The 237,003-nt window shown below is 42.4% G+C and overlaps 6 protein-coding genes across 19 annotated transcripts in view; 2 read left to right on the plus strand and 4 right to left on the minus strand.

The window, feature by feature from the left end:
* Positions 1–12,474: 12,474 nt before the first annotated feature.
* fbxo11a (F-box protein 11a) lies at positions 12,475–31,809 on the plus strand. Of its 3 annotated transcripts, none has more exons than XR_013965318.1 (22): positions 12,475–12,888; positions 17,632–17,759; positions 17,938–18,019; positions 18,789–18,933; positions 19,091–19,220; positions 20,899–20,982; positions 21,516–21,648; positions 21,951–22,057; positions 22,214–22,325; positions 22,459–22,565; positions 23,383–23,520; positions 23,982–24,199; positions 24,747–24,927; positions 25,089–25,211; positions 26,078–26,163; positions 26,322–26,398; positions 27,042–27,185; positions 28,204–28,314; positions 28,862–28,969; positions 29,902–29,952; positions 30,102–30,200; positions 31,042–31,173. XR_013965318.1 is itself a non-coding variant. In XM_080782626.1 (22 exons), exons 1-22 carry the CDS (start codon positions 12,786–12,788, stop codon positions 31,169–31,171), a joined length of 2,655 nt encoding a protein of 884 aa, XP_080638752.1. In that variant the 5' UTR covers positions 12,476–12,785; the 3' UTR covers positions 31,172–31,809. The 3 variants fall into 3 exon arrangements, 2 of the variants coding, with proteins under 2 accessions (XP_080638752.1, XP_080638753.1); XM_080782626.1 differs by having other exon boundaries at positions 12,476–12,888; positions 29,902–30,010; positions 31,042–31,809; XM_080782627.1 differs by having other exon boundaries at positions 12,476–12,888; positions 18,792–18,933; positions 29,902–30,010; positions 31,042–31,809.
* Positions 31,810–33,124: 1,315 nt separating this feature from the next.
* Positions 33,125–42,656, minus strand: msh6 (mutS homolog 6 (E. coli)). Its single transcript, XM_080782625.1, has 10 exons — positions 42,207–42,656; positions 41,462–41,664; positions 40,920–41,095; positions 37,165–39,733; positions 36,053–36,336; positions 35,253–35,370; positions 35,050–35,139; positions 34,708–34,862; positions 34,270–34,469; positions 33,125–33,261 (listed from the first exon to the last, which is right to left on the minus strand). The coding sequence occupies exons 1-10, from the start codon at positions 42,503–42,505 to the stop codon at positions 33,180–33,182; spliced, it is 4,176 nt and encodes a 1,391-aa protein (XP_080638751.1). The 5' UTR covers positions 42,506–42,656; the 3' UTR covers positions 33,125–33,179.
* A 4,786-nt stretch (positions 42,657–47,442) lies between these two features.
* itga9 (integrin, alpha 9) lies at positions 47,443–143,654 on the minus strand. The gene is made up of 28 exons (XM_080782739.1): positions 143,254–143,654; positions 142,411–142,538; positions 140,368–140,474; positions 136,111–136,234; positions 133,507–133,574; positions 126,397–126,526; positions 125,432–125,517; positions 124,428–124,490; positions 123,303–123,440; positions 120,449–120,554; positions 117,975–118,069; positions 114,851–114,941; positions 113,803–113,848; positions 113,042–113,196; positions 109,603–109,763; positions 85,101–85,253; positions 81,700–81,776; positions 79,949–80,096; positions 71,451–71,537; positions 70,416–70,495; positions 68,816–68,899; positions 66,030–66,138; positions 64,263–64,370; positions 62,077–62,202; positions 60,863–60,982; positions 60,386–60,481; positions 55,038–55,157; positions 47,443–50,356 (listed from the first exon to the last, which is right to left on the minus strand). The coding sequence occupies exons 1-28, from the start codon at positions 143,439–143,441 to the stop codon at positions 50,258–50,260; spliced, it is 3,093 nt and encodes a 1,030-aa protein (XP_080638865.1). The 5' UTR covers positions 143,442–143,654; the 3' UTR covers positions 47,443–50,257.
* LOC308328280 (BAG family molecular chaperone regulator 1-like) lies at positions 53,645–54,262 on the plus strand (the record flags this gene model as incomplete). The annotated part of the gene is made up of 1 exon (XM_080782050.1): positions 53,645–54,262. The coding sequence occupies one exon, from the start codon at positions 53,645–53,647 to the stop codon at positions 54,260–54,262; it is 618 nt and encodes a 205-aa protein (XP_080638176.1).
* A 1,425-nt stretch (positions 143,655–145,079) lies between the features above and the next one.
* On the minus strand, positions 145,080–180,798 carry golga4 (golgin A4). 12 transcript variants are annotated; one of them, XR_013965320.1, is made up of 28 exons: positions 180,573–180,798; positions 178,436–178,513; positions 176,542–176,643; positions 173,781–173,849; positions 172,327–172,644; positions 171,500–171,547; positions 170,849–170,905; positions 170,402–170,500; positions 170,016–170,154; positions 168,389–168,579; positions 166,739–166,822; positions 166,219–166,366; positions 165,968–166,122; positions 165,348–165,491; positions 163,889–163,987; positions 163,641–163,796; positions 159,559–163,139; positions 159,286–159,407; positions 158,613–158,743; positions 157,374–157,460; positions 155,923–155,943; positions 155,253–155,321; positions 154,016–154,091; positions 149,491–149,588; positions 147,821–147,907; positions 146,986–147,462; positions 146,568–146,619; positions 145,080–145,139 (listed from the first exon to the last, which is right to left on the minus strand). XR_013965320.1 is itself a non-coding variant. In XM_080782658.1 (26 exons), exons 1-26 carry the CDS (start codon positions 180,654–180,656, stop codon positions 147,448–147,450), a joined length of 6,246 nt encoding a protein of 2,081 aa, XP_080638784.1. In that variant the 5' UTR covers positions 180,657–180,798; the 3' UTR covers positions 145,240–147,447. The 12 variants fall into 12 exon arrangements, 10 of the variants coding, with proteins under 10 accessions (XP_080638784.1, XP_080638785.1, XP_080638787.1 ...); XR_013965321.1 differs by lacking the exon at positions 145,080–145,139 and having other exon boundaries at positions 145,240–146,619; XM_080782658.1 differs by lacking the exon at positions 145,080–145,139 and having other exon boundaries at positions 145,240–147,462; positions 176,554–176,643.
* A 50,446-nt stretch (positions 180,799–231,244) lies between these two features.
* Positions 231,245–237,003, minus strand: part of kcnk12 (potassium channel, subfamily K, member 12) — a gene marked incomplete at both ends in the record, with an annotated part of 25,276 nt that continues 19,517 nt past the window's right edge. The window contains one exon of the mRNA XM_080781833.1: positions 231,245–232,125. Coding sequence (XP_080637959.1) covers positions 231,245–232,125 — 881 coding nt within the window. The remainder of the gene's footprint in view (positions 232,126–237,003) is intronic.

Consider the following 237,003-nt stretch of genomic DNA (forward strand, 5'->3'; position numbering starts at 1 on the left):
GTTAATGAAGGTGTAAAAACAATAACTATACACACACACACACACACACACACACACACACACACACAAACATGTATGTCAATATCAAGATGTGTACAGAACTCTTTTAATACATCCATGACTCAGACACTCCACATGCACGGACACACAGTCAGGCAGAGATAAAGGATGTGTCGTCACGTCACTGCAACCACACCCAGGGGCCAGGGCCATGACAATGGTAGACCCTCAGTAGGGCCCCTCCATGAGTAAACAAAATGTCATTATTTGAGTTCATGTTACGAGATAAGTGTAGTAGCTCGCTATTACGCACATGGTGCCTTATTATGTTTGGCCTGACACGGCCAGATGAGCAGTGAGCTGTAATTAAGCATGGGCCCCATATGTGTAAAACACACTGTATGGCATGGAAGAAAATAAAAAATAACACACAACATGCATGACTTGATGGATGTAACATCATACATAACCAAAGGAGTGACTGCAGCTGCTCAAATGAATGCTCTGTTAAGTAACCAACAGAGTATTCATGACTGATGACTGATGGTTTTTAGGTCAGATTTGTGCCGTTGCACTATTTGCTGAGCCCTATTGGTCAGCAGTGAGTTTACACCAAACTGTAATTATCACAGTATGGTGACACTTTTACTCAGCTATGTCACAATGTCGACATCTGTGAGCACCATGCAGCGGCATTGGACCTCTCTAATAGGTTCTTTGTTGTTGTTTTTACTGTGAATAAACATGCAGAGGTATATACATCTTTTTAATGGCTGGCGATGTAAAAACCTTACCACCTGTCCACCTCCCGGCTTTATCACAGGAGTGTCTATGATAATGAGATGGGGTGGTTTAACGTCATTAATGCACTTCTGTGTTGCTTTCGGAACTCCTCCTCGAGTGTAATATTGCAATTATACAACAGTTAGTCAAACTAAGAAAATTGCTTTTTTTATGACAGATGTAGCCACTACGACCACAAATGTCCCAAGAAACTAGCTAGCATAGCCACCGAGTATGCTGCGCTCTGGGAGAACAGAGCAGCTGAATTCTTTGTTTTGATTAGCCGGTCCATGATGCTGGTTTGAAGCACGTTTAGAAGCCGGTTTCAACCAATCCGATTACTTCCTCGAAACGACCTGTATAATGTTACATAATGCATTCTATAGCAGAATCCTTAAAATATAATTAATACATTGTGAATCCAGGATACATCCAGTGGCCAGTTAATTAAGATGTCGAATGGCATTAAGCAAGGTGTTTTTGGTTTTATTTGCTATGATATTCAGTCCATTATATTCATTGATCAACTTAAACCATGTATACCAATGCCAAATGTTCACTCATGAACATGATGACATGCCTAGAATAGAGATGCTATGGGTTCACTCACTCACTCACTCACTCACTCACTCACTCACTCACTCACACATATAGTATACATACATACATACATACATGCAGTCTTTGCTCAGGTTGCTGTGGCATAATTTCCATGCACACCGAGCTATTCTTAGGGCCGGCAAGCTGCATAGACTGTGCCCCATTTTCCTTCCAGTATCACTCCCAGGGATGATGAAGTTGCAAAGGCAGCAAATGAGAGACGAGAAGGATACATAGCAATCACCAGGGCAACAGAGCTGATTGAGGATGCCTTGAAAAGACAGGGCCATTAGTCTGTGTGCCTGCAACGGTGCTAATCCGATTTGAAAACTGTTAGTCTAAAGCAACATGCCCCACTGACCACTGTCAGTGATGTTCATAAAACCCTACCTTATTGCACGCCTTCGACCATAAAACAGCCATTTACATTGGTTGCTTGTTACTGTGAGTTATTTATTTGATGACACGAGAGAATAAGAGCACATGAATAGAGGCAAAGCTTTGGATAATGGACATCGCCACATCCACTGGTGAAAAGGGACTGTGGAATTGAAGGAATTGGATGAAGAATAATTTAATTATGGGCTAATGGAAGAGTTCACACAGAATTGTAAAAGTGGCAAAGGATGAAGGGATGAACGATGAGATGGCTAGATAGTAGATTGTGATGGAGCGAGAGAGAGAGAGAGAGAGAGAAAGAGAGAGAGAGTGCATGAGAAGGCATGAATGAGGGTGCAGCCGGACAGGCGGCCTGTGATTGCACACAGTGGTCAGGAGCCCCGCTGTTTTAATGGTCCATAAATCTGTGTGGCCTGGCTGGCGTGATGCCGCCCTAGTGAGACCCTCTCACGCGGAAAATGAATCAGGCCGTTTTTACGGAGTGTCGGAGCTCTGCACCCTCCCCTGCCGCCAGCTAGCCGATAAGAGCTGATGCACACGCACTGCACAGCACTCCATCCGGAAGCTCATAAAATTCTCTATCAGTGACAACCTCTGCTTGTTCACAACTCTTCATTCTGTCTGATCCATCCTCATTCCTTTGCCGTTATCCCACCCCTTTTTCTCAAGTGACCTTAACTGACTTTCTGTGCACATGAAATGCATTATGAGCCAGCCAGTGTTAAAAGTTAAATTAGTTGAGAAAGGGCCAGTAAACTTGACCTATGATAGCCTCTATACTCATACTCTTGCATCCTCTTTATTCTCCCTCCCCCCCTCTCTCTCTCTCTCACACACACACACACACACACACCCACCCGCCCGCACGCACGCACGCACGCACACACACACGTACGTACGTACGTACGTACGTACGCACACACACACACACACACACACACACACACACACACACACACACACACACACACACACACACACACAGTGTGCAAATGCAACAGAAATGACCAACGGGTGTCAATCTGTACACTTCTCTGAGTAAAATGAACACTGAGGATGTCCACTGTGCATAGAATTAGACAGATGCCGTTGTGGTGGTTGGAACACCCTGGCCGCCTTCATCGTGGATTCAGGTGTTGAAACAATCACCTGCAGTTGTCAGGGGATCAAAAACGCCACTCTTGCGACACCCTGAGCTAATTAGTTTGAACTTCTGTAGAAACACAAGCTGGCAGAGTCATCAGAGGAAATTGGAAAATAGATTAGTCTCACACACACACACACACACACACACACACACACACACACACACACACACACACACACACATTTATTTACTTATAGATATGTAAATACGGAACAGGGCCACCCGTTACTGGTTAAACAGGTAACAGTATTTGCATTCTCCCAAAGATGAGAAGGCAACTGCATACCTGCAAAGCTGTGAGAAGAACCCACCTGCTGACAGAAGACATGCATTAACATGTTACAGCAGCCCGTGAGTCCGGCTTCTATTTAATTGTTTTATGAGGACCAACTGGTATTGCTTAAAAAATGCCTGAAGAACACAAAGCATTTTTTTTAAATATTTAATCAATCCTAAATTCTAAACATATGGCATGCATTTATAGTTCCTCTTCTGTCATTGTTACCGTAAATCCCCCACCCACCTCTCCAAACTCCACCCCAACAGCCAGTGGAGGAACAGAGCATGTTCAACTTGTTTTGTTTATGTGCAACATTTTCTGTGCCATTCGTTTTTCCCCCTGGTGGTTCGCCCTCCCATTGCCTGCAGTTACACTCAATTACAAGTCTGTTTGCTCACAGAAGCCATTTGTTTGACAATCCTTTTTGCTAACCAGGATTTATGAATTGTGTCAGCAGTTACTGGTTGTCTCTTATCTGTCTGTTGATAAGTACCTCCTTTCATGCCAAGGCAATAAAATACTCTACACACCAAGAGAAAGACCAAGGCCTCTGCCACAGCTAAACAAATAAACTGCATGCTGTATTGATTCAGTCTATCTATTCTAGTTCAATTATGCAAATAGACACATGCACACATATACTTGTTGATTAATTCCAGAAGAGAGTGAGACATTCCAGTATTATGAACAGGTATACTAAATCTTTACCGGCCTTTTTGACATGACAAAACTAGGAGCTGGGCTTTACGCTGTACATATCAGTTGAAAAACGAAGCCGAAATACCAAAAGTTATGATGCTGCTTTAATGTATGTGTTGGACGTGTGGGGATAATTTGGATAGCTAGACAGGAGGCTGATTGTTGCTCTATAAACGGAAATCTTTAGACATCCATAAAACTTGATCCATATATTATGCCCCCTTTTCCATCAGGGTTGAACCTGTACCGTTCTTTTTTCCCACCTAATTTTGAACCACATTGATTGGTTCAGATGATCCCTAAAAGTTGGTTCGGAACTGTAACCAAAAATACTTCTTCTTGCCCTGAAGTGGGAACCAAAGTCACTATTCAGGTTGGAAGATGCAGATGTGATATTTACAAAAATGGAAGCGGTTCTAGAACTAAAGTTATTTTGGTGGAAAGGGCCCGGGGCCTGAGTGTGCAGATTTGGACATCGCAAAGAAGTAAGAGAAGTACATTTTTGGGAGGTGTGGGTTTAGGGTCAAATTAGTGGTTGAAAGAACTTTCTAAACCTTGAATACATTAATATCGTTAATGACTTTTGACTTTTAGTTGACTGTAATAATTGTTCTCCTATTCACACACTATACTATACTAATATACTAAACATTGCATTGTCCTGTGCATGCAGGTTGGTGGCTGATTTCTGCTGCTTGTTTTGTAGAACAATATCAATGCTGTTTTAACCACACTAAAACTGCATGACTCCCCTATAAAAGCCTGTAAATGGCCTTGCCATACAATATGCCACATGCAGGGGGAATTGAATTAGCCCATTGATCCTGGGCTGTTCTATTACCGAGCCAAATTTTGTTATTCCCTCTTAATGACTGCTACATGCAGGCAAATGAACACCCCTGGAAGTCAATTAACTGTGAAGGAGAGGCGGATAAAGAATGATACCTGCCCTTGTTATTCAAATGTGTCAGTGATCTAAATTCTTGTAGTCTGAAGATTAGAATGATGACCTCAGTGTAAACAACAAGCCAAAGCCTTTGTTCTTCCTCTCTCTCACACACACACACACACACACACACACACACACACACACACACACACACACACACACACACACACACACACACACACACAATCACACACACACACTCCCCTATCTTTTCACGGCATCTCGACCACCCCGCCTTGCCTTGGTCACAAGTGCACTTTATCTTGTGGGACAATAGTAGTCTTGTGCCCGGCAGTGTTGTCTGGCACCATCAGCGCCATAGTGAGCAATGCCACATGTAAGCGCTTGTTATTGTCACTCCAATAGTGTGTGTTTCTATGTAATGACACTTTTGAGGGTTTCTTCTCTTGGTTTTAATAAACCCCCGCCAATAAAACTGCTGTGAGAAAAATGACTAATGGAGATCCAAATGAGGAAAAATGACGTTTAGGTGTATGCGTGCGCGTGTGATGTACTGTAGATCTCTCTGTACTATGCGTACAAAGTAGTGTGACCTGATGCCTGAGGGGAAGTGTATACCCTGGCCAAGTGTGGAGAAAGTCGTGTACTGCCGCTCTGTGCCTGGCTGAGCAGCAGGTAATGAAGCGTGCAAGGAGAGAGGAGAGGAGTGTGTCTGTAGGGTCGGCCCAGCCCCCGTGTTCCTATGCAACCATGGTGGACGGGTAGGTGAGGCAGTGCTGCCTCTATTCTGCTTGCTTGTCATGTGGCGGCAGCCACACTTGCTCTCACTCATTCTGCTCAGACGTCTATTTCTCCCCTCTAAAATGCTCTTGTGCCGTCCGATGCACACCAATGATGCTCCCACACATCTTGCTGCACACCCTATTTTCCTCAGGACAACAGGATACTGGTTTCAAGCCTAATGATCACACTATTAATCGCCTTCATCTAAGCACATCAAATCAAATTATGAATGAACTGCCGCACAAAAAAAACATGAATGAATTCCTAGTGATTTCCACATTTACAACATTTCCTTTTATTACTTGACCGTCATGTAATTCTAAGTGTACTACTCTACCTGCCAGGCAGTTGTCTGAATGCTTTATCAACCAGAGGTCTATTCAAACAAAGCAGATTGTGAGTGTTTCAGAAGGGATGACTTGAATGACGTAAAATGTAATGTCTCAAGCTCTACCTACCCCGTTTGTGCAGACTTAAACAGAAATGGATATGGATCTGTGCTTGCTGTGCTGTACCGGTTTCATTTTAGTATGTACGGATTATTTAGGACATGGCTGGATGGTGGAATTTCCTACAAAACTAAAACCAAAGACAAACTTGATATCTACTGCTCTGCTGTTCCTTTCTTAAGGGCAACAAGTGTGGATCTATTCTTAGACGACGGCCTGGGATTCAGTACTTCCTGCCCCTACTTCTCATGGGTGGGAAAGGCAGAAGGTGTGATTTACTCTCGCCAGGTCTCACTGTGTTGGCTTAGCCCTGTGTCCAGCTGTAGAGACGTTGGGGCCCATCGGCCATCTGTCCCTGACCAGCAGAGGCAGGCTCAGTCCCCAGAGCTGGGAGCAAGGGGGCGGGAGAGGAGGTGAGGTCGCAAAAGGGGAGTCAGCTTTGTGTTGCTATAAAGCTGTTTCCCCCCCTCTCCTAGCAACGGCCTCCTCTTTTTTCCATGGTTCTGGGAGGCATGGTCCTCTCGGTCGGTGTGCATGGCCCCTCACTCTCTCTCTCTGTCCTATTTATGGTAATGAGCCATCTGCCCTCTCTGTAACAGCCGCCCAAACAGGGGAGGGGCTGCTCTTTGACAGACAGCATTCTGAGACAAAAGACGGTTATCCTGTTGTGTCTGCCTCTGTCCCAGAAGGATGCCTTCAGACATAGTCAGGAGGACTCAGAGGCAATAATGACTAACAGAGGACACCCTCATGAATAATGTTTTGTTCTGGATGATGTAGGGAGAATTTTTTTTTAGGTATGAGATTAAAATCACTGTGTTCGTGATTCTTTACTGTGTGTCTGTATGTGTGCACATGTTTGTGACAGTGCTGCTATCGTCTTCAGGTCAGTACAGTGAACACAAAGAGCAATTGGAAGATCACTCGCAAGGCACTGTGATGTGTGTACAAACAACACAATCCCACACTTAAACACGTGCCCTCATAGGGCCAAAACTAATTACAATATTGCAACACAGGAAAAATAATACTAAGACCCCAACAGTAATCAATGGTGCTTTATAAATGTGCCTCTGTGACTTGTGTTGTGACATGGGGGAAAGTGCTGAGCATACCAGCCAATCCAGAGCCACTAGGTACTCAATAGACCTCTGTTGCCACTGGATACTAGATTGGTTACCAAGCCAACACATGTGCCTCATCATATCACCACCTTTAAGTGTTTGGCAGATAAGAGTTCTGTGTTAAATCACAGATTTATCTCTGTATATTTTGTGCTAGTGATTCAATATCAAACAAGGAGTTGGTAAGGGTTTCAGCACACATTTTGTGAGCTTAAAATGTATTGTTTGCGGATTGAAGCAAACCATTGTATCATCTGAAGGAAGATGCTCGGAAAGAGACTAGAAGGCATGCAGACACTTAAAATTCAAATGTGTGTTAATTTAAAGAGCAATTGATGTAAGCCAGCTTGACTATACAAAACTTCAGTATTTTACAAAGCTAACAGCATACCAGTACACCAAACAAAAAGACAAAAACAATACTGTTTTGATCGATTTGTGCAACACAATGTTGTACACAAACTCCATGTCGAGACAGCACTTGACGGAAATGACTTTTGATCCTTCATTTTGTTAGGTCAACGACCGCTAACCTCAGCAGGCAGTCAGAAAAACCCACAGACGGGTTGATGACTACAAAACAGATGGTCTTACTGGTGGGCTCGACAATGAAACAGTATATTATGTAGACAAACAGATGCATATGGACAAAATATTAATATTGCGATGCAGACAAATAAATAGCCCAGGAATAATAGTCCAGCTGGACCCTTTGGTTCAGTGACTTGTGATAGTGCTGCCACCTAAAGGTACTTCCAGGGGACTTTCTGCTCAATGTTGTTAAATACAAACAGTGAACAGTATTTCCTTTGGCCAGGCAAAATAAAATAAAATATTTGAACCACAGTGAATTCCTACAAATAGACATTTCTATAGTAACAATGATGGCAAATATACTGAGCGAGACTCTGAGCTTCATAGAAAGTGCTTGAGAGTTGTTGGGCTGTATACGCCTGTTAAAGGAGGGATTATTTTTACTGGACTTGGCAGTTTGACATTATCAGAATGACACACATCCTTGCTGTCATGGTAACTGCCTGAGGTAATGGGGTATATGAAGGAAACTATAGTTTCCTTTGCTTTTGTAACTGACAGAAATGAAATCAGAAAACAGGAATGACAATGCATCGCAATCAAAATATCTGAGAAGAAAACAGGTTGACAAGTATCTAGACAGGTACATGGGTATCTTGGTGGTGTATCGAATCTTGTGGACCAGACCCATTGCAAGATGCTGTACTCTGTCGTCGACCCTAAGCCATTCCAGCCTGTCAAAGTGGGCAGGGGTGAGGTGGGTTCGGGGGGTGAGGCCAAGTAGGAGCCTGACCAGTTTGTTTTGGGAAGTCTGGAGCCTAGTTTTAAGGGCCTTTGAGGTGTTGTGGTACCAGGAGGTGCATGCATAGTCAAAGAAACCTTGTACGAGGGCTCCTGTTAAGGTCTTCAAGGTGTGCAAAACCACGGACGGAGTGCAAAACATACTCTCTCCCCATGCCTTCGGCCTGGTGGAGACAATAATAATAGTTAGGCCTATAAACAAGTAGATGAATCAAAGCCATTATCGTTTTTCATTAGTGAAAGACACATTATTTGGTATTCATATCAAATCACTCAACAATTTTTGTCCAAATCTCACACAAATTAATAAACATGAACCAAACAGATGTTTAATAGATCATAACTAGAAAAAGTGCCATTCTGGGCACAGGTCTCCACCAGGACAATCTGAGAATCCCATCGTCAAATATTCTGGAAAACAGCGCCTCCGCTGTTGTTCCTCGACAGTCTGTCTTGAGAGACTACCACCAGGAGGATAAGACTGTGTGAGATGTTTGGCAAAATGTTTATGCGTAAAATAAATATGTTTTTTTGTTTTAGTTTTTTGCAACAATTTTCTTCATTTTGTTGAGGAAATGCAGAGTCAGATCACTCATAGCATCTCTGAGGATAGAATTCTGGATGAGCAGGACATGTGCAGCATTTTGAACGAAATGGGCCACTCCTGAAAACTTTGGAAGGCAATCTTAGCCAATCAGTGTAGAATCTGAGAAATCCAACAGACTCGTCCGATTTGCGTGAGATTTGGATGAAATCTGTGCGACTAACCGGCAGATGTGGAGGGATGCAGGGACAATGTTTTCAATCAGGATGGAAGATGGGAAATAGTGCCGCTCCGTGTTGATCACATGACTATGTAGATAGTGTATACCGAATTGTGTGACGTATGGATAAAATGTGTACGAGTAATCTACAGAAATGTGTTTTGCCTAAATCGGCCTCATGGTGGCGCTATAACAGGCCGTTGAGGAATATTTGGGGCAGAGGTTCGTCGTTGGCATCCAGGGAGTGTGTGTGCAAAGTTTGGCATGGATCGGGCCAACGGTGCTGGAGATTAGCTGATAACGGACGGACGGACGGACGGACGGACGGACAGACGGAAGGACACACACACACGGACGGAGTGCAAAACATACTCCCCATGCCTTCGGCCTGGTGGAGACAATGATCGGTTAAAACTAGCTTCCAATCATCCAATGTTTGCGGGAGGGGCCTATTTGACAAATGGCATCATCCATCAACCCCAAATTTGAATCAGATATCTACAACACAATGAACACATTATAATACACAACTCACTTAGACCCATAGGGGGCAACACAAATGCAAAAATGTCAGTTTCTCCCCACCTTTAAATTAAAAAAAGTGGGATTTCTTCCTCAGCCTAGTGGGAATATGCATGCACAGTGTCACCGCAATCGGACGCTGCGTTCATGTTTTGCAGCATTTGCGGCAGTTTAAAACACTGCCACAGTTTATTTTACCTCCTTAAGTCCTGTATTATTGCTTATTTTTCTTTCTATCATTATTATTTTGTTATTACATTATTGTTGTATTTTATATTGTTTTGATTGTTCAAGCACTTTGTAACTTGGTTTAAAAAAGTGCTATATAAATAAAGTTGTATTATTATTAATATAATCTGCGCATTTATATAAATTATATATATATATATATACACACACACACACACACACACACGTTTCGAAACTGTACTGCAAGAAATATGCCTTAAGTTGTATATAGGCCTACTACTACTAAGTACCTGAGACTAAAACGTTATCATAATATGATAAAGTTTTAGTCACAGGTTTATAAAATATTATTTTATAAGATAAAATATTTTATAAACATTACTGCTACTATCTATCTAAATAGGAAAGGATGTTTTGTGATGTTAATTTAACCAAGTATCTCAAAAATATGGATGGTTTGCCATGACTTTCATGCTCCAGCAGAGGAAGAAATGTAGTTTTCGATGACCCCAACATTTCTGGCACTTTCCTCTAGTGCCATCCTCAGGCCAAACGGTGTGCAACGGCAAACTATGGGGATTTTTAGACCTTGGTAAAGGTCTGCACTCTATTGCAGTGATTCTGAACTTTTAAATGTCAATACATTTTATATTATGCTTTGATTAGGCCACAGACACAATAAGATTTTTATTTCTGGGACCCCAATCTAAGAACATGTGGCCTGTTATGGTTTGTCAATAGTCAACAATGCCTTTAGCCTACTGTAGGTACAGAGAGAACAGTGAAACTCTTGTGGGAACCCCTTGTGTGAAAGTGAATCGAATGAAGTATTTCTAGTGAGAGGGCGTTTACCTCTGAATCTCATGTTTTCCCATCTATTAGCCTAAATCTGCTTGAATGTGCGCCCTCCAGACATATAAAGCCCTTTCTTATATACAGTAGATCTATGGCGTCTGTATGCGCCTCACTTAAATAAGTGTGAGTACCTAATCTAAAATTAGATTGGGTACAGACTAGAGTACATCGAGTACATTGAGTTAATTTAGCTCTATTGGTGACTACTCTGTTGTACTTGTTATCAGTGCTGCTGCAATCATTGATGCTCAAAACAGCCATAGCCACTTGCCCAAATGTGCCCATCACATTTCTGGGCAAGAGGTTATGGCCATTTTTAGCCCAAGGAGTGTTTTTTGTGCAAGACGAATGCTTGGAAAGGATTCAGAATCATGAAAACCCCCTAGTTTCACACATTACATGTTAAAGCATAATTAAAATTTATTTTTGCCTTATAGGTTTTTAATGATACTCCAACTTTCAATCCCTGAATTTACCATGATCCAAAATGTATATCGGTAATTCATTTTTTTTTATGTTATTTGGATGACCCTAAGGATTATAAAAAACCTTGAAAGATCTATTGCAATTTATTTTCGGTCAAAACTTAGATTGACTAGTCTAATATGGATTTGGGGCTCTCACAAATTTTGCCATCATTTTTGTGTTTTTTTTTTACCTTCATAATCATAGATGATAAATCCACTGAGAAGCGGACCTTTGTGGAAGTATTAGATACCATACTATACCCAACTATATTGGCTGAAGTTTAACAGACCTGGCTTGTATTGAACTGTACTCCCAGCTGTGGCTTTTTACTACAAAATGCTAATTAATTATTCAATCAAGTAATCAATCAATCACATATGGTTCAATTGGTTTTGGCTCTTGCATGAGCTAACCCCCGAAGTTACGGGATAGGTGCAGGTGCTTGCATGAGCGGTAGACATTTTTACTTTCACGTGACATGTCACATTGGGAAGCCTGAGGAGATCTAGGTTCGAATCCGAATCCCGGTTAGGACATAAAAGTTAAGGTTACCTTTCTTGACAACATTTATGGCAAACTTGTACAACACCTTCACCATGACCTTAGGACTGCAGTATGATGGCAAAAAGTACCATAATTCAATGAAAACGAATAATGGCTGTTTTGATCTCCCGAGAAAATTATAATTTATCTTTTCTATATCTTTATGTCTTTATCTCACGTCTCAACCTTTTAACAAGTTCTGTCTGTGTGGATGTATTACAATATTTTCTTTTACATTTTTGGTTTTCATGAAAATATTATCGATCATCTAATTTTGGAAAATCAAAGACTTATTTCTCTCCCATGTTTTTTAAATGTTTGGCTACTACATTACAGTGTTGTGGTGGCTGGCCAAAGCACAACACAGCTGTGTGAGCAGCACCTCTCGCACTGTGGGGAGTCTCTCTGGGGACTTTCGTGATGGAATGAAAGGTCCTCCCATCACCTCCCATGTGATGTGTGTGTGTGTGTGTGTGTGTGTGTGTGTGTGTGTGTGTGCGTGTGTGTGTGTGTGTGTGTGTGCGTGTGTGTGTGTGTGTGTTTGTTGCCTTGGCCCCTGGCTGGTGGTGTAGTGTATGTGGACGTACGGTAGGTAGGTCCTCCTTGTCTGTTATGGCTCCTCCTGCAGCAGCAGCGGCAGCAGCAGAACGGGGGTAGTAGAACCAGCGACGAGAAGAAGAGGAGGCGCCGCAGCAGCAGCCAGCCAGCCAGCCCAGCATTTGTTGTTTTCCCCCCTTACCTCCTCCTCCTTCTCTCTCTCTCTCTCTCTCTCCTTCCTCCTCAAATCACGGGAAAAAAGAGAGAGCGCAATGTTTAGGAAAAAAACATAATACTGGTCCTGGTGTCGATCTCCTTCGTCGACCTCACCTCCTCCTCTGCTGAAGAACAAGAAGGGTTCGAGAGATTTCTTCCAGATTCTCCAGGCTGGGCCGCAAATGAACTCCGTCAGAGCGAGTAGCAGAAGACCAAGGCGAGTGTCGACCAGGCCGCGCCCGGTGCAGCCGGAGAGGAACCACCAGCACCAGGATAGAGGAGGAGGTAACAACAACCTCCTTATATGAGAGATCATGGATACCACCTTTTTCTTCTCGCTTCTTGTTGACGGGGGGGAAAAAATGACGTATTTTCACCTGGATTTTTTTAACATGGCAAATACGTCATTTAAAGAAAAATAATCAAATGCGTCATTTTTTTCAGCAGTACGTAATACTGGTCGGCTTTCTTTTGCTTTTCTAAGGAGATTCGAGCTGTAGTGTGTGTGTGTGTGTGTGTGTGTGTGTGTGTGTGTAACGTTATAACGTGTGTGTGCAGCGTTATAACGTATGTAACGATATGTCCAGCAGAAACAGTGGACGTTTTTGTTGGAACTGTCTTCTGGCGATCCAACAAAAAAACGATTAAAGTGGAAAAATAGAAACGACAACGTTAGGGCTCCTCTACACTCCGTAGTACGACGGTGTCGCTCGCAAAAAATAACAGATCTACAAGCAAAGGACTCGTCGAACTGCGTCGCGTTGTTAGCTTGTACGTCAGTTATTTTTACGACTCTCGCGAGAACGATGCTTTACGTTGTTGTGAACGCCATATTAACCAGAGCCATTAGCCAGCCAGGAAACACCGAGGCTCCGTGTGTACATTAATCAGCCAGGCCTCGCTTTGTTTGTTTTTCTTTCTTTAATTGCGCCGACTCTGTCTGTTCCCTGTGTGCCTTAGTTGGTATTTCTGTTTTAATTGATCGTCGTTATGTTACTGGCACGAACCAGTTGATGGCGTTCTGGCCATACAAACAAACGCCACGGCGTTAGCAACATAAAGCGGGGCTCACTGGGAACCTAACCCTCTTTAGATGCTAGCAGAGCTAACGATGCTAGCAGAGCTAACGCCAACCGTGTTAGTAAACATGTCAACTTTATTTACGAGCGAGGGGATTTGTATATTATCATGCCTGTTATGGTTATCTGCAGTTTGTTGGCATGCATTGATCACGATCTATGAAATACCACATTAAATTTGAATTGATTTGGCTAATTGCTTCAGCCTGCTAGTATCTGTCAACCTCATAGCAAGGGGACAAGGCAGGCAGCGAAAAGACAGAGGATGTGAGTGCTTAGATACCTTGAGATTGATCAACAGAAGAACAGATTAGAACAAGAAAATACCTCTGCCCCCACCCAAATTACTCACCAAATGTATCACAACAGCTCACCCTTTCCTATTCATGAGTTTCAATGTAGTCTTACACCAACACAGATGTTTCAATTTTCTCTGAACAGTCTGATTGGCGTAGAACTCATTTAATTGTTTGCAGCGCCTGTTGGTCCCCAACATGCATGACGGGTGCAACAGGACTACATTTGTTACTTGTTGTAAATAGTTATTCTCATAGGTTTCAACTGGACAGTGGACATATTACCTTTGTGTCCATAATTACCTGAGTAAGTAGGGGTAGGCAACCTTAGGCCCTGGTGACAACATTGGCACTGGCTTAAGTGTGAGAGCATATTTTGTTTAAAATGAAATCAATTCAATCAATTATGTCCCCTCACATCTGTAGGCTAATGACATTCTTTACATACCAGTAATTCTACATTCATGCAAACACTGACTGGGCACCCGAAACGGGAGGGAGTGGAGTCTGGGAGATATGTGGGTTTATGAGTCTAATGATCATTGCAATGTTGTTAAAGAAAATATCTTAAGGAAAATCCCATACTAGAAGGCTTTCTTACCTTTATTTGTAGTTGTTACGTCCCCACCAAAGAGGTCCAGGTGTTATTTTGGGCAAATCACATTATTGGCTATTTCCCCTATCACAAGCCCTCAATGAATTACATTGAATTGCATTGAATTGAATGGGGCTATGGGGTGTTGTGCAAATTCGCTAATTTCAATCGCTCAAAAATCAGCTCGAAAAAAGCGAATTAGCACAAAAACCCAACCCCCATTGAGGGCTTATATTAGGGGAAATGGCCAATAATGTACTTTTGCACAAAATAACACCTGGACCTCTTTGTTGGGGACGTAACAACTACAAATAAAGGTAAGAAAGCCTTCTAGCATGGAATTCTAAAAGGTTATCCTATATGGGAAATCAAAATCTGTTAACATTTTTGATGTGTCATAAATAATTAAACTTAATGTTGATATGGCATGCTGTCGCTGACTATCAGAAAATAAAAACATGGGACTTAGGTCAAAAAGGTGGCTGACCCTCCATACACTGTCTATGATCATCATTATTGCAGTGATGATTATTTATAATGTTTGTTGAGCTATAAGTTGAAATAGATCTACACTTTGGTAATATCGTATCGGATTCGTTACTATCGTATAAGGTGCAAGTTTGCTTTACCTGGGCTAGTTGGCCATACATCCATTGTTTGTAGTGGTTACCACCTGTCTAGTAGCCTGGGAATCATCCATGCAACCAGAGCAACAAGCAGCGTTTGCATCTCTCCTCAGGAGGGTATCGAGTCCTGCCAGTGTGAATATGCCTTTTCAATATTTATTTTCTCTTGAAGAGATTATTTCATTTTTTAGTACATTCAAGCCCCCTCTTGATGAGATCTGGGAATTCATTCTGGCAAAAAGCAGGTAACATTGCAAATGTTACGGAACGGTTGCATTGATCAATTCTGTGTTGCAATTGCTTCTTTAACATTGTTACATTGTATTTATAGCATGTTACTGAGTACTGACAAGTTTGTTTGAAAAGTCACAAGTGAACTGGATGATCTATGGACAGCAAGTCCGTAAGTAAGTTGTTCTCAACTTACTTACGGTACTTAGTCCTCTTGCACTTCAGGGCGCATAGAGCCAAACGTAGCAACCAGGTCTCTCCATCTGGGTCTGTCGTGGGCAAGGTGTTGAGCTTGGGTCAAAGTCACGTTACATGCCAGTTGCACTGAAAGACAGGTCTCTGCAGTCTGTTCAGTAAGGGATAATGTATGGCTGAGTGGTCATTGTTTATAGATAAATCACCGACAGGCAATAACCACAGACGCGATAGTGCAGGTGGTTAATCAGACTGAAGGTCATACGTGGCCATATGTGGTCGGTTAAGACTCAAACGAGGCTGCCGTGTGCGGTTCGGGTTAGGTTTAGAGGTAGGGTTGGTGATGTCGAATTCCCCACGGCAACTCGCTCTCTTTAACTTGCTCGGTGGTGGCTCTGGTTTTTTATACATATTTAAGTAATGAAGTATTAACGAGCTTGTGACTTATTAAATAATTTACATTGGATCCATTGGAGGAGCTGACATTATTTCTTTCCATTTCCTAAAATGTAACTGTTTTGGACATACAAGGCTTCTGCCCAAAAGCGTCAAACATATGATGGCATATATATGATGTATGCCAATGCATGTCTGATATTCTGTTGAATCTGTTCTGCCCTTTTCCTCAACACAGACACGCCTGTATCACCCTGAAAAGTCCCCCAAAAGGTTTTACAATTTACAATTTTACAATTTAGGCATTTAGCAGACGCTCTTAATCCAGAGCGACTTACATTAAGCAAGAGCAAATGACACCACTATGAACTGCTTGGTCACACCAAGCAGTCATTCAGTATGCATATTATTTATTATCGTGATAACCCGTCACTTCTCGAAGGTAGCAACAGAGTACAGACAATAACAAACCTGCCTCTAGCTCTGCACCGTCTCTTTGATTGACAAGCTAAACAACCAATAGGGGTGCTCTACAGAGCCTTTACCCCACTCCCCCTCCTCTCTTCACTATGGACGGGAGAATCCGTTTGCTCAACGACCGAGCAAGCCCGGTCTGTCCTGATCCTCGTCGATAAGCTAGCTAGCTAGCTATCGATAACCTGCCGACAGGCAGGAGACGGCAAGAAACCCTTTCCGATGCCGAATCGTGAAGGAATCTGTGCTGTCTGGAGGCCTCTTTACACTCCCTGCACACTGGACGCGTTTTCAGATTTTTAGCAGAGTTTTTCCGTCTGTTTTCCGAAAAACGTGCCCAGTGTGCAACTGTGCAACCACCTTTACAGACCCGTAAGGGTCCATTTGTACCCCTGGTGGGCCCAGAACCAGACATTGAGAACTAGTGCGTCAGTAGATTGCAAATTAGAGAGGGACGCTGACTGAGTGGAGCACACATTTCCATTAGGTGTTCCATCAGTGTTTGGACAAGACTGATGTAATCAATATGATGTCAGTAGTTTGAGGGCAGACTGGAGCCATGTGGAACTCCATATTTGAGCAAGACTTGACCTACTGTGATAAGATTAGATGGACTGATCGTGGGTTTGATGTTCAAAGATTCACAAAAATAACAGTTATATATCTAAGGATTGACTTCTTTCTTGGCCTGCTGGCAGCGTGCACAAGAAATCTGAGGCTGATCAGTGTAATTAGTCTGCAAGATTAGAAGAATAAAAATACCATCAAAATGGGGGAGAATTAGAAAATAACATGTTAAATACCATGGAAATACTGTAATAAGTAAAACATTGAAGCATCTTCTTTTTTTGGTGTGTGCGGTGTGGGTTCTGCTGTGCCCAGCACTGTTACAGGTATATGTAACTGACTGTACAATACATGAAATGTATGTTAATGCACAATAAGCTGTACTCATTTCAGGTCTCCAGTGCCACAGCAGAGACTTTAATTAAAAAGACAAAATTGTATATGTAAGAGTATTTAAATGCATGAGTATGATCAAATATAATTTATTAGGAAAGGGATTTTGAAGAGTTTGGATTTTTTTATTATTAATGTGACAAATACAAATGTTCATCCCCCTCCCCCATTTACAGATGAGGACGTTCCTGCAGAAATGGTCGCAGAAGAATCCGGTCCAGGAGCTCAGAATAGTCCCTACCAACTTAGAAGAAAGTCTCTATTACCCAAGAGAACAGTGTGTCCGACAAAGACAAACATGGAGGTGCAACATTTTTCTAACACCTACAGCAGTCCAACATACCGTACCTTTTTAAAGTAGCTTTTAGTGAAACAACATGGTCAATAAAGCCTTGTAGAAAGTAGATAAAAATAATACATTATATTTCTAGTTCCATAAGAAATTCCTCCACTGATTTTAAAACATAATGTATTATCAACAGGGTGCTTCCACTTCAACCACAGACAACTTTGGACATCGGCCTAAACGTCCTAGAGTTTCAGGAAAGTGCCAAGAGTTGCCAGGTAATTAAGGAACATATTCGTCCTGCACATTCCACAATTGACCTGACTCCTGAGATGTACTAACCATCAGACTAACCACCTGAATTCCAGATCACGAAGGCAATGCAATCACAAAGAATAGAAATGGATTCAATTAATCATTGGTGCAGTCAACCCTGAATGCATAAATTCTAATGGCAGGCATTAATTAGAGTCAGGTTCCAGATGCGTGCGTGCGTGCGTGCGTGCGTGCGTGCGTGCGTGCGTGCGTGTGTGTGTGTGTGTGTGTGTGTGTGTGTTGGGCGAAAAGTCAATTCCATGCTTTATAAAGCCATGGTGGTTGTCTGATGTAAATATTGGCTGAATTGTATTTAATGCACACTACTCTTACTTAGGCTGACATCTAATCACTGCGTGTGCCAGATCACCTCCAGATGTGTCCTGGCAGTCTGACCACAATTTGTGCTTTTGTTCCTTGTTATGCATGCATCCAGGAGAATGCAGATACAGATTATTTTTACCATGTTGTAATTGAGGATGTCCGTCAAAACATAGCAAATTAATGATAAAAACATATATATAATTTATATTTATATAATTTAATTTCTAATTGTTAATGCATTAGAGATCTTTAATTCTGCATCTAAACAAGAAGTTGTTTTGGGTCCTCCTATGTCAGTTTGGTTTCTGAAAGTTAGTAAGTTTTTGCACCTAAAATGTTTTTATTTATTTATTTGTCCCTATTGATACAATTATGATAGGATGCTTTTCTTTTTTTTTTACTCGCCAGCAGCTCCAGCAGAGCAGTATCTACAGGAGAAGCTTCCAGATGAGGTGGTGCTGAAGATATTCTCCTACCTGTTAGAGCAGGACTTGTGTCGTGCTGCGTGTGTGTGCAAGCGCTTCAGCGAGCTGGCCAATGATCCTATTCTCTGGTGAGAATAATGGTTCTGATTATTGGACTGTTTATTGGGACTCATGTTGGACATTTTTCATTGGGGATATTCAAGGTTGAGGAAGTGTTTATGATAATTGATTGTGATATTACGTAGTATTAATTTCAAATGACTTTTCTATGTCTTCCGTTTGCAGGAAGAGATTATATATGGAGGTGTTTGAGTACACACGGCCCATGATGCACCCTGAGGCAGGGAAGTTCTTCCAGATTAACCCAGAAGAGTATGAACAGCCAAACCCGTGGAAGGAAAGCTTTCAGCAACTGGTATGCAATCTCTGTGTGTGTCCGTCTGACCCTCTGCTGCTGACCTACACTGTTATACACATGTAAAGGTCGCACACGTTTAGCTTTAATGCTATTTAGGGATGGAGCAGTGGTAAAACGTTTAGCCGCGTACACAAAACATAAATTAATCTCTGATCACTCTTGTGGCGCAGTGGTAAAGACCACAGAGGTTTTGGGTCCAAATCCATCGTGATGCATCCGGCTTTTTCGGGCATCTTTGTGAACACAATTGGCCCACGTTCGGGGGAGGGAGGCCAGGGGACGGGAGGGTGTCAGCAGGAAGTGTAGGGCAGGAGCCAAGAGTCGTCCAGAGTGTAGAGCATAGACATATAAAGGTTGAGCCCCTTTCGGCTCAAGGGAGGGCAAAAAATTCCCGAGAATCCTTGCGAAGCCCCGCGGAAGCATGAGCGTGCGTCACAGAGCGCATGTTCGGGTCTGATAAGTCCCGAGAAAAGATGAGCTGTGATTGGCCAGTAGTCACTTGAGTGGCAGCATGACGTAGTGTGCCGTCCACTCTTCTGGTGTACCAGTGTAAATTCTTCCGCCCTGCCGTCAACACACATGGCTCCAACGAACTGCAGCAGCCAATGAGGCATCTATTTCTTAAATATCTATGGTGTAGGAAGGGTGACCAATGACCATGCCATGTTGTCTTGTCTTGTCGTACGTTTGTCTTGTTTTTGTTTTAAAACTTGATTCAGGTTATGTGGTTTATCAGTGTCGTTTCCATGTTAGCATAGGACTATGCAACTTTTTATTTTATTTTCTTATTTTTATTTTATGCTACCACAATATTTTGTGTATGGACTCAACATTTTGTTATCTTTGATATGTTTCATATGGTTGTGTCACATATGCTGTCATTTGATTTACTGTATACCCTGAATCTTGAATAAACAAAACAGTGAAAAGAAAAAAAATCTATGGTGTAGAGTAGGAGAGTAGCGACACGCTTTGATCTCGCCACAAAGCGGGTGCCTATGGGCTTGGGCTATAGTTCCAAACATTGATCCTATGGCTGGAACTATCCCATTGAGATAGAATGAGCACTTCCGCATTCCATTGTTACAATGGGAGTCAACAATGGGGTCTGCGGCCAATTACATATAATTCTGAGGGTCCTTGACATGAAATAGTTTGAGAAGCGCTGACATAGAAACGTGGGTTATTCAGAAAACTGTCAGGATTTAGAAGACATTTGTATAATCGGGGCCTCAGGTCTTAAGGTAGTTATGGGCTGTTCCACTGCATTATGACATAGCGGTTGTCATAGGCCTATATAATTATAAACATTTATAACTAGTGTTGTAATGCCTTTTAAGCACATTAATGCGATTATAATGCATTATACACCCAATTCTCCAGTAATGTTCTGTGAATACATCTAATGTCATGTTAAAAAGCAACGCCAGTGACCATAATGTTGATATTTAGTATGCAGTGTGGAGGTACACAGTGTGTACTAATCGCGTCTCCATGTTTTCCTCGTTAACCTTTTTAAAACCTTTTAATTGAATTCAATGTTCAGCTTTATTCCGAGATCTTTTGATGGCTTCTGTAATTAATCAGCTTTATATCAAGATAAGTATGGCCTGTTAATTCCCTCGTGTGCAGTTGGTGTTAAATTCATTCTTGGGATTTCTATTTTTCTTCACAGTACAAAGGAGCACATGTTAAACCAGGCTTTGCTGAACACTTCTACAGTAATCCTGCCAGATACAAGGGAAGGGAAAACATGCTTGTAAGTGAACTAACTTTAGTTTTCTTTCTTTTTTTCAATTTCTACACATAAACCTGATCTTCATGCCTGTGATTTATATTTTGTTTCTTAGCAGTGTTGATTTTGGCAGCAGTCTTTGGAATAAAACTAAATTTAGTTTTATTTATTTATTATATTATTTATTTTAGACATCTGAAATTCTTTAGTGTTAGTCTAGGTTTGTCGACTAAATATCATATGATTTTAGTCGACTAAATCTACAGTTTTGTGTAGACAAAAATGCCTTTGTGCAGGCCTTGATGGCGTTGTAATGGCAGATTTTACACTTGTTTGCATGCTGAAAATAGGTGATCTACAATGTGTGCTTTTACATCAACTATTTTCAACAACCCAAGCGCAACCAAGCATAACATGATCTCTTCTTCTCTAGTCCCTCCCTCACATTTTAGTCATAGTTTTAGTCATCATGGCTTCATTTTATCAACAATCAACACTATCAAATGGCAGATCTATAGGCTCACAATGTGTTGCACAACTATGTACTCTCTCCGCAGTACTATGACACCATCGAGGATGCCCTTGGAGGGGTCCAGGAGGCACACTTTGATGGTCTGATATTCGTCCACTCGGGTATTTACACAGATGAATGGATCTACATCGAGTCACCCATTACAATGATCGGAGCAGGTATGTAGTGTGTTACTGTAGTTTTGTATTATTATTATTATTATTATTCTTTTTTGTAATTTCCTTGCTTAGTTTAGTTTTCACAGTTGCTATTGTTTAAAGATGCTCTCTCAGTTTTTATTAGTTTCAGAATTAAGTTTTAGTTTAAAAGGTGATAGTTATTACAATAGGCACTTTTTGTGAAGGCAATTGATTCTCAATAAACACATGTGCTAGTCTAACTATAATAACCTTCTGAAGCCTAACCTCTGTATGCGTGTAGCTGGCTTTGTCTCCAATTTAACAGTATCTCCATTTTACAGCTCCAGGAAAGGTTGCCGACAAGGTGGTCATTGAGAATACCAGAGATTCTACATTTGTGTTCATGGAAGGTTCAGAGGATGCATATGTTGGATACATGACCATAAGGGTGAGACAACCAGTTAATATAACATTTGTAGGCCATATGGCAATCTTTGGTCTTTTGTTTGATTCATTCTATGCATGCCGTGCCAGCTTAACCTGTGAATTATTTCACTGTTGCTGTTAATAAGTATATTGATAAATACTCTTCTCTCCCTCGTAGTTCAATCCTGATGATAAATCCGCCCAGCACCACAATGCACATCACTGCTTGGAAATTACAGTCAACTGTAGCCCCATCATTGATCACTGCATCATACGCAGCACATGCACAGGTAACCTTATCCTATTGTCGCTGCTGTATGTGTATTCTGACGTCTTAAGATATAATGGGGACATTTCCATAATATCTTGGTGAAGGCATGTGATTTAGCATTGCATTTCTAAGTCCCTGTTTCTCTGTTTCAGTGGGGTCCGCTGTCTGCGTTAGTGGCCAGGGTGCTTGCCCCACAATAAAGCATTGCAACATCAGCGACTGTGAGAATGTGGGGCTTTACATTACAGATCATGCACAGGTGAGATATACCTAGTACACCTTGTAGGAACGCTGTATAATGTAATAAATGTATGTGTTCAGTAGAAGCTAGTCAGCAATTAAAAAACAAATTCTAACAAAGATAAATAAGGGGTTTAAAAGCCATTGAATTATAAGTGTGTGTGTGTGTGTGTGTGTGTGCGTGCGTGCGTGCGTGCGTAAATTTAAAATGTGCAGGAAATTAGGAATGCAGCTTTCTGACCTTGTCTATATTTAATCTTTGTGCCTGCGCTTACATTTTACAAAGTTACAAAGTTGTACTTGACGATGAAAGTGAAGTCAGGTCACTTTATAGTCCTCAGTGCAATGCTGAGCTCAAGCAGATGCGAAAAGTAAAGTATTGTAATATGTACAACAGTGGTTTTCCACCAGTGGTCCATGAAGGTATTCCAGGTGGTCCCCAGATAAATTATGGGAGAGTTGGTAAAATGAAACCAAATGGACCCATACAGGACCATTTGGTTTCATTTTACACTCTCAGGAGTTCAATTATTGTTAAACATCTGCATTACTTAATAAGTTAATTTACAAGAAGTCTACACAATTAGAGAATGTAGAAGAATAGTTATTTTGTTTGAGCATTTGCCTGTTATCTCTCCATCAATACAGCATGGACATGTGTACATGTTCTTTAGTTTCGTGTCTGCAACGCTAAATGTCATCAAATGGTGGTTCCGTGGTTCAAATGCTGAATAAAATAGTGGTCCTTGATATGAAGGGTTGAAAACCACTGCTGCACAAGATGATCAACAAACGCCTCTGACTTCAGCTCTTTTTCTGTCTTCTTCTATTTTCAGGGCATTTATGAAGACAATGAGATCTCAAACAACGCGCTGGCTGGGATCTGGGTGAAAAACCATGGCAACCCCATAATACGACGGAATCACATCCACCATGGCCGAGACGTGGGTGTCTTCACCTTTGATCATGGAATGGTAAGCTGAAACCTGATGCGTTTTGTTTTGTCTGCTGTACGGAGACAAAGTCAGAGTCGGGTTATTTGTGACTGCAGCCCAAAGCTGCTGATAAATTCCATCCAAGGCTAAATACCGGCATGAGACCAGTGACCAGTGACGGACAATTGCTTTGATAATGTTAACCCACCATTCAGGATGGGGAACCCCTTTTGGTGGTTTAAGCATTATGTTATTCTTTAGCTATTGAACAATAGCAGATCTACAAGCTCATAGCGCGGCACCGAGTGCCTGTTATTGTTTGATGGGTTGAATTGAATAGTTTTTCCAATTACTGTAAGTTGATCTAAAGTATATATTCAGTTGCATAATACTAGTTTACAAAAAAAGACCAAAAAAAGTATATATTGTATACCTTGCTATGACATTTTGGATAAACAATCTTCTACTGAAAATCATTTTCTGTTCTCCCCGGTTGTCAGGGTTACTTCGAAAGCTGCAACATCCACAGAAACCGCATTGCGGGCTTTGAGGTGAAGGCGTACGCCAACCCCACGGTGGTCCGCTGTGAGATCCATCACGGCCAAACGGGGGGGATCTACGTGCATGAAAAGGGCCGTGGACAGTTCATCGAAAACAAGATCTATGCAAACAACTTTGCTGGGGTGTGGATCACCTCCAATAGTGATCCAACAATAAGGTTAGTGCCGTCACAACGCTATATTTTCTGTTTATTTCTTGCGAAGAGATTTACTATAGAACAGTGGTTCCCAAACTTTTTCATGTCAAGGACCCCCAAAATGATACTAATTCGCTTGCGGACCCGCCCCATTAGAAAATATATGCCAAGAACCCCCATAAGAGAATATTTGTACGGCTCTAGCAGTGATTTAACCATTTTCTTTAAGGGCCCCCGGTTTGACCTGAATTAAGCTACGGTCCCCTATTTAATGGCATTTCTATCTCTGGGACCCTAATGTACTGTATATTGTAAAATCAAAGTTAATTTAACTCTCAGTGTACAGACCCATAAGGGTCCTTGTGGTTCCTAACTATCTTTTAGCTGGGGACCCCCTGGAACTCCCTCAAGGACCCCTAGGGGTCTTTTCTTTTTCAGCAAAGATTTTTAAAAGGTTTAAAAAGCGATTGGCTACTTTAGAAATAGCTCTTCAGTGGATGAAGGTAATTGGCTCGCAGCTAAGGGATGTGTGGGGTGTTGAAATGTCCTGTGATTTATCCAAACACAGGGGCAATGCCATTTTTAATGGTAACCAAGGTGGCGTTTACATTTTCGGTGACGGTCGCGGCCTTATCGAGGGAAATGACATCTACGGCAACGCGCTGGCTGGAATCCAGATCCGGACAAACAGCTGTCCTATTGTCAGGCACAACAAGATCCATGACGGACAGCATGGCGGCATATATGTGGTGAATATTTATTATTTACTATGGTTAGCACTAGCATATGCACCATACCCATGGAATGTGTGTGTACTGTAATAGTCGATGACCATTTTCTGTAATGTAGTATATTACCGGTATATTTTACATGGTGTGTTAACATATATAACATTACATGTGTCCTGCAGCATGAAAAGGGCCAAGGTGTAATAGAGGAGAACGAGGTGTACAGCAACACACTGGCAGGAGTGTGGGTTACAACGGGGAGTACGCCTGTATTGAGGAGGAACCGGATACACAGCGGGAAGCAGGTACACACACCCACACACACACACACAAGAATGTTACAAACGTATGTATACAAACATATGTGACCAGATTTGACTGAGAGACTGCCATCGTGCAAATTCCAGCTTTTCACCAGAGGAGAATTTTGTATTTATTAATTTTTTCAAAATGAGTTAATAGCACAGGCAGACTCTTCACATACTAGAGCATGTCTGAATTAAGTGTCAGAGCTGAAAATATGAAATAAATACTTAAACATGTAGCTAGGAGTAATGTTAGAGACCACAGAAGTGAACATTTCAAGCCCGTTTTCTCAACTCGCTGTTTTCTGCAAGACATTACTCTGAGTCTAAGCCATATCTCCAAAAATGGTGGCTCAAAGTGAACAACCAATGTCAATTTGAAGCTATGATTCCCTGTTTTCATATGACATGAAAAAACGAAAATTCAAAAAAAATCCAATGGCAAGTCCCTCAGTTAAATTTGGTCACATATACGAATATTAACGAGGGACACACACATGGATGAGAGACTGACAGATCTCTGTCACATCTGTTATTGACAAGTGTGTGTGTGTGTGTGTGTGTGTGTGTGTGTGTGTGTGTGTGTGTGTGTGTGTGTGTGTGTGTGTGTGTGTGTGTGTGTGTGTGTGTGTAATCAGACTGCCATGTAGACTTGATGCATATTGCATAAAAAGTGTGCCTAGCATCACTGGTTTTGGGTGAACCAGTTGCAGTCTGGTGCATTTATAACCTCTGCATATACAGCAAATGGTGGATACAAGCTGTGTTGTGAGCTAGTAGATACGATAGTTTTTATCAGCTAAATAAGCTATTTTTGAAAACTAAACACAAACTAAAACATATTTCTTTTGCTCTTGTCTAAATAGGTTGGTGTCTACTTTTATGACAATGGACATGGCGTGCTAGAAGACAATGACATCTACAATCACATGTATTCTGGGGTTCAAATTAGGTTTGTGGAATTCAACAGACTCCTGTACATACTTGTCCAACTGATATACAGCATCTGGAAATAGTAATGAATGATGATAATTACTTTATTTGTGCGTTGGCAAATGTTTGTTGTGTGGCATATAGCTCATAATATATCTCATGTTTCCCTCTTGAAAGGACTGGAAGCAACCCCAAAATCCGACGGAACAAGATCTGGGGAGGCCAAAATGGTGGCATTTTGGTTTACAATTCTGGTGAGAAGAAGCATGCTTAACCTTAACTACATGGATGCTAGCATCCCTATTCTGGGGCAAACATTTGGTCTACAGGCTCACCCCAGGGACCGCGGTCAACAAAGTATAGATGCTCTTCTATTGAAACATTTATGTATATCTGGTAGGACCACTACTGGTGGACAAGTAGCATTGCATGAAGCTGAAGACGCAATTCATCCTCTGGCCAAACAAGCCTTCTGTATTATTTGTTCAGCGGTACAAATTTTGCTGCTGGGAGAACCCAGATTCGTATACTTGGTAGAATGTGTATTTTACGGATTACTGTCCTATTTCGTACTCTAGAATGATGCTTGACTATCCCAGTCTTCTGCTCATAAAGCTCTACAGACAGGATGTCATAATGGCCTCCCTCCCCCCGATACTAAAGTGTGTGTGTGTGTGTGTGTGTGTGTGTGTGTGTGTGTGTGTGTGTGTGTGTGTGTGTGTGTGTGTGTGTGTGTGTGTGTGTGTGTGTGTGTGTGTGTGTGTGTGTGTGTGTGTGTGTGTGTGTGTGTGTGTGTGTGTGTGTGTGTGTGTGTGTGTGTGTGTGTGTGTGTGTGTGTGTGTGTGTGTGTGTGTGTGTGTGTGTGTGTGTGTGTGTGTGTGTGTGTGTGTGTGTCAGGCTTAGGCTTCATAGAGGACAATGAGATCTTTGACAACGCCATGGCAGGAGTTTGGATCAAAACGGACAGCAATCCCACACTGCGGAGGAACAAGATCCATGACGGCCGGGACGGCGGGATCTGCATATTCAACGGAGGCAGAGGTGAGTGTCGCTACCTACCTTGGTGGTTTGTTCACCACGAGCTGAAATGATCATTGACTGGTGTATCCGCCGGTCTGGGCCTTCTCCTCTGCAGACCCTCGCTACGACTCTGCGCTGTGTTGTGCTCGGATGGATAAGGGGACTCAGAGTTTCACTTTAGTCCAAACTGGTGGCCTATTTAGTTGCCACCAGTGCCACCTGCACGAAAAAAACGCAAAACAATGCAGCAGCATTAACACAGGTCGTCTGCACAGCACACACCAGTCTCCTCACAGGCTGACATCAGACAAGTGAGAGGCTAGTATGCCTTACACAATATTCAGATTCAATATGTCACTATACATCACAATACACAATTACAATAGACTTGAAAATAATACACCACCGGCTATATACCGAACACTATATTTTATGGAAATGTAAATAATAATACAATAAAGACACAATTCAGTAATTGAAATAAACAGAAAATAATGCAACCGCATTAACACAGGTCATTTGCAGCACAGTGAGCACACACACATTGCAGTCTGTAATGGGGAAAAGACGACAATTAAGCATGCTGCACATGCAAAAAGTTTGCTAAAGCACTCAAACCTTTGCAAAACAATTACACAGCAACATAAGGAATGACATTATAACCTCATTTCACAGTTTACACTGGTTAAATACTCTTAAACATTAGAACTGAAATCTACCAAGAGCAGAGAACAAACCCACCTCCTCACAGGCTGACATCAGACAAGTGAGAGGGAGAACACAACGCAGGTAGATGATGTCGCTGCAGGAGGAAGTGAAAACTCCAAAATAAAAGACAAGCTCCCAAAACTGCCTATTGCACCACACCACATTACAAAATAAAGGTGACAATAAATAATATTGGCATGTCAGGGATATCTTCTCATATACCTGCTACACTGGCAAACAGTGTTGATTTCGTGCTGCATTCACATGGGATCAGGCAAAACCTGCTGGATGGCAGACATTGGATGACAGCCTCTGTGTCCTCTGTCCTCAGGTCTTCTAGAGGAGAATGACATCTTCAGAAATGCCCAGGCTGGAGTCCTGATCAGCACCAACAGCCATCCCATCCTCCGGAAAAACAGGATATTCGATGGCTTCGCTGCGGGTGGGTTGTGTCAGCCGTCGGCATGCTGATTGAATTAATTATTTGACTAAAGAATGACTCAAATCTAGTGCAGTGATTCGGGTACAGGCTTTAGTTCTGAGCCTCGGACACTATTATTGGTCTGACAGTCATTAGACCGACAACCTGAACCTACCTCTCAAAGCCTAACCCTAACCACAAGCACGGGAGCAGCGCATGTCCGACTGTTGATCCTGCATGTCGGACTAATGCTCCGTCGGAATTACCCATCGGACCCCCAGTGATTCTCAAACATTTTAAGAGCTTAGAGTCACATACTCAGCCGTTTACATCTGTTATTTACTTATTTTTTAACATTGTTTTAAAAACATTGGAAAATTTGGGATTATTCTTCTGGGGGTCCCCGGCACATGCCACATTTTGAGATGGGGGTCCACAGCTAAATACATATCAATTTGGGGGGTCCTTTGAGAACCATTAGTGTTGTAGACAAACTACCCTAGCTATTGAGGCGTGTTTGTCCTATTGTATGTTTTAAGACTGCATTTCAACTCTTTTCTGTATTTAGGTATTGAGATTACAAACCACGCCACAGCAACCCTAGAGGGCAATCAGATTTTCAACAACCGCTTTGGGGGGCTGTTTCTTGCATCTGGTGTCAACGTAACGATGAAAGGTAACTCTTCATTTTGTACACGTCACCCTCTATACATTTTTAACAAGCCAATGGAGACAACCACATCATCAACCACCATTTTCTGTTTTCTCCAAAGAGATTTGATGTAGAGGTAAAAATAAGCAGAACCAATGTAGAGCCCTGGGGAACCCCAGGTCAACTAATTATAGAGTTTAGCTGGTTGAAACTGTTATTTCTTCTTTTCCTTTAACTCTAATCCAAAGATTTAACGTCTTTTTAATGAAATCCCACAGCGCCAATGACTCCTTTTACGTGTTTTATTAGCTTCCTATTAATTGATTACATTATATTAAAGACTTACCTCATTCAAACGATAGCTCTCGGCTCCATTGTCTTTGCCTGGATCCCAATGCATGTCCGTACACAATGGAGAGGCATGGAGGCTTTTCTAGTCCCTTTTTATCAGAATTACAGCCCTAATCGAGGTCAAGGTTCAACTTTATTGTCAACAATACCAGTTACTGGGTAAAAGGCACGTGAAATTAATTGTGTTACCAATACAACCATACAACAGCTACAGTCTAGTGTCAAATACTCTGTGTAAAGAACTAAGTGCACTAAGTGCATAATCGTGCTGGATAAACAAAGCCACCATGTTTATAAGCTCAAATAGTAACTCCATGTTATCTCGCGGGTAAAATATGAATGTTTCTAAAGATGGATAGATAGACGAGGATCACAACAATGCCTGCTGCAGGGGAAGAGGAAGTGCTGTTCTTCTGCAGGCCAAATAGAATGGGACTGAATGGTGGCAGTAGCTTAACCTTTGCTGCCACCTACTGGCGGGAGATAATACTTTCCTTCCCAATGCTCATGGCATTCAGTCACATATTTTGACATTTTTCTACCCATGAATTGCTTGTTCAAGTTTAAAAATGTAATTGTAAATTGTTCTTTTCTCCCATTTTCAGATAACAAAATAATGAACAATCAAGATGCCATAGAGAAGGCTGTGAGCAGAGGTCAGTGCCTGTACAAGATTTCAAGCTACACCAGCTATCCAATGCACGATTTTTACAGGTAATTATCGGAGGTGATCGTCACAGTCAAAGCTGTGTACTCTGTATCCAAGTCTCGTTAGTCTAATGGCTGCTCTCATCTGTTCCCGTAGGTGTCACACCTGTAACACAACAGACCGCAACGCCATCTGTGTGAACTGCATCAAAAAGTGCCACCAAGGACACGATGTGGAGTTCATCAGGCATGACAGGTCAGTCATAGAATATGAGTATTAAATTATATTTATTCTCCGGTCCGAAAGACTGTTTGCCTCCCATCAGCATCACCTGTGCTTAATTAAGTGTAACTGTAACCCTGGCAACCCCTTGCTCTGATGAAGAGCCTAGTCTCGAAAGGTCGTGTCCACTACGGTGTAAGGAAAACGCAACAAATATTTTTAATGCTTTGGAGCATTACTCATTGTGCGGACCTTACTTTTTTCTATTGTCAGCCAGGTGCACCTGGCTTCAACTGAGGATGTGTGTGTGTGTGTGTGTGTGTGTGTGTTTTTATTGTACTTCTCTTTACCCTGGCAACCTTGGCCGTGACAATGCCCTGTCTACTGTGACGTCATCAATTAGTATAACAGAAGTCATAATGGCTATTGTTGTTATCACAGCAACCAAAGCAGATGGGCAGATGTCTGAATACACACATCCAATCTGATCACTTTCAAATGATATTGTCGGAACATTAAAGGTCTTCACACGCCAGGAGCGTGGTGAATAAACAAAACTATTTTGTGATGCCTCATTCATACAGGTTGACGCGTTCTGTGTGGATGTACTGTAAGGACTGTAATGAGACAAATAAAAAATTAATGCAAATTAAAATAACACAATGCACAAAATAAACCTGCCTGGTGTGTAAGGATCTTCAGCCTATATCATATTTGAGAAACAAGAAATGGGATTTATCTGCAGTCTGAACAAAGCATTATTATGAGCTCTAAATGGTTTGTAAGTTCTATACCGGTATATTAAGTCTGTAGCTCTCAACCACCCCACCGTGAGAACAAATGTATTAACTTACTTTATTTTACTCCCCTGCAGATTTTTCTGCGACTGTGGTGCTGGGACGCTGTCGAACCCTTGCACGTTAGCAGGAGAGCCAACTCATGACACGGACACGCTGTATGACTCTGCTCCTCCTATAGAGTCCAACACATTGCAGCACAACTGAACTTCAGGCTGCAACAGTGATGGACTACAGACTTCATTTCTTGAGTCCTGCTTTGGAGCAAGAAATAACAAACTCTAACATAATTAAATTCAGTTTAACAGAACCCATTAAGTGGCTTTAAAAGAAAAGTCTTGGGACAAAAATATGCTGAGAGACATAAAAAAAAGGAAGTTGTCTTACGGCTGCCACACTTTTTCCTTTCCCTGCAATTTATTGACACAGAAGAGGACTCCCTGGATGGAACAGAGCAGGTTATCGTTGACTCAGGGCGTGGGGGCATGTTGGACAAGAGCCATCAGGCTCACATGCCTTTTGAGAAGTGGAACATGGAATAATGCAGTCATGTACCGACCCATTGTGGACACACGTGCAGTCGTAAGAGGCATTCTTCCCTCATGTGGAGACATACAGTAAGCTCCAATACAATGCTTCCATCACTGGGCAACTGTTGAGCTCGTGTATATGTACGGTGGGGAATAACCTAGCACTTCAGCTTTTTTGTTTCCTCTCGTTTCTTTTTTTAAGAAAATGTTGATTTGATTTTAATGCTTTTTTTGTGTAGTTTTGTATTTTCATGCAAAAATCTTACTGTACTTGAATGTCTTTTATTTTATTAAATGTGTTTGTTTTGGTTATTACACCCTAGGCTTGCTGTAATTGTACTCATGTCGCAGTATCTAACTTCTTTCTGTGAAAGAGAACAGAGAAGATGACACTAAACATTTTCTCCAGCAATGTTGAGCACTTTACACTTGCAGTTCAGCACAATGCATATAACTGAAAGATATTGAAAGACCTTTTTGGTCTAGTCCGTTTGGAGGAGTGCCATACATATTAAGTCATTGTACATAAGCTGAATGGAAATTTGTGTCATGCCAATTTTCACCAATTTGCATAGATTTATTCATGGTGTTTTCCCTTGCAGGCTGTTAAAAAAAGCATTGGAGGAAATCATAGATCAGTCATATTTGCCACAATCTGGTGAGAATATTGTAGGTAAAGCTTTGTCATACAATAAATAGTATTGCACAACATTTGGAAAATAGCTGATCTAGAAGCTCACAATGTGACTGACTGAAATAGAGTGCAAAGTAGGAGTAAAGAAAGTACAAGAGACTGAATTTCGGAGCAGCTGGCTGATCTCGCTCAGTCTGGAAGACTTCCATACCAACCTGAGCACAGTCCAAATTATGTTTTGTAATATGTCCATTTGATCAAATGCTTGTAGATCAGCTATTTTTAAAACATTTTGCCTGTGCACAGCGCAAGTACACCAGGTTGAAATAGGTTAATTACAAGCGGTAGTTTGAGATCTATTCACAATAGTGGAAGAGTATAATCTACTCGCAATAGAAGACTGAGCAATAGAAACTACCTACATGACTGCTTAATATATAAAAGTATCCTTCAAGCTAAATTACATCCTACTCTGGTTTGTGCCCATGTGATTATCTTATGAAAATGTAAAAACCTGCAAAATAGGGCTTAAGTAGATAAAGCAATGCATTACTCCTCAGTTTTAACACATCCACTTTGATGGGATTGTTGAAAAGGTAGTTTATGCCGGTGAAATTTTACCTCAGTTCCACATTCATTTTCATATCCAAGCACTTCCTGTTCCACTTCATAAAGCCAAGACTTTCCATGAGGCACAACATTGCTGGAGAATTTTTAAAAGGCTTTTACTCTATTGAAGCTGAGACAATGTATCTTTACAGCGCTATATGGTTTCATTGCTCCCCCTTCATGTGTATTGGTGACTGTGGGTTCTCATACAGCCTGAATTGTGTATGCATGTATCATAACATCTAGACTTAATATATTGTGAAGTATTCAATAACCATTATGTAGGCGCTAGTGTGAATTAAAAGGGTTTAATTTCCTAGATGAGACATGGTCTTTTTTTTTAATAAACTTTATTAGATCATAACAGTAGTGTTTTTTTTTATGTTAGGAACAAAGAACGACAAACTACAAAGTATAGAGAACTTGGCAAGAAAAATAATGTTCACAGGCTGCTAATCATTTGAATCAACGAGGTAAAATCGGTTTTGCTCAAAGTGGGGTCTTCAGCAAACAGACAGAGCTTCCTGTAGGGAAAGAAAACAAAATACAGACATGCAACAATGAGCAAATATTCAAACCAAATGAAGTACAGGGTGTCTGCAGGTCCTTAAATACTTTATATCAATTTAAAAGATGCAAGGTGAAGTGATGTGTTCCCAATCTATTATAGCATCTGGTAGTTGGTTGAATACCAGAACTACTACTTCTAGCTCCATTCTTGACAGTGTTGCATATTCTTTTGAGAAGAGTATTTCACTTTTCATGTTTATATTTGTTGCAAGTTTGATTTTAAATTTAATTTCCTCCTTGTTTTGATCGCCACTTTGGAATATTTTTCAACACTACGACAATCGATTACACCATTTTAAAGCGGATTTTCATGAAAAGCAACGATGATGTCGGCGCGGCCGTTCTTCAAAGGTTAGTGAAATCCAGGCAGTGAACGTGGCATCGCTATGTATTTAATTCTGCAGTCATTGTGTTAAAATATTTAACTGGCTTGATTAAGCCAATTAGACATGAGACCAAATTAAAAAAATGTCTTCAAAATCATGTAGTCTGGCAGCCGACAGGCTTCTTTTGTTTAAAGTGGGAAATTTGGTATATAGTCTTTTTATTGGCATAAAATATTGTCCTAAAATATAACATCCTATGGCAGGCAAAATTGTATGCATGTAACTAGGGGGTTTTTATGATTCTGAATCCATTCCAAGCATTAGTTTTGAACAAAAAACACTCCTTGGGCTAAAAAACGGCCATAGACGTCATGACAAATGTCATGACCCCCCCCCCCCCCCCCCAGAAGCAAAGATTTGAGCTAAAAAAGAACGCGCTGAAAGAATATATTCAAACATTTGGGCCACATTTTCACGATTTTTCAAAAATAGCAGACCTACAAGCTCGTAGCGTGGCTATGAGCTTGTAGATCTGATATTTTTCAATAGCTAAAGTATACCAATGCTTAAAACACAAAAAGGGGTTCCCGTGCAGAATTGGTTAAAAAGATCAACTATGATTATAAATACACATACTTGAAGACTCTGCGGCTGATGGTGGTTTTCTCAAACTCCCTGGCCTTCCTGTGTCCCGCCTGGATGACCTCCTCGGGCAGGTTGGCTAGCCGAGCGGCGTTGAAGCCATAGCTCTTAGGACAAGCTCCAGAGATGAACTTGTACAGGAAGGTGATGGTTTCTTGACTCGGGTCCTCACACTCATTCTCCACCATGCAGGCCTGATGGACACAGTGTTTATTATTTAAACTTATAGCGTGCTGTGTATGCACTCAAAGACGCTTTACAAAACAAAACTATTTAGCACTTTCACCCTAGCCTCCTATATATTTCAGTCATGTCATCTACAAGCTTACAACCCTGTCACATCGTGAGGTATTGTGAAAACAGTATTAATGTACAAGGTCAAAAGTGTAATTTGTCAGCTGTGTGCATTGCAGTTGTGTGTACACTACTCACCATATGACCCTGCCTCACTGCGGCGTTGTTTGCATAATCCTCGACCAGCGAGTGGTAATGTGTGGAGAACAGGGTGCGACAGCAGATCTGCTCTGCAAGCTCCTTCACCACGGCGCTGGCGATGGCCGTGCCGTCATACGTGGCTGTTCCCCTGCCTACGAAGAACAGTGGTGACATAATTAAAATACGGTTTAAGTGGTGAATCAGACTAATCAATCATGTTGATTTCGTCGATATTTAAAAAGCGCTTCTTGACTTTTCGATTAATCAAGTAATCGCTAAGAAGACAATCGATAGTCACAGGCACAGCCCTAATCAATAGCACGGACAATGACATCTTACCCAGCTCATCCACGAGCACTAGGGAGTGTTTGGTTCCATGGTGCAGGATGCTTGCAGTCTCGCTTAGCTCTACAAAGAAGGTACTCTCCCCTGTACAAGACACACATACGTAATGGTATGGTGAATATTAAGACTTTCCCACAAACAGAATGCTCAGGGCATCTCCCCAATTTGAATAAGGATTGTGTGATTGTTTTTTTTACCAGACATAATGCGATCGGAGGCTCCCAGGCGGGTGAAGACTCTGTCGACCGGGGTTAAATTAAAGGTCTCTGCAGGGACATAGCAGCCCAGCTGAGCTAGGATGACCACCAGTCCACACTGCACAGGAAACACAGTGTTATAAAGGAATATGCTAATATGATTAGCAAAGGTCCCTTTCCACGTGCGTTCTTAGCCAAAAATCTAATTTGGCCTTCCACACATAACAGACTTGAAAAGGTTAATCTTGGTACTCCCTTAAGCATTATACCCAAAGGCAGGGGTCATAACACCATGTTGGCTTGTTGTGGTGGACATTTTTGTCAACATTACATTTTTGACATGGACATACAAAATGAGTGGACAATATGACCAGAAACACTAAATAAATAGATAGCCCTGAATGACCACAATAGGTCTGTAACTCTGAGTGTTCAAATGGAACCAAATGGACCCATGGCTCCTTTTGAACACTCGAGTTAAGAACCACTAGGATTAGTGGACTGCTAATGTGCCTTAGTGTCATAATCAATAAGTGTCATACATATTCTGAAGAAACCCTGGAGACTTGACATTCATTCAGTAAGTGGGTGTTATGATCAAAATAAGAACATTATAATAGTGTGTAAAACAGGAAATCTAACATTCGCCATGGACAAGACCAAGTCGTTACCATGGACACAAATGTTATCTGTGTACGGTCGGACATGTTAGTGTCCCCTGGCCAAAGGATTTACAGAGGTTTACTTTGATTCACACACACAAAATGCCCAGCAACATAATCCATGCAACAGTGACCCACCTGTCTCATGAGGGTGGACTTTCCACCCATGTTGGGGCCTGTGACGAGGACACAGGGCGCCAGGCCTTTCCCCTGATCCTCCTCCTCGCCGCCGGGGCAGCCGATGAAGATGTCATTGGGAATGAAATCATCTCCGAAGAACGTCTTTGTGACACAAGGGTGGCGCGATCCGGTGAGCTCCAGGAAGGGTGCCGATTGGTCTCCCGCCCCAGGAAGCAGGACCTGTGGACGGGTCATTGGTCCGTCTCCCCCTTGACTGTAACGCGCCAGGCTCAGTAGCACGTCTGGAATTAAACACAGGAGTTGATTTCTTTTTCGGAATTCTTTTATGTATAAAAACCATGGACTGCCATTATGAGTGAACGGACTATGAAGGACTAAAACCACCCTAATATGGGACACCACATTCTCTCAGGACTGTATGGCCGGTAAAAAATAATGTGTAAATAAATTGAAATGTTAACAACTGAAGTGTAACAATTATGCATTGAACTGTCATGCCCAACATGACCTGCCTGTTCTCCAACAAAGAAAATCAAAAGAATAAAAATAAAGTATATAAAAGTGTTGCATTGTGAGCTGTATAGTGTAAATATGAGACTGATATTGTTTTAAATCTCTTATAATGAAATGCCCCAAATTAAGGAGAATCTGCCAAGTTAAAAGTGGTTAATAATAAACATCTATCACATCTATCTAGCATGCCGTTGTGCCATTCTGTTGCAAATAGAACAAATTCCAATAACCTGTCTGAGTAATGACATTAATGTTATAATTATAATGTTTATAATGTGCGAAAGAAGCACATTATAAACACATTATGCAGCTGCAGTGGAGATAAATAATTAACAATGTAATCATCTCCTTCTCCCTCTGTCAGGAGCAAGTCCCGGTGCTTTCCCCTTTTCATTACACTGGCAATCATGCTAATAAAATACAACACAAGTATCCCATGTGGTGTCACAATGATTTCAAGACTATTTAAAGCACATTGCTCACAGATTTACTTACCGGTACTTCTCACAGGAGCAATGCACAAATGCGTTCACTTTAATTAATGATGTATTAATTCTGCATAAACATGCAGAAATAAAAGTGTGATATTTATTTACCTAACACAGCCATGCATTCAACCCCATTCTGCCAGTCTCTGTAGTTCTTATCGAAGTTGTAGAAGAGCCTTCTCATGCAGTCTTTCAGGGCAGCGTCTCTCTTCTCCTCGAGGTCCTGCATCTCCGAGAATAGGCGCTCCGTCTCCCGGGTGACGTAACGCTTCCAGCCTTTCTTGGTGGACTTCACATCGTACTCCTCTGGAATGTTCTTCACGCTCTCAGGCACTTCCATCTGGAAGCGGTTCCGCCCGGTGCCCCAGTATGTCATGTTCTTGCATCCCAGCCTCTTCTTCTGCCTGTCCAGGTAGTCCAACAGCTCTCTCTCGTAGCCCTTGACCCCACTCAGAGCCTGGTCGTACTCTGGGTCAAAGCCAGCCTTGGGGGTTATGACACCGGTGGTGCGGGCTTTCTGGTGGTCAAATGCCTTATCCCAACGCTTGAGCTCTGCAGAGAGGTCTGGGAAGAGGCCGTCCTTGCTGCTGGTTTTCAGACTGACCACCTGACGGAGCAAGGTGGATCGCAATTCCCCAGAAACCGGGGCTAAGACGGATATTATTTCCTGCATCGTTTTGAAGCCCTCCAGTGCAGAGAGAAAGTCCGCTATCTTGCGCTTACTGTAAGTGACCTCCTCATAGAGAACTGCTCTGCTGTCGGGGTGGTCTGCGCCCTTCAGAGGCATGCCTATGCTGTGGATCTTGCTCAGAAGACGCTCCAGGTCCGGAAGCTTCTTAAGGAGCTCTGAAACGTCCGTGGCCTGGGCTTGATTCCCCATCAGGTCCTCCAGTGCGTTCAGTCTGTCGCAGATGGACGTGGGGTTGCAGAGGGGCGCACACAGCCACTGCTTGAGGAGCCTTTTGCCAAACGGGGTGGAGCAGGTGTCCAGACGCTCCAATAGTGTACCTTCTGTTCCTCCGGACCCGTTCTGAAGGATCTCCAGGTTGGCCAGGGTCACGCCATCCAGGACCATGCGCTGACGCGTCTGGGCAAAGAAGCTGGAAGGGCCAGCTGCCTTCTCCATCTCAACATCAACAGGGATATATTCCTCAAAGTTGGCCATGGACAGTAGCTCGTGGTCCACCAGGCACTTCTTCAGGTAGAAAATGCACGCGCCCAGCGCCGACAGGCCCAGCTCGCAGCCCTCCTTGGGGGAAAGGCACAAAGAATCAGTCTCAGAGGTCATGTTTTTCAGGACAGCGGGAAGGAGATTGCTTCCAGACTCTTGATCCTTCCCGACGCTTTCTTTGAAGTAGTCTTCCTCTGCCAGAACTTTGAGGGTCTTCTGAGCGTCCCAAAACTGCGAGGTCGCATTAAGACCTTCCTGCATGGTGGAGGACAGAGAAGCTTTCAGTATTTTCCGCGTCTCAGCCGACGGGTTCCCCTTTTCGAAGAGCACCTGCGCGGGGGAGAAGTGGGCCACGAGCGTGCGCAGGCGGGAGCAGTGGCGGTCGTCCTGGAACTGGCCCACGCGGAACTGACCCACCGAGGTGTCGACGAAGCTTACGCCATAGGAACGGCAGCGCCCAGAGGTCTCGTCCTCCGCCTTCTCCCTCACGCTCAACAGGTACTTGCTCTGAGTCTCGGTGGGGGACCCGTCCAATACGCTGAAGGTCTGCGTGCCCAGCGTGATGACCCGGCACACCTCCCTCTTGATGACGCGGTCAAACTTGGTGGGCTTAAACATGGTCTTGCAGCGGGCCTCCATCATGTCGGGGGTCTCAGTTTGCTCGACACGGGCTACCTTGTAGCCCTTCTGAACCAGGCCGTCCGAGAAGCGGCCAAAGCCGATCTCCGGGAAGCCCGAGTGGGCCCAGGCCCCCTTCATGAAGGTCAGGCTGAGCTCGTTGCAGCCAATGACCGCGTCCATGTGGTACAGCTCGTAGAACTTCCCCACCTTGTAGAAGAGCACGGCGTCGAACATCTCCGACTTGAGCTCCCACCAGCGCCGCATGCCAGGCGTGCATCTGTTCAGGAAGTCCTCGGGGACGTACAGGGTGGTGGGGTCGTACTCGTCCTCAGTCTGTCGCCGCCGCTTCCTGTCCTTCCTCCTGCCGTCTTGCAGCCACTCCAGCTTCTCGTGGTCCCAAACCACAGTGTCACTCCCGCCGGCCCCGGCACCGCTCGCCTGGCTCTCAAAGCTGTCGGGAGCAGAGAAGGCCGACAGCCTCGACTTTGTGTCGGCCGTGACGGCGGGCGCTGCTCTCCGAGGGGTGTTGGCAGCCGGAGCGGCAGCCTTGGTCTGTGGTCTGGAAGGCTTCTCTGTGGGACGTTTGCGTTTTTGAGGCTTCACCGGGCTGTCCACTTCAGACTCGTCCTCGCTCTCGCCTCCCTCCTCGTCACTGCTCGCCACCTCTTCCTCCTCGTCGTCCTCGCTGCTGGCCGCAGCTTTTTCCGGCTTGAATTCGTCGCCCGACTCTCCTTCGCTGTCCGACGCCACGATGATGCGGCGGCGCTTGGGTTTGCTTCCATTTTCGACGCCAGCGCGTGATGAACGGCGGCTGGGCTTGGAACTGGCCTCTTCCTCTTCTTCCTCGTCTGTGAGGTCTTCATCAGTCACGGTCGATTTGTCAACCTGAAGAAGCAAGAATAGAAAGAAAGAAAGTTGAACAGTTTCTATAGTGTTGATTTCGTTGACTAATACTATGACAAAAAATGTTTGCCGACTTGTCACTAGTGGACAAGAGATGCAGTATAAGTAAAAGACACAAGTCATTTTACACTTGTTTGAATCCTGAAAATAGATGTACGTGTCGCAGCATGACGCGTTGTGAGCTTGTAGATTGGCTATTTTCAGCAAAATCAGTCATTACGACGGCATCAAGGCCCGTCAAAATACATTTTAGTCTACTAAATCAACTGTAGATTTAGTCGACTAAAATCTAATGATATTTAGTCGACTAAAACATTTCAAGTGATTAAAAGTTTTATTCCAAAAACTATGACTAAACTAAAATCTAAATTTGCTGCCAAAATTAACACTGAGTTTAAAGGAGAATTCCATGCTAGAATGCTTTCTTATCTTTCTTTGTAGTCGTTACGTCCCCACCAAAGAGGTCCAGGTGTTTTTTTGTGCAAAAACTCCTTATTGGCTATTTTCCCTACCATATGGGTCGATTCATACTCCTATTTTAGAGCCGAATAAAAGTCGGTTCGGCGCTGTAGAGCCTACAATTTGACGTCATTTGAGGTTCGGGGGGGCGGGTACCGTCCTAAAGTCGGCTCTTCGGTGCTACTGAAATTTTCTGACGAGCCGAAATCATTTCGGCACTACAGCGCCGAAACAGGAGTATGAATCGGCCCTAAGCCCTCAATGAATTGCATTGGATTGAATGGGAATTGAATGGGGCTATGGGGTGTTATGCTAGTTCGCTTATTTCCATCGAAAGAAGTAGTAAAGTGTGCCGCTTGGGATATTATTTACATTATGAAGAGAGGATATATACAAAGAAATTATAATTTTGAGCGATGGAAATAAGCGAATTAGCACAACACCCCATAGCCCCATTCAATTCAATGCAATTAATTTAGGGCTTATGGTAGGGGAAATAGCCAATCAGGAGCTTTTGCACAAAATAACACCTGGACCTCTTTGGTGGGGACGTAACAACTACAAAGAAAGGTAAGAAAGCCTTTTAGTATGGAATTCCCCTTTAAATTGGGAAGATTAGAGATGTATTTCACGGAAAGCAACTTAAAACATATACTTTTTTTGTCTGTACCATCGACATAATATTGTTATAATATAATTGAAATGTCACCTCCATATCTTCCTCATACTCGTCTTCGTCATCAGACGGATCCATGCAGAGGGGCATCTTCAACCTCTTGTCGGGGCTGTCAAACATGACTGCATCAGCGAGCTCCATTGCGTGACGAATTACAGGTTTGCCACTGAAGAACACCCCTCCGGTTTTAGCGTCACTGCTGTCAGAGCCTGTAGAGGTAGGTGTTTGAAACAATATTAGTATTAGTCTTATTCAAGGGTTATCGCTCCCACAAACAGACTGCATCAGCATCAATGTAGGAATTGTAGGATGCTCCGTCTTTCATGTAGTCTTGGTAAAACATTTTAGCTTTTTACTTAGAACCACCCGCCAAATGCCAGGCAGAAACCCAGATTTGAGGGAGAGCAACACGGCGTGTAAGAGAAAAAGCGAGAAAGATTTAAGTTGGCTCAAATATATTATAAATTTAATATTTTGTCAGATCTGCACATCAAAAAAGTAAAAACCCTCATTTTGAATATCCTCTGTGTCGGTGTGATTAGTAAACTACATTGAGTGAACAGACGGCAGCTCACCTTGGTATTCTCGAACATATTTGGTACTGACCCACCCCCTGGTAGGAGGCTCATCAAAGAAATGGACATGCACGCGCTGCTCACGTCCACGGCCTCTCATCTGCTGTCCACTCAGAGGCTGGGGAACCACCATGCAGGGCCACCACGGGTGACCCTCCATTTTGGCCCACGTCAGGGCGCCAGCATTGAAAGGGCATGGAGCACTGTGGGGATAAAGCCAGGTGATGAACAGCAATTAGGTGGACTGTCTGACAGATGTTCATGATCAATACTATACTGTGACCATTATTAATCAGAGAAACCAGCTTTGTTATGAAATGTTGACAGGTCAGATTTCCATTCTTTATCTTCACATTGATTAACAGTTAATATAACACACTGTAGTTTACCCTAATTAGCTGCTGTGTTATGGATAGGAGAAAACTGTATCAGTACAACTGCCCAGATTTATTTCTGTGCCGAACTCATACTAACAGAGATGACAAGTCAGACAAGACTCGGTGTATTCATTTGCAATACTGTCTGTGACTGTCTGATATTTATATTTGTGCAGCCTGCGACACGTGGTTGCACTTATCAATATTCCCAAATACAGAATTGGTAAACAAGGGTCATATTCCATCCCTACCCACGCGTATAGAACACTGTTCTTTTCGGAAAGCGACGTACTCTGTAGTGTAGATTAGAATAGATGTTATTTTCGGCAAGCGACGCCATCGTGCTGCGAAGCGTCACCTTCCTTTACCTTTCCTTAGCTGCAGGCGCCTTGTCGCCAAAGAGTTTGGTGAAGCCCTTTTTCACAGACTTGGAATGAGTCTTGGGCCTTGGTGTGACTTTATTGGTGCCATTGTTGTGCTGCTGCGGTGGTGGTGGTGCGGTGAGCTGAGCTTGTTCCTTCGGCGAGGAGTTGGACTTGTGCACGGAGGATGGCACGTCTGCCTCGGCCGGGGAAGGACTCCCCACCCTCGGCTTGTTGTTGGAAGTCACTGGTGGAGGAGACTTTGTGAAGAAGTTGAACAGCGAGCTTTGCTTTTGCTTAGCCATTGTTGCTCTGCCTGCCGAACCAGAACGCTATTTAGTTTTTAAGTTATTATTATTATTTAATATATGTTGTATAAAATAAAGCAGTAGGTAAGTTCCCTTGGCTTAGCATCAACTAGCAGCTTTGCTACAGTTACTACAGCCCCCTCCTCTACAGTCCAGTTCGCGGGAAAGCCCTGCTGCACAATGGCTGGACTCGTCAGGTGGGCGGGGTGGTACTCGCCGTCCAATGGCGAGCGACAACACTAAAGTCACGTGGATCTTTGCAGAAACCACGTTGGCAAACGCCCGCTGTGATTGGCCACTGAGCGAGATCAACAACTGCTCCGTCACGCGCGCAAACCAGAACCAGAAGTACGCGCGGCGTATATAATGTCTTTGCTTATGATGTCCATGTGAGGTCCCCGGGCCCTGACGCCTGACCTCCCCATTCTATTTTTTAGTGCCATATCTGATCTTTGAAATTTGGAATGATTTAGAATCCCACTTTTTAATCCGGTGAATTTGCTTTATTATTTTACTTTATGAAGCATAATCCAGAAGATGGTGCGCTAGCCCCTCATCATATGTCCAGCTTTGAGGGTGTGTGTAAAAAAACAAAAAAACATTGAAGACACAAGTGTGTAAAACTCAGATCTTTATCCCTAGTAAAAAATAATAATATTATATGTATGCATGATCCTACTTTTATTTTGCTTTTAAGTAGGCCTATATTTTGATATCAATGCGTTATGTTACTCAATACATTTTTGACACCAGATTTCTACTGGTAAAACAGTGTTTCTACTTTTATTGATACTTTTACTTAGCATACTTCTTCCACCACGTAGGAAGTAAAGTAAGTAGACTACATTTACTCAAGAACTGTAGTTATGTATTTTTTTAGTATACATATTTCCCATTCTCAATTGTACTTTTACTCCACTACAATTCTTTGAAAACTACTTAAAGATTTGCTGTCAAAATTTTAGTCGACTAAATCTACAGTTGATTTAGTCAACTAAAATGTATTGTGGCGGGCCTTGATGCCTTTACAGGATCTCCTCACTGATCAACAAAACACCTTGAAGACCTTAACAGGAGCCCTCGTACAAGGTTTCTTTGACTATGCATCCACCTCTTGGTACCACAGCACCTCAAAGGCCCTTAAAACAAGGCTCCAGACCTCCCAAAACAAACTAGTCAGGCTCTGAGGCTCCTACTTGGCCTCACCCCCCGAACCCACCTCACCCCTGCCCACTTTGACAGGCTGGGATGGCTTAGGGTCGACGACAGACTAGTAGGCCTACAGCATCTTGCAATGGGTCTGGTCCACAAGATTCGATACACCACTAAGATACCCATGTACCTGTCTAAATACTTCCTTAATGTAAACGAAGTCCACACCCACAACACCAGAGGGAGTGCAACAAACCATGTACAACCCAGATTCGGCTCAAACAAGGGACTAAATTATTTTCGCTCCTATGCCACCAAAATGTGGAACGCCCTACCAACAGTCATTAAGACATGTGAATCCCTTGACTCCTTCAAAACCGATCTCAAACGGATGGCTGCAATTTGAAACTGGCCTCTGTAAAATCTGAATCCCCCCCACCCCCCTTTCCCCTCACTGTACTGTATATGTATCTTTTCCCTTTTTGCTTCCTATATGATGAATTCCTGTTCTGTTCTTTAACTACATAGAAGTGTCTATTTGTATGTCTCTAAATGTTTTGATGAATTGAACAATGTACGGACCCTGTTGTAAACAAGTGTAATGCTTAATTGGGTCGTCCACTCACAGTTAACAGTCTCTGTATTGAGTTTGTGCTTGAAATGTACTGTAATTCTACAAACTGTTAATAAATATTTCAATCAATCAATCAAAAATGGCAGATTTTACACTTGCTTAAAATAGCCGATCTATGCACAACGCATAGAGTGGCTATTTTCAGCATGCAACCAGTGTAAAATGACTTATACTGGATCTCTTGTCCACTAGTACCGTAACCTTCCTAACATTTTAGTCTAGTTATTGGTTGACGAAATTGTCAATATAATTAGTCTTAGTTTTAGTCATCATAGTTTTCATTTAGTTTCCATTTAGTTTCCGTGTAATGAAAAACGGTGGCCTAGTCAACGAACATGTTTTTGTCATAGCCACCAGAGGGCGCCACACACCACCAAAAGACATTCCCACCACTCCCCAGGATGTCTTGATAGAAAAATAACATACAAAAAAATACTAACATTTCAGTCTAAAATTTATCAACAGATAAATATACAGAATGAACATGAGTTTAGACATCAGACATATAGCACACTCTAATACCAAAGATATTCAGTGACAGTAGTATATTCCAAAACAGATCCCCAAATACCTAAATGTGAAAATGGTGACAACATACACGCCAATACAAAACAAACTAGAAAGGTCGCAATTTTGAAAAATTGCAGAGTGTGGTTGCCGCGGCGGCTTACGTATATACCCCTCCCGCTGATATCGCCGGCCTGCTACGGTTTCGAGTCACGTCTCAGGTCGCGTGTAAGTAATTCGGAGGGGATTTGACCCCCGAAATTCATGTTTTCCCGACAGACGGTTACATTTATCGCGTTTGCGGCGCCCCCTGTGGATGAAAATGGAATTGCTTTCGGAACTCGGTCGAACGAACCACCCCGGACGTGCGATTCTAATTTTGGATGGATCGGACATCCCGTGCGTGATTTATGGCGTTTTTCGTGATATAGGCCCCTCCTACTAACTTCGGACGACGGTTACGGCCGAACGATCCGCACTACCGAAATTCTGAAGTTGTTTTTTTAATCGGGTGGGTCCAGAGGTCACGTGTGCCGATTTCTGTGACATTTGGACAAAATCTGTAGTGGGGAAAGCAAAAAGTGTGTTTTGGACAAAATTCAAAATGGCGGAAAATCCATCATGGCGGAAAAGGGCGTGGCCTATATGGGGAGATGCGTCATGACCCAAGGAATCCAGGGTAAAATTATTTTTGATTTTACGACCTACGGTTCAAGAGTTATGAGCCAAAAGGTAAAGTGGGCTGTTATAGCGCCACCATGAGGCCGACCTAAAAAAATATATTTTTAATTAATTTTAGTGATAATTAGGAAATATCCCTGAAAGTTTTGTAACTATAGTGCTTACAGTCTCAGAGGGAAAAATACTTGAATGTGTTTTTTTGCATTTCCCCATTCATGTCAATGGGGAAATTTAATTCACTAATAAATTCATATCAAATAAAATATACAACATTTCTCTTCGCAAAGTACAAGCGCTCGATTCCCGATTTTTCCGGTCAATTTGACATATGGCTCAAGTGCGTACAGTCAAAACTTCTTGTTGTTGTAGGGCGCCAAACTTTGTCTTACAACTTTGTCTTACTCCAGTAGTGGAGAGAATAATAATAAAGTGTTACACTTACAAGAGTCTGGTTGCCCCTTTAGGGCAACCACACTAATAACTAGAAAGGTCGCAATTTTGAAAAATTGCAGAGTGTGGTTGCCGCGGCGGCTTACATGTATACCCCTCCCGCTGATCTCGCCGGCCTGTTACGGTTTCGAGTCACGCCTCAGATGGCGGGTAAGTAATTCGGAGGGGATTTGACCCCCGAAATTCATGTTTTCGCGACAGACGGTTACATTTATCGCGTTTGCGGCGCCCCCTGTGGATGAAAATGGAATTGCTTTCGGAACTCGGTCGAACGAACCACCCCGGACGTGCGATTCGAATTTCGGATGGATTGGACATTCCGTTCGTGATTTATGGCGTTTTTCGTGATATAGGCCCCTCCTACTGACTTCGGACGACGGTTACGGCCGAACGACACGCACTATCGAAATTCTGAAGTCGGTTTTTTAATCGGATGGGTCCAGAGGTCACGTGTGCCGATTTCTGTGACATTTGTACAAAATCTGTAGGGGGAAAAGCAAAAAGTGTGTTTTGGACAAAATTCAAAATGGCGGAAAATCCATCATGGCGGAAAAGGGCGTGGCCTATATGGGGAGACGCGTCATGACCCAAGGAATCCAGGGGGAAAATAATTTTGATGTTACGACCTACGGTTCAAGAGTTATGAGCCAAAAGGTAAAGTGGGATGTTATAGCGCCACCATGAGGCCGACCTAAAAAATTATATTTTTAATTAATTTTAGTGATAATTAGGAAATATCCCTGAAAGTTTTGTAACTATAGTGCTTACAGTCTCAGAGGGAAAAATACTTGAATGTGTTTTTTTGCATTTCCCCATTCATGTCAATGGGGAAATTTAATTCACTAATAAATTCATATCAAATAAAATATACAACATTTCTCTTAGCAAAGTACAAGCACACGATTCCCGATTTTTCCGGTCAATTTGACATATGGCTCAAGTGCGTACAGTCAAAACTTCTTGTTGTTGTAGGGCGGCAAACTTTGTCTTACTCCAGGTGTGGAATAATAATAATAAAGTGTTACAATTACAAGAGTCTGGTTGCCTCTCCAGAGGCAACCACACTAAAAATAACAAAAAAACTAATCATCACAGTTAAAATACTTAAGAAAATAGTCAAGTGTTTGTTTTCTCTGCATACATCTATTGAGAGAACTTTAAACAGGTGCAGAGGGGAAAGGTGAGTGTGTACACTGTACAGTATAAAAGTCATGCCAGTGGAATTAATTGGTGAAATAAAGTGTTATGTGATCAAATCATAATCATACAGCATAATTAGGAGGAAACGAGGCATTATAGTGAACCATAAAGTGTCCTTCAGTGTTGTGAGTGCCATAGATTCACAAGCTGGGGGGGGGGGGGGGGGGGGAGGTGCCTGATAAAACTTAACCAATTTATTTTCTTTGGCATTGCACATATAAATCTGACCCCAGTCAGCTTCAAAAACGTCACAATCCTTTTATATCTGTTTTTGGAAACAAACCTGATGTTTATTACTTAGTAAAAAAAATTATACTAATACAATGAACGATTGAATTTAAAATGTTGCTATTTTCTAATCATATATCCTTCATTAGCATCATGTATTTTCAACAAATATCTCCATTACATTTTTTCTTCATGTTGGTGATCATGAAAAAGTAGGTGCCACATTTTGTTTTAAACCAGTGTTTCTCAACGGGAGCGTACAGAGAAGGTTGAGAAGCAAGCAATATATATATATATATATATTTTTTTTAAAGGGGTTCAATACAGTCAAGACAAGTGCACATTTTTTTCATTTCATTCTAGACTTTTTCTCATTAACTCTGCAGTGAAATGAGGTGTGGTTTCTGAATTGTGTGTAGTTGCAGGTTTTTGTATTATATGATATGGCAGATTGGCTGGATTTGTATGTGTTGAATGGGGTTTGTAGTATCATGGTCAGTATCCTGTCAGTATCATGGTCCGCATCATGCCAGCATATCAAAAAGCCCTGTCTCACCAGGCCCATCTCAGCACTGTCACAGCCTCAGGGATGGTAACATCATTGGTAACATGACAGGGCCTGTGACAGGGCTATGATGCTGTGACAGGGGTCTGATGTGACTGGGTCTGACATCCATATACAATTCTAATTGTAATCATAAGTCTTTTTTTTAAACTCTCCCTAGGAAGTAGGATAATAATAATCACATACCAACACTACAGTTTAATGTAAAATCTTTGGAAATTGGTGAGATGTTGTAAAAATTATATAAGCAACTCAATACACAAAATAAAGTTTACATTTGAATTGGGTGTGGGGAGTTTTAAGGAACCTGGACATTTGGATAGGGGGCACTGGCCCGAAAAAAGGTTGAGAAACACTGTTTTAAGCGGTGAACATTTTGGATTGCATTAAACAAAATTATATCCTTCCAACTCCTGGGACATTTGACATTGAATTAATCCATTAATTGCAGTGACAGCTCTACCCAAACACAAAGCAAAGCCCCTCATTTGAGAAGACGAGTGTGTGTGTGTGTGTGTGTGTGTGTGTGTGTGTGTGTGTGTGTGTGTGTGTGTGTGTGTGTGTAAGAACATAAAGGATTCAAAACTGATTGATGAGCTCTGTTCTGAGAAGCCATGTGCTTCAATGGTGGCAGGGTTTCAGGGTGCTAACATTCCTACATGTTGATTTAAAATCAGCTTTTCCCATGAGCCCCAAAGAGCTAGTTTATGTGTAGTGATGGAGCACAGCACATTCCCACCTATTTTTAGGCCATTACTCACACTCCGGGCCCCTTTAAATGGATGTAGGTAGACTCCCATCTTCATACGGCCGTGGGGAGCAAAGTATCACATATTTCCCTTCCTGAAGCGTAATGCCTAATAACCTAATCATAAATTCATCCCTCATAGATGGTCTACTTAGCTTAGTTAACACTAAGGGGTGGATCATGTTACAGTTGTGATTGGATCTTACATCTTCAAGAAATGGCAAGCAAGCGAAAATGACAAATAAGTCATTAAATTGGGCATAAAAAAGTCCACAAACCTGTTGACAGCTGCGAACTGAGAAGCTATGTTGGAGTGAATCTACGTTCAAAGGACAAGGTTGTCACTGAAGTTAACTGTATACCTGAGCAAGAGTTCCTGGCTAAAGCAGCTTCTGTTGATTTCGCTGCCACATTGCACTTTTAAACCTTTTCCATATGCCAAGAATTCCAAAGATACTCCGTTAAATCCTTAGTGTTAATCTAACTGGAACCATAAGGGTCCATTTGTACAAACTCTTGGAGTTAAAACACAACCAAAAGGAATGGTTATCTTGGAAAGTCACAAAGCTTAAAAGAGTGAGTGGTAGCTTACAATACTATTACTGTCCACCACCCCTCAGCATATTAGGGGTGGATTTTAAAGTAAGTATGACAAATCAAGTGTAAATATAATGTTCTGCAGTGTTGTTGATATCTGCATCTGGAAGTTAAGGGCCTCTTGACTTCAGAAAGCGCTTGCGATTGATCATGAATACGGCATGGACAATTATTAGAATACTAGTAGATGAATTAAGAATGTGACTTTTAGATCAGTATTTTATGGGTGTCATGCCAAGAACTAACTTTGGTTTATTATCTATTAGTAGGAGAGGGGCCCGATGTATGATAGAAATAATTCATAAGCAGGAAACGGCATAGAAAAGATACAATCTTTCACTTGCAAGAGAAAACTGGATATACAAACTGACTGCAATCGTAAACTATACATGACATAGCTTTGGCCTAGAAAAGTTAAACAACGGAGCAAAGGCATCCACTCTTATCAGACATCAGTGCTTTTATAGGAAAACATACTGTACATACAGTATGTTTGCATTGGCCTCCAAAAAAAGAGCAACTTACCTCTTCTTGAAGCCCAGTTTTCATACAATATGGCTTATACTGTATGTATAAAAATAAATTTGCTATTTAACACTGCCCTGAGGGTTTTGTTGTCCACTATAATATTCATGTCACTTCCCCATCCTGAGACGGATGTCAGCTTCCATCAACAGTCCCACACTGCTGGCTGGGAGTTTACCTCCACTGGGATTAATTGGATTCCACAGCAAGTGTCCTCTGGCAAGCCACATTGTCACCTCAAACAGTCTGTTTCCTGGACACCCCCACCCACAAAAATGTCAAGTCTCCAAAAAATCTGGAGAATATTCTTCTCTTCCACATATGGAAGAACTGAAGGGCCGCCGCCGTCCCAATGTAGGGGTCTGGGCCACGAGTCGAGACCCAGTGCCATTTTGGATCCTTCCCGACCCAATTCTTTAGTCTGAATGGCTCGTCCCTTTGGGCCCAAACAAACCGCAACTTTCAGTGGTTCTTTTCCACCCAGTCCCAGCTCTCCTCGCTGTCCTTCCTGTTCTTCTCGGCCTCGATGATCTCTCTGTAGCGCCGACGGAAGAAGCCCATCTGTGACGGGAGAGAAAAGCAACAGTTGTGTTTCAGGGTCACTGGTGGTGAGGTGACAGATGGTGAGTTTATACAGTGCCTTTTTCTCCAAAGCACTTTACAATGTGCATTACGGTACATTCACCCAATTACACATTTACAATGTCAGGTAGAACAGGTTAAGAAAACTAAACTGCTTAGTGTTTTATTGGACAGTGAATTGTCATGGTCGGATCATATTGATGGCATTATAACAAAAATGGGTAGAGGTATAGCCATGGTCAGGAAGTGCTCCACCTACTTGACATCCTCAGTCATGGGTCAAGTGATTCAGTCATTGGTGTTATGTCATCTTTATTATTTTCCTGTTGTATGGTCAAGCAGACCTGAACAAACTACAACTTGTTCAGAACCGAGCTGCCAGACTGGCACTTCATTGTTCTACTCGCACAAATATTGAATATATGCATAAACGCCTGTCCTGGTTACATCTATCTGTCAAATACAAACTTCAATGCAGTGTCCTCATGTTTGTTAGAAACATAATTTCAAATCAAACACCAGATTACTTCTTCAAACAGTTATTAAAATCAAGTGACAGATATAATCATAACACCATAATTGCCAGTCCAACAAACAGTTATGTATCGATCAATATCATTTCGGAACATATGTTACCACCCCACATTCATATAATACAAAATAAATTATCTTTCAAATATGCTCTAAAGGAAAACTTGACCACATGACCGGAATTTTATTCTTATTACGTTGTATTTTATAGAATACATTTTAATCATGTATTTTCATTAATCTTGTAGAATGTATTAAGTAATTATGTATCTATGTTATTTTTTAATGCATTTTATATTTTAGGCAAAAATCCGTTATTACGCTATGCAATCGTGATTTTATTGCATTATGAGGTTTTATTACTTACATGTTAGGACATTATGAACCGTTATTACAGACCACTTTGACAAGCAGCCAGGATTTAACCCACTTCCAACACCACCCAGGTTAAATGTCTGAATGTGTAGCCTTAGCACATTCTCAAGAGCTTTTGCATTTTATCCTGCAAACAGCACTCACATTTAATATGTAAGGCCATTCACACCCCAAGCACTTTAACTATAAATAATTCATATAATTTTAAAAGTCAAGTGGATGGCAGAGTCAACATAAGGACAACTGTAGTGAGCAATATAAAGTTAAGAGTGCTTGGCACGCACGCGCACACACACACACACACACACACACACACACACACACACACACACACACACACACACACACACACACACACACACACACACACACAGTGTTAACTTTACATGTACAAAATGTGTGGTTGCAACGGGATACTTTTAACAGTGTAAAATGTTACTGTGTGTACTGTGAGGAAACGGCAAGTGTAGTCAGCAAAAACAAAGACGGACGGTATCCCTCTCCCCACGACTCCATTCATGTATCTGTGTTTTGGACCGCGGCCATTTATTGATACAGAACTCCGCTCACGTCAGGCATTTCCTGCAGAAAGCAATACAGGACATGTGCTGCTGTTGTAAGAGGGGTTTGTTTTGGCCAGGTCCAGGGAGTTGGAGAAAAGGGGGGGACGGGGGGACCAACATCCCAGGACCAACAACATTCCAGGGTTTAGTTGTGGTATTCCCAATGGAAAATGGAAGGGCTTGAAAAGAAAAGGAGTTTTGTGCTACTAACGCGGCCTCTGGACATTAGTATGATTGCCGCTTTCCCTTTGAGATATAGTGCTTTCATGTGTGTGTGGGATGGTGTAAATTGCCGTTCAATTTGGAGACTTGTTGGCTGGCTGTTACAACGCTGGCTGTCAACGTCGGGTCCGGGGACCACCAGCGGTCCAAATGGAGGACCCTTATTATGGTTCTGTAACTCCGAGAGTGTACAAATAGAATTGTTGCAGTTGAGTTAAATAAGCACTGAGGATTTTACAATGTAGAATAGTTTAGTTTGGTTGTTTTCAACGAAGTTCAAATTATCCATCTTGGATTAATGGAGCCATGGAAGTGTACCTTATTCATTGGTATCACTATGACAAGGTTTAAAAGAATAAATAATACCCGTACGCCATACCCGAGGCTGGGTTGGCGAAAGGGCCTTTCGTGTGGAGTTTTCATGTTCTCCCCGTGTCCCCTAGGGTAGGTACCCTCACAAAAAACATGCAGTAATCCTGGTCTCTAAACTGCCTCCCCCTGGTCAGCCGGGGCGCCTGATGGAGGGGAAAAGAACTGGTTGGAATAACGTGTTCCTTCCACGCGCTACGTCCAACCAGGGAAACTCCCCCTGTCAGGTGTAAAGGTGCAACTTGGACACAAAAAAAAGTATTTAAAAAAAATAGTCACACCCAGAGTGGTGCCTTTGATGAGTTCATTTCATTGAGGTCTGTATATGAACTATAGAGCTAATAAACACGGTAACCACAGTAACTGTGCTGGATATAGACACCCACGCTCGTGCTGAGTACAGACACGCAAACATTCGCGGTCAAATATTGGAGCAGCTAGCACCGCTCAAAAACACACTGGCAATTCTTTTTGACATTTTGTTTTGAAATATTAATGTTATATAATCATAGTGGGGTTTTTCTTTAGCCAATTACTGTATGTGTGTTGACCCACTCACAGCCCATTGGTCCACAGGTTAGGAATCACTGCCATATATGGAGGTCCCCAATGTCAGCGTTGTTAGGCAACAGTTTCTGTTGGTGTGTGACATCAAACCAGAGGTCAATCAGCAAGAGAGAGAGAGAGGGCAAGAGAACGAGGAGGTCAGTGCACCGCAGTGGGACAGACGGGTGTTCAAGAGAATGAGGAGGTCAGTGCACCGCAGTGTGACAGACGGGTGTTCAAGAGAACGAGGAGGTCAGTGCACCGCAGTGTGACAGACGGGTGTTCAAGAGAACGAGGAGGTCAGTGCACCGCAGTGTGACAGACGGGTGTTCAAGAGAACGAGGAGGTCAGTGCACCGCAGTGTGACAGACGGGTGTGTTGCTGAACAGAGAACGAGGAGGTCAGTGCACCGCAGTGTGACAGAAGGGTGTGTTGCTGAACAGAGAACGAGGAGGTCAGTGCACCGCAGTGTGACAGAAGGGTGTGTTGCTGAACAGAGAACGAGGAGGTCAGTGCACCGCAGTGTGACAGAAGGGTGTGTTGCTGAACAGAAAACGAGGAGGTCAGTGCACCGCAGTGTGACAGAAGGGTGTGTTGCTGAACAGAGAACGAGGAGGTCAGTGCACCGCAGTGTGACAGAAGGGTGTGTTGCTGAACAGAGATGGCAGAACAGTCGATCGCCGTGTCAGTGTCCTACGGCTCTACAAGGCACAGCATCACACTAACGGGACGGAACGGAAATGAACCCATCCTGAAGGATCTGTCGGAGGCTGTCACTCGAGTCACAGGAGTTCCGGCGCCTTCGCAGACAATCATCTTCAAAGGTAAATCACTGAAGGACACGGAGGAGAGTCTCTCCAGCTTCGGGATAAAACAAGGCTGCAAACTCATGGTGTTTGGAAAGAGGAACAGTCCAGAGGAGGAGGCTGAACTGAAGAAGCTCACAGACATTGAGAGGTCAGTGGGACAGACGGCCAGAGAGCTGGAAATAGCCAACGGAGAGTTGGCAGGACTCGGGAAGGGTTTTGTAGCCACGGGTCTTCAGTCGGAAGCGTTGGCTAAATTGGACCGCAGAGTGAAGGTGGCAACCGAACAGTTTATGAGAATATTAGAACAAATAGATTCCATGAACGTTCCGGAACATTTTAGCGATTGCAGAACGATCAAAAAGGGCCTTGTGAGACGTGTGCAGGAGTTTCTAGCCCAGTGTGACAAGATGGAGGCTGGTATATCAGAGCACCTAGCAGAGATCCGGTCTGGAGGTCCTGCCCTGGCATAGTAGTGCAACAATGTATCCACATGTACAGTAAGTGCTCTATGACAGTGCTTCTCAAAACATTGTCATGTCAAAGACCCCCAAATTGACGTGCGTTTGGCTGCAGACCCCCAGCTGAAAAGATTATACGTATACTACATTAGTTCCATTGATCCTTTTTGAGTAGTGCAACCACTCCTACAACCAGCAATGTCCGTCCGTCCGCATGTCTGTCCGTATGTTTAGGGTACCAACAGGGGGCGCTGTTGCCACACTCACTTCAGACAGGTCTGATTTTTCTGTTTTGTACATACATGTCTATGGAGTAACCACACCCAGGTGTGGTTACCGGTTAGATTCTAACCAGTAATCAAAAAGAATAAAGATACAGGGAAGACAAAATTTGAATATTCTAACCGTTATATTCAAATTTTGTCTTCCCTGTATCTTTATTCTTTTTTTGTTTCTTCCTGAAAACTGAAAGCCTTTGAATCAAAAGGCCCAATCGAAAATACACCATTTTTGTGGCATCATAACCCTAACCCCTCCCCCATTATCACAAGCACAAGCTCAAGTTCAGGTGGGTGGTGCTGAGGTATAATCATATAGTACCTGATGATCATGTTTTGTTGGGGGGGGGGGATCACGGCACAAATAAATATGCTATGCCGTATAGAACGGCCCACTTTACACAGCAGAGTGGTTGTGTCGGCCCTTTTCAAGTGGGCCCTGATCCAGGAAGGTTGGGAAGCGCTGACCTACATTGCAGTACTGTATGTGTGTGTATTGGTTGGCCTACCTTCCAGAGTAGCACTGCTAGCAGCAGGAAGATGAGGATTCCCACCAGTAGACTGATGGCGATGATCCACCCCACTACATAACCTCTGGGCTCCTGGCTGTGCAGAGCCTCGAACAGCAGCTGGAACACAACAACAGTACAGTCCCTTAGTCACTCAAACAGTACAGTATACCAAACCTCCGTATTTTAACGGTCTGTGTTGTTGACGGGGCGCTAGCCCCCCTCCAATGCATCATGGCTTTTGAAGATTACGTCATATGGCAGCCAAGTCTGTGGGATTTTAAATGTTTGTTTAGAGCACGTATATGATGCAAATCGTTTGTTTAGGACACTAAATGATGACACAAGACGTCATGTGGCCGATATAAATACCTTACTTCACTCAAGTGTGATTTTTGATGGGCGCTAGCTTTTGTCCCCACACGTCTCAATATTTGACCCAATTTATGACATATGACTATATGATTTGTCGCAACACAAACATTAAATGCCATTGACAATGAAGGGAAAATGTACGTCATATGTAGACGAGCAAATCGGCTAACCAATCACATACATTCAGTTGTTCATGCGATTATGTATGATGATGTATAATGATAAGAGCGCCCCTCACTTCACACGGGTGTGATTTATTTGTAAATGAATTCCCCTTCTTGATCATACGGCGTCACACAAAAGTATCCAAAGTAGCAGATCTGCAAGTTCGGAACGTTTCGACTCGAGCTTGTCGAACTGCAACTTTTGCTAACTTTAAATTTAAATCCTGAAAAGTCAAAATTTTGGTCATGTGAGGTTTTTCACGTGACACAATACCTCCATGAGGCAAGTGGCTCAGGAGGTAATCATAACGTTTACGGTTGTGAAAAAGCCCCTTGAGCGAGACACTGAACCCCTCTTCCCTAGGTGGAAGAGGGTGAGCAAGCTATTTGTGTATATATGTATGTATTTGTATATCTGTTTGTATCTGTGTACTGCATGTTTTGTGTATTTGTGTACAGTATTCTGTATTTCTGTATTTTGTTTGTTTATGTGTCCCTCTTGTAAATGAGATGCTGCATCTCAAGGGGCTGAAAATCTGAAATCTAACTGCCCCTTGAGCGAGACACTGAACCCCTAACTGCTCCTTGAGCGAGACACTGAACCCTAACTGCTCCTTGAGCGAGACACTGAACCCCTAACTGCCCCTTGAGCGAGACACTGAACCCCTAACTGCTCCTTGAGCGAGACACTGAACCCCTAACTGCTCCTTGAGCGAGACACTGAACCCCTAACTGCTCCTTGAGCGAGACACTGAACCCCTAACTGCTCCTTGAGCGAGACACTGAACCCCTAACTGCTCCTTGAGCGAGACACTGAACCCCTAACTGCTCCTTGAGCGAGACACTGAACCCCTAACTGCTCCTTGAGCGAGACACTGAACCCCTAACTGCTCCTTGAGCGAGACTGCACTGAACCCCTAACTGCTCCTTGAGCGATACTGCACTGAACCCCTAACTGCCCCTTGAGCGAGACACTGAACCCCTAACTGCTCCTTGAGTGAGACACTGAACCCCTAACTGCCCCTTGAGCGAGACACTTAACCCCTAACTGCTCCTTGAGCGATACTGCACTTAACCCCTAACTGCTCCTTGAGCGAGACACTGAACCCCTAACTGCTCCTTGAGCGAGACACTGAACCCCTAACTGCTCCTTGAGCGAGACACTGAACCCCTAACTGCTCCTTGAGCGAGACACTGAACCCCTAACTGCTCCTTGAGCGAGACTGCACTGAACCCCTAACTGCTCCTTGAGCGATACTGCACTGAACCCCTAACTGCTCCTTGAGCGAGACACTGAACCCCTAACTGCTCCTTGAGCGAGACACTGAACCCCTAACTGCTCCTTGAGCGAGACACTGAACCCCTAACTGCTCCTTGAGCGAGACACTTAACCCCTAACTGCTCCTTGAGCGAGACACTTAACCCCTAACTGCTCCTTGAGCGAGTTACTGAACCCCTAACTGCTCCTTGAGCGAGACACTTAACCCCTATAACTGCTCCTTGAGCAGAACACTTAACCCCTAACTGCTCCTTGAGCGAGACACTTAACCCCTAACTGCTCCTTGAGCGAGACACTTAACCTTTGGATGAGCATCTTGGAGACCGGCATGGTTCCCTCTACCGTCGCCGTGTGGATGGATGGGATGAATGTCATGCATGTTGTACAGCTTTTTGGGCGAAGGCTCTATATATAAGCACCATTTTACATACGCGGAACAGATGTCCCGGTATGGCATCAGTTTCAAGCTGTGTCTCTCTAAAAACACTCACGTCTCGGTTTTCAACATTCACTACCAAATTGCCCCGGTCTTCAGTTCACTTCACCACAGTTACAAATATTAACACTTGCTTTGGGTGTTTACATAGTTTATTGTGTTCTGTACTGTTGCAAGGTGCAGTCAATAGGTGAGCTAAGTGCAATAATTGACCTGTACTGACTGACTGTATTTGTATTTGTGTATTGTAACCTCGGCTACATTGAAAATAAGGGCTTGCCCTCAACTGTATTTCCGAGTATAAATAAAGGTGATGATGATGATGATGATGACTGAAGCCTGATGGATACTTTGTCATACAACAGTGTCTCTTGCCGAAAATATCCACAAGCTAACAACGCGTATGACTCTCTTTCTCTGTCTAATAGTGATCAAATTATGTGGATTTAACAAAGTTATGCAAATGCAAACGCACGCACGCATGCACGCACACAAGGTAACTCCCTAGTCACCACAAGGGTGTACCTAGACTCAACATAAAGATAGAACACCCGTTTCCTTCTTATTATCACCCATTAACACAGCAGTTAAAATCCACTTGTCTTCACCAAATAAATATTTCCTCCACTCAATTAGATTCATTGGTATCTAGTCTACAATAATGAGGCTGCACGGTATTCACAGTGTTTTTCCTGTGTGACTGTGTGTGTGTGTGTGTGTGTGTGTGTGTGTGTGTGTGTGTGTGTGTGTGTGTGTGTGTGTGTGTGTGTGTGTGTGTGTGTGAGAGAAGCCTGGGAAGGCTGGCACTGGAAACAAATATCCTAACAGCACAATAAATAACAGCTATCAGGCCTGCTGTTTCCCATGACATGTATTCACAGTGACCTCCTAAGTAATCTGTCATTGATAACAGACTCTGACTTATAACCCTTATAGTTCCAACTACAACAGCGGGTGGTCACCAACAGTACTCTAGTGGTGTACTGTGCAGGCCTTACTGTAACAATATCATTTTGTGGACTGTCACATGTCAGTGCTTTATTTGTATTTGTTTAGTATGGTTTCTTTCATTTAATTTGCAGGCAAACTCAAACACTGTAAAAGATATGAGCACTAATGGCTCATTTATACATATGACCACATACATGACCTGTATGACAAAGTACACTGCATGACGTTACGGCATGAGTGTCCTTCCCCAGCAGAAGTGACACACCGGGACAACAAAGCTACTTTTATCATACTTTGACTAAATATATACTTTTCACATGAATAATACAGATATTGCACAGCACTGTACATGTTAGCCAACAGGAGAGCTGAGATGATCATCATGTACCCGCTTAAAACCTATACACCAAATCTACTTGCCAAACATAGCTGATCTACAAGCTATTTGTGTCAAACAATTGCCCCAGAATAGGAAGGACAAGTTAATTTCATATACAAGACCTACATCCCTGTAACCCCTTGGGTTCTTTTTTAATACACATGAAAAGAAACCAAGACCGAACGACATGGACGACTGAAGATACATTTGGCACTCATGGAATTCTTTCCCACATTTACACCTCGCCCCCCCCCCCCCCCCCCCCCCGATGCATGGAATCTGACTGATGTTACGGATGCCAAGGCGATTACGTCTACAACAAAGATGAAGGCCCTTTGAGATCCGTCGCCCTGTGGGACACCAGCTGAGTTTCCGTTCGGCACAAATCAAGTGGTGTAATACAATACACACACACACACACACACACACACACACACACACACACACACACACACACACACAAATGCATTCAAACTGCACTTTCCCTCGCACGCCTTGTAACTCACACTTCATCCGTATATATTTCTATCATCTCATGGGTTCTGCGGGCCTTGTTTACATGACATAATAAACGGAGAATGCCGGGCAATAAACAGAGCCTGCCGTGCTGCTGACAGTCAGTAGGCACGCGGTGAATGCTGCAACCAGGGACCACAAATTATACTTTCCACTTTCCAGCGTGTACTCTAAAAGCAGTAAGGGACAGGGTTATTGCATTTGAAAAAAAGAAGCTAGGGGGGGCATAGTATTCAGACGCCCACTAAGTGTTGTGAGCGGCATGCAATGGACATATCCATACCCTTGGAGGCTGGGGTCAGACGACAGAGCAGAGGTGCCGTGACACAGTCAGAAACCTCATCAGTTAGAAACACTTCAGATTCCACATTTAGAGGCTGGGGTGCTCAATATAATCATCACCACCATTCTGGTGCTCCATCCAATCAGTCAGCGCTGTGTGTGTGTGTGTGGGGAGGGGGCGGGGGGGGCTTGAGTGGAGAGAGCACGTCCTTGAGCGCAGCTGAGGACCCCTAAAACAGCCGACAGAATCGCCACCATATAATAGAGCCTACGGCAGCTGTTCCCGTATAGGCCCAAGTCCCATATAACACGCACCAGACTGGGGTCCTGCAACATCAATAGGCTCAAAGAATGTCTAACCAGGCCATGATGACGTCTTTCAGTTTTGCTGTATATCTGATGATAGAAATACATAGTGTGTTGAAGTCATGGAATGGATGGATATGGGAAATAGGATATTTGTTTTGTTTTGTCCTGCTGTGTCACATTCTACTGAAATGTACTATGAATGAATGGACCGTTGTGAAGCACTTTGAGCACTTGCGAAAAGCGCTATGAAAATGCAATCCATTATTATTAAATGAATTAAATTTAACTAAATTAACCTGGTAAAAAAAAAGAAGTGATTGTGATTCCGGCAGATGCTAGATCAACGCAGACTTTCAATGAAGTAGTGCAATCAATGAACGTAAGAATGTATATTACAGTATCATGTCCCCACTGACAGGTGGAGGAAACTTTTCAGGATTATTTTTTCTTTCGAAAACAGAAAAAGTAGCAGATCTACAAGCTCAAAGCTCCAAGAAGGTAAATAAAATACTATTAATTCTGGATTAAATGACATTAATGAAACTGGTTGACATAATTTCCCGGGTTGACAAAAGAGGATTTATTGCTTAAACCTGGGATTTTGCGGGTGTGGCATACGTTGTGTTAGTAGCGTGCAGTGCAGTGCAGTATACTCACAGCAATGTCCTCCGACAGGCCGTTGGGTACTTCCACGGCTCTGTTATCTACCTGCACGCTGCCCCTCGTCACAAACTGGATCACAGAGGCGCTATCCTGCGGGGTAGAGGAGTGGGTGGATGCTGGTAATTGTTATTCTGTGGTGTTACAACCTGTAATTGACTTGAATGTTTAAAGGGACACTACTGCAATGTTCCTTTAGTTCTGTGTGTCTGAAGCACCGCTAGGTTGTGCCAAGAAGTTTACTCCAGTGATGTCACTGGGGTATAATGGGAATTAGCAGCAGAAAACTATATTCACTTATTAATCAAGTTGTTGCATTGGTGACCATATGAGACATACTGTATGCATTATGGGGGTTTATACAGAAACGGAGAGGAAATGGGGATATAAATATAGTTGTTATATAGACTATAGTCTATAGACAATAGTCTCTATAGACTATAGTCTCTTTAAATGTGTCCGACGTGATCTTACCCTCTTGAGGATTTCTGTGTTGAGCAGAAGTCGTAGTTCTATACTCAACGCCTCTTCTTTTAACTGTGGGCCCAGAGTGCAGGAGATGGTGAGACACGCTCTGCCGGGTCGCTCGCAGTCCTGTTGAAAAAAAGGAAAAAGAAGAAAACAGAGAGAGTGAGAGGTGTCCTAATCAGATGTTAAATGAAGGGGACAGTGACTACCAGTGAGCCCTGTGATGCCATACCCTTAAGTCAAAAACCGGAAAAGCATCTGTGTCATTTTAGATTTCTTTGATTATTCGAAAATAGTAGAAATACAAGCTACAAGCATATAGATCTGCAATGTTTGACAAACATTTGTAATTCAAATCTTTGTCCCTGGCAGAGTTGGGTGTAACTAGTTACAAAGTAACTACTTTGAAGAATTTATTAGAAGTTATGTTTCATAACAGTACAGTTCGCTGGTACAAGGTCAAGAGAAAAACTGCACTAGACCGTTTTGGAAAGGCCCATTTTGTTTTCTTCCTTCACTTGTTCAACAACCTGGTATTAAAGAGCATAAAGAAAGATCTTGTGTATGACCTCCTTAAAAGGATTAGAAATATTTGTTAACTGGCAAATTATGTGACAATGCATCTCAGGCGAAAGTAATGTAACGAGTAGTATTGTGTAATTAGTTACTTTCTCCAGGGAGTAATCAAGTGATTTAAAGCATTACTTTTTTCAAAAGTAATGTGTAATGTGTAGTGTATTACTTTTTTGAGTAACGGACCCCAACTCTGGTCCCAGGCCAGGGCATAAATATTTTGAGATGAGGGCGGCGGCCAAATACATATACTGTTACATATACTGTAACTTTGGGGGTCCTTGACCATTGATTCAGCGACATACTGTAGACAATTGTAGAATTATTACTCTGCTGTATGTATGATAGTGTCGCTTGCTGAAAATAGCACATCTATACGGGTCACTGTGACTGTATGTTTGTTGTTCGGCATAGTGCAGACTATTAGTATGCTACCGTATACCGCTTCATTATTGATTATTATTGTGGAGAAGTTATTGCTGTATCTGCTACTTGTTCACAACTGTGCTGTGCTGCCTCTGCCTCTGGTGAATTTATATTGTATTCTTGCTTGTCGATCGTCTATTATATCAGCAAGTGACACCATTTCATGACGACGTATAAATCAGATATAGAGCAAAAAACATACTGTACATCTATGCATTTACCAAGACTCTGCGGCCAGATTTGGTGAAGAAGGCAAAGATGGTGTGGAAGATGCTCTCTCTGTCCTGGGGGATGGTGCAGGGTGTCGGGTTCTTGTGGCGGGTGCAGTTCCCTCTCCCATCAGCCACCTGGAGGAGGAGTCGCACGGCGGGGCACAATTAGTGGCGCTGACTCAGGTTTCAGTAGACATGACACGGTCCACACAGTTCTGTAGGGGTAGGAATTTATTTTTTGTTTTCCTTTCAAATTTTCTTTTTTTGGGGGGGAGGGGGGCATAAATGCTGCAGGCGTGCTTAGAAGCTCTGAAATATGGGGTGCTGGCGATGAGGGTACGTAGAAACGTTGAATGCAATGGTTCTGACAGTGAGGGCCCAGGTCCCCTCAGGGTTCCTTGAGGGGGTTCCAAATGGACCTTCACAGGTCAGTAACCTCAGAGTGCACCAATAATGAGTCATGGGGGGAGTTCCTTGAAATTAAACAGTTTGAGAACCACTGGTTTAGTCCGATGTTGGCAGCTTTATATGGAGTGGACTGCGACAGTGCACAGCTCCCCAGGGCCTGGCTGGAGTCGGACACTAATTCCGACCTACGCCACCTCAACTCCACCATTGTTCCTTGTCCTACGGAGGTTGACAGGAAGACCCCCCCACTCTCAGACTGGCTTCCCATATGAAGTGATTTAGAGCCGGCTGCTTTACTGCCGTGCCCCCAGGGAGTGCTCGGCCCCTTTCCCCTCTTTGAGTTCTACCTTGCCTTTCCCTCCGGTCACACCAGAAGAGCTTCTGGAGGTGGAAAGGAAATATAACGGGCCTTCCTCATTGTCTGTTGTGTCTGTCTGTACCACCCGGCATCTCTGGCTGCACCATGCTTTCTTTTTTTAATTACCATAACTTTCTCACGTCACGTCTCACGTGTTGCTATTAGCGCAATTAGGCTACACTATACACGAACTCTACAAGAACAAACTTCAGGGTTTATACTGTGCAGCATGTGGGAATATACACAATGTTTTATGTCTAGTAGAAACTTGGTAGAAAATGTTTCTGTAAGAGCTATGTCCTTTATGATCAATTTTCTCCACCCGAGAGAGCCTTCCTTACTGTAAGACAGTGGTTTTCAACCAGTGGCCTGGGGACCACCAGTGGTCCTTGAGGGGGTTCCAGGTGGTCCCCAGCTAAATGATAGATGTTTAACTCTTGAGAGCGTTAAAATGTTAACTCTCAAAAGCTACACTCTCAAAAGTTAAATTATTTGTTATCTCTCCTAATGGTACCACATCAATACAGCATGGAATTGTGGACAGAATCTTCCAACGACAAATACAATATCCTTACATTTTGGGTCCGAGAGGCTTATATGTCATCAAATGGTGGTACCGTGGCTCAAATGTTGAACAAATAATGGGCCTTTGATACGAAAAGGGTTGAAAACCACTGCTGTAAGAGTATCTCACCATAAATTCTAGCCTCTGTGTCTTAACTATGTCCAGTGGGCCGCCATACGCTACAGATGGTGTAAACAGCATTGTGACGTTGGGGGTGGTGGAGGTATATATACTGGGAGCAGCAGCAGTAGCCGCTCTGCAGGTGTCCCACACTCCCCTGTTCCGTGCAAGCTGTCTGATCCCTTTAAAGTGATTCCAGATGGCTTTCCAACAGGGTGAGATACAGTCAACCTCGTCCACCTACTCACACCGTAAACACAATTAACAGGGTGAGCTCCCCCATGATCTACCTATATGAAAGGAGCAGGCGCAAAGGTTAAGTCAACATTTTACTCCGACGGGGGGGCGGGGGATTGGGGGGCTCGGGTTTCTTTATCTAAATGCAAACTGTTGTGTAACTAAATGGCGGGGCTAGCTTATAGCTATATCAACACTTTTCCCTTGGATTGGATTTTTGTTGGCCCCAACGGTGGCCTCATCATGCACAGCGGCGTCTATACGCCACAAGAATGCGTAACTCACCCGCGTGTGTGAGTTCGGGTGCCGTTTTTAAGCGACTGAAATAAAAGTGCCCGTGGTGTGGACACAGGCAACTTGAAAGGAAAACAAAACCTGTAAGGCTCGGGGGTTGGATAAAAAATGAACAAAAGAATGTCGACCGCCCGCAGGTGGACAAACTAATAAATAACGCCATCGGGGTGGATGGTTAATAGACATGGTGGATGGATGTGGACAGGCGCCCACCTGCGTGTCAATGATGTGGAACATATCAGCGCCGCTGCCAGCCATCCTGTTGGGTAACCTGATGTCCACCACGGAGCCAGGCAGCCTGCTGGGCCCGTTGTTTATGGCCTGGAAGCACATCACACACACACACACACACACACACACACACACACACACACACACACACACACACACACACACACACACACAGAGACACACATACACGTGCACGCACGCACAGACACAGACACAGACACAGACACAGACACAGACACAGACAGACAGACAGACAGACAGACAGACAGACAGACAGACAGACAGACAGACAGACAGACAGACAGACAGACAGACACAGACAGACAGACAGACAGACAGACAGACACAGACCATTGGTGGAAAAAGTTAAGTCAATGTTTTACTTAAGTAAAAGTACCAACACTGCAGTGTAGAAGTACTTTGTTACAAGTAAAGTACGGAAATTCAACATTGACTTGAGTAAAACTACAACAGTATTGGTATAAAAATGTACTTAAAGTGTACCTAATTTGTATCGCTGACTTATCGGGTACTGGGCCCAGTTGATCAAAGGAAAATAGAGTAAACTGAGTCGAATAATGTACGACTGCCTGCTTAACCTGTTCAACACAGGTGCCCATGTGTCACCTGGGATTGCAATTAGAAAAATACCTCCTATGTGGAAACCGTAAGTATAGACAGCTAGGCTATTTGCAACTTTAGGCTAAACAACACAATAATTCCAAAGGTCATCAGTAGATATAAAGGACTGGAAAGAAGTCAGAGGATTTGTAACCTATGTAATGAAGCCAAAATTGGAGATGAGTATCATGTTTTGTTGGAATGTAAGAATACTGGCATTATGAATTTCAGGCAAAAATACCTGCCAATTAATTTTTTTACCCACTCTTGTGTTTATTTGTTTAAATTAATTGCATTACTAAAATCTGAAAAACAAAAAGTATTCTATAAATTGGGTGCTTTTCTGAAAAATGTTCTTCCACTGTACAAGTAGGGAAAGCCTTCCGATATGTCTATGTATATCGGGTAATCTGTAATGTATTGTATACTTTTGATTGTATACTTTTATGAATCTGTGCTCCAAACCATGTGATCATGGTCGTGAGTTAAATAAATGATGATGATGATGATGATGATGATGAGAAAGTACTCGTTATGCAGAATGTCTCATTGCATATGTTTTCAAATGTATACAAATCTTTTGAACATAGCAGATCTACAAGCTCACAATGCATCGCATTGTGAGCTTGTAGATCAGCTATGGCCGAAATGTAAATAGGGCTGAAGTGGTGAATGTATGTTTTGTAATAATAATCAAAATCTACAAAGTAACTAGTAACTAAAGTTGTAATTATAGTGGAGTAAAAGTACAATATTTGCCTCTGAGATGTAGTGGAGTAGAAGTAAACGGGGTGTATACTTAGTTTAGACTAGTCATTGGTTAGACAGGGGTTAAGGCTAGGTTTAGGTGTGCTGCCCCGTGGGAGGTTAGGTTTAGGGTGAGGGTTTGAGATAGGTTGTAGTGGTAGGACTGGTCTAACCAATGACTAGTCTAGACCAAAAACTGTCTAAACTAAGTACTGCACCCGAAGTAAACACATTGGAAATTGGAAATACTCAAGTAAAATACAAATACCTCAAATTTGTACTTAAGTACAGTACTTAAGTAAATGTACTTTACACCAAAATACACAGAAAGGTATGTACACACCCATGCCGCAGACTATAAACACTGTGCGATGAGTATACCTGGAAGGTGAGGTTGAGGGCCTGAAAGTTGCATTCCATGTCCTCCAGTTGGACGAAGCGCGAGGCGTCGATGGAGTTGCCGTACACAAAGGAGGTAGGTGTCACCACACTGTGGACATTAACAACCACACATGGAGGACAGCGTTAAAGGAGGTAGGTGTCACCACGCTGCGGACATTAACAACCACACATGGAGGACAGCGTTAAAGGAGGTAGGTGTCACCACGCTGCGGACATTAACAACCACACATGGAGGACAGCGTTAAAGGAGGTAGGTGTCACCACACTGCGGACATTAACAACCACACATGGAGGACAGCGTTAAAGGAGGTAGGTGTCACCACGCTGCGGACATTAACAACCACACATGGAGGACAGCGTTAAAGGAGGTAGGTGTCACCACGCTGCGGACATTAACAACCACACATGGAGGACAGCGTTAAAGGAGGTAGGTGTCACCACGCTGCGGACATTAACAACCACACATGGAGGACAGCGTTAAAGGAGGTAGGTGTCACCACGCTGCGGACATTAACAACCACACATGGAGGACAGCGTTAAAGGAGGTAGGTGTCACCACGCTGCGGACATTAACAACCACACATGGAGGACAGCGTTAAAGGAGGTAGGTGTCACCACGCTGCGGACATAAACAACCACACACGCAGGACAGCATTTTAGCGAGCACTGATCGAGATTTGTACTGTATGAACTGCGTAGGGTTGCGTATCAAAAGAAGGTTCTGAGTAGGAATAAATGTATAGGAATCGAATCGGAATCGATAAAGTCCTAATCATTAGGAGCCACATTTTCACGATCTTTCAAAAATAGCAGATCTGCTATTTTTCAATAGCTAAAGTATAACATAATGCTTAAAACACCAACTCCTGTCCTGAATGGGATCAAGCAGCGATTTCAAACCTGTGTCCAGTGAACATAATGCCAGTGAGCCCCATCCGGGGGGGGGCAACGAGTGCCCACTAACTGCCAATGGCCTCACGTGTCGACGAGCAGGCCGTCCGAGGCGGCAAGCTGTGGTGGACCAAATAAGTGTTCATGGAAACCAAAACGTTTTCGTTTTGTGGTTTTGTCTTTGGAATAGCACACACGCATATGAACTGTTTCATCACTTAAAAAAAAGCTAACTTAAAGGACCATGCTGGTGGTCTGGCATGTTTAGCCCATTGACTACGAGTCACGGTACACTTGATATTAACTGCCATACATTTTCCAAAACATACTGTACTGTACTGTACTGTACTGTACTGTACTGTACTGTACTGTACTGTACTGTACTGTACTGTACTGTACTGTACTGTACTGAACTGTACTGTACTGTACTGTTCCTTACTTAGATCATTCCAGAAGAAGCCAATGAATTCAGTTAATTTCAGCATGGTGTGACTGTGAATCTGCTTGCAGAGGCTTGAAACATACTTGAGATAGGCAATCCAACACATTATCACTGCATATTGTTTTTATGCATTTTTAAAGCATGGATGGATATGAAAGAAAGGTTTTCTCTAGACCCTAAGAATGGAATCCAAACTAACATCCATGACTTATTAAACACAATCATTTACAGCCAATGTTTACTCAATTACTCAATTTTAATAACATTGGATAAAATTAAGTAAATAAATGTGAAATCTAAAAATAGAGCCATTAACGGGAAAATGTTCTGTTATGTTTCTGTAATGATTAATGGCAGAAGCTATGTATAGACAATAACAGCATTGACTTTGTTTTTTCCACACAGAAAGTTATTTACAGATGTCAAAGTGAGAGTTGAACAAGCTACAGTACATAGTTTCATTTTGTGTAGCTTGTGTGATATGAACTAGCTCTACACAACCTCCCTCCACATGAAAGCCAACAGACATAGCAGCATTATCAGATGTCACAGTTCCCAAGGCGGAACTGCACTGTTTCACGTCGCCCCCCCCCCCCCTGTTCTCTCTGAACTTAAGACTATGATAAAGTGGTTAGAGATAACACTTTTCAAAATGAAATGTTCCAAACCCCCAGCAGCAGCTCTCATTCTGCCCCCAAAGCAGTGTTGATTTCGTCGACTAAGACCATGACAAAAAATGTTCGCCGACTACCTTTTTCCACTGACGAAAACTAAATGGAAACTAAATGAATACTAAGCTATGATGACTAAAACCCAAACCACACCAAAGGGTCGGGTCGGGACGGGACTAAATCTTTTTTTTTAAGGTTAACCACACCAATGCAACTCATTGAGTTGCAAGGAGTTGCATTGGTGTGGTTGACCTTATAAAACATTTTGTTTCAACCCGACCCTATGGTGTAGTTTGGGCTTAAAACTAAGACAAAACAAATCAACAATTTTGTCAACAAATAAAAACTAGACTAAAATGTTTGGAAGGGACTAGTGGACAAGCTATATATATGGCCGCAGCCAAACCACTCGAATGCTACATAAAGTTTGCCGACCCCACAGATTTTCAACAATTTCAACAATTTTTGTATGCTATTTTTGACTCATATTTGACTTGAAAAATTAATAAAGAAAAAAGAAAACATATTACTCCTCCACTACAAGGCAAAGAGTTCTAGAGCTTTTTAAAAGTATATTTTCGAGGTGCGCTAGCCCCTCCTATGTCCAGCTTTGAGGGTTTGTGTAAGTTTACACAAACCTAACACAAAAATGTATTCCATTCGTACACTCTCAGAGTTACAGACACAGGTTCCATTAGGTTCCTGACTCGCAGTGAGAACCACTCAGAGAGTGTGTACGGCGTACCAAAGTCAAGCCTTACCCGGTGATAGTTGTGTCCACCTCGTGAACCAGCGGGATGGACAGCTCCAGATTATTGTCTGAGAGTTTATGCTCAGGGTTGGCACTGAAACAAAGCAACAGACAATGTCATTCAGTCATTAATGAGAAAAGGAGGGAAATTGCAGCAGAAGATCGGGTTACATTTTGCACGCAAACAAAAGCCATAGTTTTCCTAGAGGAACATGATGATGACTGGCAAAGCCCTCGCAGAGCAGCTGAGCTGCAGCGTTGCCAACACGCAGCAGAGCTCTCAGCTCCACGGGCAATTGGCTATGCAAATTCATGGCGGTAGAAAACAATGTCGGTCATCATCATGTTCATTCTTTAGAGACCGTTCCAGTTGTAATTACAGCCTGTCTGTGACGCCAGAACAAAAATCAAACATGAGTTATATTGCAAGACTTATTCTTGTCTTATCACCGGTGTGGGTCGGACAACCTTGCATGTCCAAAACCGTTTGAAATGTAAATAAAGAACATATGTGTTCCAATGGATGCAATGTAGTTATTATTTAGTCACAAGCTCTTGTTAATACTTTTCATTGGTTTCATCTATCTATAAATGCACCACGTCTCTGTATGTCTGTAACTCGAGAACTGTCAATGAATGTGTCGCATCTTGATGCATTGTGCACTTGTAGATCTGCTATTCTTGCTACTTTTGTGTGACACTGTAGTATACTAGTAGCCTCTGGCTATTGAGGTAGGGCGGTTTTCAGTGGTGCCACAAAATAATAGATTATCTAATGTCATAAATCATGTGGAAAATGAATTTCATGTTATGTTTTATTGTACCCTGTATGATGATTTGAGGGTTCCACTATTTGAGGCAATGCAACAAAGAAATCCTGATCTATTCTGGGAAGATGATGGTCAGAAGTTAGACTGGTTATTTAATAATGAAGTATTTCGGACAGCCCAGTTTGTTTCTAGAGCCTGGAGTAAACGACAATCCCAGCTCTTCAAGTAGGTCCATGTGTCTCCTGTTACAGGCCTAATGGCGTATTTTATTTTATGGTATTTTATGTTGTACATTATGTAATCTGCCTTGTAAGGATCTGGAGTGTATTAGTCAGTTTGGTATTCACTTGATCATTGTTTGCAAACTGTCATGTCGGTTTATTGTCATTGTTTATGTAAACTGTAAAAAGTGTCCTGTAAGTCCAAATGGGCTGGGCTTTTTCGGAAGCATGACACTTAAATAAATAATTGATCAATCAATCAGTAGGCCATTCATTTACGAAGAAAAAAACAAGCAAAAAAACAAGCAAACAAACAAACAAAGTTGAAATATGGACATAAAGGTTTTCTGCCTGACTGCAACGTTATGCTATTTTTATTTTTCATTTTGCAACTTGGCACGTAACGGAACACTGCATCAGTGAAATGCAGGATGTTTGCCATCATTGTAGGCATGTATCAATTACAGCGCAATAGAATAATCAGAGCCATACCATTTGCAGTCATTTCTCAGGCATTCCTGCACTAACAAGCGTATTGTGATTTTAACACGCACGCGCACATGCATGCACGTGCGCACACACACCACACAAACACACGCACTGGATTTCGGAAACATACCTTTTCGCTTGAACTAAAAACTGCAACGTCTCATTTACCCCGGAGAGCCGACTTGTGTCAAAGATGACAGACAGGTGATACTACGGAGAGAGTAGAGATTTAGAGTGTGAAGTAGTTGTCATCATTTTGTTTTCTTTAAAGGCCCTTGAGGTGCTGCATGATTCACACCATGCTGTAATGCTGCCATCAGGAACGGCCTCCAGCCGTGCTTCTCTTGGATTACACCTACTATAAATACTCTACTGGTCACACAGCGAGGACACAGTGAAAGTACTGTATGGTATAAATACTCTACTGGTCCGAAGGGCCTCGACACACAGCGAGGACACACTGAAAGTACTGTATGGTATAAATACTCTACTGGTCCGAAGGGCCTCGACACACAGCGAGGACACAGTGAAAGTACTGTATGGCATGCAGCGGTGGAAAGTAGCTAAGTACATTTACTTGAGTACTATTTACAATTTTCAGTACTTTTACTACTCCACTACATCTCAGAGGCAAATATTGTACATTTACTCCACTACAATTTTCTGAACACTTTAGTTACTATAGTCATTTTGTAGATTTGTATTATTATAACAAAACGTGCATTAAACACCTACTCACAATGCGTCGCATATCTTCCAGATCTGCCGTTTTCAAACGATTTTTTATATATTTTGAAAACTTGAAATGGGGACCTTCTGCATAATTAGTACTTTTACTTTTGGTACTTTAAGTACATTTTGATGCCAATACTTTTGTACTTCTGGACTTTTACTTTTTCCACCACTGCATGCACAGTACAGCCTCATGCGAACGTAGACTAGTATCAACCAGTATCAACATACTGAGTGTTGATGATGATGGTCTGACGACCATCATCAAGCTAATTTATGCTCCGTGCGACAGGTGTGACAGGTGTGTATGATATGAATCAGTCTTAAGACGGCCTCACGTGAGAGAGGATGACATGCAACAGTGGAATAGACATTATAACCTCCCACGCTGCCCGGGAGTTCAGCTCTGATAGGGTGCTGCTGCTGCCGTTACCTTAGTCTGTGCTCTCATGAACGGAAATCCCACGCTGCACTTAAGGAAGTCCAAATCAACAAGTCCACAGGAAATGCCCTTCTCCTCCTGGAGAAGAAACGCAGAGCAGAGCACAGGGAGGCCATGAGTGAGCAAAAAGAGGGAGCAATAATACAGTCAGACACACACAGACCAGACCCAGTGTTGCCATGTCCCCTTATTATAAGCGACTTGTGCGACTTGGTTGGGGTTGTCTCCTAATGTTGTTTCAAGTCAAGAACCCCCCAAATTAATATTTGTCCCCCGTCTATTTATGTATAATCCTCATTTTTCGAAATGTCCTCAAGATTATAATTTTTTTAAATAGCTGATCTATCCGCTATTTTCAGATAACTCACGTACACGTTTAAAGGTAAATTAAGGCCTCTCAGGGCTCGCTTCTTTTGGGCTCGGTTTCATAGACCTGGTTGCTTAATTGTTTCTCTCGCAAAACCTGGCAACGCCGGCACAGACACGCTGGAGACGGAGTGGGAGACACACGCACACACACACGCACACACACACACACACACACACACACACACACACACACACACACACACACACACACACACACAGAGTCTGGAGATACAGACGAGGGGGCCGCGGAGAGAGGGAGGGTGACAAGGATTAGGTTTGAAGATCTCCATTTGGTTTCTTTCAATGGGAAAACAATTGGATACATTTCACGGTACATGGACTGTGAAGATTGAATAATGCCATGAATAACAACATTTGGCATACTTTGATCAGATTGGAATTAAAAACACTACATTGCAGTGGAATATAGTCCCAGTTCAGTGCTTTAGTTACCGTAGTGGTTATTTTCATGTCAAGGACCCCCAAAGTAATTATATTGTGATTGGCCGCAGACCCCCCCCCACCTGAAAATACTTAGCCACTTGCCAGTGAGCCCCATACAAGAGTTTAATGTTTAGTATAGTCATGTTTGTTGAGCGCTAGCCCCTCCTATGACCAGCTTTCCGGGTTTGTGTGAACTGATGAGTGGCTGATGATTGGCTGATCAACCCAGCGATGATATGATTTGATTGGCTGAGCAAAGCACATCATTATTGAAGAGAGGGCAGAAAAGTGAAGACGACGAAAGTGATTGGCCGGAATGATGAGCAGTACAGAATGTGATGTACGATGATGCATGATGATAAGAGCGCCCCTCACTTCACACGGGTGTGATTTTTTTCCAAGATTTGTTTGAAAAAAGCAGATCTACAAGCTCTACAAGCTCACAATGTGACACATTGTGAACTTTATACTGTATAGGGTCAAATTGGTTACACTGTGAGGCGATATTAACTTCTGGTTAAATTGGTTGATTAAAACACCTTTGGACCCATGGTGGGTCCTCGGACGGGAAAAAAAATCCAACGATTTTGCAACCCATTTTTTCACCTGACAGGGGGAGTTTCCCCGGCCGGACGTAGAGCGGGGAACGAACACGTTATTCCGACCAGTTCCTTTCCCCTCCATCAGGCGCCCCGGCTGGCCAGGGGGGAGGTAGTTTAACCCAGGACCTTCTAGCTGTGAGGCGACAGACAGCACTACTGACTGTGCCACCTCTATCTAGCACGTTTCTCACCATGCATCACATTAAAGGTGCATCTCTAAACAAACTTGAGAAATTAATGGAAAAAAGAAAACGGACCGTGACGTGATGTGACGGCACACAGTTCTTTGCGGGAGTGTAATTGGACGGCCTCCAGGCTGCGTGTTTGGAAGCTTGTCTAAACAACGTGGAGCTTGGCCGGCTGCGCTGTGTAAACAGTCGAGCCTTGACCCTGCGAGGAGCAGAGGAATTCTTCTAGTGAGGGTTCACTGAAGGGCTGTCTTCTCCTGAGCTCATGTGTGGCAGTGGTGTGGCAGTGGTGGAAAAAAAGGATACTCAATTGTTCTACGTATAAGTAAAAGTATCAATGCTGCGATGTTTAGAACTACTCCGTAAGTATACGGAATTCAAAATGTACTTGAGTTAGTACAGAAGTATTGGCATGAAAATGTACTTAAAAGTACCAAAAGTAAAAGTTTTCAAAATGTATACAAATCTTTTGAAAAGAGCAGATCTTTTGTGAGCTTGTAGATCAGCTTTTTTTCAAATGGCCAAAATGTACTGTATAGGACTGAAGTGGTTACTTAGTTTCGTAATAATAATCTACAAAGTAACTAAAGTTTTCAAATCAATGTAGTGGAGTAAAACTACAATATTTGCCTCTGAGATGTAATGGAATATAGCTGTAAAAGTATTGGAAATTGGAAAGACTCAAGTAAAGTACAAAATTAATTTACTCAAGTACTTTCTAAGTACAGTACTTGAGTAAATGTACTGGTTACGTTCCACCACTGCTGTTTTCGGAGCTCATGTGCTGGAGAGTGTGAAAGAAACGACCGAGGTTCTTCTCCAGCGTGGGGCCTATAGCGATGATGGACGAGCCTAAACGTGTGCTTCTGGAGGCTAAAGGTAACAACGCGCGCACAATTTATGTTCCCACGGAGTGGCCTGCCGCTTCAGCTCGTATTTTAACAAACTCGCACGCCTCCAGAAGCGATAAAACAAAGATGTGTTTTTTTGCATCTCTCGTGTCATAACACCATGACACTATAATAGTGTTCCATGTCTGTAGTTTCATAGTAGGCAAACATTCTGTGAAAATAGGTGAACTTTCAGGGCAAAAGGCGGTGTAGTGAGAAAAAGGAGGGGAACAGGTATAGACCCCTGGGGGACCCCGGTAAACAAAGTATAGATTATATGGTTTAAATCAGGGGTGGGCAACTTTGACGATGGAGAGGGCCATTGTATTTCTACACTCACTCCAGAGGGCCACATATATTACAGAATATTTCTGTCTGTTTGCATGTTTGGAAATGTAACTCAAATCAATAATATATCAGTATTCTGATATTAACCTGAGGGCCGCATTAAGTGATGGTGGGGCCGCATGTTGCAGTTGCCCATGTCTGGTTTAAATTGTTAACCACTTTTCAACCCGATGTTTCAATTTTGAGCATGTCATTTTAGGGAAAATGTTTTTTTTTTTTTTTTACATGGTGGTAAGTGGTATCCACATTCCACATTGTCATCAACCCTCCCATCTTATTCAGCAGTTTTCACGCCTGGGCAGGGTGGGGCTGCAACCCCCCCCATCATCATGAAGTCAGCTTTAAACACACAGGTCTCTGTCCTTTGGGACGGACCCGATGGCGAGCCTATTGGGGAGGGGGGGGCGGTTGATGGGATGGGGTGGGGACCCCAGCAGGCAGCACAACTGGCAGCGGTGGAATTTCCTCTGTTTCCTGTATTCCTCCGTGCTGCATGCTGTGCAAACACTGCGCGTCCCATGAGACCGGGCAGGATTCGAGGGGGGGGGGGGGGGGGGGGGGGGAGTCAGCTTTGTTTATCGCCCACCTGGCAACTCTTGAGAGAGAACAGTTGCACTAGCATCATGTGGCACACCGGGCGATGACATATGGGCAGGGCCGTGCCTTCACGGGGGCGAAAGAGGACAAGGGTGTGTGTTTGTTTGTTCAGCGCTTCTTCACTTTCTCGCCGCCTTCCTGCTTTTTTTCGACTCTCACTGGGGTTCGTCCGTCAGCGGGCTGGTGTCGGAGTGCGTTGCAAAACGCCAGGAGTGGTCAAAGTCGACAGGGTTTGCTTACGCTGCTGGCGGGTTGGGGAGAGACGATGCATATATTTTCAAATTTAGAGTATGCAAATACTTTGAGGGGTGCAGACGCTGTGCAATACAATAATGCAGCAATGAGAGAATAAATGGGGGGGGGGGCTAATGAGTATCATTTTTGGGGTCCTTGACATGAAAAAGTATGGGAACACTGCTGTACACAAGGGTCTTTAATGTCTATAAAACAGTTGGATTCACTTCACTTATTTCACTTGGGATTCCTTCGTGCACATTCTCTGTCCGAGCCACAACGCTGTCTTCCCTCTCAGAAAGGTAGCACATACTTTCACCTACTATACTAAATATCTACCACCTGTCGAGTCATCGTAAATAAGAAAAAAGTTAAAACTAAATGAAACTTTTAAATAATAATAAATAAAAGCCACAGCTCTGAGCCCATCAGGAGGGATAAGGAGAAATGACTCACAGAGGTAATAAAACAAGTGGATCCAGTACGGTGTGTGTGTGTGTGTGTGTGTGTGTGTGTGTGTGTGTGTGTGTGTGTGTGTGTGTGTGTGTGTGTGTGCGCGAGTGCGCGCGTGTGTGTGTGTGTGTGTGTGTGTGTGTGTGTGTGTGTGAGTGAGAGAGAGAGAGAGAGTCTGTCTCCTCAGGGGAGCAAAGACAGAGCTCCTGAAACCAATTCACCTCCCTGGCTTTCAGACAGCTTGTGTTGCAAGAACAACACAGAGATAACAGAGCGCGGCTCTTAAACATGAAGGGAGCACGAGTTCACGCTTGGCTTGCCGGAGGGGGAAAGAAAAGCCTTGGGGCGGTTTGGAGCTGACCTCAACGCCGCAAAAAGCGAGTTCGTATCAACACCTTGGACTTCTCCGGGCCTAAATGGCTGTCTGCATCAAGAATGACAATAACTATAATAACTATATCTCTGCTCTTGTGCAGAACAACTTTTCACGATCTTCTAAATCAAATACAATACTGCCTCATCAACGTTGGTATAGTGACTTTATACATTGTCAGATGCTTGAATCTGTACCCAAATACAGCTCAAGTGGAGTTAAGAGGTTTTTTGTGGAGATGACTTTGTCATTCTAATAATCAATAATGGGGGGGGGGGGGGGGGGAAATCAAACCTGTCTGAACTGAGTGGTGCTGTTGGGGCGTCGGACTATATTAGGTGTCAGACTATTAGGTGTCGGACTATGTAGTCTGTACTGTACTGTACTGTACTGTACTGTACTGTACTGTACTGTACTGTACTGTACTGTACTGTACTGTACTGTACTGTACTGTACTGTTCGAGTCCCGATCCCGACGACCTTTGCTGCGTGTCATTCCCAGTCTCTCTCTCTCCCTGATTCCTGTCTCTCTCCACTATATCCTTGACCTATCAATAAAAAGACAGAAAAGCCCTAAAAATATCTTAAAAAGTAGAAAAAACCAACAACTAAATAACCGATTTCCAAGCTCATTCATAATCATTCATATCACATCAATTTGTGATCTGTAGATCACATTGGCGATTTTTCGTAAACTTAGAAAAGTATCATTGAGAATACAGTTGAAGCGAAACCCGCTGGCTTCTTTGTCATCATTTCTTAATTCCTGTTGTTTTTTTTGCTGGTCATTCCACACCTATCCAGTTCCCAAACAACATTAGGCGTTGGGACCGCTGGTAAGTTGATCCTTAAAGTCAACCTCGTTCATTAAATTAGTCATGCAACTTGAACCCTAAAGCACTATTTGTGTAATATCACCACCCTGCCAATTACAGATCCTATTCATTATAATACATATATTTTATTTTCCACCCTACCATAGGTGTGGTGCGGTGTTGATTTTGCCGACGAATACTTTGACCAAAATGGTTTGCCGACTACCGTTTTTCACTGACGAAAAGTAAATGGAAAGTAAATGAAAACTAAGCTACTATGACTAAAGCTAAGACTAAATATATTGAAAAAAAAATCAACAAATAAAACCTAAACTAAAATGTTAGGAAGCGACTAGTGGACAAGAGATCCAGTGTAAACCGTTTTACACTTAGTTGCATGCTACAAATCTACAAGCTTGTAGATCGGCTATTTTCAGCAAGTGTTAAACCAGTCATTACGACGGCATCAAGGCCTGCCAAAATACATTTTAGTCGACTAAATCAACTGTAGATTTAGTCGACAAAGATCGCATGATATTTAGTCGACTTTTGCACTTTTACTCAAGTACATTTTGAATTCCCGGACTTTGGCTTGTAACGAAGTATTTCTGTATTGCAGTATTGATACTTAACGTAACGTAAGTAATAAATGTGAGTACTTTTTCCACCACTAATCACGGTCCACCAGTGGAAGCTGGGCCCACGGGTCGTGACTTCTGAGTCTATAGTAGGGGAAGAAAACGTGTTCCTGATAAATGTTGACCCGGTCCTGCATCACGGCTCATGTCAGCGGTGTGCGTGCGCGCTGTGAGTGACGTGGCGTCTCACTCAGATAGGGAACTGAGGGGGGGGGGGGGGGGGGGATCTGCTGGCCTCTTCACAGCGTGAAGTGAACGAGCGAGCAGACCCGGTGGACCCACGGCAAGCGGCAGCCAATAGATTCCAGCCTACGCAACCCTTTCTCCCATTCTGGGAAAACCATTTGGGCCTAAATTCTAAATCTCAGACTGCGGGGCTGACAATCATCTGCAGACAGAGAGGTCTGAGCTCCTAATAGGCATTATAGGCCACGGAGCCCCCATAACTCTGTGTGTACACATTGAACCATATGGACCCGTAAGGGTCCGTCTGGCTGGCTCCATGTGTACACTCTCAGAGTTACAGAGCCCTAACTATCAATCATATAATATTAGCTCAATCAAGGGACCCTGAGAGGGGCCCAGTTCTCCACCACAGTCTACTCTATGTCACATTGAAGGGTTGTCCCTGTTGTTGATGTGAAAAGTAGGTTCAATCGTCGTGACACGTTTTCTGTGGTCTTGTCAGCAAAGTTTGTGTGGTGGGCGGGGCCATATTAGTCGCAGAGGACTAAGGGGGGGGTGGGTGGGGTTTAGTGGCCTTGCTGCAGGGTCAATTCGACATGTAGACACAGAGGGGGCGGCTCCCACCGGACAGGAGGCAAACCAGTGGCCTTCCGATCACCAGACGGACGCTCTACCCACACAGCACTACGGCCGACTGCATGCGTAGGGGCGTCTGTCTTGAGTGAATCAGGGAAGCATGTGACTGAGGGTCAGCCAAAGGATCTGGAATCCTCCGAGACGGTACAGCTGCTAGGGCACTCTCCTCTTCCCTTTGACCTCTTATATCTGCCTACACGGAAGATCCGGCGTGTCCCTTTAACTCTGTGAGTGTACTAAAATGTAGGCTATATCCTTAATTAACGCGCCAGCGTTTCTCAAAGTGGGTGCCATGACACAAGTCCAGGGGTGCCTCAGGAATGAATACTTTGACAATATATAATGCACTTGCGGGCATTCTTTTCCATTTTGAGCTTGTAGATCGTCTATTTTTTGGTGAATGTTCCCCCCCAGAATAAAGATGCTGGGGTTTAAACGTGAAGTATAAAGTTATATACAATCTGTCCGAATGGAAACACAATATATTTCTCAAGGTTCTATATTAACGGGAGTACCCTGGATGATTTGTTTTAATTTACAGGGGTACATTGAGCCCCCCCAAAATGAGACCACTGTTGTACACAGTAAAATCCTCTAACAACATCTCAAACCCACATCTCCCGCATCAGAGAACACATTTCTACCGCTCAGACGAGAAGAAATACCCGCTTGTCCAAGGAAGATATGTCATAAACCTTATGACCTTCAGGCAGCGCTACTTGCCAAACAGTGGGTGACCGACCCAACACTAGGGTCTGTCTACATTTCCTAATGGAAGACTAGAGAGACCACTTCCAACCACTGCAGATTACTACTTACATTGGCATACCGGTACTCTATCATACAGATTGGTAAAAAGAAAACAACTAATTTTTTATTCATTACAATACGTTCCGGATTGCAGTATTAATTGAACACAAATCAATACTGACGATTTTACTACACTAGAGCGGTGCCTGTGGGGCACTGGCCTACTTGGAACGATGCAAGTTGGAAATGTAATGTCTGTGTCCCCTTTATGCCCATATATGGAGTTCTTTGTCAGGCATGCCCAAATATAGAGTCTATGCAGATGTAATTGTGATGTCAGAACAATCATTGTGATGTCAGGCCAGCTCCATATATGGAGATATAGGGGTGATCAGGTCCAGAGCCTGGGGCAGAGGCTTTTGTGCTGGTTCTGGACAACGGTGTATCCGACGGACTCGACACCGGGTGATGTGGAACGCGTGTGTCGAATGAAGCAGGTGGAGCGAACGGTTCTTGAGTTACGTTACAGACATAATACATACACACGTACTGTATGTACAGTACATACAGAGACATGGTGCTTTTATGGACAATACTGTACATATCTATCTTGTTGTATTCGTCAGCATTTGGACTTCTCTCGCGGTATGATGTCATTATAAGCCTCTTCATGCCTTCATCCATCTTTACTGTACAACAATAGCTGCTGCAGCACAAATGGCCTTCTACTAATAATTCCCATGTGTTCCAAATTTGTCATCAGCCTTTATCTCCCCCCTCGAAATAGAACATGTAGTTGCTCTATTAGCATTCCTATGATTCACTCGCATGATATCATATCGCCGCAACCGCTAACATATACACAACAGACAACAGCCAGCTCTAAGAATAATAAACAGAAGAAAGAGGAGGGTTCTTTAAGTAAATACATGTAGCAGTACACTCTGGCCATGCCGACAAACAGACCTTCTGCCAGAAGTTGATGTAGAAGACCTCTCTGGAGAAGTTGAAGTAGATGTTGGTGTCGTAGGCGTCGTCTCCGGAGTTGGAGATGGTCAGGTTCAACGAGACGTTCCTGACCCCGCCCAGGGCCAGGTGGGGCTTGCTGTACATCCTGGAGATCCAAAAACGGAACAGCACAGACAGTCAGACACAATGGAACAGCACAGACAGTCAGACACAATGGAGTTCACTAAACGGAACAGCACAGACAGTCAGACACAATGGAACAGCACAGACAGTCAGACACAATGGAACAGCACAGACAGTCAGACACAATGGAGTTCACTAAACGGAACAGCACAGACAGTCAGACACAATGGAGTTCACTAAACGGAACAGCACAGACAGGCAGACACAATGGAGTTCACTAAACGGAACAGCACAGACAGTCAGACACAATGGAGTTCACTAAACGGAACAGCACAGACAGGCAGACACAATGGATTTCACTAAATCCACAGACAGTCAGACACAATGGAACAGCACAGACAGTCAGACACAATGGATTTCACTAAACGGAACAGCACAGACAGTCAGACACAATGGATTTCACTAAATATGCACACCTGACACCTCGAGCAACCATTGTGCGAATGGAAAAAAAGCGTTAAGCTGGGATTTAGACAGACGGGAGCCAGTTCCTTTTATAGAGTTCTAAAGCTGCAATTGATGTCTTATACCCGGGATTAGATCTTTACTTTATTTATTTTTACTGCTGTTAACGACTGATTGGGCGGGGGAAATGTCAGTGTCAGCCCAGTAGGGGTCCCACCCAAACACTGTTGTATTAGACGTAGGCTATTGTATGAACCATACAGATTGATTAAGTTCTGGATTGCAGCTTTAAAGGTAATTGTTTCAGACGAAAGATGAGAGTGTTCGTTCAAAAGCATGTTTATGTGACTTTTAAATAAAGAATTGATGGATGACTGACTGCCGCCTTCCTGGAGAGGAAGCGGGTGTGCTATTGTTTCTCTGAAGAGACAGACAACCAAAAAAAGAAAAAAAAAGGCATCTCCCTGTAATGAACGAAAATACATGGACATCCTCCATGCTTTTAGAGCCAAAGCATGCATCATTCAGGGTTCCATTCTCCACACCCAGGCCGGGCCTCCTCACGACCATGACGTCAGCCTTACTTCCTCGGAGCAGGGCGGACTGGCCAGTAACGCTAATATAAACAGTACACGTTTTAACCCATTTAGACCTGAGACCAGATTCTAACAAAACATTTTTTTACTAAACTTTTATCCCATGATTTTGCAACCCATTTCTTCACCCAGTGTCAATCATCTAATGTAATCCTGGGCTCTAGACTTCCTCTGCCAACCTGGGGGGGGGGGGGGGGGCAGCGGACTGACCTCATGCTTACTTCTATGCATGAGGAGTTCAAGCTGCTTCTTTTCACCTGACAGGGGGGGGGGGGGGTTTAACTCATATCTTTGCTTCTGCCCACCTGGAACAACATATTTTCAGATGCGGGTCGGGGGCCAATCACATATAGTTTTCGGGGGACTTGACATGAAATATTGAGCACCACTGATATAGAAACAGGAAACTGTCATTTAGAAGAGATTTTTTCGACTAAATGGGTTAAAATAACGATTAAAAGTGGTTCAAAGCTATGAGGGGACACAGATGCGTTCCTCAGGTCTAAATGGGTTAATGGCCAAACCGAGAAGGAAGCTACAGTAGTGCGTTTAGTTTTTTCTTACCCAGAAAGCAACAGTCTCCCGTGTAGACGCAGGTCGGCGGCGCAGTCGTCTGACAGGCAGTTCTTCTCGAACCAAGTCTGAAGAGGAGGAAAAAGTAACTAAGTACATTTACTTAAGCACTGTAATTACGCTTTGAAGTATTTGTACTTCACTTGAGCGTGTCAAATTTTCTGTACTTTCACTTCTACTCCACTACATTTCAGAGGCAACTAATTGTACTTTTGTAAAAACTTTAGTTACTAGTTACTTTGAATATTATCACAATAGCCCTATAGGCTATTTGAAAATAGCAGATCTACAAGCTCACTTTTCAAAAGATTTGAAAACTTAACATGGGACATATTCCGCATATTGAATACTTTCTACTTTTGGTACTTTAATTACCAATACATTTGTACTTTTACTCAAGTAAATTTTTAATTCCGAACTTTTACTTGCAATGTTCTACATTAATAGTATTTTATTAAATTTTATATATATATATATATATATATATATATATATATATTATGGCTTTTCTGACTTTATTGATATAGTACTATCAAGTGAAGACTGACAGGAAGGAGAGAGAGAGAGAAGGGGAGAGACATGCAGCAAAGGTCGTCATGAACGGGACTCGAACATGCGACGCGCTGTCAGGCCAGAGCCAATTATGTGGCATCCACCTGGACCACTTGGCCTATTGCAGTATTGAGACTTTTACTGAAGTAAAACATGCAAATACTTTTTTTCCACCACTGCTTATGACCTCATGGTCAACATAATAGTGTAGCTAGTGTAGCCTAAACACTGGACTCTACACAGGGGGCAGTGTTGTGTCACTGTTGCAATAATGGCTCCAGTGCCTCTCAACCCTTTTTCATGTCAAGGAGGACGGACGGTCCCCCACATTAATATGCATTTGGCCACGGACCCCCCCATCTGAAAATATGTTGTTCCAGGACATTTTCAAGATAAAAAAAATAGCAGATCTACAAGCTCCTAGCTATAAGGTGACACAGACGCCTTGTTCCCTCTGCCTTTCTATATCTGTGTCGAATGAAAATAAAGGCCCCTAAAAAAAATAACATGAAAAAATAAATGAAAATACTAATAATAATAAATAAAGACCAACGCTTCGCCGGATGAAAGTAAGTAAACGTAATGCATGGTAATCAAATCCCCATTTAACGGCCATGAATTCCTGACAAAATGGATTCTCTTAAGTGCTGAGAGATGCTAATCCGACCCCCCCACCTCTCAAGAAGCGCATGCTGTGGCCGGGGAAGCACATGTGGCATGGGGGGGGGGGGTGTTGGGGGGGTTGCTAAGAAAATAAATTCATCAATCTCCTGGATTCCACTGTTGAAAAGTCAACACAGCCCCCAATAGCAAGCTATATGGTAACCAACACCATATCATTTTAAACCTCTCCATTTTGGATCTATTCCATACATTCCTGCAGGCCTGCTGATGGGAAGAGGACGTGCCTTTAATGCCTTCCTTACAGGTGTCGCCCGGATTTGTGGTCAGTTTCTCATTTCTAGCCCAATCAGGACATCAACCACTTCAGAAACTTAAGTTAAAAATAAAATAAAAAAGGACTGAGGCCTACTGGATTTGGTGGACCCCTCCAGATCACTGTTTCCCAAACAGTGGGTCGGGGACCCATTTGTGGGTCACGGACCAATTTTTATGGGCCACGGCGACTCGAGGAAAAATCTTTCCCGACTGCAAAACAAACAAAAAAACAAAAAATCCATAAATGAAGAAGTAGTGAAAATAGCTGATCTACAAGCACGCAACGTGGAAGCTGCTATTTTCACTAGTTTGGGTCCCTGGCAAACAAAAATGTCTAATCTCTCGTTTGAGTCTCGACCTGAAAAGTTTGGGAAACACTGGTCCAGATAACCTGTAGTGTACTTCAACTTCTACAGGTAATGACGCTTATCAATGTGTGACCAACACCTAGAGAACACCGACCGATCCAGTAAACATAATAGTCAGACAGTGGCCTGTTTAGAGTGTCCGCCCTGAAACTGGGAGGTCGGGGGTTCGATCCCTGGCCGGGTCATACCAAATACTGTAAAAATGGGACCCAATGGGACCCAATGTCTCCCTGCTTGGCACTCAGCATTAATGAGTTGGATTGGGGCTCAAATCAACGAATGATTCCCGAGCGCGGCGCACGCTGCGGCTCACCGCTCCAAGAGATGGGTCATGCGGAGAACAAATTTCACTGCGGCAAAGCAGTGAAATGTGACTAAAATGTGACTAATCGTACGACTTTGACTTTGAGCTAAACATCTGTGTGAACAGCTCTATGACATTCTAATTGCAATATATTCCACTCCATAATACTGAAGGAGGGGACATGTTTTTGTTTTTTATTCCCTCATTGACCAACACCTTGAACCAGTTCCACACCATGCTGTCATCTCCAACCCCCGCAGTATATTACTCCACGTTATAATTTAATTAGATACTGTAGTAGTATGACTCAAACAGTATCCCTCAAGTCATAGTCATAGCAGCTCTTCAGTAGATTGTCAGAACATCGTCAGTGAGAAAGGGGGGGGGGGGACATTCATTTTGCCACGGTGTAATTATGTTAATTCTATTCAGATTCACTGCATAGAGAGAGTTCCTCTGCTGGACACTTCTTCTCAGTGGCAAAGCAGTAGAATTAGCATTAGGCTAATCATCAGTGAATAAAGCCTGAATTAAACCTTCAGGAAAAGATTAGGAAAGCACGAAGAGTTGGAATGGCACATCTATCTGTTCCATTCTTGCCAACCGGTGCTAAACTCGCAAATTTCATGTGCAATGCCACTATAGGCTAAAGTAGAAGCCCCTCATTTTTGTTGCATATATAGTGTTTGAAATATTTAAGTTGAATGCTTTTAGTATTTTTATTATTTTTGAGGTGTGCTAGCCCCTCCTATGTCCAGCTTTGAGGGTGCGTGTAAACACAATCCTTGCCCTAAGACAAACACTGAATGCCATTGATAATGAATGGCCAGTTTTACGTCATTGTCCCAACACAAACATCACATGCCATTACCACTGTAACTCTGAGAGTGTACAAATGGAAGCCAATGGATTTGGTTCCATTTACACTCTCAGAATTATGGGGATTCTTGAAATGAAAGTGTGAGACCCACTGGTCCATGTGAAGGACAAGTTAAAGTGGGCTGGAGTCCTACGCCATAGCCTGGCCACATGAATCTATGATGTACGACAAGTTAGTCTTGTTCATTTAACCTCGACAGTGTGTGATTTACTCCTTCTACTGCACAAAACGCTTTGTGGTGGGTCCCCTGACAAAAAGACATCCAGAACCCCAGAAAAGATTTGGAATGTCTGCTTCATGCTGCCTCCAATCCCCATTCATCACATGGGGGGTTGACAGCGTGTCTAACCTCATTTCTTGCAGCGATCTTGTCCCCTTTCTGCCATCGCAGCACTGGAGTCAAGGCGGGCAGGTCTCTGTCCTGCGGTCCGGTCAGCACGTGTTTCCCCAAGCTGTAAGCCACCTCAAACGTGATGGCAGCGAACACGTCCTTCACGTCCTTCTGTAAAAGAGCACACGCAAGCGAGGTTATCTCAACAGATGTGATTCGTGACAACTGAAGAATACTAGTAGGAACCTCTATGCACCACTTACATGGTGCATAGAGAGATATTCAAGATAAATGACAGCTTTTTTAGTAATTGCCAGTTGATCAATGAAATATAGTAGAGCCTCCTTAATGTCAAGTCCACAATCACAACACCAGTGGGAGTTGAACAAACCACGTGCAACGCAGATTCGGCTCAAACAAGGGGTTAAATAAATGTTCTCCTATGACACTAAAATGTGGAACGCCCTACCAGCGCACTACCAACAGCCTTAAAGACATGTGAATCCCTAGACTCCTTCAAAACCGCTCTCAAGGACCTGTCCCTGTATGAGTGACTCTCATGCCAACAGTAGATAGTGAAGCATAAATATGCTTACATTCTTTACAAATTCAGTTGCACCTTCTTGGTTTTGGTACGCAGGTCAAATAAAACCGTCTAGGGCTGACCCATTAGGGTCGCTGCCTGTTGCCGAGTCCCCAAGCAATTTCTGCATGCAACTCCCCTAATCTTTCCCTATTTCCTTTCCCTTTAAAGGCAGAAAACCTTCTCAAAAGTCTTTAAAAAGAAAAGCCTAAAACTGTGAAATAAAGATAACAAGCTCTCTCCATCCACCACCCATCCATCCATCGCTGTCTGTCTACAAATCAGATGAGAAGTGTGATTTAACGTACAGTAACATCAGTATACCGCCAGACTTGGCAACAAGAGTCCTCTTAAAAATGTCAACTTACTGCAGTATGGAATGCTCAAAAGACAGAAGTCAGAAATGTATCTTGTCAAAAGATATAAGCTCATTTCAGCTCATTCCCTGACCCTGAGAAGGGCATGGGCTATATGATGATGGTGACGTGTTGCCGGTCAAATCTTTGCGTGTGCATCTTTTTTTTGTTGAATCTGGCTATATGACAAGAAACCACAAAGGGGTGTTTCATTTGGCTGCAGATTTGGAAATAATGAAGAGTCCCTTTGAAATCCCATGTCTTCATTAGAGGATATCGCTGGAAGGCTTACATGGGACGAAGCAGCAGATATTATTAATGTTGCTGTTTTCAATTCAACCCCCATGTCCATTAAACTCGACTGTGATCTTTTTGAAGGCCAGTTGGTGGGCCCTGGCTCTGATCTCCACGTCTCAAAGCCACAGGAAAAAACACACGTAAGCTCCAGAGGCAAACGTTGTGCCTCTGTGCCCCGTCTGATGTCTGCCAACGTGGAGCCACGGCCCACAGTGTAAACATAAGGGCTACTCTGTGTCTTTTCCGGTTGTCAGTGAGGGATCTTTTTTCTTCTGTTTGTCTGTTATCACAACGCTTCCCTACGTCCAACCCACCCCACCGCAGGCAGCCACCCGAAAGGTGGAAAAAGTACTTGCATGTTTTACTTAAGTAAAAGTATCAATACTGCAATATGGAAATACTCTGTTACAAGTAAGAAGTCCGGGAATTCAAAATGTACTTCAGTAAAAGTACAAAGGTATTGGCATCAAAATGTAGTTGAAGTACCAAAAGTAGAAAGTACAGTATATGCACGATGTCCCATTTCAAGTCCCATTTTCATTTTCAAATGAAAATATCTACAAGCTCACAATGTGTAGCGACGCATTGTGAGCTTGCAGATCTGCTATTTTCAAATGGCCGAATGTATATAGGGCTGAAGTAAAAGTACAATATTTTCCTCTGAGATGTAGTCGAGTAGAAGTAAAAGTATTGGAAATTAGAAATACTAAAAGTAATTTCCACCACTGGCAGCCGCACATATCAGGACACGCTCGCTCTGCAAAGAACTCACACACTCTCAAAAACCTGAGTGTGCCATTTCTTTCTCACGAGTTAAATGAACGCCCCTTTGCTACCTAGCAACAGTGAGAGAGTTATGACAGGAAAGAGGAAAAGTTGTGTTATGTGCAGGACATGAACAGGCAAAAAAAATAAAATAAAGAGATGGCTCGGGCTCCCCGCTGGGAACAGTGCTGCACGCCCATAACTAAATGGGTCATGACCACATCAGTTCATTCTCACTGATCCTCCTTGGTTCTTTACGAGGACATTAACTTCCTGACTGTCCATTGGACCCTACCACTAGTAACCACTCCAAGCGTCTGGCGAGTTCCCATGCACACTAGGACGGGTCAGCGATAACGCTCAGTTAACATCATGGCCGACTGCAGTCAGAAGAAGAGGTCACCCTCCCATCCATCATTATATGATGCCTCACTGGGGCTCATAGAGACGGTGTTGTTTGGAGCAATGTCTGGTCAGCTCAGGAGCCGAGGTGAACAATGTTGTGCTCAGTCAGTGCCACGACAAGTGGTGGTGTATAACTGTGGAAGGAGGGAGGCTGATGGCGAAAATCCTTCCAGTCTCAGTTCCCCCCATTAAAAGCAGAATGCGTCAAATGGCCCCTGTCCGCTGGCCTCAGAGTGAACCCCCCCCCCCCCCCCTGGGAACACTTAGCACGGGGGTCTCGGCGGCGCAGGCGCGCAGCCCCCCTCCCCCCCTCCCCCCCCCCCCGGCCCTGCCGCTCCCCACTGTTTATCTCACGTTTTTCACGAGCCTCGAGAGAATTGCTGGGGACATAATGACCTGTTGTTCTAAAATCTAAATGTGATGTTTGCGCAGAATCTCATGCTTGAAAAGTGACCTTTAAGTGAATAGGGGCGCAGTCATTAGATTTTTTCCATTAAACGAGAGTGCAGTATATCGCTTTCGAAAACGTTTCCAACAGTATACCCAGATTATTGGGCAGGCACAAAATCACTTCCTACCTCAAACACAGTGGGGCTATAGACTAGCTGGAGGACCCCCAGGACTCGCAGCCACTGCACATTACAAGTGGAGGCGGTCATTGGTAACACTTGGCCTGTGCTTTTTTTTTATTACGCCCTTATTAAAGCTACAATCCATGAGTTTTATGTCCGTTACCTCTCTCTCTCTCTAATGTCTGAACTACAATAAGGATAAACACACAGAGAGGCAGAGACAGATCAAGGGCTCTATTTTCGTCCATGCTAAACCCCGTATCCCTAAACTACTTTGCCTTTTTTGAGTGGTGCAAGCCACTCCTATATGCAGAGCTGTGTGTGTGTGTGTGTGTGTGTGTGTGTGTGTGTGTATGTATATGTACAGTATGTATGTGTACGTACGTACATGTATGTATGAGTACGTAGCTGCAACACCTAAAGTGGCCAGTAGAGTAGGCCTACACACACACACACACACACACACACAGTACAGTACAGTACAGTACAGTACAGTACAGTACAGTACAGTACAGTACAGTACAGTACAGTACAGTACAGTACAGTACAGTACAGTACAGTACAGTACAGTACAGTACCACTCACTTTTACTATTTTGAAAATATTTTTCTAATAGTTAAAGCTCACAACGTGTCGATGTAGATTGGCTAGTTGACCTTTTCAATTTTTATTTTCAAAATAGTAAATAAAAGTAGTTTAGAGAGCCCAGATTGTCTTTGTGCCCTAGTGATGTCTGCCAACGTGAAGCCATGGAACGTAGTGTTGAACACTAAGCGTTCAATCCAGTATGCTCTTTCAAATAACTGTATAGACATTATGGATCAGTTGTTATCAGTGGTGTAGTGATAGTCTACCGTTATACCCTATACTACATAGTATCATCATATCATGTAGTGATAGTCTACCGTTATACCCTACTGTATATACTACATAGTATCATCATATCATGCTAATCATTTCATCCATTGACCACACGCAAGAGCATACAGTACGTACTATTTATACCGTCCGAAACAACCTAGGCGACAGCACTGGTTGTACAGTAATCCTACCCTAATGGAAGAGTAAGGTCCAACCACTGCAGTGATGCACATACGTTATATTGTGTAATATCATCTTCAATATTACTTAAAAATAATGTTTTATTCATTAAACTAAGCCCCGGATTGTTCCCAATATTGCTTCACCACGGCTCTTGTCCCTGGGCGAGTGAGGGAATAGCCTCCCCCATAACATAATAATTATTCCTTTATTTATGGAACGGAGAAGTTCCTGACATGGATAGTGTTAATAGCCTGTCACGGGTCGTTAGAGTTAAATACAGTCATTGTGTTAGTTTCATTAAAGCCTCAGGGAAGTGGCTGTAGCTTTCAAATCAAACAGGACATAGCCTACAGTATATCAATGACACGGAGGTTCTTCAAAACTCACTATTCAAATGAAAACTTGTGGTAGAATACTTGTGGTAGAATACCATTCTGAGTCTGAGTAGCAGAGTTCATTAATGTCATAATCTCTTTGATATTAATATCCTCCAAAAGGAGATTCTCCTAACAATGGATCCCAGTCTGTTCCCTGACCCAGTGTTAGAAGTTAAGAGTGTTTCCTGACAGGCCTCACAACAAGTTCATAGATCAATTTCAACTACATAATGCATTTGAATCATTCCATTAATTATCCATAGAAATGGTCTAAAACAACTGGAAGAGAACAATGTAAAAAGAAAAAGAAACGCACACGTGTGTCATGAACGTGCGCTATAGAGAGACAGGATGTTAAATCTTGATTTTCATTAAATAATTATGTCTGTCTCTTCGTATATATATATATATATATATATATATATCTTTTTTTGTTTGGTTTTTTTCAAAAAAGAAGAAAGGACTTCGCCGTGAGCTTCGTCAGCTGCTCACGGCCTGACAAAGCTCACGACGAAACACGTCGTGCTAATAAATAAGTTGATGATGCAGTAAGTTGTCCGTCTTTGTTCCCTGGAGTGTGCAGTGTAGTTTTTCCAGAAAACTATAGGTCAGGATTTAAAAAGCGTTTTTAGAATGGGCCTGCAGGTCTAAAAAAACTACTTTAAAACACTTTTCAAGTAAAGAATTATAGTTCACCCGGACGGAACGATGCGTTGTAGAGGAGCACAGCAACAACGCAAGCTCTCAAAGCTGCATGTTTTATCTCCCATTTGAAATTGGAACCATGGTCTCCCACACGCAGGAGACCCACACATCCACCACTCACCAAGAGGGAGCCATGGTCTCCCACACGCAGGAGACCCACACATCCACCAATCACCAAGAGGGAGCCATGGTCTCCCACACGCAGGAGACCCACACATCCACCAATCACCAAGAGGGAGCCATGGTCTCCCACACGCAGGAGACCCACACATCCACCACTCACCAAGAGGGACCAAGGCGCTATATAAATGCACCATTTACCATTCAAATAAGTTCCGGATTGCGACTTTAACTCTCACATGCTAATCTGATCAGCAAGATGGCAGCGGACCAAACTGCCCCTCCATGTTCACAGAGCGGTTCTCTCATAGTGGGTGCGGGGAGGATGATGTCACCTTTAGAAGCTCTGATCTTCAGTATAAACGCCCCGTGCTTGGCCCAAACTCAGGAGCAACACAACAGAACTCTTTGCTCTGGTCGACGCGTTAGCCAGGCCGGCCTCTCCTTCCACTGTAAAAAACGCACATGTACCGTACGCACCGCTACGCTGCTACGCACAGAGAGCCGGCAAGTGGTCATGGGAACTATCGTAGGAAACTGACTAACGTACGTTCTTCCTTTTTAGGGCAAAAGGCACTTGGATGACTTGCAGGATTTAGGGGCCGCTCATGCTTAATGTCAATGTGCAATGCATGGGAATCTCATATGGATAAGTAGAAACAGCTCTCTCTGGCTGAGTGATAGATGGATGAATGGGAACAATGAAGTGTTAAAATAGACAGAGGGCCATTTGGAATTTCTCTTGACAAGTATTTACGCTCACATCTCTGGCATATGGGATACATGCGTTCACGATGCCAAACTTAATATTCTCATGGTCTCACGACGAAGCATATGGTAGAGTAAGAGTCAGACCGTGTGCATAAACTCTGGGCCTTACGTCGGTGTTGTTTTTCCGGCATGCCATCGCTGACTGGTCTACGTCAGTGGTTCTGACTGGTCTACGTCAGTGGTTCTGACTGGTTCTGACTGGTCTACGTCAGTGGTTCTGACTGGTTCTGACTGGTCTACGTCAGTGGTTCTGACTGGTTCTGACTGGTCTATGTCAGTGGTTCTGACTGGTTCTGACTGGTCTACATCAGTGGTTCTGACTGGTTCTGACTGGTCTACGTCAGTGGTTCTGACTGGTTCTGAGTGGTCTACGTCAGTGGTTCTCAACTTTTTTGTGTCAAGGAAATTGACACTTTTTAGCCTGCAGACCCCATTCGAAAATATACACCAAGGACCCCGATAAGAGAAGATGTTTACGGCTCTAGCAGTGATTCTCAACCATTTTCATTTCAAGGACCCCCTCAGTTTGACATGCATTAGGGCCTAATGATTAGGCTACGGGCCCCATTTAATGGCATTTCTATATCTGGGACCCCAATTTATATTGCAAAATCAATGTTAATTGAACTCTGAGTGTGTACAAATGAAACCAAATGGCGGTCCACAGCTAATTGACAGCAGTTGTGTGAACCAAATGGACCCTAGCTATTATGGGTCAATAACCCGCCTCAATTACAGAAACCTCAGTCAGCACTGAGGGTTTTACATCAAGACTGGGCTGCAAGTCCTAGAGATAAAAACTAATCTCAAACTGTAATTAACATCAAGACTGGGCTCCTAGAGATAAAAACTAATCTCAAACTGTAATTAGGGCAACCACACTAATAATGCATATCAAACCATGGGGCTCTTGATTGTACAATGGCTGAGAAACTGTGTTCTAAAGCCACTTTGTCACTGGTGGTTTTATACTAGACACTTACTCCAATCGTAATGCCTCTTGCAAAACTGCTTAGGTTTCGCTATACACGGCGAAACATCCTCAGGGATTAGGATTTTACTGTGCGGTTTTACTCTTTCATACTTGATTTATCTGCTAGAAACCCTTCCATATTTCCCACTGATGTATACTTAATTGTGTTCCCCAAGCTCCGCTCCTCATTTAGTTTCGACATCTTTAAAAGCTAACATGGATGCCACTTGCTAACAACTTTGCAGTAAGTTGTTGCTTCTGAACCTTAAGCAATATCACCAACTAAGCATTTCCTATTCTGTTGTTGTTACTGCACTACTTTCATCATTATTTTAATTCTTGATCAAGCCTTGTCGGTGCATTTACTATTGAGTTGGGCCTGTAGTCAGTGGCGGAAAAAGTACCCAATTGTTTTACTGAAGGAAAAGTATCAATAAGTACAAAAGTATTGTCATCAAAATGTACTAATGTACCAAAAGTAAAAGTACTCATTGTGTCTCGTTTAAGGTTTTTTAACGTTTGAAAATAGCCGATCTACAAGCTCACCATGCGTCGCGATGTGACGCATGGTGAGCTTGTAGATCTGCCATTTTCAAATTTTTCCGAAATGTATATAGGGCTGAAGTGGTTAATGTATGTTTTGTAATAATAATCAAAGTTACTATAGCAACTCAAGTTTTCAAATAAATGTAGTCGAGTAAAACTGTAAAAGTACAATAGTTGCCTCTGAGATGTAGTGGAGGAGAAGAAAAAGTAAATTGGAAATACTCAAGTAAAGTACAAATACCTCAAAATTGTACTTAAATACAGTACTTAAATAAAATAATGTACTTAGTTTACACCACTGCCTATTGTCTATGTCCTAACAAATCAGAAGTGGTTCTGCCCCAGTGCCTTTGTCTTTCGACTTCTGGTCTGCAATCCGTTACGTTTTTCTCATTGATAGTCCACGGTGTAGAGAGACAGGAAACAGGGAGGGAGAGCCGGGGGGGGTGGGGGGTGGGGGGGGGGTAATGGAGACGGGACTGACTCGCTGCCAGGCGTCAGAGCCCGCGGCGCGGCCCACGGCCCACAACCCAACCACCCGGCCATCAGCACACCCTGTTGCCCGTTTTCTGCTGGTTATTTTACTATCTGATTATCAATTTGATTTGATTTGATTTATTTAGAAAAGCAATCATAATAAAACATTCAGCGATTCAAGGATTTCACAGTAAAGTCCGAAGACTTATACTGACTCTATGAGTCAGTAAAGTAATAACTCTATGAGTCATTTGTGCTTAATTGCCTCCAAGTGATTTATTTGTGTCACTCAAGCCTTAGAGATAAAAAAAAATCTGAATTGTTAAAAAAATAATCACCCAAGCACCAAAAGTTACAGCAAGGCTGTTCAGAACCGTGTTACTCTGAGTAATGTCTAAAAATCGTAGCGAAAGTATGAAGCATATATGATTCAACCTCATGATTACCTCCCGAACTCCTGCCAGAAGAGAATAGTTGCGTCTGTGTGATGTTAGTAATAGAGGCAGACCCTCAGATGTCTGTCCAGCCTCATACACAAACCTGAACCACTAGTAATAAATTGCAGATTTTTTACCCCAGGACTGTTTGTGTCACGACGTTTCCAGAAACAGATCAAACTAACTGTATCATTCCAAAGGAATCATGCATTTACTGTACGATGTCTCGGTAGTAAGGCAAAAATGCTGTTGCCATTGAGAGGCAACATCTTTAGTTAATAAAGATTAGATTATTAGATATGTATAGTATAGTGGCCAGTTGAGTTCCAATGCTAACTGAATGCTTCCAAATGGTAATAATGAATGTTTTTTTCCTATAGTGAAAGAACAACAAAAACAGTGCGCGTACAATTTCTGATCGAAAATGAAATACAGCCCTGCGTTGTTGTTCTTTTGTCTAGACTATATATTTTGCTGTCTGATATAGTGTACGAGGAATTGATGCAGTCTGTGAGGAGTCAAGACTATGCCCTGGCAAGGTTAATGTTATAATATCACATCACATGACATTGACAGAAGAGCTGTTTACGTTGCCTAATGTCTTCTCCTTGCTTCTATGCTTTGGTTGTGCCCTATACCGCTCAGATGATACCTTTGCAAGGATTCATATAATCAAGTGTTATAATGGCAACTGCAGCTAGGTTGAAACAGATTGGAGCAACAGAGGGTCAGTCTTTGACTGACTCACTGTGAGAATAGAGGGACGCAGTCCCGCCCCCGGCGAGAGGCCCGGAAAAATTATTCCTCGTTCATTTTCCCCATAGACTTTTCAAAAAGTTTTTATTTAAAGATGTTAACACTGCGGAAAGCCAACTTGGCTCGGGACAAATCATGACAATAAACACAATGTTTTGGGCCTATATCAAATAATTAGAAAGAAGAAAAACTAAACAAAAAGTGTTGTACCCTGCCCTGTTTTTCTTCTTTCTAATTATTTGATAGGCCCACCACATTTTGTTTATTGTCATGATTTGTCACGAGCCGAGTTGGCTTTGTCTGCGGTGTAAATGGAACCAAACGGACCCTATAGTGGGTCCATTTGGTTCCATTCGTACACTGAGTTAAATTAACATTGATTTTACAATATAAATTGGGGTACCAGAGATAGAAATGCCATTAAATGGGGGTCCGTAGACTAATGCATGTCAAACCGGGGGATCTTGAAATTAAACGGGTTGAGAATCACTGCCATATCTTTTCAAATGGGGGTCCAAAATGTGCCTCACATCTTTGAATATATATTGTTACAGAGTGAACATTTTAAATTAACTTAAGCTTCTGGGGAGGTCCATGGAACAACATATTTTCAGATGGGGCGTAGGCATATTACTTATCATTTTTGGGGTCCTTGAGCACCACTGATACAGAAACATAAGGTTTTCCAGAAAACTGTCATGATTTAGAAGACATTTTTTCAGTCAGTCACAACAATTCTGTTGACACATATCATTCCTGTCTGTCTGTCTGTTTATTGAGCCAATTTGCATGAAGCAAATCTTTGCGAATCATATTATTTAGCTTTATAATTTAATGCTTCGGAACTGTAATGTGTTTCTGTTCACAAGTATTTTGTCTTTTTAGTGGACAGTTTCGAGTTTGATGATTCCATCTGTCACATTAATGCTGATTGTTGTGTGCTGCTAAATCCATTTCATGCCAGATAGTGGTTCTTCTAGCAGAACCAAAAGACGGGTACCACTGTACCGCTACATTATATATACTAGGACCTCATACTGTTTGGTGTATTCATTTTAGAGTGTTAAAACTCGTTTGTCTACTGGAAATGTTCACTCAGTATTTGTTGCACGTTTTACGTTATGGCTCGTACTGTACACACTGCACAATATTTGCTCCGATTATGCTGTCGGGGAGCATTTTTGGCGCTCACCGACAAAACCCCCGATCTGACGCAAGATCGGGCTTTGATCGCCAAGGTTTTGCTCGCTGTGTGTGAAAGGATCTGCGAGAAGATCCAGCGCCGATAAAAGCCCTCGCCGACGCCTTCCCGAGCGTTTCTGAATATCTACAGTAGCAGGTTTGATATTTGGCTCTCTCGCCGACTGGACATCATACTAGTATGAACTGGGTTGCGACCGCGTCCCAAGAAGGCCTGTATTACAGCCAATGTAATACACTGCCGATCCCTACTCGGCTATCAATCGTTTAGTGTGAAAACCACAAAGATATAATGACTCCTGTAGTGTGAAATACATAACGATCTGATGACTCGCCGACAACTTTAAAACTCCTACAGTCTGTAGGGGGCTAGGGGCCATTAGTCATTCAAAGACACATTCTTGCAATTTGTCTGGTCTAATTGTTCTGTGCCTGTGAATACATTTAGTGTAGAGGGAAATACTAGCAGACTGCAGACCTATCAGGTAATGGAGGGTACGGGCCACACTTTATACTGACGTGATTCAGACAAATACTAGGTTTGGACTTTTTTGATTCACTACTATGGTGTACAGTTGTGCCTCACGAGCGTCTTCCTAGGGAGGTCCTCGAGGCACGTCCCACTGGGAGGAGATCCCCGGGGGGGGCAGACCAAGAATGAGATGGAGGGATCACATCAACTCACTGGCCTTGGAACGCATCAGGTTCTCCCAGGAGGAAGTTACCAATGTTGCTCTGGAGAGGGAAGTCTAGAACTATTCAGTATTTTGTCACCATTTTCATTTTAAGAGCTAGGTCAAAATAATCTTAACCTTTACTAAGTGAAAACATTATGAATGCTGTAAAACACAACAATGTGGTGTAATATCCCCCTTTGAGCAAACCTGTACTACATATTTCCCCTAGTAAAAAAGGAAAAAAATCTGCCCTTTGGGGGAAAGAGCACTTTATAGAGAGCTATCACTTAACTGACAGGAAACATATACCATATGTACAGTCATGCATGATCTACACCACGAACAAACACCAATAAATACCTTTCTGTGCATAACAGAGCATACCACAGTCATTCCATCCCAGAAGCAGCACGTACGTACTGTATCATAGTTCTATCCAAAGTTGAAGATCTTGAAATTGAAACAGGTTTTGTTTCAGGATGTTCTTCCAAAATATGCAAGACACGCACGCACGCACGCAGACTTGCTCGCACTCAGAACTACACCCCCACACACACACTCACACATACACACACACACACCCACACACCCACCCACAAACAGCTCAGACCATAACACAGTCCATGCCTCATGGAATATTTCCCAAAGGAGATTAGTACTCTAGTCCAGTGGTTCCCAAACTTTTTCATGTCAAGGACTTGCCTGCGGACCCCCGTTTAAAAAAAAATGCCAGGGACCCCCATAACAGAAGAACTTTATGGCTCAAGCAGTAATTCTCAACCATTTTAATTTGGTTCCATTTGTACGCTCTCTGAGTTAAAGAACCCATAAGGGCCAATTTAGTTGGTATCTATCATTTAGCTGGGGACCCCCTGGAACTCCCTCAAGGACCCCTAGGGGTCCCCGCCCAGACCCCACTTTGAGAACCAATGCTCTAGTCCAGTCAGTGGTTCCCAAAAGACCCACAAGATAACTTTTATGTCTACCTACCTAACTAAGTGAAAATGGTCTCTACAAGTTCGCAAACCAGTTGAACTTTACTTCTCCAACTAGGTTTGTTTTATTTGTATTTATGGATTTCTTTCAAATGTATGAAATGCTCTGGTTCTATATTGTTTTTAATTTCAGAAAATGTTTTGAAATAGTACAAAAAAAAACATTGTAGTGGGGGAAAAAAAACAACATAGAAATGGGTCCTGACCCACTGCTTGGGAACCGTGGCTCTAGTGGGCCCAGGAGTGCAGATAGGGGAGAGATATACATCGTTGCACGGCGCGTATACCTTTGAGAATTAGGAGTGGAATTCATTTATTGCACTTTTGAAAACAATGTCAACGTGAACACAAATTAGAGCTAAACTTTTTACGGGCTCACATGCATCACGACGAAGGCATTCGACAGCTTTTGACCCTTTGACCCTTGGACAGTTAAGATCCACAGCTGGTATTTATAAAGGAGTAAAAGCATAAGGCTACCAAAACTTCCCTAGGTGGAAATTGGCAGACGGAGTCGGTTTTCTCCCCAAACATACAAAACCCATCACCTTGTTTCCATTGGTATGTTAACTGTCAACAACTCCAGTTTTGATTTCGTGCCAATGTAGATATGAAGCTGTTAGTTTGTAATGGGAGCGAAAACATTCAACAAAACAGCGAGCGGCAATCTGACTTGTTTGCTTTAAAACACACAGCCGTGTTTCCCTTGACAACATGTCCGTCCACTTTGTCATCCCTGTTTTGTGCCGGTTCTTATAGGTCGAAATGTTTTTAAAATATTATTGTATTTTTTTCAGAAATACGCAATCTCGCAATGCGTTCTACCTGATGGGTGTGGTTATGCCTAAACCTAGACCTAACATTGAAGACGTAGGGAAATGAAAAATACGTTTTTCACACACCTAACAATCTATGCCAAAACAATGGAAACATTTCCATCTTTGTGTATTTTTATATCAAAACCAATTTTAATTACTTCCTTTGAACAAAAACGTGATGCGTGATGACGTGTCGAGTCGAGTCATGCATGGATAAAAATTAATCTTGATTTCATTCACCTGTTTTATTCCCATCGCTGCAAATTCCTCCAACACAGCTGGTTTTGATTACAGAACTACTCCGATTTTAAGCTCATTCAAGATGACATCCAGACAGTGTATTACTCGTTTTAAGCTTTGCTGCCCGTCTCTCTGTGACATGCAAACAAACAAACACAATGCACGCGTTGCGCACGTGCATGTAGCGGAGCTATGTCCCATACCTTGCAGGGATGCAACGTTCTGATTGGTTCAACAACACACAGCTTTCCTTTTCAGAGTGAAACTACAAAATAAAATGCTCCAAATAGCTATTCAACCTCACAAAAACAATGCCTAACCTTAGTCCTAACCTGAGCTCTGCGAAAGATGTACAATAATAAAAATACCTTTAAAATATATTATGGAATTTCTATTTCTGTTATGCAACGAGCTTTAGGCCTCAACAACTTCCTCCACTTTTTCCAGAGCTTCCGAAGTGCAGAGCCAAGCACGCTGTCCCGAGAGACAACTCAGCATAGTTCCATTCACAACACACTGATAGCTTATATGAGTGAAATTAGTCATCCACTTTGAGAGTTCTTCTGTAACAGGCTATGTTTCAGCCTTATATGCATTCGTTGTTCGTGCGTAAAAGCCTTTGAGTTTAGTCACTGGAAACAATACGGTGCCAGGGGTGAATTGTGGGAGACGGAGAGGCCTCATTTAAAAAAAAAAAAAAATCTAACAGAGGTCTATGTTACATTGCTTCCATCATTCCCGGAATTCCAGACCCTGTGCTGGAATCATCACTCTAGTCTAGTGTAGCACTAGCTCCCTTGGCTGCTCACTACTGGAAGTGAACCTGGCTCTAAGGAGTCACCACAAGGACACATGGAAGGCTCTCCTGCAAAGGAAAACAAACAAAGTGTCGATAGAAAAAAACAAAAGGTTAGAATCCAGATGAGATCCTTTTAAGGAAGTGTGAAGGAAGGAGCTGCATGGTCCTCAATGTGGGGATCGGGACCCCCAGGGGTCCTTGCAGGGACTTCACGGGGACCCCCAGCTAATGAGGGATTTAGTAGCACCCGAATGGATCCCTTACACATCTGTAACTCTGAATGGACCCCGAATGGACCCCTTACACATCTGTAACTCTGAGAGTGTACAACATGGAAGCAAAAGGACCCGTGGACTCTCAGAGTTAAATGATCACTGGATTTTACAGACTGGGTGCCAGGCCGAGTTCTATAGCCTATGTATCTATGATGATGATGGAGGTTATTGTGTCCAAACAAAAGCACTGCAACACGTTTTAACTGATGGAAGCCATCAGAGCTTCATTCGTCGGAAACCCAATCTCGGGTGCATCAGAATTCTGCTACAGACTCCTTCCTTCCTCTCTTTGAGAGATGAACTTCCTTCGACATCTCCATAATCTTTCTGTGTACATAAACAGGAAGCTATATATTTCCACTCTTTCATGTTTAATTTTAGGAAGACAAATCATCCTCCCGGAGACTGAATAATTATTAATTTGTAAAAATCACATATTTCGGGAGCTGTGTGCCTCAATACTTCACATTGCTACTGATGCGTTTCTACTTAAAACGTCTGAGTTTAATCTGAGCAAAAAAACAAACAAAAAAGAAACCCTCCCTGATGGATTCACTGCCAGTGGGAGAGGATCCACTGAGAATAGTGTTGTTTTATCGTGTTGCTATGCAGTATCTGTGTGTGTTTGAGGTGGTTCCATCCTGGGTTGTTGAAGACGCTTCCAGATGCTTCCTGCTAGCTGATTTGGTGGCTAAACACACAAAATCTGGGACACCGTCGCTTCATTGTTAGTTCCCGAAGCCATTGTTTTTTAGACAGAACCTATAGATAAACCAACGTCAGTCAAAATGGCCCACCTGTCAAGTGCTCTTTTTGAAGGCATGTTCTATAGGCTCCGCTGCACATAAACACATCTCTAATCTCTAGGTACTGTATACAGCGACGGCACATTGGATTTCCTCTGTAGCAAACCTTCCCAAATGGAAGCAGAATAATGGCACAGTGGCTGCAACAGAAGAAATATAAGCTTGCCATTCACGACGAGTGGGTAGCGATAAGCGCCAGAGGAGGGCAGGTCGGAGCAAGCCGGGACCTTAAGCAGGAAGCATCGTGTGGGAGGCTGACCGATAAAATGAGTGATCGCAGCCTGCCATTTTAAAGAACACATCAGATCCTACACACACGTTCCTGACCCACGAGAGGCCTTAATATGACCTACACTCCTCTAGAGCAGACCACTGGTTCTCAACTCGCGGTCCGGGGACCCCCACGGGTCCCTGAGGAGGTTCCCAGAAAGCTAAATGATTGAACATGGAACATTTTACACTCTCAAGAGTTAAAGATCTACAGGGGTCCTTTTGGTTACTCTTCGTCATTTAGCTGGGGATCACCTGGAACCCCCTCAAAGACCACTGGTGGTCCCCCGGACCACTGTTTGAAAACCACTGTCCTAGAAGACCAACAATGGTTCAACATATATGCTGATGCTCATTCGCACACAGACACACACTGAGGCGATACGCGCACACAGACACACACTGAGGCGACACGCACACCACACCATTTGCAGTGGAAGTGGGAAACATGGCAGGAGAGCCCCTTTCATTTTGGTCAGAGTTGGCCACCCATCACGCTGCTTTGCGGTGACATAGTGTGGCAGTAATCGGCCCAGCAGTCTATGAGGAAGCCTTTTTTTTTTGCTCAGCACGCTCCCTCGCCAGAATCAACAAATCAGCAAAGTCGGTTCAACCTTTGGCCGCTCTCGATATAAAAAACAACAATGTATTTCCTATAGCAACAACGCTATACTGTATATCGCCAAGGAATTATGAACATGCAGTATTATTCCCAGATGAAATGAAGGACGTAAGGGGAACAACACATGGTACAGTAACTCCATCTTGTACACAGTGGCAGAGGTAGAAGAGTAATTTCATCTGAAGTATGAGTCATTTCAGTCAGCGAAACATCATGTCTGCTAGTCGTATTCTCCCAAGAATCGGCCTGGAGGAGGACAGAATAATGTTCATTCTGGCACGACCATGTAGGGAAATCCTGCCCCAAAATACTACCCTGTCCTAAAATTAGAATATGATAATAATCTATTCCTCTAAGAAGTCCACATGACTTACTACTTCAGACAAAAGTCTTTAAGAGTTGACATTATTATAGTTAACTCACAGGATCACTTGTAATTTTCCATTCAATAAATTCTTTGCACCAAACCTCTTGTATATTTAGATTTTCGTTTGCCTCTCCATATTATTATTCTTTATAAATTGGTGCGTGAGTTTCTGCTGTGTTTAATAGAAGACAGCTGTGTTTGATTACCTTCCTGCTATGGACTTTCATTGTATCAGCTTTCTTGGCCTGGGCTAAATGAAACCAGTGCAGTGGCATCAAGGGAATGGCACGTTTCTATATGGAACTGTGAAGAAGCAAACAAAGCAGGCAGTGTTGCAGGCAGTGTTGCCATGTCCGCAAATTATAAGCGGTAAAGTCGATTGTAAATAATAATATTGCAACTGCGAGTTGCAGGTTTGTTTTTGGGTTGGGGGTGGGGGCTTGTTTTACAAGTGTATAGTTGCCCATTTGGGCTTGCTTTCCAAATGTTTAAACCAGTGGTTCTCAAATATTTTTTCATGTAACCCCCAAGTTAATATGTATTATTTCATCCTTCATGTTTAAAGTGCTCATGCATGTGGCCTATAATAGTCAAGTCACCTCTTTTGGGCCTAGACCTGGTTGCTTATTTCTCTGGCAAAATCTGGCAACGCTGTGTGGCAGCCTGTCTCCACAAAACACGTGCCAGCAGCACCACTGAGGTTGTGTGGCTCTGGGTTACTGTGGTCTCGTCTTCTTGGGGACGTGCAAACCCATATAGCGAACTGCTGTGCTTTTAACTATCTGCGTTCACCCACGTGGACAGCACGCTGGAGTCAAACAGCATTTACAAGCATCCTCATCGTTTGTGATCAACCAGGCTGCTGCGTTCACACGGGCAGATGCCAAGATAGAGTGAGTCTACCGTTCATTGTCAATGGAAGCCAGCGACATGAAGATGCAAAGATACAGTCTACCATTCATTGTCAATGGAAGCCAGCGACATGAAGATGCAAAGATACAGTCTACCATTCATTGTCAGTGGAAGCCAGTGACATGAAGATGCAAAGATACATTGTCAATGGAAGCCAGTGACATGAAGATGCAAAGATACAGGCTACCTTGCCTGTAGCTGGTAACCTTGCAGGCTATGCATTGTCAATGGAAGCCAGCGAGAGCCATGCAAGGAGATGCATCCGATCCGGTCTAGATTTCTCAATGGAAAAGTATAGACTATAGACAGACAACCTCCAACCACTGCAGATGTACAGTACTACTATTACCATACCACGTAGATTTATTAAAATAACATTTTATTCATTAAAACAAGTTCCGCAATGCAGCTTTTAAGCTTAATTCATACTCCAGCATTTCCATCAGCTCTCTCAATCATAGAAAAGTGTTTTGTGTGTGTGTGTGTGTGTGTGTGTGTGTGTGTGTGTGTGTATGCGTGTGTGTGTGTGTGTGTGTGTGTGTGTGTGTGTGTGTGTGTGTGTGTGTGTGTGTGTGCGCGCGTGCGTGCGTGCGTTTAAAGGTTTCATGACATTAATTTTCATTTATTTTTTATTTTAGGTTTGTCAGAGCATGTTTTGCACTATAAAATCTTTTAAATTAGCATTTTCACTGTGCCTCTCTACAGAGACCCTATATAGCTATCCCCAGCAGTATAGCAGCAATTGGAACACAATGATGGAGCTTTAAAAGTACCCCATGCCGTTTAAATACCCCCCATCTTATGTCCACGTGTTATGGGGACACGAGATATGGGTCACGTCAAGTGGAATATAGGCCAGCGAACACATATACATTAGGAGCTAAATTAGAACAGGCAACTGTTAGAGGCATGGGGTTGAGCTGCCTATTTTAGCTCTTCCCTGGAGACCCAGTTGCAGCTACAGTATACATACACAGCAGTGGTGGAAAACGTACTCACAATCTTTACTATCTTTACTACGTGTTTCTATGTCAGTGGTGCTAAACCTTTTTCATGTCAAGGAGCCCCAGAATTATATGTATTTGCCCGCTGACCCCCATCTGAAAATAATTATGTTGTTCCAGGGACTCCCCCAGAAGCAAAGATATTAGTTAAAAAGCTCTGAAAGAAGTAAAAGTATCAATACTGCTATATAGAAATACTATACAGAATTCAAAATCATTAGAGTAAAAGCACAAACGTATTGGCGTCAAAAAGGACTTAAAGTACCAAAAAGCAAAAGTACTCATTATGCAGAACGTATCAAAAATATTTTGAAAATAGCAGATCTATAAAGCTCACATTGTGAGCTTGTACATCGGCTACTTTCAAATGGCCGAAATGGTTAATGAATGTTTTGTTGTACTAGTAAAAATCAACAAAGTAACTAGTAACTATAGTTAGAAGCAAAGGTATTGGAAATTGGAAATACTCATAATTGTATTGCCTCGCCAAGTTATTGTTAAATATACAGTACTTAAGTAAATGTACTTAGTTACTGTCCACCACTGATCTACACAGCTATACAATACCACTGATGACCACAAATGGAAGTGGCCGTTGGCACGATTTCAAGGCACACTCGCACTGCACTGTGAAGCCCTGAGTATCTATTTAACTCTGAGAGTGTACAAATGGACCCGACAGGCTCTCAAGAGTTACATGAACGCTCAGGATTTTACCGTTTTAGACTGGGGTGGGATCGCTAAAATATAAACACACACAAACACACACACGCACGCACGCACACACGCACATTGTGACGACATAAATTGCCACGGCAGTAAACATGCCATGTGATGCTATGCAGTGTGGAAGTGATCACAGAAATAGCCTGCATGGAAGCAGCGCTGAAGATCTAATAAAATGATGCTTAAAATGTGCAAAGCTAGCTTACCAAGACATGCAGTATACGTCAGTGTTACGGGACAGATTTAAACGCTCTTTAAACAGGATTTAAACAGATTTGAACGGACTCTAGCAAATGGTACTTTGTATGACGAGTAACGGGCGGGACAGCATCTTGCAGAAATACTGCCTGGTAATGTTAAAAGTGTTAATGTTAAAGTAATAAAGCAAGTAAAACTACATTATAAATCTATTGACCAGACCCCAGACCCAAGTTGGAATCCCGGGCGTTAGAGGTGCAGTACTACTTTGTTGTTATCTTTCATGTCATGACTATGAATTGAATACCCAGGACCTGAACAAGACCGCCATGGACCCCCCGGTGCTATCCTTTTAGATTAAGTGTTTGACTGTACTCTGATTGATTGAATACTTTATTAGGCAAGAAATGTAAACAGCACAATCAATATAACCGTAACAATCAATACTGTATGGGGCATTGGGGATATGCTAATGCTAACCAATGTTTGGGGGGTGCTTTTGTTCAATCAACAAACGCCCTTTTTAAATCACTTTGAGATTCAAGATTCAAGAAGAAGGAATGTTCTGGCAAATGGCCGATTTGCGACGCATTGTGAGCTTGTAGATCGGCTGGCCGAAATGTATATAGGGCTGAAGTGGTTGTTAATGTATGTTTTGTAATAATAAGTAACTAAAGTTGTCAAATAAATGTAGTTGAGTAAAAGTACAATACTACAATACCTCAAAATTGTAATTAAGTACAGTACTTATCTAGTTACTTTCTACAACTGGAATGAAGTACATTTGTCAATGTAAAAGTATTTCTCAGTTGTGTTGGATATGACCCAAACCAAATGACTGAAGCATCCAGCGGCACTTGCATGATGTTAGAAATATGAGCGTTTTCACAAGTGTACAGTAAAATCCTAAATGAACACTGAGGGGTTTATTGCGTGGGTTGTCTGAGAAACAATGAATACAGACAATGTGCCAATTACGCAAGATTGCTGAACAATAATTATTATAATACATACGGTATGACTCAAGAATTTCAGTAAAGGTACACTTAAATGCTGCTTTACTCACATCTACCATCTCACACACACATCTTTCTGGTCATTTGAACTCCAATCATTCAACAGTCATCATGGTATGGGCTGTTTTCCCTCTTTAAACATGAGGCGCAACTGTAGTAAAACACTATGTGCCGTTTATTTTTGCTAAAAATAACCAAACAAAGACCATCTGGAGTCCTGGTATGTTATTCTGCAGCCTCTGCCAACAAATACATCAGTGATCAACAAAGGGGTGACTTACATAATTTTCGGCGGAATTACTCGAAAACAATATTATGATTGAACTATTAACTTCTGTGCTCTGTTTTCAGGGTGCACTTCTTGTGCGGTGGAAAGAAATATGTGATTTTGTGACAAAATATTCCATATTTCTAGTACAGATTTCACATGTTAAGGAAGAAGAACCCACCCTTTCCTTTCCGGTCCTGTTGGTCCATTTACATGGAACAAAATCAAACTTTAAGTGCGCTCAATTAAGCTCTCTACTTATAGGAGTCAACTGCCTTTTTGGGTGTGCTTGATTTATATGATCAACCCGGGCAGGGTCGACAAATGGTCAGTGTACGAGAGCCATCAACGAACGTTAAGAGTGGAGGCTCAGAATAGTTCATGGACTGCTTCCACGGGCACTCATGCATCAGGGGCGAAAGCAATCAGCCCTGACACACAGGGTTTCCATATAGCCAGCGCGGAGTTCCAGTTCACACAACAGCAGCCCGGCACCCTGCTGCGTCGCCACAGCCTACCCTACACAGCATTTTCACTATCATGTGTGTGTGAGCAGGGACATGGGTGGAGGGGGTGGGGGGTGGTGCAGGCTTCCCCTGAGGATACAGTCGGGCACCAGCTGGTTTCCATTAGCATACCTCTTCCAAGGGAACGGGGAGGACTCATGTGGGCAGTCGACACATGAGCAAGATAAATGATGAGATTTACCAAACAGACGAGACCCCTCTCTCTTCCAGAGCATAGGAGCCAGATCACTTCTGATTATGATGATTCGGATCCAGCTGTTCTCCCGACTACTAGGCTCAGACCAAAAACACATATTGTGATAAACACAAAGGCCGTTGGGGCGAGCGGGCGCGGATAATCTTTGTTCCCTTTACTTTTCCTAAATCATATGTATACCTAAAAGTCACTGAAAGTTCTAAACAGTCTGGCTGCGGCTGCAGTCAGCTGCAGTCTTGGCACTGCTGCGCTGCCACTGGTGTGGCTACGACTGCCGCTACGCCAGTGGTGGAATGTAACTACAGTACTGTACTTAAAGTACTGTACTTTTAAGTACAATTTTTAAGGTATTTGTACTTTACTTGGGTATGTTACATCTTCTGTACTTTTACTTCCACTACATTTCAGAGGCAAATATTGTACTTTTACTCATTGTCATTACAAAACATACATTAGCCACGTCAGTCCTATATATACATTTCAGCCGAAGTACTAAAGTACTTAAGTAAATGTACTTAAAGTACCAAAACTAGAAAGTACTCATTATGCAGTATGTCCCATATTTCACAAGTTTTCAAAATATATAAAAATCTTTTGAATGCCTCGCATCAAATGGTCGAAATGTATATAGGGCTGAAGCGGTTACTGTAAGTTCTCTAATAAGTGCAGTACCGGCTTCTACCACTGCTAATAATATCTGTCTGGGGGCGGGGGGATTCCTGATTGGATGAGAGGTAGATTTGGTTTTCCATGTGGGAGACCATGGGTCTTGAATTGTGGTGGTTATACACAGGTCTTTTTGGTGCTAAACAGAAGGGAAACCATGGCCTCAAACAGTGTAGTGATCACCACAATAAACAGAACAGAAAAGATATCACATCAATCCTAACTAAGTACTGGCATGGATGCTTGGTTTTTATCAAACGGCCACCACATGTGTGCCTCATCATGCAAGCAACAGAACAGCTCCTTCCAGAAGTCTCCTTAGATTGTTCTCCAACAGAATCTCCAAAGAGTGACTTAAGAAGTTGCTGTACATGTGTCTACAAATAATAATGGAACGTCATAACATACAATATGCTAAATTGTAATTTAGCAGATTAGTGATTGAACTAAGTAACAGCTACAGAGGGCCTTTAAATAATAATGTGACGGATGGGTCTCCTTACCTCATTTAAAGTGTGTTTATCTCACTGTAACATTAAAGCACAGACGAGGAAGAGATGCCTCACGGTTTGCGTGGCAGCTAGGCGCCATATGTGAGTGGTAATTAGCTGCTTGCCCACCCAGAAACGTGAAGATGTTTTAGTTAGGCCTGAAATGTTTTGCGTTGCAGATTTACTGCACACAGAAAACACACGTTGCATGATTTATCTCACGTTTTAGTGTACCAATGCAGTGAAAGCTGGTGGGAGAAGGAAAAGAAACGTTAAGTGCTATAATATTTACTAATGAGTTTAGGCCAGCGAAACCATCCAGCTTCGCTTCAGGTTTGCTGGATAAACACATGCCACACATCACCAGGTAATCCTCGACAAGTGTGCTCCATGCAATATGATGGATGACGGGGTTTATTGCTACAACTGCTCTGTGTGACATTCTACTCATGGTAGTGAGTGGCCAGTTCAACATGGTTAACCACTTATGCAATGCTTATTGTAATAACGAATAAATGTTATTTTAATCGTATTTTAACAACCTAACCAGCTCATCTGCAGTGATCTCTCTACTCTTCCTCCATTGAGACATGTTGGGTATAGGACAACTTACTCAGAAGTATTTCTGCCTCAAGGTTATCGTAGGTAGACGTTTGGCCTGTCCTCGTGTGGGAGGCCTGGGTTCAAATTCCGGGTCAACTAACAGATTGTAGCTATACATGCCCAAAATGTAAGGACACCAGGTTGAAAGTGGTTAAATGCATAGAGAGGAAGGCATGGTAATAATGGCAGCTCCCGTCACTCTGCATGGCTGCTGACAGCCTCCCGCGGTGAAAGCGCCCGCAGGGTGCACTTCCCCGGAATGTCCAGTGAATTTAACGGGATCAGGGAGGTGGTGGGCCTTCCACGCCGGGAGAGGTGAGACCCACCCACCCACCCACCGACCGACGATGCCCTCACGACCTGGAGCCAGCCTGCTGCTAACATTACATGGCTTAAAAAGCTCACAGGACACAATAGAGTAACTATATGCGACGACAAAGGATACTCTGTTTCCCGTCTCTGTGCATATATATTCCTGCAGGGACACACATAACGGTGTGGGAACGCACAGACGCACAGCACAGAGCAACACATTTTCAGGAATTACAGAGGACTGTTTCCCAAACAGTGGGTCGGGACCCATTTATGGGTCGGGACACATTTGTAGGGTTCCTTTAATTTTTGTTTTGTTTCCTGCATTTTTAATTCCTGCATCCCGTTATCAGCAATTTACAAATGATTTGTGTTTCTCCAAGCAAAACACATGCAGCAGCAAATGACGTCTCCTATCACTCAACATCACAGAGTGGAATAGTGGATATGCACCGTATGCCATGAGAAAGCATGCACGCTGCTTATTCGCTTAGGTGGTTCGGGGAGGTTCTACACACACACACACACACACACACACACACACACACACACGCACACACACACACACACACACACGCACACGCGCACGCACGCACGCACGCACACACAGCAGGAAGGCAAGACACTTAATACAGGCCACTAGGCCACTGTGGCTAAGGAGGTACATTCTCTGCTCCACCTGGCTTAATGTCAAAGGGTTCTTGAGCCAGACACTGAACCCCTAACTGCTCTACTGAGCAGCTTGGCGTCACGCATGATTTACAAGTCTGTACACTGTGAAGCACTTTGGACAATGGCTCTACATGGATGCACTATAGAGCACCAAAGTCTGTCGTCAATATTGCTAGAGGGCGCTATTTCCACAGGTTCGTGTATTTTTGTATTTGTATTCTAATCCCCATAGAGGGATCTTAGATCCCCTCAGATAAGAACTGTGTTCTATTTGTATTCTAATCCCCATAGAGGGATCTTAGATCGCCATATTATAAGAACTGTGTTTTAAAAATAAACAAATCATCCCGGCGGTTTCACTCATATGGATATGAAGAATCAACTGACTGCGAGAAAACACTAATGTTACTGCTGCCGAATTAGTTAAATTTTCGCTCAAATACAGTTCAAACGATACAGAGACACCTCCCCGACAATATCGCAGAGACAGTTTGTTTATTTTTGGACCACAATTATTATATGAGACGATTTTAAGACGACCCAATGCTATTCTCCATAGAGAAATTATACTTCCACAAACCAGGGGATGAGCGAGTGACGTCGGGACTTCTCTGCACTCTATTGACGCTCGCACACACACACACACACACACACACACACCTTGTGAGCAACGTACCTTGACGTAGGCAGTGTACTGCTGGCACTGCTCGCGGTGGATCTCCAGGCTGAGCTGGTGGCTCAGAAAGCTGACCTGGCCTCCATTCTGGGAGAAGTAGACCCTGGAAGCCTGGGTCTTCTGTCTCTTATCCACATCCGCTGTCAGGTTGTACATCAACTCTGAAAAGAGACACGACAGGCGGATTAATCAGTGGCGGAAACAGTAGGCCTACTCAATTGTTTCACTTAAGTAAAGTGAAAGTATCAATACTGCAATGTAGACCTACTCCCATTACGAGGAAAAGTCCAGGATTCAAAATGTACTTGAGTAAAAGTACAAAAGTATTGGCATCAAAATGTAGATTTGGTGTAAAGGGAAAGTAGGAGGGGGGCAAAGACAGACCCCCTGGGGGACCCCGGTCAACAAAGACTGTACAGCAGGTCATATTTACTACATTTCTACATTCTACATTTCTATTTACTACAGTCAGTCAGTCACTCAAAATCCTCATACTGTACATGGGAAAGCCCCCATATATGGTAACCCAGGTCTCGTGACATCCCGTGACATCATCAGGGATGGAGATCCCTGATATCATAGTATATATGACCTGCTGTCGCAATTAAGCCTATATATGGAGATCTCTGATGTCATCAATATTGGCCAGCAACTCTACGTCTGACCTCAAACCGGCTCAAACCCTTCGATCTCCATATATGGATATATGTCAGAACCTGTTCTGACATTCCATATGTCGATCCTTCCCCATCCATCCTTCCTCTTCGATGTCCCTCTTTTGACTGATACCTGTCCATTCAAACTCTAGACGGGCCTGCCCTAAAGTTATTATTGCAGCCGCGAGTTCTCGACAGGCCCGGAAAGTAACCCTGTACACTCAACTCAAGAGAATGTCCCCGCTACGGCCCTTAGATCTCCATATATGGGCAGAAATCTCCATATATGGGCATAAAGGGGACACAGACAGATGGGTGGAACGGGTATACAACGGGTATTGCATAGCCATGGATCTGACTCCAACTTCCATCGTTACCGACCCGGTGCTCTACAGCCGGGCACCAGTCTAGTAATGATAACTATAAAGATATGTCATTTGGTGACAATGGTGAACATTCCAATATAGAAAGTCATATCGTTGATGTTATGGTGCTTTGGTGTGAACGGCCCTTGGGTTACGGTTGACTTTCTCCGCTGAGTCATTGTATAGTAGTAGCCCATACCTCTCCTTTGGGATTATTTATGAATTTGAAATAATAGTTCTTTGGCCAAACTGTAACCCCAAGAAGGCGGCATAGTTTGGTTTTACTAGAAAATTACCACCAAAGCATTAGATACAATAACACAGTCAAATGTGAAATAAATATGAGTCACGAGACGACCGCAATGTGTGATAGTTCTGGCTTCTTGTGTTAGTATACACACACAAGGATGTTGTTTGAGTTGATTTAAGGTGATGTGATGAGTTACCAAGTATGGCAAAATGGCTTGCCGCAATGACTTGCAATACTTTGACATTGGAGGCATTTTTCTCATGGTTTTATCGCTGTCACCACAAAACCAATTTTCTAATTTCGTGTTAATCTTAGACCATTTTCAAGCCAAACAATTATCGGAACCTCACACAACAACAAGATTAAAAACATATAACATTTTCTTCCCAGTAGTCATAACAGAAAAACATTACACACACTGTTACAAACCAGCAAAGAAGAAAAAAGTATATATCTATCTAGGTGTTTGCTCCTTTTTTTATGGGAAGTCCTGCTGAAATGACAACACTGTTCGTGAAAACATCCTGTTTATACAGACGTCACAGGGCGATTCATCCATAAAATAAATGAATTCCTTGTTGATAGATACTGCATTAGTAACTCTGTGGAAAAAAAAAGAAAAAAACTGTCTTTGATCTGCTCCGCTTAAAACAGAGCTCCACTCCATCTGACAAATCACACACATGAGGTTATCATTCTCTGACAAGCCCATATATGGGCTTTCTGGTCATTTGAAATCCAAGCCGAGCTGAATGAATCAGCTTCAGTGTGTAGTAATTGCTTCAAGAGGGTGTCACGCTGGTAAAACAGTGGGAGGGGGTGACAAACACACACAACCCCGGTCGGACCAAAAGGGGACTATATTGCTCCGTTTACAACAGAGGGAAAACGCCATGACCTCACTCACTCACTCCGGCTGGAGTGCAAAGGAGCGTTTCATTGTGGGGAGGCGCCCGAAACAGGAGGAGGCGCGGCCGCTTTCCACGGCGGGTGCCAGGTAGCCAAACAGAGGGGCTTTATTCCTGCCGGCCAGAACTTATTCATTATGTAACGTCAGTCTGGCTCCCCTGGGGGTGCCTTGCATGTGCAACAGACACACCCAAACACTGCAGGCAGGACCACACCCCAACACTCACCCACTACAACACTGACTGACTGACTGACTGACTGACTATACACCCACTGGCCAGACAGAGAGCAGAGGCCGAAGGCTAACTAACTAGTAAGTATCGAGGCTATAAATACAGTGTATAGTCAGACACTGTGTCCAGAGGTTATTATAGCCATGCCCACCCGCTGTCTGGGAACTGTTCATTCCCTCCAGTATGATGATCACATTTTGCTTAGTGTTTTGAGTAACCATTAATCAAATTCTGAGAAGATTTAAGGCCCTTGTAGAGGATGTCCATCTTTCGGTGTATGTGCACAAACTTTGTCCTACACAAACCCCAATGAATTGATCATTTTGGGTGTTCGTTCGTGTACACACACAAACATTGCATAACACAAACATTGAAGACGAAGGTGAGGGCGCAAATTCTGATTGGCCGGAATGAGGTATGATGATGTACGATGATAAGATTCACTCACTTCACACGGGTGTGATTTTTATTTATTTATTTCAAGGAATTTCTAAATGTATTTATTTAGAGGAATTTCACCACTACTAGACAGTACTCACTACTCACCTATCTGTCTGGGCACCTGTCTTCACCACTACCACTAGTAGTACTCACCTATCTGTCTGGACACCTGTCTTCACCACTACCACTAGTAGTACTCACCTATCTGTCTGGACACCTGTCTTCACCACTACCACTAGTAGCACTCACCTATCTGTCTGGACACCCGTCTTCACCACTACCACTAGTAGTACTCACCTATCTGTCTGGACACCTGTCTTCACCACTACCACTAGTAGTACTCACCTATCTGTCTGGACACCTGTCTTCACCACTACCACTAGTAGCACTCACCTATCTGTCTGGACACCCGTCTTCACCACTACCACTAGTAGTACTCACCTATCTGTCTGGACACCTGTCTTCACCACTACCACTAGTAGTACTCACCTATCTGTCTGGACACCTGTCTTCACCACTACCACTAGTAGTACTCACCTATCTGTCTGGACACCTGTCTTCACCACTACCACTAGTAGTACTCACCTATCTGTCCGGGCACCTGTCTTCCGTGGAAGCTGAGGCAGGCGGTGACGTTGAAGCAGTTGAGGTTCTGCGGGCCCTCGTGGCAGTGAGGCACGGAGATGTTGATGGACGCTGGCAGCAGGATGGTGGCGACCACCGTGATCACAGGACGCGTCCTGCACACACAAACATGGGAGACACAGGACATTAAAGGTAGGCAGAAAGTGCCAGACAGATGAACGAAATAAGCAGAGAAGACGGGCTCTTGTTTTCTGCCGTTTAAACCGGAAGTGAAAGTCGGCCATTCCGTGGCAGCCACAGATATCTGTTGTGTCCATCGGATCGGTGTTTGTATTAGCGCAATCTCGAATGAATGTTTAATCAAGCCCCGAACATCGTACTTTTTCTCCTGAGCCATAAACTGACTATAGTCTGTCTGCACGTGTGTGTGAACGGATGATTGCGGATTTTGGCTGTTTATTCCATGGATCCTAGTGGATGCTAAAAAACAGGTGAAAAATATTTTTTTCAAACTCTGGATTAAGGCTAATTTATCATAACTCGTTTTGACATCTTTGGTAACCTGTGCATTATTAAATGTAACTCGGCTAATCGTCCAACCCAGGGCCACACACACACACACACACACACACACACACACACACACACACACACACACACACACACACACACACACACACACACACACACACACACACAATAGTAGTTTTACTCGGTGCAAACGGTCCCCCCCCCCCACCTTCCAGACTACCTTTACTCACCTCAACAGCACCACACTATCCGACATGAAAGCTCCAATAGTGACATCTGTAAGAAAACAAACAAAACAAAGCAAAATGGTAAAATGGTATTTAATTTTAGTCACCTGGAATGTTTTAGTGTTAGTCTAGTTTTAGTCAACTAAATATCATACGATTTTAGTCGACTAAATCTGCAGTTGATTTAGTCTACTAAAAGGTATTTTGGAGGGCCTTGATGCCTTCGTAATGGCTGATTTTACACTTGCGATAGCCGATCTACAATATTACTACAAGCTTGCGTCACAGCGTGACACGTTGTGAGCTTGTAGATCGGCTATTTTCAGCATGCAACCAAGTGTAAAATGACTTGTGTCTTTTACTTATACTGGATCCCAGTCCACTAGTCCCTTCCTAACATTTTAGTCTAGTTTTAATTTGATGACGAAATTGTCAATATGTTTAGTCTTAGTCATCATAGCTTAGTCTTAATTTAGTTTCCATTTAGTTTTAGTCAGTGAAAAAAGGTAGTCGACGAACATTTGTCGTCATCGCATTAGTCGACAAAATCAACAGTGCAAAAGTACATATCAAAAGCAAATGTTAGTACATCAGATTTTTCACACTTTGACACCTGTAATGAATAAGCGTAACAATGCACAGAGGACTTTCACACTGCGGCCCATAGCTTTCTGTGAAAGAATATACATTCAAAGATTTGCAAAGACAAGCTCGTAGAGTGCCACGCTTGTAGATCTATTTTTCAACAGCTAAGAGTTTAAAAATAACGGTTGAAGTGGTTAAAGGCTATGAGGCGACGCATGAAGCGTTCCCCGGTCTTAATGGGTTAAGACGTTATGCTGGCTGAAGACTGAATGTCCACTGTGGAATGCAGTAAACAAGATGCTTCTGACTGCATCACGAGGCCTGTCTCACCACTATTACACTGAGAACCATGTGGGGATCAAATATGAAACCGAACATTAAATTAACCTCCTCTTGGATGTGTTCATTTTTTACATAACCAGACGTTGCATGCATGCTGTTTTGGGAAGTAAAAAAAAATGATTACCGGCGTATCCGTTGCCATCCATGTCCACATTGCCAGAGATGGACTGGCCGAACATCTGCAGGCCAGGGTTCACGCTTCGTCCAGACAGCCTCTGCAACAACCAAGCGGTGGAAAAAGTACTCACATGTTTTTACTCAAGAAAAATGTACCATCATCAATACAAAAATGTAGAAATACTCTGGAATTTACTTGAGTAAAAGGACATACTGTATGCATTGGCATGAAAATGTACTTAGAGTGCCAAAAGTAGAAAGTACTCATTATGCAGAATGTCCCATAGGCCGTTCACAAGTTTTCTAAATAGTTTCAAAATCGTTTGAAAATAGCGGAAGTGTATAGGCTGAAATGGGTAATATATGTTTTGTAATAATGATCTAAATCTACAAAGTAACTTGTAACCAAAGTATTCAAATAATTGTAGTGTAGTGGAAATATATTTGCCTCTGAAATGTAGTGGAGTAGAAGTAAAAGTACTGAAGATTTGAAATATTCCAGTAAAGTTAAAGTACCTCATAATCGTACTTATACAATATACAGTACTACATTTTAGCATTGCTGGCCGTGTAATTACTGTAACTAGGGGTGTAACTACCTTGTTGGTACTCAGAAGCTTCCCGGCGCTTGATTGACAGCGCATTTTGAATTTTGACGACGCATGCGTGCTGGCCCTGATAATGTCTATGTATTTGCTGGAGAATCACTATGTTTACTTATTTATATCCACATTCATACATTTTCCCTTAAAAAACCTGCACTATCCACATGTTTCACACAGATTTAACGTCTTTGCTAAATAGTTATCGATTTGAAATCATTGAATCGTATTGTATCGCCCTAATGAAGCAATAGACATATTTTATACTTTGTCGTTTCAAAAATAGCATACAAGCGCATAGCGAGTCATTTCGTGCCACGCTATCATTGTGTGGTATATAAGTCGTGGACTTCTATGGACTACCGTAACATTTTTAGGTTAACCTAAAGTTTTAAGTTTTAAGTCTTCGCAGTTCGCACTGTACAGAAATGAATGGAAACCAGTAGTTTCATAGTAAATAAAAGGAAACATGGCGATGTGTTATGGAAAACGGTCAGCAGTAATGTTGAGTATACTGTAAGTCGTAGTCAATGGGCTAAACATGCCAGACCACCGCTATGCTCCTTCAAGTCCATAATCTATAGCTCTAACATCGCTATCATGAGACTCAAAGATTTAGCGACATAACATAACACATTATCCACCTAAAGCCCTTTGTAGTGGCAAAGTAGAAGTATTTTACCTACTGGTTGGTTACTGACAGGCATGATTGTTTAGACGTGTGCCCTTGAAAAACGAGTCATAAAGTTCATAATAAAATTATTAATTTTCTCCAACAAAAATTGTCCTGTCACTCACTCTTAGGGTTACAAAATATTGAGGACAAAACATACAGTCCACCAACTCTTGATCAGTCACAGAGCAGTCGACAACTGTTTGCTTCTTCTCAATCAACAACACATGCGCTTGATTGACACCACATTAAGTACCTGGCCAGCATTGGCCTTGCTGAGTGAAAATAATAATATAGCCACACACTCATAGCCGCACACTCATAGCTGCCAATGCATACATTTAATGAGAACACAGAGACAGATAGTACTGCCTTCTTCAGCATTGGCCTTATGACCATGAAATAATATGAATCAAATATGGCTCTTACACCCTGTATACGTACTTCATCGTACACACAAGAGCAAAAAAATAGCCAGACAGCCGGTCTACAAGCTCACAACGTGTCAAACACGATACGTTGTGAGCTTGTACATCGGCTACTTTTAGGTGAAGAATAGATCACCAATTCACCATACAACCAATGAATGAAAGCTTAACAGACATATTGCTTCCATCAGTAACACACACTGATCTGTCAGTGCCCCCCATGTCTTACAACACATAATGCCTCCGCTGTACGACGCTATACCAAGACGGACCACGTTCTGTTCGGTAAATCCCTCAATAAAAATGAGGTCGTTGCCGTTAGAAGGGAGACTATACCGCCTTTTAACACAGAATATCTCAGTAGCGATGATGGACTGCTGTATGTGGGAGCTTAAGAATAAGATATCTGGTTTTCAGCATGGAGATGGCTTTGTAGTCACTAATGAAAACAAGCTTGTGAAGAAACTGCTTGCTCCTCGTGCCGACTTATGTGGGTGGAAAATCTATTCCCCAGGGTTACAACCGTTACACGGCCACCTGGGTCCTCACCACACATTACTCAATGAGTTTCAACAACCACTAGCAAACTGCTCCTTCCAAGTCCCAACACACACACACACACACACACACACACACACACACACACACACACACACGCACAAGTGCTCTCGTTGAAGTCGAGATGAAATGAAAAATATGCCCCTTTAACCCCTTTTATGTCGCCGAAAATTCTGTGCACCTACTTAAAGGGATTGTGATAGTCACATAAACAAAACGTTTTTGTAATTTTTCTTAATTATTTTAGCTTTTCTGAGCTCAATTGCACCCAAAAAATCCAGAGAAAACTACAAACAACAGAAAATCCACTGAATGTTCAATGTTCGGGTTTTTTGGGTGTAAAAACCAAAAAGTAATAATAATAATTTCAACAAATTTCAAACTGTAATTCTTCATTTTTTCCCCTCGCCCAATTTAGTAAATTCCCCCATGTAATCCCAGTTCCCCATGTGTCTCCTCTGATACAGAACAGTACATGACATCACCAGCCAGCTTGGTTTCCCCTGACAGTGAGGAGTTTCACCCGGGAGGGTGTAAGATCGTTGCTGTCGGGCAGAAACCGCTCCATTTTTTTTACTTTTTTTGTGTTCATTTTCATAAATTAATACCCTACTACTAGTGGAGTAGAAGTGAAAGTACTCAAGTAAAGTACAAATACCTAAAAATTACAGTAGTAGTACAGTACAGAGGTAAATGTACTTAGTTACTTTCCACCACTGGAAAAGCTATACAGTAACTAGAGGGTATACCTCATGAACTTGTCGTTCATATCACATTGTGGTTTTTTGCATGATCTAACAGCATCGAGGTTATGGCCCTGGGGCCATTGGCAGGACGTGTCTCTCTGTAGAAAGCATACAGTATCTTTACCATAGAGTATTTGCTGATGATTCCTGCGGCATCTCCGTGGTAGATATAGACTGCGCCGCCGTAATCGTCCTCTTTCGGAGCGCCTATAGCAACATCTACAGAAGAACAGAGGACAATACACAGACTTAGAATATTATGACACAGCGATGCCAGGTTGAAATTGTGGTTAATATAGAAATGGTTATAATAGCCCGAGATGTGTATGTGTGTGCGCAGTTGTGCACACATGTGGGGGTGTGTGCGTGAGCTTGTGCCTGCACGTGTGTGTGTGCCCGTGTGTGTGTGTGCGTGTCATTAACCCTGTGTTTACTTAAAGCCAGTCAGTGCCTAGGGACACACGCTGTTACTGTAGCTCTCTTTAATAGACACTTTAAGTGTTGTCAGTGGCTGTAAAAACCCGGTAAGACCTGAGAGAGTGGAAACAAGGCCATAAAGAGTTGGACGACGGGAACGAAACAACCTCTCCTTATACCATCTCAGGAGAAAGTCCATATATGCACTTTCCTTTTCTAAACAAAGACATTTCTTGGCTGGAGGCTATGTTATTGTAAGGAAAAAAGAAAAGAAAAAGGTGAGAGGGGGGGGGAAGAGTCTAATAATGGCATGGATTCTCAGTGCATTTAACAAAAACATAGACAGTACATTAATTAGCTCTTATCTCGCTGTCTGGCTTGATTCCACCAACATAATGGCTTGCATCTTAAATTGAAAACATCTTATTGCAGTGGGAGAATTTCTATCCTATATTATTATTGGGCTACAGTGATATGTATCTTGCGTCCCTTATATATCATCACCAACGATGTGCTAAAGTGCTAAGCTAGGCTTTGTGTGCTAACATTGATAACTCCGCCCGATTGGCACAGGCATCAGCACGTGGCAGCTTGAGCTGCACTGTGATTGGTATATTTTTGTGGTGGCAGAGAGATGCAGTAATAGATGCAGAGATACAGACAAATGCTGTTCTCTAGACCAGTGGTTTTTAGCCCATGACCCAAAAGAGAAAATAGACATTTCCCCCAGGACCCAAACTAGTGAAAATAGCCAATCTACAAGCTCACAACGCGTCGCTTTGCACCACGTTGAACATCTTGTACATCATTTACCTATTCTACAAATGACTTTTAATTTGGTAATAATTCAGGAAAAATGTTTTTTGAAAATGTTTTGAAATTATAATAATGAAAAACAAAATGCAGGAAACCAAAAAAAATGAAGGGACCCATAAAAATGGGTCCGCGACCCATAAATGGGCCCCGACCCACATATTGGGAAACAGTGCTCTCTAGACCCCTGACCCTTCGGCGCCACACCGTATTAAGGAGGTGGTGGATAACAGTGTTTGAATGTCACGCCTCCATTTGCAAATTAGAGTATAATCTACTTACTTGACAGACTACAATCAACCAGGCTATTTGTTCTTGCGACATCACGATTTCTAGAGTAGCTCTTTCAAAATGTGATTATAGCAGCTACTTTAGAAAAAAATAAAAGGCAGATTCATGTCAGCTATGACGCTGGTCTAAATCTTTCTCTCCACACCACAACGTCTAATGAGTTATATAATACCCAAAGGACAGTACAGTATATGCTCCAGACCAGTGTTGTTTTCATCGACTAAAACGAGAAATGTTCGTCGACTACACTGGCGAAAACTAAATGGAAACTACATGAACTAAGCCATGATGACTAAAACTAAGACTAAATATACTGACAATTTCGTCAACAAAGAAAAACTAGACTAAAATGTTAGGAAGGGACAAGAGATCCAGTATAAGTCATTTTACACTTGGTTGCATGCTAGCTATTTTCAGCAATTGTAAAAACAGTCATTTCGACGGCATCAAGGCCCGCCAAAATACATTTTAGTCGACTAAATCAACTGTAGATTTAGTTGACTAAAATCTAATGATATTTAGTCGACTAAAACTGGACAAACACTAACACATTACAGGTGACTAAAATGTGACTAAAACTAAATTAAGTTTTATTCTAAACCAAAATAGAAATTTGCTGCCAAAAACAACACTGCTCCAGACACACTGTGCCAGGCTGCAAGCTTCAGAGCGTATCGGCAGAGACAAAGACGAGTCCACGGGGACGGATGGCAGTCTCTCAGCTCTCAAGTGTGAGGCGTATGCCAGGCCTTATAGTCTTAAGAGCCAATGTCACAGAATGCCAGGAAAGACCAAGAGCAGTTTAAAAGTGTGACTCTGTGTGGTTGTGTATGGGTCATTTTACACACACAGGGTCATTATTTGCAGATAATCCCTTCAGGGAAGACCATCTCAACATAGCAACATTTACTGTAATTGTATTGCTGTGGTCTGATATTAAAATAAACGATGAATTAATAATAGTGAAGCCTATGAACTGCCTGACCATATCAGACTCCAACAGGCAGATATTTTACCGATATATTGGCATTAATAAAGCCATTAGAAGGGATTTGTAAATAGTCAGTAAAGACCGACCTTGATAACCATCGTCATCAATGTCTCCGATTGAGGCGATGCATTCTCCAAAGTGTGCATTATAGGCGTTGTCACCGTTGAGGAGGCCAGCCTCCTCCATCACCCCCTGAGGAGAAAAACAGAAATATAGTATACAATGTGAAACCTGACGGGGCCATCATACAGACAGGCTAGTAAGTAAGTACCGGTAAGTACATTTATAAAGCACCTTTCGAAGCAACAATTGACACAGTAAAAACAATAGAAGCAGGTTAAAACACACGGAACATATACAGTTGTGACAATATAAATGAGCAGAACAAAAACAAACAAGGCAGAACAAAGACATACAGTAGGGCTATAAAAATGAATCAGGGACATGGGAGAAATATTTACGGAATAAATTAGTCTTTAGGAGTCTCTTAAAACCGTCAACTGACTCAGCATTTTTCAATGCCAGGGGCACGGCATTCCATAGGGTAGGAGCTACCACAGCGAAAGCCCGGTCACCCTTAGTTTTCAGCTTGGACGCGGGTATTTCTTTGTTGGAGGACCTGAGAGGTCCGACATTGGTTTTAGGAGGCAATAGGTCGACGATATACAGCGGGCCAGCCCATGTAGAGCTTTAAAAGTAATTAAAAGTATTTTAAAATCAATTTTGGCTTTAATAGGAAGCCAGTGTAGTGCGGCTAATATTGGAGTTATACTGTATGCGGTTTGTGTTTGTGAGGATTCTGGCTGCGTAGTTTTGAACTAGTTGTGATGAGCGGCTCAGAGTGGTGTAGAGTGCAGTAGAGGGCTAGTGGAGTTAATTATTATTAGCAAGCACCTTATCGATCAGGCTTATCGAGCAGGGTTCTTATCAAGCCCACTATCGAGAACGTTCTATTATTTTGTGGAAAGACGGGAGACGACACTAAATTCTGAACGCAACCAGGATCTAATGTTTGTACCGTCACAAGCGTACCGGTGATTACATTTATTCGCCTCTTATCTTGGTTGTTTAAACATGACGTCCTGGGCCGCTATGCTCAATAACAGGCTTGATAAGTCCAACGCTTATTGATACTGATATTGATATTTTATATTATTCTCTGATGAAATCAAAGTAATGACAGCAACCTCCATGGAAGCAATTTGGCTTTGCATCCACACACACACACACACACACACACACACACACACACACACACACACACACACACACACACACACACACACACACACACACACACACACACACACACACACACACACAACCAACCGTACAGAGAAAACATGCCAGCAATAACTCATTGCAGGTACAGTATAACATTCAGAGACATCAGGCCCTGATCTTAATACTTTCAATAATATCACTAGTGAAACAAATAATGTTCCACTGCTTCATCGTAACAACATTATCATAACACTGATGGTCTGATATACAGAGCTCAGCGGTCTGTATAATCCAGAAAGGCAAATACACATTTAGTGGAGTGACAGAGATAGAACTGCTTCTGTACAGTATGGAGTCCATAATGGTGGAGGCTTTACAAAGACTGTGTAGTACAATAAACTGCCAAGTTATAATATCACGTTCCCAATGACCCCTTGACAGTGGTGGAAAGTAATTAAGTACATTTTCTTAAGTAAACGTGTGAGGTAATTGTACTTTACTTGAGTATGTCAAAGTTTCAGTACTTTTACTTCTACTCCTCCACATTTCAGCGGCAAATATTGTACTTTTACTCAACTACAATTATTTGAGAAATGTAGTTACTACTGTAGTTACTTTGATTATTATTACAAAACATACAGTAATCACTTCAGCCCTTTATACATTTTGGCCATTTGAACATAGCCGATGTACCAGCCCACAACGTGTGAGCTTGTAGATCTGCTATTTTCAAAGATTGTTATACAGTTGAAAACTTGTTATATTAGACATTCTGCATAATGAGTGCTCTCGACTTTTGTACTTTAGTAGTTAGTTACTTACTGCGAGGGTGAGGTCTAGCCAACACCAACTCGGGATTCCTGAATCGCTGCACTCTACAATGTCCTATCTAACATCAGGTACTTGAGCTCTGCAGTGTTGTTAGCTAAGCTGTCACATCAGCTGTATGTCTATGTAGGTGGTACGCTTCTTTCCCCTCCTGGCTTTGCCCTGGGTTGGCTCCCATAGAGTCAATTTACTTGCCTCTAGTTCTGGGTGCCTGACATCCTTCTCTCTCAGACTTTGTCTGTGACCCGTAAATAGGTCCCCAAATATGTCCACATTTCTGATGTGGAAATGATAGGCGACACCTAGTGCCATTCATAGCATTCTGGTGAAACATTCTTGCATTCTTTTGTACTTTAAGTACATTTTCATACAAACACCATTGTACTTTTTCTCAAGAAAATTTGGAATTTTACTTGTAACGGAGTACTTCTACATTGCGGTATTGATACGTTTACTGAGGCTAAAAATCTAACAGTTTTCTGATAAACCTATTCTATCTCAGTGTTGCTCAACGTTTTTCATGTCAAGGACCCCCAGAAGTATCTGTATTTGGCCGCGGACCCCCATCTGAAAATATGTAGTTCCAGGGACCCACCCCGAAGCAAAGATTGAGTTAAAAACATTCACTGTGACAGAATATATATTCAAAGATTTGCACACATTTTAAAGATTAGATCTGCTATTTTTTCAACAGATAAAGTATAACATAATGCTTAAAACACCAAAAGGGGTAACCCCCTGTCCTGAATGGGTTTAAGCAAAAGAAAAACGTGAGTACTTCCCCCCCCTCCCACCACCACTGTCACCCAGTGTACTGCAGTACAATACACTGTCAAGTTATGGCTATCACGTTCCCATGTATACTGAGCCCTTATCGATGCCACTTACGTTGCCCCGGCTGAGGTACACAGACACCTGGCCCTCGTCCCGAAGCTGGCTGTGCATGGGTGCCCCCACCAGCAGGTCTGACAGGCCGTCCTGGTTCAGATCAACTGCACACAATGAGGAGCCAAAGTAAGAGCCCATCTGGAAGCAAGGCGAGACACACACACACACACACACACACACACACACACACACACACACACACACACACACACACACACACACACACAGGGGTCAGATCACATTTGCCAACTAAAAGGAGGTCCAATTATTTGTATTATCCCCCTCCTCGTACAGTACACCCTGAAGACACAGTTCTTCTGTAGTTTGTGCACAATAAATCTGATTTGTTGTTCCTTTTTCATATCTTAGACCAATATTCGAAGATTTGAGCAACATTTTCACGATTTTTCAAAAATAGCAGATCTACAAGCTCATAGTGCTCATTGGTGCTGCGCTATGAGCTTGTAGATCTGCTATTTTGTAAAAAATAATGCCTTATAAAAGCTATAAGGCGACACAGATGCGTTCTTCAGGTCTAAATGGGCCAAACACTGAACTTGGATGTAAACAGTGTGGTTCGTACTGGACCAAACAATCAGTGTGTCATCATGTCTGTCCTGTATCACCACCAGCACCAACTGTACAATCTCATGGGAGAATAATAGAATTGTATTCTCTTTTATTCTTGACAAAAAGGACGTGCTCAACCAATTTTACATTCGGTATCCGTATTCATAGCATATCAATTGATCTATTTTGTATTTATTTATTCTGTAAATTAAAATAGTATGTTGTCATTATTAACACAGAAGAACTATACAAAGTTACAAACCATATATTTTATTAGTATTATTACAATACTACTACTACTACTACTACTACTAATAATAATAATAATAATAATAATAATAATAATAATTAGCATTATTGTTATTAGTATTATCTTGGTTGCATTCATATGGGATTGGGAGTCCAGAATGTGCGTACATTATTAATTTGGATCACCAGAGAAAAACATGAGGGATATATTATTGCTTCTGCTTGAAAATGCATGTGTATTATTGAAATTGAGAAACATTCCTGTGTCCGAAACACTGTTAACATAGATTACGAGCTAGCTCATACCATTTTCCCTGAGGCTTGAAAACTCTTCACCAACGATACACCGTCAATTTTGAAAATGTAAACCTGGGTGGTAGTAGTAGAGAGAGAGAGAGAGAGAGAGAGAGAGAGAGGAATAATTCATTAGAGAGCAAAAACAGACATCTCTGACTCCCTCCTGGCCGTATCTGCAAATGACAAGACAAGCCAAACAGCAGCAGTGGTGTAAACTAAGTAACCAAGTAGATTTACTTATACTGTATTATTGAGGTATTTGGACTTTACTTGAGTCTATATTTCCAAATTCCAATACTTTTAGTTCTACTCCACTACCTTTTTTCTTTTTCTCCACTACATTTATTGACTTTAGTTACTAGTTACTTTTTAGATTTTCATTATTATTACAAAACTTTACTTTAACTTTAACTTCAGCCCTATATACATTTGAAAATAGCAGATCTACAAACCCACAATGCATCACATTAGTCTTGTAGTCATTGTGAGCTTGCAGTCATTGTGAGCTTGTAGTCTTTGTGAGCTTGTAGTCTTGTAGTCATTGTGAGCTTGTAGTCATTGTGAGCTTGTAGTCTTTGTGAGCTTGTAGTCTTGTAGTCATTGTGAGCTTGTAGTCTTGTAGTCATTGTGAGCTTGTAGTCTTGTAGTCATTGTGAGCTTGTAGTTTTTGTGAGCTTGTAGTTTTTGTGAGCTTGTAGTCATTGTGAGCTTGTAGTCTTGTAGTCATTGTGAGCTTGCAGTCTGTGAGCTTGTTGTCTGCTATTTTCAACAGACGTTTAAACATTTGAAAACTTGAAATGGCTACATTCTGCACAATGAGTACTTTCTACTTTTGGTACTTTAAGTACATTTTGATGCCAATACTTTTGTACTTTTAATGCTTTTACTACTTACTTGAATTCCTGACTTTTACTTGTAACGAAGCAGTACATTGCAGTATTGATACTGTTACTTATAAGTAAAAACAATGTGAGTTATTTTTCCACCACTGAACATAAGCAAAGTGTGCGTACTTTCCCGCTGCCACTGTGCTGAGGCGCTCCGGCAGCAACGTCTATCACATGAGGAGACGAAAAATGTCCTGCCGTCACCGCATAGCCTGGAGAGACAACAAGACACATGCTCAGAGGACTGGCTGAAACGTCTGGCTGTCATTTGACCAAGAGCCGCACAAATAAGCAACACAGTCAAATCCTCAGACACAACAGATGCCCATGGATGTTTTCAGAATAAAGACGTAGAGTGCCCAGCAGATTTGGCCAATTCTTTTAAGCAAAAAGCAAAAAGCAAAAAACATTTTATTTCACTAAAAATTCCCAAAGACGTCCCCAGACGTCTTGGGCACCACAGAGGGTGATTATAAAGACGTCTGGAGACATCCTGGGCACAAAATGTGTTCAAGGGAAACTGCCAACAATTTACAAATACAATTTAGGTATTAAAGCAGACGGTGGAAAACAGTGGAATATTTATATAATGAAACTATGCGCGTAAACTATAGAGTGCTATGTCTACATAAAATGCTATCTAAGTTACATACGGTAAGTTGAGCCTTTGAATACGCCTGTAAGGTCGTCGAGGCTAGGACAAGTGCTACGTCAACCTACAGTAAATCCTGGTTCTCTGAGGTGAAGAGTTCAACAATAAACATGGCAAAAATAGCCTATGTGTAGTTGTCCGTGAAACGCTGACACGGCGAAACGCTGACGTCATGGAATATTGTAAAATGAGACTGACATAATTTTGTGGAGGAATACACAGAAGCTTTTTTGCTACACTATATTATTGATCTTCTCACATCAGAAACAATGAGATTAATAGGTTGAAAATCAACGTTTCCCTTTAGTGCACAAATGTAACCCAAATAGACCCGTAAAGGGTCCGTTTGTGGAACCCCAGTTGGGTTACATTTTTGCACACGCTTGTGCACTCTCGGGAGTTACAAATACATGATTGAACATTATTAATAAGCTCTCACCAAGGTAGCTGTATCTGTGGGAGTCAACTTCCTCTTTGTTTGGGTTGTAGAAGCTGTCGGAGGTCAGGTTATACACCTTAATGGTCCCAGTCCAGTAGTACGAGCCCGGTGCCCCCATCACTACCAGCTCCTGTAAAGAAATGGCAACACCTTCTGAGTCTGTGGTCCGAGCAAGTTACATAAACGAGATAAAAAGAGAACCAGGGTAAACGGGGGGGAAGAGCGTACCACTGGGCGGTAAGGTCTGGTTAACCGATGGCCACAAGGCTGTGTTGTAGTGTGAACCACACCACTAGAGTCTAGTCTCAATGCCAGCCAAAGCTGCTCCCGCTTTGATGTTTTTGCAAAAATCCAGGACCTTAGCAGAAATCCATAATGATTTGTTCACAGTTTTTATGATGACCGACAGTAATCCAAAACTCCCCAGAGCTTAACAATTAAGGAAGGGGAGAATTAGAATGCAAAATATGTTTGTTCAGGCTTCATCTTTCATTTACTAGGTCCTTTGATATATGAAACCGCACACAAGTCCGACACCATTTCGATCACTGTTTGTCAGTCGGAGTCACGTTTTCACCCTTTTTCGACCTCGATTTTTTGGTCTCTCCAGTATCCCTCAAGGAGCCAATTACTGCAGAGTCACCAACTGCTGAGCAAGTCATCCATACAAACAAACAAACAAACAGACAAACATGATGTGGTTCCTATTGAGCAGTGCCTGGGATGTGGTCTCAGACATCTGCAGATGTTTCACATCGCTAGGCACCAGTTGGTGAAAAAAGTATCAATACTGCAATGTAGAATTATACTCCGTTACAAGTAAAAGTACAGAAAATGTACTTCAGTAAAAGTACAAAAGTGTTGTTATCAAAATGTACTTAAAGTACCAAAAGTAGAAAGTGCTCATTTGCGTCGCGACGCATTGTGACGCAAATGTAACAAAATGTATATAGGGCTGAGGTGGTTGTTAATGTATGTTTTATAATAATAATAATGCAAATCTACAAAGTAACTAAAGTTTTCAAATAAATGTAGTGGAGTAAAAGTACAATATTTGCCAGTGAGATGTTGTGGAGTAGAAGCAAAAGAATTGGAAATTGAAAATACTCAAATAAAGTACAAATACCTAAAGGTTCTACTTAAGTACAGTCCTTAAGTAAATGTACTTAGTTATTTTAGACCACTGCTAGGCACACCAACCACAGTTCAGACAGGGTGACGAGTTAACAACAGCTGTCCATCTCTACTTCCCGTCTTTATAATTCCTCATAATTCTCAATAAAAAAAGACATCTCAAATTCTTGAATGAACGTTTTAGTGCTGCCTGCAACAGCTTTGCAGTGTCGTAAACAGTGCAGTGCTGTGTGCAGATGTACAGACATTTCCACTTTGGCTGGGATACTCATTAACACTCGAGTCAATTGCCCTAAATTGGCATATGATCAATGACTGAACATTTCTATTACTTCTAAGCCAATAGGCTTAGAAGTTGGACCTAGCCTTGCAAGCCTGGCCTATTACCTTGCGTGCACAATGATTTCAGACTCATGTTTTATATATTAAACTGAAGCTAATCATAGTCCCCCAGAGTTAGTGTCGAAGTGTCCTTGAGCAAGACACTGAACCCCTAATTGCTCCCGATGTGCTGGTTGGTGCCTTGCATGGTTTCCTCCGGCATCGGTGTGTGAATGTGTGTGTGAATGGGTGAATGCGCTATATAAATGCACCATTTACCATTTAACACGATCTAATGTATTACCAGGGTGTGTGGGTCTACAGGAATGATATACACACTACAAGCTTGGGCTAAATGGTACGTTACTGTACGTTATATAATGTAAACACAGAAGAAATGGGTAGTTTGATGCATAGAAACCAAACCATATACCACAATATAAGACTTTATATACAGCCTGTAATACTGTATGTTTATCATATAATTACTGTATTTCCCTGGGTAAGGGGAGATAATTAACCTACTGTAGTTCAGACAATTTGCAAGGAGATTAAAACGTTTTAAGTCCAATTTTGTCGTATGACGTGTCACGCAGCAATCATTGCTGATCGATCAGCGCAAAATAAAGTTCTGTCTCATGCTAAACTGGCACTGTGAGTGGCCGTGCTATTTAAAGAACTCACCGTGTCAAACATGGACACAGTTTGGCCGCCAAACACAGCTGCTACAGATGTTTTGGTGGAATTCGTAGGCCGAGGAGGCGAGGCACTGGGGAAGTGCAAATGAACCTAAACACAGCGTGGAAAACAGCGACCTTTAACGGTTGATGTAACAACAACAACAACGGCATGCCAGGATCAACTCCCATGTTCGAATTAAGCCAACTCTCTCCCCACACTGTCGAGAAATCCCAGCGGGACAATACCAATTTGTTCGCTGGGGGAGTTCCTTGTTGACACTAGTAATGTCAATTTACAGTAGTACATCACGCAGCGAATATAGCAGATACAAGCTCTCAACGCATTGCATCGATACACATTGTACGTAGCCTACACTGTATGTAGATCTGCCATTTTCTGGAGAAAAAAAAACCATGTTGAAATAGGTTAAAATCTTAAATCTTTATGAATAAATAACATAATAATGGAGGTGACAAACATAATGATCACCTTGTAATTGTTTGTCTTGTATTATCGAAAACTTGGACAGGCAGCATCAGCTTGCTATAATGTGCAAGGGGGGGGGGTACTACCTGAGAGTGGGGAGTGCTGATGAATGAATATCAACATCCTAATACATCCTAATACTGAGGGGTCAAATTACGACAGGCAATTACTGCTGTCAAAATATGACCCCAAAAAAAACATGGGGCCATTGACTAAGGCCCTATACGTCCTCTCTGGCCACATTCAAGTACAGTAAGGTATCGACATGGAATTCAAGCCACACACATTTTTCCAAAGCATTTTCACCTGGGTCACATCATCCAAACCTCCCGTCAACTCATCCAAACACTGCTTTAAGCCCCCTACACTACACACACAACTAAGCAGATGCAGACCATTAAGCATTCATGTAACCCCGAGCAGGCCAAGTAAGAGCTCTCTGACACATCAGAAAATGAGTAATATAATATCCAACATGTGCAGATCGTGTAGTCTCACCGCATAGAAGCCAGATGTAATGACATAAAGACAAACCTCTTTTGTAAGCATATTCCTGCATGTGCGCCCTGTGTATATATACATCTGCAGTGTTTTACTGTGATGCACAGGAGAGTGGAATCCCTGTAACTTGACTCGCATATTACTCAAGTAGAAGTAAGTTGAAAATTATATGAGTAAAAGTGCAAAAGTAGGTATTTCTTTTAGACTAATCTGAGTAATCGTCATTGTACATACAGTATACTGTAAGCCCCGTCGGCCCGGGCAGGGGTGCTCAAAAGGTAGATTGCGATCTACCAGTAGATCACTAAGGTTTTGCAGGTAGACATAAAAAGATGTAATTTAAATAAAGTATTTTTGGTATCTGCCACTTGACTTGATTGATTGACTTCAAAGGGAGCCTGTCAGCTCAAACCCAGAATGCAATAGGCCTATTTTCTTTTCAAGAGTGTTGCGCACAAAAAAACCCTACCAATTCCATTTTCCCCTTCTATTTTTTTCCCATTCAAAGTATATTTTTGGTTTAATGTTTGTTTTTAGTTCAATGTGTTTTAAAAACGTCATTGACAAAAATGTACGTCATCTCACAAACTAAATGCACCATTAACAATAAAGATAATTTAATGTTTGTTTTGTAACCGTTTGTTTTATATCACCATTACATCACCATATCAACATGAGTTAGACTTTAATATATTAGCGCCCCTCACTGTTGAGCTGGTCATTTTGAAAGTAGCTCTCAAGTCAAAAAAGCCTGGGCACCGTAAGGTAACTGTGAAAGGGCCAATGTGGCATCCAGATGTGATGATTTCACCATGAATACGTTGTAGAAACCAGTCTGTCTCTAGTTCAGTTGATGCATATTTATTATTTTCTTTATAAGACAGCTTATATTAAAGTGTCCTCGTCTTTGCCACGCATGGTTTGTTGGGGGAGAAGGTCAACACAAACTGAACAGGCTAGCTACTGTACTGTACTGTACTGTACTGTACTGTACTGTACTGTACTGTACTGTACTGTACTGTACTGTACTGTACTGTACTGTACTGTACTGTACTGTACTGTACTGTACTGGTGGGCAGCAGTGGCTCAGGGGTAGAGTGGCTGGATGGTAACCGCAAGGTTGCCAGTTCGAACCCGAGCTCCCCCAGAGTTAGTGTCCTTGAGCAAGACACTTAACCCCTAATTGCTCCTGATGAGCTGGTTGGTGCCTTGCATTGTTTCCCCCGCCATCGGTGTGTGTGTGTATGTGTGTATGTGTGTGTGTGTGTGTGTGTGTGTGTGTGTGTGTGTGTGTGTGTGTGAATATAATGCACAATCTATGTAAAGCGCCTTGGATAAAGACACTATTTAAATGCACCATTTACCATTTTACGTAGCTGGAGTGGAACTCTCATATATCCCCTCTATGATGTGCTGTTGGGGGATCATCATCACCACCCACCGGCACAACCAAAGCAACATGGACACTTTCTGCCACTAGCCATCATCAGGCCGCTCAACCAAGCGTCACTATTCTTTTCCTCTGGGATTAATGACTTACTGATTGACTCTGGAACCCGCTGTACACATGGGACTACAGAACCAAGATGCCTTTTAAGGATAATAACTGTTGTCTATTTATTTTTTCCTGCCTACTGGCAGAGTGCACAAATAATTTCGCACTGATCGGTCCAGCATTTTGTGATATTAGATAACACAAGACAGACAGACAGACAGACAGACAGACAGACAGACAGACAGACAGACAGACAGACAGACACAGTTTTATAGACAGCTATAGACTCCAACAGTGCAGAACCATGTTGTAAAAAAGACAAACAAACCAGACAGGGTCTATTAACAGCTCCCATGTGGATCTGGGAATTCTGTTGTCCAGCCTGTGATGTCACTCATCGACCGTATGCTACTCCATATTATTTGGAGTATTTTGCTACTTTCCGCTACTTATGAAATTGGACATTCTGCATAATTTGGTACTTTAAGTGCATTTCGATACCAACACATTTGCCCTTTCACTGAAGTAAATTTGTATTTTTCAATTGCAGAATTTTACTTGTAACAAAGTATTTCGACGTTGCAGTAATGCTACTTTTACTTGAGTAAGAAACGTGAGTACCTTTTCCACCACTGTCGATTTGCGAGACTAGCTCCAGACAGACAAACCCTCTGGCAGTGTTGATTTCATCAACGAAAACTATGACGAAAAATGTCTGTCGACTGCCTTTTTACCTTACCCTTTTTCAAAACAACATAAAAACGAAGCCACGATGACAAAATATACTAACAATTTCGCCAAAATGTTAGGGGGGACTAGAGGAGAAGAGAATCATTTTATGCTTGGTTGCCCTCGGGTTGAAACACTGCGACGCGTTGTGTGCTTGCTTGTAGATCGGCTGTTTTCAAAACGCAACATGCATTACAGTGCCATCAAGGCCCGCAAAAATTCATTTTTGTTGACTAAAACTAAATTAAGTTTTATTCCAAAGACTATGACTAAACTAAAATCAACAGTGAGAGCCACGCAGTAACAAGTGTAGGGAAGAGAGTGACTGCATGGTATCTAGACGCTGTGTAAAGGGAAGGAAACTTTGATTTCCTCTAACACTGTCTCTGGTGGAAGCAGGTCAAAGAGGTCATGTAGGGTCACTGTATAGCGGTAGTCCTTCCTATCTGCCTATGGAAGCAGGCGACTGACGTCTTGGTTTGTTTAAATACACAAACTGGAGCCCAGCGATATGACTTCAAGTCGGCGTCACGATTGTTGTAAACCTTCGCCTTTATACGATTGCAATTCATTAACAAAAACAGTGACAATTGTAGCTCTAGAAGCTCACGATGCATGGTGATGTTATGCTAGTTAGGTGAGCTTGTAGATCGGTTATTTTCACACACCACCACTGTACAATGTAGTATAATAAGGGTTATTAATCAGGCTAATAAAATGAATCTCTGTCAATCGATTAACCTACATGAGTCACAATGCTCCAGAATCCCTGAGAAAGTCAATTTAGAGAACGGGAGATGAGTGGGCAGTGGGTAGATTCACTTCTATACCTACAGTAATAGTTTTACCTACACTTATAATTTAGGCATTTGGCAGATGCTCTTAGCTAGAGCAACTCACCAAGTGCAAGATCAGAGTCATCGGCCTGAACCACAGTAACAACGGGTACACGGTTGAGTAAAATAGAGCACAAAGTAACAAGGATAATATTAGCATATCAAATACATTCTCAAACTACTAATAAACCTAGAACAAAATTATTTAGACACATTGACTTGAGAAGAGCCTGTCATTCGTCTGTCATCAACAGACAAATACGCGGGACGGACTGATGGAATCAGTGCGTTTGAACAAATCATTAACAACAGTGGGATTCCTGGCAGATGAAGGTACTGTTAAAGAGTCTCTGAGAGCAGACGGACTTCATAACAGAGTCCAAACAAAGACCAGACAACTAACAGTTACAGCAATGGTTCTCAGGATCCAAGGACCTCCAGGGGTCTTCAAGGGGGTTCAATGGGTTCCCGTTGCAGCTAAATGGTCAGCTAAACCAAAATGGTCTGTAACTCCAGGTGTGTACAACTGGGAACAATGGACCCTGGGGGGGTCCATTGTTTTCAATTGTGCACGGGAAGACAATGAATTTGAATCAAAATACCATTGTTCTGAGAGGAGATCAATAATATAGTGTGTCCAAAAAAAATACCCTATATCTTCTGTGTACGAAACAACTCAATCAAAATGTGTTTTTTCACCATATTATTGATCTCTGCACACCAGAACAAAGGCTTTAAGGCAAGGTTTCCCTTTAACACCGCTAATACAGTGTATACTGGGGTGCCACCGTGCTAGGAAAGATCATCATATGAAATGAGTGTCTTCAAATTAAAAAGAAGTTGAGAATTACTTGTTTTAGAGCTCAATAACAGAAGAACGGGTTTGGCATATGGATGATAAAAGATGAACATTGCACCGTCACTGACCTCCGTGAAAACGCCTGCTATCCCTGCCTGGCATGAGCCATGCTCCTCCCCATACTTCTGCTTATAGTCTGTAAAGAAAAGAAAGAAAGAAAAAAAAACGAAACCACAAATTATTTCACTGTGCGCCTGAGCCAGCACTTACTGGAGTTCACTCTGCATTCCATATGGAGCTAGTCAAAGTAGCTCCTCCATCCAAGATGAATCTGGGGCTAGAAAGCAAGAGAAAAACGGTACAACTCCACATTCAAGAAAAACTCACACTTGGGGGGTGGGGTGGGGTACGGGGGGACATACTGCTCTCATGTTACAAACAATATTGAGTTTGGATCTGTGCAAGATGTACTGTACACACGGTCCCTTGCAAAGACTGCCATGGCCCCTCCGAAGCTTGGAGGCAGCAAGAGAAACGGAAGGACACAAAAAGCCCTGACCCTGGAGCATGATCTAGGTATAAAAGGGTTTCATTACTAATATTAAGAAAATACTTGCATCATTCAGCTCAATATTTCATGCAGTAGGTTGCTTGTCAAATGAAATTTGATTTCTGCAAGTGCTGGGTTAGACCACCGTGGGTGCGAGAAACATATACTGTATAGTATGTTAACCTATTTGTATAGCATACCAAATGAACTTGATTTACTAGTATCGTAAACCTGCAAACTGTTAAAGCATGGTGCTCGCAAAAACAGTTTTGTTCCCCTACCTTGCAAGCAATTTGATCTCTAACACCACAGAAATGTAGGAGAGCAAGCCAAACTCTTGTTTTTCAACAAACGCTTCCATTACAGTAATACCCTCATAATGTGAACACAAGAGTTGCCTGAGGAGCACTAATTCTCCACTGGCTCAACGCGTAACGCGTCAGATACTTTATCCTGCAGCATAACCAACTATACGTCCTTCAACATCCCAGGTGCTGCGTCTTGCCAGAGAACTTGCGTTGGGGTTTTTGACACACTTCAAGGCCCTCCGGCTACCGGCCTTGAGTGCCAGAATGCCCGTCAGAGGCCTGACGTAGGGGAAAGAAGGCTCCCATAAATCACAGCGATAGCTGCAGTGATCATCGTGGGCCAAGCTGGGTCGGCAACCTGCTGACTGCTTGGGCCAACAGGCCCTCTCATCTTCAAGTGTATAGACTTCACAAAGTTGTATGTGTCTGATCGTGAATTCGTCATCAACTCTTTCTGTCTTCTGCGCAGAGGCGGAAAGTTCTTATAACGGCAGGGGGTTCAAGCAGCCCCCCCCCCCCCCCCCCCCCAGCGGTGGAAAAAAACGAGTTTTGTTTTTTCGAACAAAAGCCACCTTATTAGCAATTGAATGCGGCATGCGCGGCGGCCCAACACCTATCTTTAGTAGTATCTTGTAACCCCTCGTAAAGGTATGTGATGTGACTACGTGCATGACAACATGACCACTGGGGAGAATTTCAGTGGACAGTCAGTGGGTGCATAATTTACTGCAGTGCATATAGGTATATTTTGCCAAAATGCAGTGGGTTCAGTCGCGCCTTTGCCAAAATGCCAGGGGGTTCAATCGCGCCTCTGAACCCACGGAGTTTCCGCCACTGCTTCTGCGCCCTGTGACTAAAGGAAGATTATGTTTTGACTCACGCTCGCTTACAATATTCTCCGCTTTGAAACGGTTTGTCTACTTCTTTCAGTGTGACAGTGAAGAGAGACGTGGAGAGTTAAGGAAGAGGACAGCATGTGAAACAGCTCCTGGACCAGATTCAAACTCCAAACATGGCACAGTTATGTTCATTTAACCACATTAAGCCGGGCGTGCCTATTTTGGGCATGTCATTTTATTAGGCAGCGTTTTCCCAAAATGTTCAAAACATTTAAAAATAAAAACAACTGTTTGTGAGCTCTACAAGCTCACAATGGTTGCATTGTAGATCGGCCACTGTCGCTATTTGACGTAGCATTCATATACGACGGATCTAGGGCCTCAGTGGTTAACTCAGAGTTACCTTTATTACCACTACCTTTATTGTCCAATAGAAATGGTCTGAAAGCTCAAAATAAAGTGAAACAACTGCATAGATCTGAAGCGTTTAAGAGTAAGTACATGAACACACAGAGGATGTGTCCTCCAGCTACAATGGCTTCCACACCCATTGGTGTAAAGTAACTAAGTGCATTTACTTAAGTAGAATGTTGAGGTATTTGTACTTTATCTGAGTATGTTTCATTTTCAGTACGTTTACTTGTACCCCACTATTTCAGAGGCAAATATTGTACTTTTACTCCACTACAATTATTTGACAACTTTAGTTACCAGTTACTTTGTAGATTTTCATTATCATTACAAAACATACATTAACCACTTCAACCCTATTTACATTTCGGCCAATCTAGAGCTTGTAGATCTGCTATTTTTAAAATATTTGAAAACCTTTGAAAGGGGACCTTGTGCATAATGTGTACTTTCTACCTTTGGTACTTTAAGTACATTTTGAGGCCAATACTTTTGTACTTTTACTCAAGCACATTTAAAATTCTGGACTTTTACTTGTAATGGAGCATATGTTATATTGCAGTAATACTTGTACTAAAGTAAAACATTGGAGTACTGTTTCCCACCACAGTCTCTGTAGCGTACCTTCATAACAGGGGATCAGTGGTTGCGTCCTCCCCTGTAGAGTTGGAGGGATGATGGAGCAGTAGCCATGGGGAAGGATGTGCTCCGAGTCGTAGTAGACATTTTTCCAGCGGTGGGCACAGGCCTGCATGGGACACAACAACGGTCACTTTGTTTATATGGTACAGAAGGGGGGAAACAAAACAAAAAACAGTTCGGGCGACTTTATACTAGAGTCTTTGCTCCAATATGCTGACTGTTTAAGTTCATACACACAGAAACAGAGAGAGAGGGGGACGGCGGGGGGGGACAGGCCAGCCCCTTTCCCTCTGGACTGGAGTCAGTGTGTCTGTGTGGCTGTCAAATGAACGACTACGAGGATGGGAATTAAAAACCCATCCAACCCCTGACCATAACAGCCATGGTCTGTGGTGTGAATATCTCAGCTAAGCTTAATATCCGCGCTTCCTTAAAAAAAGCTGTTTTACACGGTGGGAGTGAGAGTCACAAAAAACATCCTCTAGCTACAACACTGGAGTTTCCTAACGGTTTGAATTTCCTAAACAGCTCATCTCTGCTTAGCGGAGAACCCGAGTGAACCCACGTGCCCCCCGAGGGGCACCGCGGCCAACAGCAGCGAAGAAAGACAACAACATTAACGTTATTACAAATATGGAAGAAGCAAAACACACGTCGTATTATGTTGCTTCTGAAAGAGGGAGCAAATTTCCCAAACGCTGTTTTCTTTATTGCAATGTCCACCGGCGGGGGAGTGATACTCTGAGCTGCCGTGGTGATTTTGTAAAAACAACACATTCCATAGATCAGTAATCGAACAGGAAACTGCAGAGCGGAGTTAAAAACCTTTTTGCACAAAGCATGCCACATAAATGTGGTAATAATTTAGGACCCTGGGACGGTGGTCGGACTCCTGTGGCTCTGGGGACAGCGCAGAATGCTTTTCTTACAGGCAAAGTTCAGCTCATTTCCCCCTGCACTCCCCACACACACAGCCAACCTAAATGAATAAAAAGAGGTCTGCATGATTTGCGGGTACACACATGGGGCGTCACGACGGTCTGGAAGCAAGATGCCGCGTCGAGACGCATCCATGTGTTTCAAACGACAGTCTGGCCAATAAGCCAGTATAGTACGGCTGGTAATGTGAGCTCCAAGGAATTTGCTCAAGTATGAATTATGCCGGGAATTGTTTACATTAGTGATAATACTGTCGAATTTCCAGTTTCCACAGGAGAAAAAAAAAACACAGATCAGCTGATACGGGCACGGCGCAAAGGTCTTGCAGAGGCCTGTGTGCAGTGGCAGATATGTGCTAGTAAGATCAAATAATTTAAAAAAAACTGCAACGGTTTCGGTTTGTTTTTCCCTGACAGAAGCAGCAGACCAAGTATGGAGTTGTGCTGTTGTCATGTTCCCATTCGGCCTCCTGTGTGCCGATTGGTTCTGAACAAGGCCCCTTTTTTTCTTCATTTGGTTGAAAACACAGATGAAATCACTGCAGTGCAGTTCACATCTGCTGAGCAGCCGTCTCCTCCTCCTCCTCCTCCTCCACTCGCACAGAAACGTGAGTCCATTCACATGGGATTCAAAACAAGCATCAGCCATTCTACTCTGTGGAGGGCCCACAGACACGTGGCTGCAGAGAGAGTCGCCGTATTCCAACCACATGAACCCTAGTGTCCCCATCTCTGGGGACGAACGTTCTGGGGGGAAATAGCCCATCTACAAGCTCACAAAGTGTCACGTTGTGTATAATTATTATTGTTGGCGAAGAGATTTGGTGTAGTGCAGTGGTTTTCAACCAGTGGTCCGGGGACCACCAGTGGTCCTTGAGGGGGTTCCAGGTGGTCCCCAGCTAAATGATGAAGAGTTGGCAACCAAATTAACCCTTGTAGATCTTTAACTACTGAGAGCAAAATGGTCCATTTGGTTTCATTTTACACTCTCAAGAGTTACATCTGCATTACTAAGTTAATTTACAAGAAGTCTACACAATTAAAGAATGTCAAATAATTATTCTTTTGATCAACAGTTATCCATCTATCTGTTCCCAACCACTGGTACTAGTACCACAGGTGGTACTTGAGCGAAGTTGAGCCCCCCTCTGGAGGTACACAGAGGAGTCGCTCAAAAAAGGAGAAAAAAGACAAAAGTGGAATGAAATATTTATATTACTGCAGGTAGTTCTTCTGACCAAGCAATTGGTTGAAATAGGCTCTCCAGCCGCACTGAAATGAGCATGACAGCACATCTAGCCGTTAATAGAAGATTTGAGAACGGATTAATCACATTCGAAATATCATCAGTTGTGCTGATTAGTGATTAGACTGAATGGATGGTCCGTGGCTCATAATGCCAATTGAATAGTGGGCCTTCACATGAAAAAGAGGGCAAAAAGTAGGAGGCCTCGTATAAACCCCTGGGTCACTGTGGTCAATTAAGTATACTGTAAGGTTAAAGTGGTTAACCCCATGGGTCAATTTTTATGCTCTCAGAGTCAAATGGACACTCAGGATTTTGCAGTGTAGAACTAAATGCTTCTCATTATACAAGTTTATGGTCAAATGATCCCAAACTGACAAGTCCAAGAAGCCTCACTTTTAAGTTTGACGGAAAGATAAAAAATGGTTTGGAAAAATCACGCCAACGCATTCCCCTCTCAGATGAAAAGGAAAATGGCACCAAATGAGGAATGTATTCAAAGTAATGCATCCACGGCTGGCCAAAATGTTATCTGGACTTCTTTGGACAGGGAAAAAACAAAGCACTCATGGCTCCTGTAGATCCTTTGGGACGAAGTCAATCAACAACGAGCATTCAAGCACATTAACACCTGTCAGGACTGTTTACAGTGCGTCCACATGGCTTGGAGGGGGGCTATGAGTGTTCTCCAGCCCACCCTTAATATAGACGCCTCTAGGCTGCCCTGCAAGGCGCTGCAAGCCCCCCCGCCCCCCCCCCCCCCCCCCACTCCCACCCCCACTCCAGGGCCAGAGAGAGGCTGAAGTCTCTCACTACCCACTGCAGGAGAGACGGGCTCGCTTTTAATCAAAGTCTGCCCTTGGATGAGACCACCGCAGAGGAGTTTTTGAAGCCTAAACAAACTCAACCAGCTGCCCTGTGATCTCTTGGCAAGCATCCAGTCTAGAATCCTCCTTAGATCAGCACCACTGGCTAGTCTGCCAATTTATCTTGACCGTCCCGGGTATTTTATCTAATAGGACTAGTTTTGACAACCACGTCTCTCCACTGTCGTCGATTCTAGCGCCAAAAGCCAAGGTCAAAGTTGTACCTTCCGCAGTTCTGCAACCCCACAGCAGTCGCCACACCGTTCCTTCTTCAGTTGTTACGACAGCGAGCCCCCTCCCCCCCCCACCTCCATCCCACCCCATTGACGAATGTGATTCATAAGATTTGACACCGCTACAGCTCAAACACGTAACGCTGTGGCCTTTGCCAGGGGAGGGTTTTTGATGTTGGGGAACCAGCTGTGGTTTAACAATGCGGTTCATGGTAAGACATTTGCAACAATGATGGTGGTATAATCCAATGTGCCTTTACGAGTGTACATGGTTTGCATTAAAAGTTAAAACCGTTTGCAGTACTGACTCTACTCTAGCCACTTAAACCCTCTAGACTTAGTAAACTGGACCCGAGTTGGCTCTGTATCTATACTCCAAATCTCTTCGCGCCAAAATGAGGCTATCTACAAGCTCACAATGCTTCGCAACGCATCGCATTGTGAGCTTGTAGATCTGCTATTTTTGGCTAATCCTCTCCCTAGAGTTTGGATGCTGGTGTTCAAGGTTGCCAGTGTTCTTTTTTTTTTATCCCACAATTGTAACACAATTTATCAACCGGTGCCAATTGCCTAAGCCGTAATCCTGGCTTTGGCCAGAGTGAATCCACATTATCAGTCTGGTCAAAGCCATGCTAGCTTCCCCGGAAGGACGCAGCGCGTGGAAGGAACGTGTTATTCCAACCAGTTCCTTTCCCCTCCATGAGGCGCCTCAGCTGACCAGGGGGAGGCAGTATAGAGCCCAGGATTACTGCATGTTTTTGTGAGGGTACCTATACCCTAGGCCTAGGGGGACATGGGGAGAACATGCAAGGAAGGCCCTTTGCCAAGCCCACCTAGGGTATGGGCGCTGATGGCACGGAGGAGAGATCACGCCCCCACAGCTTCCCCGGCGGGAACTGAACCCGGGACCTTCCAGCTGTGAGGCAACAGCGCTAGTGTTCTGTCCCTGGACTCACCAAGATCTTGCCGTTGGCTTTGTCCTGACGAGCCAGGCTGACCCCCATCCACTCATCATCCCTGTCTCCCTGACACGTCTTCCCACACGACTCTCTGGGCTTGTTTCCTGAAACAAACACATTGGAACAATGAGAGCACTTTTCACACGATGAGTCATCAAGTCAGAGGACGCCTCACAGTGGGTCAGTGAGGCTGTTGTCAGCATTTTCGGGTCTTTGCGTTTATTTCCTTATCGTTGCCAAGCACCCTTGGCAACATTCTGCGTGATTGAATGTCGGACATAACCGAAATAGCACTTACAGAAAGAAAAGCCACAATACCTGTGGCCACGGCAAGTATTTAACAATGACTGTGTGGGTATTTCTGTCCAACTCAATAGCATTAATACCGTAAACATCCTTTTCTCAGTTTAAAAATATGACATAACAAATCACTGTCATTTCAATTGCACAAGTATGCATGTCTGATATTATGTCTGACAACATCCCACGCAGAATTGAAACAGGACAGTGACCACTATAAGAGGTGTTGTGCAATGCAGATTGTTGCCTTAACTCTGAATATTGACCTCAGATAATATAAAACAGAAACATTTGTTTAGTGGTGTATCTCATTACCGTGTATTTAACCAGGAGAGTCACATTGAGGTCCTGTGTGACCTCAATGTGACAAAAATGTGCAACAATAGCCACAGAAAGACAAAAATGTGCAATAGCAGCCACAGAAAATAAAAGTAGGCTACCAAGAAAACTGTTCAAAAATATCTAATTAACATTGGTGGAAGAAAGTATAAAAATAAATGCACTCAGTTAGGAAAATAGAACAGATCCAAGTTTGTAATATCAGGGTCAAATACTAAATAAAATGCACTTAAGTAAATAATGTTCTCCAGTCAAATTTAAATACCGGTATCTTTCTTTCTGAACAAGACAATTCAGAAGAACTGTATGTAGTGTGAACTACTGTTATTCTTAAAACATAACAGGTTATAAACCTATCGGGGTTGAGCCGTATAATTCACAGAGTGGAGCTCAGGCAAACAGACTTCAGGTCAGCACTGAACTCATAGATAATGTCTGCCTGTTTTCCTTTTCCTTGGTGACACATTGACAGAGTAGAGTGGAGGTTCACATTGAACCCACTCAAGCTGTTGACCACAAGAAAAGAGCCAGGGGTTAGCTCTACAACTCAACTTCTTTTTGGCTCAAGTGCTCGGAAAATATTAGCTGAAGCATTTATCATATTTATCAAAATATTTCTGTTCTGATATTGCACACTTCTTCTACTTGAATGTCTGCCATATAGCTTGTTCTGAAACAAAAGCACAATCTGTCACGTTAAGACAGATAGAAGTGTGTATTCTTCAGATAAAACAAAACAGATGCTAGAGGGGTTTGTGCCGGACCACTAGGCTATAGGATACATTCTATCCACTGACTGGAGTTTAACCACATGAACCCCAGCGTCTCTATTTTGGGGGCAAACATCCTGCGAAAATAGCTGATCAACATCATGCTCACAACGTGTCGCAACGTAATGGGCTGTGAGCTTTTGTAGATTGGACTATTTTCAGCAAATAGATTTCGTGTTAAGGTAAAAAAAAAAAGAAAAAGGACTGGGGATAGATAGGGCTTAAGTGGTTAATCAAATGATATGCAACACTGGTTCTCAAACTTTTCAACAAATTAAGATCTGGCCCCCATCAGGATTTGTGTTAAAATGTTTCAAAAATATTTAAAATCTCTTTTTTTTCCTCAAGACAGTTTGAAAACAGCAGATCTGCAAGCTCACAACGTGCCACAGATGCTGGATACCCCCTGGAACCTTAAGGGACCCCTAGTGGGTCACCGTCAGGTCGGAAACCCACTTTGAGAACCACTGATGTACATCAGCTATATAATGTACCATTGCTGAGCAGTTAGCAGGCTGTAGTGTTTGTTTTGAAGTGCATGCATGTGCTGCCTGCCTGACTGGTGGTCGTAGTAGTAGTAGCAGTAGTAGTGTGTTAGCATAGACCTCGGTTCCATTGAGACTATACTGACCTCTCCCCAGGTCCATTTCTGTGCAGCGTCTCTCCGGGTTGCTGTGAACTCGACACTTGTACACAGCTCCAGGACTGCTCACAGAGCTACTGTAAGTGGAGTTGGCCCTCGGGGCCCCTACCAGGACCCTGTAAACAGAGAGGAGGCAGAGCGTGACTAACTGTCACCCGCCATGGATGGCACTGTTTCTATAACTGTTTTATTGCCTTTCCCACAGACCCCCATACCTCTCGAGAGCGTAGGCTACAAATATGGAACCAAATGGACGTATAGGGGTCCATTTGGTTCCATTAATTCGTACTCTGAGAATTGCAGACGCCCCCCCCCCCCCACTCCAAAGGGGGGACCCCACTTTGAGAACCACTGGCCTAGTCCAAATTCCTCTGAAAAGGAATGTCAATGTCATTTAATACTAATGGTCAAAATAACAACATGCTCTGCTCTGTGACATGGGCTATCTGTGAGTGCTGTTGTGACAAGGATTGGTAAACAATGAAGCATTGCAAACTGCCAAAAAGTTACTGCACGTGTTCACATACCCTATCTATACTGTCTGTAGTCAAAAATAAATACATAGAAAATAACTACACCCGCCACTGACGCCAGACAGTGAGTTGACAAGCGTTAGAAACATATATTGAAAACTATCATAAGATTACTGCATGCAGCTATACTGTATATTATCTAAAAACAAAAAATAATTCAAACATTTTTTTAAGTCCTATTATAAACTTTAGGCGATGTCGTTTAACAGTCTGACTCTGTGTTAGAGCACAACTTAACTTTCATGCTTTCAGCACACACAAGTTACATTATAGTATCACAATAACACCAGCGACTTACCAGCGTGTATTATCATGATAATGCTCCAGAACGGAATAACCAAAAAAACTTGAATCTGGTCCACGGAACACTAAAGGATGTTCTAAGTCGATATTATAAGAATAAGCTAATGAAATCGAGATATACACATAAAACACGTTCTGTAGTCCCACATGTTGTCCCTGTAGAGCCATCATCCCTTTGCGCATCAGTTGTAAAAGTATCCAATAAAAAGAAAAAGGATAATTTATCAGTTTTCAGTGGTTAAAAAAAGGAATGGGGAAAAAAAGGTTACAAAAAAAAACACCGTCCAACAAGTTGGGGAAAGTCTCTCGCTTTGTAGGTCTATAACAACATGCGTAAGAGACGCTTGAGGATGAAATGTAACGGGTCTGGTAAATAACGGTGCGTCAGCTCCTCTCCATTCTATGTGCCAATCTGACTAAAGTTCTTACTCCCAAGCTCCCCGTCTTGGCGATCAATGCGGTCATGGACTGGAGGGACGTGAATGGGTAGAACCTCGCATCACATTTCAACCAGGATGAAGCTGCAGTGTGTACGCACCACCGCCATCTAGCGGCCCTTCTTCTGACGCACGTTTTCAGCTTTGTTCTGTTGTAAAGCACAATAGAACTTAGTTATATTCAGCAAGCTTTACAGTATGTATAGCCTACTCCATTATAAAATAAGCTTTATAATAATCATGTATGTCTGCATCGAGTGATCTCAGTACATAGAAAATTGATTTATTGGAGATTCTCACTTTCAATTGTACAAATTTTGTTTTGATTCTATGTTCCACATTTTGCTTTGGTAATGTAAACGTATGTTTTCTCATCCCAATGAAGCCATTTGAATTAAACATTGAATTGTATAGGTTATCAGTGGTTCAACCCCTGGCATTTCAAGGAGCCCCAATTTGATAGGCATTACACCAAGGACCCCCATTGGATGATTTAAAAAAAAACCTCACAATCTACTGTAAGCCTGATATGGTCTGTCATTAAATTTGGTCCAGAATTCCTTTACTGTTAAAGCAAGACAGTAGGTGATCTGTTCATCTTCAACAGAAGGGGGGTATGTTGATAAGGGTGGGCGGCAGGGGTTGCAGAAGAATTTTGGTTGACAGGGGGGGGCAGGGTTGGAGAGGGCAGATTTACAAAAGGGGGATGCATTTTTGGTCATTTTGCTAACGAGGAGGGATGGCATGACCCCTTATATGGCCTTATTGACCTACTGACTATAGTAATTAGAAAGGCTTTAGCGGAGCCATTCTTGCAGGTTCTCTATACTTGGATTTACTCGTACTTGTTGTGATAATGAAGATTAACTATCAATCATCCCCTCAAGTGCCCCAGTGGCAGTCAGTACAGGGAAATGGTTCTCAAGTGGGGTTGGGGTAAAATGTGTTAATACATAGCAGCATCAAAAGACTTTTAACCACATTATCGATTTAAATACCATGGCTATTAAAAAACAGCTAATCTTTAAAACAAATCTGGAAAAAATCTAAATTGGGTCCTTGACACAAAGGTTTGAGAAACACTGCCCCAGGGGGGTGTCCAGGACCCCCACACTGAGAACCACACTGCCCCAGGGGGGTGTCCAGGACCCCCACACTGAGAACCACACTGCCCCAGGGGGGTGTCCAGGACCCCCACACTGAGAACCACACTGCCCCAGGGGGGTGTCCAGGACCCCCACACTGAGAACCACACTGCCCCAGGGGGGTGTCCAGGACCCCCACACTGAGAACCACACTGCCCCAGGGGGGTGTCCAGGACCCCCACACTGAGAACCACACTGCCCCAGGGGGGTGACCTCGGTTCCATTGAGACTATACTGACCTCTCCCCAGGTCCATTTCTGAGAACCATGTGACCGTTTCTTTGTGGGATGACGGCAAACCTGCAGTTTACAAAATATTCTTCAAAAGGTGAACAACACAGAAACAAATGAGTACACAAGATATTCAGTTCAGATAACTCACTGCATGAGACACAACCAATAGTTGTAAATATGATTTAATTCGTTTATCTGAAAATGTATAGCAACAGTCATATTGTGCTCTATTATACAAGTCAATTTTCATAGTACAATTTACATTTGTTTTTCTTTTTTTTTCTTTTTCCAGGGCTTATCTACCTGTCAGTGTCCACAAAATATAGAGTATAAAAGCTGTGTCCTAGAAGCAGGCATCTTATCGTGGTGCGAGTGCACAGTTTAAAGGGTCATTTTAACAGTTACAGTGGAAGTGATGCAGACAGAACACAAAATCAACTGACCATCAGCATCAATACATACAGGATATAATTTATTGCACGAGCCATTCTGTAATACCGGTAGACAAATAAAAAGGAAACCGTCTATCCTGGACTAAAACATAAATGTATAAATTAACAATCGTAATCTTAAAAGTAAAACTAGAGTCTTAAAAATAATTCTTATTCTCTAATTTCCCCTCACACCAAAAACTATCATACAGTACAACTACATACCATACAGAGATCATAAACGTTTAAAGGAGAATTTCGCCACTTCTTTAACCTTATTTTGTCTTTCCATGTGTAAGCATTATTGATGGTCAATGTAGTTCCAGTGGTTTTCAGGGTTTGTTGATGGGGTTCCAAATGGACGCTTACAGGTCTGTAACTCTGAGTGTGTACAAATGTACACTCTGAGTTATAAAAGGGTATTGAAAATTTAAAAAATGTTTGAAACCCACTGATTTAGTCAATTGAAGCAACTATTTTAGCAGAGAGTTCTCCTGCTTACAGAGCCTTTCCAACAGTGTCTACAGTAAGGTGACCATGAAAACACAAACAGGGACCCTTAAGCCATTCTGAGCGGGAACCCCTTTTGGGGTTCTGTACAGTATGTACAGTATTCAAACAAATAAAAAAAATGTGATGCTGGCTGCTATATGCGGTAAATATTAGAAGTTTTTCAGAAAATCTGTCTCAGTCCAAAAAATAAATTAATGGTGAAATTGAGAATAGCAGACCTACAAGCTCACAATGCGTCGCAGTGCAACTCGCTTTTATTACTTTCTTGAATTTCCGCCGGGTGTTCTCATCGGAATGGGCGACGACTATAGTTTGTGCTCAATGCACTCAGTGATTGCACATTTCAACAGAACAGAACATGATACATGTCTATGTACAGAAATCACTCAAAACAAGCAATTGTGACGCAAAACCGGGACAATTATGGTAGTGATATTTGGTGATTCTCGGGACACCCAGCTTGAAAGCGCTGACAGACATGTACAGTACCACAGTAAGCACTGCTTGTGTGAGTCAAGTCTGACTGTTTGGTAGGGAGGGTTTAACAAACCTGTAGCTGCAGTAGTAACAGGAGCACCTTTGACCATGAACCCCTGAAATGCCTGTTGAAGGGACGGTGTTAAGTAGGGGCCGGGTCAAAAGACCTCTTCGTTACACCAACATCTTCTTGTGAATCATTTTTGCTGTTATATTATAGAGCATTGAAGTCTGACGTTAAGTATCTATAAGATTTACCATTTGCCAAAATAAGTGTAGTAGTGTACTGTTGACCCTCGCTACACAATCATATGCAAACAAGCAACAAGTCTGTTTAGTGCAGATTCCCCACTGAACACTACATGGTGATTTGTGCAGATTAATTCACAAACAATTATTGATTGATTATTGAAAATATATATATGGAGGTAACACTGTTATTAGAATATGTTTTATTTGTATGCTAGATGGGTTACTTATTTTTTTCTTACCTGGGAAAATATGGGAGTGGACAAACTACAGTAGCATCGTTCACGTGTTCACAATCCCACACTGATCTCACCTTCACGCTATGATATATAACGAGAAGCAGGCGCACGCAGTTCTTCATAAATCTGAGGAAAAACGTCAGTATGGAGAAACGGACAAATACTGTATGTGTGTGCATCTATTCAGAGGGGGATTCTGCACACTTTCTAACACATTGGCCACAGGTGTTTTTCCACATTATTACCGTCGGTCAATACTGTAGTTAAAATTCAGGGTGAAAACTGGCGAAGTGCTCCAACAGCACACAAACACGCACACAACCTACACCTCCACACACAACCGAACACAAGACTGCACACACGCCAATGAAAATAAATGCAGACGGGAGAAGGGCTTGATCAAGTCCATGGGAGTCTAGCCCTTCAAGTAGCAATGTATTCCCAGTGCGCGGCCCATTCAAACACTCATCGTAACCAGGGCTGTGGAAATAAAGATAAATAGAGCTTAGTTCAGACTGACACACTACTACTGTGACAGTGTTTTACAATACAGAACCAGCTAAATGACCTTCATATCCTGTAACATTTGTGGAGCATTCGAACCGGATTGACTTTTTCATGCGGGGCAAAGTAATAATTGTTATTTCCCTAGCCTTCCTAAAGTATCTGGATACTGTTGAAATGATCTCAAATGAAAACGGCTACTTTCTTTACATTATTGCAATAGAAATATATTATATATACTTTTTATTTTCAAGAGTGTGAGAATTTGGCAAATTAAGAGGAATCTACTGGATCTGGTCCGTTTACCCATCAGAAAAAAAGAAGAGATGCTTACAACTGCCTTTGTGTCTTCTTTGTCCAGAACCTTCTGTGCTTGGTCTGGTGGGAACTTGAGCATGGAAGTTATGACTTTGGCCATTGTCTGTGGGAGAGGTCAGAAACAAAGGAGAAAAGAAAACATGAGCTACTAATGTTCTAAATAAGGATAAAGCTCTGATGATTAACCACTTTCATCTCGTCATCTCCATTTTGGGCATGTCATAATAAGCAATTACAAAAACGTCAAGCTCATCATAACGCGTCTCCTTGCGAGTTTGTCGATCGACTATTTTTGCCGAACATCACCATCTTACGATTAAGTATAAAATAGGGCTTACGTGGATAACCAGTGCTGCTTGTTCGGCTTTTCAATATTCAGCTCCCAATAGGCACAGATGCTCTGTGAACAACTGGCCCCTCGCATCGCCACCCAATCAAATCAAGCTCGTTGGGAGACAATTAAAACCCAACAACAAGACAAAAAACCCCATTATCTCCATAATCAACTCCAGGCCCATCTGCCAGGCTGCGTGCGTTTCCCCATAAATACGGGGATAATCAGAAACAGGGCTGCCGTTTAGGGAACCTAACCGCTCGACTAACGCTAAACAAGGCCGGTCAAGTCTTAAAAAAATGCGTCATGTAAAATGTATGTGCTGGTGGGCTGCCTGGAGGACTTCCTCCCCGCCCAGGGAGGCCTGCCGCGATGCCATAAAGACTTAACAGTTTGCTGGGGACCAGGGGGAAGTCCTGCTGGCTTTAGGACCATGTCGATAGCCCTGTTAATTACAGACAACGCCATTAATTGGGTGCTGCAAGATGGACAAGGCGCAACTTTTTCATGACCTTCTAAAAATGGGCTCGAGTTTCACGTGGCAGACAAGTTGGCTAATTAACCACTTTAAACCCTGGCGTCGCTATTTTTGGGCATGCCCTTCTAGGGCCATATTCCGCATTAAAAAGTTGCTGTCAGGCAGAAAACCTATCGCCATATTTCAACCTTTTCTGGTTTTTGTTCTTGTTCTGAATGAATGCTCGAATTTGTCATCAAAATCTGAATGTCACATCACAGGTTTACAGAAGTAAAAAAAAAGTTGGTGAAATTTGTTTTTATGCATAGTTCCCATCGTATCATGATTTACATAGAAAAAATAACGGGAAGAAGGAGGAGGGGAGGGGGGCAAGGAGCTAAAACAAATACTAGTCGATCTACAAGCTCACAATACATCGCTACTGTACGTATTGTGAGCTTGTAGATCGTCTATGTTTGCCGCACAGAACCTTCGCATGACAAAGTATAAATCAGACATTGATGGCCTCTTATTTCCGCATACTCTCCCCCATCAGCTAAATCGCTTGGATACACACACAGACCCCCCCCCCCCCCCCCCTCACAACACAAGTGTTGTGAGCTTGTAGATCATCTATTTGAACTATTCAATGATGTTAAAAAAAAAAGAAAAAGAAAGGCAAATAAATGTAGGGATGAGGGGTAAGGCACTGATAGGCACACTGATAGGCACTGACTGGTAAATAGACCCCATAGTTTTTTGCATTTGTTGATGAGATGCATTATTGTGTTATTATAATATATATGCTATGTTGACTGTATCTTGTGTCATTTACATTTCTGACTAATAAACTATTCAATCAATCAATCAATCAACCGTGTACAAATCAAGTTACCTTTGTTTCCCGTCCCATCATGTATTCAAACAACACTTTCCTCAGGTACTCAAACTCAGTGGGTTCTGAGAGAGCATCGGCATAGTGGTATCCAGGGTCTTAAAGACAAAAAGAACACAAATAAAGTGAATCTGGTATGTACAGCAGTGGTTTTCAACCAGTGGTCTGGGGACCACCAGTGGTCCTTGAAGTTATTCCAGGTGGTCCCCAGCTAAATGATGGAAAGTTGAATTATTGTTAAACATCTGCATCACCTAATTTACGAGAAGTCTACACCAGCTCAGTGGCCTTGTGGTTAGAGTGTCCGCCCTGAGACTGGGAGGTTGGGGTTCGATCCCCGGCCGGGTCATACCAAAGACTCTCTAAAAATGGGTCCCAGTGCCTCCAGTGACACTCAGCATCAAGGGTTGGATTGGGGGTGGGGAAGTGAGGATGCTGGCGTCGACTGTTCGCCGCTTCACCTCCCTAATGTATGAATGAATGAACCATTGTAAGTGCTTTGAGTAGGCACGTAGTGCATAGGAAAGCACCATAAAAATGCAATTCATGAAGTGAATGGCAAAGTGAGTTTAACGTCGTTTAATGCAATCATATTGGACTTTTCTGTTTGGATGTATGAGCTGTCAATGCTAGAAAGTATTTTTTTGGCACTCAGTAGGCGTTCCCACATAAATTCCTGGTTTGATGATGATGTCACACGCATACCCTCTATAGTACCACATCAGCATGGAATTGTGGACAAAATCTTTTAGGTCCGAGAGGCTAAATGTCATCAAATGGTGGTCCGAGACTCAAAGGCAGAATAAATAATGGACCTTGATATGAAAGGGGTTGAAAACCACTGATGTACAGGAATGCGGCATGTCAATGTGAATGATTGTAGCAAAGTCAGTTCTGAAAACTCATCTGTTCAGGAAAGCGTTCCCCTAGATCACCTCGTTTGTTTTTGTTGATATGGGTACATCATGTCTGGACTTTCCTTTCTCATCTTAGTCTGTTAAATTTGCCTTATCATTTGTTACTTGTGTTAACTATGGCATTCCTTTATCCATAGGTTTTAAACTCAAATCTTTTATTTTACTGTATGTATGTATACATTTTATGCTGCAATAATAGTATTCATCCCGAGGGGGTGGGTGGAGTGGGGTGGCTTTACAGTGCTCAATAAATTAAAAAAACCAAAAGGGTCGGTCATGCTATGAGACATTCTGCAACACTGGTAAGAAGAACCCAAAGTCATTTCACAGTATTAAACAGTGTGTAATAATGTTATTATTAGATGAGCTTGTTGCAGCACACATAATGACCACACACACAACAATGTACTTGCAAAATGTCTTGCGGGTGGCAGGCATTCTTAGCCTGTTCTGTCACTCACTACCCCAATGTCCTTTCACATTATAATTTCACACATCATTTATAATGATTTGGGAAGACACTGTAGTGACACACAACATAGTGCTTACAGAGTGCACACTTACACAGCTCCCTCGACCAAATGGAAACGGGACGAGAACCAGGAAGGAGATCTAAGAAATTCAGTGTGTGAATGCAAATTTAATTCATGTAATTTCTTCTCCAAATAAAAAGGACAGCTAACTTCCAGAATGCTCTCGTGTTCCAGCTCAATTCTGGCACTTGTTGCTATCTTGCAAACCATGCACCATGTTCTCATTAGCAACCAAACACTTTCAGCACAGGCCTGGGTTCAAATTAAGTGCCAGCCACAAACGCAGGAAAGAATGGCGCAGCTCAGCATGAGCACCCTAATACTGAACCTACAGAACTAACAAGCAATGTCTTTAACGCGTTGCCTCCGGCTAATTTATACCATTAACCCAAAATAAACTATGAATGGAAAACTAGTAACTAGCAAGTAGCACAGTGCTGGGAATACATATGCCAATGATTCTACCACTTTACGCTTCCCATCACATATTGTCAATGTAGTATACAGACCCCCCCCAAATGGACCCGTGACCCACCATTTTAAGGGTCCATTTGTACACACACTCAGTTGAAATAACAATGAGGATTTCACAGTGTAGATTGTGGTCCCAGAGATAGAAAATCTTTTATCAAATGTGGCAGCCGCATAATGCATACCAAACTGGGGGTCCTTGAAATTAAAGGAGCACTTTCAACATTATCCTCATACAATTAGCCCTCATTCATGCTCATTATAAGATGGCACAATTACTCTGCGTCTCATTGGTGGGTTGTGGACAGTTCAGAAACCTGCCAACCAATGACCTCATCAATGGAGATTCAAAGCCAATAGAAACTACTACAGCCTCCCTTTTACTGGAAAGGTAGCATGCTGAAATAGTTGTTAAAAAGAGCCCTCCTCTGAGACACAGAGCAAGTCAACAGAAATGATGCCATCTTATAACCCTCTATACCCTCTAACCCTCTATAGGCCGGAGTTGGCTCTGTACTTGTTCTGCTTTCGTTCTACACCAAATCTCTTAGCCAGAAAGAAATGTATTTGCTCACCCAGCATCATGAGCTGAGCTTGTAGATCAGTAATTTTGGGGGCAATGTACCCCCAAGAATAGGGGGGGTCCAAATGGCAAAAAGGTTTGCGAATCACTGTACTACGCAAGACACTACTCAATATGGCTTCTCTGGAAGTCATTGAGATTATGCCAAATGGCCCTGGGTGTGTCTGATGAGGGAATGGAGATAGGTAGAGGTGAGAGAGTCCAAACAAGCCTTTGATCACCAGGCGTGGAGAAACGGGCGCTCAATAAATCCTCGCGCCTCTGTCCTCCTGACCCCAGCTTGCCCCCCCCCCCCCCTGGCTGAGTCGACATCACCACCCAGGAGGGGGGGGGGTTCTCATCGGTCAGCTCTACCTGGAGACACAGCTTTTTATTGCAGTTGGGGGAATTAAGCAAGACGGGTTGAGGTGCTCATGAGAGGCTAAATTGAGTCGCAGTGAAGAGGTTTAAAGGCCACACGTTTTGGTGAGACCAGAAGTTAAGGGAAGACAGAGGCGCCTATAGAGGTATACGTGTCTTAGCCGTAATCTGAAAGGCAATGATGAAGATTTAGGAGAGAAGGGAAAAAAATTGTGCGCCGAGGGGTCTGGTGTGGGAAACGAAAAGAGCTCGATCTGCAAAAGCCATTAAGTCCAGGGATGACTTTTCACTGGACCCCCCCCCCCCCCCCCTTCTGACAGCAGATTCTCTTTATTATGCCAGCAGGGAAGGTCTGTAGCTGTAGGATTCGCCTAAGTCCCCCCCCTGCACGCTGTCCTGTATTTCCGAATCGCCCGTCCCATATTTTTGATCCATGTTCAGTAGTGCGTGCGCCACAGACTAGGTAGATTGATGGCAGCGCGTTAGAGCATCGTGTTCCCATAGCCTGCAGGCCAGCTGGGCTGGAGGGGACATAAATGTCAAACTATAGCTCACACGCACCAAAGATTATTCCCCCAATGTTTAAATCCGGAGTACTAAATCAATTTGTTTTGGTTTAGATTAAAAAATATGTCTCCTCGATGATTGATAAGTACCCTGCATTATACAGGCATTTATGCATGTACACTACAATTATGTGACTATTAATTAGACTAACAATTATATTTGGCATAATGTCCTGTAAAATTGAGATTAGTTAGTTTAGCAGAATAGATGGTTAAATCAATTAGTAATAGTGAAGCTATAACAAACTGATTTATTACCAATTGATTTAACTATATTTCACACATTATTCATTCCATGAATAATATGTTTTCTAATGATACTGTAAGTACGTAGACATCATGTACCTACAACAGTGTGTGTGTGTGTGTGTGTGTGTGTGTGTGTGCGCGCGCGCACGTGCATGAGAGAGAGAGCTACATTCACTCACAATGCAATATGAATAATGCATCGTCTATATGGGTACATCATTCTTTTCCTGAAACGGAAATTAAATTGTGCAATGACCTCCCCCTCGGAGTCAGGACTGCAGACTCACTCCCCATTATCCGTTGCAGTCTGAAAACTCACCTCTTCAGACTCTATGTCACCCCTAGCAGTGTAGCACTGCTCATTCCTTGTATCCCCCTGCTGCTGCCTATTGTTTTGACAGATGCTAGTTATACTATGCTACTTACTGTATACTCTCGTTATGTATGTCGGTGATTTGTATTATTATTTAGATTTGTTTTGCTTGACCACAAAGGTTCAGAACGTTATTTAGAGAACATGTTGTTTAGACAGATGTTGTGTTACCCTAGTTACTTTGTAGGACTAAATTGTTTTTCATCGATTGATTTTATTAACAGCTTGCAGAATGGGTACAGTTCAAGGAAAGTACAGGTCAATACAAAAACTGCTAAGAGGATCAAACCCAGAAAAAGACTTGTTTACATAAGGGTCCTCCATTTTCAATTCATAATTGTACTCCATTCACCTCGTCTTTTGTTGACTAGGCTTCATTCTTACCCTCATCTCACACTTTGTAAGTCTTTCTGGATAGGAGTAAAGGGCTATATCTGAACATGTATAATGATGTCATTTAGTGTTTACATTACCTTTGAATGAGCTCCCCAGGTGAGTTACAACAGAGTTTTTGTGGACACACCTCATCTTGTCCTCAAGTGAGTGGATCTGTCGGGGAGAACAATACAAAATGTTCAAGCCATATGTCTCTACTTGGTAAAACAGACCCGAGTTGGCTCTGTACTCGGTCTACAAGTTAACTTGTAGATCGGCTATTTCCGGTGAATATTCCCCCCCAAGAGCAGGGTGTGCTAGTGCTAAGTGGTTAAGAACCAACAACCTCTAGTGGTTTTATTCAGTGCATTAACCTAACTAGCCCTTACCCGTTGTGAGATATTTGCCCCCCTCTTGTGGCCGTGGGGGGGTACTGCGCCCGGTGTGTTTTTAATTCACGGATAAATGTTGCATCCTTTGGTATTCTTCTCCTGATAAACTACACGGTTTGCACACATCTCACCATGCACAACGGCGACAGGTAGCCTGTCCACACATGGACCGCTACTTTGCATTCATATTCATGTCATATTGACAGTACAATACCCATTTTTGCATTTTTTAATGCACTAATAAATTCATTATAAATCATTAATGTGTCAAATCGGAGAAAGGGCTCCGTTACGCCCTCCATATAATTATGGTCCATGCCTGTGTGAAAAGTGGGAGTGATTGGGCCAGCCAATGTTGAGATAGTTGAGATAAAGCGCTGTCAGGGACATTCAGACAGACAGACATTCAGACATTCGCTGAATTTTAGTATGATGATGATGATGATGATGATGTGTGTGGGATAATATGAACAGTGCCGTTTCCTGGTCATCCGTGGGGGATGTTTGTGATAATGACACACGTGTGTGTGTGTGTGTGTGTGAATAACAGTGGGATGGCCGGGGGGGGCACACGGATTGTTTATAAGGTTAGACCAAATGTAAACAGATGTGCTATGTAATTAACTCGATTATTAGGAAAAGCAGTAGCTCCGATGGCCGAGGGGCAACGGAGTCCTGGGAAGAATACAGTGTGAGGGATTTGCTGTAAAGACCACGTCCATTTTGTCCCCAAGCAGAGAGAAACACAGAGGGGAACACTGTGTAAAATCCTGAGAGTTCTTTTAGTCAGAAAGTGTATACTATAGAATGAATAGCCAAATGGACCTGTGAGGGTGACTTGGCCAATGGGTGAGTGTATGTGAATGTACAGTACAAATGGAACCAAATGGACCAGTGGTTCCACTGGCACACTATCAGGGATGCATTTACTGTGAAGGCTCACCCTGTCAACAAACTGCTGCTCCTTCAGTATGGCCTCGCTCAGTAGCATCGTCTTCTCAGCGAGTTGAGCCTGTGACCGAGTGTGAAAGCCAAAGCTCAACATATATATCTATTCCAGTGGGTACCTTTTTCATATCAAGGGAAGGCCCATTATCGTCTCCACCAGGCCGAAGGCATGGGGAGAGAGTATGTTTTGCACTCCGTCCGTCCGTCCATCAGTCTGTCCGTTACCAGCTAATCTCTGGCCCCGTTAACCCGGTTGATACCAAACTTTGCACACACATTGTCTGGATGCCGACCAAACCACTGCCCCAAATGTTCCACAACGGCCTTGTTTAAATTAGTCGCACAGATTTCATCCAAATCTCACGCAAATCGGTCCACATGATCTCTGTAGTCATCTGTAGTCATTTGACCCTCTCAAGAGTTAAATTATAGAGTTAAACATCTATGGGTCCATTTGGGTACCAGCTCTCCATCATTTAGCTGGGGACCACCTGGAACCCCCTCAAGGACCACTGATCTATGTAATGGGCACGCACAGGGAGCACGAGAACAATAACATGGGGTATTTACACTAACACACTTTTGTTTACATTCCCTGTGAGTTACTGTAAATTATTGTCAACACGAAAGGGTAAACACAATACAAGGATAAAAAACAATCTCACCTGCAGTTCTTCTAAGCCCAACTGGAAGAAAAGAAAGAAAGTATATTTAAGTAGCAATCTGTGATGTCCTGCACTGTCACCACAAGGTTTTTGATATAATGATTTACCGTATTGTTCAATAGTTAATAGAAATGCACTAGCTAAACATGGCTAAAGTCAATTTAGGAGTTGTTAAATATCTGCATTTTAAAATGTTTGCAAACTTTGTAGTGAAATGCACCCACCCGTGTAATGACATTTGCAATAGGATGATCAAAAACATTTTCATCTAAAAGGCAAAATTCTCTGAGCATGTGTGAATCCTTATTATACATTAATCTTTTTAAGTCAAATAAATTACCGAGACACCATTTCATGTGGAATCCAATTACTCATTGATAGAATGGTACAGTAGCAAATGTCTGGCTTTGTGTGTATGCAGAGAATTCTGGACAGCATTGGTCTTCTACCTTTCCTCCAGAGGATACTGAACAACAGTGAGACAGAATAACCCACTGTCTACAATGAAGTATGGCCTGTGAGGCCCTGAGCAAGGAACGGCCTCCCTGAGCATAAACCCATACAATCCCCCCATAAAGTTATTACATCACCCAAGAAAAATGCAGTGAAGGAAAAGGCACAAAAGATCTGTGTGTTTCCTTCTTTGTATTTTGTGTGCATCTACGCTCATGTGCTTGAAGGTGGAAGACTCGGCACAAGGTCTCACTGCACCACACAACACATGGCTCAAATGTTTCCCCAGTGTGTTTTCTCCTATCTGTCTCTGTGGCAGTATGAGCGCTTTTCCCTTTAGTATAAATCCAGCAGTCAGGATCACCTCTTACGGTCGTAATTGGTAACAGGGGTCGAGGCTGACTGCTGCCTCAAAAACTCCCGGTTTTGTAGGGAGAACATTCCAGCCTGATTCAAATAAGCTTCATAGTATCCGGCGTGCTTTGGAGACCTGCCACATTACTGAAGCAAACGCCTGATCAGAGCAAAGCATGTCAGCAAGCTGTCTTGCAGCTCTTAGACGGAATCCTTCAATTATGAATTAGGACAAAAGGGACAGTGGATATCAACATTTAAATCGGTTCAACTTGATTTGAACTCCCACATAATGAAGGCTCTTAGGAGGACCTCGGGCTATGGTGAAATAACACCTCTGCATTTGGTTGGCTTTCCAGACTCCGTAATGCTTCGATCAGACTTCCGCTATTCAAAAACTAACCTTCTGTGAGGAGAGTTCAAGAAGTTCACACAAGTGAAATTTCATCTACATGTGACCATTTTTGAGGCAAATAGGTCTTGGCTTCAACAAAATATATATCACCTTAGATGGCTATATAGGAAACGTTTACCACAGTAACAGCTACAGTATTTATATTTGATAGGAGTCAAAGTACAAATATGTCAGTCATTATTGAGACCCAGAATAGAGTAAATATGGCATTGATGAAAAAAAGGACTACCTCAGAATCACCATGGGCCCTGGCTTGCAAATCCTCCAGTTCTTTCTGAACCTGCCATACTCGATCTCCCATTTCCGTCTCTCGACTCTGAAAATAGAAGAACAAAGGGTGAATCATTTCCTACTGTAAATGTCTCATCTCAGCATCACAGCTTAGCTATGCTAGTCAAGCGGCCTATTACCATGTTTCAGATGTCCCAACTTTAATTTATGTTTGGAGACGGTGAAGAAAGGAAGTCTGGCTTATTTTTCTTGGGATGAGTGTTTAATTATTGCTGTGGTCAGGTTTGAAATGCCAGTCATACAGTAAGAGTTCATGATAAATACAACGTGTGGTAAACTGTAACTGAAGGTAGTTGGAGGCTGTGTACTGATAACGTCTCTTTGAGGAGTGACATGAATCTCTCTTCCTGGAGGGGGAGGAGACTTTTATATATTTTTAATATATATCTGTATGTGTGTTTTATCAAGTCATCATATTTGATCAAGTCCAGCAACACAGCTATCTACCAGGATAGTAGATAGGACGTTTGCTGACAAGCTTTATGGATATGCTGATTTGCTTTTATAGAAGGACTTGGCACCTGCCCAGTGCCACAATGCCAAAACTTGATATTACTGTGCTTGATTGACCAGCCAACTCACCTGAGCTGTACCCTGTACCCTAGACTAGATAATTGATAGGATATTGTATTGTCAAGAGAATGTAGATGAGCTGAAGGTCGCTATCAAAGCAACCTGGGATTCCATAATACCTCAGAAGTGCCACAGGCTGATCACCACCATGCCACACTGAACTGCTGAAGTGATTTGTGTAAAAGGAGCCCGACAAAGTATTCAGTGCATAAATAAGCATACTTGGACATTTTTGTATTATAAATACTTTTTTGGATTGGCCATAATATTTTGAGATACTGGATTTAAAATGTTCTTGAGCCGTAATCATCAAGAAATAAAAACGGGCATGGCTCTCAGAACAGTCATGCCCGAATGGTCACTGCACTGAACCAAAGCTACAGTATAAATTAACAGAATCTCTGTAGGCCGTTCGACCGATCATGCTCACATTTGACGGGTGTATTGTTAAAGACAGAGTGTCGAGTGTGAAGTAGATATGATGATGAGTGGTTTCAGCAGCACATCCAATGGCCAGCAATCAGTCTGTTACAATTACAAACGGGCACTGGGTGCGAACGGCCACACCCTCCAAACGAGCACTACACTAGTCTTCATGAAGTACCTGCAACACTTCTTCATATTTCTTAACTGTTCTGTGCAGATCGTCCTCCTTCTGGGCTATGACTTTCTGAAGCTGACCGGCTTCTTCGCGATGGGAATTCAAGAGCTCTGTCTCCACACACTGGGCCTTCCCTGTGTCGAGGAGGAAGTGAACACAAGCCAGAGTTAGCACATACAGCCTCCAAATTCATATTCCAAACCACTTGGAGCGCAGTATGAATTGACCACAGAGAGGAGGAGGAGGGGGAGAATTCAGACTAATTCAATGATCCTTTGACTTTGTTCCACCCTAGTGGGATTATATAGAAAAAAGCCAATTATATTTCCTTTCAATCAGTTTCCATGTATTTGTTGCACGCTATTGTTAAACATAACAGCTCAGTCATTTTCACTTTGATTTCCCTGGAATTGTATTCCAAATGCAGCTGTGTAGCTGACATGCCACACAGCTGATTTGTTTTCATCACAGGGAACAAATACAACATAACAATGAGTCTTTTCAGTTTCACTTTGCGTACTCCATTACTGCAAATGTAAATTAGCTGAATGTGCATTGTGTTGCATCGAAAATAGAGGATCTTCAAACTGCGTTCCGTGAGCTTGTATACCGGTATCTGCTATTTTTTACGTGCAACAATGATTTATAAATCAGACCTTAGTTTTCTCCAACTCACCAATAGTCTCTTTCACTGATGTTTCCAGCTCCCTCTCTTTCAAAGCCATTTGTGTGTTAAATTCCCTCAGAAGTTGCTTTATCGCAGAGTGCTGCTTCATTTCCATATCTTCCATCTCAAGCCTGTGAGGGGACATGGTAAAGGGGATATAAATACAATAATGTCATTAGATTAAATTAATTATACATGTAATTGTAATTTCATATCTGATAGATAAGTTTCACTTTTGTATGTATGCATGTATGGATTATTTTTATTTAATTGAAAACTTACTTTAGCTTGTTGTCATTCTCCTCAGTTAATTCTTTCTTGATGTATTCCAGGTCCTGCTCGTGCTCCTTTCTCAAAGATCGGATATCTTTCTGCAACCGGGTGAAGTCTTTCTGTAACTTCTGCTTCTCGTTCTTGACATCGGCAAGTTTCCTTCTTAAGGACTCGGGAGAGTCGCTGTCCACCTCTTCTTGCATCATAGAAAGGTTCTCTGTGTCCTTTCCCAGGGAGCTCTTGGTCTGCTCTGCACTACAACGCTCCAATACCAGCCCATCTTCCACTTCTACCGAATTCTGGCCATTCTTGTCCAAGCAAGATATAGCTGCCCGATGTTGACCGAGCAGCGCACTCTTCTCAAGCAGTTCTTCTTTAAGGTGACTAATTTCAGCAAGAAGCTTCTCATTCTGCTCTTCGGCCTGTCTAAGCTTTGTCTTAACTTCTTCCAACATAGAGTGTGTTTCATCCGGTTCTACCTCCTGGCTTGCTACATCTCTTTGTAATGATGACAGCTTATCTTCATAGATGTTTTTCAACTCCTCTAAAGACTTCTCCGTCTTGACTCGTTCATCACTCGTAATCAGTTCAAGTTGTTTCTCCTGCTCATCTTTAAGCTTGGCAATTGATGCTTCAAGGGTTAGTCCTTTCTCCTTTAACATTTGTATGTGTTGTTCATTTGAGACTTCATTCTTCCTCGTTTCCTCCAAACTGGCCTGAAGTGCTTTGATGGTCTGATCTTTTTCTTCAACCTGGGAAGTCAGTTGCTTTTTAATATGACTGATCTTCTGCTCTGCTTTCTTCTTGAGTTCTGATACTTTCTGGACGCTCTCCGTAGCCAGTCTCACTTCGGTTGCCTTCAGACTCTCCTCCTTGCTCTCAAGAATCTCATTTCTAATCTTTTCAAATTCTTCTTTCTGACTTTCAAGATCTAGTTTACAGGCGTGGTTCTCTTTCAGCAGGGACTGCAGTTTTTCCTCAATCTCCTTCGCCAGAGGGTCATTCTGGGAAGACTGGTCCTGGGTCTGTTGCAGCTGTTCCGTGAACTCCCTCTTTTCACTCTCCCTGATACTGTGCTGCTGCTTCAGGTCAGTGGCGAACTGTTCACACTCCTTTGTCTTCAGGGCCAACAGCCCCTGAAGCTCATACACTCTACCGTTGCAGCTTTCAACCTCTAAGGTAAGTGCACTCACCTTCTGCTCCTTTTCGCTCAAGGCTTGGTCCATCTCAGACTTGCTGATGGACTGATTGTCGAGAATGGTAGACCGTTTCTCTTGTTCGAGCCTCCCAATGGTCTCTTCCATTTGAGTGATAATCTGCTGTTTCTCTTCCTGATACTGTCGGTTCAACAGAGTTATGGCTTCATCCTTCTCTCTTAGATTATTTACTAGCTGGTTTTTCAAATCGCTAATGATACTTTCCAAGTCACTGATATGCAACGTGTGGCTTTTCACGCTGTCTGAGATACTTCTGTTTTCTTCATTAAGCTGCTCAATGCTAAGGATTTTCTCAGAGATGGACTGAGAGTGATTCTCAGCCTCCTTTATCAGACTGTCCCTTTCTGTCATTAAGGCTTCAACATGCTCTTTGTGAGCATTAAGTTCAGCAGTTATCTGCTCTAGTGAACTGCATAGATTCTTATTTTCTTCTGTCTGCTGACGGAGATTCTCCTCCAAAGTGCAAATTCGGTCTACTTTAGTGATGATAATGTTTTTAAGATGTCCCATCTTTTTCTGGTTACATAACACTCTGTCTCTCAGATTTCGCACCCTTCCCTCAACTTTCTCACTGAGTTCATTTGCCTTAGCCTGAAACTCCCTACAGTGATGCTCCATTTGGTTACTGATTACAACAAATTGCTCCTGAGCACTCTCCTCAAGTTTCCGCTGCAGGTCCTCAACCTCCTTACATCTGGAAGCCTCTAAAGTCTTAACCTGCTTCTCAGTTTCCGCACACTTAACTGACCAAGCCTTAAGTCGCTCTCTGTTCTCTTCTTCTGTCCTGCTCAGCTCATCTTGGAGAGTGTTTCTTTCATTCAGAGCCTGATTCAGGTTCCTCTCAACTGACTCCATTTGCTGCTTCAGTAACACTTCACACTGAGACAAACTTTCAAGCTTAAATGCAGCTTCCTTTAGCTCCGCTTGTAGTTTCTGTACAGTAGTCTCTCGAATTGCCAGCTCCTCCTTCAAGTCGTTTATCGCACGTGATACCTTCTCCTTCTCCTTTCTGCTCCTGCTAAGCTGCTGAGAGACTTCGTCCAGTTCCTGGGCTTTCTCCTGCAAAGTGTTTGCATGTTTCTCCACCATGTCCTCCTCCTGTTGTCCCAACTTCTTCTGCCAACGTTGCTCCAGCTTCTCAAGCTCCTGCTTCTGGATATGCCGCAGTTTCTCCAGTTCCTCCTTATGGTTGTCCTGCAGCTCCGACATGGCACTGCTGAGACCCTCAGAGCTTGTCTGAGCCATCGCTACAATCTTCTCTTGAACCTGTTGGTCTTTTTGCTGCAGCTCCGTCTCCTTCTTTGCAAGCTCCATCCTCGCAGACTCTTCGCTCTCCTGAAGCTTCCTCTTGAACTTCTCCTGCATTTCTTTGGCCTTCTGCTTCCACTTGTCCATCTTCGCATCCTGTGCTTTCAACTTCGCCTCCATGTCTTTTATGGTACTCTCCTGGGCAGCTTTTTGATCGTCGACCCATTTCCGTAGCTGCTTCTCTTCTTCTTGCTTACTGTTCAGTTCTCCAGTGTGTGATCTTTCTTTCTCAGCAAGTTCCTTCTGCGTCTGATGCAGCTGCTGCTCTATTTCTTGAAGATCCTTCAACCTTTGTAGAAGCGACTCCTCTTTATGCTTGTATTCCGTCTTTGTAACCTCCAGCTGCTGCTCCATATCTTTCAAGTCATTCCTGCAGTTGGCCAGATCCTCTGTGACATCATGCAACTGAGCATTCGCATTCTCAAAGGTCTTCTTCTCAGACTGGGCTTGAGATAAACTCTCACGCAGCTCCTCAACCTCCTTAACCTTGACTGATAGGTCTTGCAGAACAGCCTTGGATTTCTCATGAATAGCATTTTCCTTGAGTTTGTGCTCAGCAAGCTGCTTTTCCTTCTCCTGGAGAACAATCTTGAATGCATTGATTTCAGTGTTGAGTTCCTCCTTCACAGCTTTCTCCAGTCCTCCCAGGGAATGCTCATGCATCTGATGGATATTCTCGACCTCCATCTTGTGCTTCTCCTCCAGAAGCTGCTTACTGCTCAACACCTCGGCCAGTTCCACAGAAAGTGCCTCCAACTCGGTCTGCTTTATGTCCAGTTTCTCCAAGATTTTCTGGTTCATGTCTTCAACATGGGCCTGGAACCCTAGCTCTCTCTCTTTCAGGATGGCCTCCACCTCTGCTCTGTGTGTGTCTCTGAGGTCATCCAGAGCAGTAAGGTGCTGCTGGGTTAAGGCATCCAGCTGCTGCTGGCGAGCTTCCTCTAATGCAGATATCTGCTCCTTGTGCTTGGACTTCAGCTCCTCCAACTGACAGGAGGATTCCTGGGACAGAGCGGTTCCGTCTTGGGAGCCCGTTTGCAGAGAGCTCTCAAGCTCTAGTATTCTCTGCAATCAGACAGTGGGGTTATTGCAATAACATGTAAAAAATCCTTCTAGTTACAAAGCACGAAAAAGAGAAGTTTGTTATAAAATAATAGGGCATAACAGTGGGCGTGGTTTTCTGGTTCCACTGAAAAATCGGCCATTCATTCTTTTCCATAGAGATTTACAAAAATAAATTATTTTAAGCCTAGTATAAAGCCATCCAGCATCCTGGTGAATCATGACCATAAAACCTTTGATTCTGTGAAAAAGGAAGAAATAAAACCGCTAAACAAAGGGTATTTAAATGTAGTATATAATATAATTAAATATTCAATATTTCTTTTCACAGAATCAAAGGTTTTATGGTCATGAATCACCAGGATCCTGGATAGCTTGATTCTAGACTTAAAATAATCAATATTTGCATTAATCTCTATGGGAAAAATGAATGCCCGATCTTTCAGTGGAACCTGAAAATCACACCCACTGCCATGCCCAATATTGTAAAATTCCAAGACTCACAGTTCTTGTGAGTTCCAGCTCTAAGCGCATGGCCTTCATCTTGTCCTCGGCCTCTGCCTCCAGAGCGGCCTTCTGCAGTTCGGCGGCCTCTAGAGCCAGAGCAGTCTGTTGTTCTCGCTCCTTCTCCGTCTGAGAAAACTGCTCTTTGCATTGCTCCTAAACCAAATCGAATCAAACAAGTTGTCATTTGAGGAAATGTACTGTATAATACACTATAAGTACACTCAAATTCTATTTTCAATACCCACCATGGCTTGTTTGATTCTGGCATTCATCTCCTCTTCCTTCTCAGCCAGAGTTTCATTGTGTAATCTTTCCATTCGTGCCTCCGTCTCCTCTGATGATTTCTACATCAAAATACATACAGAATGTGAAATACATTAGAACCATAGAAATATTAATGTTAATGTTATAGCATTGTGGCTATTTTTGAAATAGGCCTTAACCCATTAAAACTGGGAAAGCATCCGTGTCATTTTAGATTTGAGCTAAAAAGCACTAATTTATACTTTGGCTATTGAAAAAAATTATCTGAAAATGTGTGTAATGTTTTAGAATCTCAGCTCTTAATGGGTTAAGTGGTTTTATTTTTTAATTTTCTTTCGATGCAATTGTGAACAATAGCCAATGGCCAATCAAATGGTTCACTGCAGCTCAACAGTCAGGTCACATTCATACCAGAGAGCTTTCCTGCGATTAAAACGAATCCTGCTGCGCATTTTCAGAAAGTGCACTTCGTTTGGCAGGTGTGAAGGCTCATTCGAATCGTAATGCGTATCAAAGAACCGCATTATACTCTGAGCAAAAGCGGGGGTTTCACTTCGCTTCCAATCGCACTTGATTACGATTCGGTGCAGGTGTGAATGCAATCCGCAGTAAATAAAGGAAATGAAGCAAACAATGTGGCGGGTGAGGAGCTGAACACAGTTGGAGACGGAGAAGGCATATTTTACGCAGCGCAAAGATGTCCCGTTACCGTGGATAGACGTGGTCGAATGAGGAGACTGAAGCCCTGATCGAAATGAGCCCTGATTGAAATGAGGACGAGTACATTAATCAATTGCTTAAGAAAACACTGCAGTGCAGTGTAATAGTATTATAGCCTACAGAATATTCTGTCTGTGCGTGCCGTAAACATGGAGTGCTGTCACTGTGTGGGGACTAGTGGGGAGTAGGAACTTTCATCTCAATAAACGTGTAAACATTTTGCGCTGCTGTCTATTATATCAGTGCGCTCAGCGCTGTGCCTCCATGCCCAGAAGAACAGTGTGTGGCTGCGTGCGTATAGTGAGAGAGCAAGAGAGAGAGGGGGGGGGGGGGGGGGGGGGGTCCAGTCCCAGACGGCACGACACATGCGTTATGAGTATAATTTTATCACCATAGATTTCACTGTGTAGGCTAGTTTATGAATGGAACACATTGATAAAGGTCCCCCCTGCTGCGTTTCCAATTGCTGCGGATGACAGTGAAGGCAAACCGCAGAAAATTAAATATGCAAGAATCCCAAATTCTCCACCCATACGCATTGAGTCTACCGAAGTATTAGGTGAGAAATGAATGTGACCTCAGTGTGAGTGGAGGTCAGGAGATGTCTATGAACTCTGCGTTTAAAGGCTTGCTTGATTGATTGATTGATTGATTGATTGATTGATTGGTTGATTGGTCTGTGATGGAGTCCACTACATGCTCTAGTAGGCTGTTCCACACCTGGACAGCAGTGTGGAGAAAAGTTCTGTCCAATGTGCGTGTTTTGGAGCCTGGGGGGTCGAGAGCATGTTCTGGTGTGGCTGTGCATCGGCCGGTGTTTCCCCGTCTAAGGCTGTCGATGGAAAGTGTTGTACTGGCAGTGTCCTGTTATGGGTGTATAACCAGAGTGCATGGTGCTGAATTTCTCTCACGGAAGCTTTCTATGATCACTAGTACCATTATACACATGAACGTTCCCTGATATCCAACTGATGTTGGTAACTGGCATTATAAATATTTAATACAAATATCAATAATTATGAAACTCCAAGGGTAATGTTTTCATTCAGTCAGTGTAACCTTTTTGTGTACAGTATAATGAATTTCACTGCTCAATGGGGAAGGATATGTCCTAGCAATACGCGACAATCGTACTTTACTACTGTAGTAAAGTAAACAGTAGTAAAGTAACATGGAAAAGAACATGGAAAGACTCAGACTTCTGTTTCAGACCAGAGTTCAGGATGTGGGGATGGAGAGTGTGTAGTCTAATAATTCTGATTCCGGGCTAATAGTGTCAATTTGGGGGTCCTTGACATGAAAAAGTTTGAGAACCACTGATGTAAAATTCAGCTCCTGACCTTCATGAGCGTAGCAACCTCTTGTTTGACTCGCAGGACTTCCTGCTGCTCCCTCTTCACCTGTTTCACCTGCTCGTCCAGCTGAACCTGCAGCTGCTTACGGGCCTCCTCTGCCCTCTGGGCCACCCCCAGGGCCCGCTCAAGCTCCTCAAAGGCTACAGTTTGATGAGAAACATGGCGTTACCCTCCCACGAATGCCATTTCGACACACATTTATTTAATGGAGGCAGCGGATGGATGGTGCCGCTTACCTGATTTCTCAGACTTTTCTTTCTGCTCTTGCAGCTCTTCCCTCTGGGCCGTCGCCTGCTTCATTCGGGAGCGGAGCTGAGCGACCTCCTCCTCTTTCATTTCCAGAGTCTCATGCATCTGCCTCTTTGTCTCTGCGATGACCATGCCCTAAAAGAACGACAACCCGTGGCAGAAACAAATGTATTTTTTTAACCTACAAGGGGGCGAACACATTCAGAAACACCGAAAATGAACTCATGATGAGCGATGTCTGTGTTCTTCACACTTCTAAGTCAAACTCTATGCCTGTAATTGCATCAGACAGTTCTTGGAGCTCTCCACATTCCTCAAATTGATCTCATGAGTGTCTGCCTGGATCCTGCAGAGCTGCGGGTCAAAGTTTAAGAGCAACAACCTGGGACTGCAAGCTTTGCGACCTCCTTACACAGTCTATAGTTCAGAGACAAGATGTTCTGTAGGACGCGCTCAATCAGGATGTGACCCGGAGCCTCCCCCAAAAAGACACCCCGCCTCACTCACCTTGTCTTGTTCCAGCTGTTCAATGAGGTTCTTGGCATCGCGTAACTGAGTGATCAGCTTAGTCTTCTCTGTCGTGTGCAATTCCTATGAAAAATAGAAACATAAAAGTTCAGTTAATCAGTAATCACGCAGCACTCTTGTTTACAAAGGGGCATTCAATTGCAAGAATTGATCCATTGTTGCGTGTTCTATAAATCAGTGGCATCCGTCCCGTGGGCCATGTCCCATAGCTTTTAACGACCAGCTAGAAAGTGTCTGCATATGCTGTACCACCCACAAGGCTTAGCCCACAAAGAGGCCATGCAGAACGTCTACGCAGCCCCAGCTAAACCAACATGGTAACCCAAATTACAGCCCAGGTTAGCAGCGGTGGCCTGTAGTAGCTGTGTCTCCGTGACACTGCCCTTTAACCGGTGGTTATCAAGAAACCAAACATAAGGCTGACATCTCTTCCCGGTCGTTTGATCTACGAGTGTCCATAATGAAAACTGAAACCACTGATTTAAAGTACAAAAAGACAGTAAAATGGCAAAAACAAAAAGAGAAAACAACAGAAAGATTTATAATCTGTAAACTTCCTATTGCTCCACACAGGCATTCACATGATTGATTTGACAACAACACTGCTAAACAAAAAACACTAACACACAAATCAAGAGTAAGACCCCCAAAAACATGGGGTCCTATGAACCAGACCGCACTTAATACATTCCAAAATCCCTGAGGTGAAAGTCTGGAATTGTAGACAGCTGGTCTGTTTTATGGGGTATTTGTTTGAGGCAGGGGATGAACAGAGCACCAGGATGCCTCTACGCTGCTTAGAAGGGCTAGGCGCCTGTTAACCTCTGCTCTTCCTTAAACAGGAAAGGCTCTGTTCCCAAACAGTGCCTAGGCGCAACACACAAGACGCATGACAATTGTGAGCACAGACGCAAATCTGCTGTCCATCAACACCACAGGTTTTTACCGACTGCATAAAATCAGTTAGCAGTTGCTGCAAAAAAAGTCACAGTAAAGATGGTCGAAACCATCTGCGCCGTCATACCACCAAAGCACAATGTTTTGAAATCAAAGCTAAATAATTGTCGCAGCCATGTCAAGTTGACATCATTGACCCCTTTCCGAGTGGAGCTCGGCCAGAGTATCTGGGGGCTCGGACAGAGAACCACAGCATTCCACCGTCTGTGTCACTGAGATAATGGAGTCACATTATCAATGGACCATGAAGGCTCGGCCAGATGATTTAGAACCCAACATCACTAGCCTAAACACACTGCTCATTGATTCGCAGCATCGCGGCCCAGCCCCATTTTAATCAAACCTCTTCATAATTATAGCTCACCGCCACATCAATTTCTAGTTAACTGGCTGTCTCCCGAGAATTCCTTTGATATTTTAGATTTTTTTTGTTGCTGGGTTCAAGTTGTACTTCTGAAAATATCTCATGGGTGATGACGGTAATGAGTATAATGACACATTATATATAGAGATCGAGATGATAGTTTGATGACTGATGACTCCCATATGGTAGAAAGTGTTCGTGGAGTCCTGTGTAAACAATTTTAACAGCCAGCGCTGCTGTTGTGCCATGCGGCATGCGGTGGCGGTGGTTGTGATAAGCATCGGGCAGCGAGGCGAGGAGGTATATACCTTGGTCTTCTCCAGCTCCTGCAGTCTCTCCTGCAGCTGCTCCTGCAGGGTGTCGTTCTCGCTGGCCAGCTGGCCGCTGCGCTCCTTGTGCGTGCGCAGCAGCTCCTTGCACTTCTGCAGGAGATTCTCCTGCCTCTTCACTCGCTTCTGCAGAGTCTCCACCAGCTTGGCCGGGTCGCCGCTGCCCTCTTCTGCTCAACGGACGGAATGACATATGGGTTACCGAAAACACACATTGGTTGGGGGGAAAAAAAGGTCTTCACATTCTTCACTTAAAATCAGTGGTTTTCAACCATTTTGATACCAGGGCCCACTATTTATTCTGCATTTTAGACACGGACCACCATTTGATGAGGTTTAGTCTCTCTCTCATATCCACAATTCCATGCTGTATTTAGGAGAGATAACAGGCAAACATTGATAACAAAATAACAATTCTTCTACATTTTCTAATTGTGTAGACTTGAAAATTAAGTAATTCAGATGTTTAAGAATAATTTAACCGTTGGGAGTGTAAAATTAAACCATATTAATTTTACACTCTCAAGAGTTAAAGATCTATAAGGGTCCATTTGGTTACCAACTCTCCATGATTTAGCTGGGGACCACCTGGAATCCCCTCAAGGACCCGGACCACTGGTTGACCACTGACTTAAGTAAAAGCATTAATACTGCAATGTAGAAATACAAAGTAGAAGTCCCAAATGAAATAAAACAATTACTTAAAAGTGCAAAACGTAAAAGTTACAAAAGTATTGGTGTAAAAATGTACTTAAAAGTACGGAAAGTAGAAAGTGCTCATTGTGCAGAACGTATCATTTTAAGTTTTCAAATGTATAAAAATATTTTGAATATAGCAGATCTACAAGCTCACAATGCGACGCATTGCAATCTTGTAGAATGACCAAAATCATGTATATAGTTCTTAAGTGGTTAATGTATGTCTTATAATAATCAAAACCTGCAAAGTGAACTAGTAACTAAAGTTGTCAAATAATTGTAGTGGAGTAAAAGTAGAATATTTGCTTCTGAGATGTAGTAGAGTAAGTACTGTAAATTGAAAGTACTCAAGTAAAGTAAAAAATACCTCAAAACTGTACTTAAGTACAGTACTTAAGTAAAAGTACTTTGTTACTTTCCACCACTGACCAAAACAAAGAACTAAAAGATCCAGGTCTTTTTACATATTGTTGTTTTTTAATTAAATAACCACTTAAACCCTGCACGTACGTATAATGCCTCATTTGCACATTTATATGTAATTTATATATACAGTACAGTACAGTCTCTCCCTAATTGTATTACACTGATGATGTAGGGGTGGGCGATATATAATGGCGAGGCGATACAATGTCTACACGATATGCCTTGTCAAGAGATATCGTATATATCATGATACAGTTCTATGATTTGCAGTACCGTGATATTATATTTTTCCATTCCATATCGCCCACCCGTACACTGATGTTGTAATAACTACACTAGAACCATTGGAACACAGGTTCGTTTTTCCATTTCATGAGGAGGAAAATTAGTTTTGGACAGTTTCCCCCCGACAGTGATAGTATATAGAGCATACTATCACATTTGCATAGTGTCATTATATTAAACATGAATGCATGCATACCCTCAGAAAATGCAGCCTCTGCCCCTGGCTCCTTCGAGGGACTCTGAGGGACCGACGCTGAATCCACGCCATCTTCAGACGGAGACGCCTCCCCCTCCAGTGGGACGACACCCTTGACTCGCTTCTTTAACAAAGCAACCTGGCAGAAGATAAACACAGTCAATGTTAAGTCTAATTTATACTAGTTTCTACTCGATAACCCATGAGTTGCAAAAAAACTCATTTGTCATTGTCATATTATGACAATGACAAAGTACAAATTATCTATTAGTCTCTTCTACCATCAAGTCAGGTGAATGCATGACACAATTCCAGACAGTTTAATTAATCTAATTTGTTAATACTCACTTTCTAGAAACGCACATACCCCTCCCTACCTACAGTACCTGAGTGTGGAGAACTGTGATCATTTGATCTTTCTCCTCCAGGGTGGCATCAAACTCTTCTTGTAAATGTTTCTTGCCCTTTTGATCCATTTGCAGCTCCTGCAGACCATCAAAACCATTCAAATGTCAAACCTTTGACATTAACATTTTAATGTTAAAATGTAACCTGAACCTGGAATTAAAGCAGTTCATTGTTTCAGATAAAGGGTTTTTTTTTTTTAGCTCTGTTGACACTCTTTGGGCTGTAATGTAATCTCAAAGTCCCAAGTTTAGGAGTGCTTCTCTGCAGTGATTCTAGCTTCCAGAAAGCTTTTAAACCAAAATGGCAAAGTGGCTGCACTCATTCTGACTAAATTTAGCCCGTGCCTGCTTCAATGGCCAGAAGGAGAAACACAAGGTCGACATATTGACCCAGTGAAACAACAATAATCAAACTGTGTTGCCTACCTCTCTCAGCTCCCCGATCCTGCGGAGAGATTTATCTTGGCTCTGACTAAGGATGACCTGGAAGCGTAGTTTGTGAAAAATAAATGAGAACATTTACATCATATTGGTTGATGATGATAATATATTTCTAACCTGAATAACATGCACACCAACTTTGACACTGTAATTTACGTGTTTCTCAAATGGGAGTATGCGGAGGTACAGTGAATTTGAAAGAGTGGATTTTTTTTACTGCCATGTTTAATGAAAAAACATTGATAAACTTTTTGTTCACCATTAAAATCAAACCCTTGGCTAGCACAACTGTTGAATCGACACTTTTGAAAGCAATCCTTATTATCAAATATGCGTTTTATTTATTTTTTAAATCATTTTATAATAATTATAATAATAATAATAATTCAGAACATAAAATTCTAGCTTGGGGTTTCTCTTGCAGGGGGTGAAGGGATTTAGAAATCAGAGGAAGGTGGTACTGAACTGAAGCTGGAGATAAAAAGAGGCCGCACAGCTCGTAGTCACGATGCTAGAAACCTTATTAAACCAACTTTTCTTTGCCTTCTTCAGGGTCAAGCGCAAATAGTTTGAAAACCACTTGATTTAAAGCTTGTGATGTTTCAATGTCACACATGCACTAAAAAAAACACTTACCTGGGTTTTCTCTTTATCTCGTTGCACTGTTCGGTATGCCGTAACCAGCTGCATGAAAACAAAAAAGGGAGTGAGTGGAATGGATGGAAGACAAGATTATAAATCAGCTCTCTTCATCTCCAGGGGTGAAAGGTGGATGTCGGGGCAGTGCTTATCTTATGTTGCTAGTTCTCAACATGGGGTCCAGGGACCCCCAGGGGTCCTTGGGGGCGTTACAGGAGGTCTCCAACTCTCCACTATGACTGATAGTTTGGAGGAACCAGATGTACCCTTACAAGTCTCTAAGTGTACAAATGTTTCTCTTCTCTCTCTGAATTAAAGGAGCCACAGACAAATTCACCATCAAATCTACTGTATAAGATAAGGGAACAATCATGTATTTTGAAACAGTGTGCAATATCTGCAACACAATGGTTGCTTCATCATTTGTTTCAATAATAATCACACCTGTGTGAACTGTGAAGTCATCGTTTGACGTACATCATCTCATTTCGGGCCAATCACAATTTATCACTTTTTATCCTCAATACGTACTTTGCTCAGCCATCACCTCAATTCCATGATCAGCCAAACAAATCATAGCTATGATTCACACAAACACACAAAGCTGGTCATAGAAGGGGCTAGCGCCCCTCAATTATTTCTTTTTCTATATAAGTATATATCCTTTCAATTAACACTGACGATTTTACAGTCTACTATCGAATGGGTTCCCAGAGATAAAAATTGTATCAAGTGGGGGTCTGTGGCGTGGCCCTAATGCGTATCAAACTGGGGGCCGTTGAAATGAAAAAGGTTGAGAATGACTAGGTCTACGTGGGCCTCACCTCGGAGTACTTCCCTCTGTAGTTCGCCAGGCTCCTCTCCACGCGGTGCATGCGATGCATCAGCTGCTCTTTGGACATGGCCTCGGCGCTTCCCGGCGATTCCTCTGCCTCGCTCTCGATGTCCGAAGGGGGATCGTACGACGGGGCCTCGCCGTCCGCCAACGGGGTGAGCGAGTCGCGGGACGAGCTGCGGACGAGGCTCTCCTTAGACGGGGAGCGGAAGAGACTTTCTGCCCGGCTCGCTCCGCCACGAAGGAGAGACTCCACCGATGGCACCTTCAGCTGCATCTTCTGTGCAAACGACGGGGGCTCCTCTCGCTAAGGATCATTAATTGACAAAAATAAATGTAAAATCCATCAAAACATTTCGACAGTTCAATACCGCAGCAACCATGTTTAAACATTAATTTCAGTGACAGCTTTATTGAAGAGAGTGGGAGAGTGTTGTTCAACTTGCCTGGGGAGTTTTTCCACAGTATGAGGGATTGCCAAGAAATTGTGACATTTTCGCGTGAGATCTCATAAATTAAAGCTACCTCTTGATCCTTAAATGTTTATTTATGAGTTATATCCTTATACCCGACCAAAATGTCACATTAAGGAATAAGCAAACTGTTAAGGAAGTGTTTACTCCAAGCAAACTGTTCAATCACATTATCATGGAAGATTATTCAGAGACATTGGCTGGGTCAATGACTCAGGGAAGTGTTTTGCTATGGCGAAGATAACTTGCATTCTGAAAAGGAAAAGTGGAATTTTTCATAGGGTTTGGTGAGTTAGGAATGATAATGAGTCTGACAGGCCGTTATAAAGTGATGAATCTATGAAGATCTATTGTCGGGGAACTGCACATGACTGATGGTGGCTTCAGAATCCTATCAGTTGTCATTTTAAAGTAACCTACCTCTCAATCTGATGTGTCTATATACACTTTATTGAATCTGTCTGTTTATCTGTTATCTGTTCTCATCTTTTCCTTGTGTATGTTTTTAATGCTCTGTTTTCTACTGTTTGCTTGTTTTCAAATATGCAGGGACTGCGGATGAGAATTAGCATTTTTGCTAAATCCGCTGTATTTATATTGCATTTATGAAATGTCAATTAATATGCATTGTCCCGTCTAAATAAACAAATAAAGTGAATGTTACAATACTAGAATCAATCTGTTATGGTTTCTCCGGGCTGTGACACACACACACACACACACACGTAACTATGAAGAAAATAATAAAAAAAAAATCACACACGTGTGAACTGAGTGGTGCAATTCCCCCCCCCCCCCTCTCTCTCTCTCTCTCTCTGTCATTACACAGCACTACCCCTCCCTCTGTTTCTGCCGCCCCCTACTGGTATAAATCAGTAACATACTCAGGCTCATACACACAGGTGTACACACAGGTAGGTACATGGACATTGCTGATTGTAGGAGTGGTTGCACCACTCAAAAAACTTGCCTGGGGAGAAACAAGTCCATCTCCATTGATGCTGACTCTTGGAGACCTGGGTACTCCTTTAGAGTCATTCTGTAGAATGACAAGACAATAATGAGAACTCTGCTCCAGGGAGAGACTGCGAGCCAGTTAGTCATCCACACCCATTGAGTCACTCCCTGATTACTCTGCAGGGAGCAATATTAGTATTGCTGGGAGCAATTCAGGGGCAATGGGTACCCTCATGCAACTTGGAAAAAACACAGGGGTTAAAATACACAAACGAAGGCATCTCTACAGTACATTAAACAAAAAAGGGGGTTAAAAACACTATTCGATTGAATAGTCATGAGGTCAGAACAAAATAGTCAAACTCAATTAAAGGAGCCGATGCTTGAAGTAAATGTGCTTAGTTGGTGGTAGTGTACACAGCAGAACTGCAACAGCACAGAGACATAACAGAAGTGTGTGAAAATATTAGGCAGCGTAGTTGGTTGAGCCGAGTTGTTACAAGCAGGGTTAGAGTTAGCAGATTAATTTCCTCCCTTGTCCAACTCCAAACTATTTTTCCCTAGGTGATTCTAATAAAAACATTATACGCAAATCCTATTTTTCTATCGTTTACAATGGAAGTTAAAGGCTCTGTTAAGATTCCTATTGTAGGCAGAGGCAAACTGCTTGCCATGGCCTCTTAAGCACTACCAGAACTTTATGTGAATGGATACATAGAACAGATTAAAAGAAGGCTCATTTAAAATCATTACAGACAGCATCTACTTCACACAGGATTCACCCTTGTTGTTAGATCGTTTCCCCTCCAAGACATCTTTTGGTAACTAACTCATCCGATGTGGCCATTAACCCACTAATGAGCTGGTCATGCTTTGTTTGGCTTTGTCTGCAGTCAAATAAAAGTGCCCGAGTGAAAATGAACTGCCCATTAGTGATCTAATTCTAAACCAAAGGCCACACTCTTCTCTTTACAACAAAACTACATCAATGAATTAAGGCTTGACATTGGTAAGTCATTCTCAAGACATGGCTCAACAGGGTTTTTAAGCAGCCTTGTGGGCAGTTACTGGATGTGATTTATACCATTGTTTCTCAACCAGTGCTCCACAGACAACTAGTGGTCCATGGCATAAATACGGGCGGTCCATTCGAAAATATTTAAAAGTAAAAAATGTAAAAGAAAGAAATATATATAACGTACCTTTGTTGTGCCAGAAAATTGACAACACATCTTAACATTTCCCATGCTGAGGATAACACAATGAGGCAGATAAATTTGGCTAATGTCTTTGAGCTACAATGCCATTGTGATGAAATTAAACCTCATTACACTACACTCCTCCAGGGCAGGATTTGATCAGCTGTGGCAATGACGACATTGTGATAACATGGTGATGAAACATGACAGAGAGAGACCGTGGCTAATTTGGGAGACATAAGGGGCTTTTAAGTGAAGATAACGTTCTTGCATCTCAATATGCAAATTATCCAGACTATTATGCATGGCGTAATGATCATTACAATGTATATATGCACTATAATGCAAGAAGGAGGATATAACTTGGAAAACATGCCTTTCCTTGAAAGATGATTGACTGAAGCTCAAGTTGAGAAAGGTCCTCCTCAGACAATGACTTAGATAAGCCCATATTACACATGGCCTTAATGGAGTTCAGTAAACATTGACGACATTTACATGTGGACTCTGACCTTAGGAAAACACAAACTACTGCTAGTAATAACTTACTTAATAGAGCCCATGACATCACAGGCATTATAAAGCCCAGCCATTGCATGAAAAGTTGTAGTAGTGCCAAGTACTATTGATGTGAAGTTTGCATAAACAAACATTTATTTTATTTTAATTAGGTTTTACGTTCCCTGAGCCTGCTTTTAGACTCCACCCATGTCACCACAAAATCTGCCTGGTTTATGATACGAGCTTCATACAGTAAGTGCAGGTGGCTTAGGGCACTGTTTGTTCGCAAATATACGTACAAGAACTCTTTTTTCCCCCACAGCTCAAAGACTGCAACTTGTAAAAAACAAACTTCAACAGCTCTCCAAATAAACAATGTATATATTGCCAGGGGAAAAACCATCAGTCAACAAACATAATGAACAGGAGGTTGTTGGGAGTTTTAACCACATTAACCCACTATTCTGGGAATGCCATTATTTATAGGTGAACATTTTCAAAAATGTCCAAAAGAAAATACCACAAGCTACAAGCTCACAATGCATCACAACGCATTGGCAGCTCAAAGATAGAATACTTTCACAATTTTTTGGAAATAAAACAAAGTGGCTTAAGTGGTTAAAAAGGCAAGCAGCTAAAAACCTTAAGGACAAGGGGATGGAGGGGAGGTAATAATCTTTTCCAAGGACAACTGAAGGGAGAGTAAATAAACTGGCGTACGGCGGAAGGAAAGCACACAAGCTTTTCTATTCCATAAAAAGACAAACCATCCATCACTCCCGTTAGATGCAAGGTTAGCCTAGAGAGGTGAGATGCCTTCAAGTTACTAGTATCCAAAAACAAACAGGAAGGAAGACAGAGAGCGAGCGAGGGGGAAGGGGGGGTCAAGCAGTCTTCACGTACTACTGAGGCGACAGTCCTCTACCTAGTCCCCAACGAAAGAGCTGAGATGCGAGGAAGTAACACGGGCAGAAGGAGGAGGAGGAAGAGGTGGAGCTTGTGGGAAAAGGAGGAGTTGAAGGAGGCAGAGCAGGGGGCAGGGGGCAGGTGGGGGGGGCGTGAGAACAGACTCACCACACTGGCTACCTGGGCCGTTTTGGGTCGTTTTGAATGGTCCAGAGCAAAGATAGTATACTCGGACAGAAAAGCAGGCTCTGCTATCATCCCGGCCAGCATCTGACCCCGTCAGTGCAGTATAACGGGACGAGAAGAAGAGTCAGGGAGAGAGGAAGATAGGGGAGACAGAGAGCAATGAGAAAGAAAAAAAAACACAACACTGTGAGTGTGAAAACGGCGCTGAGGTGGGGCTGTCGTCATGCCAGGCCTTCCGTAATTCACTACAGAGAGCCTGGCCTGACGAGGATGAACAAGAGACACATAAGGAGAGAGAGAGAGAGAGAGAGAGAGAGAGAGAGAGAGACAGAGACAGAGACAGAGACAGAGAGAGAGCATGTGAAAGGGAATGAAGGAAAGGGGGGTGAAACATCCAGTCAACATCGATCAATGTTATGAATAACAATTTGACATCTCTGTATACAGTCCCGTGTCACAGCAAAATGGCTAGGTTTTGTTTCTGTGTGGACTACACTGCATTCAAGATGTCCGCACCCTGAACGAGAACAACAATTGTCAAGAAGGCCGTGTCAGCGATGTCAAAAGGTTAAGAGCTGGAGGATGAAAATCAAAAAAAGGTGCAGTGATGATACGAGCGTCTACGTGAGGGTAGAGAAGAGGACGCTTCAGATGGTGACAGAGCCTCTGCACTTCTGATGAGATGAGAGAAAGAAGAATGTTGAGAGTTGACCAAAAAAAAAAGGTTCACCTCCGGAGACGGCAGTCAGTGCCTGGTTGAAATGTAGCTAAACCATTTCCAGATGGAAAGAGCAGCGCTAAAGGGGATAGGTCTACTGCACCAGCCAAAACAACATAACATCCAAATATAATAAAATAAATAGTATACATGTATTGACTAAATTACAACCGACTCCACATGTAGCCATGTTATCAACTTCATTGGTAGTCTGCTACCGTGTAATGAGACCCAGTCCTTTATTAACTTGTCCATATAGAGATCAGAGTTGGGGGGGGCTGGGGGGGGGGGGGGGACGCAGCAGCAACTCACTGGAGAGAAAGAAAATGTATCAATAATTTATATACATACTGTAATCGGGTCTACAATCAAAGTTCCCTGTGCTTTTGACAGAAAAACTGGTTTTGAGGGCTGATTTCATGATTAGCCTGCTCCTCCTACAGTCAAGAAAAAATAAATCATGCTACTTTGAAAGTTTATCGTTATGGCTTAATTAGTGCTCCACGATTAATTGAAAGATTGCGATCTAGATTCAGATATCTATCTGATCTCATTTCTAAATTTGAGCAAAAACCGTGGAGCACTAGTTGGCTGTCCAATAACTCCAATTAATTTTAGTTTGCTACCAGAGACTTTGATAGTGGTTTAAATCAAGCACTTTAATGTTGTCCGTGAAAGGCACAGTAATTGGCTCCACGTGCCACATTTTAAATGTAGTAATTCACATTCGAGCAAGAATCGTGCAGCACTAGGCTTAACTTGACAGGCTTAAAGTTGTTAACAGCTTTTATCAGGTAGTAGGGACCGAGGATGGATCATTAATTAAACAGCTCACCAAAGTCTTCCTTCATCAGTCACTGACTATTCACAAGACTATTCAATTCATCATGAATGATAGCTGGCAGCACAGCAGTCAGAGAGGGAGTACTCAATTCTCAATACTCATGTCTCATAAATCATTCATTAAGGGGATGATTGGAGGTACAGTATCACAGCATTGAGGGACTCTCCTTCATCACAGTTTTACTGAAAAGCGCCTACTATAAAGTAATTTCGGAGAGAATGCCTCGACGGTGCAAGCAGCCGCAGCCTGAGCACAAGCATGCGTGTCACACATCTCTGCATCTATCATCACTGGCCAGCTCACACCCTGCTTACCTCTCTGTCCCTCGGAGAGGTTGGGCCGTCGTGGTGAAAGGGGGGTGTGAGGCTGTTACGCCTCTCTCCAGCACCAAACTGAAACAACAGACACACAGGTGTAAAAAATAATACATGGCCATCCAACACATACTGTACTATACCATAATGTGGTCTGTTTTGTACATGAGTAAGTTAGACTTGCCGAGCCATGAGGCCCATAGGGGCAGGAGCCTATCTCCTGTTTATGTAGAGTGAGGCAGCTTGAAGTACACGCCCTGGACATCACATGACACTAGTATGTCGCAGGGACTTACCCCCAATACAATCATTGATGCGGACTTGCGGAGTGCCAAGCAGGGAGGCACTGGGTCTTTGGTATGACCCGGCCGGGGATCGAACCCAGACCTCCCAGTCTCAAGGTGGACATTTAGCCGCAATTTGCAACTCAGGATTTTTTTTATATTAAATGGGATGAATCTAGAGTTGCAAATTTGCTATACCCTCCATTGACTCCCCACTCATCCAAATTGCTTTTGCGATCTGCTTATATTAAACGACGTTAAACTCACCAACATTGCAGCTGTAGGGAAAGCTTGAATTGTCCTCTTTCAATCTGAAAAGCATTTGTTTCATAAAAATCCATAGACATGTTATGAGCTACTTTCTGTCAAGAGATTCTGTGCAGGCGATTATTTATTTTTTTTAATTTTAAGTGTTGGAGTTTGGAAGTGGAAGCACTCGTTTATATTAACGGGTTGCGCTGCTGCCTACTGCATTATGTGCAAATTCTAAACAGGTGGTATGCAGGGCCGTTCAGTGACTTTGACGAGTGCTTCCAAACTCAAACACTTAGAAAAATAATCACCTGCACAGAATTTCTTGACAGAAAGTAGCTCATAACATGTCTACGGTGGATTTTTGTGAAACAGATAGAAAGAGGATAATTCAAGCTTTCCCTATACAGCTGTAATGTTGGTGAGTTTATTTAATGTTGTTTAATACAAGCAGATCGCAAAATAAATTTGGATGAATGGGGAGTCAGTGGGGACGGTATTGCAACCATTATAAAAAATATCTAGAGTTGCAAATTGCATCTAGGCGGACACTGTAACCACAAGGCCACTGAGCTGGATGCAAGTCATTTTTTTCCACATCAGATCAAAGCCCCAAAAATGAAACATTATTCTCATAGGAAACTTTGTATACTAGCATAAAATGCTACATTTCTGTTCTAATAACACGTTCATTAAACCAGATGTCTATTCTTGGGGGCTACAGAATAAAGCAAAAATATATCAGCACCAGTTTAAATAAGTGTAGCATCTGCAAGAATCGCAGCAAGCAAACTAGACATGGATCAAGATGGTCATGACATTAGCCATGGTTCATGATGACAGTCATGTTTCAGGGCTAATGACATATGAAACCAGCTATGCTGCTCACTAAATCCTATCCAAAATTAGCAGTGATGTTAAGTGTCCAATTCATTCATTAGAACAAACAGCATCTAAGGTCACTATAAATTATGTGTTTAATGAGCAGGCTTGGAAAAAGAAGCATAATGGCGAAGCAGCTGTCATGCAACCACCACAGATAGTCAAAACTTAGCCTGGATCCAGCCCAAAGACCCCGCCCACTCTCTTAGTGGACTGCAAAGCTACAGTCTGATAATAAGGCTAGTCCAAACTAGAATAATGCTAGCCTTGATACGAGACTGATAAGACTGTCATATCTTGAACCAAGGCTAGAATAATACATCATAAGAACACACTGTCAAAAGCCATGACTGTTTACATGACGCCTATACATGACACTTTTACAGCTTCTGTCTCTTGTCCCAGACTATGCTCCAGTCCAGACACACTGAACCAGTCTTTCCCTGGACGCATCTCTCTTTAAACATCAGCTGGTGACAGGCTAGCCAGCCTAGCCTGCTAGCCACTGTATCTGGCTACACACACACACACACAACGTACGTTAGCATTGTTGCTATCAGCCCGCAAATTATAGCTATATGTCAGTGTCACCTCTGTAAGCCTATGTTGAACCCTGGTTCACTAAACTAAACACTAAACGAAACTATATTGGTGTTGTGTGTGTGCGTTCATTGAAACGGCAGATTGTTTTGGGCCAGACAGCATATAAACAAACTGACCTGCTGGGCCTGCTGCTGTGGTGACTGCGCATTCCTCTGAGGTGACTGCTCCTCGTTTATCTTTTGCCTCAGCTTTTTGAACATGTTTCGAGGCCGGTGTAGCTGTTACTTCTGTGCATGAACAGAGAGAGCAACTGCTTTCCAGCGGGGAAGTGCTTCTATAGTCGTGTGTTGTTCTCCTCGGCATCCAGACTGCAGGGCTAGCTTCCAGAGGACACTTCCTTGTTCGTTTACTATTTTCCAGCAGGTGACAGGGGCCAGTGCGCATGTGCAGCCTACGTGGAACAAAATCTGGGCTTCTCAAGTTAGGGTCCGGGGACCTCCATTGGTTCTTTGAAGGGCTCCAAATGGTCCTATAAAGGTCCCATTTCCTACTTTGGCTTTCGTGTGCAGTGCAGTGCACCCCAGACCGTTTTTCTTTTAATGAAAAAAACGTTTTAAAACTTCTCAGAACATATGTATTTGTGACTGAACTTGAGAGCCCGATTAGGAAGAGGCTTAAATGTCCAATTGTCCATATACACAGACAGACAGACAGACAGACAGACAGACAGACAGACACACACACACACACACACACACACACACACACACACACACACACACACACACACACACACACACACTACACACTAGGCTAGCCCACACCTCCTACCACAAAGGACAAGGTAGGCCTGCAAATGTATTGGTATCAAAATAGGGCAGCATGCAGGCTGAGTGGGCTTGATTGATTGATTGATTGATTGATTGATTGATTGATTGATTGATTGAAAATTATATTAACAGTTTGTAGAATGGGTTCAGTTCAACGAAAGTACAGGTCAATACAAAATCTGCTAAGAATTATAGAACCAGAAAAAGCACTAAGACTTGTTCACATTATAGGGTCCTCCATTTTCAATTCATCAAAACATAATTAAGACATACAAATATATATATTCAATGTAAAATACATATAGCCTTGGAATCAGAAGGGTAAAGGAATAGAGAACGGAACAAAGGGAACCAGGTAACAATAAGAAGGCACAATGTCAAATAACATTCAGTAAAATGAGAAACATTTGCAGCAGATAGCCGATGTGGAAATCATAGTCTTCTGTGCAGGAGACAGACATCAAACTCAGCAAGATATACAGTGTATATATCAAGATGTAGCCTACAGTGTATACAGAAGTGATAGTGTCAGTGCTGCATGCAGCAGTGGAGGGAATTCATACAGTCATAAAGGGTTGCATAAAGTGATAAGGCCTGTGTGACTGATGGTTGACAGGTGGAACCTGCTTTCCTTTTGAGGTATATCTCTTGTCGCGTTGCAATGCGTCAATCAGTCCATTCAGGTTTCAGTATACCCAGAATAGGCCGGATTGTGCCAGAAACAGAGAGAGAGAGAGAGATAGTGGGTATTTTTTTCATTTTCTGAAATTAATCAATTAATTAATTAAATTCAAAGGGCTTTATTGGCATGAGAAAACATACATTTACATTGCCAAAGCAAACACTACAATCAAAACAAAATGTATACAATTGAAAGTCAGAATCTCCAATATATCAATTTCTATGTATCACTTAATGCAGATAGACAGTGCAGGAATGCACACAATGATTAGTCTTTATGGTGGTTGTGTTCCATTTTATATCCTTCTATCACAGCAGCTCACGAATCTTGCTGCTGTTTGCACATTGTTGTACTTCGCCAAGCAGATATGGGAGTGTGGTAGTTCCATTGATCCAAGCCGGAAGACAATTCATTGATTGATCATTAAAATAAACATGCTCTGAAAACGTTTGAGATTTTCAAGTTGGCCCTGATCCAGAAAAGGGTGGTGTGTGTGTGTGTGTGTGTGTGTGTGTGTGTGTGTGTGTGTTGTGTGTTGTGTGTGTGTGTGTGTGCGTGCGTGCGTGCGTGCGCGTGTGTGTTTCTTTTTTTTGGCTGTGGGTATGTCATTTGATCTTGTTGTTCTTTTGGGAGATATCAGCCTGTAAACCAGGACCAGAGAGTCCAAAAGGAGTCTATGATGAATCCTTCAATTAGCGTAGAAAACGTATCTGTCTCTTCAACGTCATCTTCATCCACAACCTGGTCCTCAACGGAACTCGTATCCAAAGCCGACTCTGTCACTTCAACTCCTTCTTCATCCACAACCTGGTCCTCAACGGAACTCGTATCCAGCGCCGACTCTGTCTCTTCAACTTCATCTTCATCCACAACCTGCAGGTCCTCAACGGAACTCGTATCCAGCGCCGACTCTGTCTCTTCAACTTCATCTTCATCCACAACCTGGTCCTCAACGGAACTCGTATCCATCAGGGCCCACTCTGTCTCTTCAACTTCATCTTCATCCACAACCTGCAGGTCCTCAACGGAACTCGTATCCAGGGCCGACTCTGTCACTTCAACTCCTTCTTCATCCACAACCTGGTTCTCAACGGAACTCACGGAGGGATTGTCACCAAAATCAAACAATGGATGTTGGGAAATGCCTGGGAAAGATCACAGAAAATAAAAGAACAAGAATTTAACCAAAGTTATACAGTAATAAGAGTGATACTGTCAATGTTTGTGGTTGGTTGGATATCATGCAAAAGCACAACGAGAATTGAAAGAGTGTGAATCCAAACACATACATGATGTTAGTTAATTAGGCTTAATCAAAGAGATTCTTCTCTCTATTGTGGGCAGGGTGGGGGAAAGTACTCAATTATTTTACTGAAGTCAATACTGCAATGTTAGAACTATATTTATACTATACTAAAAGTACAAAGTATTGGCATCAAAATGTGACATATCTGCTACAAGACAAAAAGTAATCTGGGCTGGCCATGCCAAGATACCGTAAAATGTATTCTAAACTAATCTGGGCTGGCCATGCCAAGATAAAATGTATACTAAAAGTACCAAACGTAGAAAGTACTCACTGTGCAGAATGTGCCTTTTCAAGTTTTCAATATAAAAAGATTTTAAAATAATTTTAAAATTGCCAAAGTGCTGAAGTGTTTAATGTAAAAAGTAGAATATTTGCCTGAGATGTAGTGGAGTAGAAGCATGTCACACTCAGGCAAATATATTAGATCTACAACTTTACTTTAGCAGCCTACTGTATACTTAATTTGTTTAGTTGGACTGGAAAATGCACATTCATGAGAATTCAATACACGTGAAATTAATCATCTGAACGTGATATGTACACTAAGGTAAATATGCCGGAATTGGCTAGAAGCTTATTTCCTTCCCCAAACATAAAAACAATGAAATACAAACATAACACATGTTAAACTAACTCTACTGAATGCCTCCTACCTTTAGTGCTCTTGCAGTGGACCTGGGACAGAAGAACCAGCATGGAGATGGAGACCAGCAAACACAGCTGCATCTAGTAATAGAAATTAACAAGAACATTTAATTTGATCTATGTAACAAGTTACAACAGTGCTGCTGCTTTTGCTGCTACTGCTGCTACTACAACTACTACTACTACTACTACTACTACTACTACTAGTAGTAGTAGTAGTAGTAGTAGTAGTAGTAAAGTAGTAAATACTACTACTAATATTAATAATAATTTAATTTGATTTGATTTGAAATACAGGAGTGAGTCAAACATTATTGCGAGATGTGATTTCAGTCTGGGACAGGCTATTTATCCTGTATTCTGCATTACCTTGTGTTGTGAATGAAATAATCCTTTGTTGTGGTTGTCCGAAGAGTTTTCCTCTGTTAAGAGTGGCGAGTGCACGGTGATCCAGTTGGTCTCGGTAGTCGGTAGGCAAGCAGTGATCTACAGTATAGGAGAACAAGATGACAGCAGGCACACGACAAGTTCTGAAGTTGTGTGCCAAACAAACACAGAGCATGGCTATATACATTTGCGAAGATGTCTGTAAGATAATGAGTCATGACTGATTGATAGAGCTGGAACAGTACTTTATGCTCAGCATACACTATTACCATATGATAAGGAGAAAGATACATACGCTAGCACATTATCCATATGAGTGCAGTGTAAGAATGATTCATATTGGCTATAGTTCGATGATATCAGATGAGTAGCATTTCAACAACTTCTTCCTGGGTCTCCTGATAAAGCAGCGCATGCAGTCACAAACATTTATCTATTATGCCTACGCAGATGAGAGTGAATCACTACAGATTACTGGCCTGTGTATCAACAGTATTACCGGTACTATACAGTCTGCATCATTTTGTCCTGAAAGAACATCATCATAATGTTCCACTGTGGCCTGCACTGAGTGGCATTGGAGCTGTAATTAATTCAATACAGTATATCAGTAAGCATATACAGATTAGATATGCTTGCAGTGGTGGAAAAAGTACTCAAATGTTTTTAAAAAGTTTTAAAAAAAAGTTTAAAAAGTATCAATACTGCAATGTAGAACTACAAGTAAAAGTCTGTAATTCAGCCTAATTATTCTTATAGGAAAAGGCTGATGCACTGCTATGTAATAAGTTGCCATCTGTACTGCCTGGTATTGTAATCAGAGCTTGCCATTCAACTAAGCAAGTCATACTCAGAGTCACCACCAATAATTTGGGGAAAACTCATGGCCAAATTGAGGGTCGATCTACTAATTTCACAACACTAGATCAAGAAACATTTTGAGGAAACATGGCAAATAATATATGTAGCTACACAACCTGCCGCTTTGTGATGTGATGTGTGTGTGTGTGTGTGTGTGTGTGTGTGTGTGTGTGTGTGTGTGTGTGTGTGTGTGTGTGTGTGTGTGTGTGTGTGTGTGTGTGTGTGTGTGCACCTGTAGGCGACATGCCCGGCCAACACCAGGATGAAAGCTGTTATGGCCTTTAGAAGCCATATACTTAAGCATTTTAGCAGGTGAAAAGTATATCTGCAGGTTTCAATAACATCCGGATCAACCAATGTGAAGACCAGCCAGTAGGGGTCATCAATGTCAAGATATGTGTGGGAAATCCAGGAATTGGCATAATTACTACATTGGGAGAAAAGGGGGGAAATTGACAAAAAAAGAAAGTAAAAGAATCCCACAATGCTGTTGGTATCATTGGCTTCTCTGTCTGTCTGTCTGTCTGTCTGTCTGTCTGTCTGTCTGTCTGTCTGTCTGTGTGTGTGTGTGCGTGTGCGTGTGAGTTTGCGTGTGCGTGCGAGTGTCTATGATTAGACCACACAGCTCCTTCACCTTGTTTAGTGGTGGATTTTCACTGAGAGTGAAGACGGATGCTGGTTGTCATTTCTCTTTCACTATAGGGTTGCAAAACCATGATATGACTGTCCTTAGTGTATGTTTTGCATTATTATTAAAAATCTGCAGCTTATCTACTGTATAGTAACTAAAGCTGTAGAAGAGTATTGCCTCTTGATGAATTGATGAATTGGAGTAGAAGTATAAAATATCATAAAATGTAAAAATCTCAAAATTGTACTTGAGTAAATGTACTTCCACCACCACCACTGTGCCAGAGGTCCTCACACCAATATCTAAGACCTGACTCACACCTTCGCAACAGATTGATGTATGCTTGTTGTATGAGACTTATTGACTGATGCAAGCTCGCAATTCATTTCCAATGGGAGTCACATGGTTTGACACAACATTTGTGTTGTATGAGGGGGTGGGGGGCAGTCGAAACACAGCCGAAAGCCGTACAACACAAATGTTGTGTCAAACCATGTGACTTCCATTGGAAATGCATTGGGGCAAGATGTATCACACCCTTTGTATACATATAGCATGCATCAATGTTGTATGCTAGATCGAAAGGTGTGAGTCGGGCCTATGTCTGTGATTGGTCTGATTGGATGGCGCAGAGTTGCAAGGCAAATGTCTTTCATGATTTGCAGGCCGACAGTTTAAATATCTAGCTGGATAGATTGTATTCATTAGAGTAAGAGCTAAATTGTTCGGCCAGATGAAAGAGTCCCGGCCTGCAGAAGATGCATAGCCTACACTATCTTTAGATGAACAGAAGAGGCCACTGTGTGGCCACTGTTTTGTCTAGACTCTACAGAAGTGGTTTTCATTTTCATGTCAAAGACAACCACATTGATGCATATTAAGCCATTTGAAAAGATTTGACGCCAGTGATTCCTAAGAGAGAAGATCTTAGTTCTTTAGATGAGATTAAATAGCCTACAGAATTGTACAACTGTCTATACTGTAGATGGGGACTCTGAGAGATAAACCTCACTATGTGTATAGTCTAGCCAGACATTAGGCTATATGAAATTAACCACTTTCCCTTTTTTCCTCCACGTCATGCAAAAAAAGAAACAGCTATGTTTGTTATTTTGGAAATAAGTGATTAAACTTGTTTAATCACTTTAAATTTGCTGGGGACCAGCTGGACCCAGTATTGATTTCGTAATACTATGACAAAAAAAATCGTCGACTACCTTTTTTCACTGACAAAAACTAAATGGAAACTAAATGAAAATTAAGCTATGATGACTAAAACTAATATATTGACAATTTCGTCAACAAATAAAAACTAGACAAAAATGTTATGAAGGGACTAGTGGACAAGAGATCCAGTATTGTCATTTTACGCTTGCTGAAAATAGCAGATCTACAAGCTCACAATGCATCACAGTGCAATGCGTTGTGAGCTTGTAGATATTACAGCTATTTTCAAGTGTAAAGTCATTACTTTACACTTTGTCGACTAAAACTAGACTAACACCAAAACAATTCAAGACACTATAATTGCACAGACACTGGCACACAGACAACCCACAGACAACTTGGACATTGTAGCCTATAGTAGTAGTAATAAATTAATATTTTTGAGTGGTGCAACCACTCCAAGGAACAGCAATGTCCGTGTTCACCTATGTGACTATGTGACTCCATGTTCGCCTATGTGACTATGTGACTCCGTGTTCACCTATGTGACTATGTGACTATGTCCATGTTAACCTATGAGCACCAGTATGACTATGAGTACCAGTAGGGGCGCTGTTGTGCCTGAAACAGAGAGAGAGAGATAGTGCTGCACTGTTGCACCACTCAGTTCACACGGGTGTTAAAAGTTTACTGAAAATGTTCAATTAATCAATTCATTATTTAAATTCAAAGGGCTTTATTTGCATGAGAAAACATACATTTACATTGCCAAAGCGAACACTACAATCAAAACAAAATGTATACAATTGAAAGTCAGAATCTCCAATATATCAATTTCTATGTATCGAGATCACTTAATGCAGATATAGAGAGTGCAGGAATGCACACAATGATTAGTCTTTATGGTGGTTGTGTTCCATTTTATATCCTTCTATCACAGCAGCTCACGAATCTTGCTGCTGTTTGCACATTGTTGTACTTCGCCAAGCAGATATGGAAGTGTGTTAGTTCCATTGATCCAAGCCGGAAGACAATTCATTGATTGATCATTAAAATAAATATGCTCTGAAAACGTTTGAGATTTTGGCCCTGATCCAGAAAATGGTGGTGTGTGTGTGTGTGTGTGTGTGTGTGTGTGTGTGTGGTGTGTGTGTGTGTGTGTGTGTGTGTGTGTGTGTGTGTGTGTGTGTGGTGTGTGTTTGTGCGTGCGTGCGTGCGTGTGTTTCTTTTTTTTTGCATGTGGGTATGTCATTTGATCTTGTTGTTCTTTTGGGAGATATCAGAATCTAATAGAGGACCATAACTTCTCCAGGGACACTCTCAATCGTTCTAATCCCTCCACACATAGCCTAGAAAACGTATCCAGGGCCGACTCTGGCTCTTCAACTCCATCTTCATGGTCCGCCTGGTCCATCTGGTCCTCAACGGGACTCACGGAGGGAGGCAGACTTTCGTCTGGATGTTGGGAACTGTCTGGGAAAGACAAAAAATAACAAGAATTTAACCAAAGTTATACAGTAATACGAGTGATACTGTCAATGTTTGTGGTTGGTTGGATATCATGCAAAAGCACAACGAGAATTGAAAGAGTGTGAATCCAAACACATACATGATGTTAGTTAATTAGGCTTAATCAAAGAGATTCCTCTCTCTATTGTGGGCAGGGTGGGAAAAAGTACTCAATTATTTTACTGAAGTAAAAGTATCAATACTGCAATGTTGAACTATACTTATACTATACTAAAAGTAAAAATTATTGGCATCAAAATGCCTGGAAACCAGACATATCTGCTACAAGACAAAAACTAATCTGGGCTGGCCATGCCAAGCTAACATGTATACTAATCTAAACTAATCTGGGCTGGCCATGCCAAGCTAACATGTATACTAAACTAAACTAATCTGGGCTGGCCATGCCAAGATAAAATGTATACTAAAAGTACTCTGAACGTGATTTTATGTACAGGTAAATATGCCGGAATTGTCTAGAAGCTTAATTCCGTCCCCAAACATAAAAACAATGAAATACAAACATAACACATGTTAAACTAACTCTACTGAATGCCTCCTACCTTTAGTGCTCTTGCAGTGGACCTGGGACAGAAGAACCAGCATGGAGATGGAGACCAGCAAACACAGCTGCATCTAGTAATAGAAATGAACAAGAACATTTAATTGTGCTGCTGTGCTGCTGCTTCTGCTTCTGCTGCTACTACTACTACTACTACTAGTAGTAGTATTATAGTAGTAGTAGTAGTAGTAAAGTAGTAAATACTACTAATAAAAATAATAATAATTTGATTTGAAATACAGGAGTGAGTCAAACATTATTGCAAGATGTGATTTCAGTCTGGGACAGGCTATTTATCCTGTATTCTGCATTACCTTGTGTTGTGTTGTGTTGTGAATGAAATAATCCTTTGTTGTGGTTGTCCGAAGAGTTTTCCTCTGTTAAGAGTGGCGAGTGCACGGTGATCCAGTTGGTCTCGGTAGTCGGTAGGCAAGCAGTGATCTACAGTATAGGAGAACAAGATGACAGCAGGCACACGACAAGTTCTGAAGTTGTGTGCCAAACAAACACAGAGCATGGCTATATACATTTGCGAAGGTGTCTGTAAGATAATGAGTCATGACTGATTGATAGAGCTGGAACAGTACTTTATGCTCAGCATACACTATTACCATATGATAAGGAGAAAGATACATACGCTAGCACATTATCCATATGAGTGCAGTGTAAGAATGATTCATATTGGCTATAGTTCTGATATCAGATGAGTAGCATTTCAACAACTTCTTCCTGGGTCTCCTGATAAAGCAGCGCATGCAGTCACAAACATGTATCTATTATGCCTACGCAGATGAGAGTGAATCACTACAGATTACTGGCCTGTGTATCAACAGTATATTACTATACAACAGTCTGCATCATTTTGTCCTGAAAGAACATCATCATAATGTTCCACTGTGGCCACTGAGTGGCATTGGAGCGGTAATGAATTCAATACAGTATATCAGTAGCATATACAGATATGCTTGCAGTGGTGGAAAAAGTAGGCTACTCAAATGTTTTACTTAAGTAAAAGTATCAATACTGCAATGTAGAACTACAAGTAAAAGTCTGTAATTCAAAATGTACTTAAATAAACGCACAAAAGTATTGGCATCAAAATGTACTTAAGGTACCAAAAGTAGAAAGTACTCACGATGCAGAATGTCCCATTTCACATTTTCAAATGTATAGAAATTATTTAAAAAAATAGCTGATCTACAAGCTCACATTGAGCATTGGAGTAGAAGTATAAAATATCATAAAATGTAAAAATGTACTTCCACCACCACCACTGTGCCAGAGGTCCTCACACCAATATCTAAGACCTGACTCACACCTTCGCAACAGATTGATGTATGCTTGTTGTATGAGACTTATTGACTGATGCAAGCGCGAAATTCATTTCCAATGGGAGTCACATGGTTTGACACAACATTTGTGTTGTATGAGGGGGTGGGGGGCAGTCGAAACACAGCCGAAAGCCGTACAACACAAATGTTGTGTCAAACCATGTGACTTCCATTGGAAATGCATTGGGGCAAGATGTATCACACCCTTTGTATACATCTAGCATGCATCAATGTTGTATGCTAGATCGAAAGGTGTGAGTCGGGCCTATGTCTGTGATTGGTCTGATTGGATGGCGCAGAGTTGCAAGGCAAATGTCTTTCATGATTTGCAGGCCGACAGTTTAAATATCTAGCTGGATAGATTGTATTCATTAGAGTAAGAGCTAAATATTGTTTGGCCAGATGAAAGAGTCCCGGCCTGCAGAAGATGCATAGCCTACACTATCTTTAGATGAACAGAAGAGGCCACTGTGTGGCCACTGTTTTGTCTAGACTCTACAGCAGTGGTTTTCATTTTCATGTCAAAGACAACCACATTGATGCATATTAAGCCATTCAAAAAGATTTGATGCCAGCGATCCCTAAGAGAGAAGATCTTAGTTATTTAGATGAGATTAAATAGCCTACAGAATTGTACAACTGTCTATACTGTAGATGGGGACTCGGAGAGATAAACCTACACTGTGTATAGTCTAACAGCTAGAATTACATTCTAGCCATGCAGACATTAGGCTATATGAAATTAACCACTTTCCCTTTTTTCCTCCACGGCTGTTTGTTATTTTGGAAATAAGTGATTAAACTTTTCAATTTGCTGGACCCAGTATTGATTTCGTAATACTATGACAAAAAAAATTCGTCGACCACCTTTTTTCACTGACGAAAACTAAATGGAAACTAAATGAAAATTAAGCTATATGATGACTAAAACTAAACTAAATATATTCACAATTTCGTCAACAAATAAAAACTAGACAAAAATGTTATGAAGGGACTAGAAGGGACAAGAGATCCAGTATTGTCATTTTACGCTTGCTGAAAATAGCAGATCAAAGTGTAAAGTCATTACTTTACACTAAAACTAGACTAACACCAAAACAATTCAAGACACTATGACTCAAAGTAAAATCTAAATTTGCTGTCAAATAAACATGGCCTGGCTGGAACCCCCTCAAGGACCTCTGGGGGGGTCCCGGGCCCCACTTTGAGAATCAGTCATTTATAGAGCTGCAACAGAGGCCTGGCTGATTTATCACTAACATGCTGTGTAACAGGAGTATCAAAGCAATATTGATTATTCCTATGAAAGCATCCATCATTGTGTTGACAAATGTTAATCTGTTCTCCATTCAAAGCTTTGTGTATAAACAAGCGATAACATTTGATGGAATGACTGTATCTGCCCTATGGATTAGAGGCAGATTCTTATTCGAAACACACAGTTCTCAGTGGGGTGGGGTCAAGGAGAAAGTCCTCATGTTCATTTAACTCAGATAGTGTAGCTAAAATGGAACAAAGGGGACCCACAAATGAACAAAACAGGATTTTACTAGTGTGTACATTCATTGTTCTCATCACAGTATGATTTTCCACAACCTTTCACCACAGGACTGTAGTGTAATCTAATGTCACTCCACTGCAGGGGACCTTTGGCTGGACTCCCAGAAACTGTCACAAATAAGCGAGTGGTAATCGATACCCCTGTACCCTGCTGTAAATTAAGGTATTTTATCAGTCTGATCCTTTACTTCTGGTGATTGAGCAGAAAGTTGTACCACGTTCTTATACGTAAGGGATTCTTTAGGACCTTCATGAGTTGCAAGGATGTGCATTAATAGTGTTGTGGAGATATTTAACTAGGAGTTGCCAATACGACTTCAAATCAATCAATCGCCGTTCTTTCAAACTTTTGCCTCGATTACGATGATGAGCGTTTAGGTAATGAGCGTTTAGGTGAAAGGATATAGTGAATATACAGAATCAGAAAATGAAAATGAGCTTGGAGAAAATGTGCTTCTCAATTTTTCGATTAACCTACATGAGCAAGATGAAGTCAAAGTCCCCCACCAAACTTTTTCCATACTGTACATGTTTTCCCAATTTTACTTTCTTTAACTGCCACATGACGCCTTTGGACGCCTCCCCCTGGTGGCCAAGAGTGCCAATGGTGCCTTTGGACGCCATATTTTGAAAATTCCTTAATCTGTTGTGCAGGTGATGATATGCACATTACACGCACAATAGAATTACATTTTCTTTCTTTTATTTATAATGGTCTTCGTGGCAAGGTCCACCAGGTGGCACTAAATGATAATAAATTGTGTATATTTGTGTTTAATCAATCAATCAATTAAGTCAGTTATAGTTCAGATATCGGTTTAGACATATTTTTGGTTAATTGCCCAGCCCTATAATGAGCGGAATATTCTTAGAGAACTTTCATGTCTTTGGGGACATTTGTAGCTCTCGTAATGTGCAGGAACTCACCAGCCCCAAAAGACTGTTTTGAAATTCAGCCTAATTCTTCAAAGGCATCCAAGCTGCCTTTTCACTGACAAAATGTATTAGACAAGCTGCCAGCAGTGCATCCATATGGAGTATGCACTCTGTACTCTGTAAAACTAATACCATCACATCACATAAATAATTTAGTCTGATCGATAATCCAAATTATACTGTATACAACATCTGAAATCCTCCTCCTGCTGCTATTTTGCCAGCAGGTGTTTTCAAACTGTTTGAAGTTGCATGAACTCAGATCTTACATTTTCAACACTCTCTTCTCGCAGGTCACGTCCTATACAGTCCCTGAAAAATACTTTTCTGAGCTTGTGCTACAGTAGATACCATGAACTATCCAGACCTCTCACATCATCTTCTGTCCAAAGAATCAGAACTAAATGTGGAGAAGCCTTAAAGTAAGGGAGAAGCAGCAGTTTCCATGCACCACATAACTGGAACAAACTCCAAGAAAACTGCAGTTCTGCAACTCAAAGCTGCCTAAAACATTTCTGTTTGTTGCTGCCTTTTATTTGTTGACAAACAGAAATGTTTTAGCTGCCACCTGCTTGTACTGCAGAACAATGATAAAACATTTAAATCATTGTTCTGCATAATAAAAACTGAATTTACTCTTATTTTTAATAGTTTGTTTTATGTAAAAGCACATTTAATTGCCTCGTGCTATATAGCCTACAAAATAACTTGCCATTAGTTCCTGTTACAACACCATGCCAACAAAACATACAGTATTATGCAAAGTACAGATAAATAGATGGAAGAGGAAAATAAACTGCAGACCATGGCTGCAGACCTTCAGCGACATTCAGACTCAGCCAAACAAGCCATGATGGAGCACAGGCTGCAACAAAGACTCAACAAGGCTGTGCAGCGACAGACAGTTAAACAGTGCAGGGGAAACACAAAGACTCAACAAGGCTGTACACTACAGCGACAGATAGTTAAACAGTGTAGGGGAAACACAAGGATGCTGACAGCCAAACAAACCATGGCAAGCAGAGCAGAAGCCAGACAGTGACTGGGCAGTCGCTTGGGCTGAAACCTTTCCCAGATTTGGAGACAGTCGCTTGGGCTGAAACCTTTCCCAGATTTGGAGACAGTCGCTTGGGCTGAAACCTTTCCCAGATTTGGAGACAGTCGCTTGGGCTGAAACCTTTGAACCAGATTTGAACATGACTGACAAGTCAGTGTGTGTATGCTAATTTCACAAACTGCTGAACCATTCAGCGTCCATATTCCTTGCGCATGCTGCCAGTAGGACATGGAGGTACATTCTTCTTCACATGTTCTATATTCTTTGAAATATTGGAACGTTGACTGAGGTCAGTCAGGTCACTGACTGGCCAGATGAAACTCTGTGACAGTATTTTATCAGTGCCTTTACAGACACACTACAGACCATCACTCTGTTCTCCAGGTTTCCCCAGAATTTAGTCTGTTGAATTTCCAAATGTGCATGGCATTGTTCTTGGGTGACCCAGAAGTGTACCACCCTATACTCCCTCAGAACTAACACACACTAAAGTAAAGTAAAGTAAGCCTTGACAATCTGTTTCTAGTACCCCCCCTGGACATGACGCTAGTACAGGGGTGGGCAATTATTTTTCCCAGGGGGCCAATTGAGAAACAGAAAATATTGTGGAGGGCCGGGCCAAAAGGCTATATAAAAAGTAGTAAATGGAATTGTTTTGACAAGCTGGTAAAGGCAATGAAAAGGTTGCATTCCGAAAATGTAATTTATTCAATCACATTTTCCAAAATAATGATAAAGAGGTTCACGGCATGGAAACATGGAAACTCAAAATAAAAGCAATGCAGTTTTAGTCCACAACATAAGGTAAAATTAGAAAGCATGTTGTATTTTCTAATTTCCAAGTAACCTTTCACGGGCCGGTCAGAGTCAGCCAAAGGGCCGCATTTGGCCCCCGGTCCTAGCCCAGGTCTGCGCTAGTATATGTCGCAGATGCTGAATGCCAAGCAGGGAGGCACTGGGTCCAATCTTTTCAGAGCCTTTGGTATGGTATCGATCCCCGACCTCCCAGTCTCAGGTCAGACACTCTAACTACAAGGCCACTGAGCTGGTGAACACACATCAACCTCAACTCTAAACCCTAAACCTAAATCTCTGGTATCCAGGGACCATTGCAGTAGTAAACTGAGAGGGGGTCAATTGGGGGTCCGTGGCATGGCCTAAATGCATATAAAACTGGGGTTCCTTGAAATTAAAAAGATTGACAGTCACTGCCCTAAACTTAAGGAACATATGGCTGAAGGAACACAAACATGACCCCGGTGGTCCCATGCTGAAGTCACAATGATCAATTAATCAGCATTGTAATATTGGAAGCGGTTCGTATAGGCTAGAGTCAGTAGAGTCACAGTGTAAAGAAAATCCATGTTCCACGATGCATGAATGTAGAAAATCCATAGGGTGCAAAAAGAAGTCTGCTGTGGTCTATCTGCATGTGTTCCATTTATCTCTCCGATTGATGAGGTCGACTTATTGCACTGCTTTCTTATCTCAGTCCTACGGTTATGAAGAGCTGACTCTTGGAGAAGTGCTGAAACGATCACAAGAGAGAAAGTGTGAGATGCGTGCGTACATGTGTGCGAGCGCGCACACGCACACACACACACACACACACACACACACACACACGCACACATACACACACCCGCTGTGGGTGTAAGATGTATTTCTCTCCCAATAGAATTCGACGATATGCAAATGTAGTGAAATAAAATTCTAGGTCTGTTTGTGTTTTGACAGTGACAGAACTCAAGAGGTGCCATTAAAACCATTTAGCAACACATCACCTTTCCCAAGATGTCATATTTGTGTAGGCTTTGCAAGTTTGCATAAACAAAACGCCTGCAGTCTCCGAGGCTAGGCTATGCACAGACCTTTCGGGTCTATATTGGAATGAAAGTTATGAGTCAGAAATGTTACATTTTTCATCATTCGAGCTGTAATGTTCATGACACAGCAGGGTTTGTGTGTGTGTGTGTGTGTGTGTGTGTGTGTGTGTGTGTGTGTGTGTGTGTGTGTGCGCGTGTGTGTGTGCGTGTGTGCATGCAAAGCGAGGATATGAAAGATGGGAGGCTGACGGCGGCCTGATGGAGCTTCCTTTTACCCTGTGGCGGTTCGTCTCACCCTGAATCACATGAGCAGAGGGGACAGCTCAGCCTGCCTTGATTCGTCCTCATACATCGCTCAATGTAAATAGGCCACAACCTGGGGTCTTTGCTGACAGCGTGGAGGAGTCAAGTCAGCTGTTAGATTGACAGCTGCAGTTGAATTAGACATTGGTGAGCAAAGAGACTTAATGGAAGGCAGAGAAATACACAATAATGCATATATTTGGGAATGTAATTGGCATTCTAGGATTTCCATTACTGTCAGCCATTGTTGCTCCCAGGAAATGAATGCCCTACTTGATTATCCTACAGTACACTACAGTGTCACACATGTAAAAGCATCAAAAGTAGCAGATCTGCAATGAGAGCTTGAAACGCTTTGGAAAGCAACGCATTTTGAGCTTGTCGATCTGCTGCTTTTTTCTAATTTGAATCCTGAGAAACAGGAATATTATTGGCTGCTCAAGTGTATGTCTGTGGCAAAAATAAGATTTTGTCGAAAATGACCTACAGTCGCAATAAAGATTTAAACTGTAAAGCCTTAGTTTATTGGACCTGTGTTAATTGTTTCTGTGTTAATTTTTTTCTGTCTACAGTACACCAAATCTCATTACCAAAAATAGATGATCTACAAGCTCTCCCAGACTCCCTGTTGTGAGCTTCTAGATCAGCAATTTTTTATATTCCCCCCCAGAATATGGATGCTGGGGTTCAAAAGGTTAATATAATATACAACAACTGTACTGTTTAGTGTACGATTTTATCTTTTGTTGGGCAGCCCTTGTTGCCCTTGTATTCCCATTGGAATAAGAAGAACCCTGGGCAGGTGTCCCTTATTTGAATTTCATGTTGTTTGGCACCAGTGGTGTAAAGTAACTAAGTACTCGAGTACTGTATTTAAGTAGGCCTACAATTTTGAGGTATAGTATTTAGTAAATATTGTACTTTTACTCCACTACAATTATTTGAACAAAACATACATTAACCTCTTCAGCCCTATATACATTTCGGCCAATCTACAAGATCACAATGCGTCGGATCATTTGAAAACTTTAAAGGGGACATTACATTCTGCATAATCAGTACCTTTGGTGCTTTAAGTACATTTTGATACCAATAACTTTGTACTTACATTTTTTGGATTCCGGACTTTCAATTGTAACAGAGTGTTTCTACATTGCAATATTGATACTTTTACTTAAGTAAAAAAAATACTAGTACTTTTTCCACCACTGTTGGCAACCCCTAGCTAGGGGTCACAGATAAGTCTACACCACAGTGCTGGTATGTGGCGATCTATCCGCATGCTAGAACATATCCCACTGGGAAATATTACCAGCTTAAACTGTAGCTTATAGTTGTAATAGCTACCAGTCAATAGATTGATGTTTCTTACGCCAAGACAGCTGTTGGGCTTAACGATTCCTATAGGGAATCTTACTGATTATTTCACTATCAAGGACAACACCACCAAATGAGGACGTTTAACAGATTTTATTAACGAAAAGAAGAATGCATGAGACGATGAAGGAAACGAATAATGAACAGAACAAAGATGACCCACGAGGGGTCACCTGGCCATCCAGCTGGTCATCGGGTAATTTAAGCCGAGGTGGGGAGGCTTCGGGGATCCGCCGTGCTCCCGGGCACAACGAACCCCCCTTAGGGACCTGTTAAGAACAGTGGGTTGGATGGGCTTTTATATACACAGGTGGAGTTGATCCGATTGGAGGTGGCTTGATAGGAGGTGGAGGTTTGCGTTGGAGGTGTGGTCCTGCTCCTGAACTTCAGCTATGAGCTCCATTAAACATGGAGAGATAAAGTAGTCCAGTGGTTCTCAATGTGAGGTCTAGAGACCCCCAGTGGTCCTTGAAGGGTCCTTGGGTCCCCAGCAAAATTATAAAGATGGAGTGCTGTGATTTTTGCCTATATACAGGTTTAATGTTTGTCGTTCAACGTTTGCTTTGTAAACGCCATTGACAATGAAGGGAAAATTTACGTCATATAATGTGCCTCATTACGTCATATTGTCTCTTTATTGTTAATGGCTTTTAATGTTTGTGTTTGCACCATTACATCACCTAATCAACATGAGTTAAACGTTAATATATTAGCGCCCCTCACTTCACACAGTGTGATTTTTGTATTTTTTTCCAGTTTTTCATGTGTTTATGAGGCGACAGTACTTCATTAGACCCCTTGGTGTGGTTGCTATGTGCAAGTCTTCCCATTGTATTTAGAGTTTCTTCCTGAAAACGTGCCAATGAAAGAAAACAATATCCCTCCCCTAACCTCTCCCCCTTTATCATACAACAACAGCTGTGTCTTGATTGTACAGGTTTGATGAGGTCAGATCAACATATAGAATGTCAGAACAGATCAGCTCCATATATGGAGATCTAAGGGTAGCAGCGGGGGCAGTATCTTGAGTGTACAGGGTTTGATGAGGGCCCAGGTAGGGCCGGGACTTAATTTTCTGACCTGTTGAGAACTCTAGTTTTCGCCGGCTGCCGGGCGCGGTTGCACAAATAACTATGGGGCAGGACCTAGAGTCTAGAGTTTAAATAGACAGGTATCAGTCAAAAGGGAGACATCGAAGTGGAAGCATGGATGGGGAAGGAATAAACATATGGAATGTCAGAACAGGTTCTGATGTGACAATTTCTGACCGAGGCTAAGTCATTGAATCTTTTAAAATTTTCGTTTTTTCATGTCATATGAAAGGAGGGAATAATTAACAGCTGACATAATTGGTTGTTCAGTTTGACCCACCAGTTTTGGAGATATGGCTTATAGAGTAAATGTCTTGCAGAAAACAGCGAGTAGAGAAAACAGGCTTGAAATGTTCACTTCTGTGGACTCTAACATTACTCCTAGCTGCATGTTTAAGCATTTATTTCATGTCGATTTTAGCTATAACATTTATTTCAGACATGCTGTAGTATGTGAAGAGTCTGCCTGTGCTATAATAACTCATTTTGGATAAAAGAAAAAGAGGAAATAAATCTGTTTCTCTCCTCTGAACAGTTGGTCTAGCTATATAGAGCCACCATAACTGTCTCTGTATCAAAAAGAGTCACATATATCCATATACAAATATTGATTAGTATCTCCATATCTCCAGGGATCTCCGTATACAGTATGCATGGGCTTAATCATTTACTATGATCCCATATAGTTAACTGGACCTTTTGGTCGCAGTTAACTACTTTAACCATGGAGTTCGCTGTCTCTCACTTTAACACTATTTCATTTTATACAAGCTCAGTCAAAGATTAGATCTGCTTTTAACACAAATATTCTCTTGGGGTCCCTGCACACAATGTTATCAGATGAAAATCACTGCTGTTGTTGCCTACATCTGAATATTCAAAATTCTGTCAGCATTACAATGCAACCTATTTTTGCACAATCAGTGCAGTTGAACACACTGTAAATAATTTAATCAGTGAAGCTATTTTGGGAATGAATGGGAGTTTTCTCAAAAACAACTGTGGCCATGCACAATAGTCTCTCCCATTTTTTTATTGATATTTTGTTTTATGATTGTCATTATGACTTCACTTACAGGAAAACGAACACATTTTGTTGTCTTCACAATGATGAAGTGGCAGAGAACTGTTTTTAGAACATGCTGCAGGCAAAACAAGAGGTGTATGTGCATTAGTGCAATAGTTGTCTTGCTTCAGATTCATTTAGATAAATAATAGAGTATATTGTTGCTGTTGGGCAGAAACCTTCATATTTTAGTTTTTTCATAAATGAATGGCTTACTTGATCTACTACTACAGCGTCACCCAAAAGTATCAAAAGTAGCAGATATACTGTACAGATATACTGTACAGATATACTGTACAAGCTCGAAATGCAACACGAAGCGTTTTTTTTAATTTGAATGTCTTCTAAATCAGTAGTTGTCACACTGACACACACACACACACACACACACACACACACACACACAGTATGATTAGTATAACAATATTTAAAAGAAATAATATTAAAAAATACATATTCTGGCTCAACTGTCTGAGCCAGCCTGACGGCGTGCTACGGTTTCGACTCATGATCCGACAGCCTTTGCCGTGTGTCTTCTTCAGATGAATAGCAATATAAATGATACTACAGTAGATATACCATTAATCCAAGAGAGAGAGACAAGAGGTCTGCACTCTGCAGCTTCTGCCGTTTCTGGCATGTAAGCCTTTTGTTCCTTCTGTATATATTTTACTATGCTTTGCATGATTCAGTTTGCAGTTTGGTGGTATTGTGTTGTAGGCACAGAACCAAAACCGTACTGACAATAAAGACTCATCTTTGGATGATCTTTGTGGATCGACTTGATGTGCTTTATGACCCTATAAACCAGTGCTTCTCAAAATGTTTACGTCAAGGACCCCCACAGTTAATATGTACCGTATTGAGCTCAGTTTTGATCGCCTCCATCTGTGTCATTGTCCACGCAAGTCTCTGTGCTCTGGGTCCAATGGCCTTCATCCACCACCACTCCAGACTCGAGTCATTGTTGTTGGTCGAGTTCAAGAAGGTCACTCGAGACCGGTCTATACATCGTAAAGAACATCAACATTCCTTTTACGACATTGTTTGCACCTGGCCTTGGGGGTACACGTTGCCGATCGGTGCTCATCGCGGCCACATCTCCAGCACCTCTTGTTCGCCTTTATCTCCTCCTTTGATGTCGCACTGATATGTCCTCATGATACAACACACATGTCACTCAGCACTATCGGGCACAAGCAGTGGCAGCTCCGCCATATAGGGCAGCAGAGATGGCACACTTTGCCAGCCTTTCTGCCTCATCTTTGGGCGGGCATCCCAAGTTGTCGAAACCCTCCAACATGTCCTATAGGCTGGATCACCATAGGAAACAAAGTTCTTAGTCTTGCACTGTTGCTTGGTGTTAAAGAGCTCTCTGTAGTTGTTCTCATGCATGTGTCTGGAAGTCGACCCATTGCTATTCCGGGGTGAGTCCGACAGCGGACGGACATACCGCTGGTAGGCCGCCGGGTCTATATTACCTCTCTCCCCAGTAAGCTGTTCATGGGAGGGGCCGTCGGGTAGCGTTGACTGTTGGTAGATTCCACTGGTGAATAGTGCCTTCTTGTATGCAAGTTACATAGTCCACAGAAGTTGCAATTGCATCCATGCACTGGATGGCAAACAACGACAATGTTTTGCCATGAAAATAATACGAGTACAGTAGTACTGTACTTACTTGGTCCGACATGCGGAAATCACCTGTCGCTCCCGAACATGCATTGGTCTGACATGCGCTGTGCTTGTGGTTAGGGTTTTGCGTAGGGTGTCGGTCTAATGCCAGTTGGACCAATGGATCCAAATGGACCCTATACACATACAGGTTCATGTGAATCCAATGGTACACGACCTCAGACTTAATGGGGGTCCTTGAAAAGTCTAAAAGGTCTGTATTAGTGGACTCCATACTGTATGCCACATACAGTATAGTAAATCAGTGTCACACATGATATTCTGAAGAACACTGACATTCAGTAATTTAATCAAAATAAGAAAATTATAATGTTATGTAAAAACTAAATCTAACAAGTCTTTACCACAGACACATTCCATGTACGGACATATCTGACCAATGGAAGGAATGTATGCTTATACTGTACGGACATATCTGACCAAAGGAAGGAATGTATGCTCACTGGTTCTACTGAGACGAGACCCACGCTCGCTTCCCATGATCCCATCCATCCAGAAGTCTTCCTGTCACACATACATGAAAGACAGCGTGTCTCCTGTGTCCTCTGCTTGTGTCGCACGGCTCGCAACTCATTTTCAATGGGAGCCGCGTGGTTTGACGAGACAAGCTTGCTCCACGGCTATGTTGTGGGGGGAGGGGGAGGGGGTTGCAGAAGACAGCCGTGGAGAAAACTTGTCTTGTCAAACCACGTGACTCCCACTGAAAATGAATTGTGAGCTGCTCTGCCCCCCGTCTCCACCCCCCCCTCCCCCCAACAGAGAGAACGATTTTGTGAGAAGACACGCTGTGTGTGACTGAGGCTATAGTGTGAATGGAGAATTTTACGTCATAGTGTCTGAGCAAATCGGCATAGTGTCTATTTTTGTCCTACCCAAACATTACATTCCCATTGTCAATGAATGGACAATTTTCAGTGTCTGAGCAAATAGACATAATATTGTCTTGTTGGGCGCCCCTCAACAGCCCTTTTTTTTTTACAGTCTATGGTTAATACCGACATATTCATGAACGTATATTAACGCTTAATTAATGTTTAACTAACGATTAACAGTATTTGCCTCTGAGATGTAGTCGAGTAGACGTAGCCTATAAAGTTCTGGAAATACTCTTTAAAGAACCTCAACGATTGAGTAAATATACTTGGCTACCACAGTGTCTTAGTTGGAACTGAGACAAATCCAGTTTTGAGCTGTATTTATTTTTTATTTTATTCATACAGTTTCTCTTTATTTTCTTCTTTTCAAAGATATCCATCCCCTCTAAAACTATAGGGTGAAAGAGCCTCCCTTCGGGGGGCAGAAAACAGTGTTTTGCGATACTACTGGACCTTTTCCTCTCTACCCAATCAAACTACCTGGAAATCTTTTCACTGTTTATATTTATCAGTACCCAAGTCATTTTTAAAGTCATGCACTTCATACAGTACATCTGCACAAGCCATGTGTATCAAGAGTCTTTGAACACCACAACAACTTTCAGAGAGCATGATTTATGCTTTGTTGTACGTCGGTGTCATACAATCAACAGTCAATCTACAAGCTCACAACACATTGCATCTGTAATGTGTTAGGCCCTATTAACTAGACTTGGGTAGACTATAGCACATGGGACTAGCCTGGGAGGCATACCATTCCGGGAACCCCCAAACTGGAATCAGAATTATCCCAAATAATTCCCTGCATCATTTTAGGGCCTACCCACTAAAAGCCTTGATGTGGCATATGAATCGGACTTGGAATAGTTTGTTTGGTATATCCATCTATTATATATTGCATAAGCATGCCTACACCGGCACGCCTATCAGAGCGTGTGAGGGCCACAGACCAGGCAGTTCGAGAGTCACAGTGATTTATTCGATCTTCACAGTTCACGGGTGAATCAAGCCATATGACACTGATGAAATGATGATGGATGTACGATGGAATTGATGATTTAATTATTAATGCATCAAAGTGGACCCGGACACAAGTTTGTACCTCTTGATCTGAGAGTTACTCCTGGGCCTATATAGTCCTACCACAGGTGAGGGGGGGCTGAGGGCCATGGCTGCTGCTGGGAGGCTGGGGGCCATGACTGCTGCTGAGGGGGGGCTGGGGTCCATGGCTGCTGCTGCTGCTGAGGGGGGCTGGGTGCCAAGGCTGCTGCTGGGGGAGGGGGGCCATGACTGCTGGGGGGCTGGGGGCCATGACTGCTGGGGGGCTGGGGGCCATGACTTCTGCTGGGGGAGGGGGGCCATGACTGCTGGGGGGCTGGGGGCCATGACTGCTGGGGGGCTGGGGGCCATGACTGCTGCTGGGGGAGGGGGGCCATGACTGCTGGGGGGCTGGGGGCCATGACTGTTGGGGGGCTGGGGGCCATGACTGCTGGGGGGCTGGGGGCCATGACTGCTGGGGGGCTGGGGGCCATGACTGCTGGGGGAGGGGGGCCATGACTGCTGGGGGGCTGGGGGCCATGACTTCTGCTGGGGGAGGGGGGCCATGACTGCTGGGGGGCTGGGGGCCATGACTGCTGGGGGGCTGGGGGCCATGACTGCTGCTGGGGGAGGGGGGCCATGACTGCTGGGGGGCTGGGGGCCATGACTGTTGGGGGGCTGGGGGCCATGACTGCTGGGGGGCTGGGGGCCATGACTGCTGGGGGGCTGGGGGCCATGACTGCTGCTGGGGGAGGGGGGCCATGACTGCTGGGGGGCTGGGGGCCATGACTGCTGCTGGGGCCCCGGGGCGCTGAGGGCCATGGCTGCTGCTGCGCTGATGGTGGCGCCAGCTGGGGAGGGGGTCTGTGGTCCATATCTGGTGGCGGGGTGTTCCCCGCCACCAGAAGGACCATGAAAGAAATCGTTGATTGGTATTGTATATGCACGCATATCAGAGCGTGTGAGGGCCACAGACCAGGCAGTTCAAGAGTCACAGTGATTTATTCGATCTTCACAGTTCACGGGTGAATCAAGGCATGACACTGATGAAATGATGATGGATGTACGATGGAATTGATGATTTAATTATTAATGCATCAAAGTGGACCCGGACACAAGTTTTACGTCTCCACACCTCGAGGGTCCAAACCAAATGTTTGCGAGTTACACCTGGGCCTATAGTAGTCCAACTCAACCCACTCAGCCACAGGGTGAGGGATTTTGTACACCGCAGATATAACTGTACATATAACTACAGGCATTAATAACTACAGACATTAGTCTACCGCATATGTATATAGCCTATACATTTAACAAACAAGCTTGATTGACATTTGTAAATAGGTCAATACAAAAACTGCTACAAGGATAAAACCAGAAAAGCACTAAGGCGTCGATCTTTACATCGGGTATAAAGTAAAACGAAAACGTGACAATCGTATGGAAAAAGGGGCAGAAGAAGTGAGAGGCGCGGGGGTGCACTGCCCAGAGCAGTGTGCTAACCACTAAGCAGGTCTGGACAACAACAGGCATTTCATTAAACTAAATCCTTATGCTCTGCCATGCGATGGTGTCGTGGACGAGAACTGCAGACAAGCTCACAGCGCGTTTATCATGCAGCGCAAAGTCTCAAACACATGTAACTATAGGCTACTGAATATAAGCACGTAGGTGGGAATGTACATTAGGAGGAATACATTAACTCTTATTATCTTTCCATGCATTAATGAGAACTTTCTGCATCTATACTGGTCTCCCTCTGGTCTTGTGTCTTTGTGCCTCTCTCACTGACACCACACACACACACACACACACACACACACACACACACACACACACACACACACACACACACACACACACACACACACACACACACACACACACACACACACACACACACACACACCCACAAAATTCTGGCAGATCAGTTTATCAGTTAATTTTTTCAGTTATTTGGCCCCTTTGCAGCTCTGGCACTTTGCAGCTCTGGCACTTTGCAGCGGTCCTTGCCAGTTTCCATATTTCTCCAATGTACTGTAATAGCAATAACTTTATCCCCCCTTGATTCAGTCCATCTAGTGTGCAACGTACTTTGGAGTTGTGAGTCATCGTGGCTGGGGGAGTGGGGGGGGGGGGGGGCATTGTGCTGTGATGGGGGGGGGGACTCTGTGCAGGCTTTCCCCTTTGAGACAACACATTGTTTATTCCGGTCTTATTTATTGTTTTCATTACTCTTGCTTTCTTTCTATGCTCCTCCCATTCCTTTTTCCTATAATGCTTCAGGGGGCAGAAAACCGTGAAAGTGTTCATTTCAACTCAGCCAGTGAACAAATAGATCTAAATAGACCTGTAAAGAGGTCATTTGGTTCCATCTGTACACTTTCGCAGTCACAGTCTCACAGACCCGTAAGGGAACATTAAATTCAGGTTACATTTGTTCATTCTGAGTTAAATTAACACAGAGGTTTTCTTGTCCAACGGTTTCCTTTCAGAAAAGCCTTTGAGCATTTACAACTGAATCTATTACTGGTCAAAAGTGTAAACATTCTCAACTATTATACTGAAAGCAAATGACTAGAATTGAGACAATGTAACTGCAATATAAAGTATACCAAATAAATCCTCAAAAATAGAGGTGCAATATTTCATTCTATCTTTAAGTGTCAGATGTCTTTAAACCAGTCTTTCATAGCATCTGGTGGAGCAGGGATAAAATACCTGCCCACCACTGTGGAGACTGCAGGGTTCAGTTCTTCCGCAGTACCTCCAGCTTGGCTGGGCACTCTATCGAACACAGTTATCTGTGTTCATAGGTGTGTAGATAGCCGGCAGAGGAGGGCCATCTCATACAGAGTGGTCAGGGCAGCTGTTCAGCATGGAAGCAGAACCTCAAGGTCAGGTGAAAAGAAAAGTGCCTGCATGGCTACTCCATGTGTTTTGTAGGAGACATACGTACTGTATGGTAGTCTACACCGTCCTTAGCTCTGGTCCATAGCCTAATGCACTTTGCTGCCATTGCATTTAGGCTATGGGACTGTTCTCTTCCTACCGTCGCATGAAATGCAGACCAGCCTCTCCTCTGTAGCGAAAATATTAAGAATGTTTTATCTACTCACCAATACAAAAGGCGGCTTGTGTTATTAGAAAGCCTACTTTCCTTAGTGGATGCACTCTGAGAATCCCACCACACGTATAAAATGTACTTTTTGGCCACAAAGAGTTCTCTTGGCAATATCGGTAGAGGGCGCAGTGGAGTAACTAAAAGTATTTTTTGTCCGGTGGAAAAAAAATCCCTTTCTGGCCAAAAAGTAGTACATTGTATACGTGTGGTGGGGGTCTCAGATTGCGTCCAATAAGGAAAGTATAGGATTTCTAATTACACAAGCCGCCTTTGTATTGGTGAGTAGGTCATTTTTTTCGCTACAGAGGAGAGGCTGGTCTGCATTTCATGCGACGGCAGTCCCATAGCCTAAATGCAACAGCAGCAAAGTGCATTAGGCTATGGACCAGAGCTACACCCTCCTCAAGACCACACAGTAAGGATTGACATTGACAGGGACTTTAAACATATAGGGAATAATGAATAGATTAAGAAAATGGAAAATAAATTAAAGATTAAAACAAAAAAGGAACTGTCCTTCATTCAGGCAATGACCTTCTAATTGATGCATAATTTCTTGAGGCGTTGACCCGTATTGCTGCCCTCCCTGACTCAACTCTTTTATCATATTCATGTCCCACACCATCTATCTAATTTTCGTCTATCGCCTATGCACTCTACAGTATGTACACAGTATATGACTTTCCCCTACACTGTTATTAGCTCTTCCATGCCGTCTCTTCTATAGCTTGTTAGTGTCAACGTGTAGTCCCATCTCTCCCTCCTCAGACTCCTCTCTGTGTGGATCTTAGAGGAGGCCTTGCTTTGCCTGGTTGTCAGAATAGAATTGATTCTCCTGTTGCTCTGTTGTTGTATCTGCTGACTCTGGCTAAGCTGGGCTGGTGCGCTGCTGCGGCATTCTAACAGAGAGTCATGAGATCCAGGAAGACTCACACATGCATAATCAACTAATGAATAAATTTGTAGTTGCCTGTGTAGAGCTATTCTGTGTGTGTGTGTGTGTGTGTGTGTGCGCGCGCGTGCGTGCGTTCAAGGAGGATTTATTCAAGAGAGATGCAACAGACATATTTGCCAGACAATCAATTTTGTCCTTCGAGGGTAGAAAGCAAATTTAATTTACACAATGCAAAGAGTTTATTTTAATCTCGCAGCTACAGTACGATATCTAACAACCGTCTTAAAGAGGGTTGCCAACAGTGTAATTGTATATGAAAAGCCGGTTTAATGAATGTAACCACTTCGACCCTTGACCAGAGTCCCCCAAGGCTCTATACTATGTCCTCTCCTTTCCCCCCCTCTACTTCAAACCTTTTTGCCAAAAACAGCACATCTGCAAGAGCTTGCAAATTTGCTATTTTGAACAGTAACGTACAAAGAATAGGCAGGTGGGTGTTCAAGTGAAGCAGCATTTCCTTCAAATCTCATCTCAGGACCCAGCACTATTTTCTTCGGTGAGCAACAAAGACGTGTGATGAATGTAGGCTCAAGACATACAGTACAGTGTGCCTCGATCAAGTTGTCAACACCCTCCACAAGCACAACTGTAAATGTAGAATATCCTGTCAGACACGATTCACGATGTGTTTTTCCAGGCATTTACACCATAAATACCTTTCTTTATCCACATATTATTCAAAAAGTATTCAAAAATAATAATAAGATATGTTGTGTCAACTTGTGTGCGTGGTGTGGGTGGAGGACATGCGGCAATGAATCTTGTTTTTATTTAAATAAGTGCTCCCCCTCCTTTCCCCCCCCACCATTCCAAAATCACAGAGAATAAGCACATGAGGTTGAGGCTTTATGTTTTGCATGGTGTTGGGTTTGCCATTCCATTATTTCCTCAGTCAGCAGTGATTGATGATGAACACAGAGGTATGTATTGTATGGAGGGCAAGAACAAAAGGGGCGGGTTTGACTGGATGCACAGTACGGTAAGGTTTTATGGGGAATGGGGGAAGATGACACACCATCCTAGAGTTATGACTCATACCTTTTTAATCCTCCATAAAGGTACTTACATGTTACACTCCATGTGATTAATATTTAACGGTTGCTTGTGCCATGAGCACATTCAGTAAAACCATTAATCACAGTTCATGTTCACTTGCAGAACAATCGGAAACTTAAGAAAAACACTGATAGATAAGATAATGATTGACTGCAGACTTCATCGGAAGCTGCACCTGCTTTCAGAGCTATTGTTTTTATCGTGTTTTCTATTATTGTTGCCTATATTTGTTACACTTTACTTCAAGGATGTTTAATAAATCCAGGAATAAGAAACAAAGAGAAAAGGCAAAATTCGGAACCGTGTGGAGTGGCTAGTGTCTATAGTGCAAGCAAACAATACTGACTGAAGTGGAGTGGCAGAGGGGGTTGTGTATATACAGTATATAGGTGTGGACTAATGAGGAGCAGGTGTGTAGAGTTAATAGGCTGGAGATGATCTCTGGAATGAGGGCGTGGGCGACTGGGCGTGGTCCTGACATTATCAATAATAAATACAAATCACACAGAACGCATGTGCGATCAGAGCTTTCCCACTTGCACTTAAACTAAAGACCTGGAGGCGTGATCAATGCCATTTGGCTATTCTGATCACGCCTCCAGGTCTTTAGTTTACTCAAGTTAGGGAATAAGACCTTGTACTTAAGACACGCAAAATACAGCCCTATGTGTACTACTGTACCTTTACCCCCCCCCCCCCACACACACACACACACACACACACACACACACACACACACGTGACACACACACTCTTGGACGAAGTTGAACGAGAGAAAGTGACGTTCCCACACACCAGAAATGAACACGTTCATAATGACGTTCATCAGGCAGAAATACAGTACGTTCAGTTCACGTTCAGCCCAAATGAGAACGCGTTCGTGAACTATCGTTCTTTGAACGCGTTCGGGTACAACACTGCCTGCCCCAAAGTTATTGATGCAGCAGAGCCCGGTAGCCAGCGAAAACTAGAGATCTCAACAGGCCCGAAAATTAAAGCCCGGCCCTACTTGGGCCCTCATCAAACCCTGTACACTCAAGACACTGCCCCCGCTGCAACCCTTAGATATGGAGTTGACCTGTTCTGACATTCCATGTATGTTGATCTGACAACATCAAACCCTGTACACTCAAGACACGTTCCATATATGGCCAGTACAGAATTCATTCCATATGTTGATCTGGCCCCCCATGCCAAAGCGCCAGTGCTCGCCCAGCAGTCTTCTGTCAACCACGACCTCTATACTTGATCTGCTCCTTCTTTACCTTGTCACCAAATCTCTTTCCTGTAATTATAGCTGATCTAGAATACGTGTGTAAGAGACAATGCAAAAGCATACAGTCAATGAAGAGTGGCTTTTAGAAGAGTTTAGCCAACCTTTCATATCAGTGGAATATGAGCAATTTAGTTAGCTGGTGTTCTTTTTTTTCTGCCTATATTGATAGGATGAAAGTAGACTGACAGGAACTGGGGAGAGATGGGTGGGGAGATTGGTTGTCGAATGCGCAGCACACCGCCGGGCTGGCTCAGCAGCCTAGGTGCCCAGACGGTTAAGCTAAACGTCCAGGTCAGCTGGTGTTCTTTTGAAGAAAAATCGTTTCTATCGTTTGCCTCTTTTCAAATTTACCTTCTGGGTGTCCCCAGGGGGTCCCTCTACAAAATGCTTGTTATCGTCTACCTTCTAGCATCCATGGCCTCTCACTCTGATAAATTGTTGATGGTAGAATTTGGGAGAGGATAAAACATCCTCGTTTTTAAGCTCCAAACAAATAGGTCAGCATTTTTCACTGGATGTTCCCAGAATAGGGACTGTTATGGCTGGTGATTATATTGTATATTGAGTGGCGAGCTTTGAGAACAAGATGACACCATGCAGTATCAAATGGCAAGTTGTGATGTTTATTAGACACATATACAGGTATAATATCATTGCTGTCAGTCAGTCAGTCAGAAACCTTGTATCTCCATATTTCAACTTGCCCAATGCCCTACCTTGCTAAATGTGAGGTTTGGTATACGTTAGTGCAGTGGTTTTCAACCCTTTTCACAACAAGGGCCATTATTTATTCAGCATCTGAGCCACGGCCCACGGACCACCTGATGAGATTTAGTTTAGTTATCGTTGGATAAGATTTTGTCCACAGTGCCATACTGTATTGATGTGGTACCATATAAGATCAAAATGTTGATCAAATGGCATGGCATGTTGTGAGCTTGTAAATGTTCTATTTTCACTATATACATTTTAAAGTCAAATGTTGTTATGACTATTTAACCAAGGAAACATTAACAAATTGTAACAGCTTGTGATTAACTACATTGGATCTGCTGAAGGTTTCTACCTGACAGTAGGCTAAATAATATAATTCAGTATAGGTCTCATTCTGTGACCAGGATATATGAGTCATAACAGATATAGAAAGGAACAGAATAATTGCGAAAAAAGAAATAACTTTAAAAAAATCTTTAAAAAACCCAAATATGTACGAGCTGCGTTCGCTTCCCGCGTTTGCACGTCTTACTTGTGATATGAATAAGTACACTGTATGAATGATGTTCTGCAGAGATGTGCTTCAACAGTTGCATCTGGTACCATTGGACATACAGTATGTCTTGATAAAGCAGTGACCAATAAGCAGTGACCAATATGCAATACAAGTACTTTATATCTGCAGATGAAAGAAAGTCGGTACTTGTACCGATTTAAACTAATGAAGGTCAAGTCTAACAGGTGATGCCTAAAATATATTATTAACACAACTCTAAATGATCTTTTATATCAGTATTCATCATGGGGTATGTTGGTAGAGGCTGGATAGTGGATAGTGCATCAATCACATGAGCACAAACAAAAGTTGACACAGCGAGGTCAAAACAGCGGCCGTTTGACCTCGCTCCTCTTATTTATGTATTCATTTAATACAGTAATATACATTTGGCAATCACTACATTTGAGGCACACTGCAGTCTTGAGAGAAAGACAATGTCGCCAAATGTATTGTTGACATAATGAATGAATGAGAAATAAGACGAGGATCTTTTGATGATGAGAAATACTCTGTTATGGAAGAAATATGAATGCAAAGACACCGTCTCCACACGTATTGGTTTTAGCGATAAGTAATAATGCTCTCTCAGGTCTTCAGTTGGAACCCAAAAGTGTTTTCTGTCACTGGATTTCTTTTCTTTGTGTGTGTGTGTGTGTGTGTGTGTGTGTGTGTGTGTGTGTGTGTGTGTGGCTCCGCTTGAGTGGGAAAGACGTTTGAAACTCTCTAATCATCAACATTTGGCACTCAACAAAAATGTGCCTATCAGCCCCCAGGGTGATAAAAGCACATTTTATCACAGAGCCATTGTCATCTAGTTAAACATAATCAGAGACTAATCATAGACTCAGTTGGAACAAACAGTACAGAGATTTTGCAGGAGTAAGGCTGAGGCTTTCTCTGCTTCTAATTTTTCATTTTCTGTGGAAAACAGCCCAGGACATAATGGTGATGAATGCTACGGACGGTACTACAGTATCTCCTCATTTTCCAAGCCACATTAGATGACTCCACGACATCGCAGCAAACAAGGAAAAATGGCAAAAGAAATGACAATACAATAATGACATCTATGCGCAAACACGCTGACCGAGCAGAATGAAATATTCAACACAACTATCCACAATAAATTCACATCCACCCGCATGTGACTCTTTGGGCCTTTAGCATATGTGGGTGATAAAAACATCTAATTAAAACTGATACAGTATAAAACCATAATACCAACATCTGCTTTAGTTCAATGAGAGGGATTTGCCTTCACCGTCCAATGACTAAACAACAGAGAGAGAGAGAGAGAGAGAGAGAGAGAGAGAGAGAGAGAGAGAGAGAGAGAGAGAGAGAGAGAGAGAGAGAGTTGCGTGTGATACAGGTACTGGGTACAAGCAATGAAATATTGGTGTGGCATGTTCTGCAAGACAACAGCAATAACAGTGTTGGATTCTCAGCTGTAGTAGCATAACAAGCAAACATTTTTTCTCTGTATATACAGTATTCTTTTATTTTACCAACAGCACGGGTGGGCCGTGGGCTCCAAATGACTCTGGGCCCCAAATTAATCTGGGCCCCAACGCAACTGCATTGTCTGCGTCACGGTAGTTAACCCCCTGCTCAGCAAGGTTAATTAGCTAGGCTAGCCTAGCTATACTTAACACTGATAAGTAGCTGTTGTTACCCTCTCCATTGTCCTCTGAGTTTCTCCACTACCATAAAGATGTCAACAGGTAATCAGAACCCAGACTATAGTATAGACTAGTGTAGGCTATGTCATATATAATTACTGGAGATACTGAAAGGCTTAAAAAGTAACAATAACGTGAGTGAGAGGTCTGGGCCGTGGCTCAGCGGTCCAGGCAACTTGGCCGGTATAGTCCGAGCCTGGCAGTGTGCCACGGGCTCGACTCCCGATCCCGACGGCCTTTACTGCATTTCACTCCCCCATTTCCTGTCAGCCTACTGTCTGTACGTCCCTCTATAAAAGGCGAAAGCCGCAAAAAAACACCCATAGAAAATAAAAATAAATAACGTGTGTGAGAGACAATAGAAAAGTTTTCATATCCATATATTGTATTTATTTCAAATACATGCAAAAGCATACAGGGTGCATGGCATTTAGGAGAGTTTAGCCTTCGCGCAGACGAAATGAAAGTCTGGGTATCGAGGCTAAGCCAGCCTTTCATATCAGTGGAACACGAGCAATTTAGTTAGCTGGCGTTCTTATGAAGAAAGAAAATGCTGTTTATTGTTTGTCTCTTTTCAAATGGGCTTTGTCAGTGCTTAAGGCAACAATGTGGAAAGATAATAATACAAATAAAAAAAACACACCATGCAACCCGGGTAGATATTTGATATTCTGGTAGCATAGCAGAGAAAATGCTTGTTACCTTCTACCTTCTAGCATCCATGACCTCTCGCTCTGTTATTATTTATGGTAGAATGGTGGAATTTAGGAGAGGATAAAACATGACTGGTGAAGTGGTCTGATGTGTGTTGGGCCGCAAACACGTTCAAGATATTATTGAAGTGCACCCGCGATACAGAAAACGTTGGGGAATTGCTGCTCTAACAAGTGCATTCATGCTCACTCACTCCGAGTCACTCGTATCTCAGTTGTCCTGCACTGAAATGTTAAACACTCTTTTCAACTCATTGTGCTCTCTAACACCCTGCAGCTCCATTTAAAATAAAATGACCTGTAAGTCTGACACTGTCATACTGCTAGCTGCTGGATCATGAATCCACTGTCCGACAAGCTTGTAGGAGGCAGAGTGCAAACTCCAGTTCTCATATTGAATCTTCAGAGATTGTTTAAAGCTTCGCCAAAGCTCTGTAAAGACAGATATTAAAGACAACAATATTACGCTGAGCTAATTAACAGAAATTCCCATGAACCCAAAATACTGCTCAACAGAATGAACTTCCTTGAATTAAATAACCCTCTTTTAGGGGATGAAATACAGAGAAAACGAGGACAATTAGTGTCTTTGCAATGTTAATATTTTCATTGTCTGCATGAGTCTCCTTTTCTTTCCTCCACCCTTCTCTGTGTGTGTAGTTTTGTTACTTGCGCAAGCAGAGCACGCAAGTACTGCAATCGGCTGCTCAGCTGTACATAGTGTGTAGTATGTATGTATGTATGTCGGTCCTCTCTTGTTTAAGTTGTATGCAGTTGTATTAGACATTGGTTAGTAGCTCTAGGACTCTAGGAGTTGTGAGCGCACCTCATGGCGCGCTCTGCTTGCCCACAAGTAGGCCGTGCAAGGTGCAAGTTGGCATTAACAATTAACCCCATCATATTGCTGCTACTGACGCTCCTACCTGCTTAGCCTTCCACTACTGACACATTTCTGAATTTCTTCAGCAATAAAATCATTAATGTATGATAATTCATCGCAGAACATACAAGAAGCTAACCTGACGCTGCCAGATGAGGGCGGTATTGGGGAAACATATTCCCCAACACAACACTCATCTGGGATCTCTGACGGAGTTGAGCTGAGAGTCCAATCTGCTTCGTACCGAACCAATCAGCGTGAGCTAAGGGCGGGATGTGTGCGAAACCGGATGTGAAGCCATACAGACACGTCAATATGATTGGTTGTGTTTGCACGCCCACACGGTGATAGACAGACGGTCCCATCCAATCATCTACCAAGTATCTTGAAAAAAAGGAACAGCCCCGTCATCGAATTGGCTCCCGAGATCCCAGATCCAAATAAGCTGTGAAACAAATTTGTGTAGCAAGCTTTTTGGATCTGGCAGCGTCAGGTTAACAAGAAGCCACCTGTTCTTCAGACATCATAACGTCATGCCTTTTCAAGGAAGGCTTTGTCACAATTTGCTATTCTGACCACAAAAACAGTGTACAGAAAGTGTTAAAATCATGTTTTTGTGTGGCCACACCCACCAGTTCATTAGGTATGCCTGGTTTTCAGGTGGGTGGTGATCCACCTGAACTGAAGCCCGTGTGTGTGTGTGTGTGTGTGTGTGTGTGTGTGTTGTGTCGAGTGTGATGCATTACTGCTCGTTTTCATAGTAATAATAATGCATTTTATTCGTATTGCACTTTTCATTCACAGGGAATCCCAGAGTGCTACATGGTTAAAAAACATATAATCAATCATAGAAGGTTAAAAACAGGGTTATCAAAAAACAGTGCAAAGTTCACCACGAAAAAAGCCTTCCGAAACAGGAACGTTTCATATATCCATAACATCCATATATCCATAACATCCACATCCATATTTTAAAACATCCATATTCCAGTCTGGTTTCAGAGCTCACTGCACAGTACAGAATCCAGTCTGCTGATGGTACATAATACATATAGTATAACATCCGTCTCTCTATTGAGTGAACACTGAATTTAAACACATCAATCATTTATAGTTGTTGATGCCTCATACAGGTTGATCGATGCTTGCATTCATGGTGAAACATCTACTTAGTTCCAACGATATTTTCATAATGCATATTTGTTCTGTGTGAATGTACTCACGGCATCACGGCGATTTGCAATAAATAAATCACACTAATCATTACTCTTGGACTCTTTATTTTAACAAATAAGTCTGTAGTGTTACCGTCTGATCTGCAGTACTTTCACTTGATTGTTTCCTTTTAGGCAGGAGAAAACAAAATGGTACAAGAAAGCATCTGTGCCCTCTGGGGAGTATTTTTGAGGCCTACTGTATACAGGTTTAATGTTTGTTTCTAGTTCAATGTTTGTTTTAAAAACACCATTGACAATGAAGGGAAAATTTACGTCATCTTGTCCCTAACAAACATTAAATCCCATTAACAATAAAGAGAATGTAATGTTTGTTTCGTTTGTTATATATCATTACATCACCTAATCATAGCAACATCAGCTATACCGAATTCCCTCCTCGATGTTAAGAGCACCCCTAACTTCACACAGGTGTGATTTTTAATATATACAGTATTTTGTGTCTCAGTTTTAACTGCTCGTTTCACAAGACCAAGTGCTTTCTTTGCAGTGATATACACAGTCAAATCCTCAGTGCTTATTTATGCAATTATAAATCTGAGACGTATACTAGCACAAATTAATGCACGGTTACCAATTATGAAACTCTTCAACTCCATTTGGTTGCTACCCTTGTACCCCAACCCTGTCTCCCAAGCTAAACGTTATGTAGTAACGTTTCGGTGTGTACCCTCACAGAGTTAAATTAACACTTTTAGCCTTTTACTGTGTATACTCTCATTGACTATGACTATTATTATTATTATGTTTCCCCTCTATGCCTCCTGGGTCCCCTTTTAGTGTGCATTTGTTTATATGCAGTTCCTCTGCGCATAATGAGGACTGATCATCAGACTCCTTACTCTCTAGTTCTGTGTACTGATGCTGGTCTCTTTATGTAATGTTACAATTGCAGCCTTCTCTCACTCCCTCTCATTCCCATGCCTGCTGTGTACACACAGGAACACATTTTGTGTTCATTTAACGAATGGAACCAAATGGACATGTAACATTACTCTGAGTTAAATCAACACTAAGAATGTTACTGCATAATGCAGGACTGACTAAATCTGTGTTTATTCCTCTATCTCCGTTCCTTCTTTCAGTCATCCAAACACAAATAACCCGTTTCATGAGAGGATTTTAATTTCACTTTTTATATCTTCTAGGGGGGGGGGGGGGGTGACACTATAGAGACCAATTAGGCTGTGTGTGCAAGTTGCAATCGACGCCTCTTCTCTGATTGTGCTGGATTTGCCAATTTGACTCCACTCTGCTATCCATTCAATGATTTTGCAGTCCCTTGCCTACCGTGTTTGGTGCCACTGTGGTCTTATTGAAATAAAGCGTTTAATCAAGTCTTAAGTATTAATGCAATCTGTGAGAAATAAAGGGAACGCAGTCACTGGTGGCAGTGGTGGGTCATTAACTGCATTTGGCAGCTGTCTATAAGAGGGTCTACTCTATGCATGTGTGTGTGTGTGTGTGTGTGTCTGGAAATAGTCGCAATCACTGGACAGATCTGAGCCAAATGCCATGTGCAGTGCACACTGTAAGTAGTCCAAAGAAGTACGTCGAAAATAAGTACTCTTTTTCCTTTCACTTATGTCCTAGATATGTCATACTGTACATCATGATGGGTCACGACTGACTGACACCGGCTGGCCACATAAAGGTTAAGATAAACACTACTGGGGCCACACCATATACACCTGGATCCTGAGTTCCACATGAGACAGACAGACAGACAGACAGACAGACAGACCATGAGCTGCTCTAGTGCAATCAGTTGAACGTTGCTTAAACACAGTCTGAGTTATATATGTGCCCTGGAGGACAGAGGATGGTCACATTATAAACTCGATCACCAAAGGAAACACTGAGTTGTTTTACAGTGTTAAAGTAATGTGTAATCTGTAATGACTGGTGGGTTTCTGCTGTATAGTCTATTTGGATAGGAATATACTGTAGGGGCAGATCCATGGAAATATCTCCATGCCAGACTGAGAGCTGCTTTGAGAAGTACGTCTCTGTCCTTGTCAGTACATGCATGAGTCAGGCTTCAGAAAAGAGACTGCACGAATGTGATCTCCATGGGATGCCAAGCAGGAGGGAAGAAGCCTGTCTGCTCTCAAGAAATATTAATGCACAGCTTAAGTTTACCAGACGGCTGAAGAACAGCACCGCTGGGACGTACAGTATGAGCATTATGGGTTTGGAGCTGCTGCTCTGTTGACTCAGTCAGGACCTGACCAACCAGCAATCGTGTAGGGGCGGCAGTGGCTCAGGGGCCTTGCATGGTGTCCATCGGTGTATGAATGTGTGTGTGAGTGTAATGCACAATCTATGGATAAAGGCGCTATATAAATCATTTTATATTCCATTACTGCCTCAGGGAAACCTGGGTAAGCTGAAGTTGAATTGTAGCACATTATGTTGTGGACATACAGTACAATGAAGAGAAAATAACTAAAAATAAAAATAAAAGGCAACGGCAAACAGAAAGGTCTTTAGCTGTGATTTAAAATAAATTAGAGTTGCAGCAGACCTGCAGTTTCCATAGATGAACCACAAGGCTGGCACCTCTAAAAGGTCATCAGCAAGGAATTAACTTTATGCATGAGGAGCTTAGTCTCACACACACACACACACACACACACACACACACAATTTATAAAGTGCCTTTCAACGCTTTACATTGTATTTCACATTCACGCAGCATGCACACCACAAAAACACAGATACATGCACTGGTAAACATTATATGCTAATGTGGTAGCGTACACATTCACACACCGAAGGCGGAGGCAACCATGCAAGGCAACCTTCTCAGCAGGAGCAGTTAGTGGTTCTTGGTCAGGGACACTTTAACACACCGGGCATAGAGCTGGGGTATATCTCCTGAGCCAGTGTTGCAACTCACCCGTGGCTTCCTTGTGAGGTTAGGGTGAGGTTAGGTGTAGGGTGCCTGGCTAATGCCGGACTAAGGACTAATGGTGTCAGACACTACATCGGAACAAACACATGCACCCCATTAAGGGCCCTATTCATGATCTATCAGTATCTATTCTACACAGTGTGGTGCACTGCACAGTGGCGCATATGTGTTCGGGGTTGTTGTGGTACAGTAGTTAAATGTCTTGTTACCCGAGTGCAAAGTGAGGTGCACGCCACAAAGTGTATATACCCATCTACTCACTGCAATTAGTGTTTGGTCATGACATGAATTAAACCAATCAGAGTGCTCCCATTACCTTTAACTACATTTTATAATGTATATGCCTGCTTCATGTCCACTGCTACATAAATGCTGCATTCGGCAAGGAGGAGATACAAACAATTTCCTGCTGAGAGCAACATAAAACCTACAAGAGCAGCATTAATAATGTGATATAATGATACAAGGAGATGTGGAAGGAACAAAAGCTGTCTGCTCACCAAAACATTGCATGGAAATGAGGTGGAACTGCCGCAGTGGCCGTTAGTATTGTAGTAGAGTCCACCTAAAGCTAGTCCAAGTCATGACCACCAGTCCGAGGGGACAGCTCTCTGATAATGTGAATGGGCTCCTCTAATATGGGTATAATACTACATTTATTTCATTGCATTGCATTGCCTATAGCGACTTGTGACTCGCGTGGACTCGGTGGGGGAGGCGTCCCTTGGTCCGAGTCAAGTCCAAGTCAAATTAAAGGGGTCGAGACCAAGACAAGACCAGGTAAATGAAAATGTGGACTCGAGACGAGTCAACGACTACAACTTTAGTGGCCGTGCTGCTGTGGTCCGACATCTGTAATATATTGCTGCATCAACTTAATATTCACAACATGCTCATTCTCAGTTAGGTTCTTTTTTAAACTGCATATTAAAGCATGACAGAGAGGCAGCGCGTTCATATGCCGTTGCCGGAGCCCCAACTGGATATCGAGAGAGAACTCTCTCGTGGGATACAGGATAAATAATTGAAAATGGAAGTGATGACAATGAAATTAGCGGAGAACTGGCACACTAAAACTGAAGCTGATTAATGGGCGCTCTATCCTGACTTAATTCAATTGGCAACTGACCCGTTATTGAACAAACACTCCAATGCTTTACCTTATTTTTTCCATGAAACGGTTGTGTTTTAACAATAAAATATCCCTCCAAAGAAGCATGGAGACATTCTCCTAATTATTATGCAATAGGCTATATGGACAGTCTAGCCCAGATCATGATTAATTCATGTTTTAATCGCAACATGGAGTCCCTTGGCAATCTCATCTACTGTACCATGTTGATCATGAGTGTTGTTTTAGATTCAGATCAATTGCCAATTGCAAGCAGTGTGCGTGCATTGCGAATGCACCTAGATCTTTAATCAAAATAGCAAGGAAATATCTGCACTGTCTTGTCACTGACTGTACTGGATTTAAGACAAGCTCAGTACACAATGGCCTTCTTACGTAAAGATAGCAATGTGCTAAGAACAATAAAGACCATCACAGGCCAGTCAATCTACGTAAGCTGAAAAGGGGTGTGACGCAAAAGTAATTGCAATAGTAATCATTCAAGGTTTTTTTTTTTATTATTATTTATTTATTCTGAACCCATTCTAAGCATTAGTTTTGGGCTAAATTCGGCCATAGCCACATGGCCACAAAACTAATGCTTGGATTGGATTCAGAATCATGAATAACCCCATGTTTGACACGTCACATGCTACTTAAAGCATAGATGGTGTATTTTGGACCGATAATTTCGATCACTTCAGATTTATGACCCCTGCCGGCAGTCAACTGAATGCTTGCAATAATCTTAGAAGCAGTGTTGTTCAATTTACAAAGAAAGACTTTGTTTCAAACTTCATTAGCTGGATTGTGAGTTTTATGTTATCTGTTCCTTCGTTGTGCATTTCCTTCCCGCCATAATTGAAAGACCAGATGTTATAATGTAATTGCATCATCAATCAGATTGCTCAACCCCACGATAGGGGAATGTCCTGATTGCACATTGACTTCTGACACACACACACACACACACACACACACACACACACACACACACACACACACACACACACACACACACACACACACACACACACACACACACACACACACACACACACACCTTTAATTCAGATAAGCTCATGACTGCTTAAAGTCATTATAGTTGTAGATGCCCCTTCAAGAGGACTCACCATATTCATTTGAAATAGATAGGCCAGATATAATAGCTTTCCACAACAGACGGAGAGCATAATGCAAGACCTGGGATTAAAGAGGTGATAAACATATAGCTAAATAGATCAAGTTAATGAATTGCCCCAGGTTGAGGCATGCACCAAGAATAGAATATATACAATATAAAGCTCAGGTGATTGAAATGGCCAAAAGCCATTAAAGTGTCTGTTGTAGCATTAACATTATGTTATTCTTCATATTTCGCCAGTTTGCTACCCTGACAAACACACACATGGGTGCACTGCACCGCAGTGACCGCACACAACCCCTCCATGAAGTTTTGTAAACTCTGCCTATTTTGCTGTCCTCCAAAAGTCCCCCGAACAGTGCACTGTACCCGACAGCGAGCCCAGTGCGGTCAGCGGTCCACTTTAATTACTAACATTACAATGGCTTCCATTCCTTTGTTTAAAGTTTATTTTAAAAGATGAATAACAGCCAATACCCTCTGCTCTGTATTTTTTAAGTTGGTGATTTGTATCACAGAGAATTGTGTAACCTTGCATTTATCGCTGCAAACAAATAAACAATGCATTGCTGTAAATTGGAAGGCCCTTCCCCTCCCATATTGTCTCAGTAAAGTCAGAGATAGCTATATCTCGCTTGATGGTTGGACATGTGTCTCAATTCTGTGTGAATACAGTGAATACAAATACAGTAAATACAAATATAGTGTAAGATACTCACATATGTGACGTCACTGTGTGTCAAAGTAGAACCCAAAATGCAGACAACACAGGCAGGTACTAATGTCTGCCCTCCGTCAAAGAATGAGCAGAAAGAGTCCAGTTTTGTAGGCAGTGGCTTGATTGGGGAAGTTGCCACAGGTGAGTAATGATGCAATTGGAGACAGCCAGGTGTGTAAATGAGACTGTAGTGTGGTGGAATAGAATGTGGGTGTGGTCAGGGTCATATAGTCACTGCCAGTCACTGGTCCGTGTCCGTCTGTCCAGGAATCCAGAGGGCAAACCATGAGTTTATCATTAGGCCTACATGCTATTACTAAATGATTATATTGCTGTGAATTTGATATTAAAATAATAATAGGCTATAATATCATTAGAGTTTTGTTGACCCAATTTATTTCACAAAATGTCTAGTTGTGTTTTACCTATAGGCCAGCTACCTGTAGGCTGTAGCTAATAGCTATTAAGAGTGTTTATGACGCAAAAGGACTGTCCTGCCTTACCAACATAAATGTTGGTAATCTCCCGAGACACCATATGGTACAGTATTTGCCTTACATTGTTTCAAACATTCCAGTCCATCAAACAGCAGCCTGTGCTATATGTTTATTTTGTTGCCAGAAATGGATTGCATGGCTCATAGTCATAACAATGCAGATCAATCCAGAGCACGCTGTTTACAATTGTTTTGATGAAACACTAGTATATGATCAACCAAGCCTAGATCCCAGGGGGTGTAGAAACAGAAGAACAGTCCTACACAGCACCACCAACCTATTATGTCAAATGGTCAGGTTGCAGTTAGGGTGGTTTGGTTTGTTGTGGCATGGTTTTGGCAGGGTTAAATTAATTAAAAGTTAAGGTGTTATAAGTTTTATGGTTAACTATGGGTTTTGTATATGTTTAACATTAAGGTAAGCTGGTTTAGATTCTTGTTTGCTATTAATCAGTCAATGAAAACAAGAAAGGTATAACTGGGCAAGCCTTCATGTACTGTACTAGCCTACTGTAGCTATAATCTATTCTGTTAAGCATGAGGAACAATGGAAAGCATAATCTTTTTAATTTCACTACTTAGCCATGCTTTTATTTTCAGTGATGTGGCCATTTATGTACATTGTAGAAGTTCCAGAACAGTTTAATATCACTGGATTTAAACAAAACGTTATGCTACTTTCCATTAGGCAGTGATACCTGTTCCGATGATACATTTTAGTGTCTCTACACTTTACTATAAATATTTATAACCAGACAATCTGAGATCTCCGCCTACTGATATGCCTGCCTGATTAGTCTGATTATCTGGCTACATGATGATGTGCCAGCATAGCTGGGCAGGATTCCCAGCATGCCTCTTGTTTATTAAATTGTTTATTAAAAGTGTCCCCATTAGTTGAGGCCAATGTCAGCAGATAGTTTTCCATGAACTGTTTCATTGGCCTCTATTGTGATGTTATTGTTATTTGCTACAGGGAATATGTTGTGTGGATGCATTTTTATGTTCTTTTATAAGTTCTATATATAATTCAGCAGTTTTTGTTAACTCATTAAAACCAGGAAGGCATCTGCGTCATTTTAGCAAAATAGCAGATGTACAAGCTCACGTTATGCCACGCTGCGAGCTTGTACATCTGCTACATTATTTAAAAAAATAAATAATAATATATATATATATATATAGTGGCGACTGTCTGATACACAAATACTCAGGAGAGAGTACCACAGTGTGCCAAACCAGGCGAAGTTTATTATAGAAAGTTAAAAGAAGTCTTTCCTTTCTTTGCAGGGGAAAGCAGTCAAAGGTAAGCATGGATAAAGGTAAGCATGGATAAACTTAAAGGAGAAGAAGAGAAGCTGTCGTTACTCGACCTCATCGCTGGACTTCAACAGGTAGGTTATTTTTTTTTTAAACGGTAAGTATTTCTACTAAGGCAGGTATACAAGGCTGCTGTACTTTATACCTCATACTTTAATGCTTAGTATGAGGTATAAAGTACAGCAGCCTTGTGTTCCTAAAACAGAAAGATTGGGTATTGGGTAAGATTGACATTATGTATCTTTCAAGACCTTTCACTGCTTTGTCTCAACCATGGCTCTGGTCTCAGCCACCGTGGTAGATATTTTGACATTCAGTTTTTTTTATTTTTTTATGTTGCCACTACTGTTGGAGCAGACATAAACTACACAGGTTCATCCCGATGTTCTTTGTAATGTTAGTGTTAGTAAAAAGCAGGTAAAAGAGTAACGTCTCCGCCTACAGGAAATACGTAGGCTGCGACCATGAGACCCGTTATGGAATCGGTCCATATTGTTGTCATGTTGCTCCATGTTGGACCCTGGGCATCTTAAACTGAGCATTTCGAAGAGATACAGAATAGATTTCTTGCTCACAATGGTTAACTTTTCTGAACCTTAAAAAAGAAATGTCTCACCAGAGAATAGATGTATTGTTTTGTTTCCTCTGTTGTCAGTGTTCTCAACCCCACTGTGGTGCAGTGTAGCATTGCCAACAAATTGTGTTTTGAATGTGAATCTTTTAAAATGTTTGCAGTATGGACATTTTACCACTTTAGCTAGATGTATATTTCATTGTACGATGGTGTCACACAGTGTAAATTAACAGTTAACTTAATAGCATTAACTTTGACACCAATTTGGTGAAATTAATGTCTTTCTTCTCCTCTCAAGACTGAGCAGACGGTGTGCTTTTGGCAAGCTTTAGATCTAGAATTGCCTAAATGTCATCTAAATGTCATGTTGACATCCCAAAATCAAATGTATCCCCATGGGTAGAGAGCTGCATGTTTACACAGATGTGGAGCTGTCTGACTATCTTTACTGGATGTTACGTTTTACAAGAAAACAAACTTTAGAGCAGAAGAGAACTGAACAGAGAGACAAAACAGCAAATCAAAGGAACTGGGATTTAGCTGAGATCTGTTCCACGGTGCATGGGGGCAGAGTGTGGCTTTGATGATTACAGCCCTGGCGTGTGATCTAACTAGCAAGCCTAGCTTATAGCTGAGCACGGGAGCAAAGCACCCGCCATGCAAAGGTGGCTCGTGTTTTAAAGATTACACTTAAACCACACTACTTAAACCGACATCCTTCCGTTGTCTATACCCCACGCCTCTACAGCAAATCTCTTTGCTGAAAATAGTCGACCTACAGTACAAGTACAAGTTTTTGGTCACTGTTAGCCTATTTTGACGAATTTTTTTATTATGACATGCTAGGATTGATTGATTGATTGATTGATTGATTGATTGATTGATTGATTGATTGATTGAATACTTTATTCATCAGACATGTAGCACGTGGTACAGTAAGACAAGGATGCTAAAAGGATAACATAAAAAAGTCCTATAGGGACTTGTACATTCAATTCAATTTCAATTCACTTATTTTAAAGTGTCAAATCAAAACAAGTTGTCTCAAGACACTTTACATATAAAGCAGAAAACAAAGATCCACCCAGAGCAAGCAAAATTGCGACAGTGGTAACAAAAAACTCCCCTTTAGGAAGAAACGTCAGGCAGAACCCGACCAAAGGGCTGGCGGCCATCTGCCTCGAACGTGTCGGGGGAGATGCGGGCCGTGGAAATAGAAAGAAAGAAAATAGAAGAAAGATAGACATTGTGGTCCAGTTCATCTGTTCATATACTGTACGTTTAAAAAAAAGGTCAATCTACAAGCTCACATGGCATTGTGATGGGACATATTTTAAATATACTGTGTAGTAAAATAGTTAGTCTAAAGTCATAATAATATAATAATTAAGTCATTCATTGACTTGTGTATGTTAAAGTGGTAAATGGAGCATATCAGAACACTATTTGTGCGTGCGTGCGTGTGTGAGGGGTATTCACTATTCAGACTGAGATAAACGTATGTTTACGTCGCTGATGTAGAAAGAAGTGGCAGGAATGATGTGAGGCTTCTATAGTTCTGTCAACGTCTCTCACATTCCTTGTTGGGCCTCAAAGAATGCAAACATCCTTGGGTGGTGATGTGGTTGTCTTCTAGCCTGGCTAATAAGCCAGACTCAAATCACACTGTCGCAATTTTTTTTGCCAACGGCTGATTCGGTCTGGCTTATTAGCCAGGCTAGTTGTCTTCATCAATTTCTTCAACTGCCTTCCTTTAAAAGAAGAAAAAAAGAACTGTCTTCTACACAGCCTCATGTGAAGATGAAATATTGTATTTTTTAACGATTATATAGGCCTACCTGTGCTTAAGTCCAACAAAAATGTTATGAATCTTGGAGAATATACGCGCGCGCGCGCGCACACACACACACGCACGCACGCACGCACGCACGCACGCACACACACACACATGCACACACACACACACACACACACACACACACACACACACACACACCCCCATACAGTAGCACAGGTTTTACATAGAGGCTACTGATAATTGGTCATACTCTATTGATAGTATTGTGAATAGTATATACACTGTACTGAAAGGTTCTGTTTGGCTCATTGCCAGACATCATTGAACTTTTCCTTAAGGTAAGTACATTTAAAAGTAGACCGCAGACATGGAAGTGGAGTGGAGTATCTACAGACCATATGCTTCAGTTTAAATGGGTGGGCGACAGGCACCAGTGGCCAACAATGTACTGTAAATAATCCCCTAGAACAGTGATACTCAACCTCAGGCCCGCGGGCCACATACCATTATGACTGGCCCACCAATGAAAATATAAAAAAAAGAAGAAAAAAAAATCTGGAAAATGAAATAAAAATAAATAAATCTGAATGAAGTTATGTTTAATTACATTATTATAAGTAATACTATTAGAGTTGTACTATTACTCGAACGAAAATAAAAGCTTGGGGGGGGGGGGGGGAGATGCAATGCAAATGAAAGACATATACTGTGTATCCCTATTCCCTGACATAATTTTATAGCTAAACGGACAGAATTCTATTTTATTTGAATGATGAAACCCAGCTGCCATTAATAGTTGGAAATGGAAATTTCGGAAATTGCGGAAATTGTAATTGCGGAAATGGTGGAAATTGCGGAAATGGAAATTGCGGAAATTGTGGAAATTGCGGAAATGGTAATTGCGGAAATTGCGGAAATGGTGGAAATGGAAATTGCGGAAATTGCGGAAATGGAGGAAATGGAAATTGCGGAAATTGCGGAAATGGAAATTGCGAATTAAATGAACATGGATTTCACAATATAAATTGGGGTCTCAGAGATAGAAATGCCATTAAGTGGGAGTCTGTAGACTAATGCACGTCAAACTGGGGGTCCGTGGGCTAATTAGTGTCAATTTGGGGGTCCTTGACATGAAAAAGTTTGGGAATCACTGTTCTAGGCGACTTGACGTTTGGCCACGCTATAAAAATAACTATACCACCTATTCTCTGCTCTCTTCACTTGGAAATGCGATGCTGAGATACAGCAGGTGCAAATGATGTCACTAACATCTGCTGTGAGGGAAAACAAATTTGTAAAGCCCTGACAGCAAGGTCTGAAGTAATAGTAAGTACTAGTAAAGTACACCCTTCGCTGCTCAAGTGTCAATTCTCCAGCTGAACCAAGGTGGGCAGATGAGCCATAGATTAGATGAGCTTGCTGAATCGGCATAGTCTGCTCACACTCTTGCTGAAGTGTACTATAATTCTGTAACAGGATTGATGTAGGACATAAAGACAAGATTTTAATGTAGAACATAAAGACATTAGGAGATTCAAGACAACAGCGGCATTGCATTCTGGCAGAATCTAGTCGGATTCTAATGCCAAAAAAGGAAAGCTTAATAATAAACAATCATTTCAAAGAATCAAAGAAAGGGGACCCAAATAAATGTCAATGTTTAATGGTACTTTGTTTTTGTTTTATATAGGTTTTACTTTTATTTACATAAATATAAAAGTACAATCATCAGTATAAATGTGCAACTTGCAACCAGAGTTAACTTGCATACATAAACTCAAAGTTACACCACGATGCAAGCAACATGGGACATACAGCAAGGAGGACATCAAAAAGGTCAACATAGCTATGGATTACAGACACTTGGTGCAGTTTAAACAACTTTATATAGGGTAATTATGCTACATGACCAGTGACCATTAAGTCACCTGTCTCAATAAAACAAGCTGCACACCGTTATTAAAGAGCTCATATTCCTGGACTTTGTGGGAGTAAACAGATTGCCAAGACCATGCAAACACTTCACAGGTCTTGACGCCATGCCGTGCCGCCCGCTATAGGAATAATCAACAGCCTACACACAGTATTAGCACTGAAGTCAGTGTCTGGCGTCGTAAACCGTGTTATTATGCAGCTTTCTAACACTGCTTGCTAACTGCAGCTTCTCACATAGCAATTAAAATGTTGTAGTCAAGAGTGCTTTTATCTTTAGCTGTTGCAGGCAGAACATCCAGTGCCGCAATCCAAGTCTGCTATGTTCACCCATTATATAATGTGTGGGTTTGAAGATTTTGCATCATTTTCAAAGAAATAAACCAGTGGACTGTAGTTCAAGATGTCACGTCATGGTTGACACCATATGAGATAAATAAATCCAGATTAGAGAGGAAAAGCCGATGATATCACAATTAATAAGAAGCATTTATGTTGATAACGAATACAAACATACAGTCATTTTTAGACCACCTGTCTCCCCTTACAGAAGACACAGAGGGCAGCAGGACATTTAAAACCATTGCAATCAATGGAGATCAATTTTGCGAAATGCAAAAGGTATTAACACACAAGCTCTACATACTATTGATTTTGACAAGGAATCTTTTTTTCTTTGTTTTTATGCAAGGACAAAAGTAAGGCAATTGATTTCAAGCCATGCATGCATTTTAAGTGAGCAAACATTACTCTAAATACTCAGTATCAAGGAAAATACATTTTTAATGGATAGTGAATCATTAATGAGTTCTGAGGGCCCATGTAAAAGCCTATAATTGTATATGCAGTTACACAGCGGTTTTGCTCGCCAAAATAAATAACTTATGGTTTGTATCCGATCTGTTATTTTTTAAGAGTGACACCATTGGAGGACAAACAATATAAATGAGGCCTTATAGGGAGGCATTGAAGATGAGTGTCGCAGTTCCTTATTCGCCATTTCAGTCCATTTACACGTCATACTGTTTCATATCTTGGGCACGGAATCATGCATGCACACACACACACACGCAGTTCTCGTCCAAAACGAATGAAGGATAAATATCATTGGTTAAGCAATTGTGAACCTCGGCCAATAGGCTACACCTTTTACGCTCCAATAGAGATAATGACATTTTGCAGACATCAGACGGAAGTAACATTTTGCCAGTGCACAGTACAGTATATATTTTCCCTTTGGTGACATATTAGGCGGAGGGAACACCGTTGAATTCAGAGGATATATAATTTGCTACAGTATACCCATATACACATGGTCAAAGCCGCGGGGTTTGACATTTCCTCATCGGTATGGTGCCAGTGGTCTCGCAAAATAACAAAACAGGCTTCACATTCACGGTATGATGTCTCCTTCAACATACACAGTCAAATCCTGCAGTGTAAATTGAACTCAGAGTACAAAATGTAACCAAAATGGTTACATTTTTTTGCACACTCCTCCATGAGTTATAAACAAGATACATTTAACACATTTCACTGTGTATACATTCATTAAACTGATCATCATCATCATTATCATCGCCATCGAGGGGTATCAAGTCATCTGGGGAACGATCGTGACTGCTTAAGAGACACACGAGACAGTGAGACACATTCACATTCAGTCATCCATTGTGTCAGTATGTACCATATAGATATTTGAAAGCTATATAGAAAAATAGATCTCAAAGAGTCCTCTGTTTTTATATATATATATATATTATATATACAACTACAGTATCTAGTATGGCTTTACCATAATGGCATGCAGGAAACTAAGACAAGCCTGAAGTTTCATCTACCTGAGTCATTTTCTCTATTCCTCTTGTTGAGGACGCGGGAAGAAAGTAATTCAGACCTATTAATGCACACACAACAAAATAAACGGCATGGAAAACAATAAAGGCTAGATCTACTGTAGCTCTAATTTCCGTCCTAATCCGCTGCTATTTACAGTCATGGTGTGTTTTTTTATTCACAGTGCAAAGGCTGATGAGAGCTATGCAGAGCTGAGGTCTTATGAGGGAAGCAGGAGAGTGTGCGTGCATGTGCGTGCGTGTGTGTGTGTGTGTGTGTGTGTGTGTGTGTGTGTGTGTGTGTGTGTGTGTGTGTGTGTGTGTGTGTGTGTTGTTGGGAGGGAGAAAAAAAAGCGTGGGTGTACTGGGAGAATAGTAGATGATGCCAGGGAGAGTTCAGCCCTCGGCTGAGATAGACTGTGGATTTTACATTGTATGTGGATGGGCAGGGTCGTTTTTCACTCTCTCCGTGCACTACCAGCCCCTATTCTATCAGGCCCTATGCTTGGTTTCCGAGACTCTCTGTTCGCATCCTTTCTCTGGGACAATTTCCCTGTCGACGTACCCTAATAACCTCTCTGTGCCTTTGGTTCATGCCATCACTGCTAAATCCTGAGGATTTGTATGTTAACCCCAGCTATGCAGCCTAGTCTCCTTGGTAAATGTTTACATAGAGAGAATCAATGCCATTCAGAGAGCCTTTTTTGAGTGTGTGTGTGTGTGTGTGTGTGTGTGTGTGTGTGTGTGTGTGTGTGTGTGTGTGTGTGTGTGTGTGCGTGCGTGCGTGCGTGCGTGCGTGCGTGCGTGCGTGCGTGCGTGCGTGCGTGCGTGCGTGCGTGCGTGCGTGCGTGCGTGCGTGCGTGCGTGTGAACAAGTTTTATTTTCCAACTCAATGAAACCTACTCCACTGGTCTGTCTCTCTCATTAACACAATGTGCCTGCAGGACAAACCCTCTCACAAACCCTTCCACTCATCAAAACCACCAGAAGATAAACATGTATTTCAATTTTTATTCAAAATATCATAAATAAGCCCACATACGGAGTTTTCAGTGTAAATGATGTGTGACGACCAACCCCCACACTTGACGTGGCAGGCTTTTATCAATTCCCCCTACTGTTGCACACAGCTGCAGAAGAGTTGGAAAGTGCCGGCCTCTTGTATCCTACGGATACCCTTTAAGTCAAGGTCTTGGGTCCCTGAAAGCATGTTCTGAGCTGATAAGAAGCCCAGCTCCTCCTCTCTCAAGAAAGGATTTCCACTCTCAATCTACTACACTCCACTCCTCTCTATTTGGCGCAATAGGAAATTGCAGCTTGAAGCCCCGGGGCCCTCTTTAATATCCTGTCCTGACAGACCTATACTACAGTACCACCACACCACTACACATGGCAACTGTTCTCTCCACTCGGCCCAGAAACAAACCACCTGAGGGTAAGACTTGACCAGTGTCAAGAAATCAGCCCAATGAATGGAAGGTCTACAAAATGGTGCAAATAATGCATGAGGAAACATATAATGCATAGTTTAATATGTGCTATATCATCCAGAAATGTCCTTTGCTTTTACCGTTTAAATGTTTCTATCGCCATACATTCAAATAAACTGGTAAAAAGAAACAATAATGATCACACTGAGTGATTCCCTTGGCTCCAATACAGTACACTATTTCAATTCGATATATTAATCATGTATGGCTGACTACATCTGATGCACAATAACACTGTGTTCTCAGTAATTTGTTCTAGGTTGGTATTGATTTAAGGAGTAGGAAAACGGGATTATGGCCTCCGTGTTTTCAAGTCGTCTCATGGTGCTCGCCTCTCACATGATATAATAAAGAAGGTACAGGTTTAGATTCTCTCACCATGACCACCACCATATCATCAACATCATCATCATCATCATCTTCATCATCATCACCACGGCTCATCAATATCAACCAATACGTTCGAAAAGGTCATGCATATCATGCATATCAATTAGTGATACTGAGAATCCATTTTCAAAAGACCCTGTGTTTGTCCATGAGAAGTGACCTCAGGTGCTATCATGCAGGGTAAAACAGCTGCTCCTCTACCTGGAATTACTGGTCTCTGCCAGCCTGTTGTTCATAATACCAAGGGCGCCAACGCCTCCAGAAAAACCATTATGGCGAGAGCTTCCGCACACTGTCCTGGGATATCCATTGGCCGAGTCCGAGAGCTGCTTCTGCATGAGGGCCAGCGACACTTTGTTGGAGGCCGTGAGCTCTTTCATGGAGATCATCTCGCCCGATAGCCTGCGTCCCTCCGTGTCACTGTCGCAAGGCCCATCAGAGTCAGAGCGCCCTTGGCGACTCTTGGAGCCCGGTCGAATGGCGTTGCGGCGGCTCAGGAAGGCGTTGGCCTTGTTGCATCGCTGGCAGAAAAGGCAGCTCATCTTCTCCAGCATCCAGTTGAGCACCTGCTTAATGACGATGGATATGACGTTGAAGAGCGAGTAAATGCAGCACACGCCCAACAGCAGGAAGATGAAGTTGGCCAGCCGGTAGAGGCTCTGGTAGCCGTAGGCGGCGTTCTGGCTGCTCACGAAGTCGCCAAAGCCGATGGTGCTGAACGTGACGAAGCAGAAGTAGAGGGAGTCCAGGTAGGCCCAGCCCTCGACGGGCGTGTACATGGCCGAGGCGCAGCAGGAGATGGTGATGGAGGACAGTCCGAGGATGAGCATCACGTGGTAGACGGACGGCTTCCAGCCGGGGAAGCTGTAGGCCGAAAAGTCGTGGCGGATGCCCGGCGGGAGGATGCCACTATTCCTGATCCTCCGCTCCCGCACGGCCTTCATCACCACGGCCAGCAGGGTGATGATGCGCTCCAGGAAGAGGTTGAAGAAGAGGATGGTGGCAGCGCAGCCCAGCATGCCGTAGAAGATCAGGAACACCTTCCCGGCCACCGTCACAGGAGTGGACATCCCGAAACCTGCCAGAGAAACAGGACAGGGGATTAAAGGGTTGGAAGCTCTGAAGTTGAGGTTCATTCTTTCATAATAATAATAATGGCCTGGGCCATGGCTCAGTGGTCCAGGCACCTTGGCTGGTAATCCAGTCTGGCAGTGTGCCGCGGGTTCGACTCCCGATCCCGACGGCCTTTACTGCATGTCTTCCCCCATCACTCTCCCCATTTCTCTCCTACATTTCCTACTGTCTGCCCCTCCATAAAATATATAAGGACTTCAAAGCATGAACAGCATACACAGCCAAGTAAAAAATACACAAAAGCAGCTTGCTTGATTAAACAATATTTTACTTTAAGGTATAACTGGAAGGCAACATAGGCTATATATAGGCTACAATGATGCAATCGCAACTGTCAGTGCTGCTAGTGCAGTGAGTGCACACACTGGGAAGTGGGAACAATTACAACCAAACAACACACTATACTACTACTACTATTTATTTTTTACAAAAAAAGAAGGGGAGGCCCATTTCAATTGAAACGATTGAAACATATATAAGGCCGCCACTGTCTAGAGGGTAGGGGCAGCCACAGTGAGGGGCCTGTCGCCCCAGGTTTTGCACTTGATCTTTTTGGGGAGGCCGGCGTCGCTGGACCTGAGGGAACGGGATGGGGGCGTGAGGCTCGAGGATGGCGGAGAGGTTTTCAATGTCCCGATGGAGAGACACATTAATCGAAACGTTGACAGCAATAAATAAATAAGCAGAGCTTTTTCATTACCGGTGTGCAGACCTTATTTCCTTTCGGTGTTTGGGCCTATGGGCATCGACGTGAATTATGCGTGCACTATTGGATTTCATTTCAGTTTTGCTGAAATGCTGCAATCCCAAACTTATTTGAATTAATCCATGTTATTCAACCAATCTATATGGTAGAGGATGTTAATACAATATAACTAGTAGTCTACATCTAAGAAATGTAGACCCTGGTGTCGGGAACGATGCCTTCTGGTTGACAAGTATAGCTCTGCCGAAATTCACTCCAATATGTCCCCTGGACAACCGAGGATTCCCCCTGAGATGAACGGTAGTTTAATTGGTCTCCTACGCAAGAGACCCAAGTTCGAATCCCCGATGTTAACAGTTATTCTCTCCTCTCTCAGACAAGAGGGGACATAAAATGTGTGAATTGAAGCTTTAAAGTTATTTTTTTCTCACTGGATGCTGTCAGTGGTCTTTTTTCCCATTTGGAAATCTAGGCGCACTCCATCATTGTCGAAACAGAGAATAAAAGAAAGAAAGAAATGGAACAATGTTTTACAACGGCTATAAAGAAAGATATTCCACAATATTAAAGTAGACCTGGTTCCACATTGTCAAAGGACTATCAATCCATGTATCTTAATGTGAAAAAACACCCAGCAGTAACACGGTGCTTGTGTTTGCGGTACTATTTTTTAAACGGCAGTATACTATATGGAACTGTTCAAATATACTATACTTTTGTATTGTTTATTTCTTTCTTTTTCTTTTTTTTACATTTAAACCATTGATTCTTCCCTTTCCATCATATGTCACGATTTGCAATAAAATATGAATTCCTTGACTGTTCCCTATAGGTTATAATGGGCAATAATGTAGAGGCATAATAATAATCAATTTGTCAGCACTCTGAAATAATCTTTAACACTGTCTGTGATGACAAGTACAGTAGAGTGTTGAACACACTGTCTGTGATGACAAGTACAATAGAGTGTTGAACTTCACACAAGTGATCAACACTCTTTAACAATAATTATGATTCTGATAATAGCATGGCTCTCAAGTGAAGAGCTAATTAAGGTTTTTATGTAACATAGCATTGTTATTCATTTTACACAGAACGACAGAAGTCTACAACGGGATAATCTTTCTGGATATAAAATGGGACAAAAGGTTTCTTTTAGGGCAGTTGATGACAGGGATGTGCAAAGTTATACAGTACTCTTTGGCTGAAAATACTTGACTTGGAGGCGTGATGTGGCTTACAGTATGTGCATTAAGGAAGGGGGTTATGAGTGGAGCATTAATTGCGACTGTAGAACTATGAAAACCTGCATTTCCGTGTCACACCTCCATATATGGTCATGCCTCGTGACATCACGCCTCCATATGGTCACACCTCGTGACATCACGCCTCCATCTATGGTCACACCTCGTGACATCACGCCTCCATCTATGGTCACGCCTCGTGACATCACGCCTCCATATGGTCACACCTCGTGACATCACGCCTCCATCTATGGTCACACCTCGTGACATCACGCCTCCATCTATGGTCACGCCTCGTGACATCATGGAGACCTTGAGATCTCCAGTCCATCATGCTCCATCATCAAACCCTCTACGCTCAAGGCTATATATATATGGCCATGAACCCTGGCCATACCTTCATTGTGCATTTTTTGGTCAAAGTTTATCCCATTCCAAAGCGACAGCACTCGCCCAGCAGTCTGCTGTCACCCAGGCGGAAGGAAGCGTGCACGCGCTGATCTGCCCCAGCAGCGCGACCACCTCAGATGATGCCCTAATAGAATCCCTGATATGCCCATATATGGAGATCCCTGATGTCATCAATATTAAGCCCATAATGGAAATGTCAATATATGGCCTATTTGGCCATACTGTGACAGTCTCATAATAACCAGTGTGGTTGCTGCGATGTGAGTCACACTTGCAAATGAACCAGGTTGGTACTGTACAACACATGGATCTCCGTATGTGGAGCTGACTATCATCACCTGGGTCTCCATATATGAAGATCACAACACTGACCTCATCAAACCCTGGATAACCGTACATGGTTTGACGTACTAGAACTCCATATATGAGCCGGCCAGAAACTCTACATCTGACCTCACTGACAACAGATTCATAGTTTAACTCCTGCTTCTCGACCGTATTAAGGCGAGACACCCCAGGTGAATAGGGAAAAAAAGTTAAATAATAGCTATCACAATGAAACTTCTCCAGTTGATTACTTATATTAAAACTAAGATTTTTTGTATTACAAGTTTTCTGAAATTATATGTTTAAATATGCAAATTAGGCATTATATGCGCTAATTTGCATACATTTCGGGACGATAAATCTGAAGATCGGATAAAGCCAGGTTCAAAATTATCATTTCATTTTGTTGACACATTAGAGACAAAGAAAATTACACATGGGATTCTTGATATCTCTAATTATCACTCCACAAATCAGAAAATAGTGTCAACAGGCATAAAAAACCCAATTTTCGGCATTTTTTTGGTATAAAATGTGATGTAAATCAGACTGTGAATGATATATCAACAAATCCATGTGTAAATGTCTGCGGAATATAGTTATGAATAAGACTGGAAAGTTTGGTGTATGTGAGTTCAACTGAAGTGGAGATTCTTTGTCCCAAGTATGAGGAAAACTCATTTTGAGAAAACGGCCTTTAAAGATTTGTATTGTAAAATTCCAAAACGTTTTATTTGAAGCCACTATTTTGAGACAAAATATCTCATCCAAACCTTGGCAACAACATATAATGGCATATATCATTGGAAAGGTCTGGACCTCAAGCTGACTGTGGTCTGATCCAAATATGGTCACTTCCTTTGTACCAACAACCAATCATGAAAATAGAGATGGTGGCTTTTCACCCCGAAAAACGAGCTGTTATTGGCTAAAATAAACTATCCAACTAAACATCTAAATCTGTATTTTTAATGTGTATTTTGCTTTAGTTTGAAAGAAAACATGTTTAGGAAGCAAAATAGCAAAAAAAAAAAAAAAAGGAAAATCATGATTTCACCTGGGGTGTCTCACCTTAAGAAGCTCTGTTGTTTCAGCACGACCTCACCCTTTAGGGCGAGGTCGCGTGCTTGTAGACGTACTATAAAAGCTCCTTAGTGATCAATGTGACAAAAACATTCATGAAAAGGAACCTGTGCAGTCCATTACAATTAGTGGACAAATAGTGGAGGTAGTAGACATTTTTTTAATATTTAGGCACATATATTGACAGCAAACTCAATTTCAGTGAAAATACTTGAAACCAACGCCACCTAATACGAGGCTACAAGCTCAAGTCCTTTAGAGTGAGCAAGCATATCATGGAATTTGGAAACAGTCCTCAGTCCTAAGAACCTGATAGAGGGAATCTTGACTTTTAACAGAAGCAAGCTGCAGCGAATAGTGAACCTAGCTTCAAAAATCATTGGGAAGAGACAGAGACAATGAAGTTGTATCTACAAGGAAGTAGGCTACTTTTTAACTACTTCTACTTATTCTGAAACTAACCAACGATTTTTCAATGCATGACACCGACGTGCAACTAGTATAAGCGAGGCTTTAGAAGATGTGGGTTCTGCTGCATGTGGAGTGAACATGCAAACAGAGCAAAGTCACAGAGGCGAGATTGGCTGCAGCTGTATGACTAACACTTATGTGTTGCCAGTGTTGCCAGTGAGTTAGTGACTCATTAAAAGCCGCATTATGCAATTGCAGATACAGTATGGCAAGAAATCCGCCACCATTGTGTCCAAATAAATATATATGGCATATGATGATAAATATGATCATTTTTCATCATTATTTTTTAGCTCCATGTCTTTGTAAACAGATTGCATATACTGCAAATAATGGATATTATCCAAAAATACAGTTTATGGAAATGAATCACTGCTGGAAAACAAGCCTTTATTTAACATCCCCTTGCATTTTAAATGTAAGTGTCTCAAACTGAGGGGATATTTTCTCATAATCTGAACAGCACAGTGCAGACACGGATCAAGGAATGATCGCTCATTTAAAACTTTTGTGTACATTATGTTCAAGTAACGGGCTCCTGAACCAGCTAGTATCAAACCAACCCACAATGCATTACATG

The sequence above is a fragment of the Protomyctophum bolini genome (genome assembly GCF_963924005.1).
Source record: "Protomyctophum bolini genome assembly, chromosome: 14".
NCBI lineage: Eukaryota > Metazoa > Chordata > Actinopteri > Myctophiformes > Myctophidae > Protomyctophum > Protomyctophum bolini.

Bases quoted from the DNA above. Each gene is read 5' to 3' on its own strand.
- itga9 (XM_080782739.1), bottom strand. From the start codon at position 143,441: ATGCGCAAAGGGATGATGGCTCTACAGGGACAACATGTGGGACTACAG. The intron at 133,575-136,110 runs GTACGCTACAGA...TTTTCTTTACAG, and splicing joins ACTGATCCCCTGTTATGAAG to ACTATAAGCAGAAGTATGGG. The intron at 113,849-114,850 runs GTAATCATTTTT...GTTTTCTTACAG, and splicing joins GGATGGCAACGGATACGCCG to ATGTCACTATTGGAGCTTTC.
- golga4 (XM_080782653.1), bottom strand. From the start codon at position 180,656: ATGTTCAAAAAGCTGAGGCAAAAGATAAACGAGGAGCAGTCACCTCAG. The intron at 157,461-158,612 runs GTACTTCATGAA...TTCTATTTTCAG, and splicing joins AATATGAAGAAGTGTTGCAG to AGTCGAGAGACGGAAATGGG. The intron at 155,944-157,373 runs GTAGTCCTTTTT...CTTTTCTTCCAG, and splicing joins GGGCCCATGGTGATTCTGAG to TTGGGCTTAGAAGAACTGCA.
- msh6 (XM_080782625.1), bottom strand. From the start codon at position 42,505: ATGGCTAAGCAAAAGCAAAGCTCGCTGTTCAACTTCTTCACAAAGTCT. The intron at 36,337-37,164 runs GTAAATAAATAT...GTTTAATTCCAG, and splicing joins TGAATGCATGGCTGTGTTAG to ACGTGCTACTGAGCCTGGCG. The intron at 35,371-36,052 runs GTGGGTCACTGT...TTTCCTGTGCAG, and splicing joins AGTCCACCCTCATGAGACAG to TGTGGACTGGTGGTCATCCT.
- fbxo11a (XM_080782626.1), top strand. From the start codon at position 12,786: ATGAACTCCGTCAGAGCGAGTAGCAGAAGACCAAGGCGAGTGTCGACC. The intron at 18,020-18,788 runs GTAATTAAGGAA...TTTACTCGCCAG, and splicing joins AAAGTGCCAAGAGTTGCCAG to CAGCTCCAGCAGAGCAGTAT. The intron at 26,399-27,041 runs GTGAGAAGAAGC...TGTGTGTGTCAG, and splicing joins CATTTTGGTTTACAATTCTG to GCTTAGGCTTCATAGAGGAC.